This window comes from Rhineura floridana, chromosome 6, assembly GCF_030035675.1.
Source record: "Rhineura floridana isolate rRhiFlo1 chromosome 6, rRhiFlo1.hap2, whole genome shotgun sequence".
In the NCBI taxonomy this organism is placed as follows: Eukaryota; Metazoa; Chordata; class Lepidosauria; order Squamata; family Rhineuridae; genus Rhineura; species Rhineura floridana.
This window is the reverse complement of record NC_084485.1, coordinates 12,117,461-12,405,818: the sequence shown is the minus strand read 5'-3', so window position 1 is coordinate 12,405,818 and position 288,358 is coordinate 12,117,461. Positions and strand designations below refer to the sequence as shown.

The window sequence follows — 288,358 nt, the reverse complement described above, 5'->3', positions numbered from 1 at the left end:
ACTGGCCCAAGGGCCCTGGAGCTACAGGAGCCCCTGAGGGACCCTCCGCTCCCCTTCCACGATCCACGCGCCCCACTTACCTGTCAGCCGGCTTTTTAGCATTGCCCTTAAAGAAGATGGCGGCCGCAGCTTCCCTAAGGTACTGAAGCCGCTGCCGCCATCTTAGTTGATGGCAGAGATGTCCGCGCGTAGCATGCATGTGTGCCATCAACAAAGATGGCGGCGGAGGCTTCATTCCCCTTAGGGAAACCACGGCCGCTGTCTTCATTAAGGGCAATGGTAAAGACTAGACAGGTAGGGGGGCATGGGGGGGCTGTGTGTGCACGCATAGGTGCGCACGCACACACACACCGACCAACCGGGGGGCCAGGGCAAGCTGATGCCCAAGGGCCCCCGCATGCCTGGAGCCGGCCCTGATTGGAGTCCTGATTCTGCCACAGGAAAACTGGTGGAAAGCATTATTAAAGATAGAAGTACCAAGCATATAGAAGATCAAGTCTTGCTGAAACAGAACCAGCATTGCTTCTGCAAGGTTAAGCCCCGTCTCGCTAACCTTTTAGAGTTTTTTTAGAATATTAACAAGCATATAGACAGAGGTGATCCAGTTGACATTGTGTGTTTAAAATTTCAAAAAAGCTTTCAAAAAAGTACCTCACCAAAGGCTCCTGAGTAAGCGTAGTGGTCATACAATAACAGGAGAGGTTCTCTTGTGGGTCATGAACTAGCTAGGAAAGCAGAGAGTAGGCATAAATGGACAGTTCTCTCAGTGGAGGGATGTAGAAAGTGGTCTCCCCCCAAGGATCGGTATTGACCTACGCTTTTTAACTTGTTCATAAATGATCTAGAGTTGGGGATGAATAGTGATTGTTCAAAGTGGTTAAAACAAAAAGGGATTGCAAGGAGGTTCAAAAGGATTTCTCCAAACTGGGTGAATTGGCAGAAAAATGGCAAATGCAATTCAGTGTAAGCACATATAAAGTTATTCATGTTTGAGGGGAAAAAATCTTAATTTCATGTTAATGGGGTCTGAACTGACCAGTGACTGTCCAGAAAGAAATCTTTGGGGTCATAGTGGGTAGGTTGATAAAGATGTCAACCTGGTGTGCGGCAACTGCTAATTCAATGCTAGGGATCATTTGGAAAAGGTTTTAAAATAAAACTGACAATATTATAATGCTGTTATACAAATCTATGATGCCACCACATTTGGAATACTTTGTGCAGTTCTAGTTTGCTTCACCTCAAAAAGAATATTGTAGAGTTGGAAAAGGTTTGGAACTGGGGAACCAACATGATCAAAGGGATGGAGCGACTCTCCTATGAGGAAAAGGTCACACCATTTGGGTCTTTCTACTTTAGAGAAAAGGTGTCTAAGAGGTGACATGACAGAGATGTTTAAGATTTTGCATAGGGTGGAAAAAGTGGATAGAGAAAAGTTTTTCTCTCTCATAATACTAGACCCCCGGGCCATCCAATGAAGCTGAATTTTGGAAGATTCAGGACAGATAAAGTACTTTTTCACACAGCACATAGTGAAACTATGGAATTTGCTCCCACAAGAGGCAAGCTTCCCATGGGTATCTGGTTGTCCACTGTGGGAACAGGATGCTAGACTAGATTGACCATTGGCCTCATCCAGCAGAGTTCTTACATTCTTAGGCACAAGTGGAAAAATCAAAAGTTGTAAATAGGAAACCCTGCTTGATAAATCTAATAAATTATGAATAGAGTCAAAAGGACAATGGCTGACAGTTTAGGTGATTATAGGGAGGGCCATCCAGCCCTCACTTTCTTTGTAAGTGTTTAACAATATATATAAAGGGACATAGAGACCTATAAGATATTAAAATCTGGAATTATTATTGAATGCCGACACCTTGGGTGCTTCAACTTAGCCACGTTTCTCTGGAATAGTCCTAAGAACGCAAGAAGAGCCAATCTAGTTCAGCATTCTGTTCCCACAGTGCCCAGCCGGATGCCTCTGGGAAGCCCGCAAGCAGAACCTGAATGCAAGAGCACTCTTCCCACTTCTGACTCCCAGCAACTGGTATTCATACTGCCTCCGACAGTGGAGGTAGAACATGATCATCGTGGCCAGTAGGCGCTGATAGCCTTATCACTGACACAACATTGTGTTCCAGTGTTTTGTGTTGCTCTCAGTTCTTCAGACTTGACTTTTGGCAAAAAAACACAAACATCCTACTAAAGCACAATTGCAGCACCACGCTGCTCATTGTGAACAGGCCAAGCAGTCTGTTTTCAGGCTTTTCAGGGCTTCTGTCCCTTGCATTAAAAGTTTTCTATTTGCCTGTTCAGTTGGTTGCTTTTTGTTCAGTGTGGCTGGGAGATAGTGCTGAATTGATCCTTGCCAATTGGCTTTTCTTTCCTGCAGAGGGGAGCAGCAGTGATTACACGTTTCTTTGCATTTCCCCGTTTTTCCTTTTAAAAAGCAAAATAGCACCATTTCGCTATACAAGAGAATGATAGTCATGCAAGGAAATCATCCCTTTCCACTTGCCCATCCGGAGGTAAGGGGTAATAAAGAGGCAATTCATCACTAGTAGGGATGGAAAGATCTGTCAGTTTCATTTTTCTCAGTTTCTCATTTTTCCAATCTTAAATTCAGTTCACCACATTTCTGCAGCAATCTGCAAATTTTGAAAAAAATCATGAAAATTCTCCAGCATTTTAGTGCAAATTTCTCCTAATAAATACATTTTTGTGGGCAGTTTTGACTCATGTACACATTTTTGCAAGCCATTTCTCCTAATATAATTCATTTTTGCATGTTATTTTCACTCCTGTATTCACTTTTATGCACACTTTCCCCAATATATGCATTTTTGTAAATGTTGCTTGGTGGCTGGCAAACTGCATTGCCAACTTCAAATAAGTGGTGAATTTTGAAGAATGGCTGTGTTTTGGTTTTCATATTGTTTCGGAAATTGCAAGTTTGATAGATTTGGCTTGAAATGCGAACTGAATCTAAATTCGTACCCTTCCCTAATCATTAGTCCCCAAACATGCTGAGCAGTAATAACCAAAAGCTGTGCCCATTTTATTAACTCTGGAAATAGCCTATGCTGCATGGGAACTTAAACTTTCTAGGATGGTCTTTCAGCTCCCAAGCGTCCCTTTCTAGCTATGTCCATACTTTCCCCCACTTGATGTCACATATGATGTCAGGTGTGGGGCAGGTGGTTGTGATTTGTGGGAAGTGGCCTTGTGGGCCAAATCAGGACCTGTGCTGGGTTTAATTAGGCCTGTAGGCTGGAGCTTCCCCACCCCTGGCTATGAGGAAGATTTTGCCAGGTCAGGGTTCCCAAACTGTGGTCCATGGACCACCAGTGGTCCATGAGCTTCATTTAGGTGGCCTGCAGCAATATCAATTCATATTGATTTTTAATGGTATTTTTATTGCTTCTTTTGTTTCTTATATTGTATGTTAGTGTATTAGGGTTTGAATTCTATGCAATGCAAGCTGTAATACAATAAATCATACAGCATCTAGCACAGCATGTTACACTTACTACAACCAGCAGAAAAACCATGAAATGGTCCACCAAGACTGTCAGCAATTTTCAAGTGGTCTGTGGAGGAAAAAGTTTGGGAACCTCTGGCTAGATGATATAGTGCCATATTAAGTGGCTCCCCATCTGTGGAAGATGCTCCCCAGTGAGGTCCGCCTACTGCCTTCATTGTCATCTTTTTGGCGCCCGGTAAGGATGTACCTCTGCTCCCAGGCATTTGATAGATGGAGATGATGTTTTGTTTTAATATGCTGCCAAACCTTCCTGTGACTGCGCGGGGGTGCTCATGCTATTGTTTTGTGGTTGTTTGTTGGTATGTTTTTATACAGTAGTGGGTTTTATTCGTTTTTGTTTTAACATTGTGTAAATCGCTGGGGACCTTTGGGTATCAAGCTACTAATAAATCTAATAAATAAATAAAGTGCTGTGCAGAAGTTGCTCTTATTCTTAATTCTAGCTAATTGTGAAAAAGCAGTGACTCAGCAGTGCCAAAGAAGCACTGCTCTGCGCTGCCTTATATAAGTTCTGCAGTCATAAGGGTTAAAAGCCTGGCAATACTTTTTTTTAAAAAAATGTGAGAACAGTTTTGTAAAGGCCCCTTTTGAGCAGACCCAATGGAAGTAACCCCTGCCAACTGAAAAAGACATGTTCCATGGACCATACACTTCAACCAAAAATCATAGCAGGCATTCCAGAAGCTCTCAAGTATGAAAAATACCTGTGGGTTTTCCAGGCTGTAGAGGGCATTTTAGGACAAATTTTCCATTGCCCGAGATTATGACAGGCAGGATTTGTAAGTGCAGGAAAGGTGAATCTGCATGCCATGCAGTGATGACCACCAGCAGCTATGAAATGGAGGAGCGTTGGCCTGGCCTATAATTTTGTGGCAGGCAGCCGGAGGGAATGAGCTGGAGGGGTCAAAGGGAGCCCATGCAAAAACTCATTTTTACAAGGTTTTGCTCAAATGAGCTGTTGGCAGTGAAAGGACCTGGGAAGGTTGCTTTCCACGTACTTTTATTGGGGAGCAAATATAGGAATATACCATCTTCTGGGGAAGAGCCACACATAATAATATTTACTGTTTACAGAGCCACTGAAAACCTAAATACTGTACATAATATAAAATAATGCATTTCAGAGGGTTTTTTTTAAAAAAAGTAAGAGTAAGAGGAGTGAGATTTTACAGCAATGAGGAAAGAAAATGGATGAATATTTGTAACTTTTGAAAAAAAATAAAACTAAGAGGTGCAATATCCTTATTTTCCTCCACTCTTACGCCATTGAAATGTTGCAAGCACAGCTTAAGAGCATACATCCCAAGATCCATCCTGTTACAGCAGTCAGGCAGATGTTTCTGGGAAGCCTGCTAGCTTCCTCCATGAAGGCAAGAGCTGTCTTCCACTATTATTCCCAAGCAACTGGGATTCAGGAAAACAAGATGGACCTGCAACCAAATGTTGCAGCATGGAGTGTTCCTGTTCAGTGTTTCCATCAGCCAGCCATGTCCTCCCCCAAGTGCTCCACTTCCAGTCCTGTAAAAGTCAGTCAGCATTCTGTTGGCCTTGAGGATGTTTAATATGTATTATAGACATATTTGTATACAGTAGGGCCCCACTTTACAGTGTTTCGCTTTACAGTGCTTCGCTAATACAGCGGTCTCAATTAGATGCAATTAGACTAAATCCCCACTCATACGGCGCTTCTTCCGCTTTTACAGCGGTTTTTGGGCATCACGCACCATTCTATTCAATGGGTTCCGCTTTACAGCAGTTTTCGCTTTACAGCGGGGGTCCAGAACATAACCCGCCATATGAGTGGGGCCCTACTGTACCACTTTTTTTTTTTAAAAAAAACCCCATCAAAGTAGGGTTACCAGGTCTCCATGTTTTGCCTGGAGTCTCTGGATTTTTGGGGTCCTCTCCAGGTCAATCACCTTAATTTCTGGACTCTCAGCTTTCATTTTTAAAAAAAATTAAGTTTCTAGGTGGTCTGGTTCAAGAGATACACACCAAAACGTCAGCCCCCCTACTTCTGTTAAATGAGCTCGTAGCTGGCTGCTTTAACCCTGCCCTTTCAGGTTTGTATCCAATAAGTGAAGTCAGGGTTGTGATTGACAAGGCAGTAGCTAGACCCCATTGCAAGGCCAGAAAACTTTTGTTTTTTCTTGCTTATCTGAAGATCTCATAAATTAAGTAAGTATATAGCTTTCAGTCTTTTTATCTCTTGTGTGCAGGAGTCAAACAAGTTTAAATTTTCTTGGGGTGTTGAAGAGGGCAGTGTTTAGAAAACCTTCCTAATATGAAGCTTTAATCCAGTACTTGCTTTCTGGGAGTAAAGCTGCAATGCTAATCCCACATACCCGGGATAAACCCCATTGAATTCAATAGGATTTACTTTTCAGTAGACATGGTTAGGATCGTGCTATAAACTAATGGGACTTTTGAGTGAACATAGCAAAGAATTGGGTTTGTGTTGTAAATCTTCCTCTCCCCCTCCAATTCTATTTTTTAAAGCAATTAGGCAGAGCTTACTTAGGTATTACTGCTTTTATTATGTAGGAAACTAATACTGATTTTATTTTATTTTAAAAAAATGTGCTGCAATGACCAACTGGTTTTGACAATAAACTATTATATGGGGTGTGTGTATTTTTACATCTTGAGTGTGTGTATATATATGGAGCCTTTCCAACAACCCTGTGAGGTAGAGTTGCTGACTGGAAACAAAGGCAGCTCACAATAAGAAAAAAATCCCTTTAAAATACAATGACCATAAAAACAAGTACAGTATAAACAGTGGCAAAACAGCTTAAAGAAGCATGATTCTGAATTTTGGGTTGGGTGAGTGAAGTTCCTTATCACTTGAGGTTGCAGTCCTGTGCATTCTTCCCAGTTTGAGTAAGCTCCGTTGAATACATTAGGACTTTGTTTCTGAGTAAACATGCATAGAATTTCACTATAAATATCTTTACAGGTTATGTAAATAATAAACATATTTGACATTCATGCTTATATAAATATTTCTTCATGCTATGTAAAGATAAGTATCTGATTTCACACAATGATTGTATATTATTTCCCTGACATATTCAATGTGCCATTCTTCCTTGGGGTGATCATGGTTCCCCTCTGTTGTTTTCATCCTCAGGGGCAGATTAGGCTGAGAGATGGTGAGTAGCCCATGGTCACCCAGTAAACTTTATAGCTCATTTCCATTTAAAAAAATTAAACAATTTACATGCAGGGAAAGTTTATTAAGTAGATCCACATAATACGTTAAAGCACATCCAACTTGCATTTAAAGCATATGACTTCCTCTAAAGAATCTTGGGAAGTGTAGTTCCCCCTCACAGTTATAGTTCCCACCATCCTTAACAAACTACAGTCCCCATGATTCTGTGGCAGGATTCATGTGCTTCAAATATGTGTTGAATGTGCTTTAAATGAATGGTATGGATCTGCCCTAGGTATGAGGTGGATTCATTAGTGAATTGAAAATAATAATTTTAAAATGTACTTTTTTAAACAGGGGAAGGGCTGTAGCTCAGTGGTAGGGCATATGCTTTGCATGCAAAGGTCCAAACTTCAATTTCTGGAAAAGACTATTGGCTGGAATCCTGGAGAGCCAATGCTAGTCCATGTCATCATACTGAACTAGATAGTACCAAATGGCCTGAGTCAGTATAAGGCAGATTCCTTTGTTCCTAAAGTGGAAAGAGACCCAAGGGCCACAGTGACTCCAAAATATATTTATGTATTTTATTTACAACATTTATATACCACTTTATTGTAAAAAATCTCAAAGAGCTTTACAGAAGGAATTACAACAATACATTTATTGGCAAAAACAGTTAAAGACAGATATTTAAAAACATTCAAAATAATAAAACCAATGAGTAAAAAACAGATGATAAATACAATAGTTTCTACATGCCTGGGTAGGCTTCCCTACACAAAAATGTTTTTAGTAAGTGCTGAAAAGAGCACAATGAAGGTGTCTGCCTAATGTCTGTTGGCAGGGAGTTCCAAAGTGTAGGTGCTGCTACACTAAAGAACTGATTTCTTACAAGAGCAGAACAAGTACTATGTGGCATCTGTAACATGGAAAACACATATTGAACTTGGCCTGGTAGCAAATCAGCAACCAGTGTAGATTTCAGAGCAGAGGTATTATGTGCTGACAGAGTCTCACTCATGTCAGCAATCATGCCACAGCATTCTGCACTAACTGCAGCCCCCGGGTCAGGTTGTGCTGCATGGGGATTTCTGTGATCTTGGCTGACTGGCTGCCAGGATTTTTTTAGTTTTGGTTTTTGGTTGGGAACCCTGTCTGGTTGTGGGATGCTGGATTTTTTGCCTTACTCAAAGGTATCTTGTTTTGGTTGGTATAGTATTCCATTTAGGAAATCATCACTGTCTTTTTCTTTTTCTATGTGCATTTCATTTATCTTTACCCTCACTCCCTTACATCCATAGAAGCAACAACAGTGGTTCCATGTGCTCAGGTCAACCCCCTTAAATCCACTGATTTTGGAGAAACTCCAAGATTACAGAAATAATTCCCTCCCCCCTCCCCTGCCACAGCACTGGGAGACAAAGCACCCCACAACCAGACCCACAGTCCCCCTTTCTGAATGTTCACGTTTTATTTTTAAACATGTAACTAGATCCTTTAAAGAGAGTCAAGGGCAGTGTATGAAAAAGCATTACACTCATGGAAATAGTAGTAGCCTTTGAGGGAACTCCAACTTCTTTAGTCTCCTGGGCTTTCTGCCCAGTATGTTTCTACCCCACACATTCAGGAGGAAAGAGGAGAAAAATATCTTCCCATGTGCTGCTGCTGTTACTCCTACAACTTTCTGGAGTGGAGGGGAAAGTGTCATTTGGGGGTGGGGACAGTGAGGGCTAGCAGAGGTGGATGGGGGGGAGAATGGAGGGAGTGCAGAATCACTATACTGGGTCTGCTGAGAGGCCGTCTATATTTGGCTCCCTATTTCTCTCAGCTGTTTTTCCCTTCAAGCTGGTCGCCCTAGGAACTTTGTAACTCGAGGAGTTGCTGCTTGAGTTTTCTTGTTTTCCTCTTTCCCTTTTCTTTTTGTGTCATATATTTGATATAGCAGCTCTAAGTGTAGAAAGTGACTTGCTTATTATTTAGCTTACCCCTGTGTTCCATCTCAGTCACTCAGATCTTCTGATGGGACACTTTTGGTGGTGCCCCAAGCTCCTGAGGTTCGGTTGGCCTCCACCAGGGACCGAGCATTTAGTGTGGCAGGACCTGTCCTGTGGAACTCCCTGCCAATAGAGGCTTGGCAGGAACCATCCCCTCTTTCTTGAAATCTGAACTTTTTAGCCAGGCCTTCTAACATGATTTTTCCCTTCCAGCCAACACAGTATTTGTTGATGCTTTCATTACTGTTTTTAATTAAGGTTTTATTGGTTTTTAATTTTGTAATGTTTTTTGTGTTGTAAGCTGCCTTGATGTACATTTATGAAAAGTGTGGTTTACTAATCCTTTAATAAATAAATCTTGAGTGCTCTGGGAGCCTTTTTTCTTGAAGAGTGGGGGTTAAGCAAATGCTTTAAATAATAAATAAATAAGCTGAAAATGTTCATCTGAGCCAGAGAGTTATTTGAAAGGCTTCAAAACCTTTCCTCTTATTTGAGGCAGACATCTGGAAGCTTCCAAAGTTCTTATCTCAGCCTTGCTTGGTAAAACCTTGTAGTATATGCAATCAGAGAGTCTGTAGTTGGCATTGGCTTCCCAAGTCCGGGATGTTCAGACAAAATGTATGTGTCTTGCCTTCACACGTGGTGATCTATACACAGTGTGCGTGCTTTTATTTTATTTATTTAAAGGTTCATTTAATTAAATGTTTCATAAAAATAACAAGGTGGCATACAACACAAAAACATCAATAGCATCTGGTTGGTAAAAACTCACACTTCGACGGCCCATGTGAGCAGCGCAGTTCTTTAAAAAGACATATCAAAGAAAGCAAGGGTGATTTCTGCCAGACTACTATTGGCAAGGAGTTCCACAGGGCAGGGCCTGCCACAGCAAAGATTTGGTCCTTGGTAAAGACTGACTGAACCCAAGGGGCATGGGGGACCTCCAAAAGTGCCCCATCGGAAGAGCTCGGTGAACAAGGTGGAGCAGAGGGTATTTTTGGCCCAAGTTATTTAGGCTTTGTGGATGAACACAAGAATCTTGAACCTGGCCTGGTAGCAAATTGGCAACCTGTGAGCAGACTGGCTGCTGCATTCTGCACTACTTGCAGCTTCTGGACCAAATACAGGGATATAAAAAGTGTCTTACACTGCATGGACCACTATGGTCTTTTCCCTGCCCTGAAGAGTTTTCCTCATCAGAAGGAGTGTAATGTTTGCATGAGCCATCAGAGACAATAAAAGCAGGATGACCTCTGAGGTTTTTCGCTATGTGTGGAGAGAAGCTCTGAGGTCAACAGGCTCCTTGATTGGCATTTCTGTCTTTAGGACTGTTTTTCTAGTAAACAGCCTGAATCGCTTTGGTTCCTTGTCTTTTATGTATTGTCACCCCGCCCTGCCTTTCTGTTGGGTTTGGCCGTAGAAATCTGGTTTCACCCTAATTGGGACTCAGTGTTAAGCTGCCAGCCACTTCTAGTTTAGACTGGCGGTTGAATAGAAACTGGTTCGTGTCAAACCAGGTATCAGCTGCCTGAAGCTGACCTGGCTATTTAAAGAAAAGTCTTCCAGGTTTCCTGCTTTTCTTTCCTAAAAAAGGAAGCCTAGATACAAAATTTCTCCATGTGCTTTTAATCCTACATTTCTCCAGATCAGGGCAGTCGAAAGACAAATCCTTGGTGCAGCCAATCAGATGCTGTTGTAGCATTGCTGAGGCCATCTATTATTTCTGAAGAGAAGCTTTAAAACTAGTGTTCTAAAAAGGCCACTGGGGTGCATGACAGAGTTTTCCAGTGTAATAAATTGGGGGGGGGCAGAGGATTAGTCAGGAGGAGAGAGATTAAGGAGGGCACACAGAGAAAGCTGTGTTGAGGCTCTGTGAGTATCTTAGGATGCTGATTGTCTTCGTGACGTAGAATTATGGCTGTTGAAGAGTTTAACCTATTTGCCTCCATCAACGTTCAGCCATATATTATACAGCCTATAGCCAGCGTAGATTTTTTGCATTCCCCAATGTTAAATTGAAAATACCCACGCATGATATTCTCAGAGCTTGCAAGATTACTTTTAAAAAGTAATAAGTTACAGTTACATGGCTCAAAAAGTAGTAATTACTGTTGCAATTACAATTGCTCTGAAAGTAACTGATTACTTTTTCTCAAAAGTAATCACTACAGTTACATTTCAGTTACTTAAAAAAAAAGCCTACAAGGTGCCTTTTAGTAGCCTAAAACAACATTAAAAATAAACACACACACACCGAGATAGTAGAATAATTATTTTTATCCATGATAGCAATGGTGGTCTCTCTGCTGGTAAGGGAGGTGGGGAGGGACGCAGAGGCCACTACTCAGATCTTTGCACGTCAAACCAAGTGCAACCCCCACCCACTCAGCCAGCAGGCATAATCACTCTCATTTAACCACCTCCCGGACCCTGACCTGCCACCAAGGGACACTCATCCAAGCAAACATTTCCCCCTGAGATGCAAAAAATTTAAAATACTGCAAATGCAGCCCAGTAGCCAGAGAGGGTGGTGGAGGCCACTTTGTGTGCCAAGTGCAAGCACACACACATGTTGTCATCTTTCACCTCCACAGTTCTTTATCACCATTCTGCTGTTGCCTCCTTCTCCTCCTTTATCCATGTTCTTGCTCTCCTGCTTCTTTCCCCCTCCACTCCATTTTTTTAAACAATTGTTTTCTCCACTCCACCCTGTCTTACTCTCCCCCTCCTCACTTGTCGCCTCCTACTTACTTCCAAGCTCTGGCTATTCTGATGCTTCCCATAAGCTCATTTCAAAAGAAAACCTTACAAAACTTATAGTCCTGAACTCAGAAACACTTGCTTAACAACCCTCTCAATTTTCATGGCGATACACCAAACAAAGAGAACTGAGAGTTCAAAGAGTAAAAAGGGAGAAAAAAAAGCCCAGACACCTTTTGGACTTTTTTCTGAGTTCTCATAATCTGTTGAAATTCATTAAAAATCAGCCATGTTCACAGAGTACCTGTAATCCTATTACTGACCTTTCCCCCTTACTCTGACCTTCATCTTCTGTAGTTTAAAAGTTTAAAAAAGCCTGGCTGATTTTTAATTAATTTAAGAAATTTAGCATTGAACTGAATGATAACCGCGGGCATGCTCAGTAAAAACCAACTGTCAGTGTTCTAAAAGCCAGACTCACAGCTGCTGGGCTTGCCTAATCAGGGGGCCACACCCACCCCAGACTTTGATTTCACTTGAGAGTCATGGCTTCCCCCCAAAAATCCCGGGAAGTGTGGTTTGTCAAGTGTGCTGAGAGGAGACTCCTATTCCCTTGACAGAGCTCCAGTGGCCAGAGTGGATTAACAATCAGCCACTCTGAAGGTCTGTGAGGGGAAGAGGGCCTCTCCTAGCAACTCTCAGCACCCTTCACTAACTACACTTCCCAGGATTCTTTGGGAGAAGCCAGGACTGTCTAAAGTGAAATAAAGGTCTGGTGTGGATGTGGCCAGTGACAGCTATGGTTTAAATTTGGGTGGGAGGCTACATGTGCCTGCTGTAGAATGAAAAGGTGGGGAAAACACTGAAAAGCAATGATACTGTTCACAATGTTTTCCTTTTGGAAAGGAAAGAGGCTTCCCCTCTGCCCAGTGCCCACCCACCCAATCTCCTCCCCGCCTCCCCCCACCCCCTGCCCCTCCCTCCACCCCCTGCCCCTCCCCCCCACCCCCCTGCCCCTCCCCCAGGTCAGTTTCACCTATCCTAAACATGATTGCACAGAAATAAATCCCATTGAACTCAAAAAGTATGCAAATGATCAACCTACCCTCCCTCCTTCTCCCTCCCCCTCCCCCTCCCCCTCCCCCTTCCTTTGCTCCTCCCCCTCCCCCTTCCTTTGCTCCTCCCCCTCCCCCTCCCCTTCCAATCTCCTCCCCGCATGGTCAGTTTTACCTATCTTAAGCATGATTGCCCGGGAGTAAATCCTATTGAACTCAATAAACATGCAAATGATCAAACCTGCTTTTCTCTTCCTCCCCCTCTCTTCTCCCTTCCTCCTCCCTTCTTCCTCTTCCCTCTTCCTTCTTCCTCCGCCCTCCGCCCCTGTCCACTCCAGGCTTCCCTCCCCATGGTCAATTTTACCTATCCTAAGCATCACAAGGTTTTTGCCTATTGATGATTTTTTATATAAATGCAAATGTTACAAAATGCCAATAATACCGTCTTCCAAAAGGAACCAAATGTGGGTTAGCATTGCACCTGTCATGGCCCCGTCAGAGGACTCATCAGATGAGGATGACTCGGGAGTAACAGCAGCAGACCCAGAAGAAGAAATGGAGAAAACTCCTGAGAACCCAGTTCCTTCTCCCCCTCAGCTGCAGAGCACCCCAGACACAGCTGAAGCCCTTCAGCCAGATGCAACCAGTGAACAGGATACTCCCCCCTCACCTGCAGAATGTAGACAACAGAAGGTCAGGCAGAAGAGGGGCAGGCCTGTCCACTTAAGGCCAAAACAGAGCTTGGAAAAGTTACTTTTTTGAACTACAACTCCCATCAGCCCCAGCCAGCACATGCTAGCTGGGGCTGATGGGAGTTGTAGTTCAAAAAAGTAACTTTTCCAAGCTCTGAAAATGCTGATGGCTCACACCTGCTGACAAACCTGCTCCTTAAAAGTCAAACCTTGGTTTCAGCTTGTTGTTGACTACAACGTCAGGCGTGACCACTGTGTGTCTTCCTATCCCCTGAACCTTGACTTGGACTGATCTCTTGGCAAACTAGACCCGGACCTTCACTGACGTCTCTTCTGGATTTCTGGCTTGGCACGTAAGCTTTGAACGGTCTCTGCCCTTATCTTGCTTCCTCCTTGCTAGCCTGGCAGATTTATAGCCAAGCTGCCGGCTGAGGACTTACGGCCTGGCAATTACCAAGGAATCTCCAGCCCTGCCTGCACCCCCACCGACACTGCTGTCTCAGTGAAGAGCTGACAGCACCCCTGAAATTTCTTGGAGAACTGGGATGTGTTTAACGATATGGTCCTTGGGTATGGGGAATGAAAAAACATCAGAGTTTCAAAATCACAAGAGCTCAAGTTCAGAAAAACTGGGAGGCAGCAGGCTTGCAAGCAAATAGTAGTTAGGCTACTATCTTAAGGTTGTGCTGGGGGGACAACTGAAGGCTTGTGCTGGCAAGGCAGAAGTGAGGTCAAAGGAGAGCTCTTCGACTTCTCCGTCTATTTGGCAGTTTTTAAAAAGCACTCCCTCCTATTGGGAACAATAGGAGGCAAATGGAGAGGGGAGACTGGGAACAGCTCTTGGGCTCATATAAATCTCTGCTCAGTTTGGAGACATGTCAGGTGACTGAGACAACCTTGGATCCTTTGGATCCAAGATGTTTCCCAGTCTTTCCCTGGCAAGGGGGTATAGCTAGTAGCCACCAGCCACAAAGGCCATTTGTACTCATTTAAGACAGCATATTTTATCATCTCTAGAAACATTAACATTAAGTGCCCATTAAAGAAATATCTTTAGCTGTTAGCTACACACACAGGCACAGATGCTCTCTGTTCACTTGACACTATACAATAGCACTCGCATTGCATTGAATCAATTTCACAACTAGTGGCAGTTTATGAATGTATGGGAACCCAGATCTCAGTGTGTGTGTACGCATAAAGAATAAACAATGAATATGAGGCCTGGAAATGGAGCGAAGGAATGGAAAGTTGTCGGAAATAACTTGTCCTCAGTGTCACTCTGATTAGCAGCAAGGTGTTTTGGTGTGTGCACAAGTCTTTCTTTGTTTAAAACAAAAACAATATTTGAAAGAGCACTGCGGGTTATTTTGTTGGCATCAGATATCTTGAGACTGATATTTGTTTAATGCGCTGAGATTTTGCCTTTGAATAAGCTTGTAAAGGAGGATCGTTCTTTCCTCCTATTGACCTTGACAAAATAACGCTGTTGCTTGTGCTGTTTTGGGGCTGGTGCCAGGTTTTTGAGAGAGACTCTGCAAGAGATATCTAATGGATTCTGCTTCTCAGGCCCTGTTGCGCTCCCCCGCCCCCCGGAGAATGGGTTCATGCACATGCAGAGTGAAGTATTTGGCTCTGAGGCTGAGAGGGCTTGCGTCAAACCTAGTATTGAACTCTAGTGGGGTGAAGAAGACATTAGCAACTGTAGAGGATTTATAAAAAGCAAAGGTAGCAAACTTTACCCATTAGATTTCAAAATCCATGACTAGCCAATAGGGACTACCCAAAATGTCATAAAACTGTGGCAGGTTTTCGAGAGCCCTAGAGCACTTCATCAAGCAAAACAAAGAGTTTAAGGCAGCCTTTCCCAACTAGTGGGCCACCAGATGTTGTTGGACCACAATTCCCATCTTTCCTGACCATTGGCAATGCTGGCTGAGGCTGATGGGAGTTGTGGTCCAACAACATCTGGTGGACCACTGGTTAAGGCTTGGAACAGATCTGGGCTACTTACAAGCCGTGTTTAATTTACTAAGGATGGAGAGCAGCCATTGCTTCTTTGTAGAGGGAAGGGCTGTAGCTCAGTGGCAGAGCACCTACTTTGCATGCAGAAGGTCCCCAGTTCAGTCCCCGGCATCTCCAGGTAAGACTGGAAATGTCTTTTGCCTGAAACCCTGGAGAGCTGCTGCCAGTCAGTGTAGACAGTACTGAGCTAGATGGATCAGTAGCTCAGAATATAGTATAAGGTTGCTTCCTAGGTTCTTCGGCTAGAATCCTAGGTCTGTAACCTGCTACCTTTAGCACCTGAGAGGGTCTTACTCAGCCTGCAATCTCCGTCTTGGAACTGAGTCCACAAGCTGATCTCATAGCTGATTTTTGTGCTTTTGGCTCCTGTGTTTTTCTTTGTGCCCCACACTTTTTTGTAATACCTTGCCTGATGAAGAGTTCTGGAGAACCCAGAATTTGGTTGGTCCCAATAAAGATGTTGCCCAATGGTGGATTTTGGAGTTTCTAGGGGGCTTGTCGTTCTCATAGTGCCAAAGAGGGCTGGGGTTGGCAAACATCCCCCAGCAAATAGCGATTTCCCCATCCCCAGACAATTACCGGTCACCTGTGGTTACATGAAGGAAAAGCACTTTTAACCTACAAATTATGACTGAATCATAAACTGGAAATTGAAAGTAATGTAAAATCCTAAACATGTTTACCTGAAGATTAATTCCACCAAAATTACTAGAACTTGGAAAATGTGTTTAGAATGGGAGTGTTAATATGAAATGTACTGTTGACTCTGTCAGAAAAAAATCTAATCTGGGACAAAGCATTCCCCAGCCACCATTCCCACCCGGTCAATGATAATTCTGGACTCTGTCAATGATTTTGTCGTAGAAGGAATCCTGAGATGTCCAGTTGCCAGCAGTGGTGATGCACCATCTTTCTGTCTGCCAACTTTACAAAATCCAAGCATTTTGCTTCATGTGCCCTGCCTCCTTGAAACAGATCAAAAGTAAAATATAGAAAACCAAGAATATTCTCTCCCCCCACCCACCTTTTTAAGCTGCACTCCTAATTGTTCCTTGGCAAGCAGAGCTTGCAGTCAGCATTGACTGAAAGCCCTGCTTTTGGCAGGAGTCTTCCTTTGCAGCCTGACTTGAGTTCAAGTCAGACTCCAAAGAAGAAAGGAAAGAACTGGGAGTACACTTAGAGTGCACTCCTGATTCTTTCCTTTGAAGTAGGGTCACCTGATGTCATGGTGACATCAGATGATAGGTGGACAGCCCTGCCCACCTGTCAAAGTGGCCAGTGGGGATCACTCAGGATCTGGCCTACTGGCTGGATCCTTTTCTCCACCCCCTGTTCTAGGTGAATATAGGCATTATTTATACACTGTGGAGGCATCTCAGGTAATTATGCATTAATTCAGAAAAACTACTAACTGATTTACTAAATACTGCAGATCTATGGTCTGTTTAGATCTGAGCAATCTTAATAGTCCAGGGGTAGCTTGTGCTTAGATCTGAGAAACAACAACCCAGGCCCTGCAGGAGAAAGAAAGCATCGCCCCAAGGGAAGGAGAGGCTGCTGCTGCTGTGCTGCTGCTGCTGTGCTGCTGCTGCTGCTACTGTGGGACCACCATCTCCACCACCCTTCCCTGAGGGGCTTCTGCCTGGCAGGACCAGGCCCCAGGTACCCAGCCAGCCAGGACTGATTCTTACAACCTGTCCCTCTTTGGAGGGATACATAAGCCGGCTGGCTGAGGTGGCCTGGGAGACCCAGGGCCTGCAGGAGGAAGAGACCATCGCCCAAGGGAAGGAGAGGCTGCTGCTCTTGCTGCTGCTGCTGCTGCTGCTGCCGCCGTGGGACCACCACCTCCACCACCCTTCCCAGAGGAACTTCTGCCTGGCAGGACCAGGCCCCAGGCCTGATCCTGATCGGGGCGTGGACGTTTCTGTTGCTGCCGTTGGGCTGTCCTGGAATGCGAGACTGAAGTGCTGCTGCTGCCTCTTCTGAGGTGTATGCCATCGTTGCTGCTGTCATTATCACCAGGTTGGGGGTCATTGCTGTCCATCGTTCTTGGGCCCCATTACATCAGCTACTACGGATTATCGGCTGCTGAAGCCCCTCGGATGCTGCTGTGCTGTCTGAATGTATGAGTGGGTTGTATGAGTGAGTGTGTGATTGTGTGTATATGCCATGAGTTTTATTATTTATTTTATTTTTATCATGTGCCTGGGCGAGAGGACAGTGTTGTGGGAGGGTGGACCAAAGGGGGCCCCTATTAGTGTAGTGACGGGTAATGGGAGGTATGGCGCTGTGAGTAGGACATGCCAGTTAAGGGGAACTCACCCCAGACAACTGGTGGCTGTGACGTGTTCCGGTCCTCCTCACACCCACAGGATTGCTGGTAGTTCTATCAGCCAACCCTCGGATCTCCAGTTGCTGCATTTTAATGCCAGATCAGTAAATAATAAAACCTCCCTCGTCCATGACCTAATTGTGGATGAGGCGGCTGATCTGGCATGTATTACCGAGACCTGGGTGAGCGATCTGGGAGGTATTAATCTCTCCCAGTTGTGCCCACCTGGGTATTCGGTTCAGCATCTGGGTAGATCCGAGGGTCGGGGAGGGGGAATCGCTGTGGTCTATAGAAGTTCCATCCCTCTTGTTAGGCACCCTATCCAGGTGGCTAATGGTCTAGAGTGTCTACACATAACGTTGGGTCAGCGAGACAGACTGGGAATACTGTTGGTGTACCGTCCACCCTGCTGCCCAACAGCCTCCCTAACTGAGCTGACAGAGGTGGTCTCGGATCTATTGTTGCGTTCCCCCAAACTTTTGGTATTGGGGGATCTCAACATTCATGCTGAGGCCGCTTTATCTGGAGCAGCTCAGGACTTCATGACCTCCATGACAGCCATGGGGCTGTCTCAATTTGTTACTGGCCCTACGCATGTGTTGGGGCACACTCTGGACTTGATTTTTGCCACTGGATTAGGGGATGGTGATCTGAGAGTGAGGGATTTTTCATCTGTTCCTTTGTCATGGTCAGATCACCGCCTATTAAGGTTTAGACTCACACTGTTTTCTCCCCTCTGCAAGGGTGGAGGACCAATTAAGATGGTCCGTCCCCGGAGACTAATGAATCCTGAGGGTTTTCTGATGGCTCTAGGGAATTTTCCGGCTGATAGAATTGACGGTCCTGTCGAAACCCTGGCCATGCTGTGGAATACGGAAATGGCCCGGGCAGTTGACACGATCGCCCCGGTGCGCCCTCTCCGTTGCAGAGCTCATTTGGCTCCCTGGTTTACTCCGGAGCTAAGAGTGATGAAGCAAAAAAGGAGACGGCTTGAGTGCAAATGGAGGCGAACTCCCGACGGCTGTAATCATGCACTTGTGAAGCTCTCTACCAAACTCTATGTGAAGGCAGTGAGAGCAGCAAAGAAGCAATACTTTGCTGTCTCTATTCAGTCATCCCTTAACCGCCCAGCGGAACTTTATAAAGTTGTCCGGGGACTTTTACACTCTGGTCCCCAGGACGCAATAACACCATCAATTGCCCGCTGTAATGAGTTTGCACGACACTTTCGTGATAAGATCATGAACATCCGCCGGGACCTTGACTCCATTATTGTAGCAGTTGATCCTAATGAGGTGTCCAGAGCACAGTCTTGTCCTGTTTTATTGGATGAGTTTCAGTTGGTACAGCTCGAGGATGTGGACAAGGTGCTTGGACAGGTGCGGGCGACCACTTCTGCTCTGGATCCTTGCCCCTCATGGCTAATAAAAGCTAGCAGGAATGGAACAGCCGGCTGGGCCAAGGAGGTGATTAATGCCTCTTTACGAGAGGGAGTGGTCCCACCCTGCCTGAAACAGGCGGTGGTGAGACCGCTCCTAAAAAAATCCTCCTTGGACCCTGATAATTTGGACAACTATAGGCCAGTAGCAAATGTCCCATTCCTGGGCAAGGTTCTAGAGCGTGTGGTCGCTCGCCAACTCCAGGCTCTCTTGGATGAAACTGATTATCTAGACCCATTTCAATCGGGCTTTCGGCCGGGGTTTGGTACAGAAACGGCCTTGGTCGCCCTGTATGATGACCTCTGTTGGGAGAAAGACAGAGGGAGTGTAACTCTGTTGGTTCTCCTTGATCTCTCAGCGGCGTTTGATACCATCGACCATGGTATCCTTCTGGAGCGACTTACGGATTTAGGAGTGGGAGGCACTGCTTGGCGGTGGCTCTGCTCCTATCTCGGGAATCGTCTCCAGAAGGTGATGCTGGGGGAACATTACTCGAGTCCCTGGGTACTCCAATATGGGGTCCCGCAGGGTTCAGTTCTGTCCCCCATGCTTTTTAATATCTATATGAAGCCGCTGGGTGAGGTCATCAGGAGTTTTGGAGTGCGTTTCCAGCAATATGCTGATGATACGCAGCTCTACTACTCCTTTTCATCTTCGTCAGGTGAGGCTGTTGATGTACTAGACCGCTGCCTGGCCGCGATAATGGGCTGGATGAGAGCTAATAAACTGAAACTCAATCCTAACAAGACTGAGATGCTGTTGGTGGGAGGACCCTCTGCCCAGATGGTTGATGTTCGACCTGTCCTAGATGGGGTTACACTCCCCCTAAAGGAACAGGTACGTAGTTTGGGGGTCTTATTAGATCCGCTCCTGTCACTTGAGGCTCAGGTAGCCTCGGTGGCACGGAATGCATTCTACCAGCTCCGGCTGGTAGCCCAACTACGACCCTATCTGAGCAAGGAGCATCTTGCCTCAGTTATCCATGCTATGGTAACCTCTAGATTGGACTACTGTAATGCACTCTACGTGGGGCTACCTATGAAGACGGTTCGGAAACTTCAGCTAGTGCAAAATGCTGCGGCCAGAGTTCTCACTGGGACAAAGAAATTTGACCATATAACACCTGTCCTGGCGCAGCTGCACTGGCTACTGATATGTTTCCGGGCCAGATTCAAAGTGTTGGTTCTTACCTATAAAGCCCTAAACGGCATTGGACCGCAATACCTGATGGAGCGCCTCTCTCGCTATGTACCTACCCGTTCACTACGCTCGACGTCGAAGGCCCTTCTCCGGGTCCCAACCCATAAAGAGGCCCGGAGATCAACAACTAGATCTAGGGCCTTCTCGGTGGTGGCCCCCGAACTATGGAATGCCCTCCCAGACGAGATACGCCTGGCGCCTTCTCTGTTATCTTTTCGGCACCAGGTAAAAACTTACCTTTTCGCCCAGGCTTTTTAAATTTTAAATTTTGTAAATTTTTAAATATTTTAATTTAACATTCTAAACTTAATATGATCTTAATTTATAAATCTCAATGGCAATTTTATTAATGTTTTATAATTGTACTATATATATATATATTTTTTTCCACACTTGCTCATATTTTAATTGTGATTTTATTTGTTGTACACCGCCCTGAGAGCTTTCTGCTATAGGGCGGTCTAGAAATGTAATTAAATAAATAAATAAAATAAATAAACCCAAATAAACTCTGCCCACAACAAATGACAGGCTCATGAAGAAATGTTTTATTTCTGGCCCTCTCTGTCCATTATTCTGTATTTTGATTGGCTGGCAATCAGGTCATGTAACTGGGATTGTGTTTCAAAAAACATCTGCTTGTGCTCCTGTATGTGAACTGCATTGTGTTTCCATTTGCATTCTGGAATGCCCGGGATATGAGCGTGTCTTCATCTTCCATTGTTGTCCTATATTCTTTCCCTGAATAAAATCTGGAGAATGTCTCTGTATATATTTTACAAGAAGTGGGTGATGAGTTTTTTGTCAAGGGAGATGAACCCCCAAATATTACAGGTGGGGTGGATTCTCTTAAAAACACCAAGGCCATTCCAAGATCTTGTAACACCTCTGGCAGGAAATCGAAGTTGTGCCATCCCCGCAGTGAAAATAAGAAGGAATCAATGAACAATTTGCTGCCCTCATTATTGTTATTATTTATTCAGTTTATATACCACCCTTCCTCCCAAAGCGGCCCTGGGTGATAAACACATCAAATATAAATACGGTAGTTAAAAATATTCTTTTCACCCAGTGATATCGGTGTTGCCAGGAAATGTATCTTTCAGCCATCAAATGTCTGGGTAAACAGGAATGTTTCTAAATTCCTCCTGAAAGCCTATAATAAAAGAAACAATGTGCCTCACCAGGGAGGGCATTCTACAAATGAGGAACTACCCCTGAAAAGGCCCTGTCACAGGTCAAGGCCTGACCTGCTGATTGTAGGGTCCAAGATGGTTGACATTGGGGAAGCTGTTTTAGGTACATAGGTCCCAAGCCATTTAGGGCTTAGTATGTGTGTACATATGCTTTAAACTGGGCCTGGTAGCTCAATGGCAGTCACTGCTGTCCTTTCAAGACCAGTGACACATGGCCCCATTAGGCTGCTCCGCTTACCATTCTAGCGGAAGCTTTCTGTACTAGTTGCAGCCCCTGCACCATCTTCAAGGACAGCCCCACATATAACACATTACAGTAGTGCAGATAGAGGTCATGCAATGGTGTTCAAAATCTTCCACCCAAGGCAGTTGCCCAGTCTACCACATGAGGTCCTACTTTGAGGTCCATCTTAGACGAATCCAGGTTGGTGTCTATAAGGAACATAAGGTTTCAGTTGCATGCCCAGAGCTCTAGCATACCTTTCCATGGAGAGTTCTATGATCCCCTTCTCATTATCCTGGTAAGGGCAAATTATTATAATCTTCATCTTCTTCACTTCTGTCTTCTAGGCTGCTTTGAAATTCTTGGCTGGCTTACAGCTATTTTTTAAACTGTCCTTTTAGTTGTAAAATTGTTCTTTATATTACTTTTGTACATCACCTTGAGAACATGTACTGATAAAACAAAAAATCCATGTTCTAAATTAACCCAGTAAATTGATGTCAGGAGGACTGGCTCTGCGGATAGGCCTTGAGCAAAAAGATCAAGGGCAAAAATAAGAACATTTAGAGTAGAGATGAATATTGAGAAAAGGGTCAGAGGAGGGGAAAGGCTTTTAGAAACTGTTAAACTGCTTCTTTATTTGTTCAGCACAGTTGACCTTGATATGAAGCCTCAGTCAGCACTAGTGATTACCAAAACTAATTGAGTCCCAGCGAGGGCATAACAACAAAGACCGGTCAGACGTGTTTCCAACGGGTTTAACACATGCAGCAGCAAAAGACCTTGTTGCTCAGGTTTCAAGTGCAGAGGCTTCATTCGTCAACTGCCACCAGCTCTTCACATACTTTCTTCTTTCCATTCTAGGCTTCGACTCCATGATGGCAAGCTCATTAAGGACAGGCGCTACCACCTTCGCACCTACCCCAATTGCTTTGTTGCCAAGGAACTCACTGATTGGTTGATCGATCACAAAGAAGCACCGGATCGAGAAACAGGCATCCGGCTGATGCAGAAGCTCATGGACCATTATATTATCCATCATGGTTTGTGAGCTTCTCAGTTCTGATACCACTTAAGGGACACTCTTCCCAAGTGCATGTGGGTATGCTTGAGTGGCTGTTCAGCCTGGTTCTTCAAAACAGCTGCACAAGGGTCAGAGACTGTGTGGAAATGGGGAGCCTTAAAATTTCTGGGCCAAATTAACTCTTTAAGCAAAGTCCCTGAAGTGAAGCAAAAGTCAAACTCATTTGGAACCTGTGGCCAAAAGGGTCTTTAGACGCAATTACCTATGATCCAAAGGCCAGAGCAGCCTTTCCCAACCAGTGTGCCTCCAGATGTTGTTGGACCACAATTCCCATCTTTCCTGACCGTTGGCAATGCTGGCTGAGGCTGATGGGAGTTGTGGTCCAACAACATCTGGAGGCACACTGGTTGGGAAAGGCTGGGCCAGAGCCTCTTTGATTCACATAATTAGAAAACCATTGTTTTTCAGTTTAAAGTTCTACCCTGCAGGCTCCAGGGATGGCGGGTCCCGGAGCACGCATGCCTAGGAGGTGGATCCAATAACAGCTGAACATTCTCTTCCACGAAGAAGATAGCAGTAGCATCTAGATCTTTTCCACCTTTGAGAGGTATCCAAGGCCATATTCACCCTGTACATTTTTTCCACTATCATAGCACTTTAAATAGTCATGGCTTCTCCCAAAGAATCCTGGGAAGGGTAGTTTGTGAAGGGTGCTGAGAGATGTTAGGAAACCCTTATTCCTCTCACAAAACTACAGTCTTCAGAGTGGTTTAACAGTCAGTCCCTCTTCCCAGGGAACTCTGGGAACTGCAGCATGATGAGGGCAGTAGGGGACTTCTAACAACTGTCAGCACCCTTCACAAACTAAATTTCCCAGGATTCTTTGGGGGAAGCCACAACCATTTAAAGTGGAATGGTAGTGGAATAAATGTATGGTGTGAATGTGGCCTCAGTTTTACTCAGAGTAGATCCAACTGAAATGAGTGGAGTTACATTAGTCATGACTGGATTTCTGTGGGTCTTCTCTCAGTGTGACTTGATTAGATGCACATCTATCATCACAATGACTCTGTGAGGTATGTTACATTGAGCAATAGTGAGTGGTCCATGCAAGCTCAACAAACTATGCAGCAAAGTGGGGATATGAAGCTGGGTCTTGTCTTCTTGCTGGCCAAAGTCCAGCAATTGTAACTACCTGGGATGTCAGATGCTTCTGACCGAAACTGGGGTGGAAATTACCGATTTTCACTTATTTCTCCCATGTCCAGAACGGAAATCAATCCAGTGAATATGACTGATCATTTACTACGATTTCCCCCTTTGCATTGTTTCCATTCACTGAAATGAATGGGTTGGAATAATGTAACACCAGTGTAATGTACGTCATTAATCATGTAAATTGCTTAAGTTACACAATTTGCCACAGCGGACAGAGAGATGAATCAATAGTTTTTGGTAGGAGACCAACTGCAATGGAGTGGAAACTGCTGCATGTGGCAAATGCGGGGCGGAACAGAAGATGCTGCCGCCTTACATCTCTACTAGCCACATTGGCTCTTCTGTTGTCCTGATTCTCCTTGGAGACAGATTGTGTAGCAAAGCACGGTTCATGGTGGGACTGTCCCTGGTAAACAAATGTGTAGCAGACGGTTACAGAGGAATGTTGGAGTGTGCATTAGCCTTGTGTTTTGTACATTATAATTGCTTGCAGCAAGATTAATCTAACCCTTGGCTTCTAAGGGCTCCACCTTAATTGTTTTGCTCATTATTGCCATATAGATCTATAAGAGAGAGAGATACGACAGGAGAAGCTGATGAACTATTTCTGGGTATCATTCCAAGCTGCTGTACTCTAGTAGAGTAGGGCCCCGCTTTACAGCACTTTGCTTTACAGCGCTTCGCTAATGTGGCTGTCTCAATTAGACGCAATTAGACTAAAGCCCCACTCATATGGCGCTTGTTCTGCTTTTACGGCGGTTTACGGGCGTCAAGCGCCATTCTATTCAATGAGTTCTGCTTTTCAGTGGTTTTCGCTTTTCAGCGGGGCCCTAGAACGTAACCTGCCATATGAGTGGGGCCCTACTGTAGTTAAGGGTGTGAGATATGAAACAAGGATGGAATATGGGGCACAAAAGTACTAAGGATTTTTTTAATGCTTTGTGAAAGTAAAACTTTCTTTGAGAACTGTTCAACATTCTCGACAGAAAGGGTGTGGCTTGGGTTTTCCAACGGAGTTCACCCTGATGAAGACTGCCATTGAGAAGAGGGTAGTAATGTGCGGAGTTGTGGGGAGTCTCGTGCTAGATGAATGCTCCCCTTTCAGGTTTATCTGGCAGAGCTCCCTTCAGGCATCGTTCCTCTCATGGAGCTACACAAGGCTCACGTTTGTGTCTGTCTTGCTCACAGCCCAAAGCTGTCAGCAGTCAAAATATACACAGGCTTGTGGAGTGATTTCTGTAGAAGGTGTGAGGAAGGGCTGGGTGCAGTTTTAAAAATTGAGAGTTGCAGTGGGAAACCTGGGATGAGGGGGGAGAGTAGAAGTTCATGCCAAATTGTGGAGGGGTGGGTGGGGAATGTCCATGTCTATGTGGCATCCACATGGCCACTTCTGAAAATCCATGCTACAGAGATTGAGGGCCGCTGTGATGGATCCCCCCCCCAAATGAAATAGGAAAAACATTCTATTTATTTATTTATTTAAAAAGTATTTTAAAAGTATGTATACAGCAACATAACCCCCCTCCCCAACAACCTTTGAAAGCAATACAGAACAATCATTAAAATGACTGGCTATCCTAGAAAATGTTAATAGGCCTGGGCTGTCGGCACAAAAAGTATTCAAGAGATGCCTCAAAGTCAAAAGTGAGGATAACTGCTGAATCTCTGCTGGAAGAGTGGTGTGTGTGTGTGTGTTAGAGAGAGAGAGAGATGGCTGTGGGTGCCTGCCATTTCCAAAAGTGGTGCCTATCTGAGAAAATCACCATAGGTGAAGCAGCCCCTCTCTCTTAAACACAACCCATTGTTTGGGTGGACTTTAAGAGCATGAGCAGAGCCCTGGTTGGATACAGCCAAAAGCCTATTCACTAACAGGCTAAAAAAGTTGCAGTTTAAGAATGTACCTATAGCCCACAGATATTTCTATCAAACTTTAAAAAGCAGGGAACTGGGGAGCTATATGCACCAGGGGAGCAGGAGACCTGACCTCCTCTTTGAGATATTGTACTGCCTTACCACCCTTCACAAACTACATTTCCCAGGATTCTTTGGGAGAAGCCAGGACTGTCTCAAGTGAAATCAAAGTCTGATGTGGATGTACCCCCTGATTAGGCAAGCCCAGCAGCTGGGAGTCTGGCTTTTAGAACCCTGACAGTTTGTTCTTACTGAGCATGCCTGGGCTTATTATTCAGTTCAATGCTAAATTTCTTAAATTAATTAAAAACCAACCAGGCATTTTTTTAACTTTTAAACTGCAGAAGATGAAGATCAGAGTATGGGGCAAGGTCAGTTATAGGATTATAGGTACTGTATGAACATGCCTGATTTTTAATTAATTTCAACAAATTATGAGAACTCTGACAGAAGTCCAAAAGGGGTCTGGGTTTCTCTCTCTCTCTCTTTAGACTTTGAACTCTTGATTCTCTCTGACTGTTTTCTGTATCACCATGAAAATTGAGCGGGTTGTTAAGCAAGCGTTTCTGAGTTCAGGGCTATAAATTTTGTAAGGTTTTGTTTTGAAATGAGCTTATGGGAAGCATCAGAATGGCATGGGGGTATTTTCAATTTAACATTGTGGAATGTGAAAAATCCATGCTGGCTGTAGTATACAGCCAGTCTTGTGGCTGTATAAACTAATCTAACATTCTGTTTCCCACAGTGGCCAGATGCCTTTGGGAATCCCACAAGCAGGTTATGAGCTCAGTAGCACTCTCCTGCTGATGTTCTCCAGCAACAGGTATTGAGAGGCATGCTGCCTCTGAACCTTGAGTGTTTAAGATCCTGGAAGATTAAGAATCCAAGCCCTTTGTCTCACAGGTGTCTAAGAATAGAAATTAACAAATTTGCAAATGATGACCAGGAAAACCAAGTTTTGAAGGCTCCCGAGTAGACTGGTGTTTGTCCCTTTCTTCAAACAATGGATTCTGTCTAGGGTTGCCAGGTGCCAATACACTTTTTAAAATAATCTTCTGTCTGCCTAGTACATGGTATGGAGGGGGAGGGAGGGCTAGCTACAGCTGCTTTTGCCCTGAGGCCCAGATACAATTACAGCTAATGATATAACTAAATCTGAGGGGAGAAAGGGGGGAATGGGGATTTCATTAAGGGCCCTTCTGCTTACTCTGCACCCCATAATTCAAGCACTCAACATTTCCACAAAGCCAGATGATGCTGGGTTTATTAATTAATTATTATTCATTTAAGCCATTTCTATACAGCTTAATCTATGGCCATACTACCCTGAACACGCCCGATCTCGTCTGATCTCAGAAGCTAAGCAGGGTCACGCCTGGCTGGCACTTGGGTGGGATACCGCCTGGGAATACCGGGTGCCGTAGGCTTAGAGGAAGGCAATGGAAAACCACCTCTGAATACCTCTTACCATGAAAACCCTATGAATATATCCAGAAAAGATTCATAGGATCGCCATAAATCGGTAATGGACTTGAAGGCACATAACAACAACAAAATACCACTTAATGTATGGATGGGAAGGAATAAGCTGAAGTTGAACCCTGACAAAACCGAGGTACTGTTTGTGGGAGACAAGGGAAGGCTGGGGGATGTGGACCTGGTGCTTAATGGGGTACGATTGCCCCTGAAAGACCAGGTCCGCAGCCTGGGGGTCATTCTTGACTCCCAGCTGTCCATGGAGGCTCAAGTCTCGGCTGTGAGCCGGGCGGTGCTGTATCAACTCCATCTGATACGGAGGCTGCGCCCCTACCTTCCCAACCATCTGCTCCCACTGGTGGTACATGTCCTGGTCACCTCTCGCCTAGACTACTGTAATGCGCTCTACGTGGGGTTACCCTTGAAAACGGTCCGGAAGCTGCAACTGGTACAGAATGCGGCGGCTCGTCTGATTAAAGGCAGCCGCCGGCAAGATCACATCACTCCAGTGCTGAAGGAGTTGCACTGGCTACTGGTTGTTTACCGGGCCCAATTCAAGGTGTTGGTTTTGACCTTTAAAACCCTACACGGTTTTAGCCCAGTCTATCTGAAGGAGCGCCTCCAGCATTGTCAGGGATGCCGCTGAACAAGATCAGCCTCAGAAGACCTTCTCTCGATCCCACCGGTTAAAACAGCTAGACTGGTGAGGACTAGAGAGAGGGCTTTTTCAATAGTGGCCCCCACCCTATGGAACTCTCTCCCAAATGATCTCTGCCATGCCCCTTCTATGATGAGCTTCCGCCGGGCCTTAAAGACCTGGCTCTTCAGGCAGGCTTTTGGGGTGGGTTAGGTTTTTACTGTTATGGTTTTAAATTTTAACGTTTTAATGTATTGTTTTTTATCTTGTACGTCGCCCAGAGTGGCTGGACAACCAGCCAGATGGGCGACTAATAAATTTAATAAATAAATAAATAATATATATATATAAAAATCTCTAAGCGGTGTACAGAAGATAAAACAACAGCAAATATAAAAATATACAGTAAAGCCACAATACAAATGCATACATAATACAAATTAACAAATATATATTAAAACAATTGCCTTGCACTTCTCCACTCAACATCTCTCAACCTCCTGGCTCTCACCCAGGACTCCACCCTGGCTCTCACCCAGGGTCCAACACACAATTTCCCCCCCAATGCAGATCCAAACTGTAGTTGCATACCACATGCTTATTTAATTTCCAGAATGGGATTCATTGTGCATCATGTTTTCAATTGAAACGTGTCAAAATTGTTCAAAGCTCTATAATGCAGGTCTGAATCTGTATAAATATTGTCTGTGCAGTTGGCTTAATTGTACATCTGGCCTCTGCCACTTTGGGACCCCTATCAGTAGCAGGGAAAAAAAGTGGTTTTCACAGTGGGAATGGAAAATCACAGGCATTTATAGCTTCTCTAATTGGTGCTGGTGTGAATTTGTTGTGCACTCATTTGGGTCAATAGTTAGGTGCAAGATAAGAGCTTTAATACAGGTGATTTTTCAACCAAAGGGAATGATGCTTGTGGATCTTTTGACTCTGCCCGAATTATTATATAGCAAGCTAAATATTCTGCTGACTGCCATCTGCTGCCTGGGGAAAGGCTTATGTACCTTGAATTAAATTAAACTTTGTCATGGTGCTATAATGCAGTTGCAATTAGTTCCGAGTTAATTATTAACATTCAAATCTGATTTCCCCCCCAAAGCTGCTATTAATTTTTCACAGCCTGGGGATAGTGTCAAAAGAATCCCAAGACTTTTAATTAAATAATTGAACATTGGCAAGGAACCAACTCATTTGGCTGCTTATTAGCTACGTCATCAGACCATAATAATCCCCTGCAAAATGTGCAGTGGTAGGCATGTTTTTTTTTATTGTGTTTGATTTTCCTTTGTTTAGTTCATAAGGGATTTTCTTGAGATGGAAGGATAGGTGTGTAGCTTTGATTAGTCAGAAACAGTAATTTTCTTGTAAGTGTGCCCCTAAGTAACAGACAGTAAGCATCTTATGGAATGTGCCTTGATCTTAATCATTGTGAAGCTACTGAGAGTTATTAGGAGACCCCTATTCCTCTCATAGAGCTACAATTTCCACTGTTCTCTGGGAAGTGGGATTGACTATTAAACCACTCTGAGGAGTGTGGCTCTGTCAGGGGAATAGGGCCCACCTAACAACTCTTAGAACTCTTCACAAACTACATTTCCCAGCATTCTTTGGGGGAAGCCATGGCTGTTTAAAGCAGAATAATATTAGAATAAAGGTATAGGGTGAATGTGGCCTTAAAAATTATAGGGCATGGCCTTATGGTCCCTGGGAGGGTGTACCAGGACCTCTAGGTTTTTGCAGGTGTCCCTCTCTGCAGGAAGAAAGTGAGATCCAGAGATGGAGAAGGTCATCTGCCCACAGAGGCCTCTTTGCAGCTGTCCATCCTCCATTGCTGCTGCTTCAGCTGTAGTGAGTGCAAAAAGGAGGTATTCCCTGGGCATCTCGGACTTACCAGGGAAGATTTTAGATTCAGAAGATCCAGAACTCTCCCATTTCCCCCAGAATGAGGAGGAAAATATGCCAGCCGTGGAGGTCATGCACTAATTTTCCTTCCCATTGCAACCCACTGTAAATTCAGACTAAAACCCAGAGTGGATTTCACTGCCCCACTGACATGGAGCCACCAGCCGCCACTGTCACTGGGAGGTCTCCATGGTGCTGCAACAATTGACCTGCCTTGCTCCGTGGGTTCTTCTGCAAGACCAGAGCAGGACGCACTCACCATAAAATCCTATAATCATGGATAACTTCATGGCAGTGTGGATATAAGTCAGTTTCCTCTTCAGCATGGCTGAGTTAACTTCCAGTTGAGCTCCTTAGCAGCTTACCCACTCACTCAGCTCTTTCTCTGACTCCAGCCTCCATACTAGGTGCTAGTCCTGGGCAGTAATGCAGGATGCAACTTCAGCATCTCTGGCAGATGGGTGTCCAGCCTCTACTTAAATACCTGCAGGAAAGGGCAGCCCATCACCTCCCAAGTCAGTCTGTTCCACCAGTTAGCAATTCTTACCATTAGAAAGTTTCTCCTAATGTTTAGCCAAACTCTACTGTCCAGCAGTTTTTACCCAGTGGTTCTAGCCATCTAGAGCATCTGAGAGCAATTCTACTCCATCGTCTCCATGATAGATCTTCATATATTTAACAGGCCATTGTTATGGCCTCTGCCCACTGGGCTTTTGTTTGTGATTCCCCACCCCCTATACCATGTGCATTGATCTCCTATGAGCGCTGCTCTTGGGGGATGATGGGGAAGGACCCTTCCTCCTCCTCTCAGACTCTACCCAGAGTTGTGAGCATTTTGCATGAGTTTAAAATAAAATATGGCCAAAAATGGCCTTGTGTGGGGAAGGTTCTGGCTTCTAGCCCCTACCTTCTCCATTTGGTCCCCAACACATCTGATACCCAGGGAAGCAAGCAGAGCCCCATGTTCAGCTTTAGGGTCCAAAAAGAGTTAGAGCACGTGTGCGCGCGTGCGAGTAGACACACACACACACACATGCTCTAAGCATATGAAGCTTCACTGAACCAACTCTTAGTCTAACCTACCTCACAGGGTTGCTGCAAAAATAAAAGTGGGGGGGAGGACCCAGGAAGAAAAGAGAGATGCAAACATCTATCATATTCACAGGGGGGAAACATGCACAAAGTCAGCCCCTCCTTGGTTTAACAGCAATATCCCACAGTTCTGGTATTTCACAGCAAAATGCCAATTTAAAAAAAGCTTCCTTCCTCCCCCACACACATATTCTATGCATGTGGAGGTTGCCTGAACCAACTCTTAGCCTAACCTACCTCACAGGGTTGTTGGAAAAACTCCATGCACAGTCACCCCATGTAAACGTTTATTGTCAAAACATATATATATATATATATATATATATATCAGTATTAGTTTCCTGCTGAATAGCGGCAGTGACACTTAAGTAAGCCCTGCCTAATTGCTTAAAAACTGGATTGGAAGGTTGGCCTAGGATCTGGGAGACCAGGGTTTAAATCCTCACTCGGCCATGAAGTTCACTGGGTCACCTTGGGCCAGTCACTGCCTCTCAGCCTAACATACCTCACAGGGGTGCTGTGGGGATTAAATGAGGAAGGGGAGAACTGAGTATGCTGTCTTGAGCTCCTTGGAGAAAAAGGTGTGATATGAATGCAATAAATAAATAAACAAATCCACCAAACCCATAAAAAAAGGCAAATGTAAACTGAACACTTTGGAAAGAGGCTTGTTGTAAAATTCAGGAGTGTAATGTAGCAATCAAAGCATGGAGGGTGATGGGGGTGCCTGCTTTCCTGTCCTTTTTAAAATTATTTGCAGTTTCTCATCATGACATTGAATAGGACTTACTTTTGAGTAGACATGGTTAGGATTGTGCTGTAACCCAGTGGTACTTTTGAGAAGACATAAGATTGTGTCGTTAATCTTTCTCTCCCCCCACTCCACCCCCCATCCTATTTTTTGGCAAGCTTTTTTGTTGTTGTCATGTTGCTGTAAAATGTTGCAGTTAAAGTTATGGGGGGGGCTGCCACTTGGATATTGTTCTTTTTCAGAAAGAAATTGGTATTGTTGCATACTGTTCATATTCATAAAGAATTTAGTTTATTTCCGTGTTTGAAATCTGAAAAGTTTTCCCCCCTGCTGTTATCTTTTAATATTATTTTAATATTTAAATGTGATTTAATGATTATGATGCTTGAACTATTTATTTCCCTGTTTGAAATGTTTTTTTTAGGATGCTGCTATCTTTTTGTGTTATTTTAATGTTTAAATGCTATTTAATAATTATTTGTTGTGTTATGGTATTTCAGTTATTTATAACTTGTAAAATGCTTTGTGAGGGCGGGAACTCTGAAAGGCCGATTAAAACATCTGTTACATGAATACATCTTAAATCAATTCTGTGGATTCAAAATAATTGTTCATATTGGTAATATATGTATAGAAGCAGCAGTTCTTGCCAATAGATTATGGGGAGGTGGGTGGGAATGTAGGGGTCCAATCTACATACAACGTACTGGTCGCAGTAAATCGTGTTGGCACTCTTGCCCCAGAAGGCCGATGACTCGAGCACTTTGGCTAACAGGGGATTCCCCACATTTTACACTTCTCACCAATGCCTCCAGTTATTGGAACTTCCTTCCTAGAGAAGTTATAGAATCCTAGAATAATAGAGTTAGAAGGGAACTATAAGGCTATCGAGTCCAACCCCCTGCACCGTGCAGGAATCCAGGTTATTTATTTATTAATTAAATTTATATCCCTTTCTTACAGTAGGAGCCCGGGGCAGCAAACAAAACACTCCAAAACATCTTAAAAACAAAAATTAAAACACATTAAAACAAAACATTTTTTTAAAAAAAAAAAGCTTTAAAAACATCTTTAAAAGCAATTCCAACACAGACGCAGACTGGGATAAGGTCTCTACTTAAAAGGCTTTTGAAAGAGAAAGGTCTTCAGTAGGCGCCGAAAAGATAACAGAGATGGTGCCTGTTGAATATTTAAGGGGAGGGAATTGCGATGGGTAGGTGCCACTACGCTAAAGGTCTGCTTCCTAAGACCTTGGACAGGAAATATAAGCCGTATGTCTGAGGTGACTGGTATTTTCCTTGGATTCCTTTCAGTTTGTGATGAGCATTTTGACTACAAGGATGCCAAGCTGTTGTATCGCTTCCGCAAGGATGATGGGACCTTCCCCCTCAACAAAGATGTGAAGGTGTTCATGAGGGGCCAGAGCCTCTATGAAACGTATGTGAGTCCTTTTCTCCAAGGTCACGGGCCATAAAACTTGCTGGCAGTGCAGGCTGTTTTTTCCCCCTCGCTTGCTGTTCATGCTTTTAAGAATGTTCCACTTTCCCCTCCTACTTATATCTGCCACTTGTTTGATATTTTCTGGGAGATTTGAGGGAGGAAGGGAACTGAGCATTCTCCAGGTTTTGATGGTGCTAAAAAAGAAAATCCATTCAATATTGGTGGTGAGTGTTTGACATTTCAGTTACATTTTCAAATATTCACAGAGCAAGCTGCCTTATACTGGGTCAGACCATTGGTCCATCTAGCTGTGGCTGATGGGAATTGTAGTCCAAAACATCTGGAGGGCGCCAGGGTGATGAAGGCTGATAAAACAACCCCACTCATTTTCAAAAATGTGTCTATTACTATTTCCTGTTCCACCCTTAAACGCCCACATCAGTTTAGTTAGGACTGCCGTATCCCACAATTTAATATGTCACTCTCTTAATTAAGGAGTTCCAGAATTCTTCTAGTATTTAGTGTATACCCATCTTGCTGTTAGTCATACAAATGATGCCTTTTTCTGCAGACTCAATCCCCTTTTTAACATTTTTAGCAGGGATGTTTTCTGGTCTAAATATTTCTTCCAAACATAACATTAGTAGCTTTCAGTATTTGTTGACAGAAATCTCTACCCAATGGACAAAGTCCCCTTTTTCTCTTCCACATTTCCAGCGGAGCTCCAATCCATTTTCATGTCATGTTTTTTTTGCATATATTACAAGAGTTTGTTAACCACTGTGATGCCATTTTAAAGCATATACTCCAGATGTTGCTGGACTACAGCTCCCATCATCCCTGACCATTGACCATAATGGCTAGGGCTGATGAGAGTTGGAGTCCAACAACATCTGGAGGGTCACATGTTCCCCTCCCCCTGATTCTAAGATTTTCCCCCCTGTAATGCAGAAGCTACTGTATATTTTATTCAGCACCCCCATAAATTATTCCTCCCTGCAAATTGCCACTTGTAAATTTGCTGCACACTTTCCCACATGTGCTGGTTTCTTCTTTTAAATCTGCAGCAACAAATGATATCTCATTGTTCTTCTCTCCTTAAAACCAATAAAATGATGATTTGTAAATACTCCAGTTATTTAACTTATATATTTTCATTACATTTATATCCCATTACCTTACATTTGGATTCCATCATGGAACCCAAAGCAGCCTTCAAGGGGGATCCCAGATGGCCTTCCACCCAGGCACTGACCATTCCCAGACCTGCTTAGCTTTGGCAACGTGGTGGCCTCATGTGCCTTCATGGTGGCCTTACTCCTTCCACTTTCTGAAATGGCATCGCACTCAAGCCTCCTCTAGAAGTTGTTTTCACCTTCACCTCCATAGTGATGGTTGAACTACACATTAGGTTAGCCATGCATAATAGCATGCCTTTTAAGTGCAGATGATGATGGAAATGGAAATGGACTGCCTTCAAGTTGATTCCGACTTATGGCAACCCTATGAATAGGGTTTTCATGGTAAGTGGTATTCAGAGGGGGTTTACCATTGCGTACACAAAGCTTGTCAGAGGTAAGACTATGTCTGGTCTTTACTAACAATCTGCTTTGAGGTATTTGCAGGGAAGGTTATATTACAATGAGCATCCATCCTGATTTGCTTGTGCAGTAGTTATATAACGTCTTGTTAATCATTTGTTCATCCCACAATTGTCAGTGTCTTTCCCCATCACTTTCCTAACTGCTAAATGTACTTTTTTTAAAAAAGTGGATCTGTTCCACTAGGGTGACAGAGCCTTTTAATCCACTTCAACTGAGCAAACCTAAATTGCGCTTAAGTTTCTCCTGTAAAATACCAACAATTTGGAGATAGCAGAAAGCTTCATTTTACAACAGCTGGAGAGACCAATTGGCTTAGTTATATTGCATAGGCTTGGTATGCCCCCTTGTGGGTATTGTTGTTTTTGTTATGTGCCTTCAAGTCGATTACGACTTATGGCAATCTTATGAATCGGCGACCTCCAACAGCATCTGTCGTGAACCACCCTGTTCAGATCTGTGGCTTCCTTTATGGGATCAATCCATCTCTTGTTTGCTTTCCTCTTTTTCTACTCCCTTCTGTTTTTCCCAGCATTATTGTCACTTTTCTAGTGAATCAGGTCTTCTCATTATGTGTCCAAAGTATGATGACCTCCGTTTCATCATTTTAGCTTCTAGTTTCATCATTTGTTTGAACACCCAATTATTTGTCTTTTTTACAGTCCATGGTATGCTCAAAGTGCTCCTGCAACACCACATTTCAAATGAGTTGATTTTTCTCTTATCTGCTTTTTTCGCTGTCCAACTTTCACATCCATACATAGAGATCGGGAATACCATGGTCTGAATGATCCTGACTTTAGTGTTCAGTGATACATCTTTGCATTTGAGGACCTTTTCTAGTTCTCTCATAGCAGCCCTCCCCAGTCCTAGCCTTCTTCTGATTTCTTGAGTAGTGCCTCCATTTTGGTTAATGACTGTGCCGAGATACTGATAATCCTCAACAAGTTCAATTTATTTATTTATTAAATTTATACCCTGCCTTATGGCCCAAAGGCCCTCAAGGCAGCTTACAAAAAAACACAAACATAATACATCAATAAAACATAATACATCAATAAAATAATACAGTTCTCAAAATTAAATAACAAATAACATTTGCAGTAACTAACTATAAAATAAGGTGATTCCTGCATCATAACGTAACAATCAGCAAAATAAATTAATAAAAACAAAACAGAACAAAGCAGTAAAAACAAAGAATCTTCCATGGTCTTCTTCTCCAAGGTAACCTCAAGGCAACTCCAAGTGTGACGCTAAGTGCACACTTAGCGTCGCACTTTGCGCGACGCTGAGGCGCTGCCTCGGGCAGCCCCTCCCCTTTATATACCTGGAGCAGAGAAAAAAACAGGATGGCAGAGTTGTGGAGTAAGTGGCCACAGCTGCAGCAGCATACAGAGTCTCTCAAACACAGCATCTGTCCTAACTGTCAACTTTAAAGTTACATAAATCTTCTGTTGTCATTACTTCAGTCTTTTTGACGTTCAGCCGTAGTCCTGCTTTTGTGCTTTCCTCTTTAACTTTCATCAGCATTCATTTCAGATCATTACTGGTTTCTGCTAGTAGTATGGTATTGTCTGCATATCTTCAATTATTGATATTTCTCCCTCCAATTTTCACACCTCCTTCATCTTGGTCCAATCCCGCTTTCCGTATGATATGTTCTGCGTATAGATTAAACAAATAGGGTGATCAAATACACCCATTTCACACCCTTTCCTATGAGGAACCAATCGGTTTCTCCATATTCTGTCCTTACAGTAGCCTCTTGTCCAGAGTATAGGTTGCGCATCAGGACAATCAGATGCTGTGGCACCCCCATTTCTTTTAAAGCATTCCATAGTTTTTCATGATCTACACAGCCAAAGGCTTTGCTGTAATCTATAAAGCACAGGGTGATTTTGTCCAGAAATTCCTTGGTCCGTTCCATTATCCAACGCTTGTTTGCGATATGATCTCTGGTGCCTCTTCCCTTTCTAAATCCAGCTTGGATATTTTGCATTTCTTGCTCCATATATGGTAAGAGCCTTTGTTGTAGAATCTTGAGCATTACATTACTTGCATGGGATATTAAGGCAATAGCTCCTCCACGGGGCGGGGGATGGGAAAGCTTTCTCCTGTGTTAAAGCGCTTGTAGTAGTGGTGCTGGAGATATTTGAGTTCTTCTCAGAAAATGTGTCTGTCAGGATTTCCGCCACCTCCCATCCCAAGAGATGGACTGTGTTTATCAGCAACTTCCAAAACCACACAAGTCTAGATTGAATTTAATCTTTATTCTTTTTAACGTATGCATGGTGTCCATCAAGAGAGCACTTATGGCTGATTCTTGTGATCAGCCTGGGAGGAGACAGTCATGTGTTCACTAGAGCTCAGCAAGGAAGCCTGTTTCAAACTCCATGAATTGAGCCCTGGAATAAGAGAGCATTGAAATAATACTGGGTACCATGCCTCTGAGCATGTGCAAAATGGCTTCCCCTCATCCATCACTGGGTCACTGGACAATAAGCCCCTGTGCCTTTTGACTCAATGCTTGAGACTTGGCTTCTGTTTCCAGACCCCACCCCATTTCATTTGCTTGAGAAATTAATGACTTGGAGATTTAACAACACTAACCAAAGATTTCAATACTTAAAATGGTAGAATTTGTACCTGGGATAAGCAAAGTTATCCCCACCTTGCATCTAAAGTTGTAGTTTAAGGGAGCTGAGGGTTCTTAGGAGACACCCCCATTCCCTCACAGAGCTGCCCTTAACAAACTACAGTTCCCAACATTCTTTGAGGGAAGCTATGATTTTTAAAGTGCACATTTAAAAGTGCTTTATATGTATAGTGTGGATGTGATCTATGAGATAGGCAGGTTAATCAAGGCTCAGCAATGGCTGCAAGTGGCACAGCAGAAGCACGGAAGAATATATTTTAAAGTCTGTTTTTATGATGTTTTAAAGTGTTTAGAGGAAGGCAATGGTAAACCACCTCCAAATACCGCTTACCATGAAAACGCTATTCATAGAGTCGCCATAAGTCAGAATCGACTTGAAGGCAGTCCATTTTTAAAGTGTTTTTAGTGCTTTTGTTTGCCACCCTGGGCTCCTACTGGAAGGAAGGGTGGGATATAAATCAATAAATAAATAAAATGGGAGAGCCAGTGGCTTATAGTTCTTGTCTTTTTAAAAGAGAAGTTCTACACCAAGAAAAGCTGATATTCTGTAGCCTGATTACACCATGCAAATAAAGATATTTGCATTACTTTGCTTTGTTTACCTGATGGAGCGCCTCCAGTGCCACCAATTATGCCGCCCGACAAGATCAGCCACTCAGGGCCTTCTCTCAGTCCCACCAACTAAAACAGCTAGGTTGGTGGGGACTATGGAGAGGGCATTTTCAGTGGCGGCCCCCACTCTCTGGAACTCCCTCCCGTATGATCTTCGGCATGCCCCTTCCCTGAATGTATTCCGCAAAGCCTTGAAGACCTGGCTCTTCAGACAGGCCTTTGGCACTTCCGGGGAGGGTTAATTTTTTAGGACTAATCGCCTATTCTCTGAACTGTTATTGTTCTTTATTCATAGTTTTATTGTTATATGTATTTTATGTGTATTTTATTATGATGCATTTATTGCAACTAAATTGTACGTCGCCTAGAGTGGCCATCGGCCAGATAGGCGGCATATAAATTAAATTATTATTATTATTGTTGTTGTTGTTGTTGTTGTTTGCATGCTTTTTATGCTTCTGTTGCCTGACCACTAAAATCTGTGCTTGAAGTGAGCGGGGTCAAGTGTAGTTCATCAGTAGAATTCTATTTATTTATTTATTAGATTTATATCCCACACTTTCCTCCAAAGGAGCTCAGGGTGACAGGATGCATAGTTTACATGCAGAATGTCCTGGGTTCAGCCCCTGGCATCTCCAGCTCCAAGGCTCAGGTAGCAGGTGATGGGGAAGTCTCTCTCCCTGTCTGAGACTCTGGGGAGCCCCTGCCCATCAGAGTAGACCAGGGGCTTGCCAACATGGTGCCTACAGAAGGCAGTGTGCCCACCACTACCTCCTATGGCACCCTTAGGAGGTCTCGGTAAATATCCCCTCTAAAAGCCACAATGCATAAGAGGTGGTTTGTTCTTCCTGCTCAGTTCCTGGCCACATTTCACTAGATGCCAGGGTTGGATGCTCATCCTCCCTTCTGTTTGGAACAGAGGAGAGGTGCAAAGAGTTTTGCTCTGTGCATGAGTGCAGCTGTGGCTGATGTAAGGACCTTCCCCCCCGTTGATGTGTCTGTGTGGTCGTGGCGGGAGGCATTTTGTGGTCCTATCTCTTTTTCTGTTCTTCTTGGATGTGGTACCCATTTTGGGCTGGGAAACAGACAGCATGGCAGTCACGACCCTTTCTCAAAATTCATAATGTGCCTGCTGTCCCCAAAAGACTGGTGACCCCTTGAGTAGACAGTACTGGACTCGGTGAGCAAATAGTCTGACCTGATTTAGGGCGCCTTTCTTTGTTCCAGTGCTGTGTTCCCCTCCCCACCTTTCTCTTCTGAGACTTCCACACACAGATTTTCTCAGCTTTAAGGACTAGAAAGTTGCTTTTTAAAGAAGTAAAATGGAAAGTGGATATTCTTAGGATGACGGTTTGTTTACCCAATGCCATACATGACCAATACAGTTGCAGAATCCATATAGCTCAGGCACAGGGAACGTCCAAATCACATGCTAAATTAGGCCTGCCAGAGGTCCTAAATTGACCCATGAGGCCATTTTCCCCAGGCATACCATATCATGTCAGGTACAGGGCAGGTAAAGGCTGCCATAAAAGAAGGTAAAAACTGTGGCTGCAAAGGAGTTATTGGGAGTCTTAGGGTGTGCTCCTGAATCTTTCTTTGCAAGCAGGGTTTGCATTTAGTACCTTTTAAATTGGGCACCAAATGCGAGCCCTGCTGGGATTGGTTCCGCTCATGAGCTCCCAGCTGGAGTTCCAGAGTGGAGCTGATCCCTGGTGAAACTGGGACTCGCATTAGGTGCTGGATTTAAATTCACTGCTGATTGCAAGCCCTGCTTTCAGCAGTAATCTTTCCAGCCATGGCTTGAATTCAAGCTGCAGCTGTAAAGAAAGAACTGGCAGTGCTCTTTCGAAGCTGAATCACCTGATATCATTATGATATCAGGTTATTCACAAGTGGGTAGTCCCACCCACCTGTCAAAAGTAGCCTGCAGAGGGCGGGCTAGTTCTGGATCCCCACTCTTGTCATAGCCCTCCTTTTATCTTGTATGCTCAACTGCATAAGATTAAAGAGGTGTCAGTACTTCTGGTAGCTGGGTGACAAATTCAGAATACCCCTACAGCACTGCTTTCTTGGAATGCAGCTCAGAAAGCAAGGGACATGAGGATTTGCATGATTGAAAGCTAATCTGTATCACCCATTCATAATTTGCTTATGTGTTTTTGATATAAGCAATGTCCCACTGGCATTGGAGCCACCAGGCTTTACTGCATCAGCTGCTGGGCAGGTGGGGGCCCGAAGGGTTTGCCTAGTGATAGTTGCAAGCACTGAACAGCAGTGTGGTATGATGGGTAGAGCGCATCACCTACAAGTTGGCGTTCTGCAAGTTGGCCAAAGCAATGCACATTGAGGGATGGGCCCAAGGGAAGACTTCGAGCATCCCCTTGCTCTAAAACAGGAATGGAACAGATTATTGTCTTGTTTTTTAAATGTTGCTGTAGTTTATTTTATACTCTTGTCTTCCTCGTTTGGTCTTGAGACATTGCTGTGAGCCGATTTGGGTACAAAAAGGCAACATACAGATACACTGGTGATGATGTTAAAAAGCAACAAGCAACAATTCCTGCTTGTAGAGCCCAGCATATCAGAGAGAAAACAAGATTATGCCAGAACTTCACTCCCAATGTGTCGGTTTTCTTGTTGGGAGTGAAGCACCAACCCTTGTGACAAGTAACCTGAGCCAGTGTGGGCTGATAGACAGAAAGACAACCTGTTCTTCCCTTGCTGATTCCTTCCTTAGTAACAAATTGTTTTTTATTTTTCTCAGGCTTTCCTTCCTTCCTCCTCCTTCTTGTTAGCTAGTGTTATTGTGTGGGAGTGATGATGCTACAACAGCCACATATATGCCTGTGCTCAGAATGGCTTTATTTCCCCAGAGCAACAAACCTTATGTGTCTTTATTCTTTCAGCCACAGACTAACATGCAATATTCTCCCCTCTGAAAGGCCTGATGTGCTGGACCATTCAATTATTCTGCATATGTTGACCAGCTCCCCTTGTTCCTTTGCCATGCTCTTCCTTGACCCTAGGCTGATCAGCGTGGAGGACCCGATCCTGAAAGTCAGAGAGGAGAACTTGGTGAAGTACCAAAGGACTTTTCTGGCTTGTGAAATGATCGACTGGCTCGTCCAGGAAGGGGAGGCCGCCAACCGGAAAGAGGCTGTTGAGCTCTGCCAAGCCCTCCTTGAACACGGCATCATCCAGCACGGTACAAAGCAGGAGGCCCTGGAAAGGGGCAGGCATGGGCTCATCAGCTCAGTGGAGGCAGGTGGCTCTGATGGCAGGCTTTTCAATACCTTGGACAGCTCCTTAAAAGTTCAAACTACAACTTGGAACAGATTCACTGTCCCACTGACATTGGAGCCACCAGTCTCCACTGCATCAGCTTCTGGGCAGGTGTGTGTGTGTGAAGAGTTCACCTAGTGATAGCTGCAAGCACTGAACAGCAGTGTGGTATAATGGGTAGAGTGCATCACCTACAAGTTGGCGTTCTGCAACTTGGTGAAAACGATGCACATTGAGGGATGGGCCCAAGGGAAGACTTCAAGTTTCACCTTGTTTTAAAATGGGAATGGAAGGCAGGATGTTGTGCTCGAATCGCAGTGAGGGTCCTAGTGGCGGCTGGAAGCTGTGAGAGTTGGAAGGAAGGAATTGATCAGGAAGGAGAGAGCATTTGGGTGGGAAGACTGCAGAAATAACAGCCTTGAGGTAACAGGAGCAGGAATGAAGAGTCAGGAAATGAGAGCTAAGCTGGTTCTTAGGTGAAAGCTGGAAGATGGCATGGAAGTACTTATAGATAGCCATGATCAACAGAGGAGCCAAGGAGTAGAGAAGTGGTGGAGCTCAAAAGAATGTAGCTAAGGGGGAAAGAGGAACATTCAGCAGGCCTCCTTCCAATGTGAAGACAAGAGATTTCATTTTCCTTCATTAAGTTCCATCCTTCCCTTCCAAAATATTTCCCCCCTAAGGGAACTTTATAAGTATTTTGAAGGTCCTAGCCATGATGGCTATGCTCTGCCTCCATGATCGAAGGCAGCATGCTTGTGAATGCCACTTACTGGAAACCGCAGGAGAGGAGAGTGTTCTTTACACCCAAGTCCTGCTTGCGGCATCTGGTTGGCTACCATGAGAAGAGGATGCTGGACTAGGTCGGCCTAGGGTTGCTAGGCTCAGGGCCTGAGACTGATCCTGTATCTTTAGGAGAAGGGAAAGTCAGCCAAGTGCAGGTGTTCTTGCAACACTGTAATGGGAAAAACCACCAGGTGGAATTCTCCCTTCCGAGGTAGGTAGAGAGTGGATGTCATTCAATGAAACAGTTGAATGGAGAAGGGTAGCCCAGAATGACGAAAAAGTGTAAGTAAAAAGTCACAGTTTTATTCCATTTGTGTAAATTAAAATTGTATAAAAAAAGCCCAACGCGTTTCAGCTAATCTTATATAGCCTTCATCAGGGGCTGAAAGAGACAGATATACATTGGAATCACTAAACATTCTGTACAAACTTGTAACTTACAGTTTCTATTTTTTGGAAAAGGGGGGTGGGATGGGAGTACATGCATTTATTTACTCACATGCTTATTTTAAATTCTTCATTCTCCCTTCCCCCTGCACAACTTTTAAAGATACAGAAGACCTCTTGGAGGCTGGGCCTGGCAACCAAGAGGTCTTCTGTATTTTTACAGGTTGTGCAGGGGGAAGGGAGAATTCCACCTTGTGGTTTTTCCTATTACAGGGTTGCAAGAACACCTGCACTTGGCTGACTTTCTCTTCTCCTAGAGATACAGGATCAGTCTCAGGCCCTGAACCTGGCAGCCCTAGGTGGGCCACTGCCTAATCCAGCAGGCTCTTCTTATGTCTTTAATATCTAAAAGCACAAAGTAAAATCAGTTAAAAACAGCTACAATAAGAAACTAAAAGCAGATGAAAGTAACATCAAACACATTGAAATTATTAAAAGGCCTGGGAAAATCAGGGTTTCTCTTGGGGCTGAACAGGTAACAAAGTTGGCCACAGGCAAACCACCCCAGGGAGTAAATCTGCCACCATGAAGGCTCCTGTTCTCTCCCGTCTCACCTGGATGGCTTTGAGACCTGGAGGGGAGGCTCTGAAGACAATCTTGTGTGCAGAGTGACATGGAGGCAGGCAATCCTTCAGGCATCCCATCTGGATGTCCCAAGCCCTCCAGTGCTTTGAAGGTAAACAGTTGGACTTTTAATTGTCCCAAGAGCCAGTGCAGTGTGTGAGAGAAGGGCCCATTGACAAAAACATTCACCAACCACCAGGTTGCTGGTTCAAGACTGGTGAATCCTATCACCAGGCAGCTGTTTCCATGTTTTCTGGGGATAGGATGGGAAGAACAACTGCCCTTAATCTGTTTCCTCCACCCCCTGTTCTCTCCTCAGTGGCTGCCCAGCAGCATTTTTATGATGGCAACCTCCTCTATCAGTTTCGCATCAATTTCCGCCGGAGGAGGCGCCTCACAGAGCTGCTCAGCGAGAACTCTCCCAAGGCTCTTTCGGACAGCCCAGACAGCCCCTTCTGTCTCCGGAAGCTCAACCCTGAGCAAAACAGTTCAAGCTTCTTGTCAGGTAACTGCGGATGATGGTGCCAGTTGTGGGGAGCACTCAGGGAGAAATGACGATGGCTACCAACTTGGCAGTGATGGTCACCAACTTGGATGGTTCTTAGACAAATTCATGGAGGAATATAAGGCTATCAATGACTACTAGGCGTGATGGCTATGTTCTACCTCCACTGTCAGAGGCTGTATGCTTCTGAATACCAGTTGCTGGAAACTGCAGGAATTCCAGCTCTCGTCTGCCCCAGCCAGCACAGCCATGCTGACGGGGGCTCAATGTAGTCCAAAACACCTGGTGGGCACCAAGTTGGGGAAGGCTGAGCTTTAGGTTATAAAGGTATGACGTTGAGGTTGAACATGTAGAAGAAGTGTGGGAATGCATGACAACGACCAAAAATTAATAAATACCAAATTAGAAATAATAATAACAATAATAATAATAATAATAATTATTATTATTATTATTATTATTTAATATTTATGCCGCCTATCTGGCCGAAGCCACTCTAGGTGGCGTACATATTAAATTCAATAAAATACAAAAAATCAACAGTGACAAAATAGCAGCAATTGTAATACATAGCAACGGGCATTGAGTATATAATTAGCCCATCCCGATAGTCCCAAAGGCCTGACCAAACAGCCAAGTTTTTAATTTAAGGTATCCAGGGAAGGGGCATGTCGAAGATCGAACGGGAGGGAATTCCAGAGAGTGGGGGCCGCCACCGAAAAAGCCCTCTCTCTAGTCCCCACCAACCTAGCTACTTTTGTTGGTGGGATTGAGAGAAGGCCCTGCGTGGCGGATCTTGTCGGGCGGCATAGTTGGTGACGCTGGAGGTGCTCCTTCAGATAAACCGGGCCGAAACCGTATAGGGATTTAAAGGTTAACACCAACACCTTGAATTGGGCCCGGAAAACTACTGGAAGCCAGTGTAGATTAAATAATACTGGTGTAATATGATCACGGCGACGGCTGTTTGTAAGTAAACGAGCCGCCGCATTCTGTACCAGTTGAAGTTTCCGGACCGTTTTCAAGGGTAACCCCACGTAGAGCGCATTGCAGTAGTCTAATCGAGAGGTGACCAGGGCATGTACTACCAGTGGGAGCTGATGAACAGGGAGGTAGGGTTGCAGCCTGCGTATGAGGTGTAGTTGGTACCAGGCTGCCTGGCTCACTGCCGAAATCTGAGCCTCCATGGACAGCCTGGAATCAAGAACAACCCCCAGGCTGCGGACCTGGTCCTTCAGGGGCAATTGTACCCCATTAAACCTCAGGTCAACAGGACCCAGCCTACCCTTGTCTCCCACAAGCAGTACCTCGGTCTTGTCAGGATTTAGCTTCAGCCTGTTCCTTCCCATCCATCCACTCACGGATTCCAGGCACTTGGACATGGTCTCCACAGCCAACTCTGGTGAAGACTTAAACAAGAGATAGAGCTGTGTGTCATCCGCATATTGGTGACACTGCAGCCCAAATCTCCTGATGATAGATCCCAGCGGCTTCATATAGATGTTAAATAGCATGGGAGAGAGGATAGAACCCTGTGGCACTCCACAAGTGAGGGGCCAAGGGTCTGAAACCTCATCTCCCAATGCTACCTGTTGGTGCCTGTCAGAGAGAAAGGAACGGAACCACTGTAAAACAGTGCCTCCAATTCCCAGTCCTTCCAGGCGATTCATCAGGATACCGTGGTCAACGGTATCAAAAGCCGCTGAAAGATCTAGGAGGACAAGAAAGGTGAATTCTCCCCTATCTAATGCCCTCCTCATATCATCAACCAGAGCGACCAAGGCTGTTTCAGTTCCATGTCCAGTCCTGAAACCCGATTGGTATGGATCCAGATAATCCATTTCATCCAAGTGTGCTGACAATTGGTTAGCCACCACTCGCTCAATGATCTTGCCCAAAAATGGTAAATTCCAAACAGGGCGGAAGTTGTTCAGAACTTGGGGATCCAGGGAGGACTTCTTTAAAATAGGTCTTATAATTGCCTCCTTGAGGGCCAGTGGCATCACACCCTCCACTAAGGATGCGTTTACCACCGCCCTAATCCCTTCGCCCAGTTTCTCCTTGCAATTCACAAGGAGCCATGATGGGCAAGGATCAATCAGACAAGTGGTAGGCTTCACAGATGAAAGCACCTTGTCCACTTCCTCAGAAGGGAGAGGCCGAAACTGGACCGGATTGCAAATGGTCAACTCTGGTTCATTCACTGTATCCACGGCGTATGGAATCGAGCTCCTTAGGTGTTCGATTTTATCAGCAAAGTGTTTTGCCAATTTGTCACAGGAGGTCTTAGAATGTTCCAGGGGTACCTGAGCAACTGGACCGACCAGGCTTCGGACCACCTGGAACAACCTCCTGGGACAACACTCTGCGGATGCAATAGAGGCAGCAAAGAAATCCTTCTTTGCTGCCTTCACTGCCACCTGGTAGGCAGCTACTGCTGCTCTGACCTGTGTCCGAGCATCTTCAGAATGGGATTTTCGCCACCGGCGCTCTAGTCGTCTCACCTACGCAACCGTGGTGAATACCATGGCGCTATCTGAGTTCTGTTCAGGGGGAGAGGACGTTTCGGGGCAACTCGGTCTAATGCCCTGGTGATCCCCTCATTCCACTCCATCACCAGGGTTTCGACCGAGCGACCTTCAGCAGGTTCCAATTCCCCAAGCGCAGTCAGGAATCCATCTGGATCCATCAAGTGCCTGGGGCGGACCATTCTAATAGGTCCTTTGCCCCTGCGGAGGGCGTGTGGCAACGAGAAATCTATATTCACCAGATAGTGATCTGACCATGACACAGGGGTATAAGAAATAGCCCCCACTTTCAGAACACTTCCCTCCTCTCCCAGGACAAATACAAGGTCGAGAGCATGACCGGCTACGTGGGTGGGCTCAGTATTATTAAGGTGCAGTTCCCAGGAAGCCATGGTTTCCAGGAAATCCTGAGGGGCTCCAACGAGAGTGGTCTCAGCATGCACGTTGAAGTCCCTGAGAATTAATAGCTCTGGGGACAACACTCGTACATCCGAGATCACCTCGAGCACCTCGGCCAGGGAGTCTGCTGTGTTGCGGGGCGGGCGGTACACAAGCAGAATCCCTAAACTGCCCTTCGGGCCCAACCTCCAATACATGCAATCAACAACCTTGGTCCTCGGGAGCGGAGGTCTGGTAAAAACCAAAGATTCCCGATAGATGACTGCCACTCCCCCTCCCTGCCTTCCCACCCTCAGCTGCTGGGCGCAGCGGAAACCCGGCGGACACATGGCCTCAAGAATGGGAGCTGAGGCCTCGTCCAGCCAAGTTTCCGTAATGCACACCAGGTCTGCGCATTCATCCAAAATCATATCATGGATGATAGATGTTTTTTGTGACACAGACCTGGCATTACACAACAACAGTCGATTCAATATGGTTGAGCCTTGGACGTAGGTGACGCTTGAAAGAAGAGATTTAAGATTTTGCAGTGTCAGCTTTCTCCTTGAGGAATTGAAGATGCTGGCCTCATTATTTTTGCTTCAGCAGAGCCCTCTTTGTCTCTTGCAGTTCAACCCAATAAGGAAATCAAAACAGTCTCAGCAGTGCGAAGGAGCAGCGTCACCTCTCTTGCTGGAGGAGCCAATCCCTATTTCAATCTCTCCCCAAGTTTGGGGTTCCTGCCAGCTGTTGAATGCAACCCCAAATCTGGTGAGGAGGATCATGTTTCTGTCCTTACTCTTTGTTTTAGGTAGAGGTGGCTTGGAGCCATGAACGGCCATCGTGACACCACAGAGCCTAGAATATTGCCCTGGATATGTGCCACTGAGTAACATAATCCTAAGAGTGTGAAGATCAAACTGCACATTTTTTGTGAGGGGGAGGCTGGGAGGTGCTACTTCACCCTTTCCCCCCATGTTTTCTTCACCTCAAAACTGCCCTCCCCAAGCTTTGTTTTCCCCAACTGTGGTGAGGAAGAATACAAGGGACCTGTACTTTTCCCTGCGTCAGGGATGAGAACCCCTGGCTTGTGGCCAGTTGTAGCTTTTGTCCAGTCCTCTGGGTTTCCTCTGGCCATCAGCTTTTCAGCAGGGAAGAGAAAGGCACTTGGATGCTGTGCAAATTGCAGCTTCTTTCTTTACAAGAAGATCAAGTCAGAAAAAGAAATGTCTCAGTAGACTTGTGTACCTTGCAAATTATGCAAAAAAGTAATCCATGCATTTTGCAATTTTATGCATGCATACAGTTTTGGGGATGCAATTGCATTTTGATGTGTGAGGTTTTATAGTTGGAAGGCTGGGCTTGCATCTCAGTTGATCTGTGTTCTTAGTAATGGATTACAATACACGTAAGCACAAACAGCATAATTAGAATCAGGTCGTGATCCTATGCATACTGCCTTGGAACTAAGCCTAGGTAAACCTAGTGGAGACTTGATTCCAAACACATATTCTTAGGATTGGGATGGAAACCCCCCCTTTTTCTGTTTTCTTATCTGCTCTCCATGTGACTGATAGCCTTTTTTTGTCATCCCAACTCTACACAGCAAAGGAGCTGAGGGGAGCCTGTGAGCAACACAGTTGCAATGAATTCTGTTCATTTCTCTTCCAAAGAGCCATTGCATTTGATTAAAACAACAATAACATTGTAGAGGCTGAAGTTGGCCCTGCTGAGATCTACTTGCATTTCTGTAAAATGTTTTTTATTTTGACTCCAGCACATGTGTGCTTCCACCAAGAACCACCTGCACATGGAAAATCATCTGTCTCCTCTGGTTAACATTCATGGTTCACTTCCCCATTCCCTCTGCTATGTTATGCTTTTTTGTGCACTTGACTGTCTGATGACACCTGTACACTTTTTTCTGCCCCCTCTACAAGTATTAAAGAGGCCTATCACCAATGAGGAGCTTCTGACCCCTGGGGCACCATACATCAAGAAAACACTAACGGTAAGTAAGCGACCCAGTCATCAGAATGTTCCATTACACTTATTGCTCAGTCCTTCTGCTTCCTTGCTGTAGACCAAACCCTTGCTTAAAAATATAAATGTACTGCCTTCAAGTTGATTCCGACTTATGGTGACCCTATGAATTGGGTTTTCATGAGGCTGAGAGGCAGTGACTGGCCCAAGGTCACTCAGTGAGCTTCATGGCTATGTGAGGATTCGAACCCTGGTCTCCCAGGTCGTAGTCCAACACCTTAACCTGCTCCCTCACTTGCCCTACTGCCCCACCCCTCCCTTTTGCCGCCCTGCCTGCCCCTGCTCGCCCTGCTGCCCCTGCTCGCCCTGCTCACCCTGCTCACCCTGCTGCCTCCACTGTCTCACGTGAGCCCCCGCTCGCCCTGCTGTCGGCTGACTGTTAAACCACTCTGGCCACTGGAGCTCTGTCAGGGGAATAGGAGTCTCCTCTCAGCATCCTTCACAAACTACACTTCCCAGGATTCTCTGAGGGAAGCCATGACTGTCTCATGTGAAATCAAAGTCTGATGTGGGTGTGGCCCCCTGATTGGTCAAGCCCAGCAGCTGGGAGTCTGGCTTTTAGAACTCTGACAGTTGGTTCTTACCGAGCATGCCCACATTGTCATTCAGTTCAATGCTAAATTTCTTAAATTAATTAAAAATCAGCCAGGCTTTTAAAAACTTTTAAACTACAGAAGATGAAGGTCAGAGTAAGGGGCATGGTCAGTAATAGGATTACAGGTACTCTGTGAACATGGCTGATTTTTAATGAATTTCAACAGATTATGAGAACTCTGACATAAAAAAGTCCAAAAGGGGTCTGGGTTTTTTCCCTCTCTTTAGACTTTGAACTCTCAATTCTTTCTGACTGTTTTGTGTATTGCCATGAAAATTGAGAGGGTTGTTAAGCAAGCGTTTCTGAGTTCAGGAATATAAGTTTTGTAAGGTTTTCTTTTGAAATGAGTTTATGGGAAGCATCAGAATGGCATGTGGGGTATTTTCAATTGAACAATGCAGAATGTGAAAAATCCACACTGGCTATAGTATAGTGGCTGTATATTTAGGGGAAAGTGTGTATATATTATGCACACTTTCCCTTGATATATGCATTTTTGTAAACATTGGTTGTCAAACTGCATTGCAAATTGCAAATAAGTGCAAATTTTGAAGGATGGCTGTGTTTCGGTTGTCATATTATTTCAGAAAGTGTGAATTTGGTAAATTCGACTTCAAATGTGAACTGCACTGAATTTCTCACCCATTCCTATGTATAAACTGGCAGCGATCCTGGTGTATTCCAGTGAGAACCAGTGTGACTACTTTGGAGTAACTGGATTGTAACATGTGTGGGAGGTTTATGCCTTTTAATTTTCCTCTGACTTTTAATTGTAACTTTCATTTTTTTATCGTTTTCTCTTTCTGTGCTTTTGGGTTTTGATTTGCAGTATTTTCCTGTGAGTCAGAAGATGGTGCCAAGAAAGACAGCATCTGATGGCTCTTTCAAAAGTAATGATGTAAGAAGGGTGTCTGTGATTTTCGAAAGGGGGTGGCTGGGAACTTGACCACCAGATAGATGCCAGGGTTCGGATGTGTTAGCGTGGCTGCAGAAAGAAGCTACTGTTTTGACTCCTTGCAGCTGCATGAATTGGATTAAGTGCCATCAGAGTTTCCTTGCATCATTATGAAAATGGGATAAGATGGGGAGTGTAAAGGTTATGGAACTGGTCATGAGAAGCTGCCATTGCCTTGGACTGGAATCCCTGTGGATCATGGGTGGGATTCCCCCCCCCAGTCAAATGGCCACATTTCCTTATGGGGACACATGTAAGCACCTGAGGATTCTATGCACATGCATATGTGTATGTATATTAGGAGCCAGCTGTGAGTCGTCTAGCCTGGTGAGAGGACCCTTCCCCTCTGACCTATATTTTAAGCCAGGGTGCTGAGGCACCTTGCAGTGCAGCAACAGAAACACCTGGAGCTCTATTGTCTGTGAGCTTTCTTTTTCCCTTGTACTTACTTGCTTAAGTTTACATTATTTCTCTGAGAGTTGCTCAGAGCTCTTATAGCTAGAGCTTAGAAGATGTGGGAACTGGTCCCAGCCATTTCTCTCCCAAGAGACTTCCCAGCAGTTCTAAATGATCTGAACCAAAGAGAAGTGGAGGCTCATCATTAACGTGGCTGACAAAAGGTGGCAACCCAAATCCCCTGTGTCTTAGTGCTTTGTAGCTTTCAGGCGATTCTTCACCAGAAGTTTCCAAGTTTATTCTGGCTGCTAAATTGTTTTTGCCCTATATGAATTGATTATATTTTGTATAACTGACTCTCTTCCCCAGTGCTTTGTATTTTGAACATTTGTTGTAAGCTGCTTTAGGTGCAGCACACTGTGGCAAGGCAGCATATAAATAAACTCAATCAATCCATCAATCATTATGTCTATCCATGTAAACAAAAGACATTATCGCAGCATTCCAGCCAAGCAAAAGCACTCACTGAGAGCATGCAGCAGGACTGGTGAGGGCCAAGGTTTGAGGAGCGGAAATGACCTAGGGAGTATCCTAAGAGATAGACTGAGGCCCACAGGGTGCCCTGCCCAGAGCCAAAGGATGCAGACTGAGGCGAGGTGATGTCTTTCCAAAGCGGTGCGCTTCATTCACCTGTCTACTTTGACTTACTACTTTCTCTAACTATCCTAACTAAGCAGTCTCTGCAGCGTTTGGGGAGAGTTGACTCAGCACTTGTACCGTGGAAGACACCAGCTTAAGTAGGGAAGCTTTTCACCCATAGCGGCTCTGCCTGAGTTCCACCCTTTGAACGTCTCTCTTCTCGCACCTCCTCGCACGGGGCAAGTCTCAGCCAGCCCATCCGACAGCAGGGCTTCGATAGGTGACAGCGTGGCCTCGGGAAGTGGGTTGCTGATTGGCTGGGAAGCGTTCAAAGTGTCTGGTGGGGATTCCTGCACGGGAGTAGATGACGTGATCAGAGAGTCGCTTCCCAACTGCTCAGGCATTGGACTCGCAGGTGGGACAGGAGCTGCCTCGGTGGAAATGCCGGGCATGGGAATTTGAGGGCTGCCGGAACCCTCCCTCTCTCATCTCCCTTCCTCCAGCTCCCCAAGGAGCCTCGTCCTCGTCTGACTCTTCTCCCTGATCTAACTCTCCCTTCGACTGGGGCACAACACAGGGCTGCATTTGGCCCCAAGGCCTGGCTTTCCCTACCCCTGTGATCATGCACATTCTATGCTTTCAGATTAGAGAATTGTGGGTGATTTTGACCCAAGATAAAAGGACCACTTAGGCTGCAGGGCCACCCTGTGTGAGCATTCTGTCAGCTATCCTTGGTGCTTGCTCCTCAGTCTGAGCAACTTGCCTCTAGCATGAGGCCATTGTTTGCCTGAACCCCTGCACTCTTGGATCAACCGCTCACTCACATGGCTATAAACCCGTCTTTCTCGCTCTAGGTCATTGCAATGTGAATTTCTCTTTTTAACCAACCATTATTTATTGATGTTTTAAATGATGTTTTTACAGATTGTATTACAGTTTTGTATGTTGTAAAAGTGCAGTTTATAAACACTTCAATAAACAAATAAAATTGGTACCCCCTGCTGCCTCTTCCCCACCAAACTGCTGAACACAGAGCATTTTTGCAACACTTGAGTGAGAGAAATCTAATTTCAACAGTTCCTTTTCATTCGCAGATTGTGGGTGATGCAGTTGGCTGGGGATTTGTGGTCCGTGGTGGTCAGCCGTGCCACATCCAGGCTGTGGATCCAGGAGGACCAGCTGCTGCTGCTGGCATGAAGGTACCGGTTTTAGGTTGAGCTTCGTGAGTTAGTCATGTGTGAGAGAGACTTGCCTTGCATTAGTCTTCTCCAGCCTGGTGCATCCATATGTTGTTGGGCTTTACCTCCCATTATCTTTAACAATTGGCCCTGTTGGCTGGAGCTGATGGGAGCTGGAGCCCAACTGGCCAAATGGTTACTGTTGGCAGGTCTCCAAAGGTTTTCAGGTCTAGCTCTTCTCCCTCCTAAGGAAGGGCCATCCATACACCAAAATTACCTGCAGGTTTTTTGGAGCTGGAAACCAGCAAATAAACCAAGAGAAGAGAGAACCAAAAATTGTACAGGCAAAATCCTGACTTCAACAGGAAGACTTTATTGCCAATGGACAACCTGAGTGAGTGGAGTTATTCCACTATCTTGGAATGCTTTGCTGCCCAGACCAGCCTGCCCCAACCTGATGCCTCAGGATGGATGAATCTGTCAATTTTCTCAGTTTCTCATTTTTTTCCAATCTTAAATTTGGTTCGTCACATTTTAGTAACCGTTTGTATTAAACAAAGAAATCCCCATGAAAATTCATTAGCATGTTAGTGCACATTTTCCTTAAAATACACATTCTTGTATGCACATTTTTGCAAGCAATTTCCTCTAACATACATAAATGCATTACATTATCTTAATGAATGCATTCATTTTTATGCACACTTTCCCCTGATATCTGCATTTTTGTATTGTGTGGTTAGAGAACTCCATTGCAAAATTCAGACAAGTGCAAATTTCAAATGATAGTTGTGTTTTGGTCCATGTAATGATTTGAGAACTACGAATTAAGTAGTTTCTCATTAAAATGCAATCAAAATTGAATTTCTGCCACATCCCTACTGGTGCCTTCCAGATGATATTGGACAACAACTGCCATCAGCCTCAGCCATTTTGGCCAATGTTTAAGGATGTTAAGGATGGTGGGAGTTGTAGTCTGAGAGGGCACCAGAGTTGGGGAAGGGTGACCTACAGAGAAAGTCTAGCTGGTAACCCACCACCCGGTTACAGATCAACGCAAGCCATCAAAATGAGTGTGGTGCAACAAGGAAGCAGATATATCATCATAGTAAGGGCCAGAATATAAAGATCAAATAAGGAACAGATGTGAGGCTTTAAACTTAGCTGACAGACAAGCAGAAGAACTATGGACTGAAGTCAGAGACATTATCAGGGAAAATGCAAAAAGACAATACCTCTAATTATAAAGAGAGAAAGACCTCAATGGGTGACTGAAGAAACTCTTAAAATGGTTAAAGAAAGAAGGAAAGAAAAAGGAGATAGAAACACAGTCAGAACCCTAAATGCAACAATACAGCGACTAGTACGTAGGGACAAAGAGAACTATTACAATAGTTATTGCATAGAAATAGAAGAGGACAACAAAAAGGGTAGAACAAGACCCCTGTTTCAAAAGATTAGAGAAATGAAAGGGAAATTTAAACCACGAATAGGGATGTTGAATAATCAACAGGGGAACACACTGACTGACCGAGATGAAATAAAAGGAAGATGGAAGCAATACACTGAAGAACTCTATAAAAGAGATGCCAGGATGACAGATTCATTCACGGAGGAACCATATGATGAAGAACCAGACATTTTTGAATGTGACATAAAAGCTGCTCTTAAAATACAACAACAAAGGCCAGAAGATTTTTGGTTAAATGAGCCAAGCCACAGTCTGCTGATGGTGGTGGTGGTCATCGTCATTTATTACTTAATCGGACCATAATTGCACAAACAGCCCCCGCATATCATGCAAGCTACATCTGCTGACATTTCCTCTTCTGCACAACAATGAAAGATGCAAGAGCCCTGCCCTCTTTTCCATCTGACCACACCCTGTGTGTAGATCAGGGGTGGGGAACCTGTGCCTCTCCAGATATTGTTAGGCTACACCCCCTGCCATTCCTGAACTTAAGAGAGCCCAACAACTTCTGGAGGGCCACAGGTTCCACACCTGGCCCTGATCTCCACTTGCTGTGCCATCGATCATGAACCACCATTTGGTCACATGCTAGAGAGGTTGATTCCCAGAACTGAAGGCGCTTCCAGACTGTTGCTATTTTTGGGTTGGGATGCAATCACATCCCTGTAAATTCAGGTTGTTTGATAACAATTGATTGGAAGGTCTTGTGCGACAAACCTGCTTCCCTAAAACATCCGACTTTTTGTGATCAAGAAAATGATGGGACAATGCACTTGAAAATGTGGAATAACACTTACTCGGCACAATATTGTCTAACCTCCCCACAAACCAGTCAGGATGAGTGCTCACTAAGGCTACAATCCTTAGGGGAAGGGCTGCAGCTCAGTGGCAGAGCATCTGCCTTGCATGCAGGAGGTACCAAGGTTAGGGCTGGGACAGACCCCTGCCTGAAACCCTGGAGAGCTGCTGCCAGTCAGTGTAGACAATACTGAGCTAGATGGACCAATGGTCTGACTCAGTGTAAGGCCACTTCCTATGTACCCCACTTACGTGGGAATAAGCCCCATTGAACTCAGTAGGACTTACTAATGGCTAGGCATGGTTAGGATTGTGCTGTAACTAGCCACTATTGTTTAGCCTCTCTGCAAACAAATCAGGATGAATGCTCAATAAACAGGTCAGCTGGAAGCTCCTTTGGTCCATGTCCAAAGTAAACCTCTGGCATACCTAGACATGTGTGAATATATGAAGTGACCTCTCCAGGGTCATGGGCAGCAAGTAGTTTTTCTCAACACTTGCCTATCTCAGCCTTAAAACCTGGGATTGAGCCTGGCTCCTCCAGTATACAAAGCAAAGCACATGCAGTAGTTCTGAGCTGTGGCTGCTCCTATCACAGTCCATCCTGAAAAGTATCTAGTCAAACTTCCCTCAACATTCTTACAGAGATTTTGTGTGAGCAAGATTTTCCAGAGTTGCCTAGAATTGAACATCTGATGGAATTTTGCTGGCTTCTCCAGAGAAGCGTGAAATCCACTTGAGAAATTTCACTGCTCTGAGTGAGTTGCTTAACTCCCACAAACCTTTCACCTGGCTGAAAAATGTAGTGAAGCTCTTGGTGTAACCTCCTTTCCCCCTCATTTTTAGGTATGCCAGTTTGTGTGTTCTGTGAACGGGATGTACGTCTTACATTTGGACTATCAGACCATTAGCAGCCTCATCATGACAGGACCTCGAACCCTTGTGCTGGAGATCATGGAAGCCATTGAATGAGTAAAAAGGCTATTCCGTGCCTTCCTCCTCCACAAACACACAAATGCTCGTCTGAGACCATCAAAAACGCATTTCATCAGCCACATGGATGAGCCAATCTGCCGAGTGATTCCTTTAAACCCAGAAGGGGCTGGGCATTTCCTCTTTCACCTACTAATTAAGAGGCAGAGAATATCCCAAAGATGCCAAGGTGATTTTTGAAGAGAGGACTCTTGAAAACACCAAGCACCTTTCCAAATGGAGAACATGTATTAAAGAGAGGCGGGATTCTTTTTCAGAAGAAGAGTAATAAATAAATACTCTTCTGAACAGCTGTTTCACAAGAATGTTACCAAAGTTCTGCGCTATTCACTTTTTTCTCATAGTGCCTCTGTTTGCCTCAGAGGAAAAGAGAGCAACTTCCTCACAAGAATGGAGAGGACGACGAGATGACTTCACTGAAAATGATCCTCCTTGTGGGACAAAAGGTGTGGCAGACACCCGTGTGTGTTATGTGCAGGCAAAGCAGAAGTCAACCACTGGGTCCAGAATAGAATTCTGCCAGTGGGACTTTCAACAAAATGTTGCCTCGTGGAATGCTTCTGTACAGTATGTCTGTCACTGACCCACCCATGCCCTCTTGCGGGTTACTCCATTCCATTCCTCTGCTCTTTTCTTGAGTGTTCCATTATTTTTCCCAACAGACATTCAGCATTCTGTGGCCACTGAGCATCCTCAGTCTTCACTGGGCTGTGTCTTGGGTGTTCAGGGTGCTTTTTCTAAAGATTTATTGTACTTCTGCAAACAATTCTGCAGTTCCCCCTCTTGTCTCTGAGTGGCTGTCTTGTAGCTACAGTCTCATTGGCACTCACCAGCTGAGTTTGCTGTTAGAGGGAGCAATAATACACTGATGCTGTAGGGCAGGGGTAGCCAATGTGGTGCCCTCCCAATGTTGCTGGGCTACCATCTCATCATACCTGACCATTGCCCATGCTGTCTGGGGCTGATGGGAGTTGGAGTCCAACAACATCTGGAGGGCAGCACATGAGCTACCCCTCTAAGGCAGTGTTCTTCAACCTTGTGTTCCTGCCCGGTCCCCGGATGTTGCTGAACTACAACTCCTATAATTCCTGGTCATTGTTCTAAGCTGTCTGGAGGGATGATGGGAGTTAGAGTCCAAAAACATCTGGGGACCCAAGGTTGATGAATGCTGCTCTGGGGTGTTTAATGAACTTCCCATAGTTCTCTCAGTAGTCCTTACAAACAGGAAGATGGGCTGAAACCACAGTTTCCAGTTGAGATGGTAGCATTTCCTGTTGCTTTTTGGCAAGTCCTAGTCTTATTTCTGAAATACATAGACATGAGATGTCCTCGTCACGTTACACCTGCTTTAAGTGCCTTGCATTCCTGTTGTTTTCTAGTGCACTGACGGGGTGGTGGTATTGCTGGCCACTTTGCATCGGAGGCCTCGGAATAGATGAAATGATGCTTAGCCCACCAGTCTCCACTAAGCAGATGTGTGTTGCAAAACACAGCTCACTCCTAGTCATCTCCTGTGCCTGTAGGACGGGGGCCAGGGAAGTCGTGACTCTCCAGATGTTGTTGGACTCCAACTCCCATCATCCTTGACCATTGGCCATGCTGCCTGGCACTGATGGGCATTGGAGTCCAGCAACATCTGGAAGGCCACAGACATTCCCCACCCCAGCTGCAGCCCTCCATATTCACTCCCATGCTTTTGGCATTTCCCAGGGTCTATCCGGTATATGCAGCTGTCAGTGCTGTGTGGGGAATGTGGCTGTGGTGGGCGCCAATTACATTAATGATTCTGACATCAATGAAAGTGAACTCTCTCACACGACTGTGTGTGGATGCACACAAATGTGAGCGCACACAAGGCTTATCTGTGCTATTTTTGTCAATGTTGTGTAGAATTTGCTATTCAGGCAGGATATCATCAAGGGAAGATCAGCTGCCCTGGCTCAAGCTGACTATACAAGTTCATAGCTCACTACTGTGGGCTTATTTATTATTAAATTTATATCCCACTCTTCCTCCCAGAAGAGCTCCCCAAGGAGGCATCTAGTGCTGCCAATTTGCCAAGATGACACAGTGGGACTTTCCCTTCTTCTCCTCTCTCCATGCATCCTCAAAATCTGCAAATCCCTGAAGCAGATTTTGAAGGTGCAATGGGGGACTGCAGGGAAGAGGAAGGGAACTGTGCAAGTGGAAGTCTGCTGCACCAGTGGAATAGCAGCTTGGACACAACCGTTTGATTTGGCCTGGGAGAACTGATCCTCCTCTCCATTTTCCCTCTTCTCCCCTTTCCTTCCATGCCTTCTCTTTTTAATATGTAAGCCTGCTGGCAGTGTCTCTCTCATTTTATTCTGTTGATGTGAGCAACTTCGCAAAACGATCATTGTCTGAAAAGTGCAATTAAAAATATAGTGAATAATGTATTGTTTTTGAAAACCTTATTCAAAGGCCACTGGTACCATTTTAATGCAAGAACACTCACTGGCAAAATGAAGTAATTTAATGTGCCAGTTTGACATGCTGTTTGTTCATCTGTAAGATGATTTGACCCTGGAACTATAAGGGACTGGAATTAAATATGGCACACAGGTCCAGGATACAGTTGTAGACTAGTTCAACTGCTGCACCCATTTATATAGGAGAGAAAAGTTTCAAAACATGTAATAAAATGATACCTGGCTTAGGACATAGGAAGTTGCCCTATATTGAGTCAGACCATTGGTCCAGCTAGCTCAGTACTGCATACACTGACTGGCAGCACTCTCAGGCAGGGGTCTCTCTCCCACCCCAAACCTGGAGATGCTGAACCACTGAGCCACAGCCCTTCCCCTCTGTGCCTTTATTGCTGAGATATCAAATGCAGTCATGTGCAGTTTGTTCACCTTCAGGACTCAGTTCTGTGTTTCATGTCTGCCCGTTGTCTTGGCCACAGACCACCTCCAAGAAGCCCAGGAGATATTAAAAATGCATTATAATTTGATATTTCCTTAGAGCACTGTGCGATCAAAATGAAACTTTGAATGGGTGTTTGTGATCCAGCTCATTTGAAGTTTGAACACCAGCTCAGCTTCCCTGAATCCTTTTTGCGGGGGTGGCAGAAAGGGTGCAAAATATATTGAAGTGGATGGACTCTCAAACATTATGCTTCACTCATTTACATTTTAGTTAATTCTCTAATGGCTGTATGTTCCACCTCTCCATTGGCACATACGTCTCTGGTTTCTTAATATTTAATTGTCAAATATAGGAACAGTGATTCCCCTGCACTTCCTTAGAGGGAGCCTAATATTGTACAATTGGCTCTGGATTTTTGTTAGCCCAAGAATAGCACTAAGAGGAAGATGTGGGATTTTAGGCCCTTTAGGCAAAAATATAAAATCGTATTTTGTGCATGCTAGATTATAGTTTTCTTCATTTTCCCTTCCCCCAAGTCCTGCTCATCAGTGCATTACTCTGACCAAAGCCTCTGCTAACTTTAGTGAGGGTTGCCTTCTGCACCCCAATGAATAGGAAATTCCACCCTAAACCATTATCTCAGAGCCTGTGACCCTTTCCTGCCACTCAGAGTTCGCTGAATTTTCATGAAGGGCCTTTTCAGGAACTTGAAAGGCGCACTTGTTAAAAATTCATGCCTCAAAGTTTTTTTGCTGGTTAATGATCTAGCATCATTTCCCATTTTTAGCAGATGTTATAATAACTGCACTGAGCAAAGTGGTTGTGGAGGGAAGGCTTGCTGAAGGAAAATATTGGGGCCCGGTTTGTGATCCCCAAGAAACACGAAAGCTTGAAGATGGGCATGATTTAACCAGAGAAATTACAGCTAGCTCCTTGGGCTGAGAGGGAGCCCAGCTTGTTCCCAGTTTCACAGTTTGGCTGATATGCAAACCAATCACATCCAGATTCAGTGATCAGCCTTACGCCTCCCCTGTGCTTTAGGAAGTCATCTTGCCTTTTAGTTTTTCATCTGGCATGTGTAATACAATAATTCATCAGTTCATATATCACCTCATGGTAGAAAATGGATTTTTTTTAAAAAAAAGTACAATGCTAATGGTGGTGGTTCTTAGTGACGACTCCGACACTAGCCAATTGGCACTGTGCAGAGTCCTGCAACAAGTTTGCAGAACTGTTCCCAAACCCCACCACTGTTCTGCAGCATCTGTCCATGGCACATTCATTGATTTTAAGAAGAGAGAGTTGAAGAGACCCCAATAAAATTGTACAATGTCATTTTAAGTGAATCAGGTCTTCTCCTCCTTCAGTTCTGGATTTTTTCTCCAACCACATTCCATTTGCCTTGTAAGACCTTGCAGGAATGGGTGAAAATGCCCAAACCAGCATGAAGTGCTTAGGGTCTTTGTGCAAACGGGGGGGGGGCACCCTCTAGTGCTAGCAAGCCAAAGATGTCTCAGCCTGGAGCAGTAGTGTGTCATTTGCAAGGCTGTAGCCCTCTTGCTGCAATCCTTGGATGGCCCATTGCCCATGCCCAAGAACTGAAAGTTCATAGCATTTTGTCAAAGCCACATCTGCCTGCTGTGTGGTCATTTCAAGGAGCAGAAACTTAAAAGACAAGAAAAGTGTTTCTCTGAATAGGCAAGAGCAGCCCTCCTTAAATTAATGAGTGAAGGGCCACAGCTCAGTGGTAGGGCATCTCTTTTCCATGCAGAAAGTCCAGGGTTCAATTCCAAACATTTTTAGGTAGGGTTTGGGAGAGACCTTTGCTTGAAACCCTGGAGAACCGCTGTCAGTCATGAGCGAGATGGGCCAATGGTCTGACTCGATATAAGGCTGCTTCTTATGTTCCAAATGGGTCTTTCCCCTCCCATTTCCTCTTTCACTAACAAATGGAAAGTCATTTTAACTGCCCATATATACAAATTACTACAGATGACCATGACCAGGTTGTATAATTCAAAATGCTTAAGGACACACAGGCTGGGTGTGCTGTACTGAGTATATTGTTGTTGTTGTCGTCATCGTCGTCGTCATCATCATCGTAACAAGTGGTCTGACTCAATATAAGGCAGATTTCTATGTTCGTTTGAGCCCTCTTGTGGTATTTGCTCCCACAAGAGGCGGTGATGGCCACCAACATGGATGGCTTTAAAAGTGTTTAGACAGATTCGTGGAGCACAAAGCCATCAGTGGCTACTAACCCTGATGGCCATGTTCGGCGTCCACTGTTGGAGGCAGTATGAATACCAGTTGCTGAAAACTGTAGGAGGGGAGAGTGCTGTTGCATTCATTGGAGCATCTGGTAGGCCACTGTGAGTACAGAACACTGGACTAGATGGGCCATTGGCCTGATCCATCAGGGCTCTTTCTATATAAATGGGATGGTTAGGCCAGACTCCATTACGTCCCCTGAAAAGTAGGGCAATGGTCATAGGTTGCCCTGAAATGAAGTAGGATAGCATCCTGTCCCGTTTCACATGCTCCTCTTATGCCCTATCATTTCACCTCCCTGCTGGGAAAAAGCTTTATTTGTTAAATTTCCTCATGTCAGGCAGGCAACTGTTAAGGCACAAGCTGTTATGGCTGGAAGAACAAAGCATATAGACCTAGCCCCATCGCCCATAGTGTTGTCCAGTTCATGTGTCCCAGAAGTACCTTAAGTCCCCATGAGACCATGCTAGGGAGTTGGAGTCCAACAACATCTGGAAGGCACCATTCTAATCTAGGTTGGTTGTTGGCTAACCCAGGTTTAGAACTTCAGGTTTTGCCATGCATTCCTTGGGTAGCCATAGGCACTGATGTTCCAGGGCAGGGTGTACTCCATACATTGTTGAGCCACAACTCTCATCACCCCTGGCCAACTGTAGGAAGCCAGTAAGCAGGACCTGAGTGCAACAGTACTCTCCCCACTTGTGGTTGTGTATTCAAAAGCCTATTGCCTCTGATGATGGAGGTAGAACATAGCCATTGTGGCTAGTAGCCGTTGATAGCCTTCTTCTCCATGAATTTGTCTCATGCTCTTTGAAAGCCCTTCAAGTTGGTGGCCATCACTACATCTTGTGGCAGCAAATTCCATACTTTAATGATGAACCCTGCACGAAGTCCTCTTCTAACATTCAGCTTCTTTGGATGTCCTTGAGGGCTAGCATTATCAAAGAGGGAGAAAAACTGTTGTCTGTGCACTTTCTCCACACCATACAGAATTTTTACGCACCTCTGTCATGTTGTCCCCCTCAATTCCCTTTTTTCTAAATGTTGTATCTTCCCCCCCCTCCTATTTTGAAACCTTTCCACCTCCTTCAAAATCACCCCATTCCTTTCTTCTCCTACAGCTTTGGGCACTGGATAGGAGAAGCTACTATATATCTGGGCAACTATGAAAGACACAGGAGCTCTGTTGGAAAGAAAATTAACCAAACTAAATGGTCCTTTCCCAGGAACAAATTCTGAACCGGTGTCAGAGAGCCATCCCATGTGACCTTTGATTCAATCATTTCTGGACAGATGCCATTAATTTCCAATCATGATAGGCTTTGTTTAGCAAGCAGGAGTAAATCAATGGCAGTTAGTACTCTTCAATTTGAGATGCTGGAGGGCTCCTAGGTAGACTTTATATCCCTCTTTGGAATTACTTATCCCATATTCTGCTATGCAAAATGCAAATTGAGCTCAAGCAGCAAAATCTATAGTAAGGCACATCTGCTCCTGGTATTTAGAAAATGTATTTTAGTTTGTCTCTCTGTTCAGATGCTTATCAGATGTTTGTTGTAAGGACATTCTTCAAAGTGCAATAAACATATCTTGTTCAGCACTGTTAGCTCACTCATGCTCTCCAACTGTCTTTATTTACCATGGATCAACCCTGGTTCTCTAGTTCCCATACCTGGGAAAACATTGTCCCTATGCTTTCCTCCAATTTCTTATTTTGGTGTTGTCATGAGCCATGCTAGCAGGGGGTGGACCGATGCGCAGGAGGGGGGCAAGGAAGATTTTGACTGGGACATTCCCATCGGGGAAGGGCCCAGCAAAGTGGGAGACATCGAAGCAGACCCTGCTTTGGAAGCCGACGGGCACCACCAGACACCCCCCAGGACAGACCCCCAGACCAGCTGCTCACTCCTTCACCTGATGCGGCACCTCCCCCTGCACCTGCGCTGCCACCAGACAGCTCTCCCCCCACAGAGGGAGAGAACTGCACTGAAGCCAAGGCCCTGCCTTTGCCCAGGTTGAGGAGGCAGATGTGGCGGGAGATTCAATAAACTCAGCTCAGGACTCAACCATGACACAGGCTGCATGCAAGAAGAGGGCCAGGGGTGTGTGTTAGCTGCTGAGTCAATGTCTTAATGCCGCCAAGTTGTGCCTAGTAAGTTAGAAGAGATGCTGAGTTCTGAGTAAGCCATAGATAGATTCATGAAGTGCTCTGATCTGAGACTTTCTATTACTTCAATAAAAGAAAAAAACTACAGCTGTGTCTGAGTTCCTCGAGTATGGGCAGGACAGGTGGATATACTGAGGCCAGTGGAGGCTGGTTGATTAGGGCAAATGGGACAGTGCCCCACTAACATCAGTCTTGGTTCCTCCAAGCCCACCTGCTTTCTTATTTACAACCAGTCCAGGGGATGGCCCTGGCTGTCAGCTTCCTTCTCCTTGGTTTTATTTTTGACCCAGTAGAACTCAGCAGGGAGGAAGAGGAAGGGGACGAAACTACAATCAGTTGGCTCCGCCTGCCATTGGCTCTAGCTCCACCTACTGTTGACCTCCCTGCGTTCTGCCCTACCAGTCCCAAATAAGCATCAATCAGCACTGTTTGAGGCTACCTTTTCAAAAAAAAAACATTAATGCGTGCCTGGTCTCAACTATCTCTTTAGCAATCTTGGAATACTTTTATGGACAAGGCAGTATACTAATAATATGTTTATTGTTTATACCATGCTTGTGATATATGCAGAGCTCAAGGTTCACGTGTAGGAAGCCCCAGACTCAGGGCCCAGCATCTCCACTTAAAAGGATCAGATAATGGGTAATGGCAAAGGCCAGAGACTTTGATACTGCCAGCCAGAGTTTCTCCAGTTTGTTAACAGAGCCAGTTCAAAGTGCTGGTTTTAAACTTTAAAGTAGGGATGGGGATCTCTTTACACCCCCCCACTGGGGTTGCATTCCCTGTGTGTGGGGAATCATATACCACAAAGTGAGCCGGGCCAAACCCCCATTCAATGCACAAACCCCACCCACCCATACCTTCACACACACACACACTTCTTGCACCCACATTACATAGCACATTCTCACAAGCTCACACTCTTAATGCACAAAGGCTATCTCACACACATATAGCACTCACCAGTAGGGTTGAGGGTTCGGTTCAGTTCGCATTTAAATGGAAACCTACCTAGTTTTCACTTTCTGAACCAATACCTGAACTGAAAAAACCCCAGCCATCCTTTGAAATTTGCGCTTCCCTGGATTTTGCAATGCAGTTTCCCAGCCAAGCAATATGCAGAACAATGCATATAAGGCAAAGTATATACCAGGAGGTCCATTCTGCACAACATAGGAAGCAGACCTTTAGTGTTGTGGCACCTACCCTTGGAATTCCCTCCCCTTAAAGATTAGACAGGCACCATCTCTCTTATCTTTTCAGCACTTACTGAAGACCTTCCTCTTTCAAGAAACCTTTTAAGCAGAGACCTTATCCCAGTCTGTGTCTGTGTTGGAATTGCTATTTAAGATGTTTTAAAAGCTTTTTTGTTTTTTTGAAGATGGTTTTTCAAGATGTTTTGTTTTAATATATTTTAATATATTTTAATATATGTTAAAGTCTGTTTTTAAGATGTTTTAGAGTGTTTTTAGTGGGCTCCTGTTTGGGAGAAAGGGTGGGATATAAATACTACTACTACTACTAAATTTCTCCTCTGCTGAGCTGGTTCGGGAAACAGCTGGGCAGTGGTGAAGAGGAGGATACTCCTTTGGGAACTGTCACTTCAAAGGGCTCCAGCCTCCATGTGCTGCTTTATACTGAATCAGACACTGGCCCATCTAATTCAGTATTGCCTACACTGACTGGCAGCAGCTCTCCAGGGTTTCAGATAGGGAGTTCACCCAGCCCTACCTGGAGATGCCAGTGATTGAACCAGGACCCTTCTGCATGCCAAACAGATGCTCTTCCCCTGCCTGGATGCAGTCTTCCAGCATCGTCATCTTCCTTCATCCCTGCCATTTGGAAATCTCCTCCAGTGCAACACTCTCCCTTAATCTCTCTTCATCTGTTGCTCAGAGCAGAAGCTCCAGAGCAAAGTTCTGGCTTTGTTATGATCCTGTTTGGACCATTGCCAAGGAATGTCCAGGCCCAGGAGATGCTGGAGGGCTGATCCAAATGGCCATACATGCTGAATCCAGCCCATAGGTTGCCGGTTCCCCATCGCTTCTTCAAAGACCTAACAACTGGGCCAGGTAACCTGAAGGACTGCCTTCTTCCACATGTCCTTTTGCAGTTCTTCTGATATTGGCTCTGCTGTGTTGAGGCAGATGGGAGTTGTAGTCCGTAAGATCTGGAGGACACCAGGCCACAGGAAGCTGCTAGCGAGAATGTGACCCCAACCAACTGACCCCAGCTACTGCATCACCCACTGAAATACTTACAGGCTACCTAGGAGTTAGCTGTTGCCCCTTTCAGGATAGCAAGCCAGAAGGCTACCCAAAGGCACTGGCTTTGGTTCTGTAAGTTTTATGAAGATATCTGCACTTCTCGTTCCCCAGAGTGGGAGACTAATACAACTCTCTGCCAAGAACAGGGATTATTGTTATTAACCATAGCAACCCTTTATTATAAAATGTTCAGAGCAATGGGGACTTGTTGGTGCTTGAGTCGGAGATGATGTATGTCTACTCCAGACTGAATCAAGATGATATTCTGGCCAAGCTTGTTCAACATGGAAGCACCCATTGATCCTCAAAGCCCTACGCTGTTTTGCCAATTGAAAATAATTAGGTGGATATTTCAGAGTTTTTTTTAATGAACAGGCTTTTGTAATCAAGTTTGGCTTGCCATTCATATCAATGCATGTATAGCGATATGGGGGCGGGGGGGGAATTGTAAGGAGGAAGCATGATGTGAATCCGGGGACACGGATGGGATATGGGAGAGAACAGGTAGACAGGAACAACACTAGCTTCCAGTTGGGTCTTATTGAGTCAGGTCTTTGGTCTATCCAGCTCAGTTCTTTCAACTCTGACTGGCAGCAGCTCCCCAGAGTCTTGGGATTTTGAGAAAGGGCCATGGCTGACAGTCACAAAATGGCTGCAGTGGGGTGTGTGTGTAGACTTCTTGCATTGAGGATAATGATGGGAGAATGCCCTGAAAAGGATATCGAGCAATTGATGGGAAGGCATATAGCCTCTGTGCCAACAAATCAGGGTGAATGCTCAATAAACAGGTTGTCTGGAGGAGCCCTAGATGCCTCCCAGCTGTGTTTATGCTTTCTCCATCCTCAGCTCTTCCAGCCCTTCCAATCTGATGTAGCTGGCACCAAATAGGGCTTGCCCACTGTGTTTACGGCACCTTCAGAAAACGTTCCCAGAGGTCACTGTGACGTCCTTCCCTGGTTCTTCCTGTCACGTTCCCACCTGCTTGTGGCTACTGCCTTTCACTAGCCACCACCAGGGACACCACAAGTCAGGACCGTCCTTTATATGGTTTCTCACTCCACTCTAGCACAGATCTCACTAGATCCCACTGCTAGGCAGCACCACCTGTCACTTCCTGTAACCAATACTCCCAGAGACTTTGCCTAAGTCTCTCTATAGCTTGTTACTTTGTGACTGTGTGCCTATGCTGTTCCCAACCCCCTCGTATCTTTATATATAAAGCATACAACTCTGGGTTGCTCTGGATACTGGACTTGTTACAATATCTCCCTTCACCGCTACCACCATTAGATACAGTTTCTGTTCAGCCTTGGTAATTACCTTGCCCTCCCTTCTGGTCTGTATATTCCCCCAGACAAGGATCAGGCCTTTGGTAAACCAAATAAGTATTTATTTACTAACAACAGGAAATAACAAGATTACTTTAGGAATGTTTCACAAGCATATGGTTTCATATATGGTCACTCTTTATGTTTCTGTTCATATATATACTCTTTAAATATCAGCCAAATACAATCCACTTCCCTCAGAACTCTGCCAACCAACCCTCACCAAATGACCTCACTCCAACCAACTCAACAACTTCTCCCCCTCATCACTCACAAACCTCCATTTATACCTTCAGCCAGCCAGCCACTCAGCCAATCATAATCCATGTACTTCCCCTTTCTCTCTCAGTCAATTACCATACATCACCTAATAGACCCGCACTTACCATATTTACAGATGCTTAACCTACAGGAAGATCAGTCACCTCTGGTGTAAGGCACTTCAGTTCTTGATTCCGCCTCCCTGCTTGTGAGACACTGCCTAAACATTCAAGGATGTTGAATATTCACCCAAATCACATTCGTATTTTGCCTTTCCCCTCTATTGTTGCAGTTAGTATTTTTATTTATGAATCGCTCTCCGTGAGACATCCCAAAGCAATTAACAATATAATGGCATTAATTCTTCTCATGGCAAAATAAAAGGGAAGGTGTCTTATACTGAGTCAGATCATTGTACCATCTGGCTCAGTATTGTCTACACTGACTGGTAGCAGCTCTTCAGGGTTTCAGGCAGGAGGCTCTATGGGACTGAACCTGGGACCTTTTGCATGCAAAGAAGGTGTTCTACCTTTCCTTACATGGATCTGTGCTTTTATGCTGGCGAGTCTGACAGGTAGATTAGGTTGAGGTATATCACAGCCCAGGAGGGCTTTGAAATGTGGTCTTTTTGTCCCAAACCAGCTCAATACATCAAACCATACCAGCTTTGTACTATGGAGGGATCTTTTGGTCCAAATGACCTTCACACTTCTCCCTGTCCTGGCCGTTGTATTATATAGGTTCTATGCACGCCGCTAACGTATCACCAGATCCAAGTATAGGCTGTGGCTATCCTCACTGATCTCCTCAATATTCCTTGGAAGTAAATTCTTCCATTCATGGGTCACTCTACAAAATTAATGACGATGTTATCTATGAATTAATGAAACCGAGCCTAAGCATAATGTTGGAAGATGAAAATATGGAAATTCAGCACCCTGATAGGTTGGCCAAAAGAAGTGATGAAGCTCTTCTTCAGGTTGAGGAGTGAGAGACTCCATCTTCATACAGTCTCTCTCTGTCCTATCCCCCTCATTTATTTGTATTTGTTTAGATGTTTTGCAGTGTATTGATGAAGTTGGGTATGCAATTTTGTGCACTTATTTCCTCATAGGTTGTAGGCTCTAAAGTTTATGATCCCAGATCAAATGCAAGCCTGGAAGAATGAAATGTATAAACTCAACACCCTGATGGACTGACTGTCTAACAAGCCACTTTGAGTATCTAAGTCCTGAAGATATTCTGCCGGGTGAGGAACAGGAGAATAAATGTTTTGTTTTTGCAGTGTATTGCTGATGTTTCATGCAATCTTTTGCATTTTTTAAATTGGTTGTGCATTCTGCAAACTCTCTCTTGCTTACACACACACAAACACACACAGAGCGTAGTTCTGACATCTGGGCAAGAAATCTTATACACACACACACTCTCTCTCAAAAAAAAAATGGGAAAGAAAAAAGCTCAAAGGCAGCAGAGTCATTGCTGGCTTCCTTCCTCAGATATCAAGAATGTATTCAGATTCTTTGCACCCTCCCAGCCAGCTTCAGGAAGAACCTCACTCATTGAAAGACTCCAGGTTTGTGACAGATCCTTATTCACAATTTACAATCCTTTTCAAATTTGATGTTTGTGTATGTTTTGTGGCATTTTGCAATGTTGGGTCGGGAATTGAAGTGTGTGTGTGTGCCTGCTATCACGGTGTTTTAGCTCTGTTAGCATCTGGTGTGAGTGTTGAGCTGAGAGCAAAGAATGAGTCTTGAACTTTCCTAGTGTAGTGATGATGTGAGTGAGTTGTAAACTCCTAAGTCCCTGGTTCCAAAGTAAATGTCCCCTTAGTTATAAACTCCCTTAATGGCTTTACACAATTTCAGCTGCCAAATCTGCAATAGGATAATACCAGCCAACTTCACAGGGCTGTAGAAAAGGCTGGACAGCCATCTGTCAGGGTTGTTGTTGTTTCATTCTGCACTGTAGATCCTGCATTGAGTGAGGGCTGAACCAGATGGTCCCTAAGACACCTCCCAATTCTACGATTCTGAAACCAAGTTTCTTTTTAAGGAAATCAATCGCCTGTGATGGAGAGTGAATTCTTTCTTCTGCACAATATTCATGACCACTTTTCTTAAAATATCTTGTGGGTATTCTTGGAGGTCACATCTCTTTGGACCAAATTAGACAATGTGATTGGCCATGTGTGCTTGGTTTTCACTTACTAAACAACATCTGGAGTGTGTATGTGTGTGTGTCCAGTTCAGGACTGGGGTTTGGGGCTTAAGAAGGGGGAGAAATCCAATTTAGTTTGCATTTTAATGAGAAACTAATTCACATGTTTTGAACCAATATGCAACCCAAAACAGAATTATCCTTCAAAATTTGTATGTCTCTGAATTTTGCAATGCAGTTCTCAAACCAATGTGTACAAAACTGCATGTATTATGGGAAGCATACATAAAATGCACACAGCGGCATCACTACGTGGGTGCAGGGGGTGCGCACCGCACCCAGGTGACACCATGAGGAGGGTGACACCCAGATCCGCCCCTTCACGGGGCAGGGCGCTGACGGGCCGGCTGGATGGGCTGGGTGCGTGTCAGGGCTGGCCTGAGAGTGCTCCTCTCAAGGTGGCAGGCGCGGTGGCAGCTGCTGCTCCGGGGACCGAGGAATGGGAGCGGGAGCACGAGCCAGAGAGCGAGAGTGCTGGAGGAGGGGAAGGCCAGGCAACTGGGAGGAGAAGGAGCGGGAGGAGCCATGATCTGGGCAGGAGCCGCTGTAGTCCCAGCCCAGTGCAAGGCTCTGCGCTGCTCTGACATCATGTCAGGCGTGGCGCCCATTGGCTGCTCAGCTCCGGGCCAGGCCCAGCCACCATGTGCTTGCGCGGCCTGGGCAGGCAGAATGGAGGCCCGCCCATGGCCCAGCCCCGGCAAGCACCCAGAGACCTCAAGGGCTCTTCCCGGCCACCCCGTCGAGGCCAGGCCCAGTCTGGTTGCCTCCTGCAAGGGAAGGCCTGGATTGAAAGGGTGCAGCCCCCCCCAGACCGAGGTCTTCGAGGAAGGAGCCTGGTTCGGGGGCCACCCCAAGCCCTCCCCGCTGGGGTGGGAGAGGACAGCTTCCCTCTTGCCCCCCCAGGAAAGCAAGGTGGTCAGAGGCCCGCGAGACAGACAGACGCGGGGGTGACACCATGAGTTACCACACTGTGTGACACCAACCCTAGTGATGCCACTGAATGCACAGATTTGTGAACTGACCCCTTTTAAATATGCCTTTAACGGATATTTGATCTGCAACAACTGGGTTTTTTTTTACAATTTATCCAAAACATGAAAAGTTTAACTTGCTGATTTCTGCATGAAGGACTCCAAGGCGCAAGAGCAGACCAGTTTCAATGATCCTTTGTCGTCAGCCTGTTGCGCTTGGGACAGAGACTTGAGATGAGCCTGGGAGGGTTCATTTGCATTGATTACAACCATGATGCATTGGGCAAATAAAGACGCGCCTCCTCCATGATATTTGCTTTTAACATCAAGGGTCTGGTTCGGCAACCAGATGAAACGTTGCAAGGCACCTTCTTCCTTTTTAACCTCAGCAAAGTGATCCTGGCCAAACTCTTGAGACACCCTAAGTTAAATAACAGGCGCTGCTGCTGAGCTCTGGTTTGTTGCTTTATAAAGGGTGTTCTCTGGTTTTTTTCAAATCGCAAAAATCTTTTGCTTTTTACTAAAGATTTCCGTGGACAGAAACTTATAAAAATGTGCATCAATTTTTTTGAGGTCCTGTTTCTGTAGAACTAATTTGCTACAGTTGAAGAAAAGATATGGATAGTTATTCATTTTGCATTCTTTCTTCCATTTATTTTTCTTATTTTTGAATATTTGTGCATGTAGATATGCTGCTACATTTATTTTGTTTGCTTAGAGGGTTTTCTGCACTCTTTACTCTTTGTTGTTTGCCGTGCAATGCAAACAGCCTGAGGCTTGTCTTCTGGTCTCCTCGCTGATGCTTCCAACCTCAGCCTAGCTGTGGGTAAACAGGAACATAAGAACATAAGAAGAGCCTGCTGGATCAGGCCAGTGGCCCATCTAGTCCAGCATCCTGTTCTCACAGTGGCCAACCAGGTGCCTGGGGAAACCCCGCAAGCAGGACCTGAGTGCAAGAACACTCTCCCCTCCTGAGGCTTCCGGCAACTGGTTTTCAGAAGCATGCTGCCTCTGACTAGGGTGGCAGAGCACAGCCAACATGGCTAGTAGCCATTGATAGCCCCGTCCTCCATGAATTTGTCTAATCTTCTTTTAAAGCCATCCAAGCTGGTGGCCATTATTGCGTCTTGTGGGAGCAAATTCCATCGTTTAACTATGCTCTGAGTAAAGAAGTACTTCCTTTTGTCTGTCCTGAATCTTCCAACATTCAGCTTCTTTGAATGTCCACGAGTTCTAGCATTATGAGAGAGGGAGAAGAACTTTTCTCTATCCACTTTCTCAATGCCATGCATAATTTTATACACTTCCATCATGTCTCCTCTGACCTGCCTTTCCTCTAAACTAAAAAGCCCCAAATGCTGCAACCTTTCCTCGTAAGGGAGTCGCTCCATCCCCTTGATCATTCTGGTTGCCCTCTTCTGAACCTTTTCCAACTCTATAATATCCTTTTTGAGATGAGGCGACCAGAACTGTACACAGTATTCCAAATGCGGCCGCACCATAGATTTATACAACAGCATGATGATATCAGCTGTTTTATTTTCAATACCTTTCCTAATTATCCCTAGCATGGAATTTGCCTTTTTCACAGCTGCCGCACACTGGGTCGACATTTTCATTGTGCTGTCGGCTACAACCCCGAGGTCTCTCTCCTGGTCGGTCACCGCCAGTTCAGACCCCATGAGCGTATATGTGAAATTCAGATTTTTTGCTCCAATATGCATAATTTTACACTTGTTTATATTGAATTGCATTTGCCATTTTCCCGCCCATTCACTCAGTTTGGAGAGGTCTTTTTGGAGCTCTTCGCAATCCCTTTTTGTTTTAACAACCCTGAACAATTTAGTGTCGTCAGCAAACTTGGCCACTTCACTGCTCACTCCTAATTCTAGGTCATTAATGAACAAGTTGAAAAGTACAGGTCCCAATACCGATCCTTGAGGGACTCCACTTTCTACAGCCCTCCATTGGGAGAACTGTCCGTTGATTCCTACTCTCTGCTTTCTGCTTCTTAACCAATTCCTTATCCACAAGAGGACCTCTCCTCTTATTCCATGACTGCTAAGTTTCCTCAGAAGTCTTTGGTGAGGTACCTTGTCAAACACTTTTTGAAAGTCTAAGTACACTATGTCCACTGGATCACCTCTATCTATATGCTTGTTGACACTCTCAAAGAATTCTAATAGGTTACTGAGACAGGACTTTCCCTTGCAGAAGCCATGCTGGCTCTGCTTCAGCAAGGCTTGTTCTTCTATGTGCTTAGTTAATCTAGCTTTAATAATACTTTCTACCAGTTTTCCAGGGACAGAAGTTAAGCTAACTGGCCTGTAATTTCCGGGATCCCCTCTGGATCCCTTTTTGAAGATTGGCGTTACATTTGCCACTTTCCAGTCCTCAGGCACGGAGGAGGACCCGAGGGACAAGTTACATATTTTAGTTAGCAGATCAGCAATTTCGCATTTGAGTTCTTTGAGAACTCTCGGGTGGATGCCATCCGGGCCCGGTGATTTGTCAGTTTTTATATTGTCCATTAAGCCTAGAACTTCCTCTCTCATTACCACTATTTGTCTCAGTTCCTCAGAATCCCTTTCTGCAAATGTTAGTTCAGGTTCAGGGATCTGCCCTATATCTTCCACTGTGAAGACAGATGCAAAGAATTCATTTAGCTTCTCTGCAATCTCCTTATCGTTCTTTAGTACTCCTTTGACTCCCTTATCATCCAAGGGTCCAATCGCCTCCCTAGATGGTCTCCTGCTTTGAATGTATTTATAGAATGTTTTGTTGTTGGTTTTTATGTTCTTAGCAATGTGCTCCTCAAATTCTTTTTTAGCATCCCTTATTGTCTTCTTGCATTTCTTTTGCCAGAGTTTGTGTTCTTTTTTATTTTCTTCATTCGGACAAGACTTCCATTTTCTGAAGGAAGACTTTTTGCCTCTAAGAGCTTCCTTGACTTTGCTTGTTAACCATGCTGGCATCTTCTTGGCCCTGGCGGTACCTTTTCTGATCTGCGGTATGCACTCCAGTTGAGCTTCTAATATAGTGTTTTTAAACAACTTCCAAGCATTTTCGAGTGATGTGACCCTCTGGACTTTGTTTTTCAGCTTTCTTTTTACCAATCCCCTCATTTTTGTGAAGTTTCCTCTTTTGAAGTCAAATGTGAATTTGAAGTGCCTCTGAGCTTGCAAAGAGTATCTCTATCACGTATACTGAGGAGCCAAGGGCAGCACCCGTTATATATACCACCCTTCCCCCAAGGAGCTCAAGGTGGTGCACATGCTTCTCTTCCTTCCCATTTTATCCTCACAATAACCCTGTGAGGTAGGTTAGGTTGAGACTGGCCTAAGATCACAATAAACTGCATGGCTTGAAAGGGGACCTGAACCCTGTTCCTTTAGGTCCTCCTCACAGAATGGGGTGGAATGGAATACTCAGCTTGCAACCAATGAATTCAGCAGGGCTTCCTGCTGAGTAGACAGGGCTAGAATTGTCATCAAGGGTTAGCTACGGCCGTCAGCTTTCTTAGGAATGTTTTCTCATGGTTATGAAAATTTATTTATTATTTATTATTATTTTATTACATTTCTAGACCGCCCTATAGCAGAAAGCTCTCAGGGCGGTGTACAACAAATAAAATCACAATTAAAATATGAGCAAGTGTGAAAAATATAACATGATAAAAATCCGAAATAGAATTGCCATGAGTTTATAAATTAAAATCCATATTAGGTTTAAAATTAAATTTAAAATGTTTAAAAAGCCTGGGCGAAAAGGTAGGTTTTTACCTGGCGCCGAAAAGATAACAAAGAAGGCGCCAGGCGTATCTCGTCTGGGAGGGCATTCCATAGTTCGGGGGCCACCACCGAGAAGGCCCTAGATCTAGTTGTTGATCTCCGGGCCTCTTTATGAGTTGGGACCCGGAGAAGGGCCTTCGACGTCGAGCGTAGTGAATGGGTAGGTACATAGCGAGAGAGGCGTTCCACCAGGTATTGCGGTCCGATGCCGTTTAGGGCTTTATAGGTAAGAACCAACACTTTGAATCTGGCCCGGAAACATATCGGTAGCCAGTGCAGCTGCGCCAGGACAGGTGTTATATGGTCAAATTTCTTTGTCCCAGTGAGAACTCTGGCCGCAGCATTTTGCACTAGCTGAAGTTTCCGAACCGTCTTCACAGGTAGCCCCACGTAGAGTGCATTACAGTAGTCCAATCTAGAGGTTACCATAGCATGGATAACTGAGGCGAGATTCTCCCTGTCCAGATAGGGTCGTAGTTGGGCTACCAGCCGAAGCTGGTAGAATGCATTCCGTGCCACCGAGGCTACCTGAGCCTCAAGTGACAGGAGCGGATCTAATAAGACCCCCAAACTACGTACCTGCTCCTTTAGGGGGAGTGTAACCCCATCTAGGGCAGGTCGAACGTCAACCATCTGGGCAGAGGGCCCTCCCACCAACAGCATCTCAGTCTTGTTAGGATTGAGTTTCAGTTTATTAGCTCTCATCCAGCCCATTGTCGCGGCCAGGCAGCGGTCTAGTACATCAACAGCCTCACCTGACGAAGATGAAAAGGAGTAGTAGAGCTGCGTATCATCAGCATATTGCTGGAAACGCACTCCAAAACTCCTGATGACCTCACCCAGCGGCTTCATATAGATATTGAAAAGCATGGGGGACAGAACTGAACCCTGTGGGACTCCATATTGGAGTACCCAGGGACTCGAGTAATGTTCCCCCAGCATCACCTTCTGGAGACGATTCCCGAGATAGGAGCAGAGCCACCGCCAAGCAGTGCCTCCCACTCCTAAATCCGTAAGTCGCTCCAGAAGGATACCATGGTCGATGGTATCAAACGCCGCTGAGAGATCAAGGAGAACCAACAGAGTTACACTCCCTCTGTCTTTCTCCCGACAGAGGTCATCATACAGGGCGACCAAGGCCGTTTCTGTACCAAACCCCGGCCGAAAGCCCGATTGAAATGGGTCCAGATAATCAGTTTCATCCAAGAGAGCCTGGAGTTGGCGAGCGACCACACGCTCTAGGACCTTGCCCAGGAATGGAACATTTGCTACCGGCCTATAGTTGTCCAAATTATCAGGGTCCAAGGAGGGTTTTTTTAGGAGCGGTCTCACCACCGCCTGTTTCAGGCAGGATGGGACCACTCCCTCTCGTAAAGAGGCATTAATCACCTCCTTGGCCCAGCCGGCTGTTCCATTCCTGCTAGCTTTTATTAGCCATGAGGGGCAAGGATCCAGAGCAGAAGTGGTCGCCCGCACCTGTCCAAGCACCTTGTCCACATCCTCAAGCTGTACCAACTGAAACTCATCCAGTAAAACAGGACAAGACTGTGCTCTGGACACCTCATTAGGATCAACTGCTACAATAATGGAGTCAAGGTCCCGGCGGATGTTCATGATCTTATCACGAAAGTGTCGCGCAAACTCATTACAGCGGGCAATTGATGGTGTTATTGCGTCCTGGGGACCAGAGTGTAAAAGTCCCCGGACAACTTTATAAAGTTCTGCTGGGCGGTTAAGAGATGACTGAATAGAGACAGCAAAGTATTGCTTCTTTGCTGCTCTCACTGCCTTCACATAGAGTTTGGTAGAGACCCTCACAAGTGCATGATTACAGCCGTCGGGAGTTCGCCTCCATTTGCACTCAAGCCGTCTCCTTTCTTGCTTCATCACTCTTAGCTCCGGGGTAAACCAGGGAGCCAATTGAGTTCTGCAACGGAGAGGGCGCACCGGGGCGATCGTGTCAACTGCCCGGGCCATTTCTGTATTCCACAGTGTGGCCAGGGTTTCGACAGGACCGTCAATTCTATCAGCCGGAAAATTCCCTAGAGCATCAGAAAACCCTCAGCATTCATTAGTCTCCGAAAATTGTGGGGGAGGGATATTTAGAATAGAAATGATGGAGTGAGGGAGCTTTTGGTCCTCCAGATGTTACTGAACTGCAACTCCAATCAGCCCCAGCAAGCATAGCCAATGGCCAAGGATGATGGGAGTTGTACTTCAGATCTGGAGCGCTACATTTTCCCCACACTTGCCCTAAACGTCTCAGGCCCCAAGTGTCTGAAAAATTACGTCCTTCCCTACAGACCCTCTCAGGTGTTAGGATTAGTTGAAGGGGACCCTCTTGGTACTTCCACCGCCCTCATAAGCTCATGTGGTGGTAGCCCAGGAGAGGACCTTTCTCTGTGGATGCCCCTAAGTTGCTGAACTCCCTTGCCACAGAGATGCATTTGGTACCTTAGCTATTTAGGTTTCAGTGTAGGCTGAAGACACCTCTGTACCCTAGCCTTTGACCCTTGAGTTGAATCTTTCTAGGGCCCACCGTATTCTTGTGATCGGAATTATTTTCAAGCTGTTTTGAATGTTGTATTTTAAGTTGTTGTGACCTGCCCTGGGACCTAAGGGTGAAGACCAAGTTAGTCACCATCATCAATCAAATAAATACCACAATGCCACATCAAAGTCTTTAATTTTAAGGAAAAATATGATGTACAGTACTTGTGAAAAGACAGCCAGTTCTAAAAACAAAACAGACACACACCAATGCTATCATAATAAATGATATTATCTCTGGTTTTAGAAATGCTAGAAACTTACTCCTTTTTTTAAAAAAATGAAAGCTAGGAATCTGGGGTTTATGGTTCATCCAGGAGGCAACTGCGTCACTTGCCCATGCCCTTGTGGATGCCCATGGCACATGGACTGGGAAACACTGCCCTGTTGCCCTTTGTCTAAAGTGGCAACATGTCTTGGGCCAGCCCTGGTTAATGTTGGTCCTCAGCACTGACTAACCACGGCCATCATTTGATGTCCAGTCAGGATTAACCCCAGAAAATCATTTCATAATTTAAACACTGTTGTTGGAGTACTGTACATTTGCACAGGTTAAAGGTGCTTTGTCTTCATGATGCTTTTCTTTATACATGTTCAGGTCATCATCATCATGCTGGCTCATGGTTATGTCTGGATTTTCTGCATAATGCTTGCAAATCACATCACGTTACAGGTGTGTGGTCAAGGTAAGGAGAAAGCCCAACTTCCCCCCCCATCAGGTGTGGGGAACCTTTGTCCTTCTAGATGTTGCTGAATTACAGCTTCCAGCATCCCTGGCCACTGGCCATGCTTGTTGCAAGGGCTGATGGGAACTGTAGTTCAGCAACATCTAGAGGGGAACATTTCTCCACCTCTTGTTTTCACTCCCGCAGGAGGCAGTGATAGCCCCCAACATGGATGGTTTTGAAAGAGGATTGGACACTTCATGGAGGCTACTAGCCATGGTGGCTATGTTCTGCCTCCACAGAACATGGGAGGCAGTATGCTTCTGAATGCCGACTGCTGGAAAATGCAGGAGGGGAGAGTGCTCTTGTGCTGAGGTTTTGCATGCGGGCTTTCCATAGACATCTGGTTGGCACCTGTGAGAATAGGATGCTGGACTAGATGGTCCACTGGCCTGCTCCAGCAGGCTCTTCTTATGTTAGAAACTCAAGATCTGATCATTTTATAGCCATTTAGTCAAGGTGCAACAAGTAATCCTGTGAGTCAGCACTGAAATTCGGCCTACTTTTCACCTGTGGCTGGAGATGGACCAGTGGCTCAGTGGCAGAATGTCCCAGGATGAATCCTGGCATCTACAGTTATAAACGATTGTGAAGCACAGAGAGGGGAAGGAGCCTGAGACCCCCCCAGATGCTGCTGGACTACAACTTGCATCATCCCCAGCTATTGGTCTTGTTGGCTGGGGCTGATGGGGGTTGCAGTCCAGTGATATCTGGAGGACCTGATGTAACAGGTGATGTGAAAGGCACTGGCCTGAGACTCTGGAAAAGACACACACCTGCTGCCAGTCATATTAGGCAATACTGGGCTGAATGAATAGGAAGTCTGACCGATAAGTTAACTCTGTGTGTTGTTTGCTTGTTTATTTTTAAAAATATGTTTTTAGTGTTTTATCCAGAGCTTGGAAAAGTTACTTTTTTGAACTACAACTCAGTTGCCATCCAGTGGCCATGCTGGCTGTGACTGATGGGAGTTGTAGTTCAAAAAAAGTAACTTTTCCAAGCTCTGGGTTTGCTGCCCTGGGCTCGTTTCGGAAGGAAGGGCAGAAAATACAATGAATAATAAATACAATAAAATAAACTTCCCTTTCTCTGGGCTGCCCCACTGCAGTTGGGGATGAGTACATCTTGTGACATGAAAAGCCTAGGGGGGAAATGGTCATGCAAATTTTATTACATAAAATTGTTCTTAAATTGCCAATTTTATTTATATTTTGATAAAACCTTTTTTAAAATGTTTTCTTTTATCTATCTATCTATCTATCTATCTATCTATCTATCTATCTATCTATCTATCTATCTATCTATCTATCTATCTATCTATCTATCTTAAAAATATATTTTAGAGGTTTTCTGTCAAGTAAGCAGCGGTATATACATGTTGCTAGATAAATAAATAAATAAAACAGCAATGTTAGGGTGATAGGCTAGAACTCCGCCCCCCCACCTGCTGATGAGTTTTTTCTGTAGTGGGTCTAATCCCTTCTCACCAGAGAGCCGCATTCAATCATGTACACTCCCCCCTGCAATCTGAAGTGGCACATCACCAGAGGTGGATTTACTCTGATAGTACCTACATCTTCAGACGGAAATAGACTTTTTTGCACAAAGTAAAACCACACTGCTCACCAATCTCTGTCCATGATATTTATTCATTATATTTTTATCCTACTTGGTTCCTCTCCCATTTATTAGAGTGATAATTTATATGCAAACAAGAGATGGATTGATTCCATAAAAGAAGCCACAGACCTGAACGTACAAGATCTGAACAGGGTGGTTCATGACAGAATGCTCTTGGAGGTCGCTGATTCATAGGGTCACCATAAGTCATAATCGACTTGGAGGCACATAACAACAACAATTTATATGCATTGCCATTGTGAATACCAGCCATGATGACTTTGTTCTACTTCTACTGTCCAAGGCAGTGTTCCTCTGAATGCCAGTTGCTGGGAATCTCAAGTGGGGAAAGGGCTGCTGTTGCATTCAGGTCCTGCTTGTGGGCTTCTCATAGGCATACGGTTGGCCACTGTGAGAACAGGATGCTGGACTACATAGGCCATTGGCTTGATCCAGCTGCGTTCTTCTTACGTTCTTATGTAACAAAGAGAAAATGCATCATCAAAAAGGAACTTGGATTTGCATAAAATTTACACATGCTATTTTTCTGTATAGAAGCAAATGTTGGCATATTTTTGTTGTTGTTGTTATGTGCCTTCAAGTCGATTACAACTTATGGTGACCCTATGAATCTTTTTTGGATACATTCATAGGGTTTTCATGGTAAGAGGTATGCAGAGGTGGTTGACCATTGCCTTCCTCTAAGCCTACGGCAGCCGGTATGCCCAGGCGGTCTCCCATCCAAGTACTAGCCAGGCCTGACCCAACTTAGCTTCCGAGATCAGACGAGATCAGGGGTGTTCAGGGTAGTATGGCCATAGACATAGGCATAATTACTATCATGTAAATAGAACTGCATTTCACTAAAATGGGGAAGACTGTGACCAGGCTCAGCCTGCTGTCCAGGGTGCTTCTCACTAGGAACATAGGAAGCTGCTTTATACCAAGTCAGCCATGGGTCCATCCAGCTCAGTATTGACTGTGTATACTAGAGGTTCCCAAACTATGGTCTGTGAGCTTTATTCAGGTGGTTCGTGGCATGGCTGCAAAAATACAATTAAAAATAATGCAGCATCTAGTACCATACCAAGATGTTGTTACCATATAACATATTTGTTGTAAACTGCCCAGAGAGCTTCGGCTAAGGGGTGGTATATAAATGTAATAAATAAACAAATAAACAAATAACTACCTTACAGTTGCTACAACAGGCAGAATAATAAGTAGCCCACCAAGACCCTCAACAATTTTCCAGTGGTCCATAGGGGGGAAAGTCTAGGAACCACTGGTCTACAAGGACCGGCAGAGGCTCTCTTGAGGATTTCATGCAAACGTTTTTCACAGCAATAACTGGAGATGCTGGGAGATGAACCTGGGACATTCTTCATGCAAAGTAGACGTTCCACCACTGAGCTATGGCCCTTCCCCATAAACTGTGAATGAGCAACTTCAAGGGCTCTTCACCTCTCCTTTTTTAGATCAGTGTAGCATACAGGGCTCTCCTTCTCTCCATCTTATCCTCGCAACAACCTTGTCAGAAAGGTTAGACTGAGAGACCATGACTGGCCCAAGGTCGCCCAGTAAGCTTCATGGCTGAGTGAGGAACTGAACTCTACTTTCCCATTTCCCAGTCTGATACTCTGTCCCCTGACCCATGGCCATCTACACATCAGTCACCTAACAACGCTAATGCCACTGCACAGCACAGAAGATTGCAAGAGTGGGCTTTTCAAGAGGCCGCAGTCCATTTGCATCCCAGCTGTTGAGGAACATTGGACAATCTCTTCATTTTCATATTCAACTGCCAACATTCCTGTCTCTCATTTTGGGGATCCCTGAGTGACAGCCGAAGGCTGGGCAGAACAAGCTGAGCAACAACAGCCTCTTGTTTGATCATGAAGTGAATCCCTTCTTTGTTTGCCTCCTCGTCCCTGTTTCTCCTCCAGCTTAGCAATGTGAACTGGCCCCTCTGAAGCTGGTTCCCAGACTTCATTTCTGCTTTCGGCTGGGGTGGCCTGTGAATCTCAGCTTTGTTTTCTCCCCCAAAGTAATGCCTTTGCAGGAAGCTGGAGGGCTGTCTCCAAAAGGTTAAAGCATGCAGATGTGAGGCTGGATCAGTTGTTCTGAACCACTGATGGTCTGTTCTGGTTGCATCCAGATTATAACTTCTCAGAAACTTGGGCCTTGCATTGTGGAGCCACGATACACCTAGTCATTTCTTGAAGGAAGAGATTTTTCATACAGAGGATTAGTCTTAACTCAGAGGAAGAACACATGATTTGCCTGCTGAAGGCCCCAGGTGGTTCACTCTTTGGTATCTCCAGTTATGTTAGGAGACCCCTATTCTCCTCACAGAGGTAAAATTGTCAGAGTGGTTTAACAGTCAGTCCCTCTTCCCAGAGAACTCTGGGAATTGCTCTATGAGGGAGATAGGGGGTCTCCTAACAATTCTTAGCACCCTTCACAGACTACATTTCCCAGGATTCTTTGGGAGAAGCCATGACTGTTTAAAGTAGAATAATAATTGAATGAATGTATGGTGTGAATGTGGTCCTGGAGATGCTAGAGATTGAACCTGAGACCTTCTGCACATGGGGCATGTGCTCTACCACTGAGCCATGGCTCTCCCTCAGATGCGATCAGTCTAAATTCATGTTGTGCTTGCTTGTGACAGTCTTGAAAGCTGGCCATCTGATTATCCTGAGGAGAGACTTACTGCACATCTGCACCTGATCAGAAACTGATATTTTACAGACTAACCCTAACCCCTTATCTGTACTGCTAGAGGGGATTAGGATAGGGCAGAGGTTTCCCTTTGCCCAGCTTCACCAGTGGGGAGGGGGCTCTGCCACTGTGCTGGCTCCTGCTTTGGTGGACCACCAGTGGCATTCCTGCCTGTACTAGCTACTGCAAGCCCCACCCCCCGGGATAGGGCATGCCAAGGATCGTAAGCCAGTCCAGCAGCCACAGAGAGCTCCGATCCCAGCCTCTCTGCTGTGCCAGCCTGGAACTGATGCCACAGTTATTCAGGAAAAAAATACACCCTTGCCCTCATCTTCTGTACTGTGCTGCTCCATTCAACCCTGCTGCTTCCCAGCTGGAAGTTAAGATTGCTCCCTTGAACCTTTTTCTTTTTTTGCATGTGTGTGTGTTTCTTGAGATTTTATTGTTGATTATATGCTATCCTGATTGATTGAATGCTATCCTCCGGAAATATATGGAAGCGATTCCATTTTCCTGACCAGCCCTCTCCCTGCCCCCAGTCCAGCCTGGGGTGAGATATCTGGCTGTCACTGAAGGTGAAGATCATGCAGGCAAGTTTGTGTGCTTGTATGGAATGTTTGCCTGGGATATGATGGCTGGGCTTTGAAGCTGAAGACTGTGCGGGTATGCAGGTGGATGCATGGAATCAGGCCCTTTCATGTCCTCTTTTGATCCTTGAAATTTTACCTTGAGGAGTTTTGTTGGGCTGCATGCCCCCACCCCATTCAGTTTGGGGGCAGCATCCTGTTCACTCAATCCCTAGGGGAAGTCAAGCCTTTCAAACATGCAGTCACAATTGATGTGCTGGGGTGTAGACTTTGTGTTCCGCTATTTAAAGTTGAGAACGAGGACATTGAACTTGTCAAGGATTGTCAATACCTTAGCACAGTCCTTCACCAAAATGGAGACAATAGTCAAGAAATCAGAAGAAGGCTAGGACTGGGGAGGGCAGCTATGAGAGAACTAGAAAAGGGCCTCCAATGCAAAGATGTATCACTGAACACCAAAGTCAGGTTCATTCAGACCAAGGCATTTCCGATCTCTATGTATGGATGTGAAAGTTGGACAGTGAAAAAAGGGGATAAGAGAAGAATAAACTCATTTGAAATGTGGTGTTGGAGGAAAGCTTTGTGCATACCATGGACTGCGAAAAAGACAAATAATTGGGTGTTAGAACAAATTAAACCAGCACTATCACTAGAAGCTAAAATGATGAAACTGAGGTTATCATACTTTGGACACATCATGAGAAGACATGATTCACTAGAAAAGACAATGATGCTGGGAAAAACAAAGGAGTAGAAAAAGAGGAAGGCCAAACAAGAGATTTATTGATTCCATAAAGGAAGCCACAGACCTGAATTTACAAGATCTGAACAGGGTGGTTCATGACAGACGCTATTGGAAGTTGCTGATTCATAGGGTCACCATAAGTCATAATTGACTTGAAGGCACATAACAGCAACAACAATCTGTACCAGAGTACCAAAAAAAGAGAGAGAGTCAATTTCTGTCTACATTTTAAAGAGGTGTTGATGCTTTCCCCATCAGGCTCGAACCGGTTGAAGCTTACAGTCCTCTCAGAAGACAGGTTGCAGATGAAATGGAAAGGAACGGAAGGAAACACCCACGGGTACAAAGTTCGGGTGAAGCCCATGGCAGGTACATGGTACAGGTCAGGGCATGTTTCTTCCTGGAAAGATACAGATTGCGAATAGGGCCCTGCATTTGCTTTGTAACCAATGAAGAACTAAACTGAATGGGACTCATTCGATTCCATTTTAATTTATTATTTTTTAAAAAAATGCCAAATAACAAATGGGGTTTATTTTTATTATCCAATTCTTCTACATTTTTCATCACTCATTTGGGGATAGGAGGCTTACCTTCTCCATGGGCAGAAGATGTTCTCCTGATAGCCCCCATTTTATTTTCCCACAGTGCTCTGTAATGACTAGGGAAGGGTGAGAATTTCAATTCAGTGTGCATTTGAAGCCAAATTTATAAAACCTGCATGTTCTGAAATAATTTGAGGACTGAAACACAGCCATCCTTCAAAATTCACGCTTGTTTGGATTTTGTGATGCAGTTCGCCAACCAAATAATGTTTTCAAAGTGCATACATTAGGGGAAAGTGTGCATAAAAATGAATATAACAGAATAGCATGCAAAAATGCATTATATGATGAGAAATTGTTTGCAAAAATGTGTACATTAGTCAAAATTGCCTACACAAATGTGTTCATTAGGATACATTTGCACTAAAATGCTGGAGAATTTTCAAGAGAATTCTCCCCCCCCCCAAATTGCTGAAATGGGGAGAACTGAATTTATCACTGGAAAAATGAGAAACAGAGAGAACCAAAACGGACAGATCTTTCCATCCCTACATGAGGGTAACCATAGTGAACATTAATTCTTGATTAATTAATCCAGAACATTTTTGGTCCATCCATTATCACCTATGGCTCCACCCACAACTGACAGAAAAATTACTTGGCCACCCCTAGCCTAGGGCCTTCTGGAAACAAAATGGCTGCCACCCAGAGGTGGCAGCTGAAATTACCTCAGCTGTTGTATCCCCCACAGGTAGTAAAACACATCAGTAAAAGAAAGAGAAGGACTGAGAATAATGAGAGAAATGCAATTTTAACATACAAATAACAGCATGAATGTGATTTTAATGAATGAACTATATGACTGAGGTCTTTAATAACAAACTTTAGTAGAATTACTAGGAAAAAAAGTCTTTCTTGTGTACTCCCCCATTTGAGAAAACTTGCTGTGTTTTCATCCAGGTGGTATAAATTTTGCTTTCTGTTCAAAGAAAAATCCCACGGACTTCCCTGCAAGGAGTTCAGAGAATGCCCAATAAAAACTCTGCATCTATCAGTTTTCTCCTGTGGTCTCAGGACCATTCAGGAAGAAAGCTACTCTGAATTCTTTCCAGTCAATGGTGGGATGACTCTGAGTTTAAGCGTTTGCCATATACATTTGGAGTGTTACCCCTCCCGTTTTTAATTTAGACAAATGTGGAAAATGTGCAAGCCTGTCATTCCATCACCTTAAGCTAGTAAGGCTATGTTAGTAATATTTGTAATGTTTGTAATAACAAACATAAACTTATTCTGGCTGCGTTCCGAGATTTGGTATGTGCGTGCTGCTGCATTGCTGATGGGTGAAAAAGATACCTTGTGATGCGATTAACTCAACTGCTTAATTGTGTTTGGCTTAAAAAAAATAGATGCCCATAAGGCAGTGAAAAGTGTTAATATTTTAGAGCTATCACATTTACTGTTAACTGAGAAAGGTGATGTGTGAAAGAACATAAGCAGGATGCTTCTGAGTACCAGCTGCTGGGAATCACTAATGGAGAGAATGCTGTTGTGCTCAAGTTCTGCTTGTGGGCTTCCTATAATGGGCATCTGGTTGGCCACTGTGAGAACCAACAGTGAATGATGCCCATTGGGAGTAGTAAGGTGGAAGGCAGGGAAGCCAACAGTTGGCAAAGCCAGGACCAATGAGAGGAGGAGCCAACTAATTCTAGTTCTGATCCCCGTCCTCCTCTCTACCGAGTTCTAAAAAAGCAAAACTAAGGAAGAGGAATCTGACAGCCAGGGATACCCCCTGGGTTGGTTGCAGGCCCAGAGCCAACAAGCGGCCAGGTTGGGCTCCAGCTGAGCACTGCTGTGGCTGACGCAGGCGCCTGGATCTGGGTGGGTGCAGCTCTCACTCCACGACCCCCATATAATAGTTTATTGTCAAAACCAGTTAGTCATTGCAGAACATTTTTTTAAAAATAAAATAAAATCAGTATTAGTTTCCTACATAATAAAAGAAGTGATATCTATGTAAGCCCTGCCTAATTGCTTTAAAAATAGAATTGGAGGGGAATAGAAAGATTTACAATACAAACACAATCCTTTGCTATGTTCACTTAGAAGTCCCATTAATTTACAGCACAATCCTTTTTTTTCATTAATTTTTATTCAAATTTTCAAAGACAAAAAACAAAACAAAACAAAAACAATTAAACAATAAAATAAAATGTTGACTTCCGATTTGTCGCAGATCAGTTATAGGTCTACAATATATAACAATCCTATCTCTAAAATTATATTATAGAATCACTTTCCTCCAGTAGTTATCTTAATTAATCATCAAATCTCATAAACATTACTTTATTCTTTCCACAAAAAGTCAAAGAAAGGTTTCAATTTCTTGAGAGATATATCTTTCAATTTTTCTCCAAATAAACATGTCGCTTAATCCATCTGATTCAAATCTGTTAGGCCCAATAATTTCAATAGCCATTCTTCCATTATCTATATTAATTCCATCTTCCATCTTCAATAATCCTGTTAAGTCCAATAATTTCAGTAGCCATTCTTCCATTATCAGTATCCCATAATAATCTTGTTGTCATAGCCATAGTCCAAATAAACATATCGATTAATCCATCTCGTCAAATCTGTTAGGTCCAATAATTTCCATAACCATTCTTCCATTATCAATATTAATTCCATCTTCCATCTTCAATAGTCCTATTAAATCCAGTGGTTTCAGTATCCATTCATCCATTATCAGTATCCTATGATGATCTTGTTGTCATAGCCATAGTCATATAACAAGAGTCTGATGGGAATTTCCCCCATCACAAATATGTCCTTGCCATCAATTCTGAATATGTTGCTGAAATATTGTTGTAAAGTCACATCTCTGCTCCGGGTACATCTCTGCTCTGTCACATATTTGTAGTTAATTCCATAATTTTTTTCTATGTCAAGCCCCATCACATCATTCCAGTCAAGAATTCTGAATATGTTGCTGAAATATTGCTGCAAAGTCATATCTCTGTTCTTCTTTTTTACAAAATGCACTGGCTCATCTCTTAAGAGTTTCTCCACTGTCACATATCTGTAGCCAACTCCATAGATTTTTTCTATGTCAAGCTCCATCACATCATTCCAGTCCAGAAAATTATCCAAGACATTGATAACTTTACCACCAAAATCTTCATTAATTTCTTCAGAGACAACGTCGAATTCCAAACAGTAAACTTTATTTCTAACATCCATAAACTCCAAATCTTTTTCCAATTTCACACTTGTTCCAATCTCCAGGGCTTGTAGCTTCCCTTTAATTTTTCTTTTCTCATCTCTAATCCCATCAAACACCTCTTTCACAGAATCCCCTATTTCTTTAAGCTCCTGTGTCATTTTGTTAAATTCAATTTTCATCTTGTGTCTACCCTGTCTCAGGGTTTGTTTTATTATCTCAATCTCACCCATTATTTTCTGAAACATAATTTCTTCCATGGTCTCAATCACTTTCCTGGATGCCATTCTTAAAACCACAGAAACAAAAATTATTTCAGCCACAAGTGGGTTAATATTCCAGGCTGCTGATATCAGTGTAGACAGTACAGCCTGCCTTATCTCTATGTGTTCAGGAATACAAAACAAACTTAGTTCCCAACATCAGAACAATTAGTGGTGTCATGAACAAGCAGATTTGACAAAATGAAATAGACCAAAAAATAATTTTTTCCCCCTCCTCGAAATAGAAATCCCTCTTCCATTGGTATCTTTAGAATGCACCTCCAGGACAGCTTTTTGCGATAAAAACAAGGATAAGCTTTTTCGATTTCTTTCCTCCTTAATTTCGTGAGTGAAAGAGAAAAGCCTTACCTCACCTAGAAGTTCTTCACAGCTGATTCATTGACAAATCTCTTTTTTACTGCACCAATTTAAACCAAGTGAAAAAAGAAAATAGAAAGAAGGATGCTTATTTGCCTGTTAGAATCCATTTTTTCTTTGAAGAAAAGATAAACGTGTCGCTATAATCAGCTAGAGCTTGATGAAAGTCCGTCCGACATTGCAGTTTGAACCTTCTCTCATAAATAAATGAAATCCAGTCCTCCCCACAAAAACAGGCTTTGTGGTTGATCTCTCATTTCTCCCTGCCTGGGAGAAAAACTTTACCAGTCAAAACAAAGTGTTCTGACTGATTTTAAAGCTGAAAAAGCTTCTTCTGAGACAAGAGCTCGGCTCAGAGGCAGCACAGGCAAAGCAACCCTTCCCGGAAGTCAATTTACAGCACAATCCTAACCATGTCTACTGGAAAGTAAGCCCTATTGAATTCAATGGGGTTTATTCCACGTATGTGGGATTAGCATTACAGCTTTACTCCCAGAAAAGCAAGTATTGGATTAAAGCTTCATATCGGGAAGGTTTTCAAAACACTGCCCTCTTCAACAATCCAGGAAAATTTAAACTTGTTTGACTCATGAACACAAGAGAAAAAAGACTTTTGGTACTGCTGAAAGCTATATACTTACTCAGTTTATGGAACTTTCAGATAAACAGGAAAAAACAACAGTTTTCTACCTTTGCAATGCAGTCTAGGTACTGCCTGAAGCCCCCAAAATCCCTTGTCAGTCACAACCCTGACTTCACTTATTGGCTTCAAACCAGAAAGGGAGGGGTTAGAGCAGCCAGCTAAGAGATCAGTTCACGGAAGAAGCGGGGTGGCAGCGGCTGATGTTTGGTGTATATCTCGAGAACCAGACCACCTAGAAACTTGATTTTTTTAAAATGAAAGCTGAGAGTCCGGAGATTAAGCTGACTCACCCGGAGACCTGGAGTGGACCCCAAAAATCCAGAGTCTCCAGCCAAAAACCGGACTCTGGCAACCCTAAGCTAACATTGGGTCGTAGAGTGTGCTCCCCACGACCTGATGCTGCCACAGATTTTAAGAGAGGCAATCCCTTTTAATCTTGCAGTTTTTCATGACAGTTTGCAATTGTTTGCACACATTCTTTCCCCTCTCTGCTGATGCTTCAGTTGACTTCCCCCCCTGTTTCATTCATCCTCATTGAGTGATCCCGCCCAGTCAGGTGGATATGATGGTGTCACACATGTAGCCAGTTAGACTGAGTAGGGTGCTGATGTTGCTAAGGGCAAGTGAAGGCAATGCTTCCTGCACTGGTTGCATGGGTGATCCTAGAAGATGCTTCTGGCAGCTGTAGGAAGCTGCCTTCAACCAGGTGAAACAGTTTGTCCATCCTCTAATCCAGTTCTGTCTGCTATGATTGGCAGGACCTCTCCAGGGAGACACCAGGAATTGAACCTGGAGCTTTCTGAATGCAAAGCATGTGCTCTGCTCCTGGTCCCTCTGCTAACCATTATCAATAACTTCCCAACATATGCAGCACCTCTCTTTGACCATATTGAACTGTAAAAACTGTTTATTTCATCTCCAACACAGGAAGATAAGCAATAGTATACTGGCAAATTCAGAAGTGCAGGGTCCCTTTGTGACAGTCACAGCCACGCCCTTCCCCCCTTTTGGTTGCGGGCTTGAGAATGAGATCCTTGATAATACCTTCTCCCACAACAAAAGACGTCCCTAGGAGCCAATCAGCATGAAAAGGCAGAGTGTTAGCTACTGAGGAGTCTTCTCAGTGGTTGGCTCACCTCCTTTCACTCTGATTGGCTCCAGTCAGCAAGAAAGGATAAGAAATCATGCTAGAAGACTCTTCTCATTGGCTAACACACTCTCCTTTCATACTGATTGGCTTGTATTTATTTATTTTTATTTATTTATTGCATTTGTATACTGCCCATAGCCGAAGCTCTCTGGGCGGTTTACAACAATTAAAGGATGCTGGAGATGGAGGGACCATGCTGGGACCCTGCTCCCAAAAAAAGTAAGAGGTCTAAGACCCCTCCCCCTCAAGACCCCAGACAACTACACTCCTGAAGATAAGATGCAACACAAATTCCAGTGACTTGGAGCTGCTAATGGTAATCAAAGGCCATTATTTTCCCAGAAGGATCCTATTGCCCATCTCTATGTGCAAGGCTGTACAAAACTCCAAAGGGAAAGGGAACCATTTTGTGTTGTCAGGGTGCTTTTCTTCTCCTCCACAATCTGGCATTGAGATGAGGTTTCTTTCACTGTTTCTCTTTCCCATCTTTTGTAGGTGACTCTGAGCAGGAGGTCATGCTGAAAACTAGGATGGCAAAAGCCACGGTAGGAGGGCTGAGTCCCACAAAGGAGTATACCCTGAAGATCTACATCCTCAATGGTTCTCAGGAGGCCCTCTTTGTCAAGAGGAAATTTGTGAGTAAGTGTGGCTTTTGCTTCCTTGATGCCCCACTGCCGCCAACAGTGCTGCATAGGTTTTTGCTAGATCGTTCCTCAGGTCCAGAACTGAAGAGACCCCGGCCCAGTCACCCTTGCAAGGACAGAGGGGGAGCCTTGGGCCGAACAAACAGGGTTGTTACTGGGGGAACTGGTCAACAGGGACAAAGCACTGATAGGATGGCAAGAAGCAGTGGTGGCTGGTGCCCGTTTGGACCAGCAGGGCAGAAGGCAGAGAGGCCAACAGTAGGTGGAGCTGGAGCCAATGACATGCAGAGCCAACAAATTCTAGTTTTATTCCCCTCCTTGTTTCTGCTGAGTTATATTATTATTATTATTATTATTTTATTTATTACATTTGTATACCGCCACATAGCTTAAGCTCTCTGGGCGGTTTACAACAATTATAATGGCAACACTGACACTAAGGAGAAAGCTGATAGCCAGGGCCATCTTCTGGACTGGATGTAAGTAAGAAGGCAGACAGGTGAGGTCTAGCTCAGAGCTGGTTGAGGTTGGAGGGGCAGAGCCCCATCTGTCCAAATGGACCAACTTCTGCTGAGTAGAAGTAGAATCCAGGCTCCGGGTTTGGTCAAGAACCAGAGCATCATCTCAAACAAAGAAGCTATGGATACTTTCAAAACAGTATGTTGTTCAGACAATGCCTGAGAGATATTTCGAGAAGTATTTATAGATGGACAGGATTAGCATGGTCCAAACAGCTTCTGTGGTGGACCCAGCGGTGTAGTGGAACGCATGGGGGCATGGCTCCCCCACCTTTTTTCCAGAGCGAAACCTCGTCAAAATAGCGAGCAAGTTTCCCCGTTCAAATGCCATGGATACTTTGGCTTTTACAGTTGAAGAGCTGAAAAACCTCTCCCAAGCTACAAGTAACAGAAGACACCCAACGGGTGCCCCAGAAAAGATGGAGACATCTCTAGGAACCCCAGCGGCTGAATACATCCTGGAGACTGAAGCCACTTCGCTGGCTACCACCAGCGAAACATCAATTGGGATAAGTATGTGGAGAGGCCAGTGGATTTGAACTATACCTGGGCTGAAAGTTCACCAACTGGACATTTGGCTGGTATTTTAAGGAGAGGGGCTGAGGGTAAAAGAGCACATTGGTCTTAATGCTTTTACATTTAGGGGAGGCAGGTGGGGTATATTTTGGAGGAAGAAGTCACAACTCATCAGTGCTTCTGCTGCTCCATGAGTGGTGGCTGCCATTTTGTTTTCCCCTTGGAATCACTTTATGTCATGGTGCAGCATTGTTCTGAGGGATATTTCAGGAAAACCAGATGGCGGCTGTCAGTGAGGAGTGAAGGGGTAAAGACACACTCACTGTTCTGCCAGTCCCAGTGCGTCTCCACCTCTCTTTTCTGAAAATGGGGACACGCAACACTAGTCAAACCCTGACCCTTGTAACTGTAAAACCTGGTGGGATCAAATAAGCTTTAGTGCAAAAATATGCCCCACCTGCCTATGAAAATCACTGAAGTGCCCCTCCATGTTCACAGCTTATAAATGGGGGGTCACAATATTGGGTGGGGGAAGGCTTTTGGTTCAGCACTAATTGGGAACATGCCACGTTTTCCAATAGAGACTGGCATTATGGCATAAGAGAATCATGAGAGTTGGAGGGTGTTGGGTCTTATAGGCATTCTGGTCCAGGCCCTTGCACGGTGCAGGAAATCTGGAGCTCCCAAATAGAGGGCTGTCGATCCTCTGGTTGAAGACAGCAATAATTGCAGTAACACTAGGAAGCATCACAGAACAACTAATAAAGTGGAATGTTGTATGGACTGCTCACTATACATCCACTACTAACGCACTATAATAGTGTCAATGACATGTTGCAGAAAACACCCACACATACCACTCTGGAGGATCCCTTAACTATCCCTCCTATTTACATGACAGACTAGTTGGAAGCCTTATTTCTTATACTGCACTCTTTGAGCAGTGTTCCTTGTATAACTTAAATTAATCTTAGCAGATGCATGTTAATTTTGTTGACCAGCCTCCAGAGGAGCTGGGAGTTGGGGTTGTTTTATTCTCTTTTCTTGAGGTTTCACAAGGTCAACTTCCAGCATCTCAGGACCTTCCCCCCCCATGAAAAAAACATGTATTTATTTATTTTTATTTAATTTAATTTATATACCGCCCTAAGCCCGAAGGCTCTCTGGGCGGTATACATAAAAGGTAAAAGCAGGCACAATATATAAATACAATAAATATAATAACTCAAAAAACAAAAACACACAAACAATACGAGAACCAAACAACATCCAGAATACAACATAGTAATAAAATACTGTAAAAATACACTTTAAAATGCCTGGGCGTATAAAAAGGTTTTCACCTGGCGCCGAAAAGATAGCAGCGTCGGCGCCAGGCGCACCTCATTGGGGAGACCATTCCACAGTTCGGGAGCCACAACCGAAAAGGCCCTATTTCTAGTCACCATCCTCCGAGCTTCTTGATGGGATGGTACTCGGAGGAGGGCCTTAGATGTTGAGCGCAGTGTACGGGTAGTTTCATATTGGGAGAGGCGCTCCACCAGGTATTGCGGTCCCATGCCATGTAAGGCTTTATAGGTCAAAACCAGCACTTTGAATTTAGCCCGGAAACAAATAGGAAGCCAGTGCAGACGGGCCAAAACAGGTGTTATATGAGCGGACCTTCTGGTCCGCGTCAACAATCTGGCCGCTGCATTCTGGACTAACTGTAGTTTCCGAACTATCTTCAAGGGCAGCCCAACGTAGAGCGCATTGCAGTAGTCCAATCTAGAAGTTACCAGAGCATGAACGACTGAGGCGAGGTCGTCACTGTCCAGATAGGGACGTAGCTGGGCTACCAATCGGAGATGTTAGAAAGCATTCCTTGCCACTGAGGCTACCTGAGCCTCAAGAGACAGGGAAGGGTCGAAAAGAACTCCCAAGCTACGAACCTGTTCTTTCAAGGGGAGTGTAACCCCATCCAGAATAGGGTGAACATCCACCATCTGGGCAGAGAAGGCACTCACTAACAGCGTCTCGGTCTTGTCTGGATTAAGTTTCAGTCTGTTAGCTCCCATCCAATCCATTATCGCGGCCAGGCAACGGTTTAGTACGTTAACAGCCTCACCTGAGGAAGATGCAAAGGAGAAATAGAGTTGCGTGTCATCAGCGTACTGGTGACAATGCACTCCAAAACTCCTGATGACCGCACCCAGTGGCTTCATATAGATGTTGAAAAGCATGGGGGACAGTACCGATCCCTGTGGGACTCCACAATGGAGAGTCCAGGGTGTCGAGCAGTGTTCCCCAAGCACTACCTTCTGTTGACGACCCACCAAGTCGGAGCGGAGCCACTGCCAAGCAATACCCCCAACTCCCAACTCCGTGAGCCTTCCCAGAAGGATACCATGGTCGATGGTATCAAAAGCAGCTGAGAGATCAAGGAGAATCAACAGGGTCACACTCCCCCTGTCCCTCTCCCAACAAAGGTCATCATACAGGGCGACCAAGGCTGTTTCGGTACCAAACCCAGGCCTAAAACCGGATTGAAACGGATCAAGATAATCAGTGTCATCCAAGAGTCCCTGGAGCTGGCTGGCCACCACCCGTTCCAGAACCTTGCCCAGGAACGGAACATTCGCCACAGGTCTATAGTTGTTCAAGTTATCTGGGTCCAAGGAGGGTTTCTTCAGGAGCGGTCTCACTACTGTAGAACTTCAGACAGACGCTTTAGGTCCAAAGATATAAAAACTGGTTCATTTATATGCAGAAGAATCAGCTCCTGAAAAGGGAAGGTGGGCAATTCAAAGCATTGCATAGACACTCCACTTACATTCATGAGAAGGCAGAACACCTCTGAATACCAGTAGCTGGGAATCATTGCTGGGGGCCGTTGCTGGTTCTGCTTGTGAGCTTCCTAAGGACATCTTGCTGGTCCCTTTGAGAGCAGGAGGCTGGACTAGATCTGGCCTCTGCTCTGCTGCAGAAGGGCTCTTCTCATATCTGTGATCCAAAAAAGCACAAAGGAACTTTGAGATAACTCTCTTTTTAATGCTTTGGAATCTAGGAAGGGATGACCTAGACAAGAAAAGGCAAAAGGGAGTAATTTCTAAAGAGGTGAGCAAATACATGCCATATGTCGAACCGACTGTGATGCTAAGAGCACTGACAACCATGAAGACAACTCTGTCAAGGCCAGTGGAATTTGAAATGGACTATCTGGCTGAAGAGAAGACATCCATAGAAGGCTCAAGGAGAGGTGAGGCTTGTTTCTAAGGGCACTTTGGCATGGCTGCTTTTTCAAGAGGAACTCTTGCAAGTCTAGAGACATGACAGATGCTATTTGAGGTTGCTAATTTATAGGGTTGCCATAAGTTGTAATCGATTTGAAGGCACATAACAACAACAAATAAGCTGCCCTTGGAATGTTATTAAAGGGTGGAGTATATACATCTCCAAATAAAGGAGAATGTGTAGCAAGTCTAAGCTCTGACTTTTTGGTGATATATTTCTTCTTTTCTGGGAGGGTCGTCCTACCAGGCCTGGCTTGGTTCTCTGGGGAGATAACATATCTGTTAATAATAGAGCCCTGTTACTTTCTCTTTAACTATATGTGGTGTTGCAGATGCTTTTTGTTCTTGTTTTTAAATCAGAAACTCACCCACACACACCCTTTTCTCTTTCTGAATCCTTTTCATAGTTTCTCACTTTCAATGTGACACCTCTGCAAGGACTGATATCATCCTTCTTGTTGACGGCTCCTGGAGCATCGGGCGCAACAATTTTGGACTCATCAGAGAATTCCTAGCTGGTTTGGTTGCACCTTTCAACATTGCTCAGGACAAGATAAGAGTGGGTGAGGAACTCCTATTTTGCCACTATTTAAATTCAGGGACAATGCAAAATACCACAGCCCCTTTTCTACGGGAATTTGGGTTATCTAATGTGTAACCCATCCAACAACTTCTTCTAAAAAAAAAAAATCAAATACATTTTGTTGTAGAAAATAGAGGAATATAGACACAGCCATACGATGTATGTCACAAAGTTGGAAGTTAGTTAGATAAAATATTGGTAATACTACTCATAGTAGGGATGGATGAATCCATCAATTTCAGTTCTTCGTTTTTTTTAAAGAACCAAACCACAGCTCCCATCAGCCCCAGCAAGCATTGCCAATGGGAAGGGATGATGGGAGTTGCAGTTCAGCAACATCTGGAGTGCCAAAGGTTCCCCACACCTGGGTTGATTTTTTTAAAAACTTTGAAATATAAAGTAGCATTTTTCCCCGGTTTTAAATTCAGTTCACCACATTTCTGCATCTGTTTGCAATTTTGAAAAAGGAGTCTTTCCAAAACGTTGTCAGCATTTAGGCACCCTGTGCTGACTCTGGGCTTTCCACTGGGCCTACTGCGCCTTCCTGGGAGTGAACAGGAAGGATTAAGGAATGAGGCAGGGCTTAGGAGCCGGTCAGAGGGGTTGCAGGGGGTGGCAAGGCATCCATGTGATGTGGCACTGACTTGGGTCTATTGTGGGTTACTCCAGCTCCCCAGAAGAGGTCTCCCCAGGATCTGGGTATGCCGGGTCCTGACATTGACTAACATTTCCTAAATTTGGTGGCAGCCCAAGAAATAACATGCCTACCTCACAGTAGTGTTGTGTGAAAAAATGTAAGTAACAGGGAACTCTTAGCATGCTCATCAAACTACAATTCCCAGGATTCTATGAGTGAAGACATGGCATTTGCTCATATGGTTTGGATCTGCCAAAGAGATATTGCAATACATACAACATGAGAAATACTTCACATTTTTTAGCTTGTACCTCTCTACAATAACCCTATGAGATAGGTCAATATTGCTCCTGTTTTTCAGATGACGAGCTAGAGGTCAGAAGCAGTGTTTTTCCTAAGGTCCTCTAGAAAACCCACAGGTGTTTGTCATCATTCAGGACCAAAGCTGGCATCCAATCCCTACTATGCCCCCCTCACCTATAGGCTGCTGGCTTGTCATAGACTTCTTGCCTGAATGTTTCCTGTTGGCTCCCTTCATTTTCTTCCAGGCTTGTCCCAGTACAGCAGTGACCCACGCACAGAATGGGATCTGAATACATACTCCACACGGGATGAGGTGTTAGAGGCCCTTAGGAGCTTGCAGTATAAAGGAGGCAACACATTCACAGGTAAAGCAGCCTGCCTCTCTGGTTTAAGTAGAGTGGCCAGTTATGCGTTTCCAAAAAAGAGATGCCAGATCATCAAAAAAGAGGGTGCCAATTTGCATAAAATTTCCATATCGTGATTTAGATGTATAGACACAAATTTATAATATTTATATGTACAGACATGGCCATGTTACCCAGAACACGCCCAATCTCGGAAGCTAAGCAGGGTCAGGCCTGGATAGTACTTGGATGTGTTACACTCAATTCCGAGGTTCGTACCGCTGGATGAGATCCCAATACTCAAACAACGTGAGACTCAAGGTTTCAAACCAAAGCTTTATTACGTTTGCAAACGGAGACTCACAGACAGCTCTTGCCAGTCCAGTGAGGTCTAAAATTACAGTTCTCACAAGCATAGATATATTCTTCTATCACTAGGCAGATTGCACAAAGCACATAGGTGGGAGTCTTGGGAGTCTTGGCCTGGCATAGTTATGCACAGCACCACAAGATGATACAAAATATGCGAGTCTTACTTGTTGTTCCAGTGTCGGCCTTCATCCCTTATCCCTTGCATGTCAGACAACTTAACATTGGCTTTTACTAAAGATCTATTTCACATAGAACAAATCAATTCAAAATTTTCCATTCTAACAGATGGGAGACCACCTGGGCATACTTGGTGCCATAGGCTTAGAGCAGCCTTTCCCAACCAGTGTGCCTCCAAATGTTGTTGGACCACAACTCCCATCAGCCTCAGCCAGCATAGCCAATGGTCAGGAAAGATGGGAGTTGTGGTCCAACAACATCTGGAGGCACACTGGTTGGGAAAGGCTGGCTTAGAGGAAGGCAATAGTAAACCACCTCTGAGTACCTCTTACCATGGAAACCCTATGAATATATCCAAAAAGATTCATAGGGTCGCCGTAAGTTGTAATTGACTTGAAGGCATATAACAACAAACAATATGTACAGACACAAATTGAGAAGCAATACAGTAGCTGTCATTTAAATAGAAGTACATTACACCCCACCATAGTGAGGAAGACCAGCGGCTTCTCTGCTTGCCTCCTCAGTCTGCTGGCTGGGTGTTCCTAACTGTTGATGGGCACCTTCAAAGCCCAGCCCCTCCCCTCACTTTCCCTTTTTACGGCCCCTACCTTTAAACCAGACGTGAATTGGACAGCCCTTCAAATAGAGGACTATCCAGGTAACGTAGGGCACATGGCCACCCTAGGCGCTCAGTGGACGGGCTACTTGCTTGTAAGTTAAGTCCACTAACTTCCTACGGGAATTCTGGGGTGGGTTAGTTCTTAATGCCGTTGATTAAATGTAAGAGGGGTGATTAGTTAATTATTGAGTATGGTTTGTATTGGTTTTATATTGTATTTATTTTATGGTGTTAATGTACGTCGCCTAGAGTGGCCGTTAGTTCGGCCAGATAGGCGACTCATAAATAAAATTTTATTTTATTTATTATTATTATAACATATGCCTTTGTATAGGCTTTGCTCGGTTGGAGAACTGCATCAGAAAATTCGAATAAATTTCAAAGGATGGCAGTGTTTCAGTTCCCATATTGTTTCGGAAAGGGCAGATTTGATAGATTTGGCTTTAAATGCAAACTGAATGAAATTGCTCCCCCATCCATAACATGGTTGGCTGAAATGAAGTCATGGGCCACATGGGAGGCATGGGGGGCTGGAGGTTCTTCACCCCTTCTGTAGTGCATTGCAATCCCTATAATGATTTTCATATTTAACACACAAAGAAAGAAATCAAGCCATTACTCCATGGATTATATCCATTTCTTGCTGACCTCCTGAAAGCTTTTGTATAGCCATGTGCCCTGGGGCCTTATTTTTGCCTTTCATTCTTTCTTCTTCTAAGGACTAGCACTGACCCATGTCCTAGAACAGAATCTGAAACCTGAAGCTGGTACTCGATCAGATGCTCCCAAACTGATCATTCTGTTGACTGATGGCAAATCTCAGGATGATGCCAGTCCATCTGCCCAGACGTTGAAAGACATGGGAATAGAGATATTTGCAGTTGGTGAGTTCACATCTTCTTTGGTTTCTGGTTTTTTTTTTTAAAAAAATAGTTATTTGGGGGGGGATAACAAGTATTTCAATGGGGTGGGAAATATCAAGAATCAGAGACCTTAAATTCTTCCTGAAGGCTTTATGATTCTAACACCAAAAAGAGTATTCATCAGGCCCCTCTGTCATTATACAGGCAACCCAAAGTCTATAAGAGACTGGTAATGATTTGGTATGCATGCTTACTGCTAGCCATTAAGGGCCCTTAACCTCCATTTACACATTCTGTTCAGTTCTGATGTACAAGCAGAAATCCTTGCACTAGCAGATATATTTTGTTGGATTTAACCGTAAGTGTTTATAGATAACACTTTGGAGTGTTCCAAACACTTTTGCTATCCTCACAACAGCCCGGTCAGTGTTATTATTCCCATATCGTAGCTGGGTGTGGAAGGAAGGGCGGAGAGAGAGTAGTTTGCCCAAGGCCACCAAAGTGAGTTGGTGGCAGAGAAAACATTCAAACCAAGAACTTCTGAATTCATAGCTCAGTCTCTTACCCACTACTGTGCTGCGTCAGCCGCCAAGTGCTTTGGCCATTTTGTGGCCCTATAATTTATGCACACACTGTATCTCAGATGCTTTATTTAATTTTCTAGGGGTCAAAAATGCGGATGAGGCAGAGTTGCGCCACGTGGCCTCTGAACCATTGGAGCTGATGGTGTACAATGTGTTGGATTTCCCTCTGCTCAGTTCTCTGGTCGGGCGGCTTACCCAAGTCCTATGCTCCCGGATCAAGGAGAAGAATAAGGACAAGAACACAGGTGAGGTGAACACCACTGCTTTGTTTGGTTTCATGTCCCCCTAAGGGTGACTCCAGACTTTGCAGGAAGGATTCAAGTGCATCCTGGGAAATGTAGGTTTGCGTGGTTAATGTGGATTAAAGGGCTCTGGTACCTTAGCAACAAATCCACTTCAAAAAAGAATCGGACTTTTTGCATGTGGGAAAGTGACAGGGAAATGCATTGAAAAGTGTGGGATGAATGAATGACTAATGGGTAAGACATATAAACACCCGGGAAGTAAACCAGGATGAATGTGGAATGAATGTTCATTGTTGTTTAACCACCCTGGAAACAATTCAGAATAAATGCACAATGCAAGCTGCACATCATCTAATCTCTGTGTAAGCTTTGTGCAAGTGACTTGGGATGGATGCTCAATAAATAGATTGTCTGGAGACTGGAGGAGCCCAAAGGCTTTTCTTTCTTGCAAAACGAAAACACTCCAGAGCCCTGCAGAATCATCTAACTCACTCCCCTTCCCCAACCTATGAATGAATGAGGACAACCATCAGAATATGAAGGCTGATACTCAAACTGCTAATTTGATTTCATATTCTTATTCTCATTTTTTGAATGGAGTGTGAAGGTCTTGGGGTGGATGTCTGATTCTGAAGGCACGGTCACTTTCCAGGGGCAAAACTGGGTTTTGCCAGAAAACTATAAGTAAGAGCAGCAAATCCTATAACTGCATGACAAATCCTGAGCGTTCCAAAATGATGACGATGACGATGCTAAATTTAAATCAATTTAAAAACCGTGTTGGATTCTTTTTATATAAGATTCACAAAGCCTTAAACATTTGTGCCCAAAGTCCCTTAAGAACCATCTGCTCCACCTCAGTCACCTTTAGTGTGGTGGGCCCTACCAGGTGGAAGTCCATACTAGTAGAGGTTCGACAGGAATCATCCCTGCCTTTTTTAAGGCATTCTGAAAACAGTATTGTTTAGAAAGGCCTTCACAATATGAATTTATTTATTTATTAATTATTTAATTTGTATCCCGCCCTTAGAATCATAGAATAGTCGAGTTGGAAGGGGCCTACAAGGCCATCGAGTCCAACTCAATGCAGGAATCCAAATCAAAGTATTCCCGACAGATGGCTGTCCAGCTGCCTCTTGAATGCCTCCAGTGTCGGACAGCCCACTACCTCTCTAGGTAATTGGTTCCATTGCCGTATGGCTCTAACAGTTAGGAAGTTTTTCCTGATGTCCAGTCGAAATCTGGCTTCCTGCAACTTGAGCCCATTATTCCGTGTCCTGCACTCTGGGACGATCGAGAAGAGATCCTGGCCCTCTATGTGACAACCTTTCATGTTCTTGAAGAGTGCTATCATATCTCCCCTCAGTCTTCTCTTCTCCAGGCTAAATATGCCCAGTTCTTTCAGTCTCTCCTCATAGGACTTTGTTTCCAGTCCCCTGATCACCTTTGTTGCCCTCCTCTGAACCCGTTCCAGTTTGTCTGCATCCTTCTTCCCAGCAGGAGCCCAGGGCGGCAAACAAAGCGCTAAAAACACTTTAAAACATCATAAAAACAGATCTTAAAATACATTAAAACAAAACAGCATTAAAAACATTTCTTTAAAAAAAAACTTTAAAAAGGGGTTAAAACATTATTAAAAAATATTAAGCAATTCTAAAGCAGCAATTCTCTTTTTAACCATGGATGTAGTTCCTGTGGTCCCAGGGAGAGGGTCTTAGCCCCCTAACCTTTTTTGAGAGCCAGGTCCCAGCAGATCCTTATGTCTCCAGTGTCCTATGAACCAATCAGCATGAAAGGGGAGTGTGTTAGCCACTTAGATGAGTCCCAGTGAGTGCCGACTGCAAGTCAGCCTTTATTAGTTCCTTCTCAAAAAGCCAAGACAAGTTGTGGAGAGTGAGAATTCTGTAATCGCAGAAGAAGAGACAGTGAATCCTGATGATAGCATCCCATCTATATCATCAAGTAGTTTGGTAGCGGCAGGAGATAAGCATGTAGATGCTGAATTCAGTAATTCAAGCAATATCTCTGACAGTGAGGCAGGACAAATGGTGACAGCGATAGAGAAGCAGAAAACACTATTCATGCCTGGCGATATCATTCTATAATCTTAGAAGGTTGTTAGAAGGGGGCATGGCTGGGACTATTATGAAGGGCTCCTGCAATTCCAAATTTCCCCCATACCACTGTTTCTAACCAACCACTTATCTACTGATGCATTATTGACATTTTTCATTGTTTTTAATAATGGATACTTTTACTGGTTTTATTATATTTGTATGTTGATATATTTTATGAAAGTGAGGATTACGTATATTCCAATAAATAAATAATACTTTTAGGGTTTTTTTGTTACAGCTGCAGCTGCAAATAGTTCATAGTTACATTGATGGATTAATGAATTAATGATAGAATGATAGAATCATGGCATCATGAGAGTGGAAGGGGGCCACCTAGTTGAAGCCCCTGCTCAGAGCAGGACATTGAGAGCTTTCTGATGTCTCGACCAGGACACTGAGAGCTAGAGTATCCTCAGCAGGTTGCTACCTAGCCTCTGCTTGAAGACCCTGAGTGAGGGCAAGCCCTGCCACACTTCTAAGTAATTGGGTCCGTTGTTGAACTGCTCTCACCATCACAAAGTTTCCTGTAATGTTCAACCAGATTCTACCCCTCCTGTAATCTTGCTCTCTGGGGCAGCAAAGAATCTTTGCTCTTGTCCATATGACAACTCCCTCAGGTATCTGAAGAGTGCTATTCTGTTTCCTCCTTAAGTCTTCTCATCTCCAGACTAAGCCTATAACTTAAATCTATCTTACTCCTCCACATTTGTGTTCCTGTTTTATTTCCACTGTATTGAGTCTTCTGTGTACCCCTTAGAGATGACTGTAATTGAGTGGTATATAAATATGTCTAACTAACTAACTAACTAAATGAAAAATGTTGAAATAAAGCATGTTGCCATGTAACTGAGGTGGGGAGCCTGTGGCCCTCTGGACTTTGTTGGACTCCATCAACCCCAGCCAGCAAGGACAAAGGTCAAAGAAGATGATGGGAGTTGTAGTTCAGCAACATCTGGAGGGCCAATGGTTCCCCACCACTGCTAGCAGAATAACGTTTATTGTGTTAGTCTGTAGACCATAGCAAAATGTTGGATTTGCTTTACAGGCACCAAATCCACAGGGAAATACCACTAGAGATATTTTTAAACATAGTTTTGTAAGTGGCAGTACAAACTGACATACTGTAACTGCCCTCTCCTCCTCAAGAACAGCAAAATGGCAAGCAGGCGTATAACGCCAGCACCAATATAAAAAATACTTGTTATTCTCCATGGCAATGGAACAGCAGAAAGCTTTTACTCAATTACGTTTTAAATGGAATCGATGATGCAATTTGGGAGATTTAATGGCACCCTAGTCCAAGAAAGCGAGTGCATGTGTGTGGGTGTGGAACTACGACTGGAGGACATGGTCCACTGCATCCTTGAATGTCAGTTATATACTGATAATAGATAATGCTATTTAGAGCCCTTTTTAAACAGAATGGTGTACTGGGCAGTGAAAGAGAAGTTGAACTTTCTGTTATGAGCAACAAACCAGTATGTGATGTGGAGAGTTGCTTCATTTGCAGTAAAGACCACTAAATGCAGGGGAACGTTTTTGGATTTCATTGCTATAAATTGTCATGGAGATGTGAAGACAGATGCACTAAATGCATTCTAATCTCCTAATGTCACCTCCACATATATATTTACACACACACACACACACACAATTTTTATTAATGTTTATTTGTCTTATAAGCAAAGCTCTGTTTAATATCTACAGTATATATATAGTATTAATTTTAATCGCCACTACTGCACTTTTAATGAAAGTTTGGCTACCTTGTTTTATTTTGCTATGGTTGACGAACTAACACGATAAATGCTGTTCTACTGTATAAGGTCCCCTCTCCCATTTTAATCTCAAAACAATCTGTGGAGGTAGATTAGAGTGAGTGGTACTGATTGGCCTACAGCCTCATCTAGCAACTTTAATGCCGCCTAGGACTCTTTTGGGAGGAAGTTTGGGATATAAATTTAGTAAAGAATAAATGTCAAGGCGAGAGGGGTCCAAATCCTCCCTAGTCCAAATCCTCTTTCCTCTACATTAAATAATAAGGAATTGTTTCCATCGTCCAACCTTGCAGGTGATGACTCTGTAAAAGCCATTCCAGTGAATACCAGCACTCATCTAAGCCCAACCAATCTTGCTATAAAGGAGGTGACTTCCAGAAGTATGCGCCTCATCTGGACACCACCAGTGATGCCAGCAAAAAAATACAGGGTAGTCTACTACCCGTCTAGGGGTGGGATTCCCAAAGAGGTAAGTGACCCTGTCTTTGATGGCTTGAGCTTTGCTGGATCAACTAGGTGGGCCACTGGAGGCGGGAACATTCCTAACAATGCAAGTTACAGAAGAATGTATGGGACTGTTCCAATTGCCTCTGACTGAAGGCAAGCATTACAAGCTGCTGAGGGTTGTATTTCAAACCAGGCAATTACAGACTTTGGTAATATCGCTAATGGAGACCATAATATGATGAATTTTTGTATGTTATTTTCACTAATGTATGCTTCTTCACGCAGCGCATAGTAAACTATGGAATTCACCCCATAAGAGGTAGTGCTGACAACCAGCTTGGATGGCTTTAAATGCCAGCTTGGATGGCATAATATCCATCCCTTGTTCCAGGTCTGCCCATAACCCGAAGATAACCGGGGGATGCAAGATTCCAACCAACCTTCGTTTGCTGCTGTGTAATGCCAGGTCTGTGGTACAGAAAACATCTTGCATCCATGATATGATCTTGGATGAATCTGCAGACCTGGCATGTATAATGGAGACCTGGCTGGATGAAGCCTCGGCACCTATTCTAGAGGCGATGTGCCCGCCAGGTTTCCGTTATGCACATCAGCCGAGGGAAGGAAGGCGGGGAGGGGGAGTGGCTGTCATCTATCGGGAGTCCTTGGTCTTTGCCAGGTCTCCTCTCCATGGGACCAAGTTTGTTGACTGCATGTACTGGAGGTTGGGCCCGAAGGGCAGTTTAGGGATCCTGCTTGTGTACCGCCCGCCTCACTGCACGGCAGAATCCCTGGCCGAGGTGCTAGAGGTGGTCTCGGGTGTGCGCATGATGTCCCCAGAATTGTTGGTGGTGGGTGACTTCAATGTGCACGCCGAGGCCACTCTCAATGGAGCCCCTCGGGATTTCCTAGAAACCATGACTTCCTGGGAACTGCACCTTAGTAATGCTGAGCCCACCCATGTAGCCGGTCATGCTCTCGACCTTGTATTTGTCCTGGGAGAGGAGAAAAGTGCTCTGAAGTTAGGGGCCATTACTTTTACCCCTGTGTCATGGTCAGACCACTATCTGGTAAAATTTAGACTTCTCGATGCCGCACACCCTCTGCAAAGGCACAGGACCTATTAGAATGGTCCACCCCAGGCGCCTGATGGATCCAGAAGGATTCCTGACTGCGCTGGGGGATTTGGAACTTGCTGAAGGTCATTCAGTCGATGCCCTGGTGATGGAGTGGAATACAAGGATCACCGGGACATTAGACCGAGTGGCCCCGAAACGTCCTCTCCCCCTGAAAAGATCCCAGACAGCACCATGGTACACACCACGGTTGCGTGTTCTGAGGCAGGAGGTGAGACGACTAGAATGCCGGTGGCGTAAGTCCCGCTCCAAAGATGCCCGGACACAAGTTAGAGCAGCAGTAGCTGCCTATCATGTGGCAATAAAGGCAACAAAGAAAGATTACTTTGCTGCCTCTATTGCATCAGCAGAGTGCTGTCCCAGGAGGTTATTCCAAGTGGTCCGAAGCCTGGTCGGTCCAGTTGCTCAGGAACCCTTGGAATATTCGAAGGCCTCCTGTGACAATTTAGCAAAACACTTTGCTGATAAAATCGAACATCTGAGAAGCTCGATTTCACATACCGTGAATGCAGACAGTGGACCAGAGTTGACCAGTCATAATGTGATCCAATGGGATCGGTTTCGGACTCTTCCTTCTGAGGATGTGGACAAGGTGTTGTCAACTGTGAAGCCTACCACCTGTCTCCTTGATCCATGCCCATCATGGCTCGTGATGAGCTGTAAAGAGAGATTGGGCGAAGGGATCAAGGCAGTGGTAAATGCATCCTTGAATGAGGGTGTATTGCCATTAGCCCTCAAGGAGGCAATTATAAAGCCCATCTTGAAAAAGCCCTCCTTGGATCCCCAAGATCTAAACAACTTTCGCCCAATTTCAAATTTACCATTCTTGGGCAAGGTCATTGAACGAGTGGTGGCCAATCAGCTGTCAGCGCACTTGGATGAAACGGATTATTTAGATCCATACTAATCGGGTTTCAGGACTGGACATGGAACTGAAACAGCCTTGGTCGCTCTGGTGGATGATATGAGGATGGCACTAGATAGGGGAGAATTCACCTTTCTGGTCCTCCTTGATCTCTCAGCGGCTTTCGATACCGTCGACCACGGTATCTTACTGGATCGTCTGGAAGGATTGGGAATAGGAGGCACAGTATTAAACTGGTTCTGTTCCTTTCTCTCCGATAGACACCAGCAGGTGGCATTGGGAGATGAGGTTTCAGACCCTTGGCCCCTCAACTGCGGTGTGCCACAGGGCTCTATCCTTTCTCCCATGCTATTTAACATTTATGTAAAACCGCTGGGAGCTATCATCAGGAGGTTTGGGCTGCAGTGCCACCAATATGCGGATGACACTCAGCTCTACCTCTCATTTAAGTCCTCACCAGAGTTGGCTGTGGAGACCATGTCCAAGTGCCTGGACTCCGTGAGTGGATGGATGGGAAGAAACAGGCTAAAGCTGAATCCTGATAAAACAGAGGTACTGCTCGTGGGAGACAAAGGAGGGTTGGGAAATATTAACCTGGTGTTTAATGGGGTAAAACTGCCCCTGAAGGACCAGGTCTGCAGCCTCGGGGTGATCCTTGATTCCGGGCTGACCATGGAGGCTCAGGTTTCATCGGTATGCCGGGCAGCTTGGGGTCAATTGCGTCTCATCCGAAGGCTGCAACCCTACCTTCCTGTCCACCAGCTCCCACTCGTAGTACATACTCTGGTCACCTCTCGTTTAGACTACTGCAATGCACTCTACGTGGGGTTACCCTTGAAAACAGTCCAGAAATTACAACTGGTACAAAACACGGCGGCTCGTTTACTTACGAATAGCCGCCGTTATGATCATATTACCCCAGTGTTATACAATCTTCACTGGCTTCCAGTTATTTTCCGGGCTCAATTCAAGGTGTTGGTATTAACCTTTAAATCCCTATACGGTTTCGGCCCAGTATACCTGAAGGAGCGCCTCCAACGTCATAAAGTGTGCCGCCCTACAAGATCGGCCACTCAGGGCCTTCTCTCGGTTCCGCCGACTAAAGTGGCTAGGTTGGTGAGGACTCGGGAGAGGGCTTTTTCTGTGGCAGCCCCCACGATTTGGAACTCCCTCCCAATGGATCTTCGACATGCCCCTTCCCTAGATATATTTCGCCGGGGCCTGAAAACTTGGCTTTTCCATCAGGCCTTTACAACCTTTGAGACTTCCAAGGTGAACTAGTTCTAGACTAGTTTGGACTAAAGGGGATAATCTCCCTTTTTTATTTTTCCCTTCTCGTACCTTTTCTCAAAGTGCATCTTTCTTACAACCTGTTCCTAGTCTAACACCCTATAATCAAGTACATGCAAATCCTTCTCAAGTCTTTAGGTTTATTTTTTCTTGTTTTCTATCCACATTTCTAAGTGATCCTCTCAACCCTGTTCTGCCTTGAAATGGTTATGTGTATTGTATAATATTATATTATATTGGTATGGGAGGAGGAATGTAATGGCAAGAGTTAAAACTAGGTAGTTCATCTCTCTTAATTTTCCTTTCAAACCCCTTTAAAGCTACTTTGCTTATTTCAGTTTTTACAATCTGTTATATCTGCCATTTGTTTTTTCTCTATTATTGTTGTGTTATTTCGCTTGAAATTGTTTTTGCCATTGTTTGACTTGCTGTCAGCTATTTCATATGCAATGTGTTTTTGTTTTCCTTTTTGTACGTCGCTTTGAGTCCTATTTTTGGAAAAAAGCGACTAACAAATGCTATTAATAAATAAAATAAATAAATAAATAGAACTGTAATATGAACAATCTACTAAATACTGTAATTTTTGCATTATACTGTACTGGCTATATTGTTTATTGTATTTTATCATGTTTTATTGTACGCCGCCTAGAGTGGCCACTGGCTAGATAGGCGGCCTATAAATTAAAGTTTATTATTATTATTATTAAAAGAAGATTAGACAAATTCATGGAGGATAAAGCTATCAGTGGCTACTGGCCATGACGGCTGTGCTCTGCTGCCATAGTCAGAGGCAGTATGCTTCTGAAAACCAGTTGCAGGTAGCCGCAGGAGGGGAGAGTGCTCAGGTCCTGCTTGTGAGATTTCCATGGGCATCTGGTCGGCCACTGTGAGAACAGGATGCTGGACTAGATGGGCCACTGCCCAGATCCAACAGGCTGTTCTTATGTGCATCTCTACCCCCCCCAGTATATGCATTTTATACACAGTTTGGCTGGAGAAGTGCATCACAAAATTCAGAGTACTGCAAGTTCAAATGATAGTTGTATTTCGGTTCGTGTATTGGTTTGAGAAGTGCAAACTAGCTAGTTTCTCATTAAAATGCAAACAAAATTGAATGTCTCCCTATCCCTAGGCACAATTGTCCTCAATGCAAACTCCCCGTATATTTTCAGGTCGTTTTAGATGGGACAGCCTCGGGTGTGCAACTCCTCAACTTGACATCCCACACAGAATATCTGGTTTCGGTGTTTCCTATTTATGAGAATGTTGTTGGAGATGGGCTCAGAGGCATCACCTCAACATGTAAGTCAGCAACTGATGACGGATTAATCATGTCCAAGGTGCTAGTTTTACAGCAGTGCCCCTTACACCAGCTGGAAAGTATTGCTCTGAGATCACAGCATAGACAGGAATCTTTTCTTGAACCAGACTTTCCTGGTTTGGCAGAATGGTGGATATATACAAAAGCAGGAAAGTGCTTTTGACAAGATGCAGAGCTCTGGCAGACAGGAAGGCTAGGCAGCCATAGAGCAGTAGATGCCACCATGTTCTGCCTGCTACAGTGCTTTTAAGAACACAGGTGACTGGCTTATTGAGAAGGCTTTCCAACCGCCTTATCCTACATCAAGGAGTGAGTATTCCTCAATTCTGGCTATAAATTGGGTGCAGAAACCCATTCCCTGAGAATCTTGACTTTCATTTAAAAGCAACACAAGTTTCCAGCCCTCATGGCTGCCAAGATAGTCTCAAAAAATGTTCCGGCTGGAAGGAAGGCTGGGATATAAATCAAATTATAAATAAAAATAAATTAATTAATTAAAGAGACTTCTGTGTAGTCTCCTATGATGTGATTTGCCTCCAGCCTAATTGTCTATGATGATCGGCTTTTGACCTAAATGTCTAAGTAGGCATGTACTAAGCTGCCTTATACCAAGTCAGGCCATGGGTCCATCTAGCTCAGTATTGACTACACTGACTGGCAGTGGCTCTCCAGGGTTTCAGACAGGAGTCTCTCCCAGCCCATCCTGGAGATGCTGGGAATTGAACTTGGGGCCTTCTGCATGCAAGGCAGATGCTCTTCCACTGAACCACAGCCCTTCCAAAGGGTTTTGAAACATTTCTTCCCATGCCTTTCCATCATAAAAGCAGACCCTCAACCCACAATAACATTCCATGAATCCACAACTGTAACTGCGGTAAAGAATACTCGCATTTACCAAAAGCCTAGAAAAGGCCAAATAAAAGGGTGCTAAAACTGACATTTCTGGGGAGGGTTTCTGTTGTCGCGGGATCACCACAAGCCATGTCCCTGGTTCCAGTCTGCCTAATTTCAAAGGACAGAGTACTTGGAGACAGGCCTCTGAAGACAATATTAAGGAACGAGCAGGCTTGAGTGGGAAAAGGTGATTCTTTATCCAGCTCTGAGCCATTTGGGTCTTTATGAGTCAAAAACATTGAATTTCACTCAGGCGCCCTCCAGGCTGGTGTTTTTGTTTGGTTATGTTTTGCTTTTGTGGCTGTATTCTGTAATATGTCATTGATGCAATAATAGTGTATTAGGAGTGAATTTATGCTAGATCATCTGCACTTCATTCTGCTTTTAGTTGTTCTGCAATGCTTCCCCAATGTACTATAGCACAACAAAAGTAGGACACCGCCCCCGCTTCCCGGAATATTTGTTCTATAAAAAGTTACAGGATTTCGGCAGGAAGTTATGGGGCATGCACTTATTGGAAATGAAGCTGTATCCCTGCTCTGAAACCTTTGCAGGTGCAAACAGTATTGAAAGTGAGATCCTGTTCAAGTGGGACTCCTGTTCAACTCCTTGGCTGTTGACCTATGGGGTCCCTCAGGGTTCAGTTTTGTCCCCCATGTTGTTTAACATCTATATGAAACCGCTGGGAGAAGTTGTCCGGGGGTTTGGGGTTCAGTGCCATCAGTATGCGGATGACACCCAACTCTATTTCTCTTTTACACCTAAAGCCAAGGAAGCTGTCCTGGTCCTGAACCAGTGCCTGGCATCAGTGATGGACTGGATGAGGGCGAACAAATTGAAACTAAATCCAGACAAGACAGAGGTGCTCCTGGTCAGTCCAAGGGCAGATCAGGGAATAGGGATTCAGCCTGTGCTGGATGGGGTTACACTCCCCCTGAAGACACAGGTTCGCAGTTTGGGTGTGCTCCTGGACTCAGCTTTAAATTTGGAGGCCCAGGTTTCTGCGGTGGCCAGGAGTGCCTTTGCCCATTTAAGACTAGTGCGCCAGCTGCGCCCGTTCCTGGAAATGCCTGATTTGACTATGGTGATGCATGCCTTAGTTACATCCCATTTAGACTACTGTAACACGCCCTATGTGGGGCTGCCTTTGAAGACTGTTTGGAAACTTAAACTGGTACAAAGAGCTGCAGCCAGAGTATTAACAGGGGCTGGTTACAGGGACCATACAACTCCCTTGTTACAACAGCTCCACCGGCTGCCAGTTTGTTTCCGGTCACAATTCAAAGTGCTGGTTTTGACCTTTAAAGCCCTATACGGCCCAGGTCCAGGCTATTTGTCAGACCGTATCTCCCTATACGAGCCTGCCCAGGCCCTGAGATCTTCAGGAGAGGCTCTTCTCTCAGTCTCAACACCCTCTCAAGTGCGATTGGTGGGGATGCGAGATAGGGCCTTTTTGGTGGCTGCTCCTAGGTTCTGGAACTCCCTTCCTAGGGAGGCATGAATGGCCCCCTCCTTGCCATCCTTCCGTTGGCAAGTAAAGACTTTTTTATTCCGACAGGCCTTTGGGACAGAAGATGTTTAGAATTGGGCTTTACAAGGCTTGTTTTATTGTTTTACATTATTATCTGTATTATTTTAAATTGTTTTTAGATTTTTAAGTGCCTTTTACGGTTTTAAGGTTGTGCATTGTTTAATTGTATTTTAATTGTATGTTTTTCTATGTTTTTAACTACATGTAGTTTTATTTGTAAGCCGCCCTGAGTTCCAGTTTGGAAAAAGGGCGGGGTAAAAATAAAGTATCATTCATTCATTCATTCATTCATCATGCATACCTGAATGCACAAATCATCATGAATGCACAATGTAGGGAATGTTGTGAGGGCCCCTTGGACACAAATGAGGATCTAGTGAACATCTTTTAATATTGGCAAGGAGACAGGTGCTCTGCAGTGAATGAGGTTTAATATCCTAGCTGCCACACTGAGGCAACATGTGAAATCTAAGAGACTTAAAGAGGTGGAGGTTCGGTGCCTCACATAGCTCCTCGTGTCATGCAAAATGTATTATTTATTTATTTTATTTATTTAATTACATTTCTAGACCGCCCTATAGCAGAAAGCTCTCAGGGCGGTGTACAACAAATAAAATCACAATTAAAATATGAGCAAGTGTGGAAAAAAATATATATATATAGTACAATTATAAAACATTAATAAAATTGCCATTGAGATTTAAATTAAGATCATATTAAGTTTAGAATGTTAAATTAAAATATTTAAAAATTTACAAAATTTAAAAAGCCTGGGCGAAAAGGTAAGTTTTTACCTGGCGCCGAAAAGATAACAGAGAAGGCGCCAGGCGTATCTCGTCTGGGAGGGCATTCCATAGTTCGGGGGCCACCACCGAGAAGGCCCTAGATCTAGTTGTTGATCTCCGGGCCTCTTTATGGGTTGGGACCCGGAGAAGGGCCTTCGACGTCAAGCGTAGTGAACGGGTAGGTACATAGCGAGAGAGGCGCTCCATCAGGTATTGCGGTCCAATGCCGTTTAGGGCTTTATAGGTAAGAACCAACACTTTGAATCTGGCCCGGAAACATATTGGTAGCCAGTGCAGCTGCGCCAGGACAGGTGTTATATGGTCAAATTTCTTTGTCCCAGTGAGAACTCTGGCCGCAGCATTTTGCACTAGCTGAAGTTTCCGAACCGTCTTCATAGGTAGCCCCACGTAGAGTGCATTACAGTAGTCCAATCTAGAGGTTACCATAGCATGGATAACTGAGGCAAGATGCTCCTTGCTCAGATAGGGTCGTAGTTGGGCTACCAGCCGGAGCTGGTAGAATGCATTCCATGCCACCGAGGCTACCTGAGCCTCAAGTGACAGGAGCGGATCTAATAAGACCCCCAAACTACGTACCTGTTCCTTTAGGGGGAGTGTAACCCCATCTAGGACAGGTAGAACGTCAACCATCTGGGCAGAGGGTCCTCCCACCAACAGCATCTCAGTCTTGTTAGGATTGAGTTTCAGTTTATTAGCTCTCATCCAGCCCATTATCGCGGCCAGGCAGCGGTCTAGTACATCAACAGCCTCACCTGACGAAGATGAAAAGGAGTAGTAGAGCTGCGTATCATCAGCATATTGCTGGAAACGCACTCCAAAACTCCTGATGACCTCACCCAGCGGCTTCATATAGATATTAAAAAGCATGGGGGACAGAACTGAACCCTGCGGGACCCCATATTGGAGTACCCAGGGACTCGAGTAATGTTCCCCCAGCATCACCTTCTGGAGACGATTCCCGAGATAGGAGCAGAGCCACCGCCAAGCAGTGCCTCCCACTCCTAAATCCGTAAGTCGCTCCAGAAGGATACCATGGTCGATGGTATCAAACGCCGCTGAGAGATCAAGGAGAACCAACAGAGTTACACTCCCTCTGTCTTTCTCCCGACAGAGGTCATCATACAGGGCGACCAAGGCCGTTTCTGTACCAAACCCCGGCCGAAAGCCCGATTGAAATGGGTCTAGATAATCAGTTTCATCCAAGAGAGCCTGGAGTTGGCGAGCGACCACACGCTCTAGAACCTTGCCCAGGAATGGGACATTTGCTACTGGCCTATAGTTGTCCAAATTATCAGGGTCCAAGGAGGATTTTTTTAGGAGCGGTCTCACCACCGCCTGTTTCAGGCAGGGTGGGACCACTCCCTCTCGTAAAGAGGCATTAATCACCTCCTTGGCCCAGCCGGCTGTTCCATTCCTGCTAGCTTTTATTAGCCATGAGGGGCAAGGATCCAGAGCAGAAGTGGTCGCCCGCACCTGTCCAAGCACCTTGTCCACATCCTTGAGCTGTACCAACTGAAACTCATCCAATAAAACAGGACAAGACTGTGCTCTGGACACCTCATTAGGATCAACTGCTACAATAATGGAGTCAAGGTCCCGGCGGATGTTCATGATCTTATCACGAAAGTGTCGTGCAAACTCATTACAGCGGGCAATTGATGGTGTTATTGCGTCCTGGGGACCAGAGTGTGAAAGTCCCCGGACAACTTTATAAAGTTCCGCTGGGCGGTTAAGGGATGACTGAATAGAGACAGCAAAGTATTGCTTCTTTGCTGCTCTCACTGCCTTCACATAGAGTTTGGTAGAGAGCTTCACAAGTGCATGATTACAGCCGTCGGGAGTTCGCCTCCATTTGCACTCAAGCCGTCTCCTTTCTTGCTTCATCACTCTTAGCTCCGGAGTAAACCAGGGAGCCAATTGAGCTCTGCAACTGAGAGGGCGCACCGGGGCGATCGTGTCAACTGCCCGGGCCATTTCTGTATTCCACAGCATGGCCAGGGTTTCGACAGGACCGTCAATTCTATCAGCCGGAAAATTCCCTAGAGCCATCAGAAAACCCTCAGGATTCATTAGTCTCCGGGGACGGACCATCTTAATTGGTCCTCCACCCTTGCAGAGGGGAGAAAACAGTGTGAGTCTAAACCTTAATAGGCGGTGATCTGACCATGACAAAGGAATAGATGAAAAATCCCTCACTCTCAGATCACCATCCCCTAATCCAGTGGCAAAAATCAAGTCCAGAGTGTGCCCCAACACATGCGTAGGGCCAGTAACAAATTGAGACAGCCCCATGGCTGTCATGGAGGTCATGAAGTCCTGAGCTGCTCCAGATAAAGCGGCCTCAGCATGAATGTTGAGATCCCCCAATACCAAAAGTTTGGGGGAACGCAACAATAGATCCGAGACCACCTCTGTCAGCTCAGTTAGGGAGGCTGTTGGGCAGCAGGGTGGACGGTACACCAACAGTATTCCCAGTCTGTCTCGCTGACCCAACGTTATGTGTAGACACTATAGACCATTAGCCACCTGGATAGGGTGCCTAACAAGAGGGATGGAACTTCTATAGACCAGAATCAATTGTACAAAGGCAACAGAAATGTGATTCAAATGACTATGCTTATTCTATTCTTGTCTGGGACCTTAGGGTGAAGGGCGGCTAAGAAATCTAATTAATCAATCAATATTTATTTTGCACTATCAGTTTGCATGATTTTTATAAATTATAGCTTTTTATTTCTTTGAGGGCAAATTTATACACTTTCTTTGGCCCATTTCATAGTTTTTACAAAAATAAAATGTTCAGATTTGGGAGGGGTTGATTGGACCTGAGAAAACTATTTCCCTTTGATCCTTTCGCTTTAATGTTTTGCCCCTGTAGTACCTCTCTCTGCCCCTGGGTCCCTCCGAGTGTCTGAAATCAGCCACAACAGCATAAGACTGACCTGGGAGCCAGCAGATGGTGCTACTCAGTATCTGGTTCTTTGCTCCTCAGCACCCAACGGGGCAGAAGATGACACTAAAGAGGTAAAGAATGTTGGTTTCTGGAGTAATCACAAGGGTCCTCTTTGGGGTTCTTGAAATGCTCAGAGATAAGATGCATCACCCATCGAAGCAGAAGGAGATTTTGATGTTGGGGTGATTTTAATCAAGTGAACATGCACTGAGAGGTGGTATAATCCCATGAGAGGGCTGTACCACATGGAGGTTGGCATGTTTGATCCTTCTCTTCCTTTGGTTGCTGAGATGAGAAGAGTTCCCCCCACCCCAAAAATAAATATATAAATACAACACCCATATAGCATAGACTGAATAAACAAGGTGGGTAGTGGATTTGAGACAGAAACTTGTGTTCTTCCATTCTTTGGCATGAGATTGTGGCTAAACTACTTCCTGAGATGACTATCCACTGCATAGATCAAACAGCTTCAACAGTGAAGCTAAAGAAACTAGTCCTTTGGCTGATGAGCAAACCGTGCAACAGTTTCTCTGCTTTAATTACTATGTGGAGGAAATCTCCTAAGATCTGAGTGAAGGAGGAACACCAGAACATAAGAAGAGCCCTGCTGGATCAGGCCAAAGTCCCATCTAGTCCTGCATCTTGTTCTCATGTTGGTTAAACAGATGCCTCTGGGAAGCCCACTAGGAGGACCAGGGCAGTCTCCCCACCTGTGATTCCCAGCAGCTGGAATTCAGTAGCCATTGACAGCCTTATCATTCACGAATCTGCCTAATTCTCTTTTAAAGCCATCGAAGGTGATGCCCAACACTGACTCTTGTGGGAGTGAATACCATAGCTTAATTGTGCGCTTTGTGAAGATGTTCTCTTTTTTGTCTGTCCTGATTCTTCCAACATTCAGCTTCATTGGACGGTCCCAAGTTCTACTATTGTGGCTCCTCAGATTGCAACTCCCACCATCCTTGATCATTGGCTGTTCTGGCTGGGGCTGGTGGAGTTCAGTCCAATAACATCTGGAGGGGCACAGATTTCCCATCCCTAAGGATGAGAGGTAGCTCAATGTACTTCCTTGGCAAAGTGCTGCATTTGAGCAGAACCAAAATTGTGTCTCTGTTGTTTGATCTGTGATAGCTCATTCACACAAGCAAATCATCACTAGATGCTGCAGTCATCAGATGGTGAAGATGTGTGTGAGAACTGGACCTCAGAGATCTCTCGTGCGCCCCAAAAACTGCTGCACAAGCATCTCAGTGTCAGGCATTTTGAACAATGCAATACAATTGACTACAATTGCGTTATGTCATGAAAGAATATTACCCCGCTTCTGAAAGAATCACACTGGCTGCCCATTAACTACCTAGCCAAGTACAAGGTTCTGGTTTTGGTGTACCTGGCAGCTTGGGACCAGGATACCTGAAAGATTGCCTTATATATCCAGTCGATCACTGCGCCCTGCAGGTGAGGGCCTCCTGCAGATACCATCTTATCAGGAGGTCCGTTCTGCACAACATAGGAAGCGAACGTTTAGTGTTGTGGCACCGACCCTTTGGAAGCTCCTCCCCTTCAGTATTAGACAGGCACTATCTCTGTTGTCTTTTTGGTGCCTACATTCAACAAGCCTTTTAAGTAGAGACTTTATCCCAGTCTGCGTCTGTGTTGGACCTGCTTTTTAAGATGTTTTTAAAGCTTTTTTAAAAAAAGATGTTTTGCTTTAATATATTTTAGAGTCTGTTTTTAAGACTTTTTAAGAGTGTTTTTAGTGTTTTATTTGCCATCTTGGGTTCCTTCAGGGAGGAAGGGCGGGATGTACATTTATTAAATAAATATATATATAATAATGTCACCACTCTGTGGAGAAGTCAAGTTAGGAGATTAGAGAATCCACACCACAGAGCATGCAATGCAGTCACGAGCAAGCTCCAAATGTTGTTGGAGTGTTACCACCCATCAGCCCTGCCCAGCATGGCTAATGGTCAGGCGGGCATCTGGAGAGCCTCAGGTTGGCAACCCCTGATTTATTTATTCATTCATTTGCAAAGCAAAACATAACAAAAAAACCCTGCTAACACTAAGAAAAATATCACTGCTATGAACAGCATTAAATCAACACAATAAAATTATGTTCATAAAACAAGTATGAAATGCATCATGAATCAGTAGTTCAAGCTTAATGCATCAACCTAGCTGTATCATCAATCAAAGAAAGCCTGGATGAACAGATGAGTTTTAAGCAGGCCCCAAAATGCCAACACTGGAGGTGCTTGCCTGATGTTCACTGGGAATGCATTCCAAAGGGCAGGTGCCACCACACTAAAACCTCGAGAACATATGGCACTACGAAAAGCGTCTCTCCTGAGGTTTGAAGGGACCAGGCAGGAGTGTATAATGTAAAAGCAAAATGTAGAAACCTGATCCTCAAACAGAGGTTTAGCAAAACCAACAGCAAACCAACCCTAAGCACTTGGGAACCTACTGGCATGTCACGTTCTTCGTCCACGTACTTCTGCTAGAAGGGCAGAAGGTGGCAGCAGCCTCACTGTAATGAAGAAAGAGGCTTCAGGAGAGTTCACATATAAAGAGGAACTCTCCAGTCTCCAGAAAAGTGTGCTCAGGTAGATAAGGACCTGCTGCGGCTCTTGTTTAAGGGCTGAGATGTATTCACACTGCCAATCCCCATCTCTCATCCTCTTCTGTTTGTTCCTTATAGAGTGAAATGTTTTGCATCACAACAGCCAAAAAAGGGAGGGCTCTCTGTGGGCTGTTCCCTGTCCTCTTGGCCCTTTGTTCTTCTGTTGGGGCCTTGTCACCTTGAGGCTAAGAACTTTGCCGGCTTGGAGGGATGCTCCTGGGAGAGCTTGCCCATATGTTGCATGCCTGGCTTGGGTGTTTTAAAAAAGTTTTTATATTGCCAGTGAATATATTGGCAACCTGCGATCTTTCCAAGCGGTGGAAGAAGGCTTTGTGAAGCTTTTTGCAAAGGAGTGCTATATAAATGATGATTAGTAGCAGTCAATTGCCGGAAATATCCTGGGACCAAGAATCAACAGACCTATTCAGGGGAAAAAAACATGGTGCACAGCCCCCGCAAGACCGTACTATTCTAGAACACTCATGTGGGGCCTGGACTGAATGATTAAAAAGCTAGAATTTGTTTGTCTTAACCTTCCAGCTGTCCACAGTCTGGGATTTTTATTTATTTTGTAAGGAGTATTAAAACAATTTCTCTGTTAGTAATCTGTAGTGATGCACCCCTCAAAGGGCCCGTACCATGTGATTTTTTTAGATGAGTCTATAAGAACATAAGAAGAGCCTGCTAGATCAGGCCAACGGCCCATCTAGGCCAACACTCTCTTCTCACAGTGGCCAGCCAGATGCTCATGGGAAGGCTGCAACCAGAACCTGAGAGCAACAGCACTCTCCCTGTTTATGATTCCCAGCAACTGGCATTCAGAGTCATTCTGCCACCAACACTGGAGACAGAACATGGCTGCTGCAGCCAGTAGCCATGGGTAGCCTTATCTTCCATGAATTTGTCTAGTCCTCTTTTAAAACCATCCAAATTGGTGGCCATCATTACCTCTTGTTGGAGCAAATTCCATAGTTTAACTATGTGCTATGTGAAGCAGTACTTTCTTTTGTCTGTCCTGTATCTTCCAGCTTCCAGCTTCTTTGTTTTTTTAGATGTGCCTAAGTTGTAGTGGTGTTTGGCGCTACAAATGGCCTCTAGTAATAAACAATGTTTCCCTGTCACATGGTCAACCATGACAAAATGGGAAGTAAAATGGTCATCAAAGTTTGTCGAGAGAAAATAGCCGCTTGTGAGGGGCACTTTTCTAGACTGATTTTATTTTCAAACTTGCTCACCATATATTGACAATATATATGGGCTGTTTTGCTGAATTGTGTTTTTTTTACCACTTTATGCCCACACACAGGCCTGGTTTACACATAATGCTAAATCATGGTTTGTTTAATAAATCATGAGGTAACCATGAGTTGTACACAGGAAATCAAGCAAGCCATGGATTGTTTCTCCAGAATTTGGTTTGTTTTCCAGCTGCTCTTGCCTTTGTAATTTGGTGAGCATCCGGGTTGGTGGGGTATCCAAACAAATCATGGTTAAGGAAGGGTGCTGGCTTCATCCATAATGCCAAGCCGTAATTAAAACAAACCAAGGTTGATAAGCCAATAACAAACGCTGTCTTCAGATCATGGCTTGTTGGAAGTAAACAAACCATAGATAAGACATTGGGCAGACTTCACACATAATACTAAGTCATGGTTTACTAAATCATACTTTAATAAACCCTGGTGTAGTGTTATGTGCAAAGTCTCCACTCCTTTCCTATGAGGTGTGATGGTAGTTAGCCATGCATATATCTGTTTTATGCAGAGTTTCTTTGGCTTATAAGATTAATCAAACTGCTTGATTTTTTGTACATTTCATTATAATGCTGTGATATAGGTTTTTATTTTATTGTATTATACATTAAGCGAACCTCTTAGGGATCTCACATATTAGGCAAAATATAAATATTATAAATAGATAAAATTAGGGTGGCACAGTCATAATGGCTGATGAAGTCAGAAAGGCACCAATCACTTTCCAAAGAAGGGAAAGCAGTAGCATTCTATAATGTCATTTGTAAAGGGAAGAAATATTTTAGGATCCCTCTCCTAGATGAAAGGCTGCATGTTCCTCTTTCTCAACAACGTAAACACACTTTGCCATCCATCCCAGCAAAGTGATTCAGGAGGAAGAGGCGGATGCTCAGCCTCTTAGATCTGTGAAGCATTATTACAAAACATGCAGAAGCAGCTCACCAATTGGGGCGGAGCTGCTACAGTAGCTTTGTGGTAGATGGGAGATGGGCAACAAGGGGGCAGCATGGTGCAAATGGACTGGCTCTGCCAGTGAATTTGCACCACCACTGATTTCTCCACAGCCTTGGCCTTCCTCATCGCCTCCCAGTAAGCAACAGCGACCCACCTGCCAAGAACCTGCCATTTGTTTTGATCCTTTTGAAGTTTGGTCTTCTCCTTCTTCTCCTTCTTCTCCTTCTTCTCCTCCTTCTCCTCCTCCTCCTTCTCCTCCTTCTCCTCCTTCTTCTCCTCCTCCTCCTCCTCCTTCTTCTTCTTCTTCTTCTTCTTCTCCTTCTTCTTCTCCTTCTCCTTCTCCTTCTCCTTCTCCTTCTCCTTCTCCTTCTCCTCCTTCTTCTCCTCCTTCTTCTCCTCCTTCTTCTCCTTCTTCTTCTCCTTCTTCTTCTCCTTCTTCTCCTTCTTCTCCTTCTTCTCCTTCTATTATTTACTAACACTCATAATATCCTGCCCTTCCTCCCAATACTAGCCCAGGGTGGCAAACAAAACACTAAAAATACTCTAAAACTTCATATAGACTTTAAAATATATTACAACAAAACATCCTTAAAATATATATTAAAACCAAACATCTTTTTGAAAAAGCTTTAAATGCATCTTAAACAGCAATTCCAACACAGACGCAGACTGGGATAAGGTCTCTACTTAAAAGGCTTGTTGAAAGAGGAACGTCTTCAGTAGATGCCAAAAAGATAACAGAGATGGTGCCTGTCTAATATTTAAGGGGAGGGAATTCCAAAGGGTAGGCGCCATTACACTAAAGGTCTGTTTCCTATGTTGTGTGGAATGGACCTCCTGATAAGATGGTATCTGCAGGAGGCCCTCACCTGCACAGTGCAGTGAGGTTTAACTATTGGGGTTTAATTTTCAAGTCCCTGTGCATTTTGAACCCACAGCTTAATCTCTCTTCCCAGGTGAAAGTAGAACAGCCTGCAGTTCTCCTGGAGGGCCTGTCTCCCAGCACGGAATACTCTCTCGCAGTGTATGCCATGTACGGAGAAGACGCCAGTGATCCAGCAAGTGTGCAGGAAACCACTTGTAAGTCATGCTACCACTTTCCAGGCATGCAGCTTAAACATGGAATCTAGACGGGTTTTTATTGGGTGCAGGAGAGGAGTTTATTTATTTATTTATTTATTTATTATACTTGTATACCGCCCCATAGCCGAAGCTCTCTGGGCAGTTTACAGTTACTGGCAGGATAAGAACATAAGAACATAAGAAGAGCCTGCTGGATCAGGCCAGTGGCCCATCTAGTCCAGCATCCTGTTCTCACAGTGGCCAACCAGGTGCCTGGGGGAAGCCCGCAAGCAGGACCCGAGTGCAAGAACACTCTCCCCTCCTGAGGCTTCCGGCAACTGGTTTTCAGAAGCATGCTGCCTCTGACTAGGGTGGCACAGCACAGCCATCATGGCTAGTAGCCATTGATAGCCCTGTCCTCCATGAATTTGTCTAATCTTCTTTTAAAGCCATCCAAGCTGGTGGCCATTACTGCATCTTGTGGGAGCAAATTCCATAGTTTAACTATGCGCTGAGTAAAGAAGTACTTCCTTTTGTCTGTCCAGAATCTTCCAACATTCAGCTTCTTTGAATGTCCACGAGTTCTAGTATTATGAGAGAGGGAGAAGAACTTTTCTCTATCCACTTTCTCAATGCCATGCATAATTTTATACACTTCTATCATGTCTCCTCTGACCCGCCTTTTCTCTAAACTAAAAAGCCCCAAATGCTGCAACCTTTCCTCGTAAGGGAGTCGCTCCATCCCCTTGATCATTCTGGTTGCCCTCTTCTGAACCTTTTCCAACTCTATAATATCCTTTTTGAGATGAGGCGACCAGAACTGTACACAGTATTCCAAATGCAGCCGCACCATAGATTTATACAACGGCATTATGATATCGGCTGTTTTATTTTCAATACCTTTCCTAATTATTGCTAGCATGGAATTTGCCTTTTTCACAGCTGCCGCACACTGGGTCGACATTTTCATCGTGCTGTCCACTACAACCCCGAGGTCTCTCTCCTGGTTGGTCACCGCCAGTTCAGACCCTATGAGCGTATATGTGAAATTCAGATTTTTTGCTCCAATATGCATAATTTTACACTTGTTTATATTGAATTGTATTTGCCATTTTTCCGCCCATTCACTCAGTTTGGAGAGGTCTTTTTGGAGCTCTTCGCAATCCCTTTTTGTTTTAACAACCCTGAACAATTTAGTGTCGTCAGCAAACTTGGCCACTTCACTGCTCACTCCTAATTCTAGGTCATTAATGAACAAGTTGAAAAGTACAGGTCCCAATACCGATCCTTGAGGGACTCCACTTTCTACAGCCCTCCATTGGGAGAACTGTCCGTTGATTCCTACTCTCTGCTTTCTGCTTCTTAACCAATTCCTTATCCACAAGAGGACCTCTCCTCTTATTCCATGACTGCTAAGCTTCCTCAGAAGCCTTTGGTGAGGTACCTTGTCAAACACTTTTTGAAAGTCTAAGTACACTATGTCCACTGGATCACCTCTATCTATATGCTTGTTGACACTCTCAAAGAATTCTAATAGGTTACTGAGACAGGACTTTCCCTTGCAGAAGCTATGCTGGCTCTGCTTCAGCAAGGCTTGTTCTTCTATGTGCTTAGTTAATCTAGCTTTAATAATCCTTTCTACCAGTTTTCCAGGGACAGAAGTTAAGCTAACTGGCCTGTAATTTCCGGGATCCCCTCTGGATCCCTTTTTGAAGATTGGCGTTACATTTGCCACTTTCCAGTCCTCAGGCACGGAGGAGGACCCGAGGGACAAGTTACATATTTTAGTTAGCAGATCAGCAATTTCACCTTTGAGTTCTTTGAGAACTCTCGGGTGGATGCCATCCGGGCCCGGTGATTTGTCATTTTTTATATTGTCCATTAAGCTTAGAACTTCCTCTCTCGTTACCACTATTTGTCTTAGTTCCTCAGAATCCCTTCCTGCAAATGTTAGTTCAGGTTCAGGGATCTGCCCTATATCTTCCACTGTGAAGACAGATGCAAAGAATTCATTTAGCTTCTCTGCAATCTCCTTATCGTTCTTTAGTACACCTTTGACTCCCTTATCATCCAAGGGTCCAATTGTCTCCCTAGATGGTCTCCTGCTTTGAATGTATTTATAGAATTTTTTGTTGTTGGTTTTTATGTTCTTAGCAATGTGCTCCTCAAATTCTTTTTTAGCATCCCTTCTTGTCTTCTTGCATTTCTTTTGCCAGAGTTTGTGTTCTTTTTTATTTTCTTCATTCGGACAAGACTTCCATTTTCTGGAGGAAGACTTTTTGCCTCTAAGAGCTTCCTTGACTTTGCTTGTTAACCATGCTGGCATCTTCTTGGCCCTGGCGGTACCTTTTCTGATCTGTGGTATGCACTCCAGTTGAGCTTCTAATATAGTGTTTTTAAACAACTTCCAAGCATTTTCGAGTGATGTGACCCTCTGGACTTTGTTTTTCAGCTTTCTTTTTACCAATCCCCTCATTTTTGTGAAGTTTCCTCTTTTGAAGTCAAATGTGACCGTGTTGGATTTTCTTGGCAATTGGCCAGTTACATGTATGTTTAATTTAATAGCACTGTGGTCACTGCTCCCAATCGGTTCAACAACACTTACATCTCGCACCAGGTCCCGGTCCTCACTGAGGATTAAGTCCAGGGTTGCCGTCCCTCTGGTCGGTTCCATGACCAACTGATCTAGGGAATAGTCATTTAGAATATCTAGAAACTTTGCTTCTTTGTCATGACTGGAACACATATGCAGCCAGTCTATGTCCGGGTAGTTGAAGTCACCCATTACTACCACATTTCCTAGTTTGGATGCTTCCTCAATTTCATATCTCATCTCAAGGTCTCCCTGAGCATTTTGATCAGGGGGACGATAGATCGTTCCCAGTATTAAGTCCCTCCTGGGGCACGGTATCACCACCCACAACGATTCTGTGGAGGAGTCTGCCTCTTTTGGGGTTTCGAGCTTGCTGGATTCAATGCCTTCTTTCACGTATAGAGCGACTCCGCCACCAATACATCCTTCCCTGTCTTTCCGATATAGTTTATATCCAGGGATAACCGTATCCCACTGGTTTTCTCCATTCCACCAGGTGTCGGTTATGCTCACTATATCAATGCTCTCCTCTAAGACCAAGCACTCCAGTTCTCCCATCTTGGTTCGGAGGCTCCTAGCATTAGCATACAGGCACTTGTAAGCAGTGTCTCTCTTCAAGTGTCTTTGGCACTTGTGGTTAGGCCTGTGGTAATTTTGCCCTTCTGAATTTATATCCTGTGCCCCTGCTCTCACAATGCCTACTTCTAGGCCTACCCCTTTTAAAATTTCATCATTTCTTTGGTTTTTATCCCAGGGGGGAGGTTTATTCCGAACCGGACCTTTCTCAGCTTCTGTCGGGTTTCCCCCCTCAGTCAGTTTAAAAGCTGCTCTGCTACCTTTTTAATTTTAAGTGCCAGCAGTCTGGTTCCATTCTGGTTCCATTCTGGTTCCATTCTGGTTCAAGTGGAGTCCATCCCTTTTGTACAGGCCCGGCTTGTCCCAAAATGTTCCCCAGTGCCTAACAAATCCGAACCCTTCCACCTGACACCATCGTCTCATCCACGCATTGAGACTGCGAAGCTGGGCCTGTCTGGCTGGTCCTGCGCGTGGTACTGGTAGCATTTCAGAGAAAGCCACCTTGGAGGTCCTGGCTTTCAGCATCCTACCTAGCAACCTAAATTTTGCTTCCAGGACCTCACGGCTGCATTTCCCCATGTCATTGGTGCCAACGTGCACCACGACCACTGACTCCTTCCCAGCACTGTCTACCAAACTATCTAAACGACGGGCGATATCCGCAACCTTCGCACCAGGCAGGCAAAACACCTTGCGGTCTACACGCCCATCACACACCCCACTGTCTATGTTCCTAATGATCGAATCACCCACTACAAGGATCCCTCCACCCCCTGGAGATATATCCTCGGCACGAGAGGATAGCTGCTCATCCCCCAAGGAATGGGTCCCTTCTAAGGGATTGTTTCCCTCTTCCTCAGCTGGATGCTCTCCTTCCCCGAGACCATCGTCCTCCATGATAGCAGGAGAGCTATCATCGTTGGAGTGGGACACAGCTATAACGTCCCTGAAGGCCTCCTCCACACACCTCTCTGCCTCTCTCAGCTTTTCCAGGTCCGCCACCTTGGCCTCAAGGAAATGAAGTCGTTCCCGGAGAGCCAGGAGCTCATTGCACCGAGAGCACACCCACGACTTCTGTCCAACAGGCAGATAGTCATACATGCTGCAGGCAGTGCAAAACACTGGAAAGCCCCCACACCCCTGCTGGCTTCTTACCTGCATAGTTTTGTTTAAGGTTTATTACATCAATGGGTTGGAGACTGCGGTTTAGTTGAGGTCAGGGAACAGAAGGGCAGAGTGGGGGGCCCTGGCCTCCTCGCCCTGCTGCCGAACTCGCTCTGCTGCTTAACTCGCCTTGATGCGTTGTCAGCTGGGGCCTTGATGCGTTGTCAGCTGGGGCTCCCTCTAGCTCGTGGAGCAGGCTCCCTCGCTAGGGTGCTCTGACTTTATATGTGTGGCTGGTTCCTCCCAGCTACTGCTGCCAGCCAATGATGTGTTACTTGAGGCTGATGGCTATCAGCTGGGGCTTAACTCTTTAGTATTCTCTCAGGCTTCCTTCCTTCCTGAGCGAGGGGCGGGGCTGTTTAAGCTTTTGGCTGCTTTTAATCTAATCAAGGGGCTGCGCCTTCCAGGCAAGTCTTTTGTGTTTGTTGTTTTCCCACCTAGAACAGCCTGACCTTTCTTTAACCTAGGGAAACAGAGCTTGTGGTTGTGTTTCAGGAAGGCTGAAGCTGCCCTTTTTAGCAAGAACTGAGCTGACTCTCTCCCTGTATGTGTCGGTGGAGTTTCCTTTTCCCCTTTCTCTCCGGCTGGAATTTAGCCTTGTTTACAGTGTCCCCTGAAGCTTTCCTGCTAGGGTGGTGTTGAAAACTAGCTTTCTATGGGCTTCCTTCTCCTAGGATCTGTCTCCTAAGATATAGGTTCTTTCAGGATTTGGCTCCTAGCTCAGGGTGACCTTGGGCTGCCCTTATTACTTATTGCTCTGAGCTGCTTTACTTCAATTAAATAATGGAATAAATGGGAGCTACTTACCCTCTTTTCGCTCTGCTGCTTAACTCACCTTGATGCTTTGTCAGCTGGGGCTCCCTCTAGCTCGTGGAGCAGGCTCCAGGATCTGACTCAGTGCAAAGTGCTGGCTTTAACCTTTCAAGCCTTCAGTCAGAAGTGGGACTCCTCAGGCCCTAGGGTCCTCTAGACCTCCCCCTCTGGCCTTCAGGACTCTCCCCAGAGTGCACCTCTCTTCCCAGGTCACACCCCTCACTGGCCCTACTTTGTACTCTCCTCCAGCATTTTCGCCTGCCTGGGATGCATCCTTTGACTCTGATAATGCCTCTTGCTTGTCTGGGTGGAGGATAGAGAGGGGTGTGTAGAAACTAGCCTATTGCACAGGAGTGAAATTTACATCCATTGCTCCCCCTGCTTTTGCCTCTGGTCCTGTCCACCAGTGACACGGGCCCCCCAGAAGGTCACCAGAAGACAGTGCTGCCCTTGTTCTGAAAAAAAATATTCCCTAACCCTGCCCTAAATGGGTTGGGCCTAAGCTATTTGTTGAATCGCCTGTTCTAGTAACGTCCTGCCTGCATGCTAAGATATCAGATGGAAGCCTTCCTAGGGTGTCCACTGTAAGGTTGGTGGCCACAAGAAGGAGAGCTTTTTCTGTGGTGCCCCCCGTGGCTTTGGAATTCCCTCCCAGTAGACTTAATTCAGCTATCACATTGACAGGTTTTGGAAGACTTTAAAAATCATTTTCAACTGGCCTTCCCATGTGATTTTTTTTTTTTTGGTACTCCTTGGCTGTGAATATTGTTGGTTATGTTTTATTGGCTATTTCTGATTTCAGTGGAGATTTGATGGGTTTTTTATTTATTGTATTGCTAATTTTATTTATATTGTATTTTTTTATTGCTGGAAGCTGCTTTGGACAGGCTCTGCCTGGGAAAAAGCAGCATGAAACCTTTCTAAAATAAATAATGGAAGAAAATAAATCTAGTAGGCTAGCAGAGTAGCCGCTAGTCATAGTCCAGTTGTCCATATTTGGATTTACAGGGAGAGGGAGCAAATTTTGCATCACACAGAAAAACATTCTTAAACTGGCTTGAAACTGAATAAACTGTCATGGTGTCCACTGGAGGCATTTTGGGAATTGGGGATATATTTTTAGGCTTCTGGGAATTGTCTAGGAGATATTTCTAGTCTGTCTGCTGAACAGCAATTCTCAGGTCTTATTGGGAGAAAAGCCTTGAAAGTAAACCAGTGACAGCTGGTGGCTCCATGTCAAATGGGGTAGTGGAAGCACCTTGGGCAGCTCCTTGAAAGTTTGGACTGAAACCCGGAGTGGATTCCAGTGCCCCACTGACATGGAGTTGCCACTGTTTTAGGCTCTAGTGCTCTGGCCCTACAGACCCTCTCGGGTGTCAGCAGAGGGGGGCCTCTTGGTAGTTCCCCTACCCTCAGACATTTGGGGGCATTACTGGCCCAGTAGAGGACATTCTCTGTGTCAGCTCCTAGGCTGTGTAATTCCCTCCCCAGAGGTATATCTGATACCTTCCTTGTACAGATGTCATTGTATACTGAATACACATTTTTTTTCCCCTGGTCTTTGACACCTGAGATATGTGCTTTTGGGACCCACCTTATTCCTGTGACTGTGATTTGTCTTAACTGTTTTCATTTTGAATTTTAAATTGTTGTAACCCGCCATGGGACCTGCTGGTGGAAGGCAGGTGGTGGTGGTGGTGGTAGTGGTAGTGGTGGTAGCAGTGGTAGCAGTAGTAACAACAACAACAACAACAACGATGATGATGATGATGATGATGATGATGTCGATGATGCAGATATCCCATAAGTGACAATAATTATGTCTTCCAGTGGCCCTGAGCCCTCCACTCTATTTGCGTTTTTCCAACATCAGCCATGCCTCTGTCAGGGTCAACTGGGAGGCGGCTTTACATGCTGTGAAAAAACACTGCATAACGTATATCTCCAGCACGGGGAGCAACACTGGAGAGGTGAGTGACCTTAAGAGTATAAGAGTTGCTTTGCCTCATCTGAACAAAGGCCATTGTCCAGCATTTTGTTTCCAACAGGAGTTAGTTAGATCCACCTAGAACATCTCAAGCAAAACACACAGGCGAATATGTAGTGGAGGGGGAACACCGGATACTTTTTTTTTTTTTAGAACAGGAGTGATTATGTTATCTGCCAGACAGTGAGGGTAACTAATGGACCCTCCTTGCTGTGGCTAGTGAATGAGGTGATGATGATGCTTTCAAGTTATATGATTTTTTTGTGACTGGTTAACACAAAGGAAGTCAGAGAAGAAGGAAACAAAGCAAGTAGAAGCTGGATATGTCTTTCCTTGGATGGAGTTCCTCCTTCATGCTAGCAGTTTAAGTGGCAACATTTCTTTGCATTTCTAATTAAAATCGAAAGGCTGGCTGAAGATCTTTTGTTAAAGCTCAATGGGTTTTACAACTTGACCCTATGCAGTCACAGTGTAAGTCAGCAAATGACCATCTGTATTCACCCATAGGGAACACTGGTCATGTATGGGAAGGGTCATAGCTCAGTGGTAGAGCATCTGTTTTGCGGGCTTGGGCTCAATCCCTGGCATCTCCATGTAGGGCTGGGACTCGTGTCAGACCCTGGAGAGCCGCTGGCAGTCAGTGCTGACAATACTGAGCTAGATGGATCAGTGGTCTGACTTGGTATAAAGTTCTTTCTCATGACATTTCTACCTCCTCCACTCAACCTTTGCTGCTTGAGTTAAATAGGCAGACCCCACTAGAAGGCCCTCTGCAATAACGCTCTGTATATTTCAGGTGGAAGTTCCTGGCTACGCATCCTTTGTTGTGTTGAAGCCTCTCTTGTCACTGACAAAGTATTTTGTCAGCGTGGTTTCTGTTTACGAAGAAGGCGACTCCTTCCCTGTGACAGGCAATATAACGACATGTAAGTAAGGGCTGGTCAGCTTCATAAGGTTTTGGAGATGCAGCTCTGAGAAGTTCCAGGCTGTGGTCTGAAAGCACGTGAGGCCAGCTCCCTGCTGAAGCTAAGCAGGGTCAGGTCTGGTCAGTGCCTGGATGGGAGACCGCCTGGGAACTATATGTAAGCTGCCTTGGGTTTCTATCATGACAAGAAAGGCGGGGTATAAATGTAATAAATAAATAAGTCCAGGTGGTCAACAAAGTTGCCTTTTGATTGATTCAGAAGATGCTGAAGTCCTATATAACATGAAACTATTGAAGTCTTGGCTGCTACTGGAAATTGGACAACTGGATTGCCATCAGTGGTTTCCATTCTTGCCATATTTCTGGCAGGATGAAAACCATAGTTTACAGTATTAACCATTGTTTAACCCAAAGTGACTTAATTGCCTGGAAGATGCTTCACCCTCAAGCCCTGGGGCAGCAGGGCAAAGTGCCAGAGGGTCTTCTGAGTTCTAGACCTGACAGTAAATATTCCACTGTGCTGAATAAGGGTTTGGGAGGCATAGCAGCTGAGCTGCTAAGAGTGTCGGGTGAGTTTGTTGTTGTTATGTGCCTTCAAGTCGATTACGACTTATGGTGACCCTATGAATCAGCGACCTCCAACAGCATCTATCCTGAACCACCCTGTTTAAATCTTGTAAGTTCAGGTCTGTGGCTTCCTTTATGGAATCAATCCATCTCTTGTTTGGTCGTCCTCTTTTTCTACTCCCTTCTGTTTTTCCCAGCATTATTGTCTTTTCTAGTGAATCATGTCTTCTCATGATGTGTCCAAAGTATGATAACCTCATTTTAGCTTCTAGTGATAGTTCTGGTTTAATTTGTTCTAACACCCAATTATTTGTCTTTTTCGCAGTCCATGTTTTACTCTTGCAAGGCGATAGGCCGTAGCTTAGTGGCAGAGCACATGCTTTGCACACAAAAGATTCCAGGCTTGATCCCTGACATTTTCCAGACAGGGCTAGGAGAGATCCCGGTTTGAAACCCTGGAGAGCTGTTGCCAATCAGTGTGGACAATAGTGAGCTAAATCGACTAATGGTCTGACTTCATAGAAGGCAGCTCCCTACATTCCTATTTGGTAGCTTAGGTCAAACGTCAGTCTTCATAGCCAATCAGAAGGCAAGGCTGGAGGCTAATCACGTCAGAGGTGCCTGCACAGAAGCAAGTTGGAGCAACAATTAGGTTACTAATTGGCCATACAGATGATAAGTTTTAATGTACACAAAGGCTCCCAGGGTTGAAAATAGTTCATTTTAAATATACTTTTTTTTTTAGCAAAATGACATCTTGTACAAAAATTAGAAAGATACACTGTATCTGTAAGTTTATACAATTCCATATATATGCTAAATGCTAGTTCTCATGTGTGCTGTATAAGATTAGCAATGCCATAATTATTCCTAGATATATGTAAATATTAAATTTTATTCTTAAAATATTAACATCAGAGCAAACAAGAGTACTTCATCCTCCTCTTCCTTTTCTTCCTGTTTCAAAGATGGAGACAATCTATCCTTTATTCAGATTTTTTAAAAGCTGCAATTCCATTTGGAAATATAAAAATTGGTAATAAGGCTTCCCTGCTTCTTTGAGAACAACTCAGCTTGTAAGACTCCTGGGTCTTCAATATAGCCACAAGAACAATCTTTTCTCCTTGAATATTTTCTCCTTGAATGCCCTTTCCGAAGTTTCTCTGCAGTTGGAAATGCCAAAAGGGAACCTGTCTTCTCACTCCAATGAAACAATCAAGCTTTAATTAATGGTTGGAAAAATGTTACTTACCGGTCTTTCAGGTTGGGTTTTTGTCATTTGGGGTCTGGAGCAGTGAAAGCTGTGATGGTTAAAGGCAGCTGTCCAGTTGCTGCTTGACTCCCTCGCCATCTGTCCCCGTTACTATGGCTGCAAGATGGCTTTGGCTCCTGATGGCTTGGACAGAACAAGGGAGAACTGAACTTCAATTTGTTCCTTCCCTCTGCCTCTCAGTAAAGGTGCCACCGCCCAGTCACCTGAAGGTCACCGAGCTCTCAGGAGGTTCGGTCCGGCTGGAATGGGAAGCATCTGCAGCGTCCGATGTGGTTGTCTACCAGATCAAATGGAATGTGCTTGGCGAAGAGAGGGCTCAGGAGGTATGAAGCCAGTCTGGGGAAGCTGGAGGTACCGTTAAACGTGTGAAGGCTCTTTACACGCAGTCATTTGGTCATAATGGTTACCCAATATGCCTTTGAGAACCTGGTGCCCTCCATGTTTATTAGATTTTAAAAAATATCTTTATCAGAGTATTTATAAACCACTGACTCATTTAAAAAAATGTCATGGGGTGTACAATAAGATCATTAGAACATCATAAGATTATAAAATACAGAAAAAATGATCAACGGTGAATCAAATTCTTGGTGAAATGAAAACAAGGCAATATTTTGGACTGCGATTCCCACCAGCCCCAGCCAGCACCGTTGTTGTGATCTAAAACATTTGGAGGGCAACAGGTTGGTGAAGGCTGCAATATAACAATACACTGAAATATACAAAAGTGAGTTTTAAATTGTCCCAGCCTTGCTTAGCCCCAGTCATTGAATGTTCACTGTTAGGCGATCTGATCACAGACAGGCCACATCCCCAGTGAGTCTGTAGGCACGCTGCCTTTTCCTCCCAGGAACTCTGGTTCTGCTCTGCAAAAGGCTGGTTCCAATACACTTGCATGCTCAAAATATGTTTGCACATAAGCAACTAAATAAACATTTATCAAAGCTTTAGATTTTTGACTTGGATGGCAGTGCGGGTGAGAGGTAAATGATAGTGTATTATATTAGTTATATTATATTAGTGGTGTATGCATGGTAGAACATGGATGGAAGAATGTGCCAGAAGGCCATAAAAAAAGGACATTAATGTGACAGCGATGTCTGAGGACCCACCCTTTGTCCCCGAGACAGGCCCAACTGCAAGGGAAATTCAACCAAGTGAGTGTGAAGCAACAACACACACCAGAGCAACCAGTTCCAGTGGTTCCAGAGTGTGCCACTGAGGTTTTGGGGAGGAAGTGTGTAAGGTTTAGGAGAAGTGTCCTGGCACAGTAATAGAGATTACATGCAAAAAGTCCAGGTTCAGTATAGATGACCCTTCCTGAAACTCTTCCTGAGCTGCTGCCAGTCAGTGTCGACAATACTGGGCTTGATAGACCAATGGTCTGACTCAGTATAAGACAGTTTCCTATGCGTTACGGAGCGTTATGGAGTATGGTGCTGTCACTGGATGCTGACCCATGACAGGACTTTTCAGGGGCAATTCCGTTTGCGCAATGTCCTCCTTGGTGATGTGTATCTTTCTCCTTCAATATTACCATTCAGGAGGAATTTAAAAACATTATTTTTCACCCAGACATTTGATGGCTGGAAGATACAGTGCCAGGGAACTGTGAAATATGGGATGGATCTCCCATGGCACTTTTGATGGTTTGACCCACAAACAATAGTATGGGAAAATTCAGCTTTTATAGGTCGTTCTTCATAAAAATTGCCCAGCTATGCAGATGCCTAGAATTTCAGCTTCCTTTGTCCTTCTCTCCCATAGCTGTCTGTTGCTGGAAACCTGGCATCTTCTATTCTTCCTGGTCTGAAAAAGAACACTGAGTACCAGATCTCAATTTGGGCATTTTACAGAGACGGTGCTCAGAGTGATATCATCTCAGTCCGGCACAGGATCAGTAAGTGAGCAGCGACACTTTAATGATGGGAGCTGAGACATTATGATGCTAGATGGCATATAACTAAGCCGCGAAGGCGCTGTGAAGTGGAAAGTCATGATAATTAGGGGTCAGGTGTTGCAGGAGAATGCCTGGAGATGGCGGGGCAGAGAGGAACTGGGTCTCTCAGTGTGTATCTATGACAGTGTGAAGCGGTAGCTGAAAAATGTCTGAGTAGCCGTGAATGTAACCATGGAGGGAAATACTCACATGCAATGCATGAAAATAGAAAAAGTCCCACAGAACTATCTGTCACTTGCTCTCTGTCTCTCTCTCCCCTACACACAAATTGAGGGCACTTCCAGACAACCTTTTTATAGGGCATTCATCCTGATTTGTTTGCAGGGCGCGACGTTGGCTATTTAATGAGCATTCATTCAGATTTGTTTGCAGGGAGCAGGGGTGCAGTTTCCGGGGTCTCGGGGTCAAGACCCCATATGTTTTTCGGAGCAGGGTCCCAGCAGGGTTCCTATGACTCCAGAATCCTATGAGCCAATCAGCATGAAAGGGGAGTGTGTTAGCCACTGAGAAGAGTCTTCTAACATGCTTCCTTACCCTTTCCTGCTGATTGGAGACAATCAGAGTGGAAGGAGGTGAGTTAACTACTTAGAAGACTCTTTTCAGTAGCCAACACTCTCCCCTTTCATGCTTATTGCCTCCTAGGGAGTCTGTTGTTCTGAGAGAAGGCATTAACAAGGATGTCATTCTCAATCCAGCAGCAAAAAAAGGGGGGGCATGCCTGTGACTCTCATGAAGGGACCCTGCACTTCTGAATTTGCCACTTCTCTATTGGCAGGAGATTAGATGATGTTGTGTCAAAGCAAGTGTTATCCCTCACTGTTCAGTGCATTCCCCCCTCACTTTTCTTACAGCAAAGAAGTCCAATCTTTTTGGGAGCGGGTTTGTTGCACAAGACGTCCCAATCAATGACAATTGCACAACCTGATTTTGCTGGTATATGATTGAATCCCACAGAAAATAGTGACACAATCAACAGCTCCTGCTTAGATGCTGCTCCAAGTTTGGAACAGCTATTTTTCTGGGACGTGATTGCTCCAGATCTTAGTCATGCTCTGGTAAGAGCCAGGGTTGATTACTGTAATACATTATACGTAGTGCTACCCTTGAAGACTGCATGAAAAGTGCAGTTAGTTCAAAATGCATCTGCACTAACTGGGAACAGCTCTTGGGACCATGCCACACCAGGGCTTAATGAGCATCACTACTTGCTGGTCACATTTCTGAGCATAATTCAAGGTGTCAGTGAAGATTTTTTGGAAACTCCTACATAAGCCTTCCTTCCAGCTGGTGCTTTCTAGATGTTTTGGATTACAACACCCATCATCCCCAGCAGGCATGGTTCAGTTTCTGTTTAAAGCCAAATCTATCATATTCACACTTTCTGAAACAATATGAGAACCCAAACACAGCCATCCTTCGAAATCTGCACTTATTCCAATTTTGCAATGTAGTTTGCCAGCCAAACAACACTGGGTAAAACTGTGCATAAAATGAATATATTCACAAAAACAGCATATAGAAATGCACACTTGTGAGGACTAATTGCTTGGAAAAGTGTGAACATTAGCCAAAATTGCATACAATAATGTGTTTATTAGGAGAAAATTGCACTAAAATGCTGAAGAATTTTCATGACGATTTTTTTTAAAAAAATTGCAAATTGCTGCAGAAATGTGGGTACCTGAATTTCATACTGGATAAATTAGAAACCAAGAGAACTGAAGTCCACAGTTCCTTTCATGACAATCTGGAGGGCATTATTCTGAGGAAGGCTTGTCCTGTCGGAAGTCTGAAAGCCAGACTGGAGAGAGACCTGGACTCAGTTCCTAGCTCAACTGTGGAAAGGGTGGCTGACTTGCTTCGGGGCACTGTGTGAGGGCAGCTACAGCTCGTAGCACTAAGCATTTGATGTGCAAATGAAGGGCAGGGTGAATCAAGTGGGGAAGATTTTGACTGTGTAAACCAGCTACAGTTTCAAAGCACTGCACATTTAAAATGCTTTGTGCTCAGTCAAAACACCCGAGGACTTCTGAGGAAAGCTGTAAAAGTTGCAATAAGAGTCACACAATATCTTAGGGGTTGGGGGTAGCAGTCTTGAAGGCCCTTATAGGTATGGAGGGATGGAGGAGAAATTTGATGCAGTTGGCATTTAAAGGTGAAAGTACCCATTTCACACCTTCCCAAACCGTACGCAAATCAAAATGCAGCCATCCTTTGAAATTCACGCTTCTCTGAATTTTGCAGTGCAGTTCTGCAGCCATCTAATGCCTACAAAAAATGCATGTATTAGGGTAAAGTGTGAATAAAAATGCATATATTACTGAAAACAACATACAAATGCATCATATTAGGGAAAGTTGCTTTGCAAATGTGTGCGCGTTAGGCACAAATGCAGACAACCATGTGTATATTTGGAGAAATTTGCACCAAAATGCTGGTGAATTTTCATGAGGACTAAAATGCTTGTGTTTTAAAAAAATTTTTTTGCAAACTGATATGGAAAACCAAACTTAAGATTGGAAAAAAGGAGAAACTGAGGGAAGCTGAATTTGACAGATTTGCTCATCCCTACTGGCATGATAAGGAGATGTGGTCAAGTCTAGCTTTCTCCCTGTCCTATTCTGAGCAAGAAGTCTGTGTAACTTACATCATACGATCTTCCAACTACATTCTGAAGTAGTACAATCCTAAGAGGGCTATACTGTGTCATCCATCTGAATGTGTAAACTCGGCTCATTCCCACAAAATATCATGTAGGGAATCCCAACAAATCTCACTGTAACTTGTGGAACCAATTTATTTACGATAACTTTCTGCCATATTTTAATGTTACTCCATTACCATCCAAATGAGACATGTTGAGTGGATGTGCATCGTGTATTCTGTGCACTGACCTGTATTGCCCTAAAGACATATAATGCAGGTAGGTAAATAAGTTAGCTCAGTGGCGTCTTCTTCTACAAGTATAAAGTGCCTACAATTAAGCAGTGTATAAATATTAAAAGATACGACAGTCTCTGCCCACAGACTCATAATGTAATGGACATGATGCAAAAGGAAAAGGAAATGGGGAGGGAAGAAAAAAGCAAGCGTTGGAGGCGCTTCCTCTCTGGCCAACCGACGGGCAGGTTAATCTCTCCCCCTTACCATGATGTTCTTCTAGGAAGAAGAGGCTGTAGCCTTCTAGTAGACTTTGGTCTCTTTGCTGCTGGCAAAGGGCAGAGTGTGATTCCCTAGCAGTTAGAGCAAAAAATGTTCTCTCTGGCAGGGAGGGAGGAAACAAGCTTGTAGCCACCCGACTCTTCTCACAATCTCAGGGTGGTAAATGCCACCGAATGGAATATGTTCTCTATACTTACTATGCAAGCATCTGGAGATCCTCATCTGCATGACTGATATATATCTATGAGAAAGTTTCTAGACTTCTTAATGTTAGAAAGATCTAAGTGGTGCACAAATATACCACGGGATACAGATTAAATAAATAAATAAATATACGATTAAAAAATGCATAGCCCTAAATCACTGAAACCATCTCATACAAGCAACAATAAAATGCAACCCCAGGAAAATACAGAAATATAAGAAGTGCAGAACTCCAGCCTTAGAGGTCAGGAATGGCCTGAGCATCACCATCGTCACATCATCATCATTATTATTAAAATTTCTATCCTGCCCTTCCTCCCGGAAGGACCCCAGGGCAGCAAATAAGGGAAAAGACACTAAAAACATTTAAAAAAGTAAATCTTTTAGAAACACACACAGACACATATAAATCTTTTAAACCATCTTAAAAAGCAATTCCAACACAGACACAGACTGATGCAACATGACTTCAAGAAGTGCATAAACCACTGGTCACAGATCACAGGGGAACCCGCTTCAGCGTGGAGACCACAGTTCCTCATGTGCAAACTTCTGAGGGCCACGTGCCTGGGATGGGCACAGCCAGAGGCAAAAGTGGGTGGAGCAACAGATGCAACTCTTATCTTTGCACATTAGGCTACATTCCAGTCATGCACAAGTCAGAGGTTTACACACACACACACACCTACCGACCGATCGACCTCTCTATGCTCCATCCAGGCAAGCAACAGACATTATCACAGGTCAAGGATACATTTTGGCCATGTAAAAGCACTCAATGGCAGTGGGGGAGAGAAGAAAGCTGCGCCGATGAGCGGTGTGGCCAAACGAGAGAAGGCAGCATGCCCTAAGAATAGTCTTGAGGGCCACATAGACAGACATGGAGGCCACATTTGGTCCACTCCGAGGTTCCCCATCCCTGCTTTATAAGATCAATGTGTATAGGTGGTGCTGGTGAGCAGTAGCAGAATGGCATTGGCAGCCTCCACCCTGCCTGACACCTGACCTGAGCTTTTGTCACAAAAACGTGTGCCACGGCGGGCTGCATGCCACCAATTGCTCCACAAACAGAAGGAAATTTGCACTCATGGGAGGAGGGATCCTTCTCTTTGCCCAGCGCTCTCTCTTTCCATCCATGCGGTGGTTGCATTCAATCATGCCACCCATTAAACACCCATTTGTTTGTTCCTAAGGCAGTGTTAAGCTCAGTATTGTGTGGACTGTGGAAACCTCTTGTTTATGATGACACAGCAGCCTTTCAAGGCAGACAAGCAAATGCATGAATGCACATCAGGAGTGCTTAGACACTCTCCACAAGTGGCTCTTTCAGAAATGAAAGAGAAGCTGTCTGCCGGACTTTGCATCAAGGTAGAGGCTGATTCTTCCTTGGTAGAAAAAGAAAAAAGAAAAATGGATGTGAGGTTACAAAGGGTCCTCCCTGAAAGCCCTCCCTTAATTAACACTTCCTGACTAATGGGTTTGCTGGCAGTGGGCAGAACACAATCTGTTTAACAGCCACCCTCCTTTCCTCTCATTCAGCCAGGGTTTACATTTTGGGGCATTATTGAGGCTCAGAATGCTAGCTGTCATGGAATTGGCACCCTTTGTTTTGAATAATATTTATTTATATTCTACGTTTCAACTCTGGCTCTCAAAATGGGTCATGACAGATAAAAATAACAGCTAATAAAAAGATTTTCAAAAACTTGACTTTACACAGAATCTGCAGAATAGCAAAATGCAGGAGGAAAGGCTCAGATGAAATGCATTCATTGATCATTTGCAGGCCAAAGGGTTGTCTTTAGGAGAAAAGGTCTTCATAGCACTCCTAAAAGGGCCAAGTATTTCAGATGTGAGGGAACTATAAGGAAGCTCCGTTAATGTTAGATTGCTTAGGATGGCTACAAATGCATTGCAAAACAAAAAGAGGGAATGCATAATGAAGCGAGCAAAATATTTGCATTGATTTGCATGAAATCAGCATATGCTAATTTACCCGATGAGACACAAATCAATTTGAATAGGAAATAGTATAATAATATAATATAATAGCAAATAATATACAATACATCTTACTATAGTAGGGATGTGCTAGAATTCCACCCAATTTGGATTTGCTACTGAATTTTCCATTAATTCACTTATTCTCTAACGTTGTGGATCAGATCTGTACGTAGCGATTTCCCACAGCTATTTTTGAAAATGGATTTTTTTTTAAAAAAAATCTGCCTCTAAAATATCAATATTAAGAATGATAATGTTATCAATATTTCCTTTCATTTATCAATATTTCCTTTCATTTATCAATATTTCCTTTCATTTATCGATGTTTCATTTCACAATATCAATGTTTCCTTTCACAATCGCAATATTTCCTTTAAAATTATCAATATTATCAATATTTCTTTAGCGCCTCCACCAGTCAGTGCAGACAGCACTGAGCTAGATGGACCAGTAGTCTGACTCCAAGGCAGATTTCTGTCCTAAAGGGGGTAGTGACCTGAGGTAGGGCCCTTTTAGTGGTGGTGCTTCTCTTTCCCCAGAGAATCTCACCTGGGGCTGTTTATATTATCTTTTCACTACCAGGTGAAAACTCCCCCCCATCCCCAGGCATGCAGGACTTTTATTAATATATGTTTTTATCCTACTGTCATTGGTTTTTCAGTGTTTTTACCATCTTCTGCTGCTCTCAGTGTTTTGCTGTTTGATTTGTGTTAATTTGCTATTTTAAATCGATGATTTTATTGTTTATTTAACAAGATTTATATCCTACTTAATCTCTGAGGAGTTTACATAAAATGGTACAATATATTTTTTATTAAAAATAGCAATAAAGCAGACTTTAAAAACATAATACAATTATCAAAATACAGTTAAAATGGGCAGATTTTTTTTTTAAAAAAACCCACAAATGTACATCATGAAATTACATGTCTGGGTAGATTTGTCTTAATTATTGGGCATGCTGGTGGAGTTATAGGTACATGTATATAATATATGTGTGTGTGATATCTAAGGGTGGTATTCAACAAAAGTGACCCATCAGTGCAAGGATTTCCACTGCTTCAACATGACTCCCCACAGCCTCCCTAAATATGCTCCAGATGGTTGGGGGAACCATTAGAACAGATTTAGGGGTTATGTGGGGGGAGAAGATAAGGGAAGTCCCATTGTGCAAGTGGAAAGCCTTGTGCCGAAGGGACCCTGACATAGTGCTATGCTGGATGCCACCCTCTATCGCAGCAGTTCCCAAACTCCCCCCCCGACCACTTGAAAATGGCTGAGTCTTGGTGGACCACTTCATGATCTTTTTGCCTGGTGTACAAACTGTAATGCACTGTACTAGATGCTGCATGATTTTTTATTGTATTTTTAAAATTAAATTTATATCCTGCCCTTTTTCCCAGTAGAAGTCCAGGGCGGCAAACGAAAACACTAAAAGCACTCTAAAATAGACTTAATTTTTTTTTTTTTACAATAATTTTTATTCAAATTTTCATAAAACATACAAAACAAAATCATAAAACATTCAAAGACAAAAAACAAAACAAAACAAAAATGATTAAACAAAAAAATAAAATGTTGACTTCCCATTTGTCGCAGATCAAATCAGTTATAGGTCTACAATATATAACAATCCTGTCTCTTAAATTATATTATAAAATCACTTTCCTCCAGTAGTTATCTTAATTAATCATCAAATCTCATAAACATTACTTTATTCTTTCCACAAAAAGTCAAAGAGAGGTTTCAATTCTTTAAGAAATATATCTATCAATTTTTCTCCAAATAAACATATCGATTAATCCATCTCGTTAATAATAATAATAATCTTATTGTCATAACCATAGTCCAAATAAACATATCGATTAATCCATCTCATCAAAATCTGTTAGGTCCAATAATTTCAATAGCCATTATTCCATTATCCATATTAATTCCATCTTCCATCTTCAATAGTCCTGTTAAGTCCAGTAATTTCAGTGTCCAATCTTCCTTTATCAGTATTCCATAATAATCTTGCTGTCATAGCCATAGTCAGATAATAAGAGTCTGATGGGAATTTCCTCTATCCCAAATATTTTCTTGCCATCAATTCTGAATAAGTTGCTGAAATATTGTTGTAAAGTCATATCTCTGTTCTTCTTTTTTACAAAATGCACTGGCTCATCTCTTGAGAGTTTTTCCATTATCACATGGCTGCAGTTAATTCCATAGATTTTCTCTATATCAAGCTCCATCACGTCATTCCAGTCCAGAAGATTATCCAAGCCATTGATAACTTTATCTCTAATATCTTCATTAATTTCTTCAGAGATAACGTTAAATTCTAAACAGTAGATTTTATTTCTAATATCCATAAACTCCAGATCTTTTTCCAATTCCACATTTGTTCCAATCTCCAGGGCTTGTATCTTCCCTTTATTTTTTCTTTTCTCATCTCTGATCTCATTCTCCTCTCTCACAGGATCCCCTATTTCTTTAAGCTCCTGCGTCATTTTGCTCAGTTCAATTTTCAGCTCCTTACTGCCCTGTCGCAGGGTTTGTTTCGTTATCTCAATCTCATCCATTATTTCCTGAAACATAATTACTTCCAGATTCTCAGCCACTTTCTTGATTGCTATTTTTAAAACCACGAAAACAAAACAAAACAAAAATAAAGAACCACTTCTTATTTCAGCAACAATTGGGTTAATATTCCAGGCTTGATGACATCACAGTATAAACAGAGCAGCCTGCCTTATTTCTCTAAAATAGAATTAATTTTTTTAAAAAACAAAACATCTTTAAAAAATGTTAAAACAAAATATCTTTTTTTAAAATAAGCTTTAAAAACATGTTAAAAAGCAATTCCAACACAGATGCAGTGAGGTCTGTGCTTAAAAGGCTTGTTGAAAGAGGAAAGTCTTCAGTAGGCACTGAAAAGATAACAGAGCCTGTCTAACATTTAAGGGGAAGGCATTCCAAAGGGTAGGTGCCACTACACTAAAGGTCTGTTTCCTATGTTGTGCAGAACGGACCTCCTGATAAGATGGTACCTGCAGGAGGCCTTTGTGATGCATCCTTCCCTGGCTCTCCCTGTCAGGTTCCTACCTGCTCGTGGTTACTGCCTGTCTCTAGGCACCACCAGGGACTCCACCAGTCCGGACCGCACTCTCTTATGGTTTACCTATCCGCTCTAGCACAGATCTCAACAGATCCCCCTGCTAGGCAACCACCAGTAACGTCCCAATACTAGTATTCCCAGAGACTCTAAATACTGGTATTGTTATTCTCTTCACCGCTGCCACCATTTGTTACAGTTCCCCTTCAGCCTTGGTCATTACCTTACCCTCCCTTCTGGTCTGTGAAACCCCAGCCAAGGATCAGGCCTTTGGTAAACCAAATTAAGTATTTATTACAGATAACAAAGCTAACAAGATTAACAAGATTTCTTCTTAAGGCACATAAGCATATGGTTTTACTCAATACTAATCCGAACTCCACTTCCCTCCTGGTAAACAACTCTCTAAACCCCACCAAGCAATCCACTCTTTCTCTTCTCCCCCCCAGATTCCACTCTCACTCTTCCTTTTATACACTCAGCCATTTTAAACACTCAGCCAATCATTTCGCATTCTACTGCCCATTCACTCCCCCTCTTTCACTCCACTTACCATGTATCTTCTAAACAACCAACACTTACCATATATACATTAATATAGGAACATCACATTTCCCCCCCCCCCTTAAACAACAGCAGAGTATTATTCCTGTTCCAGGATTTATACGTCGCGTTAACAAATAAAAGTCTCTATGGGGAAAATGTCTTTCTTTGTTCCTCTGTCTGGTCACGTCACTGCAGTCCCAGCCACTTGCCTGGAAAGTCCATCGGCCAGTGCATTGTCCTTGCCTTTTATGAACTGGAAGTCCACTTGATAGTCCTGTAGGGCCCAGGACCACCTCTGCAGCATAGTGTTGTGGTTTTTCATAGTCTGCAACCATAACAAGGCCCGATGATCCGTAGTCACTGTGAATCTTCGTCCCCACACGTAAGGGCGCAACTTGTTCAGTCCCCACACGACCGCTAGGCACTCCTTCTGGACCGACAAATAGTTTTTCTCCCTCGGCGTCAGCTTGCGACTCAGGTACGCCACTGGATGTCTGGTGCCTTCTCTCTCCTGTAGCAAGACGACTCCCAGCGCCAGGTCCGACGCATCTGTAGCCACGATGAATGGTTTCTCATAGTCTGGTGCTATTAATATGGGTCCTTGGCACAAGGCTTGCTTCAGTAGATCAAAAGCCTTCTGACATTCATCCGTCCATACCACACGCTCAGAACACTTCTTCTTTGTTAATTCATGCAAGGGGGTTGCTATTTCCCCAAAATTTCTCACAAACTTCCTATAAAATCCAGCCACACCCAGAAATGCCCTTACTTGTTTTTTGGTTAAGGGGATAGGCCACGCTTGTATTGCCTCCACCTTGCTCCATAAGGGGGTGATTTTCCCACTCCCCACCTTATGTCCTAAATAGATTACTTCCTTTAGTCCAAACTGGCATTTCTTAGCTTTTATTGTGAGGCCTGCTTTTCTTAAGGCCTCCAATACTGTTGTCAGGTGTTGGACATGCTCAGGCACCGGCTTGCTAAAAATGGCCACGTCATCGATATAGGCCACTGCAAAATCTGACATGCCTCGCAACACAGTATTGATTAGCCTCTGAAATGAACTTGGTGAGTTCCTTAGTCCCATGGGTAAGGTCACAAACTCATATAACCCATCTGGTGTACTGAAGGCAGTTTTGGCTCTGGATTGCTCGTCTAGTTCCATTTGCCAAAATCCTTTACAGAGATCTAGTGTAGAGATAATGGTTGCTGCCCCCAATAACTCTAACATTGCATCTACCCTAGGCATAGGATACGCATCTGGGACAGTAATTTTATTGATTAGCCAACAATCAATGCAAAACCTTGTCGTTCCATCTTTTTTCGGAACCAGGACAATACTTGAGGCCCAGGGACTGATGGATTCCCTGATCACTCCTAATTCCAGCATATCTTCCATCTCCTTTTTGATCTCATTCAAAACTTTCCCATTCACATGGTACGGAACAGATCTGATTGGGGCATGATCTCCAGTATCAATGGAATGTATAACTATACTGGTTCGGCCAGGTTTGTTGCTAAAGAGATTCCTATAGGTTTTCAAAACTCTCAGAATCTCTTCTTTTACTTCCTCCTCTACCTCCTCTGACCATTCCACTTGATCTACCCCTCCTTTGTCTTTGCTTTCCTGTACCAAATCTGGAAGTTCAGGCCCACTTCCCTCAGGGAATAAGGTAACTTGCAACACCTTTGCATCCCTGGTATGGTAAGGCTTTAACATATTTACATGAACCACTTTGCTTTTGTTTAATTGGTCTGTGGTGATTACATATGTCACTGTGTCAAGCCTTTCTCTGATGGTATATGGTCCTTCCCAGTTAGCCTGTAATTTGTCATGTTTCCTGGGTATGAACGCCATAACCATATCTCCCACATCATACACACGTTCTCTGGCTGTTCTGTCATACCAGTAACTTTGCTTCTCCTGTGCATGACTCAAATTCTCTTTCACTGCTTCCATCATTGATGTTAATTTATTGCGGAATTCCAATACAAAATCTACTACAGAAGTTTTGTACTCTCCCAGAGTTCCTTCCCATGAATTTTTTAGCAGTTCCAAAGGTCCCCTCACTTTTCTAGTAAACATTAGTTCAAAGGGTGAGAAGCCTGTTGACTCCTGAGGGACTTCTCTGTGTGCAAACAAGAAGCATCCCATCATGCCCTTCAAAACTCCATTAAATCTGGTTCTGTATTTGCTAGGTACTATCAATTGCTTCTCTGGTTCACATTCATCCTTTCTCTCAGCAGGCATCCACAGTCTATATAAAATCCCATTCTCACACACAACTTGATTCCTCAGTTTGTCAGTGAAAGGAATCTGTTGGGTCAGGGCTTGTTCCTTTATCTGCTTCAAACTTATATCTTTATGCAGCTCTTCCCTGAATTGATCTGCTTCTTCCCCAGAGACCACTTGATACATTTTGTCTCATTCAGCAGGCCTGCTAGTGGTTGCTATGGTGACCTGAGGCTGGTTAACAGATTCCACCCTGTTTGTTTCAGCCCCCCTTAATATGGCTTCTTTTTCTCTGCCAATTTGCTGTCTGGTCACTACGTAGATCTTTCCTTGGGCGCCCATTACATCCCTTCCCAGTATTACTGGTTCTTGTTGCTGGGCATTAATGCCTACTTTATAGCGGCCCTCTCGGCCTCTCCAAGTCATATCCACCAGGGCCACAGGCAAACTTTCTGGTTGACCCCTCACTCCTTGGATAGTCACAGTTTCCTGAGGTAATATTACCTCAGATTTTATTAAATCTGGCCTCAGTAATGTCTGAGCGGCACCAGTATCAAGCAATGCCCAATAATTTGCCCCTTGTACACTCACTTCCTCTCTCAGACTTGAATCAAGGTCTGTTACTTCTGTCCAGTTTATCTGGCAGAACTGAACCTTTTTCGCTGTTTCTAAAGCCTTGGGCTCTGTTTTCACTGCCCTTGTCTGAGCAGGATTACTAATGGGGTTGGCAACCTCACATTGAAAACGTAGGTGCCCCGGTCTACCACATTTGTAGCATAATTTCTCCTCACTTTTAGGGTACACAGATCCACTCTGGGGTGTCCTGTGCCCTTCAGATTTTACTGGAGGACTCACTCTCTGTGGTACCACATCCCTTCTGCCAGCGTTATATGGTCTGGGTTTAAAATCTCTTGATGTTTTCCCCACCCAGCCAGTTCTGTTGGAGGCGAAGTGATCCGCCATCTCTGCGGCCTCCTGCACCGATGTAGGGGAACGGTCTTTGACCAGGAGCCTTATTTCTGGTGGTAACTGATGGTATAATTGATCCAATATCATGAGGTTTTTCACCTCCTCCACAGACTGAGCTTTTGCACTTGTCAGCCATTTCCCAAATATGTCCATCAGTTTTGCCCCCAGCTCCACGAAAGACCTCCCTGTCTGTATCTGGCAGTTTCTGAAAAGCTTTCTAAAATGATCAGGCTCCAGTCTGAATCTTTTAAACACTGCTTCTTTGAATTCAGCATAGGTGACGGGCCTGTCTGAGGGGAAATATTGGTATACCTCTGCCAATTCCCCTTTAATCAGGTTTGATAAATACTGCATGTATTTATCTTCAGGTAGCCCCCACAACTGAGCTGCTTTTTCAAAGGTGCTGAGGTAAATTTGAGGATCTTGACCAGGCTCATAGACAGCAAAGTCCTTTGGAGTAATTTTTATTTTTGCTCCATCTCTGTCCTTTCTTGTTTCATCAGAATGAAACTTCTCTCTTTCAAATTTTAACTTTTCTACTTGTAATTCGGCATCCACTGCTTGTTGCTTCTCCCTCTCCTCAAACCCCATTCTCATTCTCTCAGTTTCCATCTTCAACTTCTCAGCTTCCATCCTCAATCTCTCAGCTTCCATCTCTCGCTGTTTATCTTTTTCCTCAGCCTCCCATCTTAACTTCTCTCTCAAGTACTCTATATAAGCGGGATTGCTTAAATATCCTTCTGGGGTCTCTTCTCTGACAGGTTGTTTTTGCTGGGCAGTTGCAAATCCTATAAGTGCTACCCTCAATTCATCTACCCCTTTACCCTCGTGAGGTAAATTGAATGTTATGCACTTCTCCACCAGCTCCTCTCTTTTCATTTTTATATATTCAGCCATGGTGTTTGAGTTCACTCACTCTTTGCCACACACTCTTTGCCAGTCACTCTCACAAGTAATCTTGTTTTGTTATTTCTGTTTGCCACACCACTGGTAGGGATTCTCTAGTATTCGTATCTCACTGCTACAGCCAACACCTGTGACGTAGTCTCCTTTGTTCAGATCTGGATTCTCTGTTGTTCGTATCACACCGCTACTGACACCACATGTGATGCGTCCTTCCCTGGCTCTCCCTGTGAGGTTCCTACCTGCTCGTGGTTACTGCCTGTCTCTAGGCACCACCAGGGACTCCACCAGTCCGGACCGCACTCTCTTATGGTTTACCTATCCGCTCTAGCACAGATCTCAACAGATCCCCCTGCTAGGCAACCACCAGTAACGTCCCAATACTAGTATTCCCAGAGACTCTGAATACTGGTATTGTTATTCTCTTCACCGCTGCCACCATTTGTTACAGTTCCCCTTCAGCCTTGGTCATTACCTTACCCTCCCTTCTGGTCTGTGAAACCCCAGCCAAGGATCAGGCCTTTGGTAAACCAAATTAAGTATTTATTACAGATAACAAAGCTAACAAGATTAACAAGATTTCTTCTTAAGGCACATAAGCATATGGTTTTACTCAATACTAATCCGAACTCCACTTCCCTCCTGGTAAACAACTCTCTAAACCCCACCAAGCAATCCACTCTTTCTCTTCTCCCCCCCAGATTCCACTCTCACTCTTCCTTTTATACACTCAGCCATTTTAAACACTCAGCCAATCATCTCGCATTCTACTGCCCATTCACTCCCCCTCTTTCACTCCACTTACCATGTATCTTCTAAACAACCAACACTTACCATATATACATTAATATAGGAACATCACAGCCTTCACCTGCAGAGCTCAGTGATCGACTGGATATATAAGGGGTAAGATATTTCAGGTATCCTAGTCCCAAGCTGTATAGGGCTTTGTACACCAAAACCAGAACCTTGAACTTGTATTTTATTGTATTACCATTTGAATTTCATAGAATACCATATATAATACAACAAACTACAATATAAGAGATAAAAGTACAGTTAGAAATCAACATGAATGTTTAATACGCTGCGCCTGCTGTTCGTCAACGACAGTGGACCACTTGAACCAAGCTCGTGAACCACTGGTGGTACAGAGACAGTTTGGGAATCTCTGTCCAAGAGCACCTCCACAAAGTATGTACACCTAGCTGTCAATACTTTTTTTTCTTTTTCCTTGATGGAAAGTAAATTTGATATAATCAGAAAGAAAGGTGAATTTGAGGTCATTGTCTTAATCAGTGAAACTAGAACACCTGCATTGGAAATTGAACCTGCTTGATGACTGTGGAATTCTTTGAGTAGATCAGGGATGTTATTGACCTCAACTTCCATCAGCCCCAGCCAGCATGGCCAACAGTCAACATCATGGGAGTTGTAGTTCAGCAAAATCTGAAGGACCACAGGTTTCCCATTCCTGGTTTAGGGCTTTAAAGGACAGTTAGTAGTATACAACATTATGTGACTGAAGATGACAAGGGTTGTTTATTCCATAATTGCAACGAATTGGTCCTTCAATGTTGTAGCACCTAGGGTTATATCCCATGTTAGAATAGACCCAGTGAAATTAATGCACATAACTAACTTTGTTGTTCTTGTTATGTGCCTTCAAGTCAATAATGACTTATGGTAACCCTATGAATCAGTGATCTCCAATTTTTTGTTATATGCCTTCAAGTCGATTACGACTTATGGTGACCCTATGAATCAGCAACCTCCAATAACATCTGTCATGAACCACCCTGTTCAGATCTTGTAAGTTCAGGTCTGTGGCTTCCTTTATGAAATCAATCCATCTCTTGTTTGGCCTTCCTCTTTTTCTATTCCCTTCTGTTTTCCCCAGCATTATTGTCTTTTCTAGTGAATCATGCCTTCTCATGATGTGTCCAAAGTATGATAACCTCAGTTTCATCATTTTAGCTTCTAGTGATACTTCTGGTTTAATTTATTCCAACACCCAGTTATTTGTCTTTTTCACAGTTCATGGTATGAACAAAGCTCTCTTCCAACACCACATTTCAAATGAGTGGATTTTTCTCTTGTCCGGTTTTTTCACTGTCCAACTTTCACATCCATCCATAGCAATTGGGAATTCCAAGGTTTGAATGATCTTGACTTTGGTGTTCAGTGATACATCTTTGCATTTGAGGGACTTTTCAAGTTCTCTCATAGCTGCCCTCCCCAGTCCTAGCCTTCTTCTGATTTCTTGACTATTGTCTCCATCTTGGCTAATGACTATGCCGAGGTATTGATAATCCTTGACAAGTTCAATGTCCTTAGGTCCATTAATTTTATGGGTCTGTTCTGAGTACTACTTTGCTAGATACAACCCCTCCTCTTTGGGATTCCCTTCCCATTAATATTAGACAGGTGTCTTCACTGCATTATTTATTTATTTATTAAATTTATATCCAATCCTTCTTCCCAGTAGGATCCCAGGGTTGCATTGTTTTCAGTGCTTGCTAAAAAATTGTTTTGCTTCAGCAAGCCTACCCAAGCACGCCATTTTAACATGCAATTTCAACATGCAATTTTATTATGCATAATTGTTTTTAAATTGCTGTTTTAAAATTATATTTAATTTTTTATGTTCACTTGTTTTGGATGTTTATCAGCATTTTTAATGAATATTTTAGGTTGTCCTTTGTAAATCACTTAGAGATCTTCTGAATAAATGTCTTATTTGTTTCCAAGGGCTCATAGTTTCTCACTCACAGCCTCTCACATTGATTTTAGCTCCAGACTTGAAGAGCTGCTATTCTGCTCCACACCAGAAAGAAAGCCAAGCACTGGACAACCCTTACTTTTATTCAGAAACTTCAGTATGAAATGTTTCTCCTGAGAAAAACTGGGGGAGGGGAGCCTGCATTGTGTTACCTCCTGCTAAGCTGAAGGCTTCTGGAATACTTCAGTGATGACCTTTGAAATTCACCAGTTCTCTTTGCCAGTTTTCAAGCGCTTCCCAAATCAAAGCTGTCACATTTTCTTTTCAAATTTCTGTATCATTTTGAAAGGACATAACAATCCATAATCTTAATTATAGTCTGAAATCACAAGGCTACTTATCAAGGTTTCATTGCAGGTCAAGGAAGGGTAAATTGAACAATGGGTGCAAAATAGAAATAGAATCAAACCCCCAACATGCTTGGAGCTTTTAAAACCAATCCTTTAGGACTGTGGGTGTAGAGGAAGAAACTAGGTTCAGAGAAGCAAACTTTTTGTTAAAAGTTCTCGTTCCCCAAAGTAAGCTACACAACTTCAACAGAGCACTGATGGCTGGTGGCTCCATATCAGTGAGGCAAGTGGAATATGCTTGGGTTTTAGACCAATCTTTCAAGGAACTGTCCAAGGTGCTGAAAGCTGAAAGCACCTGGGACAGCTCATCGAAAGTTCAGATGAAAACCCGGAGCAGAAGCCAGCAGCCACCGATGCGACAGCGTGAAGCGTCCTCAGGAACAATTCTTTCTATAGCAGTTGCAAAGTAAGTTAGCAGCACAGAAAATGTCTTGTAGGAGCTTTAGAATAATACATACCCTCTTTCCTTGGCCAGTTCAAGCTTTTGGGTGAGTACTTATTTATAGGTAGATAGATAAATTGATAGAGCAGGGGTTCCCAAACTGTGGTCTGTGGACCAGTGGTCCACAGAGCTTCACTCAGGCCCACGTTAAATATTCGTATTGATTTTCAATTGCATTTCATTGCTTCTTTTATTTCTTATACTGTATGTTATTGTATTACAATTTGAATGCTATGGAATGCAAATTGTAATTATTTGATTTGATTTATATCCTACCCTTTCTCCCAGTACGAGCCCACAATACAATATAAGAACATAAGAACATAAGAAGAGCCTGCTGGATCAGGCCAGTGGCCCATCTAGTCCAGCATCCTGTTCTCACAGTGGCCAACCAGGTGCCTGAGGGAAGCCCGCAAGCAGGACCCGAGTGCAAGAACACTCTCCCCTCCTGAGGCTTCCTGCAACTGGTTTTCAGAAGCATGCTGCCTCTGACTAGGGTGGCACAGCACAGCCATCACGGCTAGTAGCCATTGATAGCCCTGTCCTCCATGAATTTGTCTAATCTTCTTTTAAAGCCATCCAAGCTGGTGGCCATTACTGCATCTTGTGGGAGCAAATTCCATAGTTTAACAATGCGCTGAGTAAAGAAGTACTTCCTTTTGTCTGTCCTGAATCTTCCAACATTCAGCTTCTTTGAATGTCCACGAGTTCTAGTATTATGAGAGAGGGAGAAGAACTTTTCTCTATCCACTTTCTCAATGCCATGCATAATTTTATACACTTCTATCATGTCTCCTCTGACCCGCCTTTTCTCTAAACTAAAAAGCCCCAAATGCTGCAACCTTTCCTCGTAAGGGAGTCGCTCCATCCCCTTGATCATTCTGGTTGCCCTCTTCTGAACCTTTTCCAACTCTATAATATCCTTTTTGAGATGAGGCGACCAGAACTGTACACAGTTTCCAAATACGGCCGCACCATAGATTTATACAACGGCATGATGATATCGGCTGTTTTGTTTTCAATACCTTTCCTAATTATTGCTAGCATGGAATTTGCCTTTTTCACAGCTGCCGCACACTGGGTCGACATTTTCATCGTGCTGTCCACTACAACCCCGAGGTCTCTCTCCTGGTCGGTCACCGCCAGTTCAGACCCCATGAGCGTATATGTGAAATTCAGATTTTTTGCTCCAATATGCATAATTTTACACTTGTTTATATTGAATAGCATTTGCCATTTTTCCGTCCATTCACTCAGTTTGGAGAGGTCTTTTTGGAGCTCTTCGCAATCCCTTTTTGTTTTAACAACCCTGAACAATTTAGTGTCGTCAGCAAACTTGGCCACTTCACTGCTCACTCCTAATTCTAGGTCGTTAATGAACAAGTTGAAAAGTACAGGTCCCAATACCGATCCTTGAGGGACTCCACTTTCTACAGCCCTCCATTGGGAGAACTGTCCGTTGATTCCTACTCTCTGCTTTCTGCTTCTTAACCAATTCCTTATCCACAAGAGGACCTCTCCTCTTATTCCATGACTGCTAAGCTTCCTCAGAAGTCTTTGGTGAGGTACCTTGTCAAACGCTTTTTGAAAGTCTAAGTACACTATGTCCACTGGATCACCTCTATCTATATGCTTGTTGACACTCTCAAAGAATTCTAATAGGTTACTGAGACAGGACTTTCCCTTGCAGAAGCCATGCTGGCTCTGCTTCAGCAAGGCTTGTTCTTCTATGTGCTTAGTTAATCTAGCTTTAATAATACTTTCTACCAGTTTTCCAGGAACAGAAGTTAAGCTAACTGGCCTGTAATTTCCAGGATCCCCTCTGGATCCCTTTTTGAAGATTGGCGTTACATTTGCCACTTTCCAGTCCTCAGGCACGGAGGAGGACCCGAGGGACAAGTTACATATTTTAGTTAGCAGATCAGCAATTTCACCTTTGAGTTCTTTGAGAACTCTCGGGTGGATGCCATCCGGGCCCGGTGATTTGTCAGTTTTTATATTGTCCATTAAGCCTAGAACTTCCTCTCTCGTTACCACTATTTGTCTCAGTTCCTCAGAATCCCTTCCTGCAAATGTTAGTTCAGGGTCAGGGATCTGCCCTATATCTTCCACTCTGAAGACAGATGCAAAGAATTCATTTAGCTTCTCTGCAATCTCCTTATCGTTCTTTAGTACACCTTTGACTCCCTTATCATCCAAGGGTCCAATCGCCTCCCTAGATGGTCTCCTGCTTTGAATGTATTTATAGAATTTTTTGTTGTTGGTTTTTATGTTCTTAGCAATGTGCTCCTCAAATTCTTTTTTAGCATCCCTTCTTGTCTTCTTGCATTTCTTTTGCCAGAGTTTGTGTTCTTTTTTATTTTCTTCATTCGGACAAGACTTCCATTTTCTGAAGGAAGACTTTTTGCCTCTAAGAGCTTCCTTGACTTTGCTTGTTAACCATGCTGGCATCTTCTTGGCCCTGGCGGTGCCTTTTCTGATCTGCAGTATGCACTCCAGTTGAGCTATAAGAAATCAAAGAAGTAATAAAATACAATTAAAGTGCATCCAGCATCCAGTACAGCACATTACAATTGCTACAGCAGGAAGAAAAAAATGAATAAATGGTCCACCAAGACACCCAGCAATTTTCAAGTGGTCCATGGGTTAAAAATATTTGGGGACCACTGTTGTACTCATACAGGCTTGTTGCTCCTCTGTCTGGCTCATGAATTTGGATGCTGCATTGTGCCAATGTATCCAAGGGATAAAGCTGCTTAGCTGTCCTGAAAGGGGTGTGTGAGCAGATTCAAGATGGCTGGCACAGATGGCGCCTCTTCTGTAAGGGAACATTTGTTCCTTCCTGGGCAGCTTCAAATCCCTGACCTTTCTTCCGCCTGTCAAAATCATGTTGTCAAGATTCTGCAGGGCCTGTGGGAGCTATCCAAGCAAATCTTTCCTCCAAGACCTCTGCTTACTTTTCCTCAGCTTGTTAGTTTTTTCCAGGGTATGTCTCAAGGCTGCTGCAGATTGGATTGGATGCCATTTGCTTCCAAGCTATCGATTTGTTCATATCCTCCATGACGCATTCGCAAGAGACACTCCAGTGGCAATGAGTGTTTCCCCAAAAGTACATTAGGGGGCCACACTGCCCTGTACCGTGCATGCCAAATTAACATGTTTACAACCTTAGGATTACTGCATCCACCATTTTGAAATCTAGGATTTCTAGATACTGGTTACCCACCATGCTGAGGCTAGCCCAGAGGTGGGAACGTAGGACCCAAGGGAGCCTGAATCTGACCTCTGAACTGTACACCTATGAATACCAGTTGTTGGGAGTTACAAATGGGGAGAGTGCTGTTGCGCTCGGGTCCTGTTTGTGGGCTTCCCATAGGCATCTGGTTGGCTGCTGTGAGAACGGGATGCTTGGCTAGATGGGTCACTGGCCTGATCCAGCCGGCTTTTTGTATGCTCTTATGGTGAAGGTTGGAGTCTATGGCTATCTGTAGAACTGGTGAGCGATAATAGAGGACTCCAGCTGAAGACTCCATAAATCAGCCTTCCCTAATCTGGTGCCCTCCAGATGGTTTGAGCTACAACTCAGTCCTAGCCGGCATGACCAATGGTCAAGGATGACAGGAGTTATAGTCCAAAACATTTGGAGGGCATCTGGTTGTAGAAGATTGCCATATACTGTGAGGCTGTTGGCTTTGGGGCCAGGAAATCACCTCTGTTTCCCCTTACCATTCCTCTTGGTCTGAATGGGAGAAGGTTAGTCACAAGGGAGCTCAGAACCCTTTGCAAGAGGCCACAGCCCCAAGAAAAGGGCCTGGATAGCACATTCCTCTGTAGTGAAAGTGGAAACTGGGAATGCGTGATGTGCATCTTTAACACCACTTCTGTTCACAGGAATGGAAGGCTTGGTATCCACCATTTCCCTTGAATCCCATCATTTTGCTTGAATTTCACATATTTATGACTACTATCCAAATGTTAAAAAGTGGCGTCATATGGCTGTTTATGCTCTCTAACAAAACAAAAGGAGGGGGGACCCAGTTTTTAACATCTGGCAGACATCTTCTTCTACTTATCCAAAATGAGGATAAGATTCTAAGAAGTTCTCCTGAAAAATGTGTGCCTCTTGCAGAAGACCATTTCAGAGGACTGTGCCTTGTCAGATATATATATATATATATATATGAGCCTGAACCATCTACTCCATTACCATCCTTCTCCTCTTTTGTGTCATTCACTTCTGTAATATATAAATATAGGTCTACTTCTTAAGAGTCAGAAAGCTCGTCTGCCTCTCCTTGACTGCTTGGAGAGCAGCCATAGCCCAGAGCAAAATATAGTCAATAATTCTTTCATTTGGCTGCAATGAAATGGAGAACTAGCAAACAAAAGGAGGGGAATCAATGAGGTTCCACGTGAGGCATGGAAAGCTTCAGTATAACATTCAAAGATGACCCCAGGCTCTGCTGGAGGCAGAAAAGAAGCACATACATTTCTATTTCTATTACAGGCAAAGGTTTAGCAAGAGAAAGTGTGCACCTTGGGCAAAGGTATGCCCTTGTTTGTCCTCTGTATTGTCCTGTAGGGCTGGGCAGTCCTCTCAGTTTAAGCATCTCTCCATTTCCCATTTTTTAAATCTGTCTACATCAGTTTGCAATGATAAAATAAAAAGACTTCATGAAAATTCGTCAGCATTTTTGTATGCAATTTTGCCTAACACATATGCTTTTGCAAGCAATTTCCCCTAATATAATGCATATTTGTATGGCATTTATGCATTTTATGCACACTGCACTGCTAACATGCGCATTTTTGTACATGCATTTTGTGGTTGAAGAACTGCGTTGCAAAATTTGGAGAAGTGCGAATTTCGAAGGACAGCTGCGCTTTGGTTCATATGTTGTTTCGGGAAGTGTTAATCGGGTAGGTTTGTGTTAAAATGTGAACTGAACTGCATTTCTCCCCCATCCCTAATTATGGCCTTCTTTTTTCAAATATAGGCTTCCAAAATATATGGCTCACCATGAAGTTGAGCATAGCCCATCACCTATATATGACTTGATAAGCCTCCAGTGTTTAATATATGGGACTTTTAAAAGTTTGTGTGTTAGGGGTAGAATAGACAAGCTGGTGGCTTGTATTTGTTTTGGTGGGTCAGGGTCAGATTGCCCCAGCTTATTCTGATAATTGGAATACACCAACTGAAATAAATTTTAGTGGGGTGGTTGTTTTGAGGGTGGGTAGGTGGGTTGCACCATAATGCTGCATTCTATCTCGAATGTCCTGCATTCATTCACCCATTTAAAGGATTTCTACTCCACCTTTCAATTCATAGAGCCTGTTTACAATTGGCCACTGTACAGTGCTATGCATTTTACATGTAGAAGGTTCTAGCGTTCAGTCCCTGGCTGTCAAAAGGACCAGCTATCACAGGGCTCACCATTCTCTTGAGGCCAATTGGGAATTTTGATTGAGTGCCATCACAATGGGCAAATCCCACTCTGCTTGCATTCCCTTCCCTCCCTGGCCCCCCTTCTCTCTTTAGATTTGTCTAAGTAACCTCCCCCAACAAAGAGAAAGAGTACAAAAAGGGAACAGTGTGCAACCTTGCATCAGTAGCAATCTCAGGAAGGGGTTGGGATTGCAGTTCAAGATTGATAAGGAGATAGGAAATACCTAGTTAACCTAAATGAGTTCAAATCTCCAGGGCCTGATGAACTGCATCCCAGAGTATTGAATGAACTTGCGGATGTACTCTCGGAACCTCTTGCCATCATCTTTGAGAAATCCTGGAGAACGGGAGAGGTGCCGGAGGATTGGAGACGGGCAAACGTCGTCCCGCTCTTTAAAAAGGGTAAAAAAGAAGATCCAGGGAATTACAGGCCGGTCAGTCTGACTTCAATACCGGGAAAGATATTAGAACGGATAATAAAAGAGTCCATTGGCAACTATCTAGATGACAATGCTGTGATTAGAAGGAGCCAGCATGGGTTTGTCAAGAAAAAATCCTGTCAAACTAATCTCATCTCTTTTTTTGATTGGGTGACTAGCTTAGTAGATGGTGGAAATGCTGTAGATGTCATCTATCTAGATTTCAGCAAGGCGTTTGACAAAGTCCCCCACGACCTTTTGATTAGCAAACTAGTCAAATGCGGACTACATGGAAATACTGTCAGGTGGATTCACAACTGGTTGGAAAACCGTACTCAAAGAGTGGTCATCGGTGGCTCTGCTTCGGACTGGAAGGAGGTCTCGAGTGGAGTGCCACAGGGTTCTGTCCTGGGGCCGATACTCTTCAACATTTTTATCAATGACTTAGATGATGGGGTGGAGGGAAGCCTTATGAAGTTTGCGGATGATACGAAACTGGGAGGGATAGCTAACACAATGGAAGACAGGAATAAAATCCAAAGGGACCTGGATAGACTAGAAAATTGGGCTGAAATTAATAAAATGACATTCAATAAAGACAAATGCAGGATTCTGCATTTAGGCCACAAAAACAAAATGCATGGGTACAGGATGGGAAATACCTGGCTTAGCAGTAGTGCGTGTGAGAAGGACCTTGGAATTGTAGTGGATCGCAAGTTGAACATGACCCAACAGTGTGATACTGTGGCAAAAAAGGCAAACGCGGTTTTGGGCTGCATAAACAGAGCTATAGTTTCCAGGTCGAGGGAAGTAATAGTCCCACTATATTCTGCATTGGTCAGGCCTCATCTGGAATACTGCGTTCAGTTCTGGGCGCCTCATTTTAAAAAGATATAGACAAGTTAGAGCGGGTTCAGAAGAGGGCGACAAGGATGATAGCCAGTATGGAGAACAAGTCTTATGAGGAAAGGTTGAAGGAACTTGGCATGTTCAGTCTGGTGAAGAGAAGGCTGAGGGGTGACATGATTGCACTCTTTAAGTACCTGAAGGGCTGTCACATAGAGGAGGGTACAGATTTGTTCTCTGCTGCCCCAGAGGGTAGGACTAGGTCTAATGGTTTTAAGTTGCAGGAGCGTAGATTCAGATTGGACATTAGAAGGAACTTCTTGACAGTAAGGGCAGTTCGGCAATGGAACCGACTGCCTAGGGAGGTGGTGGGATCCCCTTCGCTGGATGTCTTCAAGCAGAGGCTGGACAGCTATCTGCGGGAGATGCTCTAGCTGTGGATTTCCTGCTGTGAGCAGGGGGTTGGACTCGATGGCCTACAAGGCCCCTTCCAACTCTATGATTCTATGACTCTACAAGCACACATGCTTTGCTTTTCAATGCATTTGGGTACAAAGGTTCCAGCAGAATTAAAATGGATCCTCTTGAATCTGCATGATTTCACATGGGGTCCCCTCTTCCCTAAACCATCAAATTAAAGCTTACATTGGTACACTTCATCATCCAAAAAATCACATATATCATGCTCCTGCTGCAGCCTAGGCCAAGGGTCCAAGTTGTCTCAGCAAGGTACTGGACTGGTGCAACTGGCTGAGTAGAGCTAGCAGGGCTAGGTAGACTTTGATTAGAGACCCCACCCCTGAGCGCTGCATCCTGACCAATTGAATGACCAGTATCTTCTTCTGCAGCTGTTAGCTCCTTTGAGGCAATGGGGCTTTCAGCTGTGGGGATCTCTCTTCAGGGCCTTCTTGATCCCCTGAGGAGACTGCGGACCAGCCATCAGAGTCTGGTAGTAGACCCAGGAGAGGGGAATCCCCACAGGATGGGCCAGGGAGTGGATCCATCTCCTTTAAGGTGCCAAAACTGCCAGAGGACTCTTCCTCTAAAGAATTCTGGTGCGAGGCCAGCAGAGCACATGCACGCCGGGTTGCGCACCTGCTCAACTTGGACTCTGGCATTCCTTTTTCTAGAAATTAAGCACTGGAACCTAACAAAGAAAAAAGCATTGCCTTTTTCTCCTTAGCTGAAGAGAACGATACAGCTGCACAACCCCCAGTGTTGTTTACTGAGTTACTCTCCTCTGTCTTTGATCAAATATACATGCTGCCTTAGGATACACTCTGTACAGTCTTATGTTTCATCTTTTGGGATTTCCTTCTTGTCTTAGCAGTTCTTTTACACGTTCAGAGAGACTCTGCTGAGGCTTCCCTTCATTCACCTAAGCAACTGGGCTTCTCAAAGATCTTGTTCTCTCCTGTATTCCCAGCCCCAGAGGTAGCTCTTCTCTCCCATCCACCCCCTGTTTCCATCTGCCAAGTTTCTTCGGTTTTCTGGCAGCTGAAAAGCAAACAGTTACATAGCAAGTGTCTTTTGGCATAGTAAGGTGGTACCGAAGCCTTCATGGATAGGTCAAAAGTGTCCAGATTTGCTCACCACTCAGTAAGGAAAAACAAGCCACAGGCTGTGAGCTTAGCTAATAGGACTAAATCTTTTGCAGAATCCAATGACCATGTAATAAAAAAGGAATAAAATCTCCAACAAGGTTATACAGCACGGCCTTGCTGATGCGGAAGGATTATCCTTCCTTAAGCTGACTGCTTGCTAATGATCAGAAATGATTGACTGAGAAGTTCTCAGTGGATGTGATTTAACACAAGAATGTTAATGTGCCTTGATGGCTGGAGAAGCTCTCCCCTTGCCTTTGGAAGGTGACACCCTTTAGGTGCCAGAAGAACATGATGGAACAAGTTTGCCGTTTGAGCTGATAACATAGGTGTTGCAGTGTGGAGTGCTCCAGTGCTCCAGCTAGTCAGCCATGCCCTCTTCCAGGATACTCTATTCCCCTCCCCCTTTTTCAATTTCCCCCCTCCCCCAACAGGCATTCAGCATTCTGGGTACCCCGGGCACTCTTGCTCCTAGTGTGGTTGTCACTTAGAACATGACTAAGTGGGTGCAGCAAAATCATCAACGTTAATGCCAGGTGGTTAGTTTCCAGAACATGCCAGAACCTGGCTGGTAGCCATATCCTGCAAGTTCTGCCCCTTTCGTCCTGCTAGTGGATGATGATTTGGGAGTTAAAGAAAGTCATTCTGCTCAACCTCTCTTATTAACCCCATGAGAACTGCTGGATCAGCCCAAAGGCCCTTCACGTCCCAGCATCCTGTTCTCACAGTGGCCAAGGAGATTCCTCTGGGAATCTCGGACAAGCACAACCGCGCTTTCCCTGCTTGCAACCCCCTTTTAAAGCTGTCCAACTTGGTGGCTATTGCCAATATTCCAGGCTTGGGCTGAAACCCTGTGTGTCCTTACCTGGGAGAAAGGTCCATTAAACAGTGGGATTTACCTCCATTCTCCAAATCTGACTCTTATTTGCTATAATAAAGCTGGTCTCTCCTGCTAATGTGACCTCAGATTCTCATCACCTGCCTTTGTCTTGGGGACAAAGTCAAAACTGTCTTGCTTTTAACTCAGGAATTTGGGTCTGCCAGAAATGATTGCTAGTGTGCCTCAGCTGGGCCAGTGCAGTTGTTTCTGAATCTGGGGGTGATTTAACTGCAAAACCCTGACTCTTTGGATTCTAAGATTATTTATTTATTTATTTATTAGATTTATATCCCACCCTTCCACCCAGTAGGAGCCCAGGGAGGCAAGATCTGTGTACAATGTCTTCAATTGCCTCTCTCCTTTTTTTCTGAGCTGGTGTCCTGACTAAGCACTAGGGTTGTCAGGTTCAGGGCCTAAGACTGATCGTATATCTTTAGGAGAAGAGAAAGTCAGCCAAGTGCAGGTGTTCTTACAACAGTGTAATGGGAAAAACCACAAGGTGGGATTCTCCCTTCCCCCTGCACAACTGGTTGTCAGGCCCATCCTCCAAGAGGTCTTCTCTATCTTTAAAAGTGGTCTCAGGCCCTGAACCCGGCAACCCTACTAAGCACTAAAGTAGTCTTTATCTTATTGCCAGAAGTCCGTGAACATGCCTTTGTATCCTTTCCCTAAAGAGACTCCCTTTCTGACATTTGGGATAGGAACATGGAACAACATGGACCATAGCAGCTTCCCAGGTCCGAGCAAAAGGTGTTCTAGACCTGAATCTGTTGGGCAAGGAGCTGTTTTACACCTTGCTTGAGGAACATGCATAAAAGTCCTATATCCAGCCACAGGTTCACTGAGCAGAGATGTCACCAGGAGTCTCAGAAATGGGTTTGGAAATGTGAGACTTGTAGTGCTTGCCTTAAATACAAGATAAGCATTAATGGCCCCAAAATTCTTCTCTGGCTCAGATTTTAATCTGAGCCATAGGAATTCTCCTCCTTCCGCCTGCTCACCCAGCCTCCCTCTTGCACTAAGCCAGTCCTCAGATCCCTATCCACTCACCAACAATCCCCAAAACTTCCTCCACTTCCCTGCCATCTTTTCCACTGCCAAGGTGCTGCTACACGACACAGCAGGCAAATATAGCCTTTTGAGAATGTATTTCCCCACATTCAAATCAGGGCATTGCAATGTCAGGTGAGTGGGTGTTTATGGGCTTGCTAGGTGGGCTGATTGGCAGCCTGCCAATTGCTATCACTGAGTAGCCCTTTGGCCAGGGGTAGCCAACATTGTGCACTCCAGAAGTTGTTAGACCAGCCCCATCATGCCTGACCATTGGCCACACTTGCTAGGGCTAATGGGAGTTGAACAATATCTGGAGGACACCATGTTGGCTATCCTTGCCTTAAACAAATATTTCTCTTGTCTGGAATCTAGCCTAGTGATCCTCAGGCTCAGATCCTGTAGCCCTAGTTGACCAGGTTCATTCAGATTGGGAACTGGAGCAGCAGAACATTTCACTCGTGAAAATAAGGACAAACCTGTGCATGCTATGAGTGGGCAAGGACCAGTGCCTGGCAGCCAAACAATGTGGTTTGGGAATGGAGGGATTTGAAGAGTGGAGGTTTCAACTGGACCAAGCTCTGAAAAATGTGGCAGAACCCTCTGCAACGGTATATTTGGAGGGTAAAGATGCAACCATGGGTATCTGTATGCTGCTTGTTGCAGCTGTCTGTGGTATCAGAGAAAGGTCCAGTTAGGGTGGCCAAAAAAAGAGGAAATGCCTCAGCCAAAACAGGTCTCAGATTTGCATTAAAATTGCATTTGCTAATGTATATCTATATACATGATATATAATGTATATGTATAGATGCAAATTTAGAAATAAGTGCTACAATGTAAAGAGAAATATAGAGATCTCACCATAGTGAGGAAGGCTGTAACTGGGTACCTTGAGTGCCTGCTTAGATGCTAACTGCTGATGGGCAGCTTCAAAACTCCTCCTCTTTTTCTTCTCATGGTTCTTTATCTTTCAACTGGACTGCCTGTCCTGCCTGAAGTCGAGAGGTTCAGTCTCAGACACGACTGTGATTTTTCTCTTTTTATTAAAATTACAGTTACATCAAAAGTAGTGTGCCTCATTAACCTAACTACGCTTTCTAGGAATTTTTGCCCTGGCTAACTCTGACTAAGCATCACTTTGCAGCACTCCGACGTTGTCTCAGCAATGAACTGCTCTGCTGCGTCAACTTTAGTAGGCTTGGCTTTCGCATGTAACCATTAGCTCCTTGACGTCTGAATATCCTGCTTCAGCCGTTGTTGCGTGTGGGGCGAAGGGGGCTGGCTCTCAGCTTTGCCCTCTGAGAGTTGTGGGTAGCTGACTTGCTCAACTGTGGGAAGCTGTGGGGTGCCTGGCTGGGAAATGTCAGGTGAAGAAGGTGGTGCCTCATACAGAGGCGCAGGCACTGGGAGGGTGTCTAACGGAGCAGTCTCCAACAGGGCAGTCTCTGACAGTTCTGGTTGCTCTTCACCGGGGAGTGGGAGAATTGGGAAGTTGAGCTGTCAGTGACTGGGATCTGCACCCTCTGTGGAATGCCCCTGCTGCTAGTCCCCTCCCCCAGCTCATCTTCCCAATCCTCCAAGTCAGGATTTGGCATCTTGAAGCATCCCATCCCAACCTGGGTCACAACACTGCCTTTCAAAAAGAGCAGGGATGGGGAACCTGTGGCCCTCCAGATGTTGCTGGACTCCAACTCCCATCACCCCTGACTATTGGCCGTGGTGGCTGGGATAATGGGAGATGAGTCCATCAACATCTAGAGGGCCACAGCAGAGGACTGTCCTCTGCAAAGCAGAACACATGGCCACCCTCAATTCCCACTTCTGCAAGCCAGCAACCCTTCTACTCCTTTTTATATTCTTACAGCTGCCAAGAACCCACCCACCAACCTCTTTGTCGACTCAGAAACTCCTAGCAGCTTCCAGATCCACTGGGATCCACCCGAAGGAGCTGTGCAGCACTACAGGCTTGCCTACACTCCAGACAGTGGTAGCAAGCCCCAGGAAACGGTAGAGTTTTTGCAAGGGTGTTGCTTTCGGAAGTGTGGTGTGGTTTCCTTTGTGGCTGTTTCCTAACTTAACTGATATAACCCCCAATCCCACCTTACGATAACACTCATAAGCAGTACAGCAATGAATAACATTCAAAGGTAACACAAATTCAGACAAGTTTGTTTCAGGGGCAAAAGCCTGAGATGAACGAAACAGCGCTGAAGGGCTAGGTAAAAGAAAGGTTTTGCTTTGCTTTCTTTTAAAACAAAATCTATATAAGGGGTAGCCCTGCAGATATGGTTGGGCCAACTTACATCTTTCCTCACCATTGACCATGCTGGATGGAGCTGATGAGAGTTGGAGTTCAACCATGACTAGAGGACCTAGGGTGGCCACTTACGCATCACAGAAAGAAAGAAAGAAAGAAAGAAAGAAAGAAAGAAAGAAAGAAAGAAAGAAAGAAAGAAAGAAAGAAAGAAAGAAAGAAAGAAAGAAAGAAAGAAAGAAAGGAGACATTTATTTACATAAAATTGCATATACTAGATTGAAATTTAGAAACCATGTTTATAATTTAAGTAGGAACACAGAACATCTCACCATAGTGGGAAAGACTGTGACTAGCTCATTCTGCTGCCCAGTACTGTAGATGGGCAACTTCAAGGCTCCTGCTCTCTCTTCATATGGTTCTTCATCTTTAAAATGGATTTGTCCTGTGATGTCCCTTTGAATTAGCGGACTGTCCTGTGTAAAGTAGGGCACATGACCACCCTAGGAAGGCACCTTACAGCCTATTCCTGGCCTACATGTTCCGAAGGACTTCCCTTGACGGCACGTTGGCTAGCTAGGTAGTGTGGAATAACAAATGTTATCTATTAACTTCCTTCTCTTCTTCCAGGGAGCTCCAAGCAGTGCACCTGGTTTCCCCTCACCCATTTTCTCTCCACAACAACCCTAGAAGATGAGTTAAACTGAGAGATAGCGGCTGGCCCAAAGGTTGCCCAGGAAGCATAATGGCTGAGGGCGATTTGAACCTGGGTCTCCCCAATGAATGGAGACTGGCAGCTCTGATGTCAGTGGGGCAGTAAATTTGCTCTGGGTTTTAGTTCAAACATTCAAAGCCTGTCCAAGGTGCTCAAGGTCTACTGCTTGACAGTGGTGGCACTGATGTCAGGGGGGCAGTGAATCTGCTCCAGGTTTTAGACTGAACTTTCAAGGAGCTGTCTAAGGTGTTCAACACCTTGGACAGCTCCTTGAAAATGTGGACTAAAACGCAGAGCAGATTCACTGCCCCCCTGACATCGGAGTTGCCAGCCTCCATTGCTTGACATTCTAACCATTATACTGCACTAGCTCACCTTGGATAGAATTTTAGGCTTCGACCAATGAAAACTGGATTTTGAGTCCTGCTAAATTGTGAACTTTTCTAGATGACTTTGGGTTAGTCATTGTCTCTCAGGTTGAACTACCTTACAAGATCATTATGTGATTGGAATAGCCCCAAGTACATAATCCTGAGCTCCTCCAATGAGTGGCAAGATAAATGTTGGACAGATACGGTAGTGATGTTAAAGTACCCTGCAGTGTAAATGTTCCATTGCAATGGTACAGATGCTCTACTGGTGTTAGATGCAATTAGCTACCAATCTTTGCTGGGTGAAAAACTGGTGTGGAGGGTATTGTCTAGCAGCAACTATGACTCATCCAAATGGTAAAAAGGAGTACATTGCTAGGTTGTAAAAAGTACACCTTTTGCTTTCCACAGATAACTGTTTCTGGTAGGAGCAGAAGTAGGAAGCCTCAGGAGGGGAGAGTGTTCTTGCACTCGGGTCCTGCTTGCGGGCTTCCCCCAGGCACCTGGTTGGCCACTGTGAGAACAGGATGCTGGAAAAGATGGGCCACTGGCCTGATCCAGCAGGCTCTTCTTATGTTCTTATGTTCTTATCACCCTTTACTCACTTCTTCCAAATCGATTATACACGGTGACAGTTTCTGCAGTTTACGTTACGGGAGAGAGTGACCCCATATCTACTACCGGCCAGACAGGTGGGCAAAGCATTGAATTCAGTTTCAGCTCTGGGTTTTGGAGGGCCCTGGTTTCACAGACACACTCCATGGGCTCTCCTTCTACCTACAGGGAGTCCAGAGCATGCTTGTCAGTGGCCCCCCTGCCAGAGTGAGGGCTCTTGGCAGATACCTGACCTTGCCGATCCAAGACGCTGAGCCTCAATGAACTGCTCACCTTCTTTTGCATCTCCTCCTTTTCACTGGTCTCCATGGGAAAGTTGCACTTTTTTGAGTTATAAGAAATGTTGAGAGTCATCCAAGACAGGCTGAACCAAAGTTACTCCTGTGTGAGCAAGGATGGATGGACCTTATTAAAGTTGAGTCTGGGGAAATCCTTTAAGATCCATCCGGAAGCACACTTTTTTGTTTTGAAAAAAAGTAAAAAGTCCTCAGAAAGTACTTATGAGGCAGTCTAAGTGTTGTGTGCTGCCTCTGTTTCCCCTCTATTTCTCCCCCTTTTCAGAACTTCAAAATTGCTGTATCCACAGCCTGAGTGGCTAGTACATGGGGCTCCTGGCTGCCACATGCCTTGAAAGCACATGGAACAGGTCCCCCTGGGAGTGATAGGCCTTGATGACATTTCATCACTCCCAGGGAGAATTGTACAAGAAAGAACATGGCTGCCCCCACGTGCACACAGGGCTTTGTGCAGAGGGCTTTGCAGGTGCTGCTGACCAGCTGATTGCATCTTTACCTGCTCCACCCCTGGCGTCGGGTGTGGCTTGGCTGAAACAGCTTTGCAGTCCAGACTAGAAGGCTTGGAGACTGGGGGCCCCTGATGTCAGCCGGGCAGTGAATCATCTCTGAGTTTTAGTTCCAACATTCAAGGAGCTGTCCAAGGTGCTTTCAGCTGAAAGTCTCCACTGCCTTGCAGGCCTAATTAGCAGAGCTTGGAAAAGTTACTTTTTTGAACTACAACTCCCATCAGTCCAATCCAGTGGCCATGCTGGCTGGGGCTGATGGGAGTTGTAGTTCAAAAAAGTAACTTTTCCAAGCTCTGCTAATTAGGCCCACTGGCCAGAGGTTGCCCACCGATGGTGTCAATAATACTGAGCATGATGGTCTGATTCATTACAAGGGAGCTTCCTGTCTTCTGGCGTAACCTCATTTCCGCCCTTCCAGCATGAGCCCAGCAGGGCGTTGGATGAGGCAGTTCATCCTCCTTGGGTTCTTCCTCCCTGCTGCCTTTAGGGTTGCAGCTCAACACATTTATTATGGCAGAAGATTTTGTATGCTAGACTCTCCTTTTCTGAATAGTGGGGTTGAAATGGATTTCTGTCTATTGAATTCCAACCGTTGAGGTGCTTATCAGGGGTGGGAAATCTTTTGTCAGCCCGAGGGCCACATTACCTTCTGGACAACCTACTGGGGGCCCCCTGCCAGTCCTGGAGCAGCAACTGTACATGTGATCTTGGGCTTCCACACCCTTCTCTATCCTCCATCTGGGCAAGCAAGAGACATCAACAGGGTTCAAGGACATATCCGGGCCAGACAAAAACTCCTCAGGAAGGTGTTTGATTGCTTTATTACGGTCAAAGACCAGCAGAGACCAAAGTACAGAATATAAAACATCATAAGAAGTTAACAGTGCAAAAAAACTGTATAAAAAATTAACAGTACAATAGACTGTATACTGACACATGGTCAATCTAAAACCAATCTATAAGCTATAACAGTCGTTGGGTCGGCACGTTTTTTGGTATTTAATGGCTGCGTCACAAAAGCTCGTGACCTTAGTTGTAACTAAAGGATTTTTATCAGCTAGAAGATATTGTACGTAGAAAATGGCATCTCTACCTGGGAATTTCTGCAGTATGCGGGTAATTAATCGGCATCGGAGGTCATGATAAAGAGAACTTTCTTATAAAACGTGGCTCACGGTCTCTACTGCACCAACATCACATGGGCAATAACGTTCTGCGAATGGGATTTTTTGGTATCTGCCCTCTAAAAGTGCCGATGGTAGGGCATTGTGCTTGGCCAGCATGAAGGCTTTCCTAAGTCTGGGAATGTATAGGAAGGCCAGATAATGCGCAGGAGTAAAGGTTTTTGTAGAAAGGCAAGAGTCAGAGATGGAGCCAGCAAGAGGCAAATGGTTTTGCAATTCTATATCAAAAATTCTCTGGGTGATAGCCGATTTCGCTTTGAAAAAACCACCCGAGAGGACACTAGCAGGAGAAAAGCCTAAAGCTGAGAGTTTGGTGAGTAGTGATTTCTTCCATTTTGACTGAAACGCATCAGATAACACTAGTGGAGCCAAACCAACTGGTAGAAAGATCAGTTTAAGCCAGTACGAAAACTTGAGCACCCACATACAAACCTCGATTGTAGGCAGCCCAACTTCAAGACGTAAGTTGGCATTCAATACACATAGGGGGGTGCCCAGTATGTTCCTTAGAAACTTAGTTTGGATAGTTTCGAAGGAGGTGTGTTTGGCATACACACTTATCTGGGCACCATACAGTAATGGAGAGATGACTTTGGCGCTAAATACCTGTAGCGCAGATGGAACGTGTTGCCCACCCTTCGTGTAAAAAAAGGAGAGAAGCGCCTTTGTGCTCCTCATAGTGTTTGCCCTGGCAGTTTTTGCCTGTAGATGCCATGCCCCCGAGGAGTGAAGGGTTATCCCAAGGTACCTATATGATGATACTTGGTCTATAGGGGTACCGTTTAATCGCCATCGATGTTTCACTCTCTTCCTAGTAAATATTACAACCTTTGATTTGTTGTGGTTAATAACCAACTGTTCTCTATTACAGTAACTGGCGAGGGCTCTGAGCAGGCGTAGGAGGCCAGTACTTGTGAGGGACAAAAGAACTGCATCATCTGCATATAATAGGATAGAAAGAGGCCTGTTTGACAGGGTAGGATGATGCGAGGGGCACAACGCCAAGCATTTAATTAGGGAGTTGATATATAGGTTGAACAATGTAGGAGCTAAAATACAGCCCTGTTTAACTCCCTTTTGGGTGGCAATGGGCTTAGACAGGTTGCCAGCATTGTTACATCTTATGCGAACCTGGGTATTCTGGTATAACCCACGAATCAATGCTAATAGGCATCTTTCAATATTGGTGGATTCGAGTTTTGCCCAAAGTCTATCTCTTGGAATGAGATTGAATGCTGAATTAAAGTCAATGAAAGCAGCATAGAGGGTGCCGCCTGGCTTGGAAGTGTATTTTTCAATAAGATGTTGGAGGACGAAGCCATGATCCAATGGAGAACGACTCGCCCTGAAGCCGGCTTGCTCCTCCTCCAAAATATTTTCCTGTTCCACCCAAGTTTGTAATTTTGTAAGTAGGTGACTTGCATATAGCTTGCTGACGATATTCAGCAAGCTAATAGGTCTATAGTTGGCTGGGTCTGCATGGCTACCTTTTTTGAAGATTGGAATAATAGTGGCAAGGCCCTAGTCCTTGGGGATGCAAACAGTTTGGTCGATACTAGTAAATAAGGCTGCCAGGACTGGAGCCCACCACTCTGGGTTAGATTTAATTGCTTCAGGGGGGATATTATCAGGCCCTGGAGCTTTACCCAGCTTCAGGTTGGCAATTAAGGAGATGACTTCCTTGGCAGAGACTGGGGGCCACTTTAGGAGTTCAGTTATAGGGTTCTCAACCCGCAGGGCCCTGGTTTGGCCCCTTGAATAGATGTTATAAAAATGCAATTCCCAGGAGTTCACAGGTATACTGTAATTCAAATTAGTAGAATTGTTGGGCCAACCCCTGGCCACTAGCCTCCAGAAAACGGATGAATCCTTGGTCCTTGAGGCTGTAATTAGGGACTGCCAGAGGTAAGCCTGTGCTGATCTTTTTTTTTTTTGCTTAATTAGGAGTTTGTATCTCTTCTTTAGCTCTAGGCACTCAGCGGGCAGTGCTGGAAGATTCTTTGTTCTGTACTCCCTGTATTTCTCAACTAGCGTTTTTTCAAGTCAACACATTCTTTGTCGAACCACGGTTTGGAATTTTGTAGATGGATAAGGGGCCTTGCTGGTGGTTTGGGTATCAGGCAGTGTTGAACGTCCGTAATTAAATCATTGTAAGCGGCAAGCATTGCTTCTCCGGGGACCGCTGCTAACAGACTTTCACGGTAACAGAGACAGCTGGGCGAGTAGAGTATTTCTTTTAGTTCCTTCTCTAACTTAGATGACCATCTGACCCGTGCGGCCCTTACTTCAGGAATCACTGTCAAAGATGGAGGCTGATCGCTATGAGTAGTGTGAGTGCCGCAACGCAACGAGAGGGTCAAAGGGAGATGGTCACTGTCGGGCCATTTGTCGATGAGGCATGAGGATATGCCGCTTAGTAAGTCGGTAGACACTATAAAGAAATCAATTACTGATGCTCCTGTGCTGGAGAAATAGGTGTATTCACCACTTCTATCACCATCCACAGGCCTGTTTGCTATAACTAGTCTATATAGCGCTTGCATGAGGCAAAGGCCAGCATAGTTGAACCCAGGATCTTTAGAATGTCGCGCTGGTAAGATAGGGGTCTCATCTAGGGCGGGGGGATTTCATGGAAGTGGGCGTACAAGGCCTCTTCATTAGGTCCTATCCTAGCGTTGAAGTCGCCTGCTATCACCACCGCCGCTTCAGGGTATAGCGTTGTCAGCTCGGCTATGTAGGTCTCTAATTCTTGGCAGGTGTTATTCACTCACCTTTTCTGGCGATTCGGAGGGAGGTAAACATTTATTATTAGTAGGCAAGCCCAGTTGAACTTGAGGACTAGTGCCACGGCTATCCCTGACAGAGAGTCTGGTCTGGTGGCACTGGTTCTAAGATTAGTAGCCACCATCACACTCAGGCCGCTTTTGGGGTGGCCGCCTTTGACGCTTGGAGCTGCCGCCAGTGAGTAAACAGAATATCCATTCAGTTCAAGTGGCTCTGTAGCCCAGGTCTCCTGGAGGAAGACAATGTCATGCTTGGTTACATAATCCAGAAAGGAGGGGTCAGCGACTTTGGACTTCCACCCTGCGATGTTCCAAGAAAGAAAGAGCAACCGAGATGCAGAATGGCTCTCTTGTAGTCAGGGTTTGGGAGGTTGGCCTCCCATGTTTTGTTGAAATTATGAGGAAGGTGTTAAGCAGGGCTGCTGAGGGGTATTGCTCAGGAGGTTGTGTGGCCTGCAGAGAGTCCTGAAGGCCAGATAGAAAGGCCAGGAGGGCCGCATTTGGGCTGCATTCACACTGTACATTTATTCCACTATAGTTCCACTTTAAACAGTCATGGCTTCCTCCAAAGTATGCTGAGAATTGTAGCTTGTGAAGGGTGCTGAGAGTTGTTGTCCCCCTCACAGAGCTACAATTCCCAGAGTTCCTTGGGAAGAGGAATTGATCATTAAACCACTCAGGGCGTTGTAGCTTTCTGAGGAGAATAGGGGCCTCCTAACAACTCTCGCCCCCCATCACAAACTACACTTCCCAGGATTCTTTGGGGGAAGTCATGAGGGTTTAAAGTGGAACAATAGTGGATTAAATGTATGGTGTGAAAGTGGCTTTGATTCACCATCCTTGAGCTATATAAATACAATCTCTAATATGTTTCTTGCAGCATCTCTTTTGCCAAGACTGCCCACGACAAGAGGATCTGTCTCCTTCAAAACTGAGGGTAAGATGGGTGCGGTTGTACTTTTCCAATGGTACCTTTTTGTGATGGGCCTTTTTTTGGTGTGCCTTTCCAGTTTTATGGTTTTATTTTTGTTCAGCCCACACATCTGGGAACTTTGTTAGGAGATGGAATTTTTCCTTCAAAAGCCAGTGTCAGTATTTTGATGATTGCCAGATTTTCACATTTCTTCCCCCTCCCCTTGGTATCCTCAACTAAATTTTGCTCTTTAAGTCACTGTTGGGTGTCCCCCCCACACCTAGGGTTGCCATATTCCAGTTCCACAAATCCGGGCAGGTTAATTTGCATATTATGCAAATATTTGCATATTATTTGCATATTATGCAAATATTTGCATATTAATATTTGGATTGTCCAGTTGTTTTGTTTTTGTGCCTAGGAATTACCACCAAAAACTGGGGAAAGATGTGAGAAATCTTTTTTTTAAAAGCAACATTTTTAGCCTTAAATGCCTAGACTCTAGTTTCCAACACTATGGAGTATTTATTGATTGATTAAGAGAATTTATATCCTGCCCTTTTGCTGTTAAAAACAGAGCTCAGCACAGCTTACAAATATAATAAAAACAATAAAAATACACAATCAATATAAAAACATAATAAAAACACAAAATAGCAACAAACATAAAGTAAGTCAGGGCAGCAGTACAGTTAACCATATACGATATATTTCAAAGTTGTGGTGGGTGGAGAAAAACAAGAAGCCAAAATGTTAGGAAAAGGAGTCTTTCACACAACATGCTCAGTTGTAAATACCGTTGCAGCAAGCTTTACAAGTTCCTCCAGTATTCTACTGGTGCAGGCACTCAGACATTCAAAGTATCTGTATGTTTCTTAGGTTTTATAAAAGCAGAGCTTTGCTTAACTCAAAATTTCTCAACCACATCTACACAGGTTCCACCTCCATACTCAAAATGAAACTGGGCCTGGAAGTGTGCAACAACCCCACACATACCTGGCTAATTAGATTACCAATGCCAGGATGTCTGTCTTATCGACTACTCTCCTGCTCCGCCCCCCCCCCAGGCATCATGAAAGACCCAGTCCTGGGCTCAGAAAGAAAATAAATATCTGGTCCTCTTCAAAGTATTGATAAGCCTCTTGTTTTAATTGAAATAATAATTATAAATTCTTGTTCTTATCACTAATGGGAGTTAATTATCTTGCATATGCTGCTGTTGCTTCTATGGCTGTAACGGAGTGAGGTTAAAGATAAGTGAAATGCAAATAGGAAAAAAACAACACAAAAGGCAGTAACACTTTCCTAAATGTAATACCATACCAACCACAACAAGATTCCTATGAGTAAGGCAGAAAACTAAGCATCTCACAACCAGTCAGGATTCCTAACCAAAAACCAAAAATATGATAAATGAAGAAATATTTATATAAAAGCATGACTATCAAATATATTTATTATTTACACAAACTGTAAAGATATTTATAGTGCAATCCTAGGTTTATTTATTCAGAAGCAAGTCCCAGCGTATTCAGTGGGGCTTACTCAAACAGGGACAGAAATGCAACTTCAAGTGATAAGCAACTTCATTCACACAACCCAAAATTCCGAATCATGCCACTTTACGCTGTTTTGCAACTGTTTATACTTGTTTTTATGGTTATTGGATTTTAAATGGCTTTATTTCTTGTTGTGAGCTGCCTTGGTTTCCAACCCTACCTCACAGGGGTGTTGGAAAGACTCCATACACGCACACGCACACACTGCAGATGTATAAATACATACAGCCCATATAATAGTTTATTGTCAAACCAGTTGGTCATTGCAGAAAAATCAGTATTAGTTTTTAAAAAATCAGTATTACTTTCCTACAGAATAAAAACTGTAATACCTAAGTAAGCCCTGCCTACTTGCTTTAAAATAGGACTGGAGGGCACAAACACAATTCTTTTTTACATTCACTCCAAAGTCCCATTGATTTTCAGCACATTCATAACCATGTCTACTCAAAAGTAAGTCCTATTGAATTCAATGGGATTTACTCTGGGCATATGGGATTAGCATTGCTTTTACAAAAAGCAAGTATTGGGAAGGTTTTCAAAACACTGCACAAGATCTGACTCCTGCACACAAGAGGAAAAAAAACTGAAATGTATATACTTACCCAATTTATGAGATTTTCAGATAAACAGGGGGTGAAACCACCATTTTGTTTTCTAGACACTGCCTAAGGTTAATGAAACTGAAACACAATCCCTGATTGGCTGCAATCCTGAACGGGCGGGGTTAAAGCTACGAAGTGCTATACAGTACTGTTTAAAGAAAGATTTAACAGTCGGGGGGGCGGCTGATGTTTTTATGTATATCTCGAGAACCGGACCACCTAGAAACTTAATTTTTTTTCAAATTAAAGCTGAGAATCCGGGCCACCTAAGGGGCTAGCCGGGCGCTGGGTGGCATGCATAGAATCCGGGTAAAACCCGGCTAACCGGGCAATATGGCAACCCTGCCCACACCTCATCTCCAAGATGAAACAAATGCAAATTTGCAAGGTGTGGCATTATTTTCAACAAATGTCTGGCATTATTCAGTGAGCGGATATGTATTTCGATGCCCTTGGCAGAACAGAAAGCTATGAATGTATTTCAGAAACACTTTCAATTAAATCCCCCTTCTGTAAATTGTGTTATTAGTGTAAGTGAGTTTGTCACGGGTGTCTCCTCAAATGACTAGCTATAAAATACAATATGAAGAGGATTTGTAGCAAATGTTGAGCACACTGGTCTATAAAAAAACCTGTCAGAGAGCAAATTGTAAAATACAAATGTTGCGGAAATGGGTTTTGCAACTCTCTCAGAGACAGGGCTGGTGCCAGGCATGCTGGGACCCTTGGACACCAGCCTGCCCTGGGCTCTGGTGCCTGCCCACCCACCCCTTCTACCTTTTCCTTGAAGTGAGTGCTGGCTGCACTATGCCCACATGCCTACCATCAACCAAGATGGCGGCAGGGGCATCAGCCCCTTAGGGAAGCCTCAGCTGTCATCTTGGTTGATGGCAGGCATGTGCCTGCAGCGTGGCCAGCATTTACTTCAAAGAAAAGATAGGTGGGGGGTGCAGGTGAGCATTGCAGGCCTGTGCGGTGGTAGGGGTGCCTGGGAGCTCCCTCTCTGTGATCTGTGGCAGGTTCGGGAGCCGGTGCTGCCATGGATCACGGAAGTGAGTGTTACCTACCGACCCTAAGGAGGGGCCCTTCAGGGGCCCTCAGCCAGGGCCTGACCAGGCCGACCTCTGGCACTGGCTCTGCTCAGAGATTGCCAAGGTTTCAGTTGGATTTTTATCAGGGAAGAGCAGCAAAGAAAGGAAGCTGGATAGAGCAGCAAGCAAGGAACAAATTGGGCCAAGCAAAGTCATAAAAGGTGTTTTTGTCTGTTTTTGCCACCCCTCAGAATTAGCTTCCTTGGGCCACAGACGTCTGCCTGCCTGATGAACCCCTTTCCTCAACCACATTTTGCATGCAAATTCTCAAGCAGCAAACAATAAGGGCTTAAATTCATCTTGCACTCAGAAAAAAAACCACATCACGGAACTCACTGTGACTCTTCTAGATGTAAAAATCTGAGCTGGCGTACAGTGGTTAAGAGATGGAGCTATGGATTAGCAAGTAGAGTGCATCAGGAATTCAAGCAGGGGCTCTAGTGCTTCACAGAAAGAGTGGGGGGGCTTTTCATTCCCTGAGGGGAAACTTCTGGGGGGGCTCATGCCAGGGGTGGATGGGGCCAGTGACAAAGGTGGGCAGGGCTGAGGCAAACATCAGTGCAACAATCATTGTGACTCCAATATTCCTACACTAGGCTACCCTCATTTCAGGCATGCATAAGTCAGAGGTCTGCGCCTCCATCCAGGCACCTAAGAGACATTGGTTGATATCCTATGCTAATCCTACTCAGAGAAGGTTCACTGAAGTTAGTAGACAACATTATCTTAGGCCCATTCATTTCAATGGCTTCACTCTCAGTCGGACTTACGCCATATTCACACTATACATTTATCCCACTGTTATTCCACTTTAAACAGTCATGGCTTCCCCCAAAGAATCCTGGGAAGTGTTGTTTGTGGAGGGTGCTGAGAGTTGTTAGGAGACCCCTGTTCCCTTCATAGCACTACAGTTCCCAGAATGGCTTAACAGTCAGGCCCTCTTCGCAGGGACTTCTGGGAATTGTAGTTCTCTGAAGGAAACAGGGGTCTCCTAACACCTTTCAGCACCCTTCACAAACTACACTTCCCAGGATTCTTTGGGGTCAGCTATGACTGTTTCAAGTGGGATAATAGTGGAATAAATGTATGGTGTGAATGTGGCCTTAACTGAATACAACCCAATATCACCAGACGAAAGCACATCAGGAAGGCATGGAACAGAGCCATTGAGGGACATGGCTTGGGGAGGTAGCATGGCCTAGGGAGAGTCCCGAAGGCCAGGTAGAGAGGCCTGGAGGTTTGCATTTGGCCTCTGGGCCTGAGGTTCCCCACCCTTCCCATAGAGTCTTGCAGGATGAAGCCCCTGGTGATTGGCCTCACATTCCAATTTAGCCCCAAAGGAGGAGAGTTTGCCATGCTATTTCCTGTATGGTGCAAAAGCAGAGCTTGGAAAAGTTACTTTTTTGAACTACAACTCCCATCAGCCCCAGCCAGCATGGCCACTAGATTGGGCTGATGGGAGTTGTAGTTCAAAAAAGTAACTTTTCCAAGCTCTGTAAAGGCCCCATCCATGTCTTCAGATGCTACCCTGTAAGCGCCTAGGGGTGGTTCTTAGGTGACGGAGGTCTACTGAAGCATCATCACTTATGGTGGAACCAAGTACGGTCGCTCCCTCCTCTTCTGTCCAGCTACCAGTAAAGTGGTGGTGGAGCATTGGAGGCAGGTCAGTAAGGGCTGATGGGTCACCAGCCTCAGCTTGCCTTTGGCCAACCAGTCCAGGGATCAGCACTGGCAATCAGCTTCCTCTTCCTCCTCCGTCTCAGCGTTGTCTTTGTAGAGCTCCACAGAGAGGACAGACTGAGGCTGGTGAGACAATGTCCCATCACCTTAATAGGCCAGCCTCCAGTGGGTGTTGTGGACTCTACAGAGCCAGCTGGACCAATGGTGTGACTTGGTATAAGGCAGCTGCCTATGTCCCCATCCTGCTATTCTATAAAGCTCCAAATGCATTTTTGGTTGCTATGTCAGTAAGAAATGCTGCTCATAGTCATCATCGTATGCTCTAAGTAGATGCTCAGAAGGACTATTATGAAACAGGACACCCTCTGGAGCAGCCTTTCCCAACCAATGTGCCTCCAGATGTTGTTGGACCACAATTCCCATCTTTCCTGACCATTGGCAATGCTGGCTGAGTCTGATGGGAGTTGTGGTCCAACAACATCTGGAGGCACACTGGTTGGGAAAGGCTGCTCTGGAGCATCCTTGCTTTTCAGGGGCACTTCTGGTTTTTACCATCAAAGGCTCAGTTTTCTCGGCATCCTGCTTACATCCATTGCCTGAGACTGTAACCGAAGCAAATAACTGCAGTGCTTTGGTTTTTGAAGGTGTCTTTTTTGAGTCAACCCATTTAAATGGAGAGCCCTTTATAAGTCTTCACCAAAGAGCCTTTCTTATCTCTGATTTGTATGAGCGGCGGTTCCTGGGTTTTGATTCCTCGGCTCAAAGGATGAGAGAGGATTGAGCAGGGGATTTCCTGTGAAAGGTGAACTGCAGATGTATGCCAAATGGTTTGTATTATTTTGCACAAAACAATTCACTTTACCTTCCAAAATGCAGTTGGCTGGACAGGCATCCAAAAGAGAAAAATGCTCTCTCCCTTTCACCAAATGTAATTAATATAATACGTTGGCTCAGTTTCCCTTGGAGATGTTGTCATTACGGTGGCAGGCTTTTGTGTGTGTTTGAGGGGAGTAAACAACAACTTTACTGCAAGGTGAAAGCTGCACTTTACAGAATGCAGTCTGAAAAACAGAGAGAGTAGAAGCAGTAAATAAATGGGAAATAAAATAAGCAAGAAAGCAACTTACATGCTTGCAATTGGTATTAATCACATCATTAATCCCCAGGTAAAGTTGGGGGTGGGGAACCACTTTTGCACGGATTAGGCTGTTTGTGGGCCCCTTTTGACTGGTGGGTGGATCTACCACTTGATGCTGTATGACGTCAGGTAGATCCAAGACCACTGGGGGGCTTGCATTCTATGCTAGGGTTGCCAGGTTCAGGGCCTGAGACTGATCCTGTATCTTTAGGAGAAGAGAAAGTCAGCCAAGTGCAGGTGTTCTTGCAACTCTGTAATGGGAAGAACCACAAGGTGGGATTCTCCCTTCCCCCTGCACAACTTTTAAAGATACAGAAGACCTCTTGGTTGCCAGGCCCAGCCTCCAAGAGGTCTTCTGTATCTTTAAAAGTTGTGCAGGGGGGAGGGAGAATTCAACCTTGTGGTTTTTCCCATTACAGGGTTGCAAGAACACCTGCATTTGGCTGACTTTCTCTTCTCCTAAAGATACAGGATCAGTCTCAGGCCCTGAACCTGGCAACCTTATTCTATGCTGAACTGAAACTCTAAGCCCTGCACTCCCAACTGTTCCCTGGGAGCAGAGCTTGCACTCAGCATTGTTTAAATTCAATGCCAAATACAAACTCTGCTGCTTTCACCAGGGATCAGATCCACCTGTCATCATATGACATCATTTGAGCACTGGAGAGTCTCTTCCAGTCAAAGTATGATTCTGGGCTGTCAGCCTTCCACAACCTGGTGCTTTTGTGACATGTGTATGTTTTAATCTCCACATGCATGTTCACTCACTAGAAACTCAAATGCCACTTTATAGGGTAGTAAAATCTTTTGCTGGAATTAAATCCGCACATCAGTCTTATGCATGTATAACTTTACCCTTAACTCCAATGAACCACACAGAAAGTAACTAAAGATTGGATTATTAGAAGAAGAAACAGGAAAAATATTGCATTTTACCATTTCAGTCAAAACGGGCAGCATTCTAACTTCAACCCAATCACTTGTCCCTAGTACTCTAGATAGAATAAGACAGAGAACCTAACCCTATCCACACTCAGCGTTACGTCAAATTACATGGAGAGAAAAAGAAAAGAAAGGAGCTCAAGAGTTTAGGGTGAATGTACCTCTCCGAAAGACTGCAGCAAAAGTCTGAAGTCAGAAGGGAACTTTTATTTCTAGTTGTGAGACAAAGCACTGCCCTTACTGTAGCCTTTGCTAGACTTGAAAGATCCCACCTTTCCATGCAGCCCCAATGTTGGTTCCTAGAGTGTGATATGTAGAGTAAGTAACAGTTGAGCCCCCAAGGGAGTGGTGCTACCGATTCTGAAATTTGCCAGGCTTAAGTATAGCATTGGGTTGCATGCAAATTAGGAGGGGGAATGCAAACGTGACATATGAGAACAATGGAAAAATCAGGAATTATTGATCAGGGCTCTGGATTTACCAAATGTGTTTCCTGATAAGATTCCTATCTCCTGAGAAATATTTACTGTAAATTCCTGGTCTTAGGTGATTGATCCCTTATCCCCTAAAGATCAAAGATATCATGACCTTTGTTCATATGGTTCCATTGTTTGTTAGAAATGCCTGTTTTCCACTGATACACAAACTCATAAATTTTAGATTCTTCCCATGAGAGTCAGGATGTTTGTGGCTTCTGGCATTTACAGGTAGCTCACGTCTCCAAAGAGGGGCTGTTTCCCAGGATTCCTTGCATCTTTCAGGCTTCCAAACTTTGGTTCACTGAAATGAATCAAAGAATGAAAAATCCCCAATATTATTATAGATAATCCTTTACACTTCCCAGTTACTGGATGCCCATCAGCCCCAACCAGCATGGGCAATAGTCAGAGAAGATGGGAGTTGGGGTCCATCAACATCTGGAGGGTGTGATGTTCCTGTATGTGAAAATAATGTATATATGGTAAGTGCAGGTTTATTATAGGAAATATGGTAAGTGGAGTGAGTGAGAAGGGGGAGTACATGGGCTGTAGAATGTTGGATGATGATTGGCTGTGTATTTGAATGGCTGAAGGTATAAATGAGAGGATGACTGTTGAGTCTGGATGGTTGAGGTGGTGTTTGGTGGATGTTGAAGGTGGTGGATGTTGAAGGTGGTGGATCCTCAGTGGGGACCGGGACCTGGTGCGAGATGTAAGTGTTGTTGAACCGATTGGGAGCAGTGACCACAGTGCTATTAAATTAAACATACATGTAACTGGCCAATTGCCAAGAAAATCCAACACGGTCACATTTGACTTCAAAAGAGGAAACTTCACAAAAATGAGGGGATTGGTAAAAAGAAAGCTGAAAAACAAAGTCCAGAGGGTCACATCACTCGAAAATGCTTGGAAGTTGTTTAAAAACACTATATTAAAAGCTCAACTGGAGTGCATACCGCAGATCAGAAAAGGTACCGCCAGGGCCAAGAAGATGCCAGCATGGTTAACGAGCAAAGTCAAGGAAGCTCTTAGAGGCAAAAAGTCTTCCTTCAGAAAATGGAAGTCTTGTCCGAATGAAGAAAATAAAAAAGAACACAAACTCTGGCAAAAGAAATGCAAGAAGACAATAAGGGATGCTAAAAAAGAATTTGAGGAGCACATTGCTAAGAACATAAAAACCAACAACAAAAAATTCTATAAATACATTCAAAGCAGGAGACCATCTAGGGAGGCGATTGGACCCTTGGATGATAAGGGAGTCAAAGGTGTACTAAAGAACGATAAGGAGATTGCAGAGAAGCTAAATGACTTCTTTGCATCTGTCTTCACAGTGGAAGATATAGGGCAGATCCCTGACCCTGAACTAACATTTGCAGGAAGGGATTCTGAGGAACTGAGACAAATAGTGGTAACGAGAGAGGAAGTTCTAGGCTTAATGGACAATATAAAAACTGACAAATCACCGGGCCCGGATGGCATCCACCCGAGAGTTCTCAAAGAACTCAAAGGTGAAATTGCTGATCTGCTAACTAAAATATGTAACTTGTCCCTCGGGTCCTGCTCCGTGCCTGAGGACTGGAAAGTGGCAAATGTAACACCAATCTTCAAAAAGGGATCCAGAGGGGATCCCGGAAATTACAGGCCAGTTAGCTTAACTTCTGTTCCTGGAAAACTGGTAGAAAGTATTATTAAAGCTAGATTAACTAAGCACATAGAAGAACAAGCCTTGCTGAAGCAGAGCCAGCATGGCTTCTGCAAGGGAAAGTCCTGTCTCAGTAACCTATTAGAATTCTTTGAGAGTGTCAACAAGCATATAGATAGAGGTGATCCAGTGGACATAGTGTACTTAGACTTTCAAAAAGCGTTTGACAAGGTACCTCACCAAAGACTTCTGAGGAAGCTTAGCAGTCATGGAATAAGAGGAGAGGTCCTGTTGTGGATAAGGAATTGGTTAAGAAGCAGAAAGCAGAGAGTAGGAATCAACGGACAGTTCTCCCAATGGAGGGCTGTAGAAAGTGGAGTCCCTCAAGGATCGGTATTGGGACCTGTACTTTTCAACTTGTTCATTAATGACCTAGAATTAGGAGTGAGCAGTGAAGTGGCCAAGTTTGCTGATGACACTAAATTGTTCAGGGTTGTTAAAACAAAAAGGGATTGTGAAGAGCTCCAAAAAGATCTCTCCAAACTGAGTGAATGGGCGGAAAAATGGCAAATGCAATTCAATATAAACAAGTGTAAAATTATGCATATTGGAGCAAACAATCTGAATTTCACATATACGCTCATGGGGTCTGAACTGGCGGTGACCGACCAGGAGAGAGACCTCGGGGTTGTAGTGGACAGCACAATGAAAATGTCGACCCAGTGTGCGGCAGCTGTGAAAAAGGCAAATTCCATGCTAGCGATCATTAGGAAAGGTATTGAAAATAAAACAGCCGATATCATAATGCCGTTGTATAAATCTATGGTGTGGCCGTATTTGGAATACTGTGTACAGTTCTGGTCGCCTCATCTCAAAAAGGATATTATAGAGTTGGAAAAGGTTCAGAAGAGGGCAACCAGAATGATCAAGGGGATGGAGCGACTCCCTTACGAGGAAAGGTTGCAGCATTTGGGGCTTTTTAGTTTAGAGAAAAGGCGGGTCAGAGGAGACATGATAGAAGTGTATAAAATTATGCATGGCATTGAGAAAGTGGATAGAGAAAAGTTCTTCTCCCTCTCTCATAATACTAGAACTCGTGGACATTCAAAGAAGCTGAATGTTGGAAGATACAGGACAGACAAAAGGAAGTACTTCTTTACTCAGCGCATAGTTAAACTATGGAATTTGCTCCCACAAGATGCAGTAATGGCCACCAGCTTGGACAGCTTTAAAAGAAGATTAGACAAATTCATGGAGGACAGGGCTATCAATGGCTACTAGCCGTGATGGCTGTGCTGTGCCACCCTAGTCAGAGGCAGCATGCTTCTGAAAACCAGTTGCAGGAAGCCTCAGGAGGGGAGAGTGTTCTTGCACTCGGGTCCTGCTTGCGGGCTTCCCCCAGGCACCTGGTTGGCCACTGTGAGAACAGGATGCTGGACTAGATGGGCCACTGGCCTGATCCAGCAGGCTCTTCTTATGTTCTTATGTTCTTATGTTGAGGGTGGTGGGTGTTGAGGGTGGTGGGTGTTGAAGGTTGTTGTAGAGAGATTGGATTAGGAGTTCTGAGGCAAATATTAAGAAGTAAGAACATAAGAGAATCATATATGAAACCATACGCTTGTCAATAATATATATATAAGTAATCTTGTTATTCCTAGTGTGAACAATAAACATTTTCTTGGTTTACTTAAAGCCTGATTCCTTAGCTGGAGTGTACAGACCAGGGGGGAAGGCAGGGTAACCAAGGCTGGAGAAGAAATTGTATCTAATGGTGGCAGTGGGTAAGGAGGAGATATTGTATTAGCATTCAGTACCACAGAGCAACCCAGAGCTGTGAGCTTCATAGGCAAGAGGCTTCAGGGGGTTGGGAATTACTAATACACACAGACACAAGGTATCATATAGCCAGGAAGAGACTAAGGCACAGTCTAGAGGCTATATTGAGTACACAGAGTGTTGGGTAGTGTGGCCTAGCAGAGGGATCTTTTGAGATCTGTGCTAGAGCGGAGAGAGGTAAAAATAAACACGACGATCCTGACTGCTGGTAGCCACGAGTGAGAACCTCACAGGTGGTGCCAGGGGAAGGACGTCACAGAGGGCACTAGGTTGGGGAAGGCTGTGGGCTACATGCGCCAGTGATCTGAGTCGTCATAAGGCAGATTTGAATGCATTTGCATTCAAAGCTAGGTTTGCCCTTCAAAATGTGTGAAAGAGCCCTTTGTGTTGCACACCTTTGCATCAGGTAACTAACATATCTATGCTTGTTTTCATGCCTTTTCCATTCCACTTGTTCCACATCATCCTGAAGGATGTCCTGTTCTTGGCTCCATGGAAGGCTCTCTGCAAGGTAGGCATGGCAGCTTGCTCTTCCTCTTTGAAAAAAATGACCCTTTCTTTTTTGGTTATGCAGTGCCTTAAAGATCCAGGTGTTGTATAACAGGATCATGTCCACAGCCTTGCAACCTCATTGGCATTCTCAATAAGACAATCAGATTAATGGCCTTTGATCAAGCCTGGAATCAGGGATCAGCACTGTTAGGCAGATAGCCTGAGTTCTGCCCCACTGCTCAGGGAAGGGGTGACTTTGCTCCCACTGCCAGTGCTGGCTGGTGTCCATTGGGACTGGTGGGCAGGGAACCCAACAGTAGGTAGAGCCAAAGCCATTGATAGGAGAGGCCAGATGCAATGAGAGGCAGAGAGAACTTATCTAGTTTGGTCCCCACCACTCTCCGTGCTGAGTTCTACAAGGGCAACACTGGGATTAGAGGAGGGAGCTGACATCCAGAGCCATTCCCTGCAGTGCCAGTGCCAAAGGGCAGGCAGGTGGGGCCCTAGCTAAGGACCCTGCAGCCCAGAGGGCGCCCTGAAAGGCCCCTCATTAAGGTGGGGTAGTGCTCCCCTTCTGTGATCTGCAGCAGGGTCCCTGCTACGGATTGCAGGGAGGGAGTTGCCCGCCTGCTCGCTCACTTGCCCACCCCTCACACCCGCTCGCTCACTTGCCCACCCCCTGTGCCTGTTGGCTCCCCCTCCCCCTGCCTGCTCTCTCTCTCTTCCCACTCCCTACTCGCTCGCTCTCCCCACTGCCCGCTCGCTCACCCCTGCTCACTCACACCCCCTCACTCATCTGACCTCCCAACCCCCCTGACCAGCTGCTTACCCACTAAGTAGGTAGGTGAGGGAACATGTGTGCATGCAGGTGCCAGGGCCCAGGGCAGGCTGATGCCCAAGGGCTCTGGCATGTCTGGCACCAGCCCTAATCCCCTGCACTGGCTAGAAGTAAAAAGGCAGGTGGGGGCACTGGATGAGAGCAGACTGAGGTTGGTGGAGCTGTGCCCCATTTGCCCTAATGGACTAGTTTCCACTGGCAACTGCCAAGGGTAGGGCTTTGCCATCTTCACTGCCACAAAGGGGTCCATTTGGGGCAGGGGTGGGCTGTTGAGGACCCTGCAAAACCTGGCATCAGCCCTACCTTTGATAACCAGAGGTTACTTCAGAGCCCTATTGACATCAGTGGAAGAGCAGGGGTGTGCTTGCTAACCTTGCTCTGGCCATTGTGTGCCATGCTGGCCTCACCCCCTGATGTCCATGCATGGGCAGAGCAGGGAGCTCTGAAGAGAGGAGCCTGATCTGGGAAGTAACCCCACATGATTTCTAAATCGTGCAGAGAGCCTACGCACATAGAACAGGCACCCTGTTCAGACTTTGTCCTCCCAAGTAAAGAGGGTGGCAGGACCACAAGAGAGAGGGCAGGACCAGTGAGCACAGCCCCACTCTTTCCCCACATGATTACCACTGAACTACTGAATAGGAATTCAGTAAGAATTCCTGCTGCACCCCACTTGCTTGGCTGCAGGTTTGTGCAGAGATATTTAGCCAGAGAGAAAGAGAGTGAGCTGCCCTCACTCCAAATTATGTTTTGCCCTCCATACCTCCCCCTACTGCGCAGAAAATGTTTGCATGAAAACATTCGGCTCAGCCCTTGTGCTGACACACATTATTGAGCATGTGATCCTGCCAGAAAATCCAACGGAGCATTTCTTTTGTGAGAATTCCTCTGCAACAGAAAGAATTTCACAAACAGAATTGCCTAGTGCCTCAGCGCTGCACCTTCCACTTTCCCATAATAACGTTATTAACATTGAGTGCAAACTTTAACCGAGATGAGAAGATTTCAGCACTGCTGTCTTTTGCAAATTTAATCCAGCAAGCATTCTAATTCTTCAAAAATTGAAGGGGCCCCTTCCATCCATACCCTTCGTCTTCCTGATAACAATCAGTACCGGGCTACGGAAAATAGAAGTGATGGTGAGATGCACCTGGTGGAGGCACGATATTGATTAAACCCTCTCCTTTCTTGTGTGTCCCCTTGACTATTTATACAATTATCTCTTTTCCAGTTGTTCCTTCCTCCTGCCCCCACCCTGGCCTTAGCTTTCCATAAATTCAAATAAGCGAGGTGGGAGGGAGAAAGAATTGCTGTTTGCAAGGTCTGCTTGTATTAAAGACTTTAGAAAGTGACTCACAAAGCTTTAATGAGCAGCTGAGGATGAGGGAGGAAGCTCTGCGAGCCTGGAGATGAGTCCCCCCCCCTTTCGTGTGAGAGAATATGTATTTGTCACGTAGCTCAGGTCAACCCTCACTTAGCAGTTTAAACGGGAGGGGAGGGTGGAGGAGAGACAGAAAAATGGAAAAGAGCGGTTTAATTTTCTTTTGCCTTCTCGTTCATGGTAGCATGCCAGCTGTATGCAGTTCTGGAGCAACCACACAGAGCTTTATTTAGTTATTTTCTTACATTTATATCCCAGGCTATGGTCTGAAGGCACATGAGGCCAGCACCCTGCTGAAGCTAAGCAGGGTCAGGTCTGGTCAGTGTCTGGATGGGAGACCGCTTGGGAACTATATGTAAGCCGCCTTGGGTTCCTATCATGAAAAGAAAGGTGGGGTATAAATGAAATAAATAAATAAATAAACATAACCCGCCTTTCTTTCGTCAAGGAACCCAAGGCAGCATACATGTGGTCTCCCATCCAGGCACTGACCAGGTCCAGACCTGCTTAGCTTCAGCAAGCTTCAGCAAGGTGATGGTCTTCTGTGCCTTCAGACCATGCCCTGGGACTGATTGTGGCTGATTCACACAAACTTTTTAGTATGCCTTGTGCAAAAGCTGGTGCAGTCCCATGTATTGAGCACAGGATTTGGATCTCGGAGTCCTGGATTCAAATCCTACATTTGCTAGGGATTCTTCGCCAGCCCCCCTCCTGCCTTGTCATGATTGGTGCTTTTGGTACAGAAAAGGCGTGTCATTCATACCCAGTTTTTCATAGAGGTACACAGATCCCTGTCTTCCTCCAAGGAGCTCAGGGCAGCTTCATGGTGGTTATCCAGTACCATTTTATCATCACAGCAGCCCTCGTGGATAGGTTAGGCTGAGAGATTGTGACCCGTCCAAGGGCACCAGATTGATGGCTTGATGGCTGAGGAGGAATATGAACCCAGGTCTCCCCAGTCCTGACTTCACATTCGGTCCACTAGAATAGTTCTTTGGCTGGTGCTCCTGATCTGGCTTTGGGGACCATGGGCATAGCTCGGAGTGCTGGCTACAGAAATCTAGCCCTGGGTGTCTCATGTGCAACAGCCAGTAGCTAGAGATAAGAAGGCCTGGGGGAAAAAAAACTCAGGAGAAAACCTGGGGAAAAAACTTTTAAAATACTTTTTCTGAATTTCCCCAGTTTCTCCCCCAAATTGGGAAAAAATGACCCCCCACTCCAAAAAAATATATTTCCCCCATTTTTTGTTTGTTTGTTTTCTGGGCCTTCACATGTCTACCCATGGCACAAACAATTCCCACTCTGTCAGTGTTAGATCCTGCAGGGATGTTCATGCAGAGTCCCTTACTGCACTGAGGGTGCATGGAGACTGCACGGCACATCATATATGAAAAGGTGCACAAAGGTAAGATGAGCCCATGGTGGGAAAGTGGCCTGATTTCTTCAGTCACTGCGAGCACATCCAAATTCGCATCCATGGCCTGGTTAAGTATCCCATCGCCCAAGGGAAGTAAATGCCCATCTCACACAAAAAATTGCCTTATTCTGAGTCAGACAGCTGGTGCATCTGGTGCCATGCCATCTGCACTGATGGCTGGCAGCTCCCCAGGGTTTCAGACAAGGGACATTCCCAGGCCTACCTGGAGATGCTAGGGGTTATAGAACCTTGGACTTTCTGCATGCAAAGCAGGTGTTCTATTACTGAGCTATGACCCTTCCTGAATTTCTGTCACTCTTGGAGTAGGGAGAAGGGGAAGTGCAGCGAGCAAGGGGTTGAACTTGATGGCCTGATAGGCCCCTTCCAACTCTACTGTTCTATGATTCTATGAAGTATCAGGACTGGGTCATGGACAGCAATCAGAAATGAGCCAAGAGCTGGAAACCAGAAGCCATGGGTCGTTATTATTGTTGTTACATTTACATCCCACCTTTCCTCTAAGGAAGCACCTTAAAGCAGTCCACATTTCCTTAGCAGTATTTTTACCTCTTAAATGCAATAGTTGCGAGTCTCCGACAGCCAAGATAATTAATGACTTCGCTCTTTCGTCCCAGCGAAGCCATTCTGCAGGTGGTGGAACGGAGGGGGGTTGTTGGTCAATTACTTTCCATAAATCCTCTCTGTTTAGATGGGCTTGCATCCGCAGCCGCCAGCATGAGTAATTTCATTCTGAGAGACGTTCCAGTGGAATGCCAGCCAAAGTTACTCCAGCCATTCTCGCAGACTTCCTTATCACTTTGGTTTCCTGGCAACACAATCCTCTGCCGCTGCTTTGCCGCTCTCCCACAGCTCACCAGCTCTCCGGCTCAGCTTCCTTTGGTTGTCCGGCATAGAACAAGGTTTCTAACTGGTTTACAAACTGGGTGTTACTGGTTTGGAGCTGGGCCCATAACCCTTTGTAGAGTGCAGCACCTATTGACCAGTATAACCAGTAGTCCAGTAGCGCGTTAACTAGCCTATTAGTGCCAGCCGCCGACTGAAATAATAGACCATCAGCCAAGTCTTCAAGAAGAAAAAAACTTTACTGTTGCTATAGGCAGTTTATCACACCATGCTCCATCTCTCTCTCTCTCCAACCAACTCTATAACGCCTTCCTATTACCCCACACCTCAGTGTGCTCACTCAAGCCTTTTATTGCTGCTTCTTTGATCTGTTGCAGCTGCAGCCTGACCTTGGGCGTTTCTGCCAAGTGCTGTTAATTAACGGCTTCACTCTTCCCTTAACTCCTACCGTCCTGTCTGGAAATGGCTGTGTTGCCCACCTAAGCCTGACAGCTTTCTCCCTCCCCATCTTATCCTCACAACAACCCTGTGCGGTAGGTTAGGCTGAGAGACAGTGACCAGCCCAAGGTCACCCAGTGAGCTTCGTAGCTGAGTGGGGATTTGGACTCTGGTCTCCCACGTCTCAGTCTAACACTCAAACCACTAGCCAGTGGCCAGGACTGAAAAATAAGTCAGAAGCAAAGGACAATTCAGGAGGCCAGGTTGAGAAGCAAGTCACAATAAAGGAATCAAGAATAATCAAGAATACAGGAATGGGCCAGAGAGCAATGTTGTGCAAACAAGACTGGGAGAGGAAGTCCTCTTCAACTCCTTCCTGTCCCGGACGATCCTTTATTTTGCCTGGGTGGGTGGAATCTGTGCAGGACCAGATGGTACTTCTCTGAGATTGCTACCAGCTGCCCTTCAGTGGTTTACCACATGGGGCAACTGCATGCAGATCCACCACCTTCTGACAGGGAGGCAGAGGCCCTGAAGTTTCAATGTTGGAGCGGGTTGTTTCTGATTGGCAGAATTTCCTGCGAACCCTTGAGGGCTACTTTGGAACATTGCCGCCCCTTACCAGAAAGACTAATTGAGGCACTTCTTAGCAACATCTTGTTTCTGCATCCAGATGATGGAATGTTCCCAGCAGCTTTAAAAGCATCAGAGGGGTAAGACCTGTCTTGCTGGATGAGACAGGCAGCCCGTCTTCTAGTCCAGCACTGTTTGCCAATGGTGGCCTGCTAAGTGCCCATTTGGAAGTTGACAAGCAGATTGGAAACCACTTTCTTTTGCCGTTTGTCCCCAGCACCTGTTAATCAGAGGGATATGGCCTTTGAATTTAGAGATCCTACCTGGCTACCTAGCCATTGATCTTTTTTCCATTAATTTGTTTCATGCTTTTAAAAAAAGGATTGGATTAGGAAGACCTGGTTCAAATCCTAGCTCAGTCATTGCTGGATTACACTGGGCCAATCACTAACCCTTAGCCAAACTCACCCCATAGGGTTGTTATGAAGGTAAAATGTGGGGCTTCACTTAAAACTGGTCAGGAAACTACATTTGGTGCTGAACACTGCAGTCAGGTTGTTAAGTGGAGCACCGTGATGCGCACTAGGGATGGAAGGATCTGTCATTTTCAGTTCTCTGTTTCTTGTTTTTCCACTCTTAAAATTGATTCTCCACATTTCTGCAGCAACTACTTTTTAAAAAAAAATAATTCTCTGGCATTTTAGTGAGAATTTCTCCTACCAAACACATTTTTCATGCATTTTGACTAATGTACACATTTTTGCAAGCAATTTCTCCTAATGTAATGCATGTTTGTATGTTATTTTCACAAATGTATTAATTTTTATGCACACTTTCCCTAATATATACATTTTTGTAAACATTGCTTGGTTGGAGAACTGCATTGCAAAATTCGTATAAGTGCAAATTTCAAAAGATGGCTGTGTTTTGGCTCTCATGTTGTTTCGGAAAGTGCAGATTTGATAAACATGATCTGAATCCAATTTCTTCCCCATACCTAATGCACAGATATTATACCTGTGCTGAGGGATCTGCACCGGCTGCCGATTAGCTACCAGGCCATGCTCAAGGTCTTGCTAACCAATTTTTTAAATTGCTTTTTAAAATGTGTTTTGAAATTTGTATGTTTGTTTTTAATGTTTTAAATTGTTGTAAACTGCCCAGAGAGCTTCGGCTATGGGGCGGTATATAAATGAAATAAATAAATAAATAAATATGAAGCTCAGAACAACTTGGGACCAGGTTACCTGAAGACCGCCTGCCCCTGAATCCCTAGAATATTTACATGATATTCTGTAAGCTCACTTTGATCATCTGGGGAAATTCTACTCATTGCACAACACCCTACAGAATGTTTGTTGTTGCTGCCACTGCTGCCGCTGCTGCCGCTGCTGCCGCTACTGCCGCTGCTGCCGCTGCTGCCGCTGCTGCCGCTGCTGCCGCTGCTGCCGCTGCTGCCGCTGCTGCCGCTGCTGCCGCTGCTGCCGCTGCTACCGCTGCTGCCGCTGCTGCCGCTGCTGCTGCATGTATTACCTGCCCTACAGTACATTATTAAAAACAGCTTAAACAAATTGCATTCACAACTAGAGAGAGTCTTGATAATTATAGGGCAGTGACCCAGAAATGGGCATTTCCCACCATTGTCCCTGTCCTGTGGAAGGCGCTTCCTTCTGCCATAGGTGAAGCTGCAGTCATCAGTTCCTTCAAATATCTTGTAAAGACTTCTTTTTGCTCAGACTTTCCTTGACCCATAAGATCAGACCCTGTTGATTAGGACTGTGCACAACCTTCCCTATCCGTCTTGTGGTTCCAATATGTGGGTGTGAAGATCCCACCTGCTGCCACCTCCTGTCAGGTCCCTCCAGTCAGGATCCTGGGTTTTATTTGTTCTCTCACTGGCTCTAGCACAGATCTCGCAAGATCCCACTGCTAGGCAGCACCACCAGCCACTCCCTATTTCACAATATTGCTTTGAGACTTTGCCTTAGTCTCCTTCTGGCTTATTGTTACTTTGTGTCTGGGTGCACTCTCAGGCCACAACCCCCCTGTATCTTTGTGCCAATAAAGCATACAGCCCTGAGTTGCCCTGGATACTTAATGATACTCTATCTCTTCACCGCTGCCACCATTTCATACTGTTTCTCCACCTTGGTAATTACCCTGCCCTCCCTTCTAGTCTGTGTAAACCCCAGCCAAGGATCAGGCCTATGGTAAACCAAGAAAATATTTATTTATAAACACCAGGAAATAACGCGATTACTTAAGGTATATTTAACAAGTGTATGGTTTCATATAGTGTCACTCTTTATGTTTCCAGTCATATATAATCTGCCTTAATACCAGCCAAATATAATCCAACCCACAACCAACTCCAACCCACAACAACCGACAGAACTCCCAAACTCCACCAACAGAACCCTTTCTCAACTGTCATCCTCTCATTTATACCTTCAGCCACTCAAACGCTCAGCCAATCACAATACAGGATTCTCCAGCATTCTAGCCTATGTACCCCCCCCTCTCACTCACTCTACTTACCACATTTACCCTACAAAACCTGCACTTACCATATTTACAGTAATATCTGCTTACAGGGACATCACAGTGGACCCTGAGGAGGACCAACCCGCCCTGTCCCAGTCATTGGCTCTGGCATGGACTGTTTTGTTGTGCAGCAATGAAATTAAAAGCCAGGTCTGCTTGCTTTGGAAAGCCCACCCCATGCTGATCCTTTCCAGAGATGGAAGGGATCAGGTGGGGCGGGCTTTCCAAGGCTGCCCTGTGCTCCCCTTTCAAGCTCTGATTGTACAGCTTGAAAGGAGGGGCACGGAGCAGGCTTTGCAAGTGCAAGGGATTTTGACAGGTAGGCAACCCAGATATCAATCATGCGATGCCATAGTGATGGCATGTGATTGACAGGTATATTATTCCACCTGCCAAAGTTGGCCAACAGGGTACATAAAGATCTGGCTGCCAGAGCCAAAATGTTCCCCACCCCTGTTCTGGATGTGGACCCCATTGATGATGGTGTCCCCAGTAAGAAAGTGCCACAGGGCACAAAGGGATCCTGCAGTGATGCAACTAAGTCCATGAGAACAAGGCATGATTAGAACAGGTATCTTCCCCACCCCCCTCCAGCAATAATTTGGAATCATTGCACCAATTTGTGCGGAAGCATCCCTAACACATCCCTTGTTGTACACTGCCCTGAGAGCTTGTTGCTATAGGGCGGTTTAGAAATGTAATTAAATAAATAAAATAAATAAATAACACAGCCAGACCCATTTTCAAGCAGGTGATCAAGACTGCTTTCTTTGGACAATGGTCATTTAATTTGTGATCAGTTTTAAATCGCTAGATCCCAGCCTGGTCCCAAGAAGATAGGTCTCTACTCCCCACTCAGACTGCCTTTACACCATCTTCTCATTCTCTGCTTTCTCCAGGTTATGACATGATGGAGGCATTTGGACTAACGGAAAAGGAGTATGCCTCCACCAAAGGCGTTGCTCTGGAACCATACATCTTCCTGGGAACTCACACTTACACCCTCTTCAGGGATATCCAGCTAACCCGGAAGACAAGGTAATGTGATGAACTAGGTCAGGAGACCTGACTGCAAGATTTCTGCTGCACAAATGCTTTAATTAATTGCTAGTAATGTGGGGTGACAGGCTGGTTACTCCAAACAGTGAACACCATTTGTTTTTGGCTGCAGTTTATTCGGTCGGTTTTATGAGTTATTACACATTTTTATTGTAACGTATTGCTTCTTTTTTATATTATGTTATGCTTTATGCTCCTAAAGTCTGTTAAGTCACCTACAGACTTTGTATGTAATAAGTGATCAATAAGTTAAATTATTATTAATAGTAAAAATAGCCTTAAAAACCCATTAAGATCCCTCCCTGCTGGAAAAGAGATTGATCACCTCCTCACACACAGAGCCAACAAAAGCTAAGCAGGCTTAATCCAGGCTATGTTCACACCATCCATTTATTCCACTATTGTTCCACTTTAATAAGTCATGCCTTCCCTCAAAGAATCCTGGGAAGTATAGTTTGTGAAGGGTGCTGAGAGTTGTCAGGAGACTCCTAATCCGCTCCCACAGCTATAATTTCCCGAGTTCTCTGGAACAAGGGACTGACCATTAAACCACACTGGCATTTGTAGCTCTGTGATGGAAATAGGGGTCTCCTAACAGCTCTCAGCACTTTTCACAAATTACGCTTCCCAGGATTCTTTGAGGGAAGCCATGACTTTTTAAAGTGGAATAATAGTGGAATTAATGGATGTTGTGAATGTGGCCTTAGACTTAAGAAAACAAACAGAATAACTATCTACAGCAGGTGTGAGGAACCTCTGGCCCTCCAAATGTTTATTTATTTTATTTTATTTATTAAATTTTTATCCCACCCTTCCTCCCAGAAGGAGCCCAGGGTGGTAAACAAAATACTAAAAATACTCTAAACTATCTTAAAAACAGACTTTAAAGTATATTAAAACAAAACATCTTTAAAAACATATTAACCTTTTAAAACATCTTTTTTTAAAAAAGCTTTAAAAGCATCTTAAAAAGCAATATTTCCACTCTTTGCACATCTATCCATAGTCAGGCCTCACTCTGGGACACCCTGAATAAGCCTCACCACTGATTTATTGTTGTTGTTGTTGTTATGTGCCTTCAAATTGATTACGACTTATGTCGACCCTATGAATCAGCAACCTGCAACAGCATCTATTATAAACCACCCTGTTCAGATCTTGTAAGTTCAGGTCTGTGGCTTCCTTTATGGAATCAATCCATCTCTTGTTTGGCCTTCCTCTTTTTCTACTCCCTTTTGTTTTTCCCAGCATCATTGTCTTTTCTAGTGAATGATTTATTTTTAGATCATACAAATACTCAGGTTGCTGTTGAGGAACTCATGACATCTCCTTGCAAAGCCCACTTTGAGGGACACATCTCACAAAATGAGTGCATTCCATAGCAACAGCAGTGAGAAAATGCTGAAATTTAAGAGACTTGGGCCTTGACTTGGGAGAAATGGGAAATCTTTTGCCAGATGTAGCTGAACTACAACTCCTATCATCCCTGACCATTGACCATGATTGCTAGGGCTGATGGGAGTTGTCATTCAGCAATATCAGGAGGGCCAAAGGTTCCCTACACTTCCTCTACTGCTATTGTGCTGACATAGTTTCTTCAGCAAGATGTCACTATAGCTCCAAGCTATAGTGGCTTCCTCCTTCTGTTTATGCATATTATTCTGGGTTTTGGGAGCTAGTGTACTGTAGTGGCTGTGAACCAAGGAATCCCCCATATTTATTTACCAGGTGGTCTTAGGTAAGTCATCACTATCACCATCCCACATCTGCAATATGGGAATAGTAATGTAGAGCTAGGGTTAATGCAAAATTACTTTCCTAGACTGCAGTTCTAATCCACTTACTTGGGAGTAAGCCTCACTGAATTCAATGGGACTTACTTCTGATTAGACATGATTAGGACTGCAGCCATAGTTTTCCTGAATGCCAAAAAGTGTCTCCTGTTTCATTTATTTTTTGATACTCAGCAGCATATCTTGCATTGTGTTGTTGCTAACTATCCATTATCCCTTTGTTCCCCTGGCTGCTTATATTTATTTATTTTATTTTATTTGTATACTGCCCCATAGCCAAAGCTCTCTGGGCGGTTTACAACAAAACATTAAAAACAAATATACAAATTTAAAAACACATTTTTTAAAAACAATTTAATTGTTGGGGCCATCTTCTCTTTTCCTCTTCTTTTACGTCTCCATCTTCACCGACATTTAATCTGACGTGGTGCTCCAGATACTTTGCCACTGATATCATGATGACATTTATAATGTGATGAAGTCATGAATACCCATTAACAAAACCATGTGGATCTCCAAAGCCAATCATTTCATGCAGAAGTGAGGGTAAATGAGGCCAGGGAAAGTGTGTGTGGGGGAATGATTGAAAATAGTGAAGAAGTAATAACTAAGAAACAAAGGGGTACTGTACGATCTTGAAACAAGACAAATGTTCAGTAAGGTGAGGGCTCATTTTGGTCATTTGTTCAGCTCTGTCCTAATTTCAAAGTGAATGTCAAAATTAGAGAATATTCAGGGCAGCTCTCAGGTTGTTGTAAGAACCACTCATTGCTAAGTGAAGGTTGCCATTAAAGAATATTCAGGGCAGCCCTAATGCAAGGTTAGTGAAAGAAATGTCAAGAAGAATTGCTGTGGGGTCCTTTGCTCAGGAACAGAGGAAGCTGCCTTATATTTAATCAGACCATTGATCTACTTAGCTCAGTATGTCAGCTTGGCAGTGGTTCTCCAGGATTTTGGGTAGGGGTCTCACCCGTCCTCCCTGGAGGCATCAGGGATTGAACCTGGGACCTTTTGTATGTAAAACAGATGATATACTACTGAGTCACAGCCCTTCCCTTGCTTTGAATACTCTCAAGCACTATATACTTGTTGAATAATAAGAATACTATCTATTATTATTATTATTGTTGTTGTTGTTGCTTGGGGAGCTGGCAAAAATGATCTCCCCTGCTCAGAAATCAGAGCTGGCGTGTGAAACTTCCATGCTGATGGATTAAGATGGAAGTTCAGAATTTCTGAAGCAGCTCTCCTTGAGGACACAAGCTGTTGCTTTTTATGGAACCATCTCAGTGCAGAGACCCATAAATTGAATTCTGAAATGCCTCAGGATAAATTGGAGAAGCCACTTAGCTATGCAGCAGAGCTAGCGAGGGTACTGAGATATTTCATTGGCAGGCTCTGATTCTCCCCCTCTTTGTTTCGATATGCATATCTCCCGTCTCAGCAGTTATGCTTTCGTTATCTCTTCTCCTGGTATCATTAAACATCCATCTAGCAGGCCATCTGATAAGGCAAATGGAACTCTCCTCTGCCAACACGCTGAAGAATCCCCTCCTCTTTGCAGTCACTTTGTGAAGAGTGCTCAAAACTTTTAACCTACTTTTAGAAGAACGTTTTGCTGGGAGATAACCGTGGCTTCCTCCTTCTCTTAGGGGCAAACTAGAGTGAGAGTGATTGGAATTGACACGTCTAATTTTCTAAATTTCAATAGCAGCTGTGGAGGGGGAATAATCAGGATTGGGGTCCATGGCACATGGAGAGGGGGGATTAACCTTGCCCACCACCCCATAGTGGTCCCAATGAAACTCTGTGACCCACCCCAAACTGGTATTCACCTGGAGAGAATCCACCAACCCTCCAGAGCAGATTTGAGGGCAGTGAAAAGATTCATGCTTGCACAATGAAACTTCCCCCCTCCTTTTGCCATGTGTGCCCCTTGCCCTCCCCAAATCTGCACTGGAGAGTTGGTGGAACTCCTAGAACAAATTTAGAGGCCACGGAGGTAGGGAGGAGAGAGAAGGAGGTTCTGTTGTGCAAGCATTAATCCTTGCACTGACTGAATGTGTTGGATGCTGCCCAGAGAAGCCTGCCTGTATTGAATCAGATTGGTTCATCTAGATCACTACTGTCTGCATGGACTGGCAGCAGCTCTCCCGGGTTTCAGACTAGGGTCTCTCCCAGCCCTATCTGGAGATGCCAGAGATTGCACCAGGACTTGCAGCATGGAAAGCAGATGCTCTGGCACTGAGCTATGGCCCTTCCCCAACTACGCAGGATTATCATTGGGACATTAGCATAGGGGGAAAGAGATAACTTTTACTATTGATATCCTGTCTAGTTTGGCCCTAATATCTCCTGTAGCTGGAGAGATTAGTCTTATCACTGGAAGACCTCCTTGGTCAGCCTTCGTAACCTCTCCGTGGCATCAAGATCTTGATGGCTACCCCTGTAATCCCAAGTCACAGGGGCACCTACAGCAAAGGAAAGTTGCTTCTGTCCCCCTTCAAAGGGTTCCCCTGGGCAGCATTCCAGAGGTAAAGCCAGTTGTGCTTTGGATGGTGTACCACTGAACGATAGCAGCATGTATACTGAGGTGGAGCTGCAGACGCACCCTCCTGACACTGGTGTCCCCTTTGCTGTGTTGTGGAATTTTTTCCTTAATGGAGTCCTTTTCCAGGAAACGACACTGAGGCAGGTTGAAGCTTACAGCTGTTTATTATACTTACAATTGCAAGGTGTATGTGGTACATGTGCAGATCTTGTGAAGCCCAGAGCTCAAAACATGACTAGAGCTGAGAAAAGACAGATGTATGTAGAAATGGAATTGGCTAGAAAGGACACGGAAAGTGCAATTATGGAAATGATGAATGTGGACATCTTTGATACGTCCAAAGGAGGGACTGAAGTGGAAAATTCCACCTCTGAGGGTCGTAGGTATTTGGTATGTAGATAAGATGGAAGGGGACGGATGTTGCCACAGGACAGGGCAGAACAAAAGATGAGTATGTGCGCTCTGACTTCCTTTTAATGGAGAATTACCTGGCGAATCACGGAGCCAGGTGGAAGCAGAAAACAGGTAAAGCCCCTTATTGGGTACCTTGGGACACATGACTGTACACTGTAAAAACCTATAAAAGACCCTCAATTTGGGGAAGAAGGCAGTCTCCCGCCATAGCACATGCTAGCCAGGGCTCCTTGCAATTGTAAGTATAATAAACAGCTGTAAGCTTCAACCTGCCTCAGTGTCATTTCCTGGAAAAGGACTCCATTAAGGAAAAAATCCACAACAGCTGACTTGGACAGGGCTGGGGCAGGGCAATGGTGAGGTTGGTGTTATGACCCCAGAGTCGAGCAGCAGTCAAGACTTTGAATCGGATGTAGAATCTCCAGCCAAGGCCATGTTTAGGGCTCTTGGTCTGCTTCAGGAGATCAGAGGATGGCTGAGCCCCCAGAAGATTCTCCTGTACCACCAGAGGATATAGGACCACAACCAGGACCCTCATAGGAACCTTCTCCTGAGCCTGAGGAACCAAACGCCTCCCACAGTACCTCACTGGTCCAGCAGCACAGGGAGCTCACCTCCAGGCAGGAGGCTATGGAATGGAGGAATAATACCTAACTTCAAGCCAGAGGGATAGAACCTAAATTTATTCACAAGGGGACAGAGGTTGGGAGAGGTACTCTGGACACAGAGGCTTAAAAACACCCAATCTGCTCTCAACCTTTGTTGGAGCAAGTTGCTCACTCAGAGCTATCTATGGTCCTGCAACTGCTGACCTGTCTTGCCTCATGAGCTCCAGCCTCCAAATGGAACCCACCAGTTGGGGCCACCTCCACCCCATTCAATGCTTCCATGTGGCCCTAACCCAGCCTTTCCCAACCAGTGTGCCTCCAGATGTTGTTGGACCACAACTCCCATCAGACTCAGCCAGCATTGCCAATGGTCAGGAAAGATGGGAATTGTGGTCCAACAACATCTGGAGGCACACTGGTTGGGAAAGGCTGCCCTAACCTCACCAAAACAGAATTGGGTTTGTGTATCCGGGTATAAAAATATTGATACCAAAGTTAACAAAATAAATAAAAATATCTTAATCTCAAACAGTTAATGTGTGTGTGTGTGTGTGTAACAATACAGGGAAAATACCAATAAATAAAACCAAATGTCTAAAAACTCAATCTTATTGACATATATATGGAATATATCATAATGTCAACTAATGCAGCCAACAATGTTGTGACAAACCAAATGTAACATACAAATACTTAGATAAGTATATAGATAAGCAGTTAGACATTTTTATTTATTTGGTATCAGTATTTTTTATATCCTGGTACATAAACCCAATTCTGTATTGCTATCTATTTCTGTAGTTCGGGTTTATATTTCCTTGTTCTTTCATCGCCCTGACCTCACCATTCTCTTCCGCTCCAGTCCCATTCATGTAAGCAGTGTCATGAGGGTGGCTTCGTGGCTCTACATGACCACTCGGGCCACTACTGAAACTTGAATATATGGGGGACTAAAGCAATCAGTTGCATATATCACACGATGTCCATCTTGCCATGATTTTGTGGCCTTCTGCAAATTGTGCAGGTCTCAGTTAAACAATGACTTTGGAACATGACTTTTCTTGCTGAATTTTAATCTTGTTTAAAGAAGCAAAGCTTCTTAACATCAAATTGTGAGATTCCACAGAGTACCCTTAGCCAAAACATTCAGAGGCTCAAATTGCTTTGTTCAAATAGCCAGAACATGTGATGAGAAAACAACCACCACCACTCCTTCAAGGGCATGATGTCATTTTTAGAGAGAGACAGAGAACACAAGCCTAAGATCTTACCTTTAGTTATATTGGTTTGCATCCGGACTTTATTAATTGAACTTGAAATCAATGGGATAAGTTAGTCATATCTTAAGTCTCATTGATTTAACATAAGGAGAGCGGGTGGCCCATCTAGTCCAGCATCCTGTTCTCACAGTGGCCAACCAGATGCCCATGGGAAGCCCACAAGCAGGACCTGAGTGGAAGAGCATTCTCCCCTCCTATGGTTTCCAGCAACTGGTATTTGAAAGCATACTGACTCTTATGGAGCTAAGCACAACTAACTTTAGGTTGGATCCAACTTGTTATGAAATTAAGAACTGGCAATTGCAATGCCAATGAAGCTAGATATGGTCTTCAAGATATAGATAGCAACACTATTTCCCAATGCCTTTATTTGCTTTTATTTGCTAGATTAATCAATCAAAAAATTTAGGCTGCATACACCCCATGCATTTAAACCACATTATTTTCCCCAAAGAATCCTAGGAATGTTTACCCCAATTCCCAGCACCCTTAACAAACTACAGTTCCCAGGATTCTTTGGGGAAAACAATATGATTTAAATATAAGATGTGTGTATGCAGCCTTATAGCACCTTTTACTTGGTCAATGCAACTAAAAATATAATTTTAAAATACAAATAAACAACAACAAAATAAAAACCATAGAGGAGACATGCTGTATGAGCCAGATTAAAAACAACGTTTAAACATGTGACTACAGCTAAAAGGTGTAGGTGAATAAAAGCATCTTTGCCAAGCACCACAAAGATGATAATGATGATGATGATTTATTAGATTTATATCCCATCCTCCCTCCCAGTAGGAGCCCTGGGCAGCAAACAGAAGCACTAAAAACACTCTAAAATATCATAAAAACAAACTTTAAAATATATTAAAACAAAACATCCTTTAAAAAGATTCCAGTCTAGGCCTGAACCTAGACTGGAATGGGTCGAGATAATCTGTTTCCTCCAAGAGTACTTACAATTGCTGTGCTGCTACCCTCTCAATCACCTTTCTTACAAAGGGGGTATTTGCAACTGGGCAGTAGTTGTCACAAACCAATGGGTCCAGGCTGGGTTTTTGCAGAAGCAGTCAGATCACCACTTCTTTCAGGGCAGCTGGAACCACTCCCTCCTGCAATGATGCATTGACCACACCCTGGATCCACTCGGTCAAACCCCCTCGGCAAGCCAAGAAGGGCAAGAGTCGAGAGGACAAGTTGCTGCCTGCATGTCGCAAGCAACTTGTCATCAGGCCACATCAACTGAAACCAATCCCAAGAAGTTACAGCAGATGTTGCGCTGGACACCTCACTTGGGACTATAGTAGATGTGATGTGGCATCAAGATTGCTATAGAGGCGAGCAACTTTACCCTCAAAAAGTCTTGCAAACAATTCACAGTGGGCCTCTGAAGGGTCTAAAACTCCATTTCCTGGAGTTGATGTCAACAGAACCCTGACAATACGGAAAAGCTCCACTGGATGGCTACTTGAGGATGCGATAGTTGTAGAGGTGGGCCTTCTTCACCGCCCTCACTGCCACACAGTAGGCACAGTTATGATGTTTTACTAGTGCCCAATTAGCCTCACAGCATGTCTTTCATCACTTGTGCTCTAGCTGTCATCCAACCTGTTTCATTGCCCTTAACTCACTGGTGTACCAAGGTGCAAACCGGGCTCCACAATGCCGGAGAGGGTGCTCAGGGGCAACCGTGTCAAGAGCCCAATGCACAGTTCCCGATTTAGGCATAAGCTAAACAAGCTACAGCTTAGGGCCTCACAATCCGCAGGGGCCTCAAAAATTTCAGAATTCTTTTGGGGGGCTTTTACATTTTTATGTGTACTGAATATATATATATATATATATGGTGTAATTTTTTAACAAAGGGCCTCCAAGCTTTATATAGCTTAGGGCCTCACCAAGTCTAAATCCGGTACTGCCAATACACCTTGCTGTTCCACAGCGTGAGAAGGGCTTAAACAGGGACACCTGTTCTATCTACTGGGAACTCCCCCAGGGCATTCAAAAATCCAGTGAATTCCATTAGTCTCCGGATATCAGACTCCATGGCAAGTGAGCCCCTCTGGATAGACAATTCTGAACTCAGGGTGCCACAACAGCAAAAGTCCTATGGGTCCCCATGGGTCCCCATGCGACTAATAAATTAATAATATAAATTATTATTTATATATAATATAAATATATATAAATTAAATAATACATTAAATAATAAATTAATAAAATAAATAATTTCTGAAGGTGGGTGGATCTGGTTATGTAAGTGTACCAACTGCATGGAGCCCCTAAATGCGAGCAGGAGTTTACACAACATGTACCTGATTCAGGAAGCAGATGCAAAGTCAGGGATGGGGCTAAAATTGTAGCCCTGCTCCTGAACAAACACTCCATTGCCCTACGTGTGACGTGAATGAGGCTATACTCAACCACTGAGCCTATACCTCTCACCGCCGTAGCACATGTTAGGAGGTGTTCAGGCTCACTATCAGGGCCTGAGTCCAATGCTTCCATCTCTAGTGCTGGCTCGCCCAGACTGGCTGACTCTTTGCTGTCTGTGTTGGAGTTCTGGCCACTGCTTAAGGTGTAGGCCATTACATTTTTTGTCCCCACACAATCACACCATGCTCAATATGACCATCATTCAGTAGCAGCCTTGGATGCAGAAGATCCCAGGTTTGATCTTTGGTGTGTAGATAGGGCTGGGAAAAGACTCCATTCTCTGGATCCATTTCAATCGGGCTTCAGGCCTGGACATGGGACTGAAACAGCCCTGGTCGCCTTGGTAGATGATATGAGGAGGGCGTGGGATAGGGGCGAATGCACCTTCCTTGTCCTCCTTGATCTCTCAGCGACTTTTGATACCGTTGACCACGTTATCCTCTTGGACCGCCTGGAGAGGTTAGGTATGGGGGGCACTGTATTGCAGTGGTTCCATTCCTTCCTCTCTGGTAGGTACCAAAGAGTGGCATTGGAGGATGAGGTTTCGGATCCTTGGCCTCTCACTTGTGGGGTGCCACAGGGTTCCATCCTCTCCCCGATGCTGTTTAACATCTATATAAAGCCGCTGGGGGCAATCATCAGGAGATTTGGGCTGCAATGTCATCAGTATGCGGATGACACACAGCTCTATCTTTCATTTAAATCTGCACCGAGGTTGGCTGTAGAAACCCTGTCCAAGTGCCTGGAGTCGGTGAGTGGCTGGATGGAAAGGAATAAACTGAAGCTGAACCCTGACAAAACTGAGGTACTGTTTGTGGGAGACAAGGGAAGGCTGGGGGATGTGGACCTGGTGCTCAACGGGGTACGATTGCCCCTGAAAGACCAGGTCCGCAGCCTGGGGGTCATTCTTGACTCCCAGCTGACCATGGAAGCTCAAGTCTTGGCTGTGAGCCGGGCGGCGCTGTATCAACTCCATCTGATACGGAGGCTGCGCCCCTACCTTCCCAACCATCTGCTCCCACCGGTAGTACATGCCCTGGTCACCTCTCGCCTAGATTACTGTAATGCGCTCTATGTGGGGTTACCCTTGAAAACGGTCCGGAAGCTGCAACTGGTACAGAATGCGGCGGGTTGTCTGATTAAAGGCAGCCGCCGGCAAGATCACATCACTCCAGTGCTGAAGGAGTTGCACTGGCTACCGGTTGTTTACTGGGCCCAATTCAAGGTGTTGGTTTTGACCTTTAAAACCCTATACGGTTTATGCCAGTCTATCTGAAGGAGCGCCTCCAGCATTGTCAGGGATGCAGCTCAACAAGATCAGCCTCAGAAGACCTTCTCTCGATCCCACCAGTTAAAACAGCTAGACTGGTGAGGACTAGAGAGAGGGCTTTTTCAATAGTGGCCCCCACCCTATGGAACTCTCTCCCAAATGATCTCCGCCATGCCCCTTCTATGATGAGCTTCCGCCGGGCCTTGAAGACCTGGCTCTTCAGGCAGGCTTTTGGGGTGGGTTAGGTTTTTATTGTTATGGTTTTAAATGTTAATGTTTTAATGTATTGTTTTTATCTTGTATGTCGCCCAGAGTGGCTGGACATCCAGCCAGATGGGCGACTAATAAATTTATTATTATTATTATTATTATTATTATTATTATTATTATTATTATTATTATTATTATTATTATTATTATTATTATTATTATTATTCTGAAGCCCTGGAAGTGAATACCACGGGGAGCCAATGAAGTATCCTTTATATGTTGTGGACTCCAACTACCATCATTCCCCAGCCTAAATGGCCAGTAGCCAGAGATGATAGGAGTTGTAGACCAAAAGATCTGAAAGTCACCATGTTGGTTGCCCTTGATGTAGACCAGGGGTGTTTAACCTGAGGTCCATATACACCTAGGGGGTCCATGGATGGACTTCAGGGGGTCCATGAACCAAGGTAAAAAAAAATCCATTTCCAATGCAATAAAATCTTTTATTTATTTGTTTGTTTATTGGGTTCCATAGCTGTCATCAGCTTCTCAAAGGGGTCTGTGACCCAAAACAGGTTAAGAATCATTGGTGTTGACGGCACTGAGCTGGATGGGCCCAATGGTCTGACTCTGCATATGGTAGCTCACTATGATCATAAATGCAGGCATAGTCCAGCTACAGTCATCTGGCTGTGAGCAGGAAGTTGGCACATGACTGGGAAATAAGCCCAGTACATTTTTCTCTACATGTCTCAACCAGGTGAACCTGTTCAAGTGCTGCAGAAGATGTTGCATCTCTCTACCTTAAATACATAAATATTTACCTTATTATACAGCCAAGAGTGGCTGTATACTATGGCCAGCATGGATTTTTCGCATTCTGCAATGTTAAATTGAAAATTACCCCTATGCCATTCTGCTGCTTCCCATAAGCTCATTTCAAAACAAAACCTTACAAAACTCACAATGCTCAGAGGCATGTTACCAAATTCTTCCAAGCACATGGGAAGTAGAGTGGACTGTGAGAGACCAACCCAAATTGTGTTTGCATTTTGACAAATTTGTCGGGCAGTATAATATCTCAGAGAGGAGGTGAGGTCTCCTGCTCCCCTGGTGCATTCACTATAGCTGCCCAATTTCCCTGCTTTTTACAGTTTGATAGAAGTATCTGTTGGCTATAGGTATGTTCTTAAACTGCAAGGGGTTTTTGCCTATTAGTGAATTTTATTTTTATATTTCTTATCTATCCGTCACACTAAGATCCCAGGGTGGGTTACAACAATATAATTATACAAACAGCTAAAACCATTCCAACCAGAGCAAAACAGTTATAGATTCAGCCAAGGAGGTGGGCTCCACAAAACAAAATGCCTTAACTGCCAAAGGCCAGGGTAAAGAGCTGCATCTTCAGCATACAGCGAAAGCTGCACGATGAAGATGCCAGATGCCCCTCTGTGGGGAGTAGGGTTGCCAGGCTCAGGGCCTGATCCTGATCCTGTATCTTTAGGAGAAGAGAAAGTCAGCCAAGTGCAGGTGTTCTTGCAACCCTGTAATGGGAAAAACCACAAGGTGGAATCCTCCCTTCCCCCTGCACAACTTTGAAAGATACAGAAGACCCCTTGGAGGCTGGGCCTGGCAACCAAGAGGTCGTCTGTATCTTTAAAAGTTGTGCAGGGGTAAGGGAGAATTCCACCTGGTGGTTTTTCCCATTACAGCGTTGCAAGGACACCTGCACTTGGCTGACTTTCTCTTCTCCTAAAGATACAGGATCAGTCTCAGGCCCTGAACCTGGCAACCCTAGTGGGGAGGGAGTTCCACAATTTTAGATGCTGCCAGAGAGGAAGCCCTCTCCCAGGTCACCCTTCCTCACACGTTCAAGGATGGCAGAACTACTAAGAGCCCCCCACCCCGACGATCTTAACACGTGAGAGTGTCTGAAGGGATGGAGACGGTCTTTCAGATATTTCGGGCCTAACCTATTGATGGCTTCAAAAACACATATGTTTAATCTGTGGCCACTATGTCAGGAATTAGCCATCGAAGTCCATTCTAACGTTCTCTGCTTAGAAAGACTTTGTGTATCATTTGTTTTCTCAGTGAAGTGTTTCCTTCTGGGATTCCTGCTGAATACACCAGCACTTTCCTTCTCCGACTATTGCCAGAAAGCCCCAGGGAAGCCTTTGCTGTGTGGCAGATAACAGACGAGGACTATCAGCCTGTTCTTGGCATCATACTTGACTGTAAGGAAGTTCATCTATCATTCAGCAGGGAATCTGGTTGCTACCAACGGTTGGGGTTACAGCTAAGCTGAAATGTCTCAGAAGACAATTTTCCGAGAAAATTTCAGACATTTTTCTTTTTCCTCACATCAAGTTCTCTCAGCATATTATCTTTTTGTCGTGGCTGGCATTCTCCTCCTCATCACACCTCCCAGAGCATCCTCCCAGAGCACCCCAGAGTGATGCTAGTCCTGGTCCTTTGGGAAGGATGCAAAATGCTAGCCAGCAGCATACATAATACACCCCCTCCAAAATATTTGGAGACAAAAAAGAAGCTGTGCTATTGCCACTGCTGTGTTGGAACACAGCAGGGACCATTCAGTGTTAATGGGGTTCAGGGGTTAATGGCCAATGGTCTTCCCCACACCAGACTCTGATCAGCTGAAGGTTCTGGTCAGTTGGGAGTTAGCTGTCAGTGAGGGGAAACAGTTGAGATTTGACAGTTGGAGTAGCTGGAGGATAATGTGGTTCCAAAGGAGTTTCCCCCCTGTGTAGGCCTGACCTAAATAAGACAAACCTCTCTGTTTATATGTTCCTCGTATTATATACTGTTCTTGTTCATTTTACCTCAGCAAACTGAACCCTGGCACATATTCAAGCCTCATTTATTTATTTATTTTTATTTATTTATTTATTACATTTATATACTGCCCCATAGCCAAAGCTCTCTGGGCGGTTTACATCAATTAAAAACAGTAAAAACAAATATACAAATTTTAAAACACAAAAAACAATTTAAAAACACAATTTAAAAATTTTTTAAAACAATTTAAAAACACATGCTAAAATGCCTGGGAGAAGAGGATAGTCTTGACCTGGCGCTGAAAAGATAACAGTGTTGGTGCCAGGTGCATCTCGTCAGGGAGATCATTCCATAATTTGGGGGCCACCACTGAGAAGGCTCTCTCCCTTGTTGCCATCATCTGAGCCTCCCTCGGAGTAGGCACTCGGAGGAGGGCCTTAGATGTTGAGCGTAGTGTACGGGTGGGTTCATGTCAGGAGAGACATCAATGAAAATCAATGGGAAGTAAGCATGCCTAAATCTGTGCTGGATTGTGTCCATTCCTTTGTAACATATTGTCACCCATCTGAAAACATCAGGCCAGGGCACACCACACATCAAGCCTGCAGAACCTTGCACCCACCAAGCTGGATGCAGCCTGCTCATTATGTATGGGTCCCAAATGGGGCTTGATAAATCTGCTTTTGATGTCTGCCTGCCCCGGGGATGCCAAAGCAGGGGCAGCAATACTATTTATTTATTTATACCCCGCTTTCCTCCCAGTAGAATGGGCTAGTGTACCTGCTTCCTATATTTTCACGCCCCCCCAAAAAAGTTTCCTACTGGACCATCTCAGGAGATGTTCCATTCACTCATATTTTCAGTTCTCACAATTTGTGTGTGTGTGTGTATTTAACTATATTTCTCTTGTTACTTCAGTGTGTGTAAAGCAGGTGTGGGGAACCTTTGGCTCTCTAATGTTGCTGAACTACAGCAGACATGGCCAATGGTCAGGGATGATGGGAGTTGTACTTCTGCAACATCTGGAGAGCCATAGGTTCCTCACATATGGTATAAAGCCAACAGTCTACTGTTGGTGTCTGAGAAACCAACCCTCTGATTTTCCTTATATGTCTGGTTTATTTCCTGTTTCCTCCCCCCATAGCCAATAAAAAATCCTTGATATATTTCCATCGTGACTATGAAGCCGACGTCGAGGAAGTCACCTTTGATCAACAGGACGTGAAGAAGATATTCTATGGAAGCTTTCACAAGGTCCTTATCCAAATGAGAAATGCATGCAGGATGATAAAAAAATGTCTTCCCCCCACCTAAATGATGATTTTAGAAATATCCTTAGGACATTTGCTAACCTGTTGGTGTTTGTATGTGCTGAAATACTAATGAATGTTGGGCTGTGTGTCTGCATAATAATGAGTTACTAAATCACTTCCTGTTTCCATGTATTAATCTATGTAAATGAATGCATAAATGTATCCAATAATATATGTGATTAGGACACAAATAATCTGCAAAGAAAAGGAAAGAAAAAATAATCCTGTGATTTGAGTATTTAAAATGATCTACAAATTAAACTGACACAATTAGTTGGGCCTATAAAGCTGACTTCTACTGAGTCAGACCATTGGTACACTGAGCCCAGAACTTGTCTGTTCTAATTGGCAGAAGCTTTACAATGTCTCAGGCCAGGATGTTTCCCAGCTGTGCTATTTGAGATCATTTTCAACTGGAGATGCCAGAGCATGAATCTTGGGCCTGTTAGCAAAGCATCTTCTCTATCACTGAGCGATAACCATCCCCATGTCATGTGTCATGGATACACCGTGCACTATAATTCAGTGGCTGACAAGTTCTCATGCAGAATTCTAACCTGCTTGCTGGGGACTGGACCGTGAGTAATGCAATGCTGTGTTGGACAGGCTGTGCCTTGCAGGTGGCTGATGCAGAGGGTGAAAAGGAAGTGACTGAGTCTGGCTCATGTATCTCCAGGGCAGGGGACCTATGGCTATCCAGAAGTTTCTGGACTACCATTTCCATCATCCCTGATGATTGGCCATATGGGCTGCGACTGGCAGGAGTTGGTCCAGTAACATCTGGAGGGGCACAGGCTCCTCACCTTTGATATATCTGGATAATAAACAGCCCAGACGTGGTGTAACTGGCAGTGTTGAAATGAATATCCACAAATATTTACATTTTTCAAAAATGTCAAATTTTGGCATCCAGGTTTTACTTGTGAAACTTTCTGGCCAAATTTTAAATGTTTAGAAAATCCCTTCAAAGTTTTGATCTATCTATCTATCTATCTATCTATCTATCTATCTATCTATCTATCTATCTATCTATCTATCTATCTATCTATCTATCTATCTATCTATCTATCTATGGCATACATAAAATGTGAATTTGCATAAACCTTTGCTTTAATAAGCTAGGCCATGGTCTTCTGCCTATTATCCCTCTTTATATGATTTATTCCTGGGGTTGGACAGCATATCTCTTTTATTCCTGGCTCTTAACCTCTCTGCTTTGGAAAGTCAATGATCTTAGCTGGGAGTATCATTTGTGAGTCCAATTTGGTCAACAACCATAATTTAAAGAGACAGGGCCCAGTATTTCTGGGCTGCTCTTGAGCCTAACTGTGAATTATTTAATGACTCACTGAAGCCAATTTGTTCTCATCTTACTGTCTGAATAGCTCTCATTGTGTCTTTGTGCCTGCTTGACAGAATTGGCAGACTTTCACTGTAGGGAGAGGACAATTGCTTTGTTCTCTTCTATTTCCCATTTTCTCCTCTCTCTACCTGGAACAGGCACTTCCTGTACATCCATCCATCCATCTCACTCTTCTCCTTCCAACCTCTCCACTAAGATGTCTCCTTTTGCAAGAGGTTCCCTGGACCACCTTCATCACCTCACTTTATCCAATCTATTGCATTAATTAGATGAGATTAGAATATTTATACCCCACTTTTCTCTTACAGGGATATTCAATGCAGCTGACAATTCAAAACAAAAATATAATATAGAATCCAATATAAGACACTATATAAAATAATAAAATTACATATTGAATACAATAATATCAAGAATAATTATATTCTAGCTGCTGTTGTTCTTGCTATCCTCAGTGGAACAGAGGATATAGGACTTTGGCTCTGACACATACCCACAAGATCACCCCAAAATCCTGTCCTCCCCTGAGTATCCTCCCAAAGGCAGCCATCCAAGGCACTGATCATTCTTTATCAACTCCGGGTTTCTTCCTCCGCTTTATCGCTATACACCTTGCATTGCAATCCTATGCATGCTTACTGGGAAAGTGTATTTACTGGGACTTATTCCCACGCATACGACTAAAACCTTAGTTTAAATCAGGGATGGAGAACCTTTTTCAGCTTGAGGGCTACATTCCAATCTGGGCAACTTTCGGGGAAGGGGGGGAGAGACATGGCAATTGTGAGTGGCTCCAGAAACAAAAGTAGATGGAGCAATGAATATACATTTTGGGAGGAAGGATGGGATAGAAGTTTAATAACAAACAAACAATGTTCTTTACCTTTGTACAGTTTGCTAGTTTCTACTCATATACTCTCCTCCATCTAGAAAAGCAAGTTAAGAGGTATTAGCACAGTTCAAGGATACATTTGAGCCAGGCAAGAACACTCAAAGAGGGTGCTGCTGGGGACAGGGTGAGGGCTGGGGAGACTCTCAAGGGCCATATAGAGAAGCCTGGAGGACCACGTTGAGCCCCCCAGGCCTGAGGTTCCCAACTCCAATTAGTATGGGGTGCTTTGTGTCTTACAGCAAAAGCACAGGAAATGCAAGTGAGATGTACTTCCTTTGGCCACATTTCCAGTGTATGAGGAATTAGGGTCCCCTTCAGGAGCATTCCTTGCAAAGTGTGTTCAGTGTTTGGATGAATGCTCGAAGGATACTAATCTCCCACCCCATCCTAGTTCCAGAGCTTGGAAAAATTACTTTTTTAAACTACAGCTCCATCAGCCCCAGCCAGCATGGCCACTGGATTGGGCTGATGGGAGTTGTAGTTCAAAAAAGTAACTTTTCCAAGCTCTGCCTAGTTCTGAAGACAGACAAAAAAGCTTACTTTTGGGGGAGCAGAATGTAATTGCAGATGGCGGTAGCACCTCCGAAGATGGGAAAGCTCCACTGAGCCTCTTCTTCTTTCTAAACTGAAGCTCACAGGGACTGGACTATAACCCCCATGATCCTTGGCAGAAAAAGACACAGGCATGCACCTCTCCATGCTCCCCAGCAGAAAAAGATGCTGCCAGTATCACTATGCTTGCAGTGGGCTGCTTCCAAGCTTAGACCCATGGAAATAAATGGGATTTAAAATCTTTGATTTTTAGTGGGTCTGTGCTAAACAGAACTAAGTCTGGATCTAATCCAGTGTCTTTTTTCAGTTTAGAAAGAAGTGCTGTAGAGGGAGGAGAGGTTTGTCACTCAAAGGAGCAGCCACTGATTGTTAATTCAACCTGGCCCCCAAGGTAAGTTTTTATCCCCTTGGGGACCAGGACGGGGGAGGTGCAAGCAGAATTGAGGCAGGCTGGCCACTTGAGCTGTCCCTCGTGGGACAAAATTTGAGCAGGGGTGCTCAACTAGGGGAGTAGAACCCTTTGGTGAGAGACCCACATCCTGTTTTCCCATCTGGAGGTTGCAGACCTTCCCCCTGCACTTTCCTTTTCCATGCATTACACCAGAAGTGTCAAAAGTGGAAGTATAATTCATTTCCTCCTGCTTAATAATTATTTATTTAATTATTTATTTATTAAGCATACATGTATACATGCATCTAGAACTTCTTAGAATGACCGAAGCCCATGTGAAGACAATGTACACCCCTGGAGGTGGGACCTCTCAGATTCCAAAGAGAAGACCCCAATTATTTCCTCCACACTTCATTTCCAATTGCCTTTGCCAAACCCACTATAGCATGACCAGTGAGGTGAACCTCTAGCTATCTTATTGGCTCAGCACAAATACATGTGTCACCTGGACCTCCCCCTGAGATCATCCCTACGTGTGTGGGTGTTCCCTGTTCTTGTGGTCAGCATGAAATCCTACTTCTCTGTTCTTGTGGTTCTTCCCAGCCATCTAATTTATTTTGGGTACTTGGTCTTCTCTCAGTTCTCCCTTTAAGCCTAGAAACAGCACATTAGTAAAATCCAGCTTTTTCTCTTGCAAGCAAACACTTAGCCATTTTTACCCAAAATCCCTTGATCAAATTTAACCAGACACTAGTCTGATTAAGAAGAATGGGGTTCAATTAACTTACACTTTCTGAAGATGTTCTTTTTTGAGCTCCTCCTGAACCTTTGAAAGATGTTGGTCTCTCTTGAAAAACATTCAGCAAGATGTACTCTCCCATTTTGCTGCCCACAAATAGGATGGAGAATTCTGGGTGCAAATCCGGATCCAGTTTTAATATTGCTCAATATTATTTTACAATTGTTAAAAGAAACGATAGGGTTGGCCTCTCCTCCTTCCAGTCCTCCTCTTAGCCTACCACATCCAGCATGGACTAACAATATTGTTTCATTCAACATCAATGGAGCTGAAATTTTATTAGAATTTTCTTTTTCATTCTCACCCAAACTGTTGAGGAATTCTGCCCCCCCTGCACAGAATATTTGCAGCAATGCTCCTCTACCCATAAATAGGATAGAGAATTTTTGGTTGTTATTTTTGCTCATCAGCTATTAGTGTTTTTGAAACATACCTCCTTTCTGGATGGAAACACTGTCTATTTCTGATTGGATCAGAGCCCATATTTCAGAGCAAAATATTAGCCTCCAACACAGAGGCCATTACATCTTTTCAGTGATACAGAAAATCAGTTTCCTCCTCTTCCAGTTTGTTGCCTGCCTGATCTCTTAAGTGCCAGAGACCAGATTGAGGAAAAAAAAACTCTTGCAGAAATACAATGGAAATTTCCTCTTTAAGAACCCAATTGACATAAAATGCAGTTGGCTACCTTTTCCTTAAAAGGCTCCTATTAAAACAGGTGGTTACTATTTGGTATGTATATATTTATAGCATCATTAGGATGAATCTCCATTTTATTCTTTAAAAGAAAAAACCCAGGGGAAATAGGTAAGATTGAAGCCTAGTTCACACAAGCAGGAGATGAAGTGGTAAAACATATCCCAGACTGTACCACTTTTGATTGCAGGAAGGGAATTTCATGAGTGGCTGTTCTGACAATTTTTTAAAAAATCCCTCCTTGCACATATAAAACTCGATGTGTGAGAGAAGAATTCTATCCTAGCCTTCTTACTGATATGCTGCTTTTCTATGTGCGGGGAAAGTGTGCTTTTTTTTTAATAAGGATGCACTCAACCATACCTCTCCTTAGGGTCTGAAGTGGCATAGTCCAGGGACAATTTTATCATCTGATCTGCTGATTGTGTGAACTGGACTTGGGAAATGAAAAATTCCCTATGCCTCCCTCCCTCCCTCAGCAAGGTTCCTGGATGAGCAGAGATTTAAGCTTAATCAAAGCCCAATACACCACCACCCACTTTTATTTATTTATTTCCCACCCAGTTGCTTCCAGTAGGAGCCCAGGGCAGCGCTAGTACTCCTCTACACCAGGGGAGGGCAGACGTCAGGCTTGCAGGATGTACTTTTTTTTTTACCACCAACCAGAGCCAGGCGCAAAAGACATACAGTTAGAATTAAAGAATTCTGAGCCCAGGAATTTGTTTGGCGTCCCAGTACTGAATGGGGCCAAGTCCTTCCACACCAAACTCTGCCCCTGATTGCCACCTTCTAATGCTGGTCAAATGACCATAATAAAATTTCATTCATACCACCTCCTGTTCCAGCTTTCTTCATTTCAGCAACATAATTCGGGGAGGTTGAGAGTAATTTTATTGTTCTCGTTGTTAAACAATTAGTAGAAATCTTTGCCAATCTCTTCAAATTACCTAGAGGTCTATCTTCTGCCAACCTCTGTTCTACACCATGCCAGGCACATTGTTTTGCCAGATTCAGGAGTCTCCAGCGATGTTATACTGCATTGCTCCAGCGTCAAGGTGCAGCTCAGAGTAACTATTCTTGTCTGTTGAGCAGGTGCACATATCCGTGAGCCGTTCCAGGGTCAGACTCTATATTGACTGCAAGAAAATAGCAGAGAAATCGCTTGGCAACTCGGAAAGCATTTCAACAGCTGGCTTTGTCATGCTAGGGAAGCTGATGAGGACGCGAGGACCACGGAGTGGGTCAGCAGCGGTAAGTCCATGGCATCTCCATTTCATGTAGGAGTCTTCCCATGGTCCAAACCAACAGGCACTCTTTGGTGAAAGGTGGTAAAGAAGCAGAGGGTAAAAACTGTAGAAGAGAAATACCTTGACACAAGCACTCGTGATGCCTCTTCATCTTGCTCCCCTCTCCGTTGATTCAGCCAAGACTCCTGCTGGCATCCCTGCAGGCTTACTGAGATGGGGCACTTTGTTCTAAAGGGAACAGTGTCCCCAAGAAGAAATCTCTATGGCTTTGGAATCCTTTCGGTGCTCTGGGTTGTATTGGTTGTACTCTACTGCAGTAGAACTTAAAGAACATACCTATTGAAATGAGCGGACCTAAAAATTTGACCTGTTCATTATTTTCAATGGGCCTACTCTGAGTAAGACTAACATTGGCTATAACCCTGTGTGTGCAAGTTTCAGGATTTGGCCAGAGGTTTCAGGTATTTGGCCTTAATCAGGGTCCCCAAGGGGAGAAGTTAAATCTAATGATCAAGGACCCGCAGCTAGCAATTTTTCCACCTTATCTCTCACACCACCTTTCAAAAATTTACAATTTTTCTGAAATATTCTTCCAGTCTAGTTACCTTTCTCTCTCGCTCTCTTTCTGTGGGAGAGGAGGACTGACAGGTGGATATTAAATATAGACATAATAAATATATTCTGGAAGCTCATGGAAAAGAGAGCAATAATTGTACACTGCAGGTCTGTTAATAAATGTGACTTCAGACTCCGCATTTTAAAAGGCAGCAAGTGCTCTCCAGCATTGCCCCCTTCTCCAACAAGCCCGATGCACGAGTCTTTAGGTCTTAGCCAACAAACCCCATTCATTACTGGGACTCCAAACAAATTCCTGGGCTCAGGATTCTTTAATTCTAACCTCAGAAGATCTGGCAACCCTTCGGATGGGCAGATGTGTTCGTTTTGGTTTATCTCAGTTCCTCATTTTTTCAACCTTGTTCAGTTCTCCACATTTCTACACCAGTGTGCTTTTTTTTTTTTAAAGGTCCTCATGGGAATTATTCAGGGTTGTCTCCAGTGCTACTCCTACTCAAAGTAGACACATTGAAATTAATAAACATGGATAACTTAGTTCCAGTAATTTCAGTGGTTCTACTCTGAGTAGGACTTAGCTGAGTAAAAGCTTCAGCATTTTAGTGCAAATTTCTCTTAACATGCACATTTTTTTGCAGAATGTGTTTCTCCTATTAGTTGTATTTTCCATAATATAACACCCTTTTGTATATTATTTTCATGTATATATGCATTTTCAGATACTCTGCCTTTCTCAAAACTGCTGTGCTCTGATAGGCAGAGTGCCTGCCTCATTATTGCCTTACTTAACTAGATGAGCCTCAGAGGAAGGCAATGATAAACCACCTCTGAATACCGCTTACCATGAAAACCTTATTCATAGGGTCGTCATAAGTCAGAATCGACTTGAAAGCAATCCATTGCCATTTCATCTTTTTTTAAAAAAAACTTTTTGATTTGTGGAGCTTGTTTTTAAGTCCATTTGCTGCTCAGTACATGCCCTCTCTCTCCAAACAATAAGTCTACTGGCTCATAGTGAAATGCACATTAAAGAAAAGAGAAAACCATGATTGGATAGAGAGCTTTTGTGTTTGAGTACTTTTAACAGGGATGGGCAAGTTGCCCTCAGCTTGATTCACCATCAATATTTCTTGGCAAATGGGGTGGGGGACTCATCTATTTTCATAGAGTCCTCATAATGCTGCTGCATGCATTCAGGTAGTGCACATTATTACATGCATGTTATTGCATTGCCTTCTGGGAATTGTAGTTTGGTTTCAGCACCCACCACACATCACTAGTTGTGGTGGAGAGATGCTTGGAAATTCAACTTCTCTGCTCCCCAATACATGAATCAAACATAATCGGCAACAAGAGAGGGCTTAATCACGGGTGGGAGGGAGGGATGACACCTGTGTATAAGCATTTTTGAGGAACAATCAAGATTTAGTGATGGGTGGTCTCCTCCAGCTCAGTTGCAACAAACAAACAAACAAAAGCTCATGATAACAGGCAGTGCAGTTGCAAAGAAGGATCTTAGAATATATCATTGACAGGGCACCTGCCATCCATATTAAGGACTCAGGCATCCTGGGAAAGCTAAATTTCCCAAGATCCTTGGCTCCTGGGAAGCTGCTGTTCAAGGCTCCTGATCATCTTAAAACTGGAGGCCTGTTACTTACTACTTTTGCACCTTGTTACAGACACACTTGGAGGAAGCAGATTATTTAGATCCTTTCCAGTCGGGCTTCAGGACTGGACACGGAACTGAAACAGCCTTGGTCGCTCTGGTGGATGATATGAGGAGGGCATTGGATAGGGGAGAACACACTTTCCTCGTCCTCCTGGATCTCTCAGCAGCCTTCGATACCGTTGACCACGGTATCCTGTTAAGTCGGCTGGAGGGGTTGGGAATAGGAGGCACTGTTTTACGGTGGTTCCGTTCCTATCTCTCCAGCAGATACCAACGAGTAGCGTTAGGGGATGAGGTTTCAGACCCTTGGCCCCTCAATTGTGGTGTGCCACAGGGCTCTATCCTCTCCCCCATGCTATTCAACATTTATATGAAACCGCTGGGTGCCATCATCAGGAGTTTTGGGCTGCAATGTCACCAATATGCGGATGACACGCAGCTGTATCTCTCATTCAAATCCTCACCAGAGTTGGCTGTGCATACCTTGTCCAATTGCCTGGAGTCCATAAGTGGATGGATGCGAGAGAACAGGCTGAAGCTAAACCCCAACAAGACCGAGGTGTTACTAGTGGGGGATAAGAGAAGGCTGGGAAATGTTGACCTGGTACTTAATGGGGTGAAATTACCCCTGAAAGACCAGGTCCGCAGCCTAGGGGTCATTTTAGACTCCCAGCTGTCTATGGAGGCTCAGGTTTCTGCAGTGAGCCGGGCAGCTTGGTACCAACTTCATCTGGTACAAAGGCTGTGTCCCTACCTTCCTTTACACCTGCTCCCACGAGTGATACATGCCCTGGTCTCCTCTCGATTAGACTACTGTAATGCGCTCTACATGGGGTTACCCCTGAAGACGGTCCGGAAATTACAACTGGTACAGAATGCGGCGGCACGCTTAATAAAGCAGAGCCATCGCCGAGATCATGTTACCCCAGTATTGATGGAGTTACACTGGTTGCCAGTTGTGTACCGGGCCCAATTCAAGGTGTTGGTACTAACCTTTAAAACCCTATACGATTCCGGCCCAGTCTATCTGAAGGAACGCCTCCAGTATCACCAAATATGCTGCCAAACAAGATCAGCCTCACAAGACCTTCTCTCGGTCCCACCGGTGAAAACAGCTAGACTGGTGCGGACCAGAGACAGGGCCTTTTTGATCGTGGCCCCCACGATCTGGAACTTGCTTCCTTTTGACCTTCATCACGCCTCCTCCCTGATGGCTTTTCGCCAAGCTTTAAAGACCTGGCTGTTCAGGCAGGCCTATGGGATTTCGGGGGTGGGTTAGGTCTTTATATTGTATTACTGAAGGATGGTTAGATGAATTGCTGTTAATATTGTAATTTGCTGTATGTATATGTTTTTACATTGTATTTATATTGTGTACGTCGCCCAGAGTGTCCGCTTAGGCGGACAGATGGGCGACTAATTAAATAAAATGTTATTATTATTATTATTATTGTGATAAGCGACTGTGTGAATGATATCATGGTTGCTGATTTGGAAGGGTGGAGGCCAGAACTGGGCAGAAACACAGTGACCTACCAGTGAGTCAAGGCACTCAAAGGGCACGTTGCTGAAATGTTGTAATTCCTTTTCTGCATCTTTGTGGGTTGCAATGTTGAGGCCCGCAAAGGACAGGGCATCGTTTTTGGTTTTGGTGGCAGGGGTTGGGGACCAGAGATTGTGGAAATGTTCAAAGGCCTAAATGTTAATCTACTCAGAATAAAATTCCACCCAAAACAAAAAAGAAACCTGTGTGTTTCAAGACTATTGGATGTAGTAACTTTTTAAATACCTCCATAATAATAACCAGAGATAGGCACATGTGATCTGAATCAGAGAAGCAGGGTAATAGTTGCTCTTCCTAAATGACTCGTCCGCCTCAGTACTGGCAGGGTCTGGTGGGAGTTGTATTCCAAAATATCTCTTGGGCGTCAACTTGGTAAAGGCTGCTCAACACTATAGAGAATATACAGACCTTCTAATGAATGCACTTATGTTCCCCATGGAGCCAGCATCCCTCCCTTGTATGTAAATTCATTATCCACTAGACCTAGAGGCATTCAAGAGGCAGCTGGACCTGTCACCTGTCAGGTATGCTTCAAGTTGGATTCTTGCACTGAGCAGGGGTTGGACTCGATGGCCTTATAGGCCCCTTCCAACTCTACTATTCTATGAATCTCTGAATGCCTGAAAAAGGCGAATGTCTTCAGCCATTATTGAGTGGCTGGTACAGAGAATGGATCGTCTCACAGGCCACATTCACACCATACATTTATTCCACTATTGTTCCACTTTAATTATCATGGCTTCCCCCAAAGGATCCTGGGAAATGTAGTTTGTGAAGGGTGCTGAGAGTTGTTAAGAGACCCCCTGTTCCCCTCACAGAGCTACAATTCCCCAAGTGGTTTAACAATCCCTTTTGCCAGGGAACTGTAGATATTTTACCTCTGTGAGGAGCATAAGAGTCTCCTAACATCTCTCAGTACCCTTCACAAACTACACTTTCCAAGGGTTGTGGAAAACCATGATTGTTTAAAGTGGAATAATAGTGGAATAAATGTACGGTGTGAATATGGCCTTGGATAGATTGGCTTATTTATTTTAGGTGATTTCTTTTCTTGCCTATCACCTTCTTTGAATAGCAACAAAGAAAAACTTTCGCTTTGTGAGTGAAACCAATTCCTGAGCCCAACCCCAGGAGAAGCATTTGGCAGGCACTGAGCAAACGAGAACTCAGAGATTGTGGTTGGCAGGCTGACTTGCTGGGTTTATATAGGAAGGGCCTTCCACCTTTGTGATCCAAACAGCGCTGGCCACATTTGCTAAGTGACTTATGCAGCTCATAGACATTGGGATTTTGTGTGTGTGTGTGTGTGTTCGTTCATTCGTTCCAGAATTTAGTGACAAACAAAGGAATCCCAGAGTTCTGGCTTGGGGAAAATAAAGATGCTTAATGAGGTTTGGTTTCTCAGCATGAACAGGCTAGAGTTTCACTGCAGACAGAAAAAACCTTGGCAGATACACATCCGTGGGTTGGAGGAAGACGAGATGTTATTCTCAGAGGTACCTTGCAGAGGCTCAGCAGGAGGTGATTAGAGTTTTTGCTTCCATTTCCATATTTGGAAAGACTTGAGGTGTTATTTCAGGAACAGAAAGTTTAATATCTGTAGCTCTGTCCTTCCCTTCCCCTCAGTTCTTGGTCCATTTTATTAGTGTTGTTTATGACGATTATTGCTTACGGCAGGAATGGGAACCTTGGGCCCAGGGGCCAAAGTAAGGCTCCGGAGCCCCTATCTAGCCTCAGGACTCTCCCCAGGCTACAGCTCCTCCTCAGCCACACCCCCTCTCCCCAGGCCACACCCCTCACTGGCCTTGCGTTGCGTCTTCCTTGAATGTTTTTGCCAGAGCCGGAGAGGAAGAGTTACATTCCACAAGACTCAAATCTCTTACCCTTGGTTCTGGTGGACCAGGTGGACCAGCTATGTCTTCAGGTCCTTGAACACCCTGTGAAAGAAGTCAGAACAGCAAGTGAAAGGTTAAGGCTAAAGCAGGGGACAATGCAGGGAGATGTGCAGTTATTAGCAGAGCTTGGAAAAGTTACTTTTTTGAACTACAACTCCCATCAGCCCCAGTCAGCATGGCCACTGGATTGGGCTCATGGGAGTTGTAGTTCAAAAAAGTAACTTTTCCAAGCTCTGGTTTTTGCCTGGTGGAAGCATGTCCTCAAACTCTGATAATGCCCCTTGCTTGCGTGGATGGAGGATAAGAGAGGGGTGTGTTAGTGTGCATAGGAAGTGGCCTACTGTACAAAGGTAAACATGCATTGCTGTTCCCACTTGGCCTCTGGCTCCGCTCATCTCTGGCATGGGGCCCCTGGATGGCTGCCCTCAGTCTGAAAACAGTTTCCTATACCCAAGGTGTGATTATTATTACTATTATTATCAGCTCTACACTATTGTTCAATCAATCAGATCCATATAGCAATTTCTGACACCTATCACAACGCTGAACTAAAGCTGGGACACAGTGAGGCCCTGCAGATGAGCTTTGTCCCTCTGGAGTTTCTCCATAAACAGCAGAAGGCAACACAACACGCATCAGGCAGGTGATTGAGAGTGCCCACCTTGTGCCTTCTAGCAAGTGGGGAGCCACCAGGCAATGCCCAAATAATATGGGTCTCCTCAGGAGCCATTATCTGATTGGTGCTTGGTGGTGTGGATCAGGCCTTCTTAATGGGCTGGTGCTGGCAAAGCCCTGCAGCCCATCACAAGCAGGCATGGGAAACCTTAGGCCCAGGGGCCAAATATGACCTTCCAGATCTTTACATCGGGCCCTTGGGACATTCCCCAGGCCACACCTCCTCCCCAACCACCCCCCCTTCACCTCTGCATCCTTCTTTTTTTTTTCAATTAATTTTTATTCTAATTTTCAAAACCAAAATAATACAAAAAGAAAACAACACAAATCAATAACTAATACAATACAAAAAGAAAAAAATACATATATATAAAAATATTGACTTCCGATTTGTCATAGTTCAGCTATAAATCTATAATATATAACAAACCTATCTCTTAATAGATTATAAAATCACCTTCCTCCAGCGGTTATCTTAGTTGGTTTCAAATCTCATTAACATCATATCAATTTAATATTCCACAAAAAGTCAAAGAGAAATTTCCAATTCTTGAGATATATGTCAATCAATTTTTTCTTCTAAATAAACATACCAATTAATCCAACTCATCAAATCTACTAAGTCCAGTAATTTCAAATCGCTCTTCTGTCATTATCCATATTGGGTCCATCTTCCATCTTCCATCTTTACGCAACCAAAAATCTTGCTGTCATAGTCATATAATAAAAGTCTGATAGGAATTTCCTCCATCACAGATATTTTCTTACCATCAAATCCAAACGTAACACTGAAGTATTGTTGCAAAGCCGCATCTCTGCTCCTCTTTTCCACATGATACACTAGTACATCTCTTGAAGGTTTTTCCATTGACACAAAACAGGGATTAATTCTGTTATCTTTCTCCATTTCGAGTTCCATCAAATCCTTCCAGTCCAGGAATTTTTTTGAACCGATAATATCTTTATCTCCAATCTCTTCAATTCCTTCAGGGACAGCGCTGCATTCCAAACTGTAATATTTATCTCCAGGATCCGTCACAGCCAGGAAATCCAAATCTTTTTTCATGTCCATATTTAAGCCAATCTCCATAGATTGAACCTTGCCTTTAATTTCTCTTTCATCCTTTTTTTGTTTTCCAGATCTATCTTTATTCTCCTTTCTCATAGAATCCTGAGTTTCTTTCAGCTCCTGTCTCATTTCGTGAAATTCAATTCTCCACGCTTGTCTATTATTTCTCAGTTCTTGTTTTATTGAGTTAAACCCATTCATTATTTTCTGAAGCATGTCTAGAAATAGAGTCCCTTCTTGTACATCCATGATCTTCTTAATTGTCATTCTTAAAACCAAAAGAACAAAACTCCTTCAATTTTCAATGTCCCAAGCAAAGAGCAGTTTATTTCTTTATCCAGTTACAAAGGAGTTAATCTTTCCAACCAACGTCACATGCTAGACAGCCTTATCTCTAAAATGCCCAAAAGTGTAAAAACAGCTCTAGTTCACAGCGTCCAAACAACTAGTAGCAGAGAGAATGAGCAGATTCGTCAAAAAAAAAAAGTAGATCAGGAAAAATAGTCCCTTACATATATTACACAAAAATCTTATAAATCAAAAAGATTTCTTATCTCTTCCAATCAGAAATCTCTCATTCATTGTAATCTTTAAAATGCAATTTTCCATGTCAGCTTTTTGCAATAAAAAAGATAAGCTATTTATATTTTCTTCCCCCTTAGTTCCGTAAATAAAAAAGGAAAGTCTTACCTCACCTAGGTTATCTTAATTGCTGTTACTTTGACAAGTCTCTTTAGCTGTATAGATAAGAAAATGATAAATGTAGACAGGAGGATAGATGTTTGCCTGTTAGTCCGTTAAAAAAACAAAAACGGGTCACTTATCCAGCTGAGCTAGCATAAAAATCCACGCTCTGTCTGAACTGCCGGAAGACAGACAATTCTGACGAATTCCAGACTCCAACAATCAAAACAAAACTATGTGGTGGATCTCACGTTTTTTCCTTATCCGGAAGAAATTATCCCCAGTCAGAAAAGACCCTTCTGACTGAATTTAAAACTGGATAAGTTTCATCCAAGACGGAGGTCGTCTCAGAGGCTGCACAGGCGTAGGAATCCTCCTGGGAAGTCCCACCTCTGCATCCTTCTTGAGTGTTTTTGCCTGGCTAGTATGTGTCCATGACCTCTTATCACGTCTCCTGCTTCCCTGGATGCAGAACTTGGAAAAGTTACTTTTTTGAACTACAACTCCCATCAGCCCCAGCCAGCATGGCCACTGGATTGGGCTGATGGGAGTTGTAGTTCAAAAAAGTAACTTTTCCAAGCTCTGCCTGGATGGAGGAACGAGAGGGGCTGTGTGCAGAACCAAGCCTACTGTACCAAGGCAAAGTTAGCATTATTTGCTATGCCCAGTTTTGCTTTTTGCCCTGACCATGACTGGTGTGAGGCCCCTGGAAGGTTGCACAAGAGAAAATGTGGCCCTCAGACTGTAAAGGTTTCCATACCACGGTGATATAGAGAGACCAGCCCATACATCGTAGGTTTTCAGCAACTTTAATTTCCCTTCCGTTTGTTCTCATCTTGCTTCCCCTCCCTCTCCATGACTGATACTAGTGAATGGTGGTGAGCATTGATTAAAAAGCAGCACAAAAAGGAATCTTGATTCACTCGTGTAATCTCCTGCTCAGCTGTTCTTCTGACTGTGAGTTTGTACGTGTTACTGTTTATCTATGTACATGATCACTTGTATGCATTGGTAATGCAGAAGAAAGAGAAGGAAATTATAACTGTGTATAGACATTCTCCATGGCCATGGTAATGCAAGCTTAGCACAGGGGTGGGGAACTTTTCAGCCTGGTGGGCCAGATCTTTATCTTCTCCCTCCTTGTGGGCCAAATCAGATGGTCAGGGCCAAGCTGCACCAAGCAGGTTTATACTCTCTGCTCACTGGACTAGACCTCAGTCCTGCTCAACCAGCATGCCCCCACAGGGAATGTGCTGGCAAAGCAGTGCCATGCTAGATTGAACCCCCACCCATCTGCTGATGTCACCCAGTGATGTCAGCTGACTGACAGGTGGGTGTGCTTTGGGACAAATGGCCTTGTGGGCCAAACGGGACCCTGTGATGGGCCAAGAGTGCACTGTAATGTAATAAATTTTCTTTAGTCTTTTTTTAAAAATCACAAACTGCTGTAAAAGTGTGGAGAATTAAACTCAAGACTGGAAAAATGAGAAACAGAGAAATGGAAATTGATAGATTCACCCATCCCTGTGGTATGTAATCTCTTCAAATGTGGGAAGGATCAGGGAATGCTGTTACACTTCACTGTTAGGGATGGGTGAGAAATTCAATTCCACTCACGTTTAAAGCTGACTCTATCAAATTTGCACTTTCCAAAGCAATATGAAAACTGAAATACAGCCATTCTTTGAAATTTGCACTTCTCTGAATTTTGTGATGCAGTTCTCTAACCAAGCAATGTTTACATCAATGCACATATTAGGAAAAGTGTGTATAAAATAAATATGTTAGTGAAAATATACATTAGTACAGAGGTTCCCAAACTGTGGTCTATGGACCACCAGTGGTCCGGGAGCTTCATTCAGGTGGTCTGCGGCATGTCCACATTAAATATTCATATTGATTTTTAATTGCATTTTTATTGTTTCCTTTAATTCAATGAAATGCAAATGGTAATACAATAAAATACAGTATCAGAAATGAAGGAAGCCATAAAAATATAATTAAAAATCATGCAGCCTCCAACAAAACCCATTAGAATTGCTTTACCAGGCAGAAAAATCATGAAGTGGTCCACCAAGACCATCAGCACTTTTCAAATGGTCCATGAGGAAAAAAGTTTGGGAACCCCTGCATTAGTACATTAGTCAAAACTGCATACCAAAGCATGCTTATTATGAGAAACTGACAGTAAAATGCTGAAGAATTTTCATGAAGTTTTTTTTTTAAAAAAAAAAACCACAACATGACAAATTGCTCCAGAACTGAATTTAAGATTGGGAAAATGAGAAAACCGATATGGACAGATCCTTCCATCTCTAGCCACTGTGTCCCATCCCTCCAAATCCCAGTCCCAATGCATCAGGACATTTAAAAGCCTTTCTTGCAACCATAGCTTCACCCTGTTTCATCTATAGTTTCAGCTGCAGTCTTTGCAGATCGTGTGCAGCAGTTTGTGGGCTGAAGAGGACAAATGTTGTGATGTCCCAGCATTGGTAAGTATGGAGAGACAGTCACTTCCTAGCGGTACTGCAATGGCAAATTCAGAAGTGCAGGGTCCCTTCATGATAGCCGCTCCACACCCTCTCGCTTGCTTGCTCTCCGTCATTATCTCCACACTCCCCAGTCCTTCCTCCCACCACAACAGTCATCCCTAGGAAGCAGTCAGCATGAAAGGGGAGTGTGTTAGCTGCTGAGAAGAGTCTTTTCACTCTGATTGGCTCAAATCAGGAAAGGACAAGGAAGTATGCTAGATTTTTCTCTGTGGCTGATTGGCTTGTAGGACACTGGAGACATAGGGACCTGCCTGGGACCCTGCTCCCAAAAAAGTAAGGGGTCTAAGAACCTCCAAGACCCTGGATGACTACACCCCTGCTTCCTAGCATGGAGATTTGTGGTGCATCTACAATATAAGTGCACAGAGGTTTTAGGCTGGTTTCATTTCTATAACTTGCCCCAAAGAATGTTGAGAAGGGTAGGTTGGCCAGGACATCAAGAGATCCCCTCCCCAAAACTGATTTTCTTGGGGAGATGGAATGATTATCAAACCAGTTAAAAGTCCAGGGTACAGATCCGCCCTTTGAAATGTTCTGCATTCCATTTACGTCCAAAGTCAACGTGGCTTGTGGCATTTGTGAAACACCTACCCAAACATCAGATTCCGTACCGGACTGACTCGTGTAGCATTCAGTCGCTCACAACTCAAGCAGCCGGACACATGAACAGTTTCTGTTGTGCAGTACTGCATTTGAAGTCATCTCAGGAGGCATGTTTTGTTTTGTTTTAAAAAATTTGCAGGGCTGATTCACAGGCATGCATCCCTTGACGGCTCATTAGTTGATGTCAAAATATAAAAATGTCATAATAATATTGTATTAAAAATAACATATTGCATTTGAAAAAAAACACTAATCAATGCTAGGAAAATTCTGTTCATGGTGCTGAACCTGTGATGGCTCAGCTGTTTTCCACATACACATCATCACTTGATGGTAGAGGCTGAAAAGAAGACATTCTGATACCCATGCAACTGCTGCCAAAAAGAGCTCTCCTCCTTTCATAACAACTAGAGCAACTCATCTGTGTCCTCACCCCTTCTCTGCATCACAGCCATCATTCTCAAGTGATGCGTATGAACTTGCCAGTGTTTCCTCATTTTGTACTTGCATATGCGTGTGAATAATTCATTCCTTCTATTTCCAAAGTTCAGGCTTTATCCAAAGCGGCCCCATCCATGCACAAGAGGGAGGTCTCAGCAGGCTTGGGGAAACCCTGAAGTTTGCAGAAGTACAGGGAAAAAAACGTTAGAAAAAACCCTGTCTATTAGCCATGATATATTTATTTTATTATTTGTTTGTTTGTTTATTAAATTTATATCCCGCCGTTCCTCCTGGAATGAGCCCATGATGCCTATGCACTTCCTCCAGTATGCCTCTGAATACCAGTTGCTGGGATTCACAAGTGGAGAGCATGTATTGTTTATATGTCCAGCTTGTAAGCTTCCCATGAACATCTGCTTGCCACTGTGAGAACAGGATGCTGGGCTAGATGGACGTTCAGACTGAGGAAGCAGGGCTTCACTTCTGTCCTGTAATCCCCCTCTTCAGAACAGTCCAATGAGGGCCTCGCAGGCTGGCTGTTGTGGAGGGAGAGCAAACAGGAAAGGAGACGGGAATGGCGTGGAGTCTCCTGAACAGCAGCAGCCCGCAATTCACAGGCCCCACTTGTGTTTCCCTGTTTTAGAGTTCCTTCTTTTCTGTTCCCGTTTCAGAGAGATGAAGAGGCCTGTCCCAGCTTCTTTCCTTCCTGCAGCTGCACATCAGAGACCCCAGGCCCTCCAGGCCCCCCGGTGAGTTGAGCTTTTATTTCCAGAAAAATGGCATAATGAACAAGACTAGCATCTATCTGCAGGGCTGGCTCCAGGCTTGACTGGACCCTTGGGCACCAACCTGCCCTGGGCCCATGGCACCAAGGTCCAACACACACACCCATACAGGCAGCATGCACACCCCACCTACCTCTCATGTCGTGGAATGATGTGTGTGCATAGCACGCATGCCTGCCATCAACCAAGATGGTGACAGCTCCCTGCTGCCATCTTGGGTAATAGCAGGCATGCACACAAACTGTGCACGGCATTCACACTGACAGGATAGGAAGGTGAGGTGATCAGACGGGCTTATTGAAGCCCACACTGTCTATATTGGGGGGGGGTGCCTGCTTGCTCCTTCTCCACAATCCACAGCAGGGTCAGGTTGCAGGACCTAACAGTGCAACAGATGATGGAATGATCTCCACCCTCCCACCCTAAGGAGGGGACCTCAGCCAGGGCCCAATCTGGTCACCCTCTGGCACCAACCTTGCCTATCTGGCAGTGAAAAGAATTGCACCATGCTTCGCACACTAAGCGTCCACTTCTCTTTCACTCTGCAGAAAGCATTTGTTGTTATGTGCCTTCCAGTCGACTACGACTTACGGCAACCCGATGAATCAGCAACCTACAACAGCATCTGTCATGAACCACCCTGTTCAGATCTTGTAAATTCATGTCTGTGGCTTCCTTTATGGAATCAATCCATCTCTTGTTTGGCCTTCCTCTTTTTATATTCCCTTCTGTTTTTCCCAACATTATGGTCTTTTTTTTTTTTTTTTTACAATAATTTTTATTCAAATTTTCATAAAACATACAAAACAAAATCATAAAACATTCAAAGACAAAAAACAAAACAAAACAAAAATGATTAAACAAAAAAATAAAATGTTGACTTCCCATTTGTCGCAGATCAAATCAGTTATAGGTCTACAATATATAACAATCCTGTCTCTTAAATTATATTATAAAATCACTTTCCTCCAGTAGTTATCTTAATTAATCATCAAATCTCATAAACATTACTTTATTCTTTCCACAAAAAGTCAAAGAGAGGTTTCAATTCTTTAAGAAATATATCTATCAATTTTTCTCCAAATAAACATGTTGATTAATCCATCTCGTTAATAATAATAATAATCTTATTGTCATAACCATAGTCCAAATAAACATATCGATTAATCCATCTCATCAAAATCTGTTAGGTCCAATAATTTCAATAGCCATTATTCCATTATCCCTATTAATTCCATCTTCCATCTTCAATAGTCCTGTTAAGTCCAGTAATTTCAGTGTCCAATCTTCCATTATCAGTATTCCATAATAATCTTGCTGTCATAGCCATAGTCCTATAATAAGAGTCTGATGGGAATTTCCTCTATCCCAAATATTTTCTTGCCATCAATTCTGAATAAGTTGCTGAAATATTGTTGTAAAGTCATATCTCTGTTCTTCTTTTTTACAAAATGCACTGGCTCATCTCTTGAGAGTTTTTCCATTGTCACATGGCTGCAGTTAATTCCATAGATTTTCTCTATATCAAGCTCCATCACGTCATTCCAGTCCAGAAGATTATCCAAGCCATTGATAACTTTATCTCTAATATCTTCATTAATTTCTTCAGAGATAACGTTAAATTCCAAACAGTAGATTTTATTTCTAATATCCATAAACTCCAGATCTTTTTCCAATTCCACATTTGTTCCAATCTCCAGGGCTTGTATCTTCCCTTTATTTTTTCTTTTCTCATCTCTGATCTCATTCTCCTCTCTCACAGGATCCCCTATTTCTTTAAGCTCCTGCGTCATTTTGCTCAGTTCAATTTTCAGCTCCTTACTGCCCTGTTACAGGGTTTGTTTCGTTATCTCAATCTCATCCATTATTTTCTGAAACATAATTACTTCCAGATTCTCAGCTACTTTCCTGATTGCCATTTTTAAAACCACGAAAACAAAACAAAACAAAAATAAAGAAGAACCACTTCTTATTTCAGCAACAATTGGGTTAATATTCCAGGCTTGATGACATCACAGTATAAACAGAGCAGTCTGCCTTATCTCTCTATGTTCAAGAATACAAAACAAATTTAGTTTCCAGCATCAAAACAGTTAGTGGCGTCGTGAAGAAGCAGATTCGTCAAAATAAAATAGACCAAAAAGAGAATAGTCCCAGACAATATCATGTTCCTCGGAATAGAAATCCCTCTTCTGTTTATATCTTTAGAATGCACTTCCAGGACAGCTTTTTGCAATAGAAACAGAGATAAGCTGTTAATTTCGTGAATAACAGAGAAGAGTTATAGCTCACCCAGAAGTTCTTTAAAGCTGATTCATTTGACAAATCTCTTTTTGCTGCAACAATTTAAACCAAGTAAAAAAAAGAATAGAAAGAAGGGTGCTTGCCTGTTAGTCCGTTTTCTCTTTGAAGAAAAGATAAACGTATCGCATTAATCAGATAGAGCTTGTTCGGAAGTCCGTCCGGCATTGCTGGCTGGACCTTTTCTCATAAATTAATGAAATCCAGTCCTCCCAACAAAAACAGGCTTTTGAGGTTGATCTCTACGTTTCTCCCTGCCCGGGAGAAATTTCATCAGTCAAAAAAAAAATGTTCTGACTGATTTATATCTGAATAAGCTTCTTTTGAGGCTGGAGCCCGTCTCAAAAGCAGGCACAAGCGAAGTCACCCTTCCCGGAAGTCAACATTATGGTCTTTTCTAGTGAATCTGCCTTCTCATGATGTGTCCAAAGTATGATAACCTCAGTTTCATCATTTTAGCTTCTAGTGATAGTTCTGGTTTAATTTGTTCTAACACCCAATTATTTGTCTTTTTCGCAGTCCATGGTATGCACAAAGCTCTCCTCCAACACCACATTTCAAATGAGTTGATTTTTCTGCTGTCCGCTTTTTTCACTGTCCAACTTTCACATCCATACATAGAGATTGGGAATACCATGATCTGAATGATCCTGACTTTAGTGTTCAGTGATACATCTTTGCATTTGAGGACCTTTTCTAGTTCTCTCATAGCTGCCCTCCCCAGTCCCAGCCTTCTTCTGATTTCTTGACTATTGTCTCCATTTTGGTTAATGACTGTGCCAAGGTATTGATAATCCTTGACAAGTTCAATGTCCTCATTGTCAACTTTAAAGTTACGTAAATCTTCTGTTGTCATTACTTTAGTCTTTTTGACGTTCAGCTGTAGTCTTGCTTTTGTGCTTTCCTCTTTAACTTTCATCAGCATTCGTTCCAAATCATTACTGGTTTCTGCTAGTAGTATGGTATCGTCTGCATATCTTAAATTATTGATATTTCTCCGTCCAATTTTCACACCTCCTTCATCTTGTTGCCACTAAGTTTCACCTGAGGTTTGAGGAGAATTTGTGAGGCAAACTTTGATGGAAGCAAAATGTCTTTAACTTAAGACGAGCAAAATTTCGCTGGGAGGATTTGTGGGGGGGAGGGGTAGGTTTCTGTATTTCACATATGTTGAACTTTTGAGATCAATTCTCTGCCAGAATATTCAACATGTTTCCAGAGAAGCTACAGGAGTTTCACTCTCCATCTTAGTTCTCCGTGCTGTGTGAATGGACAAACAGTTCCCCAGATGGTGGCACACCAACTGCGCTAAGATCACTGGGGCGCCACTGAACAATGAAGTTGTGGGTCTTCTTTGTTAATGGTCTATTTCTTTTCACCCATAGTAGAACTTCTCAGCTTTTAACAAGAGGGCTCAGGATGAAAAAATTCTGAATAAAGGCAGCAAGTTCAGGCTTCTCCGGTGAACTACTTTTAAACAAAGCTTATCCAAATTATTGAGTGCATGGAGGGGATTTTTAGTGGTGTTTGATGAGTCACTGGCTACTAGCCATGATGTCAGTATGCCTCTGAATGCCAGGTGCTGGGAATCACAGGTGGGAGAATGTTGTTGCACTCAAGTCCTGTTCTTGGCTTCCTGTTGGGGCATCTGGTTGGCCACTATGAGAACAGGATGCTGGACTAGATGGGCCTTTGGCCTGATCCAGCAGGACTTTTCTTATGGAGCATCCTGCAGAGAAGGTCATCTGGCACCTCTGCTGTGGTCTTTTAGGCACCAGCTGAAGTCCTTCCTGTTCTCCCAGCCTGTTAATGGCAACATATTGGATGCTTCTGTTTTTGCACCAAGTTTTCCTTTGCTGGTTTTATGCTTATTTTAATTGCTACAACTGTTGTATTTTATGCTCATTTCCCCTGGTTTTGTTGCTGGGCTATCTGCTTTGTGATTTGTTTGTCCATTTTAAGGGTTTTTAATTGTAAATTGTATTTTGTTGATGTTTATGTAAAACCACCCAGATGGTCAGTATAAAAAGGTAATGTATGTATGTGTGTTCTGGTTAGAATTTGTGGCCTTGCAGGGAACATTTAATCTATAGCAAAACCCTCCTTGTTCATTACTGCCTGATTTGAATCAGTAATCCAATGGATTACAAAAACTAAGCAAAGCAAAAGCAGACTTGTGTTTAAAATGTCAATAGTTCATGCATCACCTGAACATGTTTGCAGTTTAGTACGCTCCTAGATCCACTGGTGATGTGGATGTGGGGATGAGTCCATATGGAATCATAATGCCCTTCCCCCCACCTTGTGTGCATACTCTGTTATAGCTGGAATGCCCACACAGAAAGGCTACAAGCACACTCCTCTATTCTAGTCACTTTTGTTGCAAGTGCCCAGAATATAGATTAGTCTGCCTGGCAAAGTCAAAAGCACTCTGAGAAATGAGAATGTTGCTCATCACTGTAATAAGACTTTTCCCCTTGTAGATCCATGTTCACCTTTAACAAGGTTTCCTGCTTTAACTTACACCAGTTATGACAAATAAGGTGTGTGTGTGTGTGTGTGTGTGTGTGTGTGTATGCCCCCATCTGCACAATGCATTTAAAGTAGTATCACACCACTTTAAACAGTCATGCCTTCCCCAAAGAATCCTGGGAATTGTAATTTGCAAAGAGTGCTGACTGTTGTTAAGAAACCCCTGTCCCTTTCATGGAGCTATTCTGCAGAGTTCTTTGGGAAGAGGGATTGGTTGTTAAACCATTCCAAGGATTGAACTCCCATGTTCAGAGGCAGTAAACCTCTAGCCTCATTTGGCTTTTCACTGTGTCCTGATGTTAGGAGTTAATTTTGTTGCTTGTTCTTCAGGGCACTCCTGGGAGGAGAGGACCACAGGGGGAACAAGGCGAGCCGGGCCCCAAGGTAAGTGGTTTTGCATCTAGATCAATTGATGACTAGAGGGTTCAAGGAGGGAGCTATCTAACGCTATCAGATGCGACATCTCCACTGTTGGAGGCAGCATGGCTCTCAATACCAGTTGCTGGGAATAAAAAATGGGGACAGCACTGTTGTGCTCCGGTGCTGCTTTTTGGGCTTCCCATAAGCATCTGGTTGGTCACTGTGAGAAGGAAGTGCCAGACTAGATGGACCTTTGGTCGAATATAGCAAGGGTCATTTTATGTTGTTATGATGTTGGGGTAGAGGTGGGGTGCAAGGTCAACCTGAAAAATATTTACGCCAGAAATGGACCTGGAGTCGCCCTCTTCATTAGCTCCCTTGGAACTGCATCTGGCCGTCTTCAGACTCGCTATGTGTCTGGCTTCCCGTTATGTTTTTTTCTCGCATGTGCCCATTAATAAAGTGGTTAAGGTACTGGACTACAACCTGGGAGACCAGGATTCGAATCCCCACACAGCTATGAAGCTCACTGGGTGACCCTGGGCCAGTCACTGCCTCTCAGCCTCAGATGAAGGCAATGGTAAACCCCCTCTGAATACCGCTTACCATGAAAACCCTATCCATTGTTGGGCTGGTGACCAGTAGGTATTACTGTCTCTAGTAGTTTTCCATGAAGCCTGCAAGTTTGAAGACGTAACTGTGGTTAAGGGGGAGTTATGTCTATGTTCTGTCTGGGAACGGACGGCCAGGGCCGTTGCTATGGTAGCCATCTGATAACAGCTGGGAAAGTTGTAACAGAGTCTATGTGAGTTGTTGCTCTTCTGAATTATGCCTCTGAGCTGAGAGGCTGTCTTTTGTGTTTATCTATGGAGAGAGATGAACCAGAAGGGGGGTGACTGAAGAATCTCTACATGTATTTACTCTTAAGCCTCTGGCCTTAATGTCTTTCAATAAAAAGACTCTTAACATGTTCTGAAGAAGTTTCTTGCTCAACTTAACTCCAACATAATGTATGCTGTTTCACACAACAACGCACACAAACCAACATTCATAGGGTTGCCATAAGTTGGGATTGACTTGAAGTCAGCCCATTTCCATTTTTATGGGCCATTTCTTAGGGCCACTTTGTCCATTTGGCAGAATCAAATGGCTAAACTTTTCCTAGACTATACCATTTCAGGTTCTAGGTGGGAGGAAATACATGTAACTGTGCTACTCTCTAGGGATGGGGGACAGTTTTGTTTGGTCTGTATTTTTAAGAGAACTGACCTCATTCCCACCTCCCAGACTATTCTAGGGGTGTTCTCCTGGATCCCCTACTGTCACTGGAAGTATTGGTGGCCTTACTGGTCCAGAGTGCCTTCCACCAGCTTTGGCTGATGGCCCACAGCTACATCCCTACCTTGACAAGGATGATCTGCCTTCAGTAATCTATGCTCTAGATTAGAATGCTGCAGTGTCATCATATTTATTTATTTATTTATTTATTTTATTTATTACTTGAATGTATATGCCACTTTTCCATACAAATATGCTCAAAGTGGCTTACAAAAATGCAAATAACGTCAATAGCAATCAATTCAAAAACAATCATTTCAAAACATAACAATCGAACAGTAACTCCAATTGATTACCTAAACATTATTACATTTAAAGTCATCATAAAACATAAAACAAGCTATCAATTGAATCATATCAAATTAATATAACATGTCAATATTAATAACATAACATTCCAATACAAAATCATAAGAAAACTGGTTTTTTTCACTCTAGATGTTAAGAGTTTCTGCTGTGCTCAGAAGGAACAAGTTGTGGGTGTTCCATGACAAAGGAAAGGGCACTCTGTAAATGTTCAGAAAATCTTTCTGCTCTGTCCACGTGGCGTGTCTGGATAGGCTTGTCTAAATAGAAATGTTTGAAGCAGGCACCGAAAAGAATACAATAAAGGCTGATGTCAATAGGCAAAGTTCCAAAGTGTCGGCGCTGCCACGCAAGTGCGGAGTGAGTGTCCCGTTGGCACCTGGGTGTGTTATACATGGGCCTGCCTTAAAAAGTGAATTAGAATCTGCAGCTGGTGCAGAATGTGGTTTCAAATGCTCGAGAATGAAAGGGCCTGAGCATGTGAAATGAACTGCCTTCAAGTCAATCCTGACTTATGGCGGCCCTATGAATAGGGTTTTCATGGTAAACGGTATTCAGAAGTGGTTTTACCATTGCCTTCGTCTGAGGCTGAGAGGCAGGAACTGGTCCAAGGTCACCCAGTGAGCTTCATGGCTGTGTGGGGATTCAAACCCTGGTCTCCCAGGTCGTAGTCCAACACGCTAACCATTACTGGCTCTCGACCATGTAACACCATGCAATATATAGACAGCTGCACTGGCTGTCTATACATTTCTAAACCCAGTTCAAACAGCTGGTTTTTAACCTACAAAGCCCTATGTGGCCCAGAACCCCAAAATCTAATGGGATGCCTCTTCTGACTTGAACATACCCAGCCCCTGTGTTCATCATCTGAAGCCCTTCTCTAGATGCCCATTCTGAGGGAGGTCCAGAGGGTGGCAACAAAGGAGAAGGGGCCTTTTCAGTTGTTGCTCCCATATATGGGATACTCTCCCCAGTGAGGCCCATCTGTCGCCAAAGCTAGATTAAGATGTACCTCTTCTCCCAGTCTTTTGAAGAACTATGATGATCATGCTTATTGCTGTTTCTGTGATATTTATTCTATTATTTGTTTGGGGGGTCAGGAGTATTATGTTAAACTCAAAGGTTGTTTTTTCCATGCATATGAAAGTCTCCTAGAGACATTGGGCTGAATCCATAGCAGCATCAGCAGAGTTCTGCTGGCGCTGTGGCACTTCTGTTTCCTCCCCCCTGCCTCAGAGCTGATATTGAGGGTGCATGGGGGGGTTGAGTGCAGAGGAGAGGAGGGGAAAGTTCTGTTCCGCTAGCGCAAGTTTCTTGGTGCATTAGATGCTGCCCATTTAGTATTGTTGTTGTTATGTGCCTTCAAGTCAACTACGACTTATGGCGACCCTGTGAGTCAGCAATCTCCAACAGCATCTGTTGTGAACCACCCTGTTCAGATCTTGTAAGTTCAGGTCTGTAGCTTGTTGCATTTTGGATACTCTGTTCATAGGGTTTTCGTGGTGAGAGGTATTCAGAGGTGGTTTACCGTTGCCTTCCTCTGAGTTTGGATGCATCTTAGTCTGGTGTCTCAGCTTTGACCATTCCGCCTTGGGTGCCCCTCCTAGGAGTCTAGCCTCTTGGACTAGACTCCTGATGGCATTGCTCTCAGCCATTTAGTATTAGTCAACAAATAAATCTTGATATTAAGGATATGCGGATCAGAACATTATTACCCTTTGTGTTCCACACTTCTCTGAATTTATTTATTTAATAAATGTATATCCTGCCCTTCTTCCCAGAAGGAGCCCAGGGAGGCAACACTAAAAACACTCTAAATCATATTAAAACAAAACATCTTTAAAAAACATTAAAAACAAAACATCTTTTAAAACATATTAATACAAAACATCTTTAAAAACATCTTTTTAAAACAAACAGCTTTAAAAACATCTTAAAAGCAACACAGATGCAGACTGGGATAAAGTCTCTACTTAAAAGGCTTGTTGAAAGAGGAAGGTCTTCAGTGGGCGCCGAAAAGGTAACAGAGACGGCACCTGTCTAACATTTAAGGGGAGGGCATTCCAGAGGGTAGGTGCCACGACAGTAAGGCTGAAATCAAATATATGTTTACCTGGGAGTAAGTCCCATTGAAGCCAATGGAGCTTACGTCTGAGTAGGCATGTATTGGATTGCAGCCTAAAGGTTCGCTTCCTATGTTGTGCGGAATGGATCTCCTGAGAAGATGGTATCTGCAGGAGGCCCTCACCTGCAGAGCGCAGTTATCGACTGGGTATGTAAGGGGTAAGACAATCTTTCAGGTATCCTGTCCCAAATTTTAAAAATGTTTATTGTATTGGATTGTTGATTGTATTTTAGTATTATTTTGTTATTCATTGTATTTTTATGCTATTTTATGTTCACCGCCCAGAGAGCTATTGCTAGTCGGGCGGTATATAAATTTAATAAATAAATAAAATAAATAAATAAAAATAAATAAATTGCATGGGGCTTTCTACACCAAAACCAGAACATTGAATTTGTCCAGAAGTGATCCACTTCTCGGCTTGAAGAAATAAAGTGCTTGAGCTACCACTGAGTGATGTGTGGTCTTTTCCTGTAGCAGTGGGTTGTGGCAAGCTAAGGGGATCAGGGGATGTCCTCCCCACCATTAACTTGGAGGCTTGCAGTGGCATGAAGATATCCACTCCCCATCCCCTCCTTCCCCACTGCACCTGAATAGTTTATTGTGTGAAGGCAACTAAAAAAGCAGATTAAAAGCAACGCACACAGTGGCCCCTTCTGTATGCCTCCCATGAACCCAGAAAGGAACTCCATGGAAGTGAATCCCCAGAAGAAATAGGCAATATATCCGAGTGTGGTGCCACAGAGCTTCCAGAGCAGGGACTAGAAACCTGACATTGACGCTATTTCTGTTACTTGATCTTTGATTATTTATTATAATTATTTATGAAATTTATATCTAACCCTTCTTCCCGGATGGAGCCCAGGGTGTCAATGATTGCTCATTCGGGCTGCACATTCTGGCCACCCTGGGCTCCTTCTGGGAGGAAGGGTTGGATATAAATTTAATTAATCAATCAATCAATCAATTAATAATAAAATAATAGGTTGATTCTGTGTTCCTTTTCCCTATTTTAACTCCACCCTTTTAATTTTAGCTTGAATGATATTTTGTTTGGCTAAAAACAATTGCAACAAAAAGGTAAATAATAACAACAACCACCCCAACAACTATAATGGCTTCCTATATGTCACTCTCTAGCAACATTGGAAGGTGCCTTTTATGAAGTCTGACCATTGGCTTATCTAACTCATTATTGTCTACACTGACTGGCAATGGCTGTCCTGGGTTTCAGGTGGGGGGGGGCTCTCACAGGCCTACCTGGAGATGCTGGAGATCAAGCCTGGGACCTTTCTGCCTGCAGTACAGGTGATGCACCACTGAGCTACTGTTCTGAAACACAGGCCTGCAGAAGGATTTCTCCTAATCCAAGGACAGGAAGGGAGGAGGTTGGGCTGGGCTCTACTCAAGGGAACTCTATGCAGGTAATTTCTAATGACTGAATACAACATATTATGATTATGTCAGAGAGCAGGTGCATCTGTCTTAAAAAGCCTAGCACTTTGTTGCCCAGAAAGACGTCTTTTTCCTAAAGCATTTAGATGAGTGGTTCTCTCTCTGACTTCCTGTTAGATTTTGGATTGCTGTGTATTATGTCTATGACAGATTTCTCTTTCTTCCTCCCCAATCACTGTGACAGCCACAGAAACGAGCTACCTTTTCATTATAGACCAACAGATGAAAAGAGCCAACAGCCTTGATGTTTAAAGTTGAAAGCTTTGAAAAATGTTAAAATCCATCACTGTGACGCTGGCAGCTTTGTCCTATCCCTTCATCCGCTGAAGAGTGACTGACATGGTCAAAGAGAGATGCAGCAAAATGTAGATTTGGACTTCCTGTCCAAAATAGACACAACCATTTGTAGCAGCAGCCTTTTAACAGAGCCCCTTAATTGGGGAGGTGGAGAGAGGGACATCAGAGTAGAGACTTCAGTTAGAATATTCCTTGCAGAATATTTTGAATAAAGACCCATAGCGATACGGGAGAAATTTGGTTCCATTCACATTTCAATGTGAACTTGCCTAATTCACACATCCTGAAACAATATGGGAACCCAAATGCAGCCATGATTAAAAATTGACACTTCTTTGAATTTTGCAATGCAGTTCTCCAAGCAAAAATGCATATATTAAGGGAAACTGTGCATAAAAATGTATATACATATTTCCAAAAATATCATATGAAAATGCATTATGTCAGGCAAAAACATTGCTTGCAAAAATGTATGTATTGGGATAAAAATGCACTAAATTGTGAATGAATTTTTGTCAGGACTTTTCAAAAAATTGCAAACTGATGAAGAAACGGGGTGAAATGAATTTAAAATGGGAAAAATGAGAAACTGAGGGAAACAAAAATTGACAGATGCATCCATCCCTTCTATACCTACCATTATTTATATCATTATCTAACTTGACTCTGAGAGAAAGGAAAGCTGTCATTTGCCCATACCTAGGGATCCAATACTCTGGTTCAGAGATGGGGAACCTGTGGCCCTCCAGATGTTGTTGGACTCATCAACTCCTATCATCCCTAACCATTAGCCATCCTGGCTGGGGCTGATGGGAACTGGTGAGTCCAACAGCATCTGGAGGCTGCCATGTTGCCTATCTGATGGTTACACCTGGGGCATAGGGTATATAATCCCCCATATTAAGGATCTAGCCAGCATTATCGAAAGTCCTATTCAGGAGTGATCTTCCATGTGTTCATGAAGTGGGGTGGGGCCACCCAAGTTGGCCCTGCCCCCAATGTTGTGGGCGACACTGACCCCATCCCCCAGAATGTCCCTGTATTGATGCAGACATCTGCAATGGGGAAGCTTCGAGCAGGATGTTCAGGCAATGTCCAGAGGTGAGGTCAGTGATGTGTGTGATGTTTTGAGCAGATCAGTCCCATGCCCTCCTCATGCCTTCTTGAATGCAGGGGGGATTGCTTCTGAACAGGACCTAAGCTTTTGAAACAACCAGGATAGCTTACTCTAGCTTTCTCTGCATGGGGTTATTCTCAATGACAGAAAGCTGCAGCTGGTACAGAATGCCAAAGTTGTCTTCCAATTGGAGTCCCGTAGGATGGTAGGAACATCTGCGACAAGTGTTGTAAGCACTGCCCTGCCAATTGGCTGCCAGGCCAATTTTGGAAAATTTATTTTTATCTTTGGAGTCCTTTGTGGCCTATGGCTGGCATATATTGGATAACACCTCACCCTATCTCATCCCCAGACCTTCTCATGTTCATACCAGTTGCTGGAAACCGAAGGAAGGGAGAGTGTTGTTGGGCCCGGGTCCTGCTTGCGGGCTTCCCTTAGACATTTGGTTGGCCACAATGAGAACAGGATGCTGGATTAGATGAGCCATTGGTCTGATCCATCAGGGCTCTTCTTATGTTCTTAAGATGGGAAGAAAGAGCCCTGCTCAGAGATCTGTCATCTAGAACACTGTTCTTCAAACTTGGGTCCCCAGATGTTGTTGGCCTACAACTCCCATCAACCCCAGTCAGCTTAGCCAATGGCCAAGGATGATGGGAGTTGTAGCCCAACAACATCTGGGGACCCAAGCTTGAAGGACAGTGGTCTAGAGAGATTAGATCTACTGACATGAGAGGATGTAGGTATCAAATATTTTAAAATCTGCTAGAAGCAACTGGGTTCAAATTAAATCAAGATCTTATTGGCTGTACACATGAGGAAAGGGAGCTTTCAATTTCTTCCTATCTTTTGACATTGAGTTTGGAGTTTGCAAAGGAGGACTGTGCTGGAAATCAGAGTCTGTAGAAGATATTAATGTGTGAATGCATTTCCTTGTTTTCTTTGCATCTGATGGCCTTAGGGTGAGGCAGGTCCACCTGGTCAAGTTGGAGCAGAAGGTCCAGGAGGACAGCAAGGGACACCAGGCTCCCAAGGGTTGGCTGTACAGGGCCCCATAGTAAGTCACTTTCTGTTTCTTTTCCCATTTGGGTTTTGCTAACATACCACACTTCAGGAATTGACCCAGGACAAGCTCCTGAGTAAAATTTGGAGGGGAAGGAAAAATTAGATCAAGGCAGCTTACGCAGACAAGCACCCTTGCTTAAACTCTTGCAAGGGTCTACTGTGGGCAGGCTGTGCCCACCCTGATGCTGATTAAACCCTTCCTCTTTCCCTTGGCCTTCCTGTGGGGCAGGAGGAAGTGACAGGGGTGATAGTGCTCACTCCCAGTCCCTAGCAAATGATGTTTTCCACCTGGGGACTGGAAATCGGCATGCAAGTCCCAGAATCCCTGGCAGAAATAGCTGACAAAGCTGTCCTATTAGCATAAGGACTTCTGCCTGGGCAACAAGATTTCCTCTCCTTCTCCTCTCTCTACATGCACCCTCAACACCTGTTCTGGCAGTTCCCCCCAACCCTTCAGAGCAGATTTGGGGGGAGGGCATGGGGGAAAGTGAGGGAGAAGAAGTCTTGTTGCACAGGTGGAAGTCCTGCTCATGACTTCTATGGAAACAACCCTCAAGCTCTATGCATCATTTCTCCCAGCATGAAAAGGTGTCCTCCTGGGGACTCTCTGCCTCCTCCAATAACGCAAGAGGGTTGGAAACTTTCAGGAAGGGGGAGGAAGCAATGGCTGCTGCTCCAGGTTTGATTGAAAATGCAAAATGCCTTGATTCCTTTTGGGGCAAACAGAATGGCAACCACCCATGCCCATTCCTAAAATGAATACAATGAACAGCAAGCAGATAAGACCTTTCAGCAGGATAGCCAATACAACCCCACAATGTTGTTCTCAGGACATGAGCGCACCCCAGTCCAAAGTGTATAAAACCCTCTTTTGGGGACCACCAACTTGGATGGCTTTAAAAGAGAGTTAGACAAATTCCTGAAGGTTAAGACTATCAACTGCTACTCGCTATGCTCTGCCTCCACTGTTGCTTTTGAATACCAGTTCCTGGAAATCATAGGAGGGGTGAGTGCTTTTGTGCTCACTTGCAGCCTTCCCATTGTGACATTTGGTTTGGCCATTGTGAGGATGCTGGACCAGATGGGCCACTGGCCAGATCCAGCAGGCTCTTCTTATGTTCTTATGACAGCAGCGGCACCGTCAAGCTATAGAATTCTCTCCCACGAGTGGTAGTGATGGCCACCAACTTGGATGGCTTTAAAAGAGGTTTAGACAAAGTCATGGAGGAGAAGGCTGCTACTAGCTACTAGCCAGCGTGGCTACTTATTACCTCCACATTTATTTATTTATTTGATTTATTATTTGATTTATATTATGCCCCTCCTCCCGGCATTGTGACATCGTGAGGGTATTGCCTCTGAATATCAGTTGCTGGGGATTGCAAGTGAGGAAGAGCGCTCTTGCACTCAGGTCCTGCTTGCGGGCTTCCCCCAGGCACCTGGTTGGCCACTGTGGGAACAGGATGTTGATGTGATAGTATGCGAGTAGGGTTACAGCTAGGATACCTCTCGGTGTGAGAAAAGGGATTTAACAAATGCACAAATGTGCTCTTTTCCCCCCTCATCTGTGAAACACTGGAGGATATAAAGATATATGCTGGCTCATGAAGGGTACAAAGAATATATATTCAATCATTTTGTTTCTACATTCTAATTCTAGGGACCACCAGGTATTAAAGGGGACAAAGGGGACAATGGCAGCCCAGGGATGCAGGTAATGATAGCACATGCCTCATTTTGCATTTTTTAAATTTCCACTAATCTATTGTTATTGCCTGACAGCTTTCCTAAGCAGGATTTGAAATCTTTCCCTGTTACTTTGAAACTGTGTTTCTTCATACGAGGGAATCCTGTAATGCTCCTTTCCATTAGCTTTGGGTTCCCCTTCTCAGGCCCTGGAGTTTGGCAAATGTTATCTGATGTCTCAGAGCTGCTTTAGAAGATCAGTGAAAGAATTATGGCGATCTTGCAGGTGAATAAGTTGGTTTCAAGAGAGAACGTTTTATGGGACTTTGGCCAAGGATGAACAGACTACAAGTGAGAATGAGAACAATAGATCTTGACAGGTCGATTTCTGAACACCCAGTTCTCAAACAGTCTCTAGAATGGAAAAGATCAGAAGCGTCATATGCTATAGGCTGACATTTGGAGAAATAAAAAGGGGTTACTTTTATTTGTTATATTTGGAAAACATGGCAACTTCTTTAAACTAAATTGAACTGCATTGTGACATTGTGAGGGTATTGTATGACTGGAAAAGGTTCAGAAAAGTGCAACCAAGATGATCAAGGGGATGGAGCAACTCACCTATGAGGAAAGATTGCAGCATTTGGGGCTTTTTAATTTAGAGAAAAGGTGAGTAAGAGGTGTATAAAATTATGCATAGCATGGAGATAAATGGAAATGGAGTGCCTTCAAGTTGATCCCAACTTATGGCAACCCTATGAATAGGGATTTCATGGTAAGCGGTATTCAGAGGGGATTTACCATTGCCTCCCTCTGAGGCTAGTCCTCCCCAGCTGGCCAGGGCCAGCTCAGCTTGCCACAGCTGCACAAGCCAGCCCCTTCCTTGTCTGCAACTGCCAGCTGGGGGGCAACTGGGCTCCTTGGGACTATGCAGCTTGCCCACAGCTGCACAGGTGGCAGGGCACATAACCCCTGAGCCACTCCCTGTGGGGGTGATCATTAGCTGGCCCTTGACACCCAGGAGACACAAGCGGGGATTTGAACTCACAGACTCTGGATTCCCAGCCAGACTCTCCTCCCCACTGTGCTTGTCCAGCAATTATGCATAGATTGGAGAGAGTGGATAGAGAAAAGCTTTTTCTCCCTCTCATAACACTAGAACTTTCAAGGAGCTGTCCAAGGTGCTGATGTGAAGCAACTTGAACTAAAACCTAGAGCAAATTACACTGCCCCACTGACATGGAGCCATGCCAGCCTCCACTGGGTACCACTGCTTGTGGGCCACAGCATCCAGGTTTGGGGGCCTTCTGCATAGAAATGCATTGCACTGCATTAATAACAGAGGCCCACATACATGTTTGACCAAGCCTGTCGTCTCCCAGAAGTCTTTCTGGACTGCTGAAATTACCCAAATGCACAGGGTTCTAGTAAGTCTGGATGATGGAAAGTGGTGTTCAGATCCAGAACTGATTTTGGAGTGATATTGAGGGGGACAAAGTTTGGGCTAAATCCATTCAAAATGCTTTCCACACCTGCATGATGACACAATATCAACACAGATTCCATTTGTTCAAATTGTGCTGGCTCTTCTCCAGTTTGAGGGGTGGGGGAGACCTCCACTGGACTCCCTTTTTTGGTGGTGGGCTTGCATGCTCACTCACTCCCCCAGTAGCACATGGAGCCGGGAAGCATAATTTTACTTCCCCGCAGTGCCCTGGCTTTGTGGGCAATTTAAATGGTATGCAGCTTCCCAAACCCAGCCACTGCTTTCTGAATAACCCGCAGCTGGGGCCCTGGTCTTTGCCCAAGCGTGCCATATGCTGTGCTGGGCCTTGCTAGTTCCACAGATGGGAAGTACACAGGCCTCCCATTAGCAGCAATGGACAGGTCATCGCTATGTGCATGACTTAAGGGTTATTATGGAGAGAGGAGAAAAGGAAAGGGAGCTGTGTACATCGGGGGAGAGAGATAAATAAATGAAGTTCTTTTTAAAATAGTTCTTCTTTGTTCCATTGGGAAAAGCGCCTGATATTTTACCTTGAGAGCCAGGTGCTCTTCATTGGTTTGATGTACGATATGCTTTCTGTTTGTCTGCAGGGTATGATGGGTCCTCAGGGCCCTCCGGGGAAAGATGGAATTCAAGGATCAAAGGTAAAAATGCTGGACAGCTAAAAGCCTTCCGATGTGGGCCTTTATGTTCTCATCATCATCATCTTACATATATATCCCATCCTTCTCCTCTCGAAGGAGTCCAGGCGGCAAACGTATAAGCAACAAAACAATTGAAGCAACTGAAAACATTTGAAAGCAATTTCAGTGCAGACAGTTCAAGTCACAAGTTGAAGAGAAAGCACCGTTCATTAGCCTGGGAGCAATCCCATGTACATTATTAGAGATTGTTTGTGTCACTCCTGGATCTAGGAGAAATTTATTCAGTTCACATTTTAATTCAAGCCGACCAAATAGGCATTTCCTGAACCAATTCCCAAACCAAAACAAAGCTCTGGGCTTCCAATTGGGGGATCTGGCTGGCCACTGTGAGAAGAGGGTGCTGGACGAGATGGGCCCTTGGCCTGATCCAGCAGGCACATCTTATGTTCTTAACCCTAATAACTGCACATCTCCCTGCATTGTCCCCTGCTTTAGCCTTAACCTTTCACTTGCTGTTCTGACTTGTTTCACAGGGTGTTCGAGGACTTGAAGGCACAGCTGGTCCACCTGGTCCACCAGGACCAAGGGTAAGAGATTTGAGTCTTGTGGAATGTAACTCATCCGCTCCAAAGGCTTGCTACGAGGAACAGGTCAAGTTCACTTCCCTCGTGTTAGTAGGAACAGGCAAAAGGAATGGCATGGTCTATGTCTTCATTGCCATTGCATCTACCTCTGGCTGCTGTTCGGCAAAAGCTGGAAAGCCACTTGGTCCCAAACCCCAGAGCATCTTCTCTAAGCTGCATTCTGTACTCAAGTCGCAGCAGAGTATCAGTCATTTCCTTGTTAGCAATCTCTTCTTTCATCAGAAAAGGCAGGGCACCATTTCAAGATTTTTTTGGGCGGAGGGGAGGGGCGGAAGGGTGAAGAGAGAATGTATTTCAATAGCAAGAAGCAAGAATCTCAACCAGGTTTAAAGACCCACTCTTGGCTATACTCCAGATTCAATTGTGATGATGATGTTTTAAAAAAATGATGCTCTTTAAGGGCATTTGTTGTGGCTGCTTTTTAACTCCTTTTTTGGATGATGTCGGTGACATTTTACTGAACAGGGTTTTTTTAAAAAAGTACATGTATAACAAAGAAAGTATGCCCAACCATCTCATCCCCACCACCTGCCCCCATCTTCCAAAGCAGAAATCTGCAGATTCATTATCCAGAGTTGAAGGCAAGTAACAAAATGTATACATGTTGCTGTTTTATTAAACTTGTTCGTCGTTTGTTAACTGAAGGTCTCCAATCAATTTACAAAACATTTAAAAAGCACAACATAGATACATTGTACCATTTTTGAAAAAATCATACAAATCATATAAAACATCTACCATGCATCCATTCATTAATATATATGAACAATATACATACACACATGCACTTTCACAATATAATAGGCCTGTTCGTTTAATTTATTATTTTATGTCCTACCTTCTTCCAAAGCATTCAAGGTGGCATATGTGGTTCTCCATCTCCCTATGGTTATCTTCACAGCATCCCTGTGAGGGAGGTTAGGCTGAGAGACAGTGGCTGGCTCAATATCACCCAGTGAGCTTCATGGCTGAGTGTGGGATTTGAACCCTGGTCTCCCAGGTCCTAGTCAGACACTCTAACCATAATGCAACACTGACTCGTGACATCTTTATTCTGCCCTTCTACAATTGCTCAGGGTATTGTAGGCATTTTCCCCTCCTGTTTTATCCCCACAACAACCCTGTGGGGTAGGTTAGGCTATGAAGAAGAAAGAATGAGAAAGGGGAAGAAGGAGGGAGAGGAGAAAAGGATTAGAAGAAGAACAGAACAGTGGGAGAGAAGACAAAATGGGTGGGGAAGGGGGGGAGAGGAAGAAAAGGAGGAAGTAAAAGAGAAGTATATGTGTGTGTGTATGTGTGTGTGTGAGAGAGAGAGAGAGAATGCGCTAAGATTCTGACTGCATAATGAAGCCATTAAAAACTGAAGGGAGAAAATAACACCATTCTTGGATACACAGTTCTGACCTACTATCCTGCCCATAAACTGTGACATTAATAGGAAACAAAGTGAGCATGAACCAGGTATGATATATAGCCTTAACGTTATTTTTCCTGACTGGGTGGGGTACAACTTGGAAGGCAGTGCTCCCACCTTGGGTGCTTTTGCAAGCTCATTTTGCGAGTTTCCCTCGAGCCTCGCGTAGTGGTAACTTTCCATCATCTGACATTTTCAGCAGCTGTACCTCTCTGTTGCTCTCTGCAGGGCTTCCAGGGCATAGCAGGCGGCCGAGGCAGCAGCGGGGAGAGGGGTCCCCCAGGGGAAGTTGGACCAACGGTAAGGCTCCCCCTTCTCACAAACACTAGAGCACAGCAACCCAGGAATGTGCACACTTTGTCCATTTCTTTTCACAAGGATTTTTTTTTTTCTTGAGAAGCACTGGCATTGCATGACCAGGACAATTAACATATCGCTACCTGCCCCAAGTCATTTGGACAGGGCAGGCTATCAGTGCAAACAATCTCATAAATAAATATTTGTTGCAAAGTCAGATATGTCATTTTCTCCAAAGGTGAAGATTTTCCAAAGTATTCTTTCACAGCTTTCATAGCACTAGCTACCCGCAATTAACATAATTGTTGCATCGCTTCTCACTTATAGGCAATGATTTAATTGTGCATCATTTCCCATTTGCAAGCACAGAGATCTGCCTTATTATTTCTAAAAAGTTTTGAGATACATAAGAGTATTCAGTGCACTGTACCAAACAACTGTAAAACCTGTATAAATCCAATAAAACAAAGAGCACAGAGACACATAAAATCAAATGGAAGAATAGCACAATTTGTTTTAACAGAAGACCAATCAATAATCAGTACCTTTGAGTACCATCCCTATGAAGTACTGGTTGGATTCATAGCTTCACATGCATGCACAGTTGCTTAACTGCACGAGGTGTTATGGAAAGGTCATTGCTTTTTTTCTTTTCTTTCAGATCAAATTATCTTTTACATTTATATCCCACCTTCCTTCCATCATGTGACCCATGTTGGCATTCATTCTCAGGTGGTCTTCCATCCAGATATTGACCAGACCAGAGCTGCTTATCAACCTGTACCATGTAAAGCATCATGTGCCAGGATTGTGCTATATAGGGAAATGGATGATGCTTTTGGCCGGGTATTCTTACTGCTGAAGGCCTGTGCCCACTATCTGCAGGGCGGCATTTTTGCTCAAGAGAGATTACAAACTTGTAAAGGAGGCTTACTGGAAACTTTGCCGTCACTTTGGCATCTGCCTGCAGGGGGTTTACATCAATCAACGGTGTTATGTCCATGCAGGCGTCTACGAAGAATCAAGCAAACTGGCCCCGATACTGTAGCAGTTCTTAAAGTGACCTTTTCATTCACTGCCTCCAAGGATAAAATGTATTTAACAATTGCCTTTTGCTTTGTTTTCTCCTCCAGGGGCTGCCTGGTCCAAAAGGAGAAAAGGGAGAGAAAGTGAGTCTCTTTGGCTTTTCTTTTTTTAAAAAAAACACTTTGCAGCACAGCTTTGAATGGCTAACAGTGAAGTCAGCGCTGAGCTCAATGGACCAGTAGCAAGAGATGGGCGAATACATCAATTTCTGTTTTTCTCTGTTTCTCATTTTTCCAGTCTTAAGTTCAGTTCTCCACATTTCTGCATTGGTTGGTGACAATAATGTAATGGCAAATTCAGACATGCAGGGTCCCTTCATGATAGTCACAGCCATGCCCCTCCCCCTGCGTTTTTACTGCTGGGTTGAGAATGAGATGCTTGTTAATGCCTTCTCCCGCAACAACAGATGTCCCCAAGGGCCAATAAGCATGAAAGGGGAGAGTGTTAGCTATTGAAAAGAGTCTTCTCAGTGGCTGACTCACCTCCTTTCACTCTGATTGGCTCCAATCAGCAGAAAAGGACAAGGAAGTAAGTTAGAAGACTCTTCTTAGTGGCCAACGCACTCTCCTTTCATGCTGATCGGTTCAGAGGACACTAGACACAGGGACCCTTCTAGGACCCTCCTCCCAAAATAGTCTAAGACACCCCCCCGAGACCCTGAACAACTACACCCTTTGTTTTCAGTAAACTTCTCATGAAAAATTATCAGCATTTTAGTGCCATTTTCCCTAATATACAAATTTTTACAAAGCAATTTCCTCTAATATAATGCATGTTATATGTTATTTTCACTAGCATATGCATTCTTATACATGTTACTTGGCCGGAGGACTGCGTTGCAAAGTTTGGAGAAATGTGAATTTTGAAGGATGGCTGCATGTCCGTTTGCAAATTGTATTGGAAGGTGCAAATCAACTGAATTTAGGCCTTTTCATGTGAACTGAATCAATTTTCTTCCCAGTCCCTAACCAGTGGCCTGACTATGGGTTGAATCCAGCTAAATCCTACTGACATTAAGCCACTGACATTAATGATCCTAAGTTAGTGATGTCAATGGGCCTATTTTAAATAGGACTAGCATTGAGCACCACTCTTCATTTCTGTGCTAAATCAGTGCAGGAGCCCTTGCTGCTGCATTGGTAGGAATGATGGTGCGAAGTTTGCAATTATCTGGTTTGGTATACAAATTCCTTTCACTTATGGAACAGAAGGAAGTGCAATGCCATTTCCTAGGGTGCCATTTCCCTCCACTGCCTCTGGAATGCTGCAACAGAAGTGTCCCAGGTGCCAAGGAAGATGCAGTTTTCCCAGGGTGCCTTGCTCCTTAATATGCAATCCTAAATATGGAGGAGGGAGAGTGAAGTGGTGGACCAGTCCACCATTTCCAAAGTGTTGCTGGTTTGCACCAGCCAGGGCGGAACATTGAGGGCAACGTGTTTCGTTTCCCTCCCCCTCCTTTTACGATTATTATTTTTTAAAGTGCCTTTGAAAATAATGGGAGGGAAATTACCTACGCCAAGTGGTGTAGGTAATGGGACCGGTTGTTGGGCTCTTGGAGGAATGGATAGGCCTGCCTCCTCACCCCCGAATGACCCATTTCAAGGTCTAACGCATGGTGGTTATAGGCCCACGGCATTTCCCTAGGTGTAGTGGGGGCCTCCAAGGTGTCCTTTCCTCCCCATCACATGGCAGACCTCTTCTCCACCAGTGGGGAGGCACCTTCCACCCATCCTTACCCCCTCAGCAAGTGGATCTGGATTCAGACTGCTTTGCCCATCCTCAAAAGAAAATTCAATTTCCTCTACTGCTTGTTAGCTCTACACTGCATCAGCAGTGTCAGGGGGGGCTGGAAATTCCTGGGTCTTTGGCAGGGAAGGAAAGTCCTTAGCCAGCAGTCGGGTTGTAAATCTGCCAGGCCTATCCGAAGCGTACTTGCCGAGTCAGAAGTCCAGAAGCGAGGTCAGTGGAGGTCTGGGATCAATTGCCAAGGAGGTCAGTCAAAGAGATGCTGCAGGGAAACTAGGTCTACACAAAGCCACGCCTGACGTTGCAGTCAGCATCAAGCTGCAGCCAAGGTGTGCCTTATAAAGAGCAGGATGGACAGCAGGTGTGAGCCCTCAGCGTTTGGGCCTTAAGGAGACAGGCCTGCCTCTCTTCTGCCTGACCTTCTGCTGTCTACGTTCTGCAGGTGAGGGGGGAGTATCCTGTTCACTGTCTGTGTCTGGCTGCAGGGCCTCTGCTGTCCCTGGGGTGCTCTGCAGCTGAGGGGCAGAAGGAGCTGGATTCTCAGGAGGCTCCTCCGTGTCTCCTGCTGCTCCTGGGTCTGCTGCTGTTACTCCCGAGTCATCCTCATCTGAGGAGTCCTCTGACGGGGCCATGACACTATCCCCCGCCCCACGACCAACCCTCCGCCTCCCGCTGGGGCCCGGCTTATCCGGGTAGCGCTGGTGGAAGCGCCGGACCAGACGAGGGGCATACACCTGCGCGGCATCTTCCCATGAGCGTTCCTCAGGGCCATACCCCTGCCAGTCTATGAGGTACTGGAGGCAGCCCCGATGCCTCCAGGAGTCCAGGATCTGCGCCACTTCGAATTCCTCTTCCCCGTTGACTTGTATCGGTGGTGGGGGCCGTGGTTGACTACCCAAGGGGTGAGGCGGGAGAGCGGGAGTCAGCAGTGATCTATGGAAGACAGGGTGAATGCGGAAGGAGGCAGGGAGTTGGAGCTGGAACGCCACCGGGTTAATTTGCTGGGTGATCCGGAAGGGACCTGCATTCCGAGCCTCCAGCTTGTGAGACGGCCGTTGCGAACGCAGGAATTTGGTTGAGAGCCATACCCGGTCGCCTACCTTCAGCGGCGGGCCTGGTTGGCGGTGGTGGTCAGCAAAGCGCTTATACGCGTCCTTGGCCTGCTCCAGCTGCTCCTTCAGGACTGCCTGCAGGGCCTGCAACTCCTGCAGCATGACATCCGCAGCAGGGACCGGCGACGGGGGTCGCACTGAGGGGAAGAATCGGGGGTGGTAGCTGTAAGAGGCAAAGAACGGGGTCTGGCGCGTGGAGGCACGCACGGAGTTATTATACACGAACTCCGCCAGTGGTAACAGATCCACCCAATTGTCCTGTTGGAAGCAGGTGTAACACCGCAGGTATTGTTCGATGGTGGCGTTGGTACGTTCTGTTTGTCCATCTGATTGAGGGTGGTGGGTGGAGGACAAGTGGATCTGGACGTTCAGGGCCCAAAACAGGGCCTGCCAGAACTGGGCGGTGAACTGGGCTCCTCGGTCAGAGATCAGGTGGTCGGGGAGGCCGTGTAACCAGAAAACCTGGGTCAAGAACAGTTGCGCAGTTTCTGGGGCAGAGGGTAGGCCGGCACAGGGGAGGAAATGGGCCATCTTGGTGAACAGGTCTACGACTACGAGGATGGTGGTCATTCCCCGGGAGGCCGGTAAGTCCGTGATAAAATCCAGGGAGACCGAGTGCCAGGGCCTGGGGGGGGTAGGCAGTGGGAGCAGGAGCCCCGGGGGCTTGCCGGGGTGGCTCTTGGCTCGCTGGCAGGTATCACAGGCCGCTACATAGTCCTTGACGTCCGCTTGGACCTGGGGCCACCAAAAATCCCGTAGGACCAGGTGGAGGATTTTATACGTTCCAAAATGCCCTGCCGGCTGGCTGTCATGGCAGAGGTGGGGCACCTCTCCCCGCAGAGCTCCTGGGGGAACGTACAACCGGTTCCGGTGATACAAGAGGCCCTGCTGCAAGGAAAAGGGGCTGTCCCGGGCGGGCATCCCTGACTGGAGCTCTCGCTGCTGGGCCAGGGTGTACGGGTCCTTTTGCTGCTGTTCCTGCACCCGGTCCAGGAGGGGTTGTGGCTGGTGGGTAGCGGCGAAGTTCTCTGGGCGAAGAATTGGGCAAAGGGGGCGATCGACCTGCTCGGCTCGGTATTTTGGTTTGCGAGAGAGCGCGTCTGCTAGGGTGTTTCGGCGGCCAGGGAGGTAGATGACCGTGAACTGGAACCAGGAGAAAAACAGGGACCACCGGATCTGGCGTTGGTTTAGCCGTCGGGCGCTTTGCAGGTGCTCCAGGTTTCGCTGGTCTGTTCGTACCTGGACCGGATGGCGTGCCCCTTCCAGGAGATGACGCCAGGTTTCGAAGGCTACTTTGATGGCCAGTAACTCCTTCTCCCAAATGGTGTAGTTCTGTTCCGAAGCGTTGAGTTTCCGGGAGTGGAACGCACAGGGGAGCAGGGACTGCTTGCTCCCCACCGGCTGAAGTAGGACCGCTGCCACTGCCTTATCCGATGCATCGGCCTCCACTATGTAAGGTCGGGTAGGGTCGGGTTGCTGGAGGATGGGTTCAGATGTAAAGGCGTGTTGGAGGCGCCGGAAGGCCTGTTGAGCGGCCTCGGTCCAAACAAACTTCTCTTTGCCTCGAAGCAAGTCTGATATGGGCGTGGTGAGTTCAGAGAAGTGGGAGATGAACCGGCGGTAATAGTTGGCGAAGCCCAAGAAGCGCTGCACATCTTTGGGGCTTTGTGGAGCTGCCCAGTGCAGGATGGTCTCAATTTTGGCGGGGTCCATCTGGATACCCGAGGGCGTGATCCGATGACCTAGGAAATCCACGGTCGTGAGGTCAAAGGCGCATTTTTCGAGCTTGGCGAAGAGGCGGTGCTCCCGCAGGCGCTGCAGCACCGCTCGAACGTGCTCCTTATGTTCCGAGGGGTTCCGCGAGTAGATCAGGATGTCATCCAAGTAGATCACCAGGAAGCGGTCTAGGAGGTCCCGGAAGATGTCGTTCATGAAGTGCTGGAAGACGGCAGGGGCGTTGCACAAGCCAAACGGCATCACAGTGTACTCAAAGTGCCCATAACGGGTGCGGAAGGCCGTCTTCCACTCATCGCCCTCCCACATATGCACCAGGTTGTAGGCCCCTCTCAGGTCTAGTTTGGTGAAAATGCGAGTGCCCCGCAGCCGCTCTAACAGTTCTGGGATCAGGGGCAGAGGGTAGCGATTCCGAACTGTAATCTGGTTGAGGGCGCGGTAGTCATTGCACAGCCAGAGTTCCCCACATTTCTTTTTGACAAAGAGGACAGTGGCAGCTGCAGGGGACGTGGAAGGGCGAATGAACCCTCGGCGCAGGTTCTTGTCGAGGAACTCTCTGAGGGCTGCCAGTTCGGGTTCTGACAGGGAATAAAGCCGGCCCACGGGAATCTTGGCTGCGGGGAGCAGGTCAATGGGACAGTCGTAAGGATGATGGGGCGGCAACTGGTCTGCCTCTTGCTTCCCAAACACATCCGTGAACTCCCGGTACTGTTCCGGTAAGGCCTCGGGCATGGAGCTTGCCTCCTGGGTCATCAGGATGCGCTCCTTCGGCCTCCAGCAGTTGACTTGGCAATAGGGGGATCCGAGGGTCAGTCGGCCCGTGGACCACTGGATGATGGGGTCATGCCGCTGGAGCCATGCCAGGCCCAGCATGACCGGGAAGTGGGATGCGGCAGCCAGGTAGAACTGGAGGCTTTCCTCGTGCTCCCCCAGGGCCATGTCGAGCGGCACTGTCTCCTGTACTACAGGGCCCGAGGCAAGAAGCCGGCCATCAATAGTCTCCACCAGGAGGGGGCGGTGAATGGGTTGACTAGGAACCCGGTGGAGCTTGGCAAAGGACACGTCCATAAAATTGCTGGTGGATCCTGAGTCCAGCATGGCGGGTACTTGTAGGGTCCCCCTTCCGGGGACTGTCAGTGCGATCAACACGGTCAGATGCTTGGGTGGTGAGGAACTGAGGTGGCAGGCCCCTTGAACCATGAGGGTGCCCCGGCTCAGGGGCCTGTGAAGGCCGGGGCATGGGCATTTCCCGAGGCAGGGGCTGTGGGTCATTTCACGGAACACTGGGCTGCAAAATGTCCCGGAGTCCCGCAATACAGGCAGAGGCCCTGTTGCCGGCGTCGCAGCTTTTCGGCCGCAGAGAGACGTGGCCGAGCCCCTCCCAGCTGCATCGGTTCTGCCGGGGGTGTAGGGTCCTTGCCGACAGGCTCCAAGGGCCCAGCCACTGGGGCTGATGCTCTGTAGACTGGCCGGGGTCGGTTGGCAGCACGTCTGCTTTCCAGCCTCCCATCAATCTGGAGACACAGGAGTATGAGGGCTTGCAGGGTTCCAGGGCGCTCCACCCTAGCTAGCTCATCCAGGAGCTCATCCGACAGCCCGTCCTGAAACTGGTCCATGAGAGCGGCTTTGTTCCAGCCCAGGGTTTGTTGCAATAGACGAAAGTCTGTTACATATTCCCCCAAGGGGCGTCAGCCTTGCCGCAGCCTGCGTATCCGGCGGTTGGCTGTGGCAGATTGGACTGGGTCCTCAAACATAGCCTTCAGTTCTCTGGTGAAGGCGGCTAGGTTGTTGAGCACGGGGCTCCGCTCGAGGAGCAGGGGCATGGCCCATCTAGCTGCCGCCCCGGTGCAGAGGTTAATCAAGAATCCCACCCGGGTCTTATCATCTGGGAAGGCCTCTGGGCGTAACTCCATGAAGAGCTGGGCCTGGGCCAAGAAGGCTGAGAGCTGGTCGGAAGCCCCAGTAAATTTCTCTGGGAGAGTCACAGGGCACTTGGCTCTCCCTATAGGGAGAGGGGGTGGGGCTGCTGCTAGCTGGGTTTGCAAGCCTTGGACGGCCAACAGCAGCCGTTCTACTTGTGAGCACAGGAGCAAGTTTTCCTGCTGGAGTTGCTCCATGGTCAGCACTTCCCCCATTCCTTTGTTGCCTGCTTTGTTTGGGCTGACTGCAAACTGTCAGCTCTACACTGCATCAGCAGTGTCAGGGGGGGCTGGAAATTCCTGGGTCTTTGGCAGGGAAGGAAAGTCCTTAGCCAGCAGTCGGGTAGTAAATCTGCCAGGCCTATCCGAAGCGTACTTGCCAAGTCAGAAGTCCAGAAGCGAGGTCAGTGGAGGTCCGGGATCAATTACCAAGGAGGTCAGTCAAAGAGATGCTGCAGGGAAACTAGGTCTACACAAAGCCACGCCTAACATTGCAGTCAGCAACAAGCTGCAGCCAAGGTGTGCCTTATAAAGAGCAGGATGGACAGCAGGTGTGAGCCCTCAGCGTTTGGGCCTTAAGGAGACAGGCCTGCCTCTCTTCTGCCTGACCTTCTGCTGTTTACGTTCTGCAGGTGAGGGGGGAGTATCCTGTTCACTGTCTGTGTCTGGCTGCAGGGCCTCTGCTGTCCCTGGGGTGCTCTGCAGCTGAGGGACAGAAGGAGCTGGATTCTCAGGAGGCTCCTCCGTGTCTCCTGCTGCTCCTGGGTCTGCTGCTGTTACTCCTGAGTTGTCCTCATCTGAGGAGTCCTCTGATGGGGCCATGACACTGCTGAAGCAGACAGGCTATTAGCTAGTTTCCTTCACATGGGTCAGGGGTAAGTTGCAACATAAAGACAGATCGGGGACAATGTTCTGTTTTGATACAGAACATGGGGAAATTGTTCCTGTTTCATGGGTTTTCATAAAAGTACTGCTAAATGTAAAACAGGAAAAAATATCTTCCAAAATTTGGGATGCTTAAAAATCCCCAACATTTAAACCAGGTTGGGGAACCTTTTTCACCATGAGGGCCGCATTCCCTTCTAAGCTACCTTCTGAGGGCCACATGCCGGTGGTAGGTGGGGCAAGAAGCACAAGTTGACAGAGCAATTTATGTAAATATTACCTTTCTGTAGTAGGCAAGTTTCTACATACACCCCTGTCCATCTAGGCAAGCTTCTACATACACCCCTGTCCATCTAGGCAAGCCACAAGTCACAATCTAGTCAGGCAGAAACACTCAAGGAGGGTGAGAAGCAGAGCCTGTGAGAGGTAAAGCCTGGGGAGAGTTTTGAGGGCCAGACAAAGAGATGCATTTGGCCCCTGGGCTTGAGGTTCCCCAGCCCCGATTCAAACGTTCTAAGGAAATCAAACTACTAGGAATAATGATAGGAAGCCTTATGGGATCCCTTCCTCTGTTGCAACTGTACCCAAGTGTGCTAAACATCCCATTAGGTATCTTGTTTTTTTGCTTTTTGGGCTGGCTGGTGGGTTTTAAGCTTTTGCTAGATTCCCTCTGCAGCTATCTTCAGGACCAGGTGAAAGACTTTCTATAATTTTTCATTGGCATCTGACTTTTTGTTTATAGAAAAACACTCTATTGCACTCCACCCCCTCCCAGTTTTCCTTTCTGATTTTTTTTTTATGATATGACAGCATTTTTCACTTTTTCTAACCTGGGCATCCTGCCCAGTTTTTGTTTAATTTTGTGTAAAGACTGCACATCAATCTAGACAGCGTCATCAAAAATCTCACTGTTTGATACAGGGCTCAATTTTCATTTCATTACGAGCTTCTACGGATAATGGCAATGCCTATTTTCAAGTTGTTTTCTGCATTTTGATTGCTTTATTACCTGTTGCAATATATATATGTGTGTGTGTGTTGTGTAGATAAACAGATAAATAGAGAGATGCAACTTCAAATAGGGTTTGCTTATTCACTCACAAAGGATGGCTGGGCTTCATTGAATATTCAGAAATGAATACATTTTAATGGCAATATTTATCCACATTAATTTTAAGCATCAAAAACTCTCTGCTTGAATGTCTCTTCAGGTTCCATGTGTAGATGTAATTGTGTTTAAATTTACTGTTGCTTTGAGGAGCGCTTTATTAATACACAATTCTTACAGCAGTTTGGGGCACTAAATAAAAAGCGTTGATGTTTTAAAATCAACATTTTATTTGTGCCAAAGTATACCAGAAGAGCGACGCATGAATATTGTTAGCATTTCATTGTGGGTTATTGAGGAACATAGGAAACTGCCTTGTATTGAGTGAGACCATTGGTCCATCTAGCTCAGTATTGTCTACACTGACTGGCAGCAGTTCTTCAGGATTTCAGGCAGGGAATCTTTCCCAGCCCTACCCGGAGATGCCGCTGGGGACTGAACCTGGGACCGTCTGTGTGCAAGACAGGTAGGGTGGTGCCCTTGCGCTCAGAGAGTAGGTTGCCATGTTTTATTATGTGTTTTATTTCGATGTTGAGACTGTTCAGAGCACATCTTCAAATACATTCCAAAGTGAAAGTTTAAGCCTGTCCACTCCCGCAAACTGATTGCAGCACCCGGAAAACACACATTCAGCCTTTGAGAGAAAGGGCAGTTATGGGCAAAGGCTGTAAGGAGAATCCAGATGTTCAGAAAGAGCAGATGAGCCTGTCTTCTCAGGACTATACCACCTTGGAATTCATGGGGAGGCAGGCTGCCAAACCCACCGGTGTTTCCCCACATTTAAAGAAAGCTTCCCTGATTTGGCATGATTCATAGATAACATACATGCATAATATCATCATCATCTTTATTTACAGTCAACTGACCACAAATATAAAACATAATACTGGGAGTTATAAAATAAGACTACATAGTAACATGGGGTACAACGAACAACAAACTGGGTTATATAAACAACTCAAATAATTTAGTTACCGTTAACAATCTTACAGGGTCTAATCCAGATGGCCAAGTTCAGGAATTTTGCCACTTGCTCAGTTATTGCCTTATCTGAACCCTCAAGCAAAACAATCAAAAGGGACTCAAAAGAATGGCCTGGAAAAGACTGCATAATAGGGTATATTAGGTCTTTTCTGGCCCCTTCGTAATAACTGCAATTAAAGAAGATGTGTGAGATAGACTCTACTTCGTTATTATCGCAGGGGCAACACCTGTTGTTTCTTGGAGTTTTTTTTTAATATCTCTTCACGTGGTGTTAGACAAGGGTGTGTCCTTGCTCCCACTTTATTCAATCTATATTTGGCTGATCTTCCATCTGTGTTGGAGACAATACAATCTCATCCACCCAAGATCGGGCATACAAAGGTATCTATTCTGCTCTATGCGGATGATGCGGTTTTAATTTCTCAAACTTGGCTGGGCCTCAAGAGACATGCATAATATATATGTTCTCTTTTCTTCCCACTTCCAGAATTAAGATTGGGGCTAAAACTCTGAAATCTTTTGCTGCTTGCCAAAACGACACTAAATAAACGATGGCGCACTCCGCCTGCATGTGGAAAGGTGGAAAATCAGGGAGGAGGGTTTTAACTTGGCCTTTATGCTGATGCAACTGCTTCAGCTCCTGTGTTATGCCTGCCTTCTGTTTAGAACACATTGTTCTTTTTTTCCCCTTTCTTCCCCCTTAGGGTGAAGCACAATCTTTAGCCACAATCTATCATCTTGTTAATCAGGCTTGTGAGCGCTTAATTCAGTGTAAGTACATCCCTGTCAATCAACTTGAACTAACTTGCTTCCCGATGCAGTCTCTCTCCTGTGAACCGTTTTATCTTCTGCCACTATATTGGCAAAACGCGCTGACATTGCCAGAACCCATCCCACAATTCAGATTATATGGAGTTTTGCCTTTCTGATTACACTGGTGGGGCTAATCTGTGGATAATTCTGCTAGGGAGCAGGGCTGTGATAACACTCTGATCCCTGTGGCTGCACTGTTTCCAAGTAATCTGATCAAATTCGGGATTAACATATTATAGCATTACATTTTTGTAGCAAGTTCCCAACTCTAGAAAATAGGGGTGAGTGGTCAGCAGTACGCTGACGATACCCAGCTCTATTTCTCTGTAACATCTGGATTGGGAGAGGCCATGCAAGCCCTGGACCGCTGCCTGGATTCAGTGGAGGCTGGATGAGGGCCAATAAACTGAGTCTGAATCCTAGCAAGGCAGAGAAACTGTGGGTTGGTGGTTCCCAAGTTCAGATAATTGGACTGTTGCCTGCTTTGGATGGGGTTGTACTCCCTCTGAAAGAGCAGGTCTGTAGTCTGGACATGCTCCTGGATCCATCTTTGTAGCTAGATGCACAGGTGACTAGGAGTGTCTTTTACCAGGTTTGGCTGGTAAGGCAGCTGTGTCCATTTCTGGACCAGGATAGCCTGACCACTGTTGTCCACACAATGGTAACCTCTAGGCTGGATTACTGTAATGAGCTGTATATGGGGCTACCCTTGAGGTTGGTCCGGAAGGTGCAGCTGGTGCAAAATGTGGTGGCGAGACTGCTCACTGGGGCAGGGTATCACCGCTGCTGAAATAATTGCACTGGCTATGTTTTAGCTACCAGACTAAGTTCATGGTTCTAGTTTTGGCATATAAAGCCCTATACAGCTTGGGACTAGGATACCTGAAAAACCGTCTTACCCCTTATATACCCAGTCGATCACTGTTGAGTTAGCTTGTAGTTTCCCTCTCCTAAATTTAAATTAATCTGCAACTCCTGGAACCCACTCATCCCAAACCCCCCACTCAGGAGCTAGGGTGAGTTGAAAGGTGGTGGAAGTTAGATGCACAATCATCACAGTGCTGTTTTAGAAGAAGCTCTCTTCCTGTGAAAGGAGGAAAGTCTCTGCTAACACCATGCATACCCAAACTAAGTTTTTTTGTAAGTGTTTACAGCTTATATTAAAATTTGTTAACTTAAAAAAAAAAGAATCCTGGTAACTGTAAGTTGTTTAAGGTGCTGAGAGTTGGTAGGAGACCTCCATTCCCCTTGCAGAGCTACCATTCCCAGGATTTCCTGGGAAAGAGGGATCTATTGTTAAACCACTCTGGGAATTGTTACCAACATGGTGTCTGCAGGCATCCATGTGCCTATAGAGGCCTTTCCTGGTGCCGGTGCCCTCAGAGTCCCATTCTCCCACTGAAATTAGGCTTGAAAGAAGCCATTTGTTGTTGAATAAAAATTGAAGGCTTTTTAAAAACCTAAAGGGGGAATGTATGTATGTTTGCATTGTGTGCATGCATGGTTGCGGCGTGTGCAAGGTGCCCACAACAGTTTCTTCATATTGCAAATGTGACCACGAGCCCAAAAAGGTTGGCGATCCCTAAACACTCATAATAATAATAATTCCACAGTGTGGATGTGTATTCAAGAAATACTCTGACAAAGGTAACAAGCAGATGCATCCTAGGAAATAAGAGAGATTGTAAACCAGAGACTTTCCTTCCTTCCTTCCTTCCTTCAGCTCATGTGTTAAAGTTTGACTCATTCATCCATGAACATTCACGGAAGCCAGTTCCTATTTGGGAGGATAGACTGAAGGTTGGAGAGCCTGGGCCACCTGGTCTTCCTGGGGCCCCTGGCATGAAAGGAGAAAGAGGAGAAGTTGGGATGCCTGGACAGCCTGGCAGAGACGGATATCCTGGAGAAAGAGGTATCAAAAGAAGTGCCTATTCCAGCCTTCCTCAACCTGGTGCTTTCCAGATGTTGTTGGACTACAACTCCCATTATTTTTGACCATTAGCCATGCTGGCTAGGGCTGATATGAAGGCTGGCTTTGTATCATAATTTTAGCATGCCTCTCAACAGGATCTCTTGAAGGATACAGTGTTCCTCCCTTCCACTCCACGTACAGCTGTGCAGTTGTACAGCCCAATCCAATGAAAGTGTCACCAAAACTCTTAGTTCCAAACTTGAAACACAAACCTCAAAAAGGTTTACAGTGCTTGTTCCCCCACCCCCAAAGAAAATAAAAGAAAGTGAACATTGTAATCCTGGAATTCTTCTCCAGCTTGAATTTTCATCTGAATTAGTAAAGAACTCCCTTCCAACACTGTTGCCATCCAACCAGCCCCTAAACACCTTCCCTCCCCACTTCCTGGAAGCAATAATAACAGGGATTTGACAGTGGCAAATCATGGGGAGAGGAAAGGAAGGAAGACAGTGACAATCTTTCACTATCTTTATGGGTACGCAGAGATTATCATCAAAATTAGGCTCCATGTTTTTAATCAGCAGGGCAGATAACCATCTCCAGTTTTTATAGCTTCTTTCATTCAAGGTTTATTGAGTTGAGTTATCATTGGATGCTGGGGAGGGAGGTAGTTTTGCATGCAGAAAGCCTCAGGTTCAATTCCTAGTTTCTCTAGTTAGGCTGGAGGAAGACTCCTGCCTGAAACCTTGGAGACTTTCATTGATGTTTACCAGTACTGAATGCATGGACCTAAGGCAATCTGTCTGACCTAAGGCAATACAGTTTCCTTTGTTCCTGTGAGAATTAACACCTTCCTTAGAAGTCTTCAGATGGCAACTATGTAGACCTAACATAGCCAATGTGGTACCCTCCAGTTAGTGGTGGACTACAATTCTCATCATCCCTGACCATTGACCATGTTGACAGGAGCTAATGGGAGTTGGAGACCAGTAACTTCTGGAGGGTACCACATTGGCTACCCCTGCAGCAGACAGAGGGTATCCAGCCCTGGGGAGAGCAGGAGGACTGGACTTCATGTTCTTCACTTTCTCTAAATTCTATAATTTATGGTCTTCAAATTCTATAACACTGTCAGGCCTGTGCAAAGATGGTGGTATTCTTGGCCAATAGATTATTTTTTTTCCTCCCTAATGTTTTTCCCCCACTCGTGTCTCCTGGGTGTCAAGGGCCAGCTAAAGATCACCCCCACAGGGAGTGGCTCAGGGGTGACGTGCCCTGCCACCTGTGCAGCCGTGGGCAAGCTGCATAGTCCCAAGGAGCCCAGTTGCCCCCCAGCTGGCAGTTGCAGACAAGGAAGGGGCTGGCTTGTGCAGCTGTGGCAAGCTGAGCAGGCCCTGGCCAGCTGGGGAGGACTAGCCTCAGAGGGAGGCATGGGAAACCCCCTCTGAACACCGCTTACCATGAACACCTTGATCATAAGGTTGCCGTAAGTCGGGATCGACTTGAAGGCAGTCCGTTTCCATTTTCAATGTAGCAAAAAGTGACATGAGAAAGCAGTTTATCACACAACTCAGCAGGCAAACACACACTTGTCGGTTTTATTTCTGGCCTGGTTCTCTTATGGGCTTTAGAGAAAACACTGGCTTATCTCCCTGCCCTCTTGGCCCAAAGCTAAAAGCTGTCTTGTTTGGTAAGGAGGCAGCATTATTGCAGCACTTTGTTTTATTGCGAATGCCAAGTCATTCTGGCAGCTCCCTTGGTTTTAATGCAAGGATTAATTCTCCATCTGTTCAAAGACGCTCCTTTAGATACTGTTCCAGAACAGCACAACCTGCTTTATCCTTAGAGCTGGAGAGACAGAGAGAGAGAGAGAGAGAAGTTACCTGAATGGATATTTAAGCTTCCTTTTTTAGTGATGATTTCCTTTCTCATGACAGCCAAGAGTCAAAGTTGGTGGTTTAATTGGCAGGCTTCAGAGAGTAGACTGCACCCCGGCCTAGTTCTGCCAACTCCCCCCGCCACTCTCCCTTGCCAGCTCTTATGTTTGAGTTGCTTGCAGATACAACTGATTATATTGATGCTTCAGTAGAACACGTCCAGCTGAGCTCAGGGAGGGCAGAGGAAATTAGGCACTGTGTGGTTGGCTTTTTGTGGTCCTACAAACCGATTCTGGAAAAGAGGATGGCAAAACGGGGCTGACAGCTTGTGAAATGGGAACTTAATAAGCCAATGCTGATCTTGGAGATTTTTTGTTCCTCCCCTCCCCCTCCACACACACTTACAAGTTAGATGTCCAGCTATGGATCTCCATCCAGCAGGAAAGAAATGGAGATCCAGCATTTCTCAATTAAACTGCAGAGATGGGCTGACTTTCTTCTTCTTCTTCTTCTGAAGGTCATTGTGAAATGTTGCAAATAAGGGAAAGGAATGAAAGGCACAGTGACACACTAGGAAGCAAATTGGCTAAGCTGGCCCACTGGTGAGAAAGATTTAAGGACTGTTGTTATATGCCTTCAAGTTGATTACGACTTATGGCAACTCTATGAATAGTTTTTTGGATATATTCATTGGGTTTTCATGGTAAGAGGTGTTCAGAGGTGGTTTACCATTGTAGGATGGATAATAAGCTGAAACAAATTGAGAGTGAGATCCTGCAACACAAAAGCCCAGTACCATTTTAGGGAGTATTCAGTGAAGGATTCAACTTTTCTTCTGCCAGAGAGATCTTCTTTACACATTGCCATCCCGTAGCTGCATATCTGGATGCTGATGGCTGCCCGTATGATGCAGCTCAATGGAGTCATACTAAACTGGCCGATTGCATGGGTCTTTGAAAAAGAAATACATGGATGCTCTATCGGTTGACTAGATGTCCGTGACTTCTGCTGGGTTGGTCTCAGTTGAGCCTGTGGGTAGGAGTTAGCAGGCAGGAGGAAAAAGCACAGACCATCGGCTAGAGAATAAACCAAGAGTCAGATGCCAGAACCTGGAAGCCTTGTTGTTGTTCGGGCAAAGCCTGCATGAGAAGCTTTTCAGAGTTCTCCCTGGGGAGGTGGCCCATTGGCCAGCTTTGATGGGCATAAATCAAGCTTGGTTAATCCTTCTCGGCCCATCTTGACCAACCCTTTGTAGGTCATGTGCCAATGGTGCCCATGGTCAAGACAAAAGTGTGCATGGCTGAAGTGGGTGTGCTCACCCCCTACGCAAACCACACCCATGCGCAAACCACACATACACATGGTACATGCTACACACACATACCCCATGCAAACACACACCTCTCTCCTCAGCCCACCCCCAGCAATTAAACTTGGGGGAGAAAAAGCATTTTCCTGAAACTATTTGCTGGGGGAGAAGGGATGACCTTCCTGAAGATCACAGCTGGAGAGGAAGGACTTGTAAAATGCCTTCTGTTGGAGCCAATTGAAGCCCCCCCCAAGCCTAATTGTGTTGGGATACAACCTTCCCTCCCCAGATGTGACCCCTGTGCTGCAGTTAGCTTTGAAAAAATGTTCTTTATTGACTCAACAAAAGGCTTTTTTCCAGACTAATCACAGCAGGGGAGGGGCAGTGCCAGGAGGGGACATTGCAGAGGCCACAGGGGCCGTATCACAAGTTGGTGGTTCCTGATACCCAACATCAATATTTTGGAGTCCAGGGACCATTTATTTCCTCTTCCATGCTGGCTAGAGCTGATGGGAACTGTAGACCAAAACAGTTGGAGGGCACCACTTTGGGGAAGATTGCTTTATGCTGTAGCCTTGGCGGCTCACCACACAGGCCATCCCTTTCCAGATCTGTGGGTTTCCAGTTCTAGCCTAGTATCTCCTGATGTTGTGGCCAAGATTTTGGTGCTTTTAATAGCATTTTGCTCAATACTGGTCTGACCTTGTCTGGTGCAAAAAGAGGATTCAAGAGCAGTTCCGTACAAGGGCCCACAGCCTTGGAAAGAAAGAAGCCGCTAATCACCAGAGCTGTCGATTATCTTGATGCATCTTAGCAGCTGTTATGTTTGCTACAACTTCACCTGGAGTGATATTTTCAGGTTTGATGATCACATTTTAAGAATGCCAATACACTAAAAACAGTTGAGGAATAACAGATCCACCACCAAACTTTCCTTAAAACAAAGTTCAAGGCACAACCAGGCTGGTCTTTTCAAACAAACACCTGGCAGGAATTTTAAGGGAAGCCAAAAGAGTTTTATTAAGATTGGTGAAATTTCTTGGGGGGGGGGCATTAATCTGGATTTTATCTATAGCAAAATGTGGAGGGTCCTGTTCAAGAGAAACACCTGAAAATGTATAGATGTTTAAAAAGCATTTTGATAAAATTTGGGACCACCCTTAACTTCCCCAAGCCCAGCAGAACTTTATGGAGTGTTTAGCGCAGAAGTTGGGTATGGGGAGGCAGATTGCTGCACCTGACTGTAGATGGAACAGTGATTGGGCCTAAATTGGTCCAGTTGCCATCATGTGGTTGCAGCTTCTGGCAGCGGCAGCAGATTTTATTACCTGCCCTTCACCCTGAGGTCCCAGGGTGTGTTACAATAATTTAAAATACAACCTTAAAACATTAAAGCAACTTACAATCACAAATCCTATGGATCCTGGGCCAGCTGAGCGCCACCTTCCCCCCAGAAAGCCTTAAGGCATCATATACACATGGAGCTTTTGGAAATGACTACCAGAAATCCCAATAGGAAATCAGCAATGAGGCATTGCTTTTTAAGAAAGGAGGATTTTTTTACTCTCTCATCTAACAGGTGCTTCTGGACCTAAGGGGGAGAAAGGTTCTCCTGGATCAGGTGAGGAAGGCTCTCAAGGACCTAGAGGTCAAGCAGGTACAGTAAAATTTCATTTTATTTATTTTGTGCACTACCATTTAGCTTATAAAATTACTGGTGTGGAGAGAGTGAACTAGGAGAAATTATTCCTGTTCTCTCATGATAAAGGGCCCTGCCTTTGTTATTCAGCCTTCGGGTCCTGCAGGGCTGGGGAGATTCGGGTACCCACGGGATATTCTGCCTCTGCATCAGAGGAGAGCAGCAAGGTTGCATCATCCAATCAGGAGGGACCTGAAGACAGTCTTGGCAGTTCTTCCCCCAAGGATGGAGCCAGAGCCTCATCCCCTTCTGAGACCATCACACAGTGCATGGTCTCTGGGTCATGAGTCAGACACTGACCTGGTGTACGGCAGTTCAGTGCTCTACCATGAACTATTTGGCATATATTCAGCCGGGGGTGGTGCTAGAGTCAGGTGAAGCAGCATGAGCCCTGCCTGCTCTCCACTATGCAATAGCCTCCATTAAGAATTGAGCCCTCCACATGAACCATCCGGAGCCATTGCTACCTAGCTTGGGCTATGCTTCCATTAAAAAAAGAAAAGCAGAGGAAAGCAAGTGAACCAGGCCTCACCCTGATGGGCTGATCTTATGGAGGGCTTGGTTGACATTGGGAGCGAACTGTATGTTAGAGGATGCCCAGTACTGATCTAATGCTGGATCCCACAGGGCAGGGCAGGTCAGGAGTTGCAAGACCACGTATAGTTCCAGGCAAGCAGCTTGCTCCCACAAAGGCTGTGAGCTGACTTTAAGCCTTTCTTTCCACACTACCTCTCCCAGCCTCTGTCCCCTTGTGGATAAGTTCAGAGGAGGGGAATGGTTTTTGGCCCGGGGGGAAGATCTTTATCTCCCCCCACTACTGCAGGCCAACTTTGACAGGTGGACACCACTCTGCCTAGTGGCTTGGCTGATCCTGCTCCACTCATACTGTTGAAGCCTGCTGTAGCTGACTGTATAAACTGCCACAAAGCTGCTGGTTCTCTTATCTTTCTCCTGAACATCCAGTCGTGGTCCAAAGCCCACCACCAACCTAGGCTGAAGGTCTGGTACTTCTGCTGTTCTTTCTTTCCAGGCCCTGCAGGGGAAGAGATGCTTGGCAAGGAAGGCTCCAAGGGATCCCCTGGCAGCACTGCCCCCTCAGAGTTTCCTGGGGCTAGAGGTCAACTTGGAGAGCCTGGCCATGGAGGTGGTTGTGTCCTTTCAAGATGCTATGAAGAAAGTACAAGAGGTAAATACTTTTTGCATCCAGGCAGTGGAAAGGATCCAGAGAACCATGAATAGAGTTCCCCTTCTGTCACAAGGCTTTCTCGCCTTCTCCTTCCTGCTACAGCTCCTTGTATCTCCCAAAAAGTCACTCAGGGGAGGGGGGAAAGATGAGACCTTCCAGAATTCTGGGGTGTGCATAAGGACATTGCAAATGTAGAGGGAATTGACAGAGACCATCTTGTGCATGAATGGATGTGTCTTCTGTTTACACGAGGGAGGGTCTCCAATAGTTTTAGCAGTAGGAGCCACACATGATTATCTATGTGGAAAGGGGGTACAGGCCAACCAAGACTGTGATCTGGAAGGACTCTCTAACCTGGAAAAAGGTACTTTACCATGACCCAGGCAGCATGATGTTTCAGAACCAGCAGCAAGATATCTGTGCAGGCTGGAATTGGCTCGGTTACACCTTTGACACTGCGCAGGTGCTAACAGAGCACAAGAAAGGGAAGCAGAAAGGAGCTGGGAACAGCCAGGAATGGCCAGGAGGATTTGTTTATGCCGACTTCAACCACTGAACTCTCTGTCCCTCTCTGATCCCTCCTTGTTTATTAAGATCAAGTAGAGAAGCCCTCCTTGAGGGCTTACAAGTATAGTTGATTAGGTTGGTGAGCACAAGAGATAGGGCCTTCTCAATGGTGGCTCTCTAGTTGTACAACCCCCTTCTTGTGGAACTACAGAAGGGCCTTCCATAACAGGGTTTCAGATGTGATTTAGAGACTCGTTTGTTCCAGTCTGCTTTTCCTTAACTTTTGTTTTAATAAATGATAATTCAATCTTCTTTAGTTGTCCACTATGTTGTGAGGGCCTAAAAGGCATGTAAATACTTAGCAAATCGCCTTGGCATCATATTGATATTGGGTTGCACATCTCAACTTTGAATATGCTTCAAAAGAAGGATCTGTTCTCCACTGTCTCGCATTATTTGCTTCTGTCACAACTCATGCCATGACCAGAGGGGTGTAAGAAGCATCCATATTAATTACCACTGCCATTAAGGTGCATGGTGCCACAAATAGCTTCTAGAACTGCTTCCTGTATCCTCCAGGTGTTGTTGTGTTCCAGCACCCATCAGCCCAGGCAGCATTGCTAGTGATTAAGGATAATGGGAGCTGCAGCCCAACAACATCTGGAGGTCACTGCGAGGAGGCCCTTAATGGTTTTGTGCCTGTGTGAGTTCTTGCAGGAGGCTACACTGGCAAGGCAAAGCTGGGCACCCCTCCCCTCTCAGTGTGCAGAGATAAAGCAGAAATGCCAAGAGTAAAACTTAAGGAAAGGAGGGGTAGGAAGCCAGATGAAGGACAAGCCCTGGGGAGTTGACGGATTAAAAGGGTGTCTGAGCTCATGTAGCAGCAACCCCACCCAGTATACTCTGAAGGAAGAGTACTTTGGCAGTCTGGGGATCTTTTGGAGACATGGATAAGCATAGAATTAATATAACTGTCATCTTATAAAAGCTACTTTAGCCACATACTAGGAAGAGAAACGCCCATGATGCTACCACCACAACAGTGATTTCCACTCTCTGCCTCTTTGTGTTTGTTCTGTAGGTTAAGCATTTTGCCCTCATTTTGTCTCCAGATGCAGGGTTCATCCCCTAATGGTTGATGTACAGGATGTTGCAGACTGACCCTTGGCTTTCCAGCACCCCGCCGCAAACTGCTATTTACTTAAAGGACAGCTGTGACTTGAAGATTCATACTCCCCCCCCCCCATAAAACGGCATCGTTCTTGTTTTTCTGTTTGTGTTTCAGAGCAAAATTGCCAAGACTGCCTACATATAATAGTCAAACCTGCTTGGAAGTGCATCTCTGCGCCTTGTTATTTGTCACAAGCACTTTATCTTGCGTAACCTGTCGGGGTCATATACTCTGCAGGATGGTTAAAACCATACTTCTGAGGAGCAACTAAGCTCCTGGGAAGGGCGTCTGGGAGGCTATTGGATGCTGTGGAGTTCCCTCTCTCCACTTGGAGGGAGAAGACCGAGGTCAAAGGACTCCCCAGTCTAGTGGTGGAAATTTCCTCTGCTGTTGCTTATCTAAGGATGGTAAGGTCAAAAAAGGGGCATGGACAGGGCAGATCACGGGAGGCACTGGCTGGATCCCCTAGATCCAAAGCCTCCTCAATTCATTGAGCTTTTCTTTTACATTTTTGTTTGACAAGATTTATCTACTGCTTAATTGACAAAAACCTCTTAGCAGTTCACTTGACAATATAAAATATCCATTTAAAAACAACAAAAATCAAACATTAAAAACAAATCAACATAAAATTGATCAAATAAATAAAACCAGCAGTTTTAAAATTGATATACATAACTTTCTGTGGTAGGATTGCATGTTAAAATGTGCCTCCTGAATGGGGAAAAACCTATGCCTGTCCTGCACACGATTTCCCCTCCTTTTAGAACTCATGGAAGAGAAAACTAGAAAAAGGAGAGAGGAACCAGAAAAGGGAAAAAAGAGCCCTCCAGTGCACAGACACACCCCTTCCAGCCTGGCCAACAAGAGCCTACCAGGGCTCTGGAAGTGGCAGCTTCACCCTCAATCTCTGTAGGATTATTCTGCCCAGAAAGTTGAACCCTGTTCTGCAGCATTGCAGTGGACCACTTGCTGCAATCTAGTCTTCTTAAATTTAGGGCCCATCCGTTCCTAACAGCAAAATCTACATTTTTCATATTTGGTTGGTGGCCTCAAGATCCACCTTATATGTCCCATTTGTGGTTGGATTATTATGAAAACCCGAATATCAAGCATCTACATGTGTGAGCATTGGCTACTCCCCTAAGTCCCCCTTTTCAGTGATCAGTCCATAACGGTTATTTGCTTTTTGCACACTTTTTTGGAAGAGTGCAGAAACATATATCTTTTTTTAAAATTCCCATACATGCGCAGGTTTGCGGATGTGCTGTTGGGTGGCAAGGAGACAAGGGGCTTGGCATATGATGGAGGAAAGCCCATGGACCACCTATTGCAGGACAGTCCATGGCATTGTGTCTGAGCCCACATAAATTAATACAATTGATCATCGGTTTAGGAAGGCATGTCAGTTTTTTGGTGGTATTTCTAATGCGGATTTGTTAACGTTGCTAACGTGAAAATCTATACTACCTTGCAATGCCATATGGACAATGGTGAATTAATGAGGACACAAAGCTATAACATTACAGATTATACAGTCGTATGGACAGGCCCTCAGAGGGAGTTGGCTTCAGTGCAATGTCTATCACAGGAGATAGAGCTTGTTGGAATACAGGAACTTTTGCACTTCAACTCTCTTTTGGTCAAAGAGGAAAACCACTCATGCAGATTGCTTAATGACTCCCCTCCTCGGCCCCATCTGTTCCCCTTCCCCCCCTCCTCCCCATGTAGCAATTAGGCTTTTTTTTAAAGCTCCCATTGGCACTAATGGGAGCTTTCAAAGGTCTAATTGATGCAGGGGGTCATTTTCAGGAAGGTCACAAGACATAGAAAGGGGGGAGGTTTACCCTTTTCCTCCTTGGCTGTAATCCCCCCCCTCTAAAACCATCCCTCACAAGGTTTTTAAAAAGAATTTCTTTGGCACTAGTAGAAGCTTTTTAAAAGCCCAATTGCTGTGTTGAGCCATGGAGCTGAGTAGGGAAACCATGGGCCAGATCAGGAGGGCCCATGGTCCAGAGGTTCCCATCCCTGACCCAGTCCATACTGGTCCAAAAGAGATGGCCATCAGCTATGTGGACCACTTCAAGGCCAACGTGCAATGTTGTATCCTGCAAGCATTCCTTGGGGAAGGGCCCCTAAGCAAAATGCACTTGTTTGCATCTGAACCTTTTTTTAAAACCTTCCTGCATGATGCACAAGTTTTTAAAAACCACCGCCAATACTTCACTCACAGAATCCGACCTTTTGTAAGCTGATAGCTCTGAAGCAATTACTGGCAAGTGGTAAGAGTATACACGCAGGCCTGGACCAGTGCAAATTGGCTGAGCAGAAAATAACTACCCATGATTACTGTAAAAGTGCTGAGCTATCTGTGCTAATAGCTCAGCAATCTGGTGCTGATAGAGAGGGTGGATTCTGGCCAATACAAATTGTCATGTGATAACAGAGGCTTGCTTATCAGGGAGCTAAAATTGAGGCTTTGCACTATCCGGTCCTCTTGAAGGCAGGAAAGGAAATTGCAGGTATGTTCACAAAAGGTAAAGACTGGGAAGCAGGAGGAAGGAGACAAGAAGGTTGTCTGGCCCATTGCTTGTCAATGCAGGAGCAAATTATAATTTTTAGCATTTTGACTCGTTTTAGATCTACAAGCAAGTTCCAAGACTGTTCCGTGGAAGGGGGTGAAACGCTGCAGAAGTATTCTTTATGATACTTCCAGGGGTGCTTGAATCTATCAGTTCCAGTTTTTCATTTTCCTAAGCTTAAGTTTGGTTCTCCCCATTTCCATATTAGTTTGCAATTTTTAAAAAGTCCTCATGAAATTTCATCAGCATTTTTGTGTAAATTTCTCCTTATATACACATTTTTGCAAGCAATTTTGCCTACATTTTTGTTGTTTTCACCAATATATTCTTATGCACGTTTTACCTTAGTAAATGCGTTTTCATGTCCATTATTTGGCTGCATTGCAAAATTTGGAGAAGTGCAAGATTTGCAGGATAGCTCTGTTTAAGTAAGTTCACCTTCAAACGCAAACTGGACTGAATTTTCCCCCATTCCTAGATACCGAATAGTACAGATTTTAGACTAGACTGTGATATTTTAGAATACACAGAGAATCTGGCTGTACCTAGTTGTTATGCTGCACCACTTCTTAGTATGAGAGCTTGCCAAGTATAAAATATCCAGAGGCAGAAGAGAAACAGGTTTTTAAATAGTACAAACCTTGTCCCACTACTGCTGAACATGAAGAGTAGCTCTTTGTTTTTCCTTGACATTTTTACAAACTCCCTGTTGCATCCTACATTAATGAGGAGTCGCTCATCAAGGAAGGAGGGAGGGGATTTGAAGCTGTGCCTGTGACAAGAGACAGAGAGAAAGGGGGTAAAATTAATGAGGGGGGAGAAATTGGGTTCAGTTCACATTTTAATGTAAACCTACCTCATTTACCTCAGCTGTCCTTTGGAATTCACCCTTCTCTGTTTTTGTGATAACAGTTCTCTAAAAGGGAGCACAAAAATGCATATATATTAGTGACAACAACGTACAAACCTAGGAAAGCTTGCAAAAACGCATATATCAGCAGAAATAGGCACAAATATGTGTTTTCATCTGGAATTTTTTTTAAAAAGAAAAATTCACAAATTGATGTAGAAATGGGGCAAATGGAAGGTTGGAAAATGAAAAACCAAAATTTACAGTGCCATCCATCCCTAGTTGTTCTGCACAATCATTTAGGAGACATTGGGTTGGATCCAGACTTTGTTATACTTCGAGGAGATCCTTTGAAATCAACAGGAGTTAAGCTAGTTGTGACTAATTCCCACTATTATTTATACATTAAATGTATATCCCACCATCCCTTCCAGAAGGAGCCCAGGATGGCAAACCAGCGATAAAACACTAAAAACATATTTAAAACATATTTTTTGTAAAAAAAAAAAAAAAAAACTTTAAAAACATCTTTAAAAACAATTTCAACACAGCTACAGACTGAGATAAAGGTGTCTACTTCAAAGGCTTGTTGAAAGAGGAAGGTCTTCAGCAGGTGCTGAAAAGACAACAGAGAAGGTGCCTGTCCTAATATTTAAAGGGAGGGAATTCCAAAAGGTAGGTGCCACAACTTGAAAGGCCCTCTTCCTATGCTGTGCAGAACGGATGTCCTGATGGGATGGTATCTGCAGAAGGCCCACACCTAAAGCACAGTGATCAACTGGGTATATATGGGGTAAGGCATGTATCACTGAGACCTGGGTGGGGGAGATGGGCCCCGATCTGACTCAGATCTACTCACCTGGGTACTCGGTACAACCAGAGCTTGGAAAAGTTACTTTTTTGAACTACAACTCCCATCAGCCCAATCCAGTGGCCATGGTGGCTGGGGCTGATGGGAGTTGTAGTTCAAAAAAGTAACTTTTCCAAGCTCTGGACAACATCAGCCCAGTCTGGAGGTGTGTGTGCGGGGAGGTGTTGCTGTAGTCTATAGTTCATTCCCTATCACAAGGAGACCCCTCTCTCTTGGAGTGGGACTGGAGGGCCTGCATCTAGTGTTAAGCCAAAGAGACAGATTAGGGTTCCTGTTGGTGTATCACCCACCCTGCTGGATCATCACCTTGTAGTCGTGAGTGTGCTTGCATCTTCCAATGAACCCTATGAGCGATGTCGTCGGGAGTCATGTACTCCCAGCAGGGTCACCCATGGTGGTAAGGTCAAGGGAGAGGAACCAGACAAAGAATGATCCAAGAATGTCCTCAACGGCAGAACAGGTGAAGGATAACAATGTGTATGTTACAAAGGCTGTGAAGGTGGATGAAGGCTGCAGCAGATAAAAGACTTCCAATCGTCTTTTATTCCAGTGGTGATCCAACACCTTTTTCTGTCAAGATTGTGTGTTGATTGTTGTGCGCCGATCTCCCCACTTAAATTCATGCACAGGAGTCTTCCAACCAAACTAATCTTGGAAGACAATCTTACTCGGCCACAAGTGATCGCCAATGAATGACCGACCCTGCTGCCCAACAGCCTCCTTAACTGAGCTGGCAGAGGTTGTCCCGAGTGAGGAGTGGGAGAAACGCATAACAGTGGTTTTGGGTGACTTCAGCATCCATGCTGAGACTGCCTCAGGTCCACCTCGGGAGTTCATGGTCTCCATGACAACTATGGGCCTGTCTCAAATGGTCCTCAGTCCAACACACAGAACAGGGCATACCCCTGACCTAGTCTTTGCTCCATGTGGAGAGGATGGTGGTCTGGCAATTGATGGGATGGCTACCACTTCCCAATGAGGTTTGGTTTTGCAGCAGCAATTCTCCCCTGCAGGGGTGGGAGACCAGTTAGGATGGTCCCAGAAAGTGATGGAATGATGAGACTCATATTGACATGATCACTGCTGAAGGCTGTCTCTGGTGCCATGGGGCTTGCTTTTGCTCCTTGGTATACAGAGGAGCTGCGGTTGATGAAATGGAGCAGGCAAGGGCTAGAGCGTAAGTTGTGTAGATCTCACTCTGGAGCAAACTGAGCACTTGTTCAGGCTTACAACTGGGCCTACCATATGGCAGTGGGGACAGCAAAGAGATCCTGCTTTGCTGCCTCCATTGTGTCCTTGAGGAGCCATCCGGCTGAGTTGTTCCATGTAATCCAGTGGTTGGTCACTCCTGACCAGAGGGATGGACCTCTGGAGCACCCAGTGGCCAGCTGTAACCCGCTGGCTAAACACTTCAAGGACAAAATTGCTTGGCTCTGCAGTGATGTAGATGCTACTGTTGTGGCAGTGCCAGCCGAGATGTCCTATGCAATGTTGAACCCAATGTTGTGCAATCAATTCCAGTTAATGTGGCCTTATGATGCAGACAAGATGCCTGCAGTGATGTGCCCAACCATCTGCTCAGATCCGTGTCCATGCTGGCTTATTAAAGCTAGCCAGAGGGTGTGTGTGTGTGACTGAATGGGTCACAGGTGTAGTAAACTCATCTTTGTGTGATGGTGTGATGCCCACTGCCCTTAAAGTGGCAGTCTACTTTATAAAAAGCCCACACTGGATCCAATGGAGTGTAACAATTATAGACCAGTCACCAACACCCCTTTCTAGGCAAAAGTGGTGGAGAAGGTGGTTGTGGAGCAATTGCAGGTATTCCTGGATGAGACTGCTTAGCTAGATCCATCACAATCTGAATTCCAACCCGGTTTCAGAGCAGAATTAGCCTTGGTCGCCATGATGGATGATCATTATTGTGAGATAGGGGAAATACAATCTTGTTACTTCTGCTTAATCTCTCAGCAGCATTTGATACCATTGACCATGGTATCCTTCTGGACTGACTCAGTGGGGTGGGTATTGGTGGCACTATCTTATGTTTCTGCTCTTACCTTCAGGGTTGTGTCCAGAAAGTAACACTGGGTGAGTGTTCCTCAGCCTCCTGGCACTTGTGCAACAGGGTTCTGCAGGGTACTATTCTCTTCCCAGTGCTATTCAACATCTGTATGAAATCATTAGGAGTTTTGGAGCAAGGTGTCAGCAATGTACTGATGACACACAACTCTGTTTCTTCATAACATCGGAATCAGGAGAGGCTGTGAACACTATGGATTGGTGTCTGAATGCTGCAGTGGACTGGATGGGGACCAATAAATTGTGCTTGAATCCTGGCAAGATGGAGGCTCTTTGGGGAGGTGGTTCCCATGTCCAGGAGACCGGAAGTTTACCTGTTCTGGATGGGCTCGCACTCCTTCTGAAGGAACAGGTCCATAGCCTAGGGGTACTCCTGGATCCATCTTTGTCACTAGAGGCCAAAGTATCCTCTGTGGCTAGAAGTGACTTTTACCGGCTTTGTCTGGTTCGTCAGCTACAGCCGTTCCTGGATAGGGACAGCCTGATCTCTGTTGTCCATGCATTGGTAACCTCGAGGCTGGATTACTACAATGTGTTCTGTGTGGGGCTGTCGTTGGCCCTGGGTTTGGAAGCTCCAGCTGTTGCAAAATTATTATTATTATTTATTACTCGAATTTATATGCCACTTTTCCATACAAACATGCTCAAAATGGCTTACAAAAATGCAAATGACGACATCAATAGCAATCAATTCAAAAACAACAATAGTTTCAAATCATTTCAAAACATAACAATCCAACAATAACTCTAAACATTATCACATTTAAAGTCATCATGAAACATCATAAAACAAGCTATCAATCAATTAAAACATATCAAATTAATAACATTTCAATATTAATAACATAACATTCCAATACAAAAGCATAAGAAAATAGTTTTTGTCACTCTAGGATTGATGTTAAGAGTCTCTGCTGATGGTTGCTGTTGTTATATGAAGACTTCATGTTCAGAGGCAGACTCTCCCAGCACCGGTGGCTGGAGAGAACCCACACTGGGAGAAAGGCTATAAAATATGGCGGCCAGATTGCTGATGGGAGCATGTAGCCAACAACATGTGACTCCACTTTTAAAACATCTGTACTGGTTGCCCATCCACTACCAAGCCAGGTTGAAGGTCCTTGTATTAATTTACAAAGCCCTGAACAACTTAGGTCCAGGTATCTTAGGGACCACCTGAACCCTTATATCCCAGCTTGATCACTGAGATCATCTACAGGAGCAGCTTTGGTCATCCCCCGAGTTGGCAAGGCTCATTTAACATCGATGTGAAATTGAGCCTTCAGTGCCATCAGCCCAGTTCTCTGGAATGCTTTGCCAACAGAGATTCTGCAGGCACCTTCTGTTTTAATTTTTAAATGCCTGCTGAAAAGTTTTCTGTTCTGCCAGGTTTATGCAGGCAATTAAGATTTTTTTTCTTTGCAACAGTTGACCTTTGTTTTTATTGCATTTTTAATTTTTTTTTATTCTGTAGGTGTTGTTGTTTTCAACATGTTGTAAACAGCTTTGTTTAACAAAATAGCGGTATACAAATATTTTTATAAATAAGATGATCTTTCAGGTATCCTGGTCCCAAGCTGTATAGGGCTTTATACACCAAACCCAGTACTTTGAACATTTATATCAATAGGTTTACTCTAAATATGACAAAGTATGGATCCAGCCCAGTGTCTCCTAAATGTTTGTGCTAAACAAGGAAATGTCACTTCCCAACCACTTCTGCTGACCTGTCATGTGATTATAGAAGCCTTCCTATGAACCCACGCCACAAGGGTTCAGTAAACATAAAACACAAGAGGGGAAAAATTGCACCCACTGACCCCACCCCATCACCCAATGCTGACACCCTGGTCAGAACCCTGGAAGCCACACATTCTGGCAGTGTTAGGGAGAAAAGGCCCTACATACCTTCTCCACCCAAAACTGTATTATCACCAGTTACAACTGCCGAATTGCTATGCTTATTTTGCACACATTTAAGCTCTTAATTGAATGGTCACAGACTGTACTTTTTGCATTTCATTGACATTTAGCTCCAACTCTTACACTGTTTTTCTCTCTGCATCTGTCACATATGAGTATATACATATACATATGGACACGGTGATAGATATGGATATATAGATACATTTGCCAACTGTGGATAACACTTCATGCATTTGATGAAACAGATGAAAGCTCATGGCATAAATTTGTTGGCCTTTAAAGTGCTGCAACACTCTTTGCTGTTCCACCTGAGTGGGTTCCTGATTGGGTAGGAGATCAATGAATGTAGGAAGTTTAAGGCTCCTTTCTCACTAATTCTGAACGAATGGCTCTCAGGAGGTATGACCAACAAGTGCAGGTTTTGAGCTTACCTTATTGTTGCAATGTAGCCAAGGGCAGCATGTGTTTTTCCTTTTTTTCCAGTAAACATTTCTCCAGCACTCTGCAGTCTCCCTAGCTGTTCACACCCCATGATATGAAAAAAAGAAAAACAACCATGGGCAGAGTTATCTCATGATGTCTTCCCCTGGGTTTTAATTGAAGCATGGACATCCAGGAAGTTTGCAAAGTACAAACCACTGGTGAGATGAAAGAAAGGATGCTCACTAACACCTCTCAACCACCTCAAAATAAGGTAAGCATGACCAAAACAAAAAAACCTTGCACCCACCTATGAGAGTTTCACTGACACTTTTTCTTCCCTTTCATAATTTTTGAACATAATCCCTTTTATCATTCATTGATGAAGAATAGATGGAATAAAATGGAGATTCTTTTCAGCACAGCTGATATAAATCAAATAATAAATAAATAAATAAATAAATTTTGTATGAAATGCCAGTATATCGACCCAGACCCGGAGCCAAAGGGTGGCCAGGTTGGGCTCTGGCCGAGGGCCCTTGTAGCCCAGAGAGGCCCCTAAGGGGCCCCTCCTTAGGGTGAGAGGGTGGCGCTTCCATTCTGCAGTCCGTGGCAGCATTGGGTCCTACAATCCAACGCTGCTGCAGATCGTGGAGAGGGAGCTCCCAGGCAACCCCCCAAGGCAACATGGGCTTCAGTATGCCCACCTCCATGTCCCACCTACCTCTCTCAGTGTGAACACCGTGTGTGCTGTGTGTGCATGCCTACCATCACCCAGGATGGCAACGGGACTTCCCTAAGAGGCCAATGGCCTCACCACCATTTTGGTTGATGGCAGGTATGCATGCTATGCACACACGTCATTCACACAACACAAGAGTTAGGTGGTACCACAGGCAGGCCTATTAGCCCTGTGCCGACTGTATTGGGAGGGGGCATTGGGCTATGGCATCATGGGCCTGGGGCAGGTTGGTGCCCAAGGGCCCAGTCATACCTGGTGCTGTCCCTGTATTGGCCCCAAAAGCCATGGTTCCTTAACACCACTGGTACTGCAGTGTGAAAGGAATTTTAGAAATTGGGACAGAAGCAGTACCATTTTAATCTGTTAAACTATCACAATAAGCCCCATGTCTGAATGCAGCCACTGTACTCTGATGATGCCTTTTGCTTTCTTGGATAGAATGAATGAATGTAGAAATGAATGTAGATGAATGTAGAAACTATCCCACTGTGCACAGGTAAATGTTATAGTAATTGCTCAGCCCACCTTTGCCCCTGGTCCCACCCACCACAGGCATGTGGCCCCTGTAAAGTTGCCCAGAAGGGGATGTGGCCCTTGTGAAAAAGAACACAAGAAGAGTCTGCTGGATCAGGCCAATGGCCCATCCAGTCCAGCATTCTGTTCTTACAGTGGTCTACCAGATACTTATGGATAGCCCCAAGAAGGGTCTGAGCACAATATCACTCTCCCCACTTTTGATTTCCGGCAACTGGCATTCCAAGGCATACTGCCTCTGACAATAGAGATAGTTCCCCATCCCTGCCCTAGAGCATGTTAAGAGTGCATTTCCTCACTATCACATAACCACAGCTTGTTTCCCCACACTAATGAACAGGGCGTCTCTCTCTCTCTCTCTCTCTCTCTCTCTCTCTCTCTCTCTCTCTCTCTCTCTCTCTCTCTCTCTCTGTACATTAAGCCCTGCCCAAGTTCATGTCATTGCAGCAAAAATGATGACATTTCTTTCAACAACCCTGATATGTTTTCAAACGCTTCGGGGAACAAAAAATGCCCTTGTCCTTCTGATAATAAGTTCCATCAGTTTCTCATTTCATCATCTTCGCTTTGCTGCCATCACAGTTTCAAACTGATGATCAGTTCTCCTGGGACATGAACCAGTGCCCAAATCCTCCCCAAATGCAGCTTGTCCCACACTTCTGCTGTCGGGTGGGAGTGTTTATGACTTTCTCAAGCTTTGAAGGGATGATGAGCGAATTGGCTTATGAATGTTCTCACTTGGCTCTTGAAAAAAAGTAGCCTGATAACCCAAACAAGCAGTCAACTTTGAGAATGCAGCTACATTCTCAAGCTGAAGATGCCACGAGGACAGGATCAGGAGAGACCACCTGAGGGGGAACCAGTTACCTGAATGATGGGAAGATAATGATCTAATAGGCGTAAGGTACCCCCTCCCAGGGGGTCTTTGAGGGATAAATACAGGACCCCTAGATCAGGGAGATTAAGCCTCCAGGGGGCTGACATAGCTTCAAAGTACCATCAAGAAGCAATATCAAGAAGATTGAAGACTCATCCCCTCCCAGGCAAGAATCTCCAGTGGGCTGTCGGGAGGCTTCCAGCCAGAGGAAAACTTAAGATGGGGGAAGGAGGCAGAGAGACTGCTAGCTATGTAGTTTATTTTAGTGTTTTATAGCCTAAATGTAAACCTCTTTGCTCTAATAAACCTTTAACTCCTTCACCACCAGCCGTGTTCATTACCTTTTGAAATTCTGAATGCATTAGTCTTGTGCTTGGCAAGGGGCTAGGCATTTGGCGTTACACCACTGGGGTCAATGATAGCGCTGTATCACAGGGATCACCAAACTAGGTTCTTATGCTCTGATACACTGAGATGAATCTGAGAATCAAACCCCAAAATATGTGTACCCCTTTACAATTGCCTCAGTGGAGACTGGTAGCTCTGATGTCAGTGAGGCAGTGAATCTTCTCTGGGTTTTAGTCGGAATTTTCAAGCAGCTAAAATACCTTGGATATTTCCTTAAAAGTTTGGAATAAACCCAGAGTGGATTCACTGCCCCACTGACATTGGAACCACCAGTCTCCACTGGATTGCCTTACAACAAAAATGTAAACCAGGTCAGTGTTGTTACTCCATTTTGCAGGTGGGAAGCTGAGGCTGGGAATATAGCAGCTTGGCAACAACTGTTGGATGAGATAGTGGTTGTGGTGGGAGTTGAACGAAGGACTCTTCCAGCTCACAGTCTTAGCCATTATGCCAACACACTGCCCCACCCCATCCCAAATCATCCTGGGATTATTTTAAAAGCTGATCTGTAGACCTTGTTGAGAGTGCCCTCTATTTAGTGATGTTTGCAATAGTGATTCAGCATGACAAGGAACAATCTAAGCCTCCTCATTTTGAGGCTCAATTGGACTGTTAGGTGCTGATGTCAGTTTAACCCAGAATCCCCAGTGGTAATGCTCAGGCATTAGTCAAGCTTTTTCAATCATTTTTCTTATGTATTCTGGAAGATGGGAGGGAGGGAGCCCTAAGGATTTTGCTGCTAAAGCAACACATTTCTTTGATGGCACATTAGCCAGTTTGAATATCAAGCTTGTCTGTTATTCAAAATGCGGCTGCTCGATTACTCACAAATAGTCGTCGCCGGGACCACATCACGCCAGTGTTGTTCAATCTACACTGGCTTCCAGTTGTTTTCCGGGCCCAATTCAAGGTGTTGGTTTCAACCTTTAAATCCCTACACGGTCTCGGCCCAGTTTATCTAAAGGAGCGCCTACAACGCCACCAATCATGCCGCCTGACAAGATCGGCCACACAAGGCCTTCTCTCAGTCCCGCCAACCAAAGCAGCTAGGTTGGCGGGCACTAGAGAGAAGGCCTTTTCAGTGGCGGCCCCCACCCTCTGGAACTCCCTCCCACAAGATCTTCGGCACATCTCTTCCCTGAATATGTTCCGCAAGGCCTTAAAGACCTGGCTTTTTCAGCAGGCTTTCGGGACTTCTGGGGAGGCTTAATATTCTTCTGTTTTAAATGCCTCCTATTATGTATTGTTTGCTCTTATAATTTATATATTTCACTGTATTTTTATATTGTATTCTGCCATATTTATTGTATGTACGTCGCCTAGAGTGGCCACTGGCCAGATAGGCGACACATAAATTAAATTTATTATTATTATTATTTTGTTCCTTGTTTGGAAGAACTGATGCCCGTGACCCTATTTGGATGAGTCCTCTGTACCACAGTGTGGATTCCCTCCTCATCTTTCATGCATATTTTATCAGGGAGCTCGAGATGTTTGAAGCCACAGAAGGATCAAGGGTAGTAGAGAGGACTGCTTGCTTTTGATGTCAGCCTTGCCTGATGGAAATGCAAATGAATAAACTCTCACCCAACTGAGTTGGGCTTTCTTGCTGAATCCAACAACATGCCAAAGGAAACATTAAACACACAGGCACATGCAACTAGCCAAACCACATACATATATTTATGCAGCTGTGCAGGCATCAGACAACTATCATGGCAGAGTCATGAAGTCCTGTTCAGCTGTGGTGAAAAATCAGGCTCTGGCATCTGTGAACACGATGCCGCTTCATTGGTTAATCAGGAAGGGCATGGCTGAGGTGTAGTTCTGATGTGAGCCTGTTTTAGGTCAGCTTGCCAGGTCTCTGGGTTTAACCAGAATTTGGGGGTTTTAGCATTTTTGACCATCTGGTTAAAAAGAAAGAAAAGTTGAATGGGTTGTGTTGATGGCATGTAATTATAGCAATTTTTAAAAAAAATCACAATTAATATATCCAGAAGCAGGCCTCAAAGTCTTGCTGAGACCTCTCCCCCATTCAGTCGAATTGTTTAGCATGTAGAAGATGTGGGTTTAAGAGGGGGAGGGAGATGAAAGTTTTACATTTCGTTTTATGCTGTAGTGCTCTCTATCTTGCGCTGTTTTATGACAGCTGCATATTTTTAAATTGTGGCTTTAATTTTTTATTATACAGAGCTTTAATTTTTATTTTATTGTTTAGGCTGGCTGGGTTTCTCTGTGCTGGGCACTGAGAGGGATGGAAAGCTCTGTCCTTTCTCTGCCAACCCGCTCAGTCACCAGCATGAAGTCCCTGGTCATCCATCTGTTAGCAAATTCACTTAAATAACACAGGTGGAGTCCAGAGAGAAAAAAAATCCAGACAACACTCTACTGGACAAATCGAGAGATGAGTCCAACATGGCGACCTAGCAAGACGTTGTCTCGGGAGGTCTCTCTGCTTGCCTGTTAAGGGGACTAATTATCATCATATTATAAACTTTTTACTCCTTCTGTTGCCGCATATTAACTCCTTCCATCATTGCCGCTTGCCAGCTCTACATTTTATTTGGACTTTTGACTCTAGAAGGTAGCTCTGTGATGATAACATTCCTCTTTCTCTCCCCGGTTTGACTCGTCCGACGCCCAGCTCATGCTGAGTAAGTAATTACTGTTATTTATGACTAAGGAGTAATCCTCCCCTCACCTGGCAATTCCAAATTCAAAGGCTCTAGGATTGTTTCCTTTTTCTTCTCGGCTTTTACCCTGGGGTGTTGTGATATTATTACCCGCAAGGAGGTGAAAACATTGGGCTATGCTTTTAGAATTGCAGTTAATTCCAATAGTGATCATCTGCCACTGGAATTTTCTCTTTTAATCCCTGGCTTGTCTCGGTTAAAAAAATCATCTCACCCACTCCTCAACTTACCTATAGAGGTTAGTGTAAACAAGATTAAGTGGTCCACCAAAACAGGCCAGGCTTTCAATAGGTATATTTCCTCTCCTCATGTAATAAGTAGTATCAATTACAATAGATAGCTTGCCTAGTAAAGGCATGACTACTTTTGGTGAACTGATACAAGACATGAGCTCCACACTAAAAACCACTTCCATGAAAATCCTTAGAGCCGCTATAGAAAGATCCAATGTATGGTTTGATAGAGAATGCATCAATCTAAGGAGGAGAATTCGTTTTATCGCCGGTATCATAGCAATAATGAACGTCAACTTCCTCATTCATATTATGAATTAAGGAAAGAATATAAAAAACTTGTGTCCATGAAGAAAAATGAGGCTACCAGAGATCTATGGCAAATGCTGATACACCAAGTCCTTTTGGCAGCTTGTTTCCGGGGCCTTGGCTAATCACAACAGTAGCCCTGACTGCCACATCCCAGCTAATATCTGGGAGGACCATTTTCCAGCAGTGTTCAATGATCCAAATTCTTCTAAATTAAGTTCTCCTCCCTATTTGTCTCCTGACATTCCAGAGTAGCCCCCTGTAGACATTAATATCATTGAGGAACTATTATCCCAATTAAAAGTAGGCAAAACTCCTGGACCTGACAGTATCCCCTCGGAATTGATGAAATGTAATATACACTGGTGGGCTCCGTTGTTGGCCTCTCTTTTTACCTTAATAAACAAATAATGTAAAATCCCCGTAACTTGGTTGAAGGCTTACATCATTCCCATTTATAAGAGCGGCCTCAAGAGTGACCCGGGTAACTATTGCCCGATCAGTCTGTTGTCGACTGTGGGAAAGCTATATGCTAGTTATCTAAGCTCAAAGCTGAAGCCGTGGATAAGTACGAATAATATCTTGGGAGAGGAGCAGATAGGGTTTAAACCTGGGTGCTCCACTCTAGACCACTGTCTGGTTTTGGCTCACTTAGCATACAAATACTCTAAACCTCGAGGTGGCAAACTGTTTGCAGCCTTCATAGACCTGAAGTCTGCGTTTGACTCCATTTCCCGTGTTCGACTATTAGAATCTCTATCCATTGATAAAAGGCTACTGTTCCTGATATATGCTTTACATCATAACACGACTGTTCAAGTCAGATGTAACTATCGTGGTCACCTTTCAAGAGAGATCCATTCCTCCCAGGGGGTTAGACAGGGGTGTGTTCTTGCCCCTACTTTATTTAATTTATACCTGGCTGATCTTCCTCCTGCATTGAGAAGGATACAATCTCACCCACCCAAACTTGGGCTTACGAAAGTATGTATCCTGCTCTATGCAGATGATGCAGTCCTGGTTTCTCAAACCCGGCTGGGCCTAAAAAGACTACTTATGAGTTTTGCAGATTACTGTAAATACAACCAGTTAATAATTAATCATGCCAAATCCAAGGTGGTTGTATTCGCTAGGAGGAAGGTCAGGTTCCCGTGGTTCTTGGGCTCTGCTAGAATTGAACAGGCTAACTCCTATAAGTACTTGGGGATTTGGTTTCACGAAGCTGCCAACTGGGGACCTCAAGTCAAATACATCAAAACCAAAGCTGAGAAAAGCCTAGGTGCTATTTCCCACTTCTTTTTCACTAAGGGAGGGAATTTTGTCCCAGCTGCCGTTTGCGTTGTTAGATCCAAAATTGTCCCGATGATGCTGTACGGGCCCCCAATTTGGTATCCCTATTTTAAGGGATCTCTTGAGGGAAGTTTAAATTTCTTTCTTCGATCCATCTTCGGAGTCCCTAGATGCGTCTCTGGTGCTACTCTTAAACTGGAAGCAGGCCTAAATTCTATAAACTGCTCTGCCTGGACTTATACAATCCAATACTGGCTTCGATGCTGCTCCCTGCTTCCGCAGGACTCACTTACGAGGCAGATGTTGAGTGACCCTACAGAGTCACCTTGGTTTAAACTGGTGACGGATAAAATTGCTTCGGTTGGCCTTTCCCATAATGACCTGCTTTCTATGGAACTCAGCATGGCTAGGGGGATTGTTAAACAGCAGTTAGCTGACATCGATAACCAAGAGCTTTTTGCAGATGCTTCGGGTCCCTGCTCTCCTCACTCACTGGGTTTAACTGGCTTCCATCATAATGAGGAGATGCGTTACTTAAGTTGGTTAACTGTTCCCAAGTATAGAAGAGCTTTTTTCCTGGCCCACTTTAATGCCCTACCCTCCAAGCTTTTGGAGGGTAGATATGAAAAAATCCCCAGGAACAACAGACACTGCCCTTGCGACAACTCTGAAGTAGAGACGATATCTCATGTTCTGTTTAGGTGTACATTTTATGATGGAGCTAGGAAAGGTCTTCTGTATCCCATCTTCCAATCCTTCCCAGGACATTCCTCTGCTGCTCTTTTGTCAATACTCCTAGTGGGCACTGATAAAGCAATTACTGTTCAGATGGCCAAATTTCTGAACCTGGCCATGATGACTAGACCCTGCATGATTGCGCACAGTTTTTAATCTGTAATGTATGAAATTGATTTCTGTACTACTTATAATATGGCTCTATGTTTTAAGTTTTAACGTTTTAATGTTTTGTACTAGCTTTGGTTTGCAATGGTCGGTTGACTAAGCAATAAAGATATACACATTCCTACTGGACAAACCAAACAAAAACATGTATCATTTGAGCAGAAATAAACAGAGAGGTTTTGTCTTTCTCTGTTCAGGTCTTGTATGGAGCAAGGAGATATACAACCAAACATACACATGGGGTGGGGGGAACTCCCTCAGAACTGCACAGCCAATCAGAACATGTGCTACCTCAGCAAAGATCATGTCACTCTTCCTGATTGCTAAGCAACACTTACTCCTCCTCTGCCACCCTCTTGGTTGGCTGACTTACTAATAACAGAACTAGTCCTTGCATTACAAACTAAATGATCCCTGCTATTGCTCTTCCAATGCTATCCCTACCAGAGAAATTCATCACACAGGCCTACCTAATTCACATTTCCTAAAGCAATGCCCAACCAAAATGCAGCTATCTTTTAAAATCCACACTTGTTTGAATTTTGCAATGCAGTTTGCCACCCAAGAAATGTGTTTATAAATGCATATGTTAGGGGAAAGTGTGCATAAAAATACATATCTTCATGAAAATAACATGCAGTTTATATTAGGGGAAATTGCTCACAAAAATGTATATGAGGAGAAATTTGCACTAAAATGCTGACTTAAAATCCCACAAATTGCATCACAAACTATAGGGATAACAGAGACTTGGTGGGATGACTCCCATGATTGGAATATAGCCATTCAAGGATATAAACTCTACAGAAAGAATAGAAGCAACAGAAAAGGAGGGGGAGTAGCGTTATACGTTAAAGACAAATACACCTCTATGGAAATCCAAGAGAGCGAACAAAGGGGTCCGGTAGAGACCATTTGGGTAAAAATAAATGGAGAAATAAATAAAACCGACATGGTAGTAGGTGTCTACTACAGACCCCCTGGCCAAGAAGAGGTGGTAGACGAGGCCTTTCTCAAACAAATCTCTGAAATCTCAAGGAGGCAAGAAGTAGTAGTGATGGGGGACTTCAACTACCCGGATATCTGCTGGGAGACAAACTCTGCGAAGCACAAAGCCTCCAACAAATTCCTGATGGTCCTTGCTGATAATTTCCTCTTTCAAAAAGTAGAAGAAGGAACAAGGGGATCGGCAATCCTGGACCTGATCTTAACTAACACGGACGAATTGGTCACGGGAATTAAAGCGGTCGGTACCTTGGGGGAAAGTGACCACATAATGCTGGAATTTGGGATTCTGGGGAAAGCCAAAGAAGAATATAGTCAAACATGGACCTTGGATTTCAGGAAAGCCGATTTTAGCAAGCTCAGGGAAATGATGGGTAGGAACCCGTGGCTAGATAGACTAAAGAAAAAAGGAGCCCAAGAAACATGGGAGTTCATGAAGAACGTATTACAAACAGCGCAATCGCAAACAATTCCAAAGAGGAAGAAAAATGGAAGACATCGGAAAAAGCCAATGTGGCTACACGGAAGACTGGTGGAGGAGGTAAAAATAAATAAGAGCATGTGTAAAGAATGGAAGGAAGGATGCATCACCAAGGAAGAGTACCAACGAGCGGCTCGGGCTTGCAGGAATAGCGTAAGGAAAGCTAAAACCCAGAATGAGCTGAGGGTGGCGAGGGAAGCGAGGAACAACAAAAAGGGGTTTTCCAGATATGTTCGAAGCAAGAGAAAGACCAAGGAAACGGTGGGACTGCTGCTCAATGAGGATGGCAAAATGTTGACAGATAACAAGGAAAAAGCAGAACTGCTCAACACCTATTTTGCCTCCGTTTTCTCCCAAAAAGGGAACAGTGTGCAACTTTGCATCGGTAGCAATCTCAGTAAGGGGTCGGGACTGCAGTTCGAGATTGATAAGGAGATAGTCAGGAAATACCTAGTTAACCTAAATGAGTTCAAATTTCCAGGGCCTGATGAACTGCATCCCAGAGTATTGAAGGAACTTGCGGATGTACTCTCGGAACCTCTTGCCATCATCTTTGAGAAATCCTGGAGAACGGGAGAGGTGCCGGAGGATTGGAGACGGGCAAACGTCGTCCCGCTCTTTAAAAAGGGTAAAAAAGAATATCCGGGGAATTACAGGCCGGTCAGTCTGACTTCAATACCGGGAAAGATATTAGAACGGATAATAAAAGAGTCCATTGGCAACTATCTAGCTGACAATGCTGTGATTAGAAGGAGCCAGCATGGGTTTGTCAAGAAAAAATCCTGTCAAACTAATCTCATCTCTTTTTTTGATCGGGGCACTAGCTTAGTAGATGGTGGAAATGCTGTAGATGTCATCTATCTAGATTTCAGCAAGGCGTTTGACAAAGTTCCCCACGACCTTTTGATTAGCAAACTAGTCAAATGTGGACTACATGGAAATACTGTCAGGTGGATTCACAACTGGTTGGAAAACCGTACTCAAAGAGTGGTCGTCGGTGGCTCTGCTTCAGACTGGAAGGAGGTCTCGAGTGGAGTGCCACAGGGTTCTGTCCTGGGGCCGATACTCTTCAACATTTTTATCAATGACTTAGATGATGGGGCGGAGGGAAGCCTTATGAAGTTTGCGGATGATACGAAACTGGGAGGGATAGCTAACACAATGGAAGACAGGAATAAAATCCAAAGGGACCCGGATAGACTAGAAAATTGGGCTGAAATTAATAAAATGACATTCAATAAAGACAAATGCAGGATTCTGCATTTAGGCCACAAAAACAAAATGCACGGGTACAGGATGGGAAATACCCGGCTTAGCAGTAGTGCGTGTGAGAAGGACCTTGGAATTGTAGTGGATCGCAAGTTGAACATGACCCAGCAGTGTGATGCTGCGGCAAAAAAGGCAAACGTGGTTTTGGGCTGCATAAACAGAGCTATAGTTTCCAGGTCGAGGGAAGTAATAGTCCCACTATATTCTGCATTGGTCAGGCCTCATCTGGAATACTGCGTTCAGTTCTGGGCGCCTCATTTTAAGAAAGATATAAACAAGTTAGAGCGGGTTCAGAAGAGGGCGACAAGGATGATAGCTGGTATGGAGAACAAGTCTTATGAGGAAAGGTTGAAGGAACTTGGCATGTTCAGTCTGGTGAAGAGAAGGCTGAGGGGTGATATGATTGCACTGTTTAAGTACCTGAAGGGCTGTCACATAGAGGAGGGTACAGATTTGTTCCCTGCTGCCCCAGAGGGTAGGACTAGGTCTAATGGTTTTAAGTTGCAGGAGTGTAGATTCAGATTGGACATTGGAAGGAACTTCTTGACAGTAAGGGCAGTTCGGCAATGGAACCGACTGCCTAGGGAGGTGGTGGGATCCCCTTCGCTGGATGTCTTCAAGCAGAGGCTGGACAGCTATCTGCGGGAGATGCTCTAGCTGTGGATTTCCTGCTGTGAGCAGGGGGTTGGACTCGATGGCCTACAAGGCCCCTTCCAACTCTATGATTCTATGATTCTATTGTGGAAATGTGGCGAACTGAACTTAAGATTGGAAAAATGAGAAATGGAGAGAAGCCAAAATTGTCACGTTCATCCATCCCAAAATCACTGCTAGGCAAGTACTTAAAACCATCCAGAACCATCACTGATATTGTCAGCAAGGGAGAACAGGAAACCCATCAAGCTGCCTCCGGAAAGGATTCCAAGGTGGAATGGCAGTGATCTGGATTGGGACCCTAGCATGGGGACTAGGGGAGTTTAACCCTTTCCCCTCACCCAATGTGGTGTTGATTCAGATGAATCACCCCCCCCCCGTGCTTGCAATTTGCATTGGGGGAAGGGGACTCTCATTTGCTTCAATGGGAGATTTTTTTTCCCCATATGCAAATTGGCAGGCCTGTGGGCTCCAATCCAGATCAGGAGCAGGTCACTGCCATCTTACCTCAGAAATTTGTCGTGAGAACTCTGCATTTAGAGGCACAGCTATCATAATGTGTAGTTAGGCCCTACGAGGGGATACATTTCTTTCCTATTGTAAATTTTTCTTCGGGCTGAGTTCCTGAGCTCGTCCATATCCATCAATTTCCTTTTGCTGATTTGCCGCTACCTTTGCCAGCAGGAACTGCTGCCTCAGCAGTGGCACGCTTTGCCGAGTTTGCCTCCTGTGTGACACTGAGCTAATATTTATAGTTTCCCCTGGTCACTTTGAACAAGCTCATAAAAAAGAAACAAAGAGAGTTTTTAAAATCCCAGTAGATTCCAAGGAAAGTCCTGCCACAGGTGGTCTGAGATCCCTCCTTTCCAGATCTCCATCCTCTTTGCTTCTAAACTGCTGTCCTCCCAGGTTGCATGCTGGAGCGATCACTGTCTTTGTTGAACCAGCAGGGCCTTCTGGCTGAGGCACCTGCTGTGAGTGACAGTGTCTCAAAACAAGTGAGGATCATACTAAATTCAGGACTCCTGTGCAGGGGTGGCTGGTGACTCCATGTCAGTGGGACAGTGGAATCCACTGCGGGGTTTAGTCCGAACCTTCAAGGAAAGTTCAGGTGAAAACCTGGAGCAGATTCCACTGCCACTGACATGGAGCCACCAGCCACCACTGAGCAGTAGGAAGCTCAGGCCTGGCAGGGGTGGGCGGGAATGCAGCCCTACAAGCCTCTCTAATCTGGCCCTCAGGACTCTCCCCACCCTTCACAGGTCTTGCTTTGCACCTTCCTTGGGTGTTTTGACTTGCCTGGAGTGTGTCCTTGATGTCTGATAATGTTTTTTCCTTATTGTCATGCATCCCAAGGAGAACCCCTGGCAAGATTGGGGTAATGGAAAGTGGGGTACAGACGTTGGGGAGAACATTGCTGGCACTGATGATGGGAATGAGGGAGTTACAGAGGGGGTGTCTCCAGAAGCCTTAACGCCAGCTGCTGGAGTGGCTGAGGAAGGTTCAGCCAACCTTTCCTTGTCTCAGCCAGCTGGTGGAAATGTTCTGCTGGCATCAAGGCCAGGCACCACAGTTGAAGAGATCAAACACTTTGGAATGTCTCCGGCAGTGGAACACGAAAGTAATTCAGCAGAGGCAGAGATTGCCATGTTCCCATTGTAGCCTCCGCCTTGCAGCTTGTGCTGAGAAGAGCCTGAATAAATTCATAACAAATCACACTGCTTGCATTTACTGTTGGGACAACTCGTCTGCTGTTGTTTCCAATGCCCGGTATGCCTGTTCCTGTTTGAATCCCAGTTTAGGCATAGCATGAGGTGCAAGATCCCTGCTATGATTTCTGAAATAAAACTTTATGCAGAAAAACCCAGTCTCCGAGTCCTCAGTCTGCTTCTCTGGTTGGGAGCCAGGACACTTGCCTGGATGGTGGAAAGGAGAGGGGTGTGTGCGTGTGTGTAGAAAGTAGCCTACTGTACACAGGTAGAGTCACATTCAGTGATCTGCCCATTTTTGTCTCTGGCCCCGCACACCACGTGTGTGGCCCCTGGAAGGTTGCCCAGAAAGGGATGTGGACCCCAGGCTGAAAAAGCTTTCCTGTCCGCATGTAGGAGTTGAGAGGATGTATGTCATACAAACACAGAGGTAGATACACAACCCCCCCTGCTGCTGTGCCTAGAACTACAACTCATACAGAAGTATAGAGGTGGACTCCTCCAAGGTGGGGATTTCTTACTCTTCCACCCTCAAACTCACCTGTTTGTAGCACAAAAATGTAGTTTTTCTCAATAAAGAATAATTCATGGTCATATTCAACACACTGCTTTCAATCTAGATTGATTGTAGATCAGACCATCGAGACAGGTGGGTGTGGTTACTTGATATGTGTTTGAGCCTCCCCCTGCAATCTTGGTACATGTGCACCCACAATGTAATTAGGAAGATGTGCATACACCCCCCACCCCCACCACCGCTGGGACCGTGTGCATTCGTTTCCAAACCGTGGTGGACACACTGTGGAGTAATACAGAGTCAATCTGCAACGAGCGTTTGTTTTCAGAATGAAACCAATTTCTCATGCAGCATTTTTCAGGGACAAAAATTATGCAACAGGTCTAGATTGTGGGTGGACCAGGTAGAAAAGACAAGAACTCCATCTCCATTGGTTCAAGAATAAAATGTCATGTGTATAGACCTTCCATCCTTTCAGGGGCAAGAATGGCACCTGTTTCCCATTTTAATCCAGGAACAAAAGACATTCCTCAGCTATAGGCTTAGGATCCTTTGGTCTAAGCTGATGTAGTTTTTCTTCAATGGTAATTATTCATGCTCTGTTTCGTGACCCGCAAGCAAGAGGCTTTATTCTGAAACTTGGAGCACGCCATTAAGAACTTGCAATGACATTTCCTCCCCAGCAGATTTAAAATGTTGGGCTTCATTATCTTCCCTAGAATGAATACAGCCACAGCTCTTCAATGTGTATTTTTCAGTCCAAAGTGACACCTAGGTTAAAGGGTCTGCTTTAATTAGTCACTAATGACTCCAATCTTATCAACTAATGGAAGAACAATTGGGTGTATGTCTGAGACTTGAAGCCATACATAGATGTCTGTCCAACCTTAAAATGCAGCTTAAAACAAAAGGTTGCAGATAATTGTATGGGGGAGAGAGGCACAAATATAATGAGTCCAAAGTAATGTTGGTCATTTTGTCCGGAGCAAAATCTTGACACAGAAGTAGGCTTATAAACCTTTGGGCAGATTTGCACAGCACACAATTTATTAAGCCGAAAACATCCCTCAACTGTATATTGTGGCACTTTGGTGCTTGACAATGAACTCTCTCCAATATTTGCAGTTGCAGGAAGGCGTTAACAGGGTCATGTTTTTGTGTGTTTCAGAGTTGATAAATGTGAGAGACTGAACCCTTTAGAGAGTATGGCCCTACCTAGGCGAGAGATGGGGAGGGAGGGTTATGGTTTTGTTTGTATGGCATTATATTGCCCTAGGTGGAGGTGGGTGAATGAGCTGGTTAGAAATTATGCTTGATGCTTCTGTGTATGCTTGATGCTTCTGTGTAGAACAAACATTTGCTCTTTAATACCTAGTTGGCTGGGGATTAGTGGTCTGCATGGTTGATGGAAATGAATGAGAGTGAGGCTTGACCATGCAGGATTGCTAAAGGTATATTTGGGAGAGATTACTGGGGGAGGGAGTGTGGGTGCAGCTTCTATCTCAGTTACTTTAGTTCCTAACAATGCTTGCTTGCATGCTTTATTTATTTATTTACCCCCTCTTGCAAAACATCAGCACAGTGTATAACAACATAAAACATATAAAACAATACCAAACAATCATTAAAATTACTGGCTAATCAAAAACATCTGCATAGGCCTGTCGCACAAAAAATGCTTCAAGAGACACCTGAAAGTCAAAAGTGAGGATGCCTGCCAAATCTCTGCTGGAAGAATGTTCCACAACATGGGAATGGTGGCACTAAACGCCTGACTTCTAGTTGAGGCCAGTCAGACCTCTGAAACATGGGGGACAAGTAACAGGACTCCTGTGGATGATCTCAGTGACCTTAGACCTGGATATGAGGGCTCAGGTGCTCCTTAAGGTATCCTGGACCCAAGTTGTTCAGGGCTTTGTATATCGACACAAGATTCACAGGCCCTGGACCGGTAGCATACAGGCAGCCTGTGTAGACATATTAGCAGGGGCATCACAAGCTGTCAGCTGCCTACCCCATCAGCAGTCTAGATGCTGCATTCTGCTCCATCTGGAGCTTCCAGGCTGGGCCCAAGGGCAGCCCCCTTGTGGAGTTTATTGCATTTTTGTATTTGATTTTTATCCTTAATGTTATGTTTTAGAGAATACTTTAGTTGTCCATTAATGATGCTGCTTTGAATGTGTATTTTAATATTTGACCTTCATCTGTAATGTTTCATTCTGAGATCCTGTAACATTTTATTTGCTGCTTTAATTGAGATGGTCAATGGCTCTGAGTTTTTATATATATATATATATATATATAAAACAGTATAGAAACTATTTTAAATAAATTAATAATAAAGTAAACAAAGTGGGGGTTGAACCAATTTTGGACATGCAGAACCCTGTCAGACAATTGCACCAACCAGATGCTCGATAGCGAGTGGGCACACGTGCTAATTCCACAGCCACTACACTGACCAGCTGGTCAGCATTGTTACCTATTTATGGAATATGAGCTGGATGCAGAGTGCAGTAGCTGTTGGATTAGGCTGGGACATTGCATTGCAGAGCATCTGTTCATTTATTTACTTGCAAAAATGTGTATATGAGAAGTAAGGATGGGAGGATCTGTCAGTTTTGGTTCTCTCAGCTTCTCATTTTTCCGGTCTTATGTTCTTTCTTCACATTTCTGCGGCAATAAAAAAAATCCTTATGAAAATTCGGCAGTATTTTACTGTCTTACGTATTTGTTATGTACATCGCTCAGAGTGGCTGGTAAATCCAGCCAGATGGGCGATTAATAAATTTTAAAAAATCAAATACAACCATTTTGTTTGGAGTTTTGACAAATGCACACATTTTTGCAAGCAATTTCTCAAAACCTAATGCATTTTTATGTTATTTCCTTTTTCCTTTTTTAATTGGTTTTTTAATTGTGACTTCATTAAGGAAAAGGAAAAGAAAAAAAATTAATTTGTGATGTGACAGACAATGGCAACCTCCACTTAATTTATTCTGAAGTTTGTTTATTCTGAAGTTATGATGAGTAGAGCGGGTTCAGATGCTTATTGCTCAAGTGTAAATAAAGAGATAACTTAAAGTGATGTGAAAAAATGGCTATCGTAAGTTACCCTTTACTCTTTACTCTTTTAAAGCGCTCACTATACTCACAATCATAGTGGCTATTTTTCTTCTTCAAGTACTAGAGAAATAGAAATATTGCTGTATACACTACAGTTATCTAGCTGGTTGGCTGGGTATCTAGGCTGCAACTCAGATCTAATTTCTGATTTTCCCAATATGTGCAGCTCAGAAAAATCAGCCCAGCAACCAGAAAAAAAAATATCCCAATTGCTTTCTACAATTAGTTTGCAATTGCTTAGTTCATCCTTTGTATAGCAGCCAAGAAAAAGTTTTCCCTTGATTGTTCAACAGGAAGGAAAATCTAAAGGTCAGGAGCTAGAAGGAGGGACTCTCAAGGAGGAGTGAATAAACACATTCTAAAGTATTTATTTTCTCTCTACCCTTCCCTACACTTGTAATATGGACAACTTTGTTTTTCAGGTGGAATCTAAACTTGAGATACCGAATGCAGCATCAAAGCCAAGCTCAAGAGCTCACTGTAGATACCAAAGTAGTTCAGTTCATGAAGAATCAGAACACAGGGACAGACCACAGGGGAAAGGGGTCTCTAGCTATAGGCAAAGTCAAGCTTTTAAGTTTGGTATTCTTGGGGATCTCTCAAAAAACGGTGAGACGATTCAACAGATTAAACTTCAGTCTTGTAAATTAACACACTCTCTGAATGTAGGAGTGAAGGGGAAGGTCACTGACTTTCCCTTCCCCTGGCTTGGCCCTCACATCCTCTTCATCACTGGGGGGGGGATTGGCTGGTGTTATGCACCTCTTCCCCTCCAATATCCCCCCAGAAATGTGGCTGCTCCACCTAACAAGGAAGGCTATCTACAGGGCTGGGCCAGGCTCATAGTGAGCTTCTGAAGGAAGCATATGAGTGCCCGACACAGAACATGGTTTGAGACAGGATTGAGTTCAAGTTCTGGAGGAGGCATGGGAAGGGAGTCTGTGTGGCTAGGCTAGGCTGTGTGAGACAAGTTGCTCAGAATGAACAGCTGAGTGGCCTGGTGTGTTCCCATTTAGCCTTTGCAATCAGCTGACACAGGGCACAAGCTGTGGGGTCAGCTGATGGTATTCATGCTAGATACGCAGCCTCTCTGAAA

The 288,358-nt window shown here is 44.6% G+C and overlaps 3 protein-coding genes, 1 non-coding gene and 2 pseudogenes across 5 annotated transcripts in view; 5 read left to right on the top strand and 1 right to left on the bottom strand.

Annotated features, from left to right (window-relative positions):
- LOC133386566 (DEP domain-containing mTOR-interacting protein-like) overlaps positions 1–55,438 on the top strand; it is a 57,821-nt gene extending 2,383 nt beyond the window's left edge. Inside the window, exons 2-9 of the mRNA XM_061630252.1 lie at positions 22,425–22,603; positions 32,900–33,023; positions 40,928–41,106; positions 43,300–43,485; positions 47,022–47,162; positions 48,332–48,402; positions 52,114–52,218; positions 55,313–55,438. Coding sequence (XP_061486236.1) covers positions 22,425–22,603; positions 32,900–33,023; positions 40,928–41,106; positions 43,300–43,485; positions 47,022–47,162; positions 48,332–48,402; positions 52,114–52,218; positions 55,313–55,438 — 1,111 coding nt within the window. The remainder of the gene's footprint in view (positions 1–22,424; positions 22,604–32,899; positions 33,024–40,927; positions 41,107–43,299; positions 43,486–47,021; positions 47,163–48,331; positions 48,403–52,113; positions 52,219–55,312) is intronic.
- Positions 27,022–27,140, top strand: LOC133388121 (5S ribosomal RNA; annotated as a pseudogene).
- A 12,710-nt stretch (positions 55,439–68,148) lies between the features above and the next one.
- LOC133386503 (collagen alpha-1(XX) chain-like) lies at positions 68,149–114,783 on the top strand. Its single transcript, XM_061630159.1, has 14 exons — positions 68,149–68,218; positions 76,776–76,863; positions 82,837–82,947; positions 89,273–89,416; positions 90,291–90,452; positions 93,502–93,693; positions 94,135–94,290; positions 95,496–95,615; positions 97,485–97,649; positions 98,293–98,457; positions 102,646–102,821; positions 107,266–107,395; positions 113,524–113,669; positions 114,733–114,783. The coding sequence occupies exons 2-14, from the start codon at positions 76,788–76,790 to the stop codon at positions 114,781–114,783; spliced, it is 1,794 nt and encodes a 597-aa protein (XP_061486143.1). The 5' UTR covers positions 68,149–68,218; positions 76,776–76,787.
- Positions 70,315–70,428, top strand: LOC133388206 (U5 spliceosomal RNA). The gene has a single exon (XR_009763688.1). It is a non-coding gene; the product is annotated as a U5 spliceosomal RNA (small nuclear RNA).
- Positions 79,227–79,345, bottom strand: LOC133388092 (5S ribosomal RNA; annotated as a pseudogene).
- Positions 114,784–119,448: 4,665 nt separating the features above from the next.
- On the top strand, positions 119,449–262,285 carry LOC133387053 (collagen alpha-1(XX) chain-like). 2 transcript variants are annotated; one of them, XM_061631011.1, is made up of 25 exons: positions 119,449–119,517; positions 126,476–126,615; positions 127,429–127,558; positions 129,578–129,720; positions 131,165–131,297; positions 167,902–167,958; positions 179,379–179,417; positions 188,353–188,491; positions 201,175–201,317; positions 203,024–203,133; positions 208,978–209,136; positions 219,679–219,756; positions 221,532–221,609; positions 226,809–226,862; positions 234,438–234,533; positions 236,202–236,255; positions 238,325–238,378; positions 238,912–238,965; positions 240,665–240,736; positions 241,867–241,902; positions 252,012–252,078; positions 253,844–254,032; positions 258,798–258,839; positions 259,948–260,103; positions 261,723–262,285. In XM_061631011.1, exons 1-25 carry the CDS (start codon positions 119,469–119,471, stop codon positions 261,740–261,742), a joined length of 2,292 nt encoding a protein of 763 aa, XP_061486995.1. In that variant the 5' UTR covers positions 119,449–119,468; the 3' UTR covers positions 261,743–262,285. The 2 variants fall into 2 exon arrangements, with proteins under 2 accessions (XP_061486995.1, XP_061486994.1); XM_061631010.1 differs by having other exon boundaries at positions 258,798–258,875.
- The last annotated feature ends 26,073 nt before the right edge of the window (positions 262,286–288,358 follow it).

Coding starts and splice junctions, on each gene's coding strand:
- LOC133386503 (XM_061630159.1), top strand. CDS start 76,788: ATGCTGGCTCATGGTTATGTCTGGATTTTCTGCATAATGCTTGCAAAT. Junction 82,948..89,272: donor TCGGGTGAAGCCCATGGCAG/GTACATGGTACA, acceptor CATCTTTTGTAG/GTGACTCTGAGCAGGAGGTC. Junction 107,396..113,523: donor CAGAGGCATCACCTCAACAT/GTAAGTCAGCAA, acceptor TTGCCCCTGTAG/TACCTCTCTCTGCCCCTGGG.
- LOC133387053 (XM_061631010.1), top strand. CDS start 119,469: ATGTACGGAGAAGACGCCAGTGATCCAGCAAGTGTGCAGGAAACCACT. Junction 234,534..236,201: donor TGGCTGTACAGGGCCCCATA/GTAAGTCACTTT, acceptor TTCTAATTCTAG/GGACCACCAGGTATTAAAGG. Junction 252,079..253,843: donor TTGTGAGCGCTTAATTCAGT/GTAAGTACATCC, acceptor TCCTTCCTTCAG/CTCATGTGTTAAAGTTTGAC.